A 288,358-nucleotide genomic window follows, 5' to 3' on the forward strand; every position below is an offset into this window, starting at 1 on the left:
TCAGGGACTCCACACCTCTGGCGTGTTTTGGGTTTCAATCAGGCTGAACAAATGGGAAGGCAGTTTCGATTACTTCCGGGCTGGTTCATGGGTGTACATTACTGTCTGGAACGAGTTTTCTGCCTTCTTCTGGAAATCTCTGAAATGCTGTAAGATAAAGTCTAAGGGAGATGAAACTCAGGAGCTTTGACCCATGTTTTCAAGGTAGAGAAAGGGAAGTAGGCTCTTAAGAGAACTGTAAGTCAAAACAAGATCTGACACAGATGAATAGAGCCAGGAGAGACAATACAGCAGGCAGATGGTCAGATGGGTATGATATCTGCCGAAGAATGGCTTTGACAATAAACCCCGAACAAAAGTCAGAACCAGGTGTTCCCCAAAGGGAGGGGCCAGGGCATCTCCCCACTTCCTCTGATCCTAGGGCAGGGCTACATCCATCTCTTCTTCTCTTTTGGGTCTCAGAGAGGCGACACGGATCAGGAATAGACGGGGATCCGCAAGTCAGGCACAGATGCTCAGCTTCTGGGCCAATGAACCAAACTGTGGGTTCAAGGAGAAGCCAAGAAAACTCACTTCAAAGACAGAGGCTTAAAAATGAAAAACCTTTATTCTCTGAGCATGCAGGCCAGACGGGGATCTGAACCACCGCGTCCCTGGAATGGACGTGTATACGATACGAGGGAAATTGTATAGCATTTTTAAAGGATGAGACTCAGGTGGAGAGGAATGTGGGGTGGGGTGGGATGTGGGACTGTCATATTTTGACACAAGGGGTTGAGCAAAGGAGTTTCCATTGTCTTTCTCCCCCAACTGGGGCTGGCCAGGCCCAGGAAGGGAGTAAACGTTGGTGACTGGGCCTTATCTGGGTCACTCGCTTTCAAGGTCTTTGACTTGGTGGTCAGGGCTCATCCTGCACATCTGGTCTGTGACTCAAAAATGACAAGGGACCAAAGAAGTAGGCAAGCTGCATAGTCCGTTAGGTCATGACAGGCAGTCTGTCATGCGCATTTATGACATGTTCCTTAGTTAACAGGCAACTTTTTATATTCCTTACTGGTTAACAGACAAGCAAGGAACACCAGGAATAGCAGCATAGGAGTTGGTTCCAGGCCTGGGAACATGAACTCAGTTTGACCCTGCCAGCAAGGTGGAGAAACTGACCTTGAAAGGGCTGGACTCAGACAACTGTCTCCTTACATGTCCAACAGAATATGTCATATGTTATATGCTAATAAACGCTAAGACATAAATATATCTTATTGGAGCTTTTAGGTTTTTTTGTTTTAACTATTGCTACTCTATTTTTGCCTTCTTCGTTGTATGTTTAGCATCTTGAGGAGAGTTCTCGAAGTTAGGTAAAGGTCGCCAGACAGGATGAAATGCCTCAGAGGAAGGCAGGTCACTCACATCCTGTCCCGGGGCTGTTTGCAGTAATTAGATAATGGATAAACGCACACTTGGACTGGAACGGGAACGGGATAACCATCTGAGGCTAGGAAGGGGCTTGCTGAACTGCACAGAAATAAGGAGAGTGCATACATATGCGTAGGTACATAAATATGTGTCCCTACATGCCAGCCAAGGCTGTAACAGGAGAGAGTTGTTGCCACTGCTTGTGTGCCACTCAAACCTGGCATCATGGTGCGCACCTGTAATCCCAGCAGTCAGGACGTAGAAGCCGGAGGGAGGAGCAGAAGTTCAGCCTCACTCTTGCCCACATAGTGAGGTCCGTGCCAGCCAGGACTGAACAGCATATCTTAACACAAACATAAAAATATGATAAAATGGATGAGCAGGTAATCAGCTATTCTCCTTACACCTGTCTGTCTGTTGGTCTGTCTGTCCATCCGTCTGCTACAGCTCAATAGGCTTCTGTTGCACTGAACTCGATTGTCTTTGCAAGATCAACTAGAGGGGAAATTCATGTCTACAGAAAGGGCATATTACAATGGTACAAAAATTCCCAGCACTTGAAAGGCAGAGGCAAGTGGACCTCCAAGTTTAAGGCCAGCCTCATCTACAGAGTGAGTCCAGCACAGCCAGGGCTACACAGAGAAATCTTATCTCAAACAAACCAAAACCAAAACCAAAACCAAACCAAACCAAACCAAACAAAACAAAACAAAAAAATTAAAATGGTACAGGAAGAAAAAATTGTCAACAAGTGACACCAGACACTTTTCAAATCCCTTTTTTACAGTGCTCATAGATAGAACCTACGGCCATCTGTAACCACAGGATACACAAGCTCTACTGCTGAGCTACACCTTGACCTAGCTGACTTGAACAAGTTTAAACCAGTTTATAACATTAGCTAATAGGGTCAGTGAGAAGGCTGAGGCAGGAAGGTGCTTGACCCACAGTAGCTAATAAGTGGCCTAATATGGCCGACCTCCCCATGGCTGGGATTAATAAGGCTAAAAGATCCAAAACTGTTATTAAAACCCTCCCTTAATAAGACTGACAAACTCGGGGCAGAGCCCTGAGAACAGTGTTTGCTAGTGCATGTGATGTACCGGTTCCTTCTCCAGGACCAGAGGAGAGACACGAGGAGGATGGGGCAGAGGAGGGAGGAGAGGCGGGATGGGGAGAGAAGCTCGCACCTGGATACCTGTGAACCCAGCTCTCAGAAGCCTGAGGCTCCCAAGGACTACACAGTGAGTTTCAGGACAGCCTGGGCTGTAGAGCAAGGCATTTGTTTGTTTGTTTTTGTTTATTTGTTTACGTAAAATAACAATAGGAAAAGAGAGTACTTTTCTAGTCATGAAGTTGTGGAGATGTATGACTTCAGCTTCAACCAAACCTAATGAACTGCTCTTACAGAGGACCCAAGTTCGATTCCCAGTACCCATGCCAGGTGGCTCACATTTCAGAATATCTGATATCCCCTTCCACACACACACAAGCATAATGAAAATTATATGAGCAAACCCTTAAGCACATTGCAGAGAGACACAAGTAGATTGCGTGTGTGTGGTGGGGGAGGGGGATAAGCAATAGTTGAAACCCGCCGTCAACTAGGCACGTATAGTGGTGCGCAGCACTGAATTAGGATAGAAGAAGCAAGACTGGTTTGGGCAACTAACAAGAGGGACAGAAGGAAGGAGGGAGGGAAGGGAGAAGGGAGAGAAGGGAGGGAAGGGAGAAGGGAGGGAAGGGAGATGAGTCTCTGGATTAGACCCTTAGCACCTCAATAATTTAGAAAAACAGAGAGCGTCCACATGCAGACTGGCTGCTGGGGCCTGAGGTCAAGCAAACCTGGTGAAAGGAAGGCGGCGGTGAACATAGCTATGGGTAGGTAACGCAGGAGAAATTAAGACGCCAGTGTGACTCACACCTAGCTCTAACTCCAGTTCCAGAGGAGCTGACCCCCCCCCCCTTCTAGCTCCCGAGGGCACTACATGCACATGTTGCAAAGATTTATATGGAAACAAAACACCCATACGCATAAAAGTAAAATCTAAACAAACAAACAAAAACAACAAAACACTTAAAGAAGCAGCCAATGGCCTCTGAGAAGACACAGGCACAGACCGCCCTGGGTTCCTCATGAAAAAGTAAGAGCCCTCCAGCCAGCCCCGATCTGCTGTTGAGTGAATGCAGCCTCAAAAGAACTGGCTACTAAGAGAAGTCTACCCAGAAATGGGAAGGAAGAGCAGGAACATCGGCTTGGCATTTCTTCGTGGCTCTTGAAGAACCAATCTGTTAGCATTTCTTCTAGGCTTCGCCCCACAGTTACCTGGCAACAGCCAGGTGTGCCTGACTCGCTATAAAAGAGGCTGCTTGCCCCCTCTTCCCTAGTTTCTCTGTTCTCTCTTGCCCTCTTCTCCCTCTCTCTCTGCATTCCCTTCCTCCCTCTCTCCATGTGCTCATGGCCATCCTCTACTTTCTACTCTCTCTACCTTTCCCTCTCTCTGTCTCTGTCCCTCCCTCCCTCCTTCCCTCCCTCCCTCCTTCCCTCCCTCCCTTTGTCTTCCTCTGTCTCTACTCCCTTCTCAACTCCCCTCCCCATGTGCTAAATACACTCTATTCTATACTCTACAGTCCTTTGGCTGCTGCCTCTGGGGACCAATGCCTCAGCATGGGCCTGCAGAGGACCCCTGCCCCTCCCCGTACCCCACGCCTTCACCAAACATATCCCTGGCTGCTGCCTCCCCCCCCCCCCCCCATAAAACACAACACTATCAAGTTAAGGAGTCACACACAGCTCTGCGCCCATACCTTGCAGTCTCGGGAATCTCAAATAGAGAGATGTTTGAAAGCGGTGGGACTCTCCCCCCGAACCTCACGGTCTCCTTCCAGACACGTGAGTCATCAATAAACTGTTCATTGTCTTCTACTCTTTTCCCCCGTGTTTCTTCATGCATACATATATGTGTAGCCACCTCCATTCCTGTACTTTCTGAAGTCTGACCATGTGAACTAACAAAATCTATTTTCTGGGAGGAGAGGGTAGTGCATGCCTTTAACTAGTAACTGGGAGACAGAGGCAGGTGGATCTCTGAGTTTGAGGCCAGCTTCATCTATTTATAGCGTTACAGTTCATCCGAGCTAAACAGTGATACCCTGTCTAAAAAGGAAAAAAAAACAAAAAACAAAAAACAAAATTACTTTCCTCAGGCTACTATTGTGTTCTCCCATCATCCCTTGCGGCATCTAAATTATGGGCATTTACTCCTGGCAGGAGCTTGGGAGACTTAACTGACCACACAGCTTTCTTCCCAGTCTCAGTTCAGGCCCTGCTGTGTCTCAGCTGACTGCAGCCATCCAAAGCCTTCCCCCGGCCCCCCTCACGCCTTGAGCAAGCTCTCCCTGCTTTCTGATGAGCTATGCTTTTCACTACTCCTTAACCTTCAGATTTCACCTTACACCTCACATGGTCCGCCCTAGCAGCAGGGTGCTTGGTGCTGCTGCTCTTACTTAGCTGCCATGTTGTTTCATTACCTTTGCCATTGTTATTTTACACACACACTCACACACACACATACACACACACACACACCTCTCTGAAGTACTCGCAGGAGTCAGTTCTTCCCTTCCACCGTGTGTGTTCCGGGGATTGAACTCGGGTCCTTGGGCTGGCAACAAGTTCCTTTACTCAGTGAGCCGTCTGTCCAGCCCCGGCTTCGTTTTCACTCAGAGCATTCACAACTACCTGTAGTAACATGTGTTGACTGCTAATAATTGAGTTGTCTGTCTCCATTTCTGGATTTCCACTCATGTTGTATTTATCACAATAGTCTGTGGATTAAGCACAGGCACAGAAGTATGGAATCCATGCTTGCATGTAATCTATCGCATCTCTCACCCTGAGAGTTCAAGCAAAGGAATAGGAACCCTGTGAGATGAGACGAGAGGCATATGGTGTTGGGAGCGATGCCCCTGAAGCCCTCCATTGTTGATGTTATTATTACGGTTAGAATTAAGTATGACTGGGTTCATGGAAAATCCCCAGCCGGCTGTGGAAGACTAATATAAATCTGGTGGTCAGGATGAATAATGATATGATAAAGTTCTCTTGCTGAGAAATACATCTGACGTCAAGACGCCCAATGTGATGACCTGTAACAAAACCAACATCCTGCTGACTAATAGATATGACAAACCTGGGAACTTTCTGACATCCTGTCAACACCAGCCGATTCCCTGACCACACGAATATTGTGTCCTTGGCCTGTGTAAATGTTTCACACTTCCCCCCCTCACCCTGTTACCCTTGTTATGGTATAAGTTCAGCCTTGGGAAGAATAAAATTGTCGCCTTGATCTGATTCTTGGTGTCCTTCTTCGTGTCTCTTGTCCCCCATTCTCTTCCAGGTACCATCAGCACCCGTCTTTGACAATATAGTATTCACATGTGCATGCACAGACACAAGACACAGGCAAAACAGTATTTACTGCAGACTGAACCACTGTAGTCATGAGATCTTCGTGAACAGTGTCCCTGGGGCTGTGACCATCTGAAAACTGCTCCTTTACGGCAGTGGGTAGATATGAAGTAGAGGAGGTGCCGACCGATGTCCCTGTCACTCGCACTGCCTCGGAGCCTAGAGACTTTGTTACCGTCCTAAAGCCACCTTGACCCAGGATGTTGGAGGAGGTGGAGCACTGACAGGCCTGGCTCCGCCCCAGTGTGGCTGGGGGTGGGGCTACAAAAGCACAGTTACCCATCTTGTCTTGTGCCAACGCTTCATAGGGAGACGCTGTCTCAAAATAACAACTAAAAACCTACACAGGTATCATTCACGCTAGCGTTGCGCGTGTATCTGTAGGCATGCCGTGGGCCAGAAGCCAGCTTCCGGTGTATGTCTATACTTCTCTCCACCGTATTTCATTGAGAGAGAGTCTCTCACTAAACTTAGAGCTTGCCAGTTGGCTATGCCAGCTGGCCAGCAAGTGCCTGTAATCTACTAGTCTCCGTGCCTGTGATGAGGTTACAGATGTTGAAAAGACACTGACTTCATCCTCTCGTCTAATAAGAACTTGCATTTCCCTTGAAGCTGATAGTCTGTGTTGACAGTCGAACACTACGAATCTGTGACTGTTTACTGTCGGGATGGGAAAGCCACTTAGACACTTGGAGGCATGTTTGTGTTCTCTCTGGTCTTATCCTAGTACTTCTTCACAGCCAAGTCAGCATTCTTTGTGGGATAATGAGAGAAAAGATAATATTCCTGGGGCTGGAGAGATGGCTCAACGGTTAAGATCACTGGCTGCTCTTCCAGAGGTCCTGAGTTCAAATCCCAGCAACTACATGGTGGCTCACAACCATCTGTAATGGGGATCCAATGCCCTCTTCTGGTGTGTCTGAAGACAGCTACAATGTGTGTGTGTGTGTGTGTGTGTGTGTGTGTGTGTGTGTGTAAAACAAAACGATCTTTAAAAAATTTAAAATACTCCTTATAAAGGTGTTGTGATAGTTCATCTGGATTGGTTGTCAACTTGACAGGATCTAGAATAAACTAAGATGCTCCTCTGGTGGGTCTGTGCTGCCCTTTGAGGGGAAAGCCCATCCCCCACAGTGGCAGCACCTTTCAGGGTCCCTATATAAGGAGAGCTGAAGGAGCAGTGCGAGGTGCCTGCCCCCATTCTTGGTTGTGGGAATGTCTGTCGTGTTGCTGCTGAATTCCTTTGCTGATAACACAATCCAGCTTCTTCCAGCTTCTGAAGTGGACCAAAGACCAGCAGCCGAACCCCTGAAGCCATCATTGCTAAACTGGGAATACAGCGGCTTCCAGACTCTCAGACTGAGCAGCAAGAGATCTCAGCCTCTGCGGTGCGCAGACAACTGTGGGGCAACCGAATGTCTGTGACGCCCACGCCGTGATGACGCATGTTTGTGAGCCCACTGTGATGATGCATGTCTGTGACTCCACCGTGATGGCACAAGTCCGTGATCCCAGCGCTTGGGAGGCAACAAAGGTTGGTCTCCATGAGTTTCAGAAGAGACTTTGTCTCATGAGAGAGAGAGAGGGCGTGAGGGAGGGGAGGGAAAGAGAGAGAGAGAACAAAGAAAGGGGTGGGGAAGGAGGGAAAGAGAAAGAAACAGGAATTGGAGAAATGGTGATTAAATACACTTGCTGCTTCTGTAGAGGGGCCAGGGTCATGACCCAGCACCACATTGATGGCTCACAGCCATTCATAATTCCAACCCCAAGGAGTCTAATGAACGTCCTGATCTCCACCTATACCAGGCATAGGCATATACATAGCTCGGCAGATCAGAGTGCATGAAGCCCATGGGTTTGATTTCTCCACCACCACATACAATCAAGAATGGGAGCACATGCCTGTTGTCAGGCCAAAAGAGACTCCAACTCCCAAACTCCAAAGGCCATCCAAATATCCAGAAACGAGCTTACCCTGCTCTGTAGGGGGATTTCTGGTGGTTAGATGAACGTTAGCATTCCTCAGGAATATAAAGCTGGCCCCGGTCATTGCCTTTACCTCTGGCAGAAAGGCTTATAGCTACCGGTGGTGCCTCTTAGCATATCAAAGTGCATGCTGGTATCACACAGTAAATGCTTGTACTGTGCGACCAAAACAGGAAAATTACACTTTGCAGGTTAAGAGTTTGAGTGCACTTAAGAATAAGTTCCTGGGGGTTGGGGATTTAGCTCAGTGGTAGAGCACTTGCCTAGGAAGCGCAAGGCCCTGGGTTCGGTCCCCAGCTCCGAAAAAAAGAACCAAAAAAAAAAAAAAAAAAAAAAGAATAAGTTCCTGTTTGTCTCCTGTTTGCTGACCCCCATCTGCACCGGATGTGCTTGATCACGTGGGCAGGAAATATGTCAGAATGTCCGTTTGCCCCCCATTGGACCTGGTAGGGGGAATGTGATGCATTACAGGTTTGTTTATCTTTTTAAGCTCCTGCAAAACGTGAGTCAGGGCCATTTTCTGGGGACCCAGAGATGGACCTGGCCAGATAGTCCATCAACCGGGCCAGTATCTAGTTAAATCTTGCTTCAAATTTCTCTCAGAACTGTGGCAGCAGTCTTCTCGACCAGTGTGATTAGCCGACGAGTACCTGCTGCACATTTCCAAGTCCAAGCGAGCATCCAAGCCCCTCTCTCCGCCTCCTGGTCCTCCAGCTCACTGGCTTACTTCCCCAAAGCTACACATCGTTTTTATAACCCTCCCATTCTTGCTGTGTTTGTTCTCTAGCTCTATGCTTCACTGGGTTTTCTCTGTTCTCCACCTCCTGCTCTTCCCTGTCACTGACTGCCCTGGCACGTCCAGAATGCTGGCATTCTGTCTAAGCTCCACCCCCACAGCTACCTAGGAACAGCCAGGTATGCTCCACCCCACAGTTGCCTGGCAACAGCCAGCTGTGCCTGACACTATTAAAGGGGCTGCTTGACCCCTCCTTTTCCTCTTCCTCCCTTCCTACCCCCTCTCTTTGTTCTCTGTTCTTGCCCCCTTCCCCCTCCCCACCACATGCCCATGGCCAGCTGCCTTTCCTCTCTTCCTCTACTCTTCTTTCATTAAACCTCTCCACGTGGAACCATGTTGTCTGGGTGTGCTCTGTCCGGCCGAGATTCAAACCCTAACACAGGCTGCTGGCTGTGTCCAGCCTACTTACTTCTCCTTCTGTTCTGGAATCTTCCAGATGCCTCTGGTGGTTCTCTCATACCTACAATAAAACCTTCCCTTTAATCATCCCACGGAGTGGTTATACTCTCAGTTTATACACCTGGGAGGTGACACAGTCACTCAGGAAATGAACACAGTAGAATTACAAGGCCCAGGTCATCCCTGGCCACAAATCAAACAGCTTAAGGCTAGTCTGGGATCAATAAGATTATGTTAGAAAATAGATTAGTAATCGTTAAATTAAAAGTTACTTGCTCAAATAAGATTACACAGAGGAATTTATTGAGATCATAGTATAATGAAGGCATGAGTTCGGGCTATTTTGTTTCATCTGGGGGAAAGACCAGGTACCTGTCGACAGTCTTAGCTCAGACTCCTCCTCTGGGAAGGGTTGAATTTTTTTGCTAGGCTGACACTCAAGACAGTGCTATTCAAGTCTCAGAAGCAAAGAGGTTAGGCGGCAAGATAAAACAGGAAGAGGGGGAGGAGCGAGGGTGTGTTCCTGCACGCATTTGCCTGGGCCACGGGGCGGGGAAGGGGGGGAACCCCAGGTTAAATCCCCAGCTCCATTTAAATAAAAGACAAACGGTTGGGCACTCTGCGTCTATAATCCTGTCACTTTGGAAGGTGGGAGAAGGATCAGCTTCAAGATTATCCTTGATTGGCCAGGGTATTTTAGGCCAGCCTGGGCTACAGGAAATGGTCGCAAAAGCAACAACTGCAGTAACAGGGAAGATGGAGAGAAGTGCAGGGCCTCGTTGCAGCCTGTTGTAGCTCTGGCAGGATATGGCCTCGGGCTCCTTGGGGCTGCAGCGTGGAGAAGCAGCTCATTCCAGTTAAGTCTCTGCAGTGCAGTGCGACAGACTGGAAATGGGCGCCAAAGGGGGACGTTTCTTTTTCAAACCGGTCAGAAGGATTCGGAGCTGAAGATGGAGTCCGATGTTCCTGCTAAATGTGGAGGAGCCTGCGGACAGAGCTGCGAAGCCACTGGGCACACACCCTGCAGGGTTTTTGTTTGCTGTGTTTTGATTTGTTGTTTTCTACGTGGCTTCGCTGTGTAGCTCAGGCTAGCCCGGAACTCCCAGTGATCCTGCTGCCTCTGCCTCCCCATCACTGGTGCTGGCGCTGTAGGCAGGTGCTGCTAACCGGGGTCTGCAGTTGCATTTCCTCATCTGAAAACGCCGAGGGAGGGTTGAACTGGCCGGCCCTCAGTTTCCACGGCTTTATATTAAGATTTCCTGAGGAAGTGGTGACTCAGCCTCATGAAAGCGAGGGAGGAAAGCAAAAGAATGCCATCTAAGAACACTGAGCATGTGCCAAGTTAACAGAGACTCAAAAAAAAAAAAAAAAAAAAAATCCTGGTTTTGTCAATGTACAGCCGTCAACGGCTGTGTGACATCAGGCAAATTACCAAACCTTTCTGAGTCTCCAATAGTAAAGCCCGTGCTTTGCCTTTAGAGCAGCCCTGAGGATGAAACACGTTTCTACATGCAATGGTTGCTCTCACACGCATGCAGAGCAGAGCAGGGCTTTGGTCCCTGTGACAAGTACCAAGCAAACCATCTACAGGAGGGATAAAGATTTAACTTGGCTCTGTCTGGAGTTCAGTTCGTGGTCAGCTGGTTGTGCAGAGGTCAAAGGTATCTAAGGGAGAATGGGGTAGAGGAAATTTCTTAGTTTGTGTTGACCATGCAGCAGCAAGAGTCACAGAGGACAGGTTTTTCCAGGTCGCATCTTTAATCCCAGCATTCTGGAGGCAGAGGCAGAAAGACAGCTGTGAATTCAAGGCCAGTCTGGTGTACTTAGAGATTCCCAGGCCAGCCAGGGTCACATAGAGAGATGCTGTCTAAAAAGAGAAAAGCTGCAGTCCCCGAGGGCAGACCTCCAGCCTTCCACCATCCCCTAAGAGCGCCAGAAACTGAGGCTGGAGGACTGCTTGGAGTTCAACATAAACAGCGTGAGACCAGCCTAGCCTATGGAGTAAACCATGTCTCAAAATTGTATTTAAAATGACGTGAAAGCTATAATTTATAGGCAATTGAGAAAATCCAAACAGTTATACAACCATTAGTTAGGCAAAACCATTTGGTGAGCGGGGAGTGTTGGTTCATGCCTGCAATCTCAGTCCTCAGGAGGATCATGAGTCTGAGGCCACAGTGGGTTACCCAACTACCAGGCCAGTACCATAACAACACCCTGAGTCAAAATACAAACAACTAGGGCTGGAGAAATGGCTCAGCTGATAAGAGCACATTCACAAACTCGAGGACCAGAGTTCAAATCCCAGCACCCATCTGACAAACCAACAGAGAGCCAGCCCAAATTTGAAAACGCAGCATTGAGAGGGGTGGAGGGAGACAGGACGATGGCTGGGACTTGCTTACTTGCCAGCCTAGCTGAAATAACAAGAGGTCCTGGTTTAGAGAGAGATCCCGCCTCAAAGGAATAAGACTGGGAATAAAAAAGGATGCCCTGGAACCTTCCTCTGGCACACACACACACACACACACACACACTTAAGAATTTTAAATTCAGGGGGTTGGGGATTTAGCTCAGTGGTAGAGCGCTTGCCTAGGAAGCGCAAGGTCCTGGGTTCGGTCCCCAGCTCCAAAAAAAAAAAAAAAAAAAAAAAAAAAGGACCAAAAAAAAAAAAAAGAATTTTAAATTCAACAACAGCTCAGAGAACACAGAACAGAGCCACATCTCTAAAGTCCTCTCCAGAGCTGTGGAACTATATAATGAATCCAAGAAAGCCAGGGTGGGGCTGTAACTCTGCTGGTAGGGTGCTTACATAGCATCCACAAAGCCCAAAGTCAATCCTCAGCATCAAATAATCTGGGGGTGGCAGCCCATGAATAGAAGTCTAGGTCCTACTCAGAAGGTGGAGGCAGGAGGTCGGTCTGGGCTAAAGAGGATGTCTCAAAAAGGAAGAAATAAAAATAGAGAAGGGAGGAGAGAAAAAGAAAAATATAGCCTCAATAAATTACTTCTGGATATGTCTGACAACCAGAGATGGAGTGACGGCTGGGACCCAGGCTCAGGACCTTCCAAGTTGCCACTTGAAATTCTGGGGCTTTTAAACCTAGCACAGACAAGTCCGCCTGTGGCCAGCAGAGGGAGTTCTTTCAGACGAAGGAATGGTAAAGCCTTTCTCTGCTGGAACAAAGGAAGTATTGTTGGAAGTGGGGGTGGGAGCACCACAGGGACAAACAGACCCATGCTCAGACATCACCCCTGGAATCCAGTCCCACCTCAGAAATAAATCAAGTGCCACTGAGGAGAAAACACGTACTGCCCGGGCTATAGGCTTATTTATCCTGACTTCAGGAACTAACTGCAGGAGGTCAGCCGGAAGTTCTCACCCTGGGGAAAGAAACCCTGGAGTCAGCAACTGCTAAGTAAGAGTCCAGGAGTAGAAAAGGCCAAGAAGGTCACGTGTCCAGAGAGCCACGTGGTAGGAAAAGAAGACTCCAGGAAGCAATGGGTTTGGGCCAGGAGAATGGTATTCGGATTTAATCCGTCTGTTCAACACATGTTTATTCCTTGCTTTTTAGCAGGTACAGTGCCACAAGCCAGTTGTACAATTTTGATCAGACGGACATGGCTTAAGTTGGGTATGAAACTCACAGGAGGAGATAGTCAACCTGTAGGAGAACGAACACACCACGTCAGGGTACACGCACAGCGCTTCAGGGTACAAAGCCAGGCAGACTGGAACGAGGAAGGAGGCCCAGTGTTCTGCAAGGTCTGAGCTCGGAGAATATGAGGTGCAGGGGCTCCTGCGGATTTGCAGCGCGTGGAGCAGACGGTGAGAGTGCCTTGAAGAGCTAGCTTACCTGACCACCAGAAGGCCAGAGGCCTGGCCTTAATGTCTACCTCTCTAGAATCCCCTCTGAGGCTTCACATTCTGGAAAGTTCTATATAAATATTCTGTGCTTTCCTACAATAACTACTTAGCATTCCAGAATCTCAGAGAACCAAATCCATTATCTCATTTTCTTCTACAGGATTCCAGGAAACCAAACGTACCCACAGCAGACTGTCCGATAGAGACAGGAGAAGGAGGCAGGGAGGGCATCAACCTCCCGTTTCTTGGAAAGAAATAGCTTCTCTAGACTGCCTGCTGTAAGTGGCCATTCCCCCAGAACGTTATGCTCCATTGAAATTACTTAAATAAACAACTTTGGGTTTTGTTTTGTAAAACGCAGGGTTTCATGTATCTCAGACTGGCCTCAAACTTCTTACATAACCTTGAACCCCTGAGCAGCACAACTACCTCCTGAGTGCTGCTTCTCACCACCTTTAACTCGGGTTCATAACTCCAGACGAAAAAAAAGGCCGTGTCCAGTCCTCTCGAGATTAGGGATGAACTTTAATTAATTAATTTGTATTCAATCCCGCAAAATGTGGCGATCCCCTTTCAAACGTCGTGCATAGGGATAAGAAGAGATGCATATAAAACAGCCAGAATGAAGGATCCTTAGCAAGGCGGCAGGGCATTCGGGTTTGGACAAGAAACTCACGGCTGCTCAGCAGCCTCCTGACATCTTCACACACTACCTGAATTGGCCAGCAGAGGGCGACGAGGGAGCCGTCAAGCACCACATGGAGCCACACCCAGATCATGGTTGCTTTATTTCAGTGTCCCTTCCTGAGTTCTCAAAAAGACTCGAAATGAGAAATTCTTGTAAGAGAAAAAAGAATGAGAGAAATCGGAACAATCTTTTTATTGAGATAATTGCATAAACATACAACTGGGCATTTTCAACCTGGAGGAATTTCTCTTCAGCATCATGCGACGGTCCTGCCTACTCCCCAAACGTAAGAAATGCCTACATATATCTAAACTTTGCAAATATCACCGCAGTGTTTTGTCCTGAATCTGTCACATCCCCACTTTGCCTCTACCTACATTCTGGGAAGAATCCTGCTCCCTCCCCACCCCCACCCCACCCCGCCCAGCCCCAGAGTCAGCCCCCTTCATCCCACAGTTCACACCATCTGATCCAGGGTTAAAGTTACAACTGGAAAAACAAAACCATCTGGGTCCTTCAGTTCTTCCTCTGGCACGTCTACAGTTGCGGAAGACAGTGAGCACACATACTGTTCACCAGCTCTGAATGTTAATAAAAATTAGCAAATTATTTTTCTTTATAGTGAATGAAATGGGAATGAGAGACGAACTCTACCCAAAGCCTTAAGTCAGTGGTGAAAAGCGTAGTTACTTCTGGGTTTGTCTGAGCGTCATTTGAAGGGCACCATGTTAACCGGTTAGATAACAACTCAGAAATAACTAATATCATAAAGCCAAAAGGCTTACTTGCAACCTAGATCCATTTTTTTTTTAAAGAATTTAATCTATTTCATGACTTTTTTTTTAAAGAAAAAGGAAAGGGGGGCGGAGTGAGGTGGGTGGGAGATTGCTGTAGGACACTGGGCTAAGAGAGGGAGGAAGGGAGGTGTAAGGAATGGGGCAGGTTCCGCCCTAACAAAGAGGCAGAAACTGTGTCTCAACAGCCACCAAATCCAGTTCAGGGCGGTTTGAGCCAGTTTCTGAGCTGGATTGAGAACAACAGCCACAGGCTGGGACTTCACTAGGGTGAACTGGAAAATCTAGCATGGATTTCACAGACTGAACTGAACTGAACTGGGGCCTGCTGGAACCTAAACCCAGTTCCTGGGGTGGCAAAGTCAGATGAAATACCAGGCCTGGTGTCGGACCGGTTGCACACCATCGCAGACAAAGTTCAGAGTCGGGCCTCTCTGTGGAGATCCGGTCCACATTTTCCCTCCCGCCGCTTCTGATTGTAGCTGGTGAGGGAAAAAGGGCCTCAGGATATCAGTTTTCAGAGAGCTGGCCAAGGCCTTGGGGGGAGGGGAGGATATTTTGCGGCCTGGTTTACTGGCTGTGCTGGAGAGCTGGGGTGGGGAGGGATGTAGGAGGGTCTGAAGCACCGAGAAGAGCACTTCACACCCTGCAGTTCACACCATTTTTCTACACCTATGTTTGCATATCTTTGCAAAGCACACACTACACAACCCTCACGTCTTATGGCACACCCAGCTTACAACTGAACATCTTAGCATCTTCTGCCCCAGGTGTTGACAAGGCCTGTGTCCAGCTCCGCCAAGGTACTCTCCTTACGTGTCACCAAATGCACACATGCTGTACACACTTCAACTAAAAGCAACAGCAATGTCAGACAACACAGGCATGATGGTTACGTCTTTGACTATCCCTCCTTCCCTAGCTAGTTGTCCATCCGCTCCAGAGCGACTCCAGGAGCAAGCTGTCACCCAGTTGAACAGACGTGTAGGGTGTGCACTTTCTAAGGCCACACAGGGTTCAGAGGTTTCCCCAGGCTGCTTCCACCCCTCCCCCTTAGATATTTCCCAGGACTTTCAGGAGTTCCAGAACCTAAAGTCCAGGTCAGTCTCATTTGGATAGGAAAATGAGGGGAGTGGATTCCCTTCCCTTGAGTGTCCCCACATGGTTGGAATCTTCCAGAGTCAGCAGGAGATTGCCTGGAGACTTAGAAGCCAGTCTGCTGTGGGAGTGGGGGAGGGGCGCCCCGGAGTTCCTTTGTTGTATCTGTGGGTATCAGGAGTGCCCTTGAGATGTGGCGGGAGAAGCTAGAAGCTGGGAGAGCCAGGGCTGAAATGTTGAAATGCCATTCCCTTCTGTTCCTCTTAGACACCTGGAGAGACTGTTGGAACTCAGCCCACTTTGCATTATTTATGGGTGACATTTGAAGAACGGGAGACTTGTTACTGGCAGGCATGCTGTATCTGACGCTTAGTACACAAATGTGGACTGAGCACCTAAACGCCAACATGTATTATAACTGAGCTGGTACAGGTCCTATTTGTTCGTGTGGTTGTTGCTTGGCAAGAGATGGCTGTCTTTACCGAGAGCGACGCTCTTATTTGCAGATGTAACATGCTAAAAAGAGACTAGCAGGAGAAATAATCAGAAGCCCCACACAGTACCACGCATTTTATATCTTACACAAACCTAGCCACTGTACATCCCTGAGAACCAACTGCATGGCTGTTCCCATTTTAAAGGTGAGAAAAATAAAGTTCGAAGTAAGTAGGTAGTGGTACCGATCTATAACCCGTCAGAGAAAGACACTAGTTCCAAAATCCATGCTTTTAACCAGACACCATACCGCCACCCTGGTGCCAAATGCTTGCTTCTAAAGCGCCTACTATGTGACGACCTACTCTGGGTAGAGGACGTGGTCCTGGTGACGCTGATGATATAGGGTGGTTCCTGCCTTCAACAAGCTTCCAGTCTACTGACTTTTGTTTCAAGACAAATTCAGTCCTGGCAAGCACAGGGCTTTATTTTCGGACTCAAAGGCCATCTGGGAAATTTGAACTTCCGAGCATTCCCGTACAGTGCTGGGTGGGAGGAGGCCTGGAAACCGGGAGTGACCCGGTAACAGCAGGCACCATACAGGCTGACAGGCTGGCTGCCTGGAAATGGGCAGGGCCTGGCCCTGGGGAGCTGTAGCCATGGCAACCCAGCCTGTTTCCAGAACAATGTCTCCAGCCAGGAAAACAGCTCCCAGAGCCTTCCCTGTATAATCCCCGAAGCTGACTGAAGGCACAAAGGACTTCATTCTAGTGAGGCTCTCCATGCTTAGCCAGAACAAAGCCAGCCATTTGTTGTCTGGGGCCCTGCCTTTGTGTTGCGCTTGTGACAACATCCACAAAGCACAATGAATTTGTTCCTTTCCGCCACCCCTCTCGTTTATATCGTATTTATTGTAATTTTTCATTTAGCCCCATTTTACAGATGCAAGATCCACGAGCGTGAAGTGGCCTGATATCTAAGGCGAGCCTTAAAAACCCAGAGGCCTTTCAGGTTACTGGATGGTGGGCCCTGTCTTTGCCTGTTTTGCGTCAGGGTTTTCCAGACACACTGAAGAGAGGTCGTGTTCACGTCCTGGGGCACAGTGGCACTCGGAGGCTGTCCCTGGGCTCTCCCAGGCCAGCTCTCTGGGGACTGTGGCCCGCCCCTCCCCTCCCCCACACCGCGGCCCGCCCCTCCCCTCCCCACACCGCAACTGCAGCCACAGACGGAAGAGGAATGCGGAAGGCGGTCACGCCCGCCCCGCCCTGCAGGCCTCTGCACCAGCTGGTTTAGAAACTCTGGCTCACAACCTTGAGAAAAGACAGCCTACTGCTGCCTGTACTCCTCCAGGCCGCCCAGTGACTACTTCCTGTGCACTGAAGGTTGTCAACCACCGGTGCAGAGACAGGGTGTGACCTCCCTGAAATCGAGCAAAGGGGACAGCCTCCACCCTCAACACCAGAACACCAACAGATGTGAAAGTAATTAATAGGAGGACTGGGGAGATGGCTTGACTTCAATCTAAGCTCATAACCGAAAATACAATTATCCAGAAATGTCTACATTTATAAAGAATAGAGATATAAATTATGTCCTCGCAGAAGAAATGCGACTTCCAACACTGTATGGTAATAAAAGTCTTGCCCTGGCAAGTGTACAGGCACATACACACTTTTAGTCCCAGCGCAGAGGCAGGCGGAGTGTAAAGTCTACCAACCAAGTGAGTACCAGGAGAGCCAGGCCACACAAAGAAATCCTCTCTCGAGAAAAAAAGAAAAAGAAACAGAAACAAACAAAAAGAAAGAAAAAGGAAACTTAAAGTTGTTGTCTGGGGCCCTAAAAAGTTGGTGATAATGTGTGCACACAGGTAATCCCAACACTTCCGATGCTGAATCCGGAAGACTGGCAAGATTACCGGGCCAGCCTGGGCGGCATAGCAAGACCCTGTCTCAAAAAACACACCTTTGTGTGACGGAAAAACATGAAAGGAAAATAACTGTTGTTCCCCTAGGAACGCTTAAGGGTTTCAAACAATATTTTCCACCCAGTCGTTTCGAGGTTTCTTTGCTCTAAGGTAACTTACCAGTGAGAAACGTTTCCACCCAGCCCCAGAGGAACAATCGGGAATCACCCCCTTAGAGCCCTCAGAAGGCTTTCTTTCCTCTAAGTGCTTATGCTAAATTAAATCCTCAAGGCCAAACATAGTGGCCCACACTTGGGATGCTGGCACAAGAGGATCGAGAAGGGGAATGAGAGAGATGGAGAGGGACTAGGGAGGGAGGGAAGGAGAGAGTAGCTAGCCTCAGGAGTTTAAGCTCAGCCTGCACTAAATAGCTAAGCCCTGGTTTGTCTGTGCTCCCCACAGTTCCGTTTCAACAGATAGTCAATTACCTTCAGGTTTGTAAATGCGTGTTTAGGGGTAACCTTTATTCTTCCTTAAACTCAAAGATCTTAAACTGGGAGATGAGGGAAGACATCGCCTTTCAAACTTCATTTGATGTAAGCAAAGGATTTCCCCTGGGGCAGGGGAGGGGAGAGTGCTGGGTAAGGGCCTCTGGACTGTTACCACTAGGCAATCAATTCCACCTCTGAGCTTCGGATCTTTCCGAAGTGTTGATGGCTACTATTGTATTGGTAGTTCTTATAATAAAGTGACATCATTGTCCCTCAGGTTTGATCCCTGTAACATCCTGTATGTAATCAGCAATCAGCCAAACACCAAGGTAGGGTACTAGTTATTGTGCTGGGCTTGTGGATTGAAAAGCGCAAAGCGGAGCATACATTCGAAGAGCCAGCGCTTGGTAAACTGGGCGTGATGGTCCAGGCTGGCCTTTCCTGCATTCTCCGAGTGGAGGCAGAGGGATCTCAACAGTCCAGGGTCATCCTCAGCTACTTAGTGAGTTTGAGACAACCTGAGATACATGGTTTAGGATCCAGCTAACTGTAAAGACCTCTTATAGCAGTGACTAAGGCAGATCCTTTTAAAGTTGTTCTTTACAGAGTGAATTTGTGTGTGTTCCCTTGGTCCCACGGTTTCAGGTATAAAGAAAAGCTGCACCCAAGTGATTAAGATTCTGGGGTGTTTGTAAACCTAAAATGCCTGGAAACCTTCACACAACATGAAAATGGGTAAAGCACCTCGCTGCCCCCTGCTTTGGCTTTGTGTATCAGCTAGCACAAAACTTGACCCAGACTATAAAGTTTAACTTGCAAAACAGTGAAGTGTTTGTCTCAAGAATTGCAGGTAGTAGCCCGAGGAAGGCTGAGGTCCATAGGGATGCCCAGGTCAGAGAAACACGAACCTTGTTCAACTCAGAACCTTCCTGCCACCTTCCCATTGTCCGTCCTGTTCTCCTGTTTGGAAGTCCACTATCAAAGAACCTCCATTCTCCCAAAATAGTTTGAAAGTTGACAACTCTCAAGTAAACCATTTTTTCCCAAGATTTATTTTGAAATATCTTCAAAATATATTACTTTGAAAAATATTTTTAAATATTTAAATGTATTTTGAAATACATATTTATTTTGGCTGGGCAGTGGTGGTGCACACCTTTAATTCCAGCACTCAGGAGTTCAAAGCCAGCTTGGTCTACAGAGTGAGTTCTAGGAGAGCCAGGGCTACACAGGGAAACCCTGCCTCAAAAAAACAAAAATGAAACAACAACATCAAAAAGGTTTTAAATAATGTATATGTGTGTTTGTCTGCATGTGGGTATGTACACCTCTGTGTGTATGTAGGGGGCATGTGTGGGGGGGGGCATATGTGCACCTCTGTGTATGTGGGGGGTATGTGCACCTCTATGTGTGTGTGGGGGTATGTGCACCTCTGTGTGTGTGGTATGTGCACCTCTGTGGGGGGGTATGTGCACTTCTGTGTATGTGGGGGGTATGTGCACCTCTGTGTGTGTATGTGAGGGTATGTATACCTCTGTGTGTGTGTGGGGGTTATGTGCACCTTTGTGTGTGGGGGGTTATGGGCATCTCTGTATGTGTATGTGGGGGGTATTCTCTGTGGGGGGGTATGGGCACCTCTGTATGTGTATGTGGGGGGGTATCCTCTGTGGCGGGTATGCACACAAGAGCACAGGTGCCTGAGAAAGCAGAGGCATCAGATGACCTAGAATTGTTGACAGTTGTGAGCTGCCTGGTGTGGGTGTGGGAACTCTGGAAGAGCAGCAAGGATTCTTAACTGCTGAGCTCTCTCTTCAGCCCCAAATAAACTAACTCTTATCTCTCTAATATTGACTGTCCCATAGTGAATAGATGCTATTTGGAAACAGTAAAACTGTGGTCATATAACAGCAAGGCAGAGAGTAAAATGAACTGATAGTGTACAAGGAAAGAGCTTTCAGGCTATTCCTGCATTACATCCACTCATTAAAGACCCAAACCACTCTTTATTTTTATCTTTATCCACAGGGTTTTGTTATCGGGCCTAGAATTTGCCGGGCAGAATAAGCAGGCCTTGAACTTTCACAGCTCCTCATGCTAACAGTTCCCAAGTGATAGGATTACAGTCTAACACCACCATGCCTGAAGACACCCCACTTTTGAAGACCAGTATTATTGTTCCACTTATGAAGGTAGAACCCCAAGACCTAATTAACTTTCACTGAGACCCACATCCTGATGTCTGGACTAGCCCGTGGAAGCCATGTCATGAACCATTTCCACAGAGTGAACCTGAGGAAGGTTCAAGATTCAACCATCCTATCTAGCTGTGATGGTTTATATATGCTTAGCCTAGGGAATGGCACTACTAGTAAGTATGGCCTTGTTACAGTAGGTGTGTCACTGTGGGTGTGGGCTTTAAGACCCTGATCCTAGCTGACTGGAAGCCAGTCTTCTCTTTTTTTTTTTTTTTTCCTCTCTTTTTTTCGGGGCTAGGTACCGAACCCAGGACCTTGTGCTTCCTGGGCAAACACTCTACCACTGAGCCAAATCCCCAACCCCCAGTCTTCTCTTGTTTGCCTTCAGAACAAGATGTGGAACTCTCAGCTCTTGCACCATGCCTTCCTGGATGCTACCATGCTCCCACCTTGCTGATACTGGACTGCACCTCTGAACCTGTAAGTCAGTCCCAATTAACTGTTGTCCTTTATAAGAGTTACCTTGGTCATGGTGTCTGATTACAGCCTTCAAACCCTACCTAAGACATTGGCTGTACTACCTACCCCATGGAAGCTCTGTCATTTACCACTTCCACAGAGTGAACTCGAGGAAGGTTCAATCCTCAGCTATCCTTACTGGCTCATATTTATCAGCGATGTTCACCAAATAGTTTAAGTTCCCAGGTCAAGGTCACAACATAATATTATACTTACTGCCTGACCTCTTTAAGTTCTTTGTTTTGGTTTGGTTTGATTTTCTTTGAGTTTCTTTGATACAGTATTTTTCTATGTAGTCCTGGCTATCCTGGAACTTGCTCTGTAGATCAGGCTGACCTTGAACTCAAAGATGATAAGCCTCTTTTCTGCCACCCTGAGTACTGGGATTAAAGGAGTGTATCACCACCACCCAGCATCTCTTTGAATTCCAAATACAAATATGCATCATTTCGAAGAAGCTTTAACTTTATTATTCTGGTCATTGTGGAGATTCATGAAGCCTGTGTTCAATGTGCACCTCTTTCCAAGATGTCCTTGCAAAGCCCTTGAGAGCATGCAATATTGAGAAAGAACTAAAGGTTTCATGTCTTAAGTAATTGAGAATTGGCAAGTCTTTGTTATGCAAAGCAACCAAGCAAGAGTGCCTTGGTGAAGTCTTCTAATATTCACTTCTAACCAGGCTTCCCTCTTGATGGAAACCATTGTCCACCATCTCTGCTTCAGAAGGAGCTGGTCTGAGCTCCATCCCTAAGGGGTGGGCTTTATTCAGCATAACCCTTGATGCCTTGATGCCTTGACGTGATGGCAATCCCTGATTGCGATTGCTTCCATAATGACAACATGACCCAAATCTGATGCAATGCAGATATAAAAAGATTGCCAAATGCTTCTGTAAAGTTAAGAAAACCAGGCTATCCATCCATCCAGGGAAGCAGGAAGACTGACTGAGATCTTCAGTTCTCCCTCCTCACCTCCAAAGCCACCTGCTATAGCCTCCTCCTCTTCTCTGCCCCCATCCAATAGATCACACAGACTTCCAAATCCTCCAGTCTAACTGCATACTCCTGCTGTTACCCCACCCCCAACTCTAGCAGGCATTCACTGGGAATTCACCAGCCAAGCCTGACAGAAAAACAAGCAAACCAGCAAAGCAGGCAGGCAAGCTCTAGATCTTCATTCTCTCTCCTCTGATCCAAATCATATTCCCCAATCCAATCCTCAGAACAGATTAATTGTGGCCTCTTCTTACTCTCTGCCTCCATTCTTAGGGGACTAAGCAGATCCTGGTGGAATGCCTTGCTCCCCTCCCTCCTGTGGACCCCTCAGTATAACACCTATCCCCATCCCCAAGTGTCAGCTCCCAATACCTAGAAATACCTTTTACCTGAAAACCCCAGAGGCTACTGGAATGATCCCAGAATCCCCTATCAGGCAACAAGAAGCCATCACAACCTCCCAAGAAACGGAGAAGGCAACAGAAAGCAAGGGATTAAAACACACACACACACACACACACACACACACACACACACACACTGACCAACAAACACTAGGCCAGATATTAATACCTAGAATTGCAAGTTTTTAAAACTCAGTACTTAGACAACATCATAAAAAACACCATAACAGCCAAGAGAGTATGTCTGCACTAGAGCCCAGCAACCTAAGACAGCAGGCCCCAAGAATTGCAACAGAGCTGAAGCACAAGACAAAGACCTTGAAATTGCTTTTATGAAAAGGATAAAGGTCCTCAAAGAGGAAATTAATAAATTCCTTAAAGAAATCTATGAAAACACAGTCAGCGGAAGGAAACAAATAAAACTGTTCAAGACCTGAAAGAGGAAATAGAACCAGCAAGGAAACCCCAAACTGAGGGAATCTGGAAATGAAAAATGTAGGCCTGTGAATACAGATCTCCGAGGCAAGCTTCAACAAGAGAGCACAAGATGAAAGAAATCATCTCAGGCACTGAAGACACAATAAATGAAATGAATACATCACTTGAAGAAAATGATAAATCTAAAAACTCACAGCATAAGATATCTAAGAAATCTGGGACACTATGAAAAGACTAAACCTAAGAAAAATAGAAATAGAGGAAGTAGAGGAAACCAGGTCAAGGCACAGAAAATATTTTCAACAAATCATAGGAAAAAAGTCTCTAGCTATCACGGTTTGTATATACTTGGCCCAGGAATAGCACTATTAGAAGGTGTGACCTTCTAGCAAACGCAAGGCCCTGGGTTCGGTCCCCGGCTCCGAAAAATAGAAAAAAGAAAAAAAAAAAAAAAAAAGAAGATGTGACCTTGTTGGAGTAGGTGTATCACTGTGGGTATAGGCTATAAGACCCTCATTCTAGCTGCCTGGAAGCCAGTATTCTGCTATCAGCCTTTAGACGAAGATGTAGAACTCTTAGCTCTGCCTGTACCATGCCTGACTGGACACAGTCATACTCCTGCCTTGATGATAATGGACTGAATCTCTGAACCTGTAAGTCAGCCTCAATTAAACATTGTCCATTATAAGAGTTGCATTGGTCATGGTATCTGTTCACAGCAGTAAAACCTTAAGACAGAAGTTAGTACCAGGGACTACGTTATAGGCTTTTGTTTGGAAGAATGGATTTTGGGTCTTTCGATTGGGAAAGGAGTGAACTGTTTTAAATGGGACTTAATGGGCTATCCTAGTAGGCATATGGAAGATTTTGTTACTCAAGAGGTTTCAGTGGAGAATTTCAATATGGCCTAGAGACTGTTTTTGTAGTGTTTTGGTAAAGAATGTTGCTACTTTATGCCCTTGTCTGAAGAGTCTGCCTGAGGGAAGAGACTCAGATTAATTGCATTGATAAAGGAAGTCTCAAAAAAGCCCAGCAGAGATTTTGTTCTCTGGTTAAGTCTCATGAAGATTATTCTGTACAAGGATAGCAAGCTTAGAAAGGAAAAATATAAAACATATGGTTTGAGTATTAAAGGGGCACCAGGAAGTGAAATGGAGCTGAATCATGTGTTCAAGGATATTAAATTGAATTAAGGGATTAGTGACCTTGAGGCAAGATCCTACCCAACCAAACTTGAAGATGCATCCTTTTGGCATCTGAGTTCAAGGTCAATCTACAGATCAAGACCAGGACAGCCAAACTTAGGAAGAGAAGCTGTGCTGCAGAGATAACCAAGATTGTACCTTGTGCTGCAGCTGTACTTGGTAATGTGTAAGAATCACCCAGGTGGTACTGGTTTTGAAGGCATGAAGGGGCCATGAAGAACAGCTGAGGCTTGGCACTGTGAGAAGCCATGGAAGGCCTCAGTTACAGTTGGCAGCCCAGGACTTGAAGGGATAATGCAAAAGTTTTGAGACTTGGCACCATGAGGAGAGCCTATGAGAGGCTATTGGTGAAGCCTAGTAGCAGTGGAAGGCCCCAGTGTATTGAAGATGCCAGTATCATGGGATGAACAACAAGAACAGCAGCACCAGTGGAGTGGATCAACCTGAGCTTAGAGTGCTACAGAGGACAGAGTGGGAGAAGTGACACTAGCCCTTTGGAGGAGCCCAGAAGATCATGTGTGGATCCCAGACATTGAAACAAGAAACCGTAACATTGAAGTTGCCTTGGAGACCCCAAGATGCTTGAGATGCCAGAACCCTGGGCTCTCTGCTGAGGAAAGCTGTTATCAGGGAATGGAAGCAGGCCAAGAGAAAGAACTTTGTTGCAGTCAACAAAGATGAAAAAGGAGTTGAAGATCTGAAAACTGCTTTAACATCAGTCATGGAGATGCAAAGTTTGGAGTTCACCCAACTGTTTTCCTGTCTTGCTTTGGATATTGCAGTTAAATTATTGGATGGATCTCAGAAGAGACTTTGAACTTTGGACTTTTAGCATTGTTGAGACTGCTATAGGCTATGGGGACTTTTGAAGTTGGACTAAATGAACATTTTATTATGCTATGACTAGATATGGCCCCCATAGACTCATGTGTTTGAACAAGTATATAGGAGCCAGGGAGTTGAATGTGATGGTTTGTATATTCTCAGCCCAGGGAGTGGCACTATTAGAAAGTGTTGCCATGTTAGTGTTGCCTTGTTGGAGTAGGAGTATCACTGTGGGTGTGGGCCACATTCTGGCTGCCTGGAAGCCAGTATTCTGCTAGCAGCCTTCAGGTGAAGATGTAGAACTCTCAGCTCTGCCTGTATCATACCTGCCTGGATGTCACCATGTTCTACCCTTGATGATAATGGACTGAATCCCTAAACCTGTAAGCCAGCTCCAATTAAACATTGTCCTTTATAAAAGTTGCATTGATCATGCTGTAGTTGTAGTGTGGCTTAGTCTTGGCACATACCTTTAATCCCTCTGGCTGTAATACAGACACACCCTTAGTAATACTTTTAACCCCAAGCAATGAAGGTAAAGTTAGTTTGTAGAAGGAATCACATTGGTTTGAAAGTGATATCTAGGGCTGGAGAGATGGCTGAGCAGTTAAGAACACTGACTGATGTTCCAGAGGTCATGAGTTCAATTCCTAGCAACCACATAGTGGCTCACAACCACTTGTAATGAGATCAGATGCCCTCTTCTGGTGTGTCCGAGGACTGGTACATACATAAAATAAATAAAGTCTTAAAAAAAAAAGAAGGAAAGAAAAAAGTGATATATGATCGAGTGGCATCAAAGTGATGAATCAAGGAAAGATTAGACAAAATAGGATATGCTAAACTCTTATGAGAAGAGAGAGGAAAGAAAACTACTTGTGGGGCAGTGCAGAGAGAGAAGGGGACAGTTTTATCAAGAGAGAGAGAACAAGCTAGACACGGGTGAAGACTGAACAAGCCAGAAAAATGTTGCCAGAGTAAGTATGAGGCCAAGCAGAACCAAAGTCAGAGGCAGAGTGAAAAGCCAGATTGAACCAGTCATCTCAGAGAGGAGCCTTGAGCCAGAACGTTGATGGTGACCAGCCAGCGGGGGCTCAGAAAGACCTCTAAAGGGCGAACATACTGAATTGCAAGTCTCAGAGGCTGAAAACATTTTAGGCCTAGATTAGATTGCATAGGGATGAGAAGCTTGTGGGACTAGGCCGAGGTTAGCAGGTAAGTAGATGGAAGCAGTAAGCCTCCCAGACAACAATTACAGCAAACAAGTAAGAGGTATATTAGCACTAATCAAAAGGAAAAGTCTACCAAGAGGACATTGTAACTCTAACAACTATGTACAAAAGGAGTACCCGGGTCCATAAAAGAAACGTGACTATAGCATAAATCACATATTAATTTCCACACACTAAGAGTGGGAAACCTCAGTACCCCACTCTTATCAATAGACAGACAATCCATACAAAAACTAAACAGAAATATTGAAGCTATTGACAGCATAAATCAAATGGATCTAACATATTTGCATAACATTTCATTTCAACACAAAAGAACATACCTTCTACCACGAGGGGGGCAGTAAGCAGAATGTAAAGTGAATGAGTAAAATAAAATAAAATTAAAAATATGTATATAGGTAAATATTTATATATATTTATCTATATACATATACCTTCTCAGCACTTCCAGAACCACATATTCAGATATAAAGCAAACTTCTACAGGCAAAAGAGAATTGAAATAATACCCTGTATCATATCTGTCCACTTTGTATTAAAGCTGGATACCAACAACAGAAACAGAAAGCTTACAAGCTCATAAAAACTAAACAACGCACTACTGAGTGATAAGGGGTCAATATAGAAATTAAGTCAGGAAAAAAAAACCTCTCTTCCTCTCTTCCTCCTTCCTCTCTCTGACTCTCTTCTGCTCTTCCTCTCTCTTCCTCTCTCTCTCTCTCTCTCTCTCTCTCTCTCTCTCTCTCTTCCTCTCTTCCTCTCTTCCTCTCCTGGCTTGACATGATAAAAAAAAAAGAAAAAAAGAAATTAAGTCAGGAAGTGGTGGATCGCTGAGGTCAAGGCCAGTTTGGTCTGCAGAGTGAGTTTCAGGACAGCTAAGACTACACAGAGAAAATCTGTCTTGAAAAACCAAAACCAAAACCAAATACCAATACCATCCCCCATAAAAGAAAGAAAAAGAAAATGAAAGACTTTCTAGAATGTTATGAACATGAATCTACAAAATATCCAAATTTATGAAGGCACAATGAAGGCAGTTCTAAGAGGAGAATTCATAGCACTAAGTGTCTAAATAAACCAAACCAAACCAAACTTGAGAGACATGGTTATACTGGTAACTTAACAGCACACCTGAAGGCTTGAGGACAAAAAGAAACCAAACCCAAAAGAAGTAGATGGCAAGAAATAATCAAACTCAGTGCTGAGATGGAAAAAATAATCACAACATACAATACCCCCCCAAATCAATGAAACAAAGAGTTATTTGATAAAATCAGTAAGATTGAGAAAACTTTATTCACATTAACTAAAAGGATAGCACATTAAAAAGATCGTCTACCATGGTTAAGTAGGCTTCATTCCGAAAATTCAGGGGTGGTTCAACATAGAAATTAACAAAATTTAAAATGAAAAGGGGGTGGGGATCATAACATCAGATACAGAGGAACTCCAGAGAGTCAAAAGGATACACTTTAAAACTCCACCAAACTAAAAAAATCTAAAAGAATTCGTTTTTTTCCATACACACAACTTACCAAAGTTAAACCAAGATCAGATAAATCATTTAAATAAACCTACAACTCCTAGTGAAATAGAAGCAGTTATTAAAAATCTCCCAGACCCAAAACAAAATAAAACAAAACAAAAAACCAAAAAGCTCAGGGCTGGATGGTTTTAGCACAAAATTCTCCCATACTTTCAAAAAATAGTTGGTGCCAATACTCCTCAAATTATTCCACAAAATAGAAACAAAAGAGAAATTGTCCAATTCACTTTATGAGGCCATAGTTATCCTAATACCCAAATTATACATGGCTCCCACAGACTCATGTGTTTGAATGCTTGGCTCATAAAAAAAGAAAATGGCATGATTCAGAGATATGGCCTTATTGGACTAGGTATCGTCCTGTTGGAGGAAGTGTGCCACTGTGTGGGTAGGCTTTGAGATCTACTATGCTCAAGCTACACCTAGTATCACACACAGTCTCCTGCTGTCTGTGGATTAGGATGTAGAATTCCCAGCTCCTCTAAGCATGCTTCCATGTTGCCAGGAAGCCCTGCCATGATGATAATAAATTACACCTCTGAAACCATAAGCCAGCCCCAATTAAATGTTTTTCTTTATAAGAGTTGCAGTGATTATGGTGTCTTTTCATAGCAATAGAAACCTTAAGACACCTATGAACACCTACCTAATTTTTGATAAAGAAGCCACAAATAAACACTGGAATAAAGACAGCATCTTTAACAAATAATTCTGCTCAAACTTTCTAGCTTCATATAGAAGGATTCAAATACAGCTGTTACGTCTCACTCTGCAGAAACCCAAGTTCAAATGAGTAAAAGAGCTCGACATAAAACCAGTAACACTGAATCTGAGAAAGTGGGGAATAGCCTTGAATTCACCGGCTCAGGAAAACACTTTCCCAACAGAAGTTCAGAACACAGCACTAATATCAAAAATTAATTAATCAAGCCTCATACATCTGAAATGCTCTGTCTGGAAAAGGACAAAGCAGCAGCCTACAGAATGGGAAGAGATTTTTTTTTTCAACAACACATCTAACAGAAGATTATTAAAAAAAAGAGTAAGAACTAAAAAACAGGACAGTATGGAAATCAGTGTAGTGGTTCCTTAGGAACGTGGGAATCGAAATACCTCGAGATCGATTGCTATACCCTAAAATCTAACATTCTTAGGACTATACCCAAAAAAATACTTCACCCTGCCAGGGCCACTTGCTCAACTGTTTATTGCTGATCTATTCATAACAGCTCCAAATTAGAAATTAGAAACCATCTAGATGTCTGTGGTGGTTTGAATCAAAATAGCTCCAATGAGTGTAGGTATTTAATATTTTCCAACCCACTCTAATAACGGTTCAACCTCTCCTTTAGCCCACCACCCACCAGGAGGAGAGAAAAGTTATTAGGATATGGAGGTAGTGGACCTGTTCAGCAATAGTTCTTTGGGGGTAAGCTCAATCTTCTGTTAGCAGTTCAGTCCCCTAGCAAACACCAAGTACAAACCAGCAGCTGCAGTCCAGCCCTCTTGCCATGCAGACACCAGGCAGGAACCAACAGTTGCAGTTCAATTCTGAGGAAACAGCCAGGCTCGCCAATCAGCCTGAGGTGAGGCCTCAGAAGTGGCAAGCCGCCGTAGGAACCACACGAGCGATTCTTTTTTTTTTTTTTTTTTTTTTTTTTTTTTGGTTCTTTTTTTCGGAGCTGGGGACCGAACCCAGGGCCTTGCGCCTCCTAGGTAAGTGCTCTACCACTGAGCTAAATCCCCAGCCCCCACACGAGCGATTCTTTGGTGAACTTCTCAATGGTGGTATTACCAGAATTGGAGCTCAACAACACTATGCAAGGCGAACCAATACATGTATGTTGTTAACAAAGACTAGTAAGGTGAGGCAAACCAAACCAATACTCCTCTCCCACGGTACCTGGGATATATACTCCTTTATCACACAACCTTTCACAAGTCTGCTATGGCAAAACATCCATTCACCTGTGTCTGCCTCAGGAGAACATCCTTTCACCTGTGTCTGCTTTAGCATGACATTCTTTCACCTGTGGGCCTCAGCAAAACATCGTTTGGCAGAACTGATTTCCAAAGAAACTAGAAGGTTCCATTTCACATGGGTCCGTAGGGAATGGGACTCTTAGGCAGTATGGCCTTGTTGGAGTAGCTATGACCTTGTTGGAGGAAGTACATCTCATTTCACTTCCTGCTGCCTGCCAATTGAGATGTAGAACTCCCAGGTCCTTCTCCGGCATCATCTCTGCTAGAACATTGCCATACATCCTGACATAATGATAATGGACTAAATTTCTATATTTGTAAGCCAGCCCCAATGACATGCTCTCCTAATATAAAGAGTTGCCATGGACATGGTATCTCTTCAAAGTAATAGAAACCCTTACTAAGACAATGTCCCTGAACACTGACTAGATAAAAAGTAACATTTATACAATGGAATGTGACACAGTCATTAAAAAATTAAATCATCACATTCTCAAGTTAATGGTTGGAACTAGAAAAAAAAAATCATCCCGACTGAGGTTACCTAGACCTAGAAATACAAATGTGATCTGTATTTGTTTATATGCAAGTAGTAGTTGGTGGTGTTAAGTCAATGATACCTAGGTTATAGTTCATAGAACCACAGAGGTTCGGTGTAGAATTAGGACTGGGGTTGGATGTGAGGGGGATATTGCTGGAAGTGGTGGTGGTGGTGGTTGTGGTGGTGGTGATTGTGACAATGGTGGTGGTTATGGTAGTGGTTATGGTAATTGTTGTGGTGGTGGTGGTTGTGGTGGTAGTTATAGTGGTAGTAGTGGTGGTGGTGTGCAGACAGCTCTCTGCAAAAGTAAGGGAAATAGAATACATAGTTATGGATGAATGGATGGGAGACTTGGATGGGAGGATCAACTGGGGAGGGAGAGGGAAGAAGGAGACAAGGAAGGGAATACCAGAAGAGAAGGCTAAAAAGTAAGGCCCATTTGACATGGTTTAGAGACATAATTCAGTAGAAGATTCCTGAAATGTATACATATGTGAAGGTGATCTAAATGAAATTACCAAATAATCAGGGAGACAGAGCCCCGACTGACCATCTCTTGTCACCAAACGAAGCTTCCTTGTTCAGGGTTAGGTTACATCTAATCGAATTGTAGCCAATGGCTCCCATGGGATCCCACAACCCAGACTGGTGACATACATGTTTTTGCAACCTACTTTTAATAAGATTCAACCTCTCCTCTAGCCCACCAACCAGCAGAAGTGGTGGAGGAGAAGTGTTACTAGGATGTGGGGGAAGTGGACCTGTTCAACAATAGTTCTTTGGGAGTGAACTCCATCTTCTTTCTCAGCGGCAGCCACAGAACTGTCCTCGAGGCAGGCGGACACCAGGCACGAACCAGCAGCTTCATTCTATCTGGAAGGAACTGAAAGGCTTCCCAACTGGCCTGACGTGAGGCCGCAGAAGCGGCAAGACGCCACAGGAACCTCACGAGCAGTTCTTGGGCGAGTTTCTCTCAGTGGCGGCGTTATCACAAGTTGAGCTCAACGATGTTGTGTAAGGCAAACTAATATGTCAAAGTGAGTTAGGGTGTCACAAACAGAGGGATGAAGAGAAGCTGTACCAACACATCAAAATTCCTCCAGGGAAATTTTGGGTTATAAGTCTCATTAAGGAAAGAATTTAGAAATGGACTCAGAGGAAGTTCAAGAACAATTTTATTAGTTAAAAAATTTAATTTTATTTTTATTTACTTTGTGTGTGCATGCATATGCAGTGGTCCACACGTAGAGTCCAGAAGTTCTCTCTTTCCACCATCTGGATCCTGATAATTGAACTTAAGGAGCGAAGCTTGTTGCAGGCACCTATGTCCACTGAACCATCTCAGCAGACCTCCGTAGTAGTTGGGAGAAAAACAGGGGAAAAAATTATAAATCTCTATAGCTGCTGGAAGGAGACAAGTGGATGAAAGGAAGAAGAGTCACCCTCACCTCCTTCTTTGAGACAGAGTCTCACTCTAGCTCTGGTTGGCCTGGAACTTGCTACGTAGACTAAGATAACCTCAAACTCACAGAGATCCACCTGCCTCTGCAAGCGAGGGGCAGTATAAAAGCGGGACCTGGTGAGTTACGCTTTGTAAGTGGGGCATGGATCTGATCCGAAAGATAGGAAGAAGCAAACGTTATTTTCTTTGAGTTAGAAGTCCGCAAAACGGGTAGGTTTATCAGGGAACATCTCAAACTCCTGCAGCAGGGAGAAGCTTATGGGAGGATTCACTGTCTTAGTAAAAGGGAGTTATTCCTCCTCTCTTAGCATGCTTCAAGTTGATTCAGCTTTCCTGATGCGTGTTTCCCAGACAGGTGACTTTTGAGCCCCACTGCATTAACCCTCAAAGGAGAGAAAATAGAATGTGATATTCTAATTTTTTGGAGCAGATCAGAATGCCCGAGGCTGAACTCAGATTCCATTTATTCGATGGGAAGGAAATAGTTCCCATTAATTAGCCTCACCAAAGTCTTGAAACCACTAGTTTCTTGTATGGTATTTTAAGGGTTAAAAGAAACCTTCCCTTTCGAATGCCACCAGGGAAACTACGAATATGGTCCAGAACTCACTAGGAGGAAAGAGTCCATCCCAAATGGCCCTCAAAAATGATCATTTAGGTAGCTGTTAGTCCAGCTGCCTAACAAAGTGACAGTTATTAGTTTACAGAGTAACTTCTCAGTTTGTCTTACTACACCACTGCTGTCCATTACGCAGTTTTTAAAGAAAGGGTTTCTTGCTGGGTGTGGTGGGACATAATTTTAGGGAAGCACAGTTAGATCTCTCTGATTTTGAGGTCAGTTTGTTCTACATAGTGTGTTCTAAGATAGCCAGGGCTATAGTGTACATACACACCCTGTCTTAAAAAAGGGGAAAGAGTCACACACACACACACACATACCTTTTTCAAAGGAGGTATTTCATATAGTCCAAGCTGGCCTCAAATTCCCTATATAGCCATGTGCTGCAAGGAATGAGATTTAAGGTTGTGGTGCTTTAAATGACAATGATGCCTATAGGCTCCTATATTTGAATGCTTGGTCTCTGGTGAGTGGAACTGTTTAAGGAGGATTAGGAGGTGTGGCTTTGTTTGAGTGGGTGTATTTGATGTTTCAAAAGCCTACTCCTGGCTCAGTGCCTTTCTTTCTGCCTGCTGCCTGTGGATCACGCTGTGAAGCTGTTAGCTACTGCTATTGCTCCAGGGCCATGCCTATCTGCTTCTTTTGATAATGAACTAACTCTAAAACTCTAAGCAAGCCCCAAAGTAAGTGTTTTCTAAGAGTTTCCTTGGTTATAGTGCCTCTTTACGGCAATAAAAAGTAACAAGTATGTTATCCCTAAGGTGTACAATGCCCTTCTTTAGAACACTTGCATATCTGCTCTAAGGAAAAGCAAATGACCTATGCAAACCACACCAGATGTGCTTTTTCCTACACAAATATTACCCTGGTGATTTGAATAATGACTTCACAATAGGCCTAGCCCACTCACTTGAGATTTGGCATTAGGCAAATCAGAAGTTCAAGGTTACCTTTCTCTATATTCATAATTTGAGGTCTGGGCCATTTGAGATTCTTCCTCAGAAATCAATAAACAAACATAAAAATAAATAGGCCCAAGGTTTGAGTCCCAGTATTACCATGTTACACAACTGTAATCTCAGCAATTGAGAGGTAAAGGTGATTTCAAGGTCACGTTTTGTGAGAGGCACAGAGATTTGAGCTCACAGATAAGCCCTGGGGGAACCAGGAAACTTGAACTCACGGTGTTGTCTCTTCAAAGGAAAACATGTATAGCCTGTTTTCCACCTACAAGGCTGGGAGCAAATGTGGTTAATAGCCTGGTGCCATGCACTATTTGCGTGCCGTGGACCACAGTAGACCTTCCCCAGACCCTTATCATGAGCTTGTAAACCTATAGAACCCATCGAGACAAATGGTGTCACGTGTAGTCTAACCTATAGAAACCATCTTTTTTCACTGTTCATTCTTTGTGAATTTCCTGTCATGTACCCCGATTCCACTAACTTCCTCGTCTCTTTGTACCTGCCCTTGCAACCTTCCCCACAAAGGAAAAACAAATCTTACTATAAAAGCTGTAGTTTGTGACAGTGTGGCCTACAGTTTACCTATTGTCCACACATTTTACTTGCGAATGTTCATTACAATGAGTCCTTGGTCTGGTTTGAGGCCTCTGGCTCCTGCTATACTGTCAATACTGGATCCTCATTAGGACTCTTCTCAGGTATCCTGCTGTTTCCCTGTGTCATTGAAATCCTGTTGCTTTGGATCTGTAGGACTGGTCCCTCCGTGTACTCCGCAGTTCATAGATGGGGTAGATGCTGAGTGGGCCAACTCAAAGCCCTGGATTTGGGCCTGGATGGTAGCTAAGTTAGTCAGCCCCCCAGCTCTCCCAAATCCACATCACCAGGGTGAGCTCTCCAGCACTGCCCTGGTTAGCTCAACCAATGCTTCAACCAGCAATGGACAGACCCAGCTTCCAGTCTCCTGCCCTTGGGACCAGCTCACCTATCCCCATTCCAGCAAGGCCAGCTCTATTGTGCTGCCTAGGAGAGGGGCGGGGCCTGCTCTCCTACATATTGCTGCATTCAAGGGGCAGAGCCAGCTCTCCCACTCTCATGAACTTGGGGCCAGCTCTCCTGCCTGCCATAGGTAGGGTGGTTTATGAGTCGGGGTATCTTTCCTCGCCCACACTAGAACCTATCTTTATGTAAGATGCCATATGTACTTTACAAAGAGTTGCAATATCATCCTGTCTTAAGCTTTGTTGTGCACATGAGACTTAATTACTTATCACCAGGAAAATTTCCACCAAGTTGTGCTGTGCTTAAATATAATATGCCTAAAACAAATTATTCAGGGTCAGAACTCCGAAGTTTGAACCAGCACTGGCTACTGAGTTGTGTCGAACTCAACTTTCCTCCGGTGGACCATTGCTCCGCTGGCCATCGTATTCCCAGAGACCCTCTTAATCTTTCGCTGCATAGCAAGTTGCAGGCATAGAGTGCCTAAGGAGATGTAAAGTGACTTTTATCCTTTGCTTCAGACCTTGTAGTCTCACAACGATAATGTCTAAGAATACTTGGCTTGCCATCTATAAACTCCTTCTTAAGGAGGGCATGATGGTGGCTGGAAAAGATGTCCAAATGCCCAAATAACCTTAGCTGGAAGAGAAGAATGTATTCAACCTTCAGGTAATGAAGGCCACAGAGTATATCAAGTCTTGAGAGCCTGTGGAAAAGAGCAATTTTCTTGGAGACATTTCTTCTGGTGAGGACATCCTGTACCTGCACCCACCTCTGGAGATTACACCTGACACTCTTTGCTGTGGCCATCCTGAGACTGGCAGGGATTGGGGTTGATAGAGATACCTACAGAGGGAGCACTGTGTGTCCCCAGGATTGACAAGAAAGAAAGAAAAGGGGGAAAAAAAGTGTTGCCAGTATGGTAGTACATGCGTGTGCCTTTAATACCAGCACCTGAGAGGCAGAGAGAGGTGGATCTCTGTGAGTTCCAGGCCAGAGTACCAGGCCAGCCAGAGCTACATGATGACGGACTATATCTATCTGTGTGGTCTGGACCACCAGATAGCACATAGTCACTAGGCTATTGACCACATCTGCTTCCAGCCTTCTGGGCAGAAAACAGGTTATGATTATTAATGTACAGGCAATTCCATTGGCTTGCCTTCAGGGACCTAGCAGCTGTTTATTTTATGACCTGTCACCACTAGATAAGCCAGGTTTGTGTAGCAACCAAAAGGACCCACTGCCACCCTAGCTCTCACTCTGTTTTTGGCAGCTCCATGAGTGCCCGATCTCTCATCCTCTATGCCTCCCCTCTCTGCACTCAAGGTTCTCTTGCGGTCTCTACCCTTTCCAGGTCCTCATTCATCTCCCCTCCCTCTTTTACACCAAATATGTTGCATGGCACAGTTTCTCAGGGTGTCCTAGCTGCATTTTTATTTTATAACAATGATGAATGTTAATATTGACTGTCAACTTAACAGGATCTAAAATTACCCAGGAAACAAATCTCTCAGCTGTGGACCGCTGGAGGGAAGTTACACACTGCTGTTCAACAGGACTGGTTCCCAGTTCTGCTCAGTTAGAGTTCAGAAAAAAGAACAGGCAAATATTCTCTCACACAGAGCCACCTACACCACCTTATTTTCTCAGTCTCGATGGACTGTCTCCCCTCCAACTGTGAGCCAAATGAATCCTCTCTGTCAGATATTTGGTCATAGAAATAGGAACAATAGGTAATCTTATGAACTATAATGTGGCAAGGGGGTGGTACCTTTGGGTCCAAGTCAAGGTGCATCCCTGAGAAATTATGCCATGCAATAGATCTGCTGTAAAAGGTTAATGCAGGAGGGGAGAGGGGTGAGGCCCTGTGGAAGGGATAGAGGCAGTGAGAACCATGCCGACAAGTGTGGAGCAGAGCTGTAAGCAGAGAAGAGTAGGGTGGAAAAGAAAAGAGAGGGGGAGTGCATAGAGACAGGGAAGGCCAGAAACAGAGACATAGGAGGGCAGAGAAAGAGAGAGATCTGGGATGGCTGGGTCTCTTTTATCACCACAGTCACCTGGGGATGGGGAGGTGGAACCTGGTGGCAGGAATGACCAAATGGTTGCTAAATCCTTGAGGGCAGGTCAGCAGAATGGCCTGTATGCTGACAGGTATACGCTACATACACAATACATCAGTGCTGCTTTATATAAAGACACAAAACTTGATCTTATTTTTTATTGATTATTTGTTTATTATATTTTACAGTTCTGGACATGGCACTCTGTCTTGTGCCTGTTAGGCAATAAATCTGTATTAAAGGAGGAGAGGGGCAGAAGGAGCTGAACAGACCTTCAGTTTCAGCATTAGGGACGCAGAGGCTGCCTTCTGAGTTTGAGAGCTACCTAGAACCCTGTCTCACAAAAAAAACTAACAAACGAGAGAAAGGATAGAGTGATTGAGATGAAGGGGGGGTTTAGGGGGTGTGTGGGGAGGAGCAAGAGAGCAAAGCATAAAAATTTCAGTTGTATAAAAGAAAAGAGTAATGTTTACTGGCAGTGTTCCTTAAAAATTGCCACGCCCTTGTTTCCTGCCTGGGAAGCAATTTCCTTGACTAACCTGTTAGACTCCCTTTCTGTTCTTTCACTCTGTATGGAATTAGCTCATTTATTGAAAGTATCCATGAGCCTCCCAAAGTTCCTTCTTGATTAAGCATAGACCACACTCAACACTAATTTCCAATACAAAGAGATCACCGTGATCAAATAGCGGTTAGTACTCTGCTTTGTGGCTGCAGCAACCTTAGTTCAAATCTAAGTCCTGCACCCAATATTGTGTTCTATAAAAAAGAAAGTGGGAACCAGGATATGTTTGGTAGAGGCACGGTGTGGTAAGGTGGAGAGAGTGGGGAGGGGAACAGGGTGGGGGGGGAGAGAAGGGACAGAGAGGGTAAGAGAGTAAAGAAGGTAAGAGTGAAGAGAGAGCAAACAGCCTCCTTTATAGTGAGTCAGGCTTATCTGGCTTTGCCAGGTAAATGTGGGGTGGAGCCTAGCAGGAATGCTAACAAGGAATCTAGAAAGAGCAGCAGGTAGTTCTGCAAGAGTGATTTTCATGGTAAAAAGGAGGAAGTCCATGCTAGGATGAGTTGGTAAGTCCTCGTTGGATGTGTTAGTCAGTGTAGCCAAGTAAGTAAATTTGATAGCTGGACCTTGGTGGTCAGCATCAGGAATGAGTCAGTATCCAAATAAGAAATCTAGTGGGGAGTCAGTGGTTTAGCAAAAGGGAAGGGTGGGGTAGGGACAGCCTCCCCCCCACCCCCCGCACCAGTTTTGCCATGTTTGAGCCTGTTTGAGCTCTTCATTTCTTGTCCTGTTGGTGACTAAATTCTATACATTTATGTATGTGCAGGTGTGGAAGGTTGAAGAGAACTTTCAGGAGGCAACCATAGCCTCCATCTGTTTCTGACGCAAGGTCCTCAGCTTCCTTCTGCTGGGTTGAACTCTCTGCATTATCTCCTATTAGGCTAAAGGAGTGGAAAGGGTAGCTTGGTGGGTTGGAGCCCAGAAACACCACAAAGTCATACCATGCAATAGATCTAGCACAAGAGCTTTTTGAGGGGGAGGTTGGAGAACAAAAGAGAGATTGGGAGATAGGGAGAACGAACAAGACAAAGAGGATGAGAGAGAGAAAGAAAGAAAGGAGGGAGAGAGAGAAGCGGAGAAGAGGGAGGGGAGGGATGGGGAAGAGGGAGAGAGGAAAGGAAATAGAACAAGAAAACAAGAATCAGTAAACAAGGGAGAGAGGGAGGAGGAGAGGAGAGAGAGAGAGAGAGAGAGAGAGAGAGAGAGAGAGAGAGAGAGAGAGAGGAAGAGAAGGGGAGAGAGAGAGAGGGAGAGAGAGAGAGCTCACATGCGAGCTAGCCATGACCTTTTTTTTCCCTCCATCTTTATTAACTTGGGTATTTCTTATTTACATTTCAATTGTTATTCCCTTTCCCGGTTTCCAGGCCAACATCCCCCAACCCCCCTCCCCATCCTCCCCCCATTCCTGCCCTCCCCCCAACAATCACTGGGGGTTCAGTCTTGGCAGGACCAAGGGCTTCCCCTTCCACTGGTGCTCTTACTAGGCTATTCATTACTACCTATGAGGTCAGAGTCCAGGGTCAGTCCATGTATAGTCTTTGTGTAGTGGCTTAGTCCCTGGAAGCTCTGGTTGATTGGCATTGTTGTTCATATGGCGTCTTGAGCCCCTTCAAGCTCTTTCAGTCCTTTCTCTGATTCCTTCAACAGGGGTCCCATTCGAAGTTCAGTGGTTTGCTGCTGGCATTCGCCTATGTATTTGCTGTATTCTGGCTGTGTCTCTCAGGAGAGATCTACATCCGGTTCTTGTCTGCCTGCACTTCTCTGCTCCATCAATCTTATCTAGTTTGGTGGCTGTATATGTATGGGCCACATGTGGGGCAGGTTCTGAATGGGTGTTCCTTCAGCCTCTGTTCTAAACTTTGCCTCCCTATTCCCTCCCAAGGGTATTCTTGTTTCCCTTTTAAAGAAGGAGTGAAGCATTCACATTTTGGTCATCCTTCTTGAGTTTCATGTGTTCTGTGCAATTCTGTGTAATTCGACCATTTGTAGCCATGACCTTTTAAAGAGTTCACAAGTTGGTACATAACTCATAGTGACTATGGAAATGCGCCACACCTGACAGAGTTGGGTGATGACCTAAGTTGACCACTGAGTCACTGAAAGGCAGGCTGGAGGACAACCAAATTTAACACATTCAACAGCTGTCCTGTGAGCTTTTGGGTAACTCTATTTTGCCTCTTGTCTCATCCTAGGAGCACTAAGGTTGCAGATGCGTGTGGTATCGCCTGGCTCTCGACAGGACTTCAGTGATCTCTGTTTAGGTTCTGGCTTGTGCATTGTGCATTTTTATCTACTCAGTCATCTCTGCATACAAATCCCTGCTGAAGCAGGATGTGGTGGTCACTCGCCTGTAATCCCAGCTCTTGGGAGGTACAGTGAGAAGAGTCAGGAGTTCAAGGTCATTCAAGTTTCCAAAGTGAGAGGGCTGGGGATTTAGCTCAGTGGTAGAGCGCTTACCTAGGAAGCGCAAGGTCCTGGGTTCGGTCCCCAGCTCCGAAAAAAAGAACAAAAAAAAAAAAAGTTTCCAAAGTGAGTTGGAGGAAGGAAAGAAGGAAGGAAGGAAGAATGAAAGAAAACTATGTTGAATCCCCAACCTCCACCTGACTCCTGACTGCCTTTGGAAACATCAGCTTCGGGGGTGGAGGGATGAGTCACTCTGTAAGTGTACAGAGGTGAGTCCCCAACTCAACTTGACTGATATTTTTATAAAAAGAAGAGACTCCAGAGATGTGTGCAATGTAGCGAGCCAGCGAGGAGACACATTAAGGACACAACCACCAGAAAACAGAGATTTGATGTCTCAGGGGAGATGAAGTCTGGCCATACGTTATCCAGAACTCCCAGCTGCCAGAACCAAGAGCATGTGAAGTTCTGCGTTAGAGCTCCCAAGCCCGAGGGATTTTGTTATGACAGACACAGATGACTAACACATTCCCTTATGTTTACTGTCTCAGTAGTTTCTCTTTAAGCAACATCTTCCATGACCATATCTGGTCAGTTTTGAAGAATTGTGATGATCTTAGGTAATGTGCTGTTTATCTAGCCCTTGAGCTGTCAGTCAACTGAGAACCTCTCATATTCCAGAACTAGGTGCTCCCCCAACCCCCACTCAGCCTTCAATGACTCAGAGCCGACGACCCTGTCTTCAGTAACAGTCAATGGGACGAGTTTCTATGTGCATGCTCCATGCCTCCCCATAAAACCTGCCATGATGACCTGTTTGCTGCTGTCGCCATTGCTGCTCTAAGGCAGCCGCCATTTTGTGACCCCACAGCCCCAAATAAATGTCTTGTATGAGGTTGCCTTCATGATGTGTGCTATTCCTTGGTATTACTCGGATCACCAAGGTACTCTTTAACTGCAAAAGCCTTTCACTTTCTACCTATGCAGACTTGGGGATTTCTTCAAGCCTCGAATACATTCATAGATTTTTATATTCAATCCAATTATTCCAAGTATAATTTCCTTTTTTTTACATACTTTCAGTTAACTCCTCAGCTAGAAGTAATTATTTTTAAGCCTGAAAACTGATGCTTTACTTATTGCACTGTTAGACAAAGGGCAACCCTACTGCTACAAAAAGAAACACAGGAGCGAAGCCAAAGCAGCTTGGCGAGTCTGAGAATCTTCCCACTAAGAGGGGGCACCAATGTCCAAAGCAGTTGAGCAAGCATTGGGCCACGATGGTTCCCATCTTTTATTCCTCGTGTAGGTGTGATTGTGTCTCTTCCCGCTGGTGGGAGCTCAGCTTCTCAGGTGGACATGAATGTGTAATTGGAAAACAGTGGGAGGGGAATGTAAAGAAGGACTTGCCAGACTAACTCTGACAGGAAAAAACTAAAGTTCTCGCAGTCCATCCATCCACTTTGCTCTGAGGATATGGGCAACTACTTTAAAATTGTTGAAAACTGACTTACATGAGAGAAAATATCTACTAGTTTTTGAGATTAATGTTTTTTCTATTGTGATGTGAAACATGGATTTTATCCTGCTAAGATCACAGTTTTCAGCTGTTGGATAGTGTAGGGAGCCATATTGGATTTGGGCCTAGCCGCTTTTTGACTGCATGGCTCAAAGTGGCTAGGTGACTCTGGGCTGTTTGGCCACAGATATTCACCCCTAAGATGACTGCCATAAGTCTTAAGATTGTTGGACAGAGGCCTCTCCCATGAATTTACGGCACAAGAAGATAACATTCAAGGGATGCCTCAGCTCGAGCAGATACCAGTTGTCTCCTGAGTCAACACCCGGTGTCTACCGCCTGACCTCTTCGCCTCCAGCTATCACTGCCTATATCCTCATCTCCCCCTCCTCTGTATTTCACAAAGGACACTCCCCCTACCTGAAAGCCTTAAAAGCTGTAACGTTCACCCCAATAAACGAGACCTTGACAATAGAATCTTGCTTAGTCTCCTTCTTCTCTTCACCCTCATTTGGCCCACAGGTAGAAAGCCTCTTCGGGACCCTGAATAACTGGGTCCCCGCTGGCGGGGACAGGATAGAATTAATTCCACCTTGAGGTGCAAAATCTCTTGCTCTTTTATCCTGGCAGGGGTACAAATGGGCAACTTCACCTTTGAGTCTCTAATAGATGCTCTGTTTTCCAAGCGGTGGTCTCGTCCCTCTCTGTTGTCTCCCGTCTGTTTCTAGTCTTTCAGGCTTAGTGTGGCGAAGCACCTGCTGCACCATTAATATTTTCCATCGCGTCCTCTAGATGCACAGCCTCAATCCGCATTGGTCTCCTATATTGCTCAAGTGGGCAGACATTAGGTACCACATTAACGGTTCTCCGTTACTGCATCATGTCCTTGGGTGCCAGGTTTAGTCGAGTGCGTGTACACACACACACACACACACACACACACACACACACACACATTTACTCACCCAAAATTGGAACCCACAACAGATCAAAATGATCATTATACTGAGGTCCAGTTTAGTGAACCAGTGATTTATTGGGGTTCCTTAAAGGAGCAAGGATGAGTCAGAAGAGCTCCATCCCCAAAGCCCACCCTCCCACAGATGACAAAGGTGAGAACTACAACCATGGAGGTCTTAGCACGCCTTGAAGGTAACCTGGCAAGGCAGAGCATCTTCCTCCCAGCTCAGCTCACTGGATTTTCTTCTGTCCCACTGTAGCACGGCTGGTCAGTCCTCTCGCCTGCTCAGCAGCTGTTCACTGCTTCCGTGACCCTAGTAAGTCTTGTAAATTGTATCTTTCCCAGCCTTCGTGAAGTTTGTGTACTTCCTGAGTCTCTCAAACTGCCCTCCCTACTTCCTGTAGAGACTGTTTCAATTCCTGGAATTGGTATCAACAATACTTAATCTCATGTCCATCAGGAATCCTCAGGAGCTGGGCATAGAGCTCAGAATATCCAGGGTCCAGATCCATTCCCTAACACCTGCAAAACACAACCAAAAAAAAAAAAAAAAAAACAAAAAAAAAACTCGGCAACATATGCTGACATTTCTAGCTAATAAAAAGGAGGGAGGGTATGCCGAATATTCAAACTTTTCTAAAGACAGTTTTCCAGAAGTGTGCACAGATGTTCCTTGGAGCTCAGTTTGGCTACTTATAGCTTAAAGGGGTGCTTTCTTCAAACACCGTGGCAATAAAGATTAATTACTAAGCTATTAGAACATTTTAAAAAAAGAGGTAAAAAAGGAAAAAAAAAAAAAGACACTCTTAGTATTTTTCTTGTTGGTCTGAAAAAATGCCTAACAAAAAGCATTTAAGTTAGGATTTATCCGGGACCACAGTTTGAGGGAACTCATGGCTGTCAAGGCATTTCTGTAGAGTGGGAGACAGACATGTTTGCAGTCAGCTCACGGTCTCGTTTTTCCTGTCGGGACCTCTAGTTCATGGGACGGTTCCATTCACATTCAGGTGGGCGTAGCTCGGTTGTACAGCATTTGATTGCAGGGCAGCTGTGGTGGTTAGGCTGAGAAATGCCCCCCAGGCTCCAGTACTTGTGTACTTGGTGTAAAGCTGGTGGCACTGTTTGGGGAGGTTTCGGTGTAGGGCTCTGCTAAGGAAGAAGGTCACTGGAGGCTGATTGAGGGTTTAAGAGCCTTAACCTACTTTCAGCATGCTCCTCCTCTTCATGATGGTTTGAGAGAGCCCCAACTGGGGCTTAGGGAAGGGGCCTTCCCCATGACCTAACCCCTATTGTGTTCAAAGATAGGCTGCTCTCAGCTCCTGGGAAAAGCAGAGAGTGCACTGACATCCAACCACCTGGAGATACGGAAGGTCCCTGAGTCACCCCTCCCTGCCCAGCCAATCAGTGTAACGGTCACCAGAACCACCAATCATTACGTGCCTAGTTGCTCTTGCTAGAATCTGCCTTCAAAAATTGTATAAAAAGCTCATGAAATTAGGAGAAGGGGCCGCCTCTCCTCTGAGTGCAGGACGACACCCCCCCCCCCCCCCGTGCTGGAGTCTCAGTAGGGGTCTCCCAAAGGCTCACTTTGAGTCTCACAAATTAGTTCCCCGAGCCTGCTCTCATGCCAACCCCTTGCCGTCATGAAGACAGCTTTACAGAGGTGGTTGATTCCTGCTATTCTGAATTATACTGCTTTGAAAAAAAATCTTAAAAAAAGAGATACTTGCTTTAGGCTCACAAGGAAAATAAGCAGAAAGTAAGTACAGAGAGCGCTGGCGTTCCTCCCACCCCTCCTCCACTCACAGCTTCTCCGGTCTTTAATGGTTAGCTTTTTGTACATACCATAAACAAGTAAAAATCCAAATTTTTGTTGTTTTGGTTTGGGTTTGGGTTTTTGTGTTTTTTTGAGACAAAGTTTCTCTGTGTAACTGCCCTGGCCGTCCTGGGACTCAGAGTTATGGTTATGGTTAGTCCAGGCTGGCCTTGAACTCAGAGATCTGCTTGATTCAGCTTTCTGAGTGTTGGTTTAAATAAGTGTGTCACTCAGGCCTGCCTACCCAGTCTTTTCTTATCATCACTAATGAAACAAAACTTAACTGCACATGAAGCCACTATGACATAAAGACATTGTACTGTGTGGTTCTTTTTCTATGCTTTTTCTTTTCTTCCTCCTCCTCCCTTCCCCTCCCCCTTCCCCTCCCCCTCCTCCTCCCTTCCCCTCCCCCCCCTCCTTCTTCTTCTGTGTTTCACTATGTATTCTGAGCTCGCTCGGAACTTGGTACAAAGACTAGGTTGGCCTCAAATTCACAAGATCTGCCTGTTATTGTCTCCCAAGCACTGAAATAAAAAGTGTGTGCATCCACAGCTGGGCCTTAGGTTCCACATTTATACATATTTATATGTTATTATCCCAGGGAATACATACATCATAAGTGCACATGTACATGCCATAGATTGTATATGGAGGCCAGAGGACAGCATTGTGGAGCAGATCCCCTCTGTCCGCCAGGTTATACAGGAAGCATTTCTAGCCACTGAGACACTTCAGTGCCCTTCTTTGTTTTCTGTAGTGTTTGATTTGAAACAGGGACTTGATTTGTAGCTCAGGTTGGCCTTGAACTCATATTACTTTCTACTCTAGCCTCCTTAGAATTGGATTAGTTTATCCCAGCACTCCCTAATATGCAGTGGATTTTTAAGAACTAAAGCTGTTCTAATTTCCTATTTTGTGACAAGACACATCAAACAAAATCACCTTGGGAAGAAAAGAATTTATTTGGTTTATACTTCCAAGTCCTAGTCCATCACTGAGAACGATCAGGCAGGAACCCAGGCAGGATCTTGAGGCAGAAACCACAGAAGAATACTGCTTGCTTTAGCTCATGCTCAGCCAGCTCTCTTATATAGCTCAAGATCACCTTCCAAGGGAATGGTGCCACCCACAATGGGATAGGCTCTCCTCCCATCAATTAACAAAACAATCCCTTACAGACATGCCTACAGGTTAATTTGATCTAGGCAATTCCTTAATTGAGGCTTATCACTCAGATGACTGTAGATTGTATCAAACTGACAAAGCTAAGCTGACAAAAATCCAGTGCTCTTTACATTTCCTATGTTTATATGATTAATATATTTAAACAACCAAGTGGTGTTGGCACATGCCTGCCTGCACATGAGAGACAGAGGCAGGCTAGATTCTATGAATTCAAGTTCAGCCTTATCTACACAATGAGTTCCAGGATAGTCAAAGATAACTAGAGATAGAGAAAATTTGTTTCAAAAAAGAAATATCAAAGAATAACAAATGTTTGAATGATAGCTAACCATAAATCAATAGTATTTTTGATGCACCTGCGAGTATATAAATTATGTAATTAAATAAGCTGGTCCTCCTTCTTTGTGGATTCTGTGCCTGTAGCTTCAATCTACAACAACTGAGACTTTAAAAACATGAATACTAAGATAAAATAATCCACTCAAGGAAGTTTCAGGCCACAACCGTTATTATTATTTATTGTTATTATCCTTTTTAATGTTTGGTTTTTTGAGACAGGGTGTCTTTGTGTAACCTTGGTCATCCTGAAACTTGCTTTGTAGGCCAGGGTGGCCTCAAATTCACAGAGATCCCCCTGCCTCTGCCTCCTGAATGCTGAGATTAAAGGCATGCTGTACCACACCTTGCTTTGGCCCGCACACTTACTAAGACAACTGAAGGTATAAATGCCCTTTCATTTTTGTTCAGTGACCAAGAGTGGACTAGAACCTCAGAAAGACTCTTGATACCAAAGCTCAGGGATAATGGGTTTGTTTTTTAAAGACAAACACTCTATAGATCACAATTACATTAGTCTTAGATGATGGTCTGAGTACATTTACAATGCATATCCTCCACCCCAATGACCATGGCCTCAGGATGAGGAGGATCAGGGTTTCCTCAGGTAGCAGTGACCAGGGTGCGTATGACTGACCCAGGAGACAGTTCAGGACAGCTCATTTATTGAAGTCGCAGAGCTAGCCTTTATAGCACAAGTCAAGGAGGGGGAGGAGAGGAAGAAAGATCAAAGGAGGAAGTGCTATAGTGGGGGCAGGGACTTTCCGAGTTCATCAGTTGGATTAGCAGACTTCCTGTCACATGATTTCTAACTTTGTCTTTATGGAGGTGAGAAGGCCCAAGCCTGATTTAAATAGGGAGCAGACCTCACTCCTACTGGGCTTTCAGAGAGATGTCCAGGGTATGCCCAACACTCTACCACTCCTTATGTGTCTTGGGAACCCACAGCATCACTCTTTCAGCAAAAACACAATAGTTATTTCAATCACAGCTTGACAATCATGAATTATAACGTCTTCACGTATTTAAGTTTATGCTTAGCTTGTACGTGTATTAATTATTTTGGTTACTGCATCTGGACCATGGTCAGAGTCCCAGACAATCTCTCAAATGTGTTGCTCAGGTGAATTGTGGCCTCAAGGGGTGGGTAGATGGTTGAGCAAGTTCTAAGCAGACACAAAGTGGAGTCAGAACTTCAAAGAGACCAAAGAATGAAGGCTTAGATTAAAAAGAGTTAGTCAGCCGTGGAGCTCATTTCAACATGCTCAGGAGACTCTTACACTTTCTGGGGGGACCAGATCTCTCTATGTCACTACTTGTTAACTTCTCCAATGTTCTGACCCAATAACAGTTTCTCAGAAGAAGTGAAAAGGAAAGAGAAGGGAAGAACATGTGTGCTCCTAGGTATGGTGGAGGAGAACCTTTTGATAGATGTGTGGGATAGCATAGTTGAGGCAGACACATCTGGGAGAGTCTAGAGTGGTCCTGACCCTTAATGGTGTGGGAGATGGAGAGGGGGAGGGAAGAGGGGAGAAGAGGGAGGGTAGCCAGGTACAGAAGCCAGGAGGCCAAAGTTACACAAAAATGGGCAGGTAGCCAAAAAGTCTGGATTATATAGGTACTGCAGGAGGGGCAGTCCAGCCCCTGGGTTGGAGAGTTCAGGGTGGGGGCGGAGTAAGCCAGTCATATCCTGTAATGGTAGGGACTGAGGGATGCTGGGAGAGCCTGGCTGCCGGGACCTCTTTGATGTGTCAAGTAAGCACCTCAGTTGTTTGTTCTGGCTTTGAAAGTTAATAGTGGTGACCTCAACCATAAAATTATTTTTGTTGCTACCTCATAAGTGTAATTTTGCTACTGTTATGAATCATAACTCAGATATTGGATATGCAGGATATCCAATATGTGATCTCTGTGAGAGGGTTCTTTGATCCCAAAAGGGGTCTTGACCTACAGGTTGAGAACCACTGTTCTCTGTAGTCCTGGAACTCACTGTGCAGACCAGGCTGGTCTAAAACTCACAGATCTTCCCGTCTGCTTCCCAAGTGCTGCGATTAAAGGGGTGCGACACCATACCTGGCTCATGAGAAGCATATTTTGAAGCAATGTATTCTTGGTTTTCTTCAGGGAGATAGTTTTCAGCCCCAAAGTGAAAAACCATGAGGAGTTATGTAGGAAATGTGGGTCCAAATGCAGTCCTCGTTAGTTCAAGTTTTTGTCTTCTGTTGTAGCTCAGGATGGACTCAAAAAACCATGGCATTTCTCCTGCCTCAGCCTTCCAAAGGCCGGTCTTACAAGTGTGAGTTACCACACGGCTTCTTGTCACACTCTAAATTGATGGTCTGCAGCTTGTGACTTATGTTCATTTTCCCAAGCATGAGTCAACATTCCCTCAGCCAAAGGTGTGGGAACCAAGGTCAGGGTTGGCCTTCTCTCTCAAAGTAGGTCAGCTAATCTCTGTGCAGGACAGGACTTGCTTTCCTCCCTCCCACAGCCAGCTTTCAGGAAAATTCCACTCTCATTCCTCAAGGCCTCAGGATTAGCTGCTTAATCTAGCTTTTAACATTAACAGTATTGATATTGGTGGTTTGTTTTAGACTCATTCTGCTCCCGAGGATGACCTTAAACTTCTGATCCTCAGGCATCTGCCTCCCAGTAGCTAGGATTACAGGTATGTACCACCAGACCCAGTCTATGGGGTGCTAGGGATCAAATAATAGGAAGCTCTCTGCCTTCTGAGCCACTGTTTTCTTTTATTCTACTATGCTAACACTAGTTTTCTGGGGCTGGCCCACTTTATCCTCCCTAGCTATCTTGTTTCTCTCCTGAGATATCTCAGTAGTCCAGTCTGGCCTGGAACTCACTAGCCCATGCTGGTCTGCTGGGTGCTGGGACTACAGGAGTGGACATTTCTCTTCATAGCTTCTCTTCATAGCTGACCTATCCAGGTTTTTTTTTTTTTTTTTACAGTGCTTGAAAGTTGACTGATAAATATAGGCGAAGCGCCATGCTTTAGGAGATGTTCAGTTCTTCCTGTGGTCAACTGCAGCTTGAGCAGCTTGAGAAGGTAGAGGCAAGAAAGGCAGGGCTCAAAGACAGCCTCTGTTAGTAAGTTTGAGGCTTCATGACACCTTGTCTCAAAAACAACAACAGCAACAAAACCGCAGCCCACACATATTGCATGCCTGCAATCCCAGCGCTCTGGAGGCACCAGGAAACTAAGGAAGGCTCGAGGCCAACCTGGTTTACGTGATCCACTCTGGGAAGCAGTAGAGTGGGGACTTGGGGAGAAGAGCATGAAGACTGTAACTCATTGGAATCCCAGCCAATGGGGAAAAGAGAGCAGGAATTTCTCACCATCAGGGACTTGAAAACCACAGAGTAGCCATTTTTGTTTTCTCTCTATGTTGGTGTGCCTTTCTGCAGAACGACAAATAGAAAACATCTTTGCTTTTATCCATTAATCTCTTGAATCTATTCCAGAGGGTCCTGCTTCTCGTATCCCTTCTGCGCCAGCAACCTGACCAATATGAGAAGGAATTCCGAATTCTTATGATTGCCTCAGTACTGATAAGCCAGGACAACATTCACAGAAAATGCTTTCCTTGTGCTGAGTTTTCTTGCTGAGGACAAAACTCAGGAAGTTACTGGAAGATGAGCATAGAGCAGAGGGTGGAGGACGGAGAGATTCCAAGTCCTCTGCTCACAGGATCCAGACGAGCTACCTTCCTGGCTGACTGTTGTGTTTGCCAACCTAGAAGCTCCAGTGAGCTTTGGTGTCCAGTTTTTATTAGTGCTTTAGTGCTGGGCATGATTGTTAAAGCCATGGCCCTGTAGGATTTAGTGGTTAGGGTGACTAACTCAAAGTCCCAACCACCTAATCTGATAATCACATGGTTGGTCTTTCTGAGGCTATCACGGGGTCCAAAATGAGTCACTCCCATCCTAAGAAAGATGTGTCTCCCTGGAAGTTCAAAAGGCCTTAGAGGTTCTGTGCCAGAAGCCAAGGGAATTTTTTTTTTTTTACTACACCATGCTATATCTTCATGTCATATCATGAAGGTGATATGATTTGTAGGAATCTGGCACCCTGGCTGGGATAAAATAAGAAGGCTTCAGAGGAAAGAGGGTGTATGTTTTGTCATTATTGTTTTGAGACAGGGTCTTACTCTAGAATCTAGATTGCCCTTGAACTCACAGCAATCCTCTAGGATTCTAGGATCACAGTCAAAATAGACCAGACCTATCCTGCCTTTGAAAAGAAATTCTCAGATAAGAAAAGGACAAAGAGGGGTTGGGGATTTAGCTCAGTGGTAGAGCGCCTGCCTAGGAAGCACAAGGCCCTGGGTTCGGTCCCCAACTCCGAAAAAAAAGAACCAAAAAAAAAAAAAGAAAAGGACAAAGAAGGCAATTCAGATGACACTTCTATTACTGTGACAAATTGTTTAAAAGAAAATATGGACCGATTTATTTATGTATTTATTTTTTGCCACAGTGAGTGTTGTGGATGATAAAGTGTGAAGGCTACTTTGCTCAACAGGGAAGTGTTGTGAATTCCTGCCTAATGACTTTGGGAAACTTATGTGATAGGAAGTTTCAGTAAAGGGGAAACTAAACACTGCAAGCAGAGTTTTAGGAAGCTGAGGCGCTGCTGTCACGGTGTATTTTTAAAGTATACTTTAAAATTTTAATTAATTTATTTTGTGGATGGTGTTTTGCATGTTTGAGCAAAGACCGTGTGGCTGGTAACCAAGGAGGCTAGAAAAGAGTGCAGGATTCCTTGGATCTGGGTTTACAGACAGTTGTGAGCTGCCATGTGGGTGCTGGGAATCAAACCTGGGTTCTTTGCAAGAGCTTTCAGTCTTCTTTTTTTTTTTTTTTTTGGTTCTTTTTTTCGGAGCTGGGGACCGAACCCAGGGCCTTGCGCTTCCTAGGTAAGCGCTCTACCACTGAGCTAAATCCCCAACCCCACTTTCAGTCTTCTTAAGTGATGAGTCACATCTCCAAAACATATACAACTTTCAAAAGCACAGCTCTCTTACAAGTCTAGAATGAGCATGTGCCAATGGCATTTGTTCTGATTCATTAGTGAGCTGATGTCAGTTGATCTAAAGAATTATAAGAACAAATCCAGCCGAAATGCACACAGAAACACATTTGCAAGGAGCATGGTAGTGTATATCGGGAACTGAAAGCACTTTTAGGAGGTGGAGACTGGACAATCAGCTCTAGACCAGCCTGGGCTACATGGGAAGTCTTAGGCCAATCAGGGCTACAAGAGACCTTGTTTCAAGTCAACAATGATGTATCTGCTAGGTTTGCGAGAAAATTTAAGAGGTTTTATATCTTTTTACAGACAAGAAGTGATTTGTATTCTTTTCTGGAAAAAAAATTACAACTCAAGACTGCAACTTCACAAAATACCCCCAATCAATAGTAAATACAGGTATTTAGAGGAGTTTTTTCAATACTAGAAAGGTACAAAGTGACCGAAAAATGTGGAAATCATAACTTAGTTCCTAGGTGCAGTAAGACAGTGTTGAAGTGATATAGGCAGAGTCTATATTTATGAGTCTATCGTTCAGGTGTTGACAGGAAGGACTGGCCCCGATGGCACATGGTGGCTTCAGCTGCTGTGGAGACTGAAGATGGTATAGGCCGGGGTCAGGGGAGGGCAGACCACAAGCATTGTAGGTATCCTAGGTATTTTGATATCATAAACAGATATCCATTGTCAAGACACATTACATTAATTAGGTCCGCAGGATCTTGGGCTTGTTCTTGCTGGAGCCTCCTGAGTGCTGGGATTACAATGTGTGGCCACACGGGGCGAATACCTAATGTTTACAAGAACACATTGAGTGGTGTGCTGACTAATTTTATGTCAACTTGACACAAGTCAGAACACTTGTAAAAAGGGAACTTCAAGTGACGAAATGCCCACCATATTGGCCTGTGGAACATCTTCTTGATTGATGAGGGAGAGCCCAGCTCATGGCGGGCTGGGCCACCCCTGGCCTGGTAGTCCGAGGTGCTAGAAGAAATCAGGCAGGTTGAGCCAGCCAGCTGTGGAGAACAAGACAGTGAGTAGCATTCTCTATAGCCTCTTCATCAGCTCCTCCATCCAGGTTCTGGCCCTGCCTTCCCTCAGGGATGGACAGTAATGTAGAGCTGTAAGCTGAAAGAAACTTTCTTCCCCAAGTTGTTTTTGACCATAGTGTTTGACCACAGCAAGAGAAACCCAAACTATAACAGCAAGTATGACAGAGCAGCAGGGCAGATGTTGAATGGTGCTGATAATTAAGTCACAATAATGTGCTAGTAGAGAACATAAATTTTATGGGGTGTTGCTGTTAACAAAGTCTCAATCATTCGATTTACCAATGGAGACTTGAGAGCCAGATGCTGGGGTGAAAACCTGCTAGCTGAGAGAAAACACCTACCTGACCTTCTTCCTCAGCCAACATCCCGAAAGGCAGTTCTCTGTCTCAAAAATCCCTCAAACTGCACGTCCTTCCCTTTCATTTCCTGTGCATCTCTCTCTTCATCGTCCTGACTCCTCTTTACTTTTTTTCCTACGTTCACTCCATCAACTGGTTTCTTGCTCCACCTTTTGACCTATGGTTAACTTTATTTAAACCTGTTTACAATAAGCAGAAAGTGGATTAAAGGTGTGTCTAGAGCTCAGATACACTTCAAGTATAAGCAGGTTTTCCCGATATATAACTCCATGTAGGGTTTCACAGAGTGATCAAATATCTTGCAACAATGGGGCATGCCGGGAACGGTGGTTGGGGGGCTGGGGTAGATAGTGATGCATGTCTTTAATCCCAGCATTTAAGAGGCAAAGGCAGGCAGACCTCTGTGAGTTCAAGGTCAACCTGGCCTGCATATTTAGTTCTGGGTCAGACAAGGTTACAAAGTGAAACCCTGTTTCAAAAACAAAAGTTTATAAGGTAAACATAATAATTGTACTAGATATTGACCAAAGCTCTTTTCCTAAAATAAAGTTTATGAAATATATAGTTCTATTGAGGACTTTTGTTTTCACTGGTTTGAAATTAACTAAGGAGATTGGTGACACGATTTAGTGGTAAAGGTCCCTGACACATTCAAGATCCCATCATCACAGACACTGGGTGTAGTAGCACACAATATAATCCCAGGCCTCAGGCAGAGGTGGTAGGGTCAAGAGTTCACGGCCAGCTTCTGCCACATGATGAGTTTTAGGCTATCATGGGCTACATGTTATCTGTCTTAAAATACTCTTCTGCTTTGCTCTCATAATTGTGAGTATGAGTATGTGTATTGTTTGGTTTCTTTTTATTTTTGAGGCAGCCTCATTCCTTAGCCCTGGCTGCTCTGGCATGTGCCATGCGGAGCAGATCGGGTGTGTTTCAAACCCAAACTTCCTCCAGGCCTCTGCCTCGTGTGTATTAGGATTAAAGGTATGTGTGCTATGCCTGGCTCACATTGATTTATTAATGGTGTGTGTCCGTGTGGTCTGTGTGGGTGGGTGCATATATTGAGGTCAAAGGACAATTTACAGGAGTTGGTTCTCCCTAGACTCTTGTGGGTCCCAGAGATCAAACATGGCAGCAAGCCCCCTTACCTGCTAAGTCATCTCAAAAGCCCTGGCACATGTCTCTTAACATAGTGTTGAAATACCTACAAAATGTGGGACATCTAATTTAAATGTGAATGTAGGATAAAATATCAAATTCTTCTGATGGTCAAGTGGTTCTGAAAACCCCTAAGATCCCAAGAGTCTTAAAGACATTTTCCCTTCTGAATGTGTCCTCGTATGGGGGTGAAAACCTTAACCGCACAGATTTGAAAACCTACAAAGATTCGGCCACTTAGTTAAGTTACGACCATCGGTCTTAAAACACAGTTCAACTGACTGCAGCAGGTGAATCTACCTACGTGTTTTGGTGACAGCTACCTCTATAACTGCCAAAGTATAAATTTTTTTCTTTTTGATTGCTTTTGAGACAGAGTTTCTCTGTATAGCCCTGGCTGTCCTAGAACTCACTTTGTAGACAAAGCTGACCTTGAACTCCCAGAGATCCACCTTCCTCTGCCTTCCAATCAACGAGATTAAAGTGTGTACTACTACTGCCCAGCTTCTTTTATATCTTTTTTAAAGATTTATTTATTTTATGTATACGAGTACACTGTAGCTTTCTTCAGACACACCAGATCCCATTACAGATAGTTGTGAGCCATTGTGTAGTTGCTGGGATTTGAACTCAGGACCTCTGGAAGAGCAGTCAGTGCTCTTAACCGCTGAGCCATCTCTCTAGCCCCCTTTTATATCTTTTAAAAGAGCTAAACATTGAGAAATATGAGGCATGAAAGCATCAGGAAGTTTTATTTCTGGGTCAGAGGGGGACTAGATGGAGAGAGGAGGAAGTACTGAGGGGACAGAGGGGTGTAATGCTATTTGTGTCCTTGTAAACTTCAACCGTCAATTGACATAGCCTAGAATCACCTGAAAGAAAAGTCTCATTTGAGTAAATTGTTTATATTGGTCCACAGTCATGCTTTTGAGGGATTGTCTTGATTGTGAATTGATGTAGGAGGGTCAGCCCACTGTGGGTGGAGACATTCCCTGGACCTGTAGGCCTGGGCTGTGTAGATAGGGTGTGACCCAAGGGAGAGTCTGAGCAGCCAGGAAGCAGCCTTCCTCCATGGTTTCTGCTTCAAGCTGTTGCTTCAGTTTCTATCCTGACCACCACCAGTAATGGAGTATGACTTGGAAGTATAAGCCAAATAAATCCTTTCCTCTGTGAAGCTGCCTTCTGTCACGGTGTTTTATCACAGCAATAGTGCGGGAGCCAGAACAATGCAAATAAAAATATCACAATGAGGCCCTTGTGTGTTAAAGAACAAAAGAAACAGTAATGGGAGTAAACCCTAGCCTACTGGATTTGGGGCCTGCTCTGCAGTAGAGAATCTGGTATTTTAAACCTGGTCAAAAGACCATGGCTTTGGGGGTCATGGGCAGCGACTCTTGCTATTGCTGCTTTGCTAACTGGACACAGCATCAAGGTGTCTTCTCGACATTTATCTTCAGGTTCATAGGCTAACCCTACTCTCAGCCTTGGCCACAGAAGCTCCTCTTTAAATGCCCATCAAGTGAGTGCTTAGCAGCAAATGGTATCAAAACCACCCAAGCTCAGCAAACACTGTGGGTCTTAATGTTACGTGGTTGAGCAGGAGCAATTTTCCTCAGCAGTGTTGCTATGGTAACTTGCTCATGCTCCTTCCACGAATGGAGCCAACACTCTAGCCATGTTACTCTTCCCCTCACCCCAAGGCAGAGGTTTCTCTGTGCAGCTCTGGCTGTCCTGTAACTTACTCTGTAGACCAGGCTGGCCTTGAACTTTTGAGCTCTCCCTGCCTCTGCCTCCTGAGTGCCTGGATTAAAGGTGAGCACTACCACTGCTCAGTTTGACACATTGTTAATCATATCAGGGCACATGAAAATGTCTTAGAAATAAGCAAATAAGGGTCTGGGGAGTAGCTCATTGAAAGAGGGCCTGGTTCTGAGCAGCACATAATGCACTTATGTCTGATTTCCCTTCTATGAGGTATGAGAAGGGGCAGTTATGAAAATCAAAGATGATCTTCTGAGGCTACTTTATCCATCACTAGGCTTAAAGTCCATTTATATTGGAGCATATGGCATTTTTGATTGATTGATTAATTGATTAATTTGGGATAAGGTCTCACAGTATAGTCCCAGCTACTTTGGAATTCACTATGCAGGCTCACAGAGAGCCACTTCTCTTTGCTTCTTTCCAGAGCTGTTGTCTAGCAGTTTCCTCCAAGACTGAAACATTCCATCCCGCAGGGAAGCTCATTAAGACAGTAAACAGCCCAAAATAGCTTTAGGAAGGCCCTGAAATTAACCAGGTTCTCCAAGTCCCTCCTCTACAAGATAAACAGAAAATAACCGCAGAGAGTCATTCTCAGAAAAGCCTAGCTGCAAGAAGACTCTGCCGGCACACGGTAGAAGGAATGAATTGATTAATACAATGGGTCCTCTGGCCTCCATACATGTATTAGTTAGGGCGCTCTCTCTCTCTTCTCTCTCTCTCTCTCTCTCTCTCTCTCTCTCTCTCTCTCTCTCTCTCTCTCTACTCACCAGTAGAAGGTATGTCCTTGATTTAAGGTGGATCTTCCCACATCAAAAGATCCAGATTTAAGGTGGATCGTCCCACTTCAGATGATTGAGATAAGGGAAATCCCTGATAGGTGTGTTGAACTACTTTGGTTTTAGATGATTTCAGATGTAGTCAAGTTGACAACTAAGAATGCCATTACAACATACATGCTGTCTTAGTGAGGTTTTGTATTGCTGTGGAGAGATACCATGACTAAGGCAACTCAAGGAAGGACAACATTTAATTGGGGCTGCATTACAGGGTGAGGTTCAATTATCAAGGCAGAACATGGCAGTATCCAGGCAGGCGTGGTGCCGAAGGAGCTGAGAGTTCTACATCTTCATCTGAAGACTGCCAGAAGACTGGCTCCCACATGACTAGGAAGAGGGTCTCATTTCCCACTCCCACAGTTACGTGCTTCCTCCGACAAGAGGTATTTAAGCTAAACCTCTTAAAAGTGTCACTCCTGGGCCAAGCATACCACATTACAACTTCCTGGTCCCCATAGGTTTCTTCAAATGCATGACTCTATGGGGGCCATATCTAGCCATAGCATAATCAAAAAATACATTTAGTTCAACTTTCAAAGTCCCCATAGTCGATAGCAGTTTCAATGATGGTAAAACTCCAACATTTAAAGTCTCTTCTGGAATTAATCCAATCACTTAACTGTAATCTCCAAAGCAAGGCAAGAAAACAGCAAACGCCAACCTGTGCATCATGTTCAATGTCAAAGCATCTTCAGATCTCCAACTCCCTTTTCATCTTTGTTGACTGAAACAAAGTTCTTTCTCCTGGGCTGGTTCTACTCCCTGTTAGCAGCTCCTCCACAGGTGTCTGATGGCCATTACTGGTTGTCAACTTTACAGTATTTGGAATGAGCTACAATCTAAGCTAGAATTGGAGGGCACACCTGTGATCCAGATCTTGATGCTGCAAGACACAGGCTTTTGACCTGGATCTTGACATGATTTTGATTCACATCTTGAGGCATAGTGGCCATGAAAATTCTTAGATGCAGGAAAGGTAGTACATGCCTTTAATCCCAGGAGACTAAGGCAAAGGGATCTCTGAGGTCAGGGACAAAACAAGTCCCAGATCCAGGTGTAGTGGCACACATTTTTAATCTGGGCTACAACTTCTGCTGGAGACCTACAAAAGGACATTGTTAGAAGGAAGACTTGCTCGTCTCATCCTGCCTGCACTTCTTGCCAGCACATCTGTTGGGAATCTACATCTACAGCAGGCCAGCTGAAACAACTAGTCTTGTGGGATTGACCAACTACTAGATCCTTGGACTTTCCATTCACAGATAATTATTGTTGGGGGGTTGGACTGCAGACTGTAAGTCATCATAACAAATTTCCTTACTATAGAGAGACTATCCATAAGTTCTGTGACTCTGGAGAACACTGACTAATACAGTATCCCACAGCTCTGGCATCTTTAACATCTTGGGTTCTCCAACTTCAACTTCACAGCTTCTTGTTCCAATGTTTGGGCTCCACATGTGATCTTCTGGGCTCCTCTGAAGGGCTGGTGTCACTTTTCTGCCCTCTGTAGCACTCTAAGCTCAGGTTGACTCCACTCAACTGCTGTTGTTGTTCTTGGTGGTCATTCCATAGTACTGGCATCTCCAATATGTTGGAGCCTTCTGCTGCAACTAGGCTTCACCAATAGCCTCTCACAGGTTCTCTTCATGTTGCCATTTCTCAAGTTCTTTGCATGATCCCTTCAGTCCTAGGCCATCAACTGCAACTGAGGCTGCATTTTCACCAATGGCCTTCCAAAGCCTCTCCCAGTGCCAAGCCTCAGCTGCTCTTCATGACCCCTTTATTTCTTCAAAAACAGTGTCAACTGGGTGACTCTTACACATTACCAAGTACAGCTGAGGCACAGGGTACAACCTTGGTCATCTCTGCAACACAGTGTCTTTGTGCCTCAGAAAACACTTCCTAGAAAATTTTATCTCAATGATGCTCTTAATCCACTATTAGCTCCAGCTAGCCAGCATCAATTGTTCCAGTAGTCCCTTCCATTATGGATTTCAAATCCAGAGCCACATGGCCAAAGCTGCCAAGCTCTGCTGCTTGCTGGGGCTGAAACATGGCCCCCTTATTCTATTACCAGCTTTCTGTTTTCCAGTTGCCTCACTGCCTAAGTTTGGCTTTCCTGAAACTTGCTCTGTAGGTTGATTGACCTTGAACTCCGATCTGCATGGCTTTGTCTCCTGAATGCTGGGATTAAAGGATGTACAATGTCTGGGTTTATGCTTTTTACCTCATGGTACATGGAATAGTGCATAAGAGGCAGAAAAAAATGTAAGAAACAAAGGATGGAGACAAGAGCTCTGAAATCTTGTGGAAGTGACATGGCTATCATTATAGTCCTAATCTCATGGTGGCTGTAGTTATCTAATGCAAGACCTGCAATCAGCAAGCCAGCCAAAATCCCAGGCTAGATGAATGTCCTAGTTAGCATGAACTCCTCAATTTGACACAGTCTAGAATCACCAGGAAAAGAATTCCAATTGAATAGTTTCTATCAGGACAGCTTGTGGCACGTCTGTGAAGGATTTCTTGACTGTTATTTTATGTAGGAAGGGACAGACCATTGTGCCATTGTGGGTGGCACCATTCTCTGGGCAGCTGATCCTGGGATCTGTACGGAAGCTAGCAGACCATAACCAGCAAATGAACTCAGAAGTCCTTTCTCCTCTAGGTTGTATTTGGTTAGAGTTTCAACATAGCAACGGAATGAATGGGAACAATGGAGAAGCTTCGCTCTGGGCTCCACTGCTTACTGGGGAGCTGTTGGTAATTGGCAGCTGCTAGAGGAGGGAGAATTCGTGCGTGCCTGCGTGAGTTTTTCATGCTACAAGAGATGGCCCCATGCCCGTGCAATAACTGACCTTAGCATGCTATTTTACAAAGATAGATACAGAGAGAGAGAGAGAGAGAGAGAGAGAGAGAGAGAGAGAGAGAGAGAAAATAAATAAGACATGAAGTTGGAAGGTGGATATGTTTTGGGAGACATGGAAGGCGTTAGAGGAGGGCAATGGGTTGTGTGGATACGACATTTCACTCATCCAATCTAAAAAAAAAAAAAAAAAAAAGAGTACACAGAACCATACAAAAAAATGACACCTGTTATATCACTACATGTAGAATTTCCAATGAACGTATTTAATTTGAATGATGCTGTATTCTGGAGTCAGACTGTTTTTTTAATTGTTGTTCTTTTTGTTTCAAACTTTAATTTTATCATTAAATAACTGTATAGCCTGGGGCAGGATTTCAACTGAGAACAACATTACTTTTTTCCTTATAAGATTGCTGTGAAGATTAAATGAGACAATTTTCTTCCACTTTTTAGAAAAGGCACAACCTAAATAAAGCAAATAAATGAAATTAACTACTCTTTTCTTTCTGGCTCATAAATATTGATATTTCCCAAGGTCTGGTTTGACTTCTATTTTATTATGCCTTAAATGCTCAAAGGATAATCATGATTTCCAAGTCTATCTATGCTATAAACTACCAGCTTTGTATTTCTAATTGAGTTCTCTATGCATTTCCTGTGTCTTTTATACAAGCAGGAAATTTAAGCCAGAGATGATTTGAGTATAGTCAAATATACTTCTTGCAGTTGATTTTACATCTTAAACTTTATTTATTAAGTAATCAGTTGTACTTGGGAATGAACGCAGGGTTTCATGAATGCTAGGCAAGCATCCAGTGATGAACTTGTATATCCATCCTCAATATATTAAATTTAAAATTAATTTAATTAGGGAGCTGGAGAGATGGCTCAGTGGTTAAGAGCACTGACTGCCCTTCCAGAGGTCCTAAATTCAAATCCTAGCAACCACATGGTGGCTCACAACCATCTATAATGGGATCTCATATCCTCTTCTGGTATGTCTGAAGACAGCTACAGTGTAATTATAGTAAATAAATAAATAAATTTTTAAAAAGTAATTTAATTAGATGATATATGTATTTGTTAACCTTCTTACTGCTGTGACAAAATATCTGACATGAAGTAATTTAAAGTATGGAGGACTTATTTTGGCTCATGGCTTGAGGGACTACAGTCCACAGAGAAGGCAAAGCAGTATGAATGTGATGTAGCTAGTAGCCTTTATCACAGTTGGCGTTTTAGCTAATTTTCTCCTCCAGTGAAGAGATCCCATGACCAAAGCAACTGATAAAAGAAAGCATTTAATTAGGGGCTTGCTTATCGTTTCAGAGGGTGTGGTTGTTTGAATGACAATGCCACACCTTCATGGGCTCACATGACTGAAGGCTTAGTCCTCAGGTGGTGAAACTGGATGAGATTAGGAGGTATGACCTAGGAGGAGGAGGTATGTCAAAGGTGCATGTCACTGTGGTTTCAAAACCTATTCCATGCCTAACCTCTCACTCTTTGTGGCTGTCTACAGATCAGGATATAAGGCTCTCAACTACTGCTCTAGGGCCGCACCCATAGGCTTCTTACCATAGCGATCATCAACTACCCTCCTAAGCTGTAAGCAAGTCCTCAACTAAGTGCTTTCTTCTGTAAGAGTTGCCTTGGTCATGGTGTCTCTTCACATCAATAGACCAGTAGCTAAGACAGAGAGTGAGTCTATAACCATCAAGAATGGCAGTCTGGTAAGAGGCCAGTCAACATTGCATGGGAGCAATAGCACAGAGCTTACATTTGATCTGCAAATTGGAGGCAGAAATAGAGAAATCGGGCCTGGTGTGGATTTTTCAAACCTCAAAGTTTACCCCCAGTGACACATCTCCAAGGCCATAACTCCTAATCCTTCCCCCCATAGTTCAGCATTCCAATTTATGAGCCTATGGGGGTAATTCTTATTCAGACTACCATAGTTGGGAAACAAGAAAAAGAATGCTGGTATTTATTAGGCTTTCTGTTATAGATTGAATGAAAAATGTCCGACGTAGGCTCATATATTTGAACACTTGCTCCCAATCTGGTGGTGCTGTGTGGAGACATTTGACAGTACAACGGTGGAGTGTGTTGCACAGGGCAGCCTGGCTGGAGGAGGAAGTTCCACACTGGGGCCTGCTTTCATGCTTTCAGCTTTCATGGCCTTGGCCCGCTTACTGCTTGCTCTCTGCTTCCTATGTGCAATTGAGATGCGATCTCTCAGCTTTTTAGTCCTTCTTTCTCTGTGATTATGAACAGCTAGTCTTCTGGAACTGCAAGCCAGAATAAACTCTTCCTTAAGTTACTTCCAGTTACAGCATTTCATCACGCGACAGGAAATAACGAATAGACTTCCTCAAATGTTTCCTTGTATTTACTTCCTACTCTATTATAAAGCAATTCTTGGCAACTGTCTTCGTTTCTATTGGTGAGGGAAGACACCATGACCAAAGCAACTCTTATAAAGGACAACATTTAATCTGGGCTGCCTTCCAGTTCAGAGGTTCAGTCTATTATTGTCATGAGGGAAAGCATGGTGGCATGTATTCAGACATAATGCTGGGAGAGAGCTCTGAGTTCTGCGTCCAGATCAGCAGGTAGCAGGAAGAGACACTGGGCCTGCCTTGAACATTTGAAACCTCACAGTCCATCCCCAGTGACGCAATTCTCCTAAAAAAAGGCCATATTTACTTCAATAAGGTCATATCCCCTGATAGTGCCACGCCCTATGAGCATGGGGACCATTTCCATTGAAACCACCATAGCACTTATCTCAGGTACTTTTAAATTGCTGTGATAAAACACCATGACCAAGGCAATTAAGAAAAGAAAGCATTTAATTGGGCTTACAGAGGGTTTCAGAGGGATGGGAGTCCGTTACCATTATAGTAGGGAGAATGGCAGCGGACATGTAGGCCCAGTGCCAGAGCAGCAGCTGAGAGCTCACATTCGAGCTCAAAAATAGGAAGCAGAGAGTTCATCAGAGATGGCTGGAGGGTTTTAAAGCCTCATAATCCAGCTTATATGAGACACATCTTCCAACAAGGCTATACCTCCCAGTCCTTCCTAAACAGTTCCACTATCTGGGGACCAATATTCAAACATATGAGTCTGTGGGGCCATCCTCATTCCAACCACCACAGCAACTATGAAGTCCTTGTAAGCACAGCTAGCTTTGCTGATTTCCCAAGTAACCTCAGAGAACCCCTCAGGGATTTAGAGAAGTACAAAGTAAAGGGTTATGATTATCTAATTTAAAGAACGAGGCAGTATGACTATGATTAGATTGGCCTCTTCTGTGAGTTAAGGCCGGACGTCTGGGCAGTTGAATCAAGTCAGGTGTAAGTACTTATGATTAGAACTTGCTCAACATGCTTAATCTAGAGTTATGGATTCATATTTTGGCATCCTATTTTATCAGTGCTAGAGTGTCCAGAAGAGAATCTGATGCAACCAGGGAGGCAGAAGCAAAACCCTAGGAGTTCCCTGACTCAGATGTGGGATCAGGGAGGCCGGCATTGTCTGGGTCATGCTGCCTCCTTCATTTCACCTTTAGCTTTCTTAGCTGCCAACTCTGCTTGAGCAACCATAACCACAAGCAACCAACCAACAGAAGCATGACCGCTCACGAGGGGTGGGGACAACAGAAGCAGCACATCCCCTTTGCCATTCTTCCTTCTTAAGCAGTGACTGGGCCTGATGCTTCTGCTTACTTAGCTGGTGACTCCTTCCCTTTCGGTCTAGCTACCTGGAGTGGGCTACTGTTTCATTGCTTCTAAAGGCAGATATAGGGGGCAGGACTCATGAGGGTGCCCAATCCTCTTACCACATCCTCAGTGGTTACCTTTCAGTGGTTCAGGAAGTGGGTCCTGAGTCGTGATGATGAGATTTTACATTTGTTCTCTGATCTGTCTAAATATAAAAGAATAGTGACAGTGTCAGTAATAAAATGGCAGCTCACTGTGGAAAGTGGCAATATAGTTCTATTACAAGCCATGGAAAACTGGGATCTAGAAGCAGAGTACACGGTTCAAACTCCTTATACTATGTACAAAAAAAATCCAACTCACCAGGACTGCTGGCCCATGCTTACAATCCCAGACACCCAGGAGGCTGGGGATTTCAAATCCAAAGCTGTCTGGGCCTCACTGAGTTAAAGCCGTCTTAGATAGTTTTTAGGCCTTGTGGCAAAAAATTTAAAAAGAAAAAAACAAAGGTCAAGTAAATAAAAATAATAGAAAGTAAGAGAGTTCTGGGCACATGACTTAATGGTAGAAAATAAAACAAAATACCTTCAAAGCAGATTAAGGACATAAGCAAACACACACTGAAACTAAAACCACAAATGAGAAAATGTAGTGGAAGCCTTCATAAAATTGGTCATAACAGTACAATTGAAAAACTAAAAAGTAAGCCCCTCTTAATCAGTTTTAGGTACTGAGGCATTTGTGTGTGCTCCAGGCTCAGAACATACATTTATTATTTAAACATCACCCCTCCACACACACAAAGAAAAAAAACCCTGGAAATTTACAAATCCCCTGTAGACTTCTTTTCGGTTGTTCACTTCCTCTTTTTATACAATCACCCAGTGAAACAGCCAAGACTGACCCTGTAGCCTACTATCCTGCCGAAGCCCAGGAAGAACCCAGAGCCTCGGGGCTTCCTGCAGACCAGAAATCTATATTCAGACCACAGGACTTGTCCCACGACTTCTGTGGTTTCTTGCTCAAGCTCTTTTTGTTCAGATGTAAGCAGTTCAAGGTGCTGAGGCTGTTGAGTTTTTGATAAGGTTGGTTTGTCTTTTTCCCCTCTCTTTGCACTCATCTGGACCAGCACTGCCTCTTCTCCTCTCAGGGAAAGACTGAGGCCCACAGAAGTCAGTCTTAGAGGCACCTTCACCCCATAGCTGGCCTGCATCTGCAGGGCCAGGTTTTCTTGGAGCTACTTGGGCTCCACCAGTGAAATCCAATCTTGCTGAAACCATGAATTTTGATGTTATACAGGGTAGGCTAGTGCACATGATCTGGTCTCAGAAGATCCATCACTAAGCAGAAGTAAAGTAGGCACATGTAGGGAAAGATGGTTCACTGGTTGTCCCAGTTGTTTAAAACTGTTTGCTCTTCTGGAGAACCTACGTTTGATTCGCCCAGACCTACATAAAGGCTCACCTGGGTGACTTTTAAACTACCAAGTTCGGCTGACAGCATGAGGCAGCACAATCTTGGTCACCTCTGAAACAGTAAGGAAACACTTCCCAAAAGATTTCACCTCAATGATGCTGGTCTCTTCTTAATCCCAGACGGTTCTTCAGCTCCAGCTCACCGAACACCACAGATATTTCACACGAATGGCCTGATAGTCTCTGCTTCCCTCTGAAGAAACTTTACAAGCGAGGCCTCCATCATCTGCACTGCTCGCCCCATTCTTATTTCTCTAGCTTCTCCATAACAGCTCACTGGTTTCTCATCGCTCAGAGGCTCTATTCCAAAGTCTTTCCAATCCGCCCCAATCAACATGTCCAGGTTTGTCACAGGAATCCTGGGGCTAGAGCAGGAACATGGGAGCTCATGTTTTCTTTCTTTTCCTCTTTCTTTCCTTCCTCCTCTTTCCTTTCATTTGTTTCGAGTCAGAGTTTCTCTGTGTAATCAAGGCTGTCTTAGAACTCACTCTGTAGACCAGGCTGGCTTAAACTCACACTAGCTGGGTGTCTCTCTTTTTAAGGTCTCTTGTTAGATTAAGTCAAGTCTACTTCAAGATATTCTCCCTGTCAACTCTAAATCAATCTAGGATCTTAATTACGTCTTAATTACACCTTTCCCTTTCTCTCTCTCTCTCTTTTTTTTTTTTTTTTTTGAAACATGGTTTCTCTATGTAGCCCTGGGTATCCTAGAACTTGCTCTGTAAACCAGGCTGGCTTTGAAGTCATGGATTTTCATGCCCTTGCCTTCGGGAGTGCTGGGATCACAAATCCCACCACATTTAAGCCATATGGATTACAGGGTATGAACAGAATTTGGGAGGAGGGGGGTGATGTGTTCATCTCATGGTTCTGGCAATTCTGGGTTGATGCTATCACCTAATAGCAGAGCCCTTGCCTAGCTTGTGGATGGGCTGGCACTGGAAAGATTCTGGATACTGTACCATATTTCATGTCCCCAGTGGGTTGCTTCTTCAATTTTAAATCCCTTGGGTTTGCCTGTTTAATGTCCTTTGTTGAAGAGTCAAGTACAGGACAGTAATTAAAGCTGTGAGCTTCTTTGGAGAGAAGAGTCTCAAGCTCCAGATGATCTGGGAGCCCATGGCCCCAGGTTGTCCTTGTTCTCTCAAGATCTCCCTCATCCTCCCTGAGTGCCGCTGGGAGTTGAGCCACATCTGCCTATGGGAGTATAGATTTCCTCAGCCCTGACAGCTACTTAAGTTTTGGAACACAGTGATTGCTTAAATTACTATTGAATAAATACTTTAAGGGAGAAATTAAGTTTAAGGGATTAAATTTCCCACCCATTTTTTTCCTGGCCCTTACTGATATACAAAAAGCATATTTAGGATCTTTTCTACAGTCTGAGTCAGTAATTGTTTGGTGGAACAGTAATTATTATCTGTATTTCAGAGATACGTGAGTTTATGAGGTGTGAGGGTATGACTGGTAGTACTTGCTCTGTTACAGATTACCCCCCCCCAAAGATGTTTATCTCCACCTCTTGTGATTAATACAATTAGTTTAGTGAACTTTAAGTGATACCTGTAAGCAACACTTGAGAGGTTGAGGCCGACTGATTTCAAATTCCAGACCTGTGTGGGCTACGTGGCAAGTTCAATGCTAGACTGAACTAAATTGCATGAATCTTCCTCAACATTACAAAACAAAAAGATAAAAATTAACAAAAATTAATGTTAATAATTTTCCGTACTCTAGGCTTCTAGACTTTATGGAAAAGTCTTTTCGCTTTTTAAGCACTCACCTACTTCTTTTCTCAAGTTTCATGGAGGGGTGGCTACTGAGGAATCTCCATGCAAAAACAAAACAAAACAAAAAAACACCTCGAGGATTAAAAAAGAGGCAACCGGAAAAAAATTCACCTCCGGACGCGATTGAAAAGACCGCAGCGCCACCACGGCAGACGGGCCTCATTTTTCAAGGCAGGAGGCGTGGCCAAAATCCCTCATTCAAATAAAAAACCAGGAGATTTGCATGGAGAATAGGCATCGCGCGCTCTCATTGGCCGATCGCGCAGTGGGTGGAGTACATAGTGCGCCCACGAAGCTCCGCCCCCACCTATTTGCATAACGGCCCCGGCGCGTGCTGGGGAGAAGCGGGTTTGTTTTTGAATCTGCGGTGGCGGCGAGTGGAGCGCACGGCTGAGACGGCAGCGTCCGGGACGGCTGCGCGGGACGGCTGCGTAGGAAGGAACTCGGGTCCCAGGCCCTCACCTCCCGCCCCCGAAGGTATATGCGAGTGCCAGGGGCTGTTCTAACCACAGTCGGCGAAATGACTATTGTATTTCGGAAGAGTCAAGACCGCATTATGGCGGCTGCGGGAGTTGAGTGTGCGCCTGCGCGGTTGCGAAGCTGCGGGCGGGCGCTGCATGGGAGCACGTGATCGCTGGGGGTCGGGCTCTAGCTGCAGTTGAGCAGCTGTCCGGGCGGTGGCTGCGCAAGCGCAATATTCATTTTCAAGAGCTAATGTTCTTGTTGGACGCCATTTGGGTTCTAGATTTAATTTTTCTCATTCTCGAGGGGGTTTCGTCTCGTGCCTCTTCTTTTCACATTTTCCGAGGGAAACGTTTCTCTCGTGTCTTAAACCTTCCCGCACCTCAAAATTCTTAGTTTCTCTGACTGTCTCACCGGTGCAGACTTGATTTTTTGGTACAAATTGTCTCTTGTGGTTCTCGATTATAATTTCACGTTTAGTTAGGTGTTTCTGGATTTGCATTGCATTAAGGGAGATAAGATCAGCACCTAGTGGTGTTCTCGGGGGAAGTGCATTTACTTCAGCTGCACTTTTGTAAATACATTTTTAACCCTGTGGTTACCAGTTCGCTTTTGGATGTGCAGTGTTTACAAAATAGAAACTTAGAAAAATAGAAACCATTTTATTTTTGTATTGTTTAGTTTCCGAGGAGAATTAGAAAATGTACAAATTGGGTTGAAATCTCAGTTTTTTCAGGTATTCTATCTTTTCTTTTAAAGAAAATATTTCATCTGGTCAATGAAGTTTTAATCCTGAACAGTTTGCCAAGTACTTGAATCTTTTGTTTTTAGTTTTAGTATTTTTTCAGTTATTTAAATATTAAAAATGAACTCGTTTTCTCATCATTTTGTAATGACGTATAAGCTATTATACCTGATACCGGTTTTTGATGAAGAATTTTACAAATAATTCCAAGTTATATTGAGGCCTTTATGTATTCAGGGAATCAATTAAAATTTTTGAGTTTTTAAAAAAATATGTGCACTGTAGTATATGTGTATGATTGTATGCTTTACATATTTTTTAGCTGTATATGTTCTGGTTTTAGTTTCTTAAAATAACTGGTGTGCTACTGATTAAAGTTGTGGTGCCACTAAATTTCAGTTGTACGTAGAATAATTGGGTCAATATACATATAATTTAAAATATCATTTTTTTATTCTGCCACTTGTTTCTTACTGGTCTAAAAACTTGTAAATGGTTTCATAAACTTTATCTGTCATTCACATGTACAGTCCCTTTTTAGTTGATTATGTAACCCAAGTTTAACTCAGTCTGTTGTCAAGTTAAAGTGTTGTTTTATATAATGTCGATTGGTTTGGGGTATCTCTATTACCTGAAACAAGTACTATTAGAAATAGCAGGGTATAAGTGAAAGGAGCTTTTTTCTTTTTTCTTTTTTTTTTTTTTAAATGATGTGACATATGGCATCGAATGGAAGGATGAGGAAGATCTTGTCTTTTCTCCCCCTGTAGCAAGCAGGTCTAAATTTGATGTAATGGGACTCTTGAGCCTCTGTTGTCTTGTAAAAGGAATGGAGGCAGTTCTGCCTTTTTGAGACTTTGATGCTTCTGAGGCGGTTCCCCTCACCCCATGTTTGTACTCCTAGTACTTGGGTTTATGTATTTAAAATTACACTTTTCTTTGAATGCATGGGTAACTGTGTCATGAATTAATATTGAAGATCATAGAGGCACTGGAAAACTGTATAACATTCAATTTCAATATCGATGGCACAGTTTTACTACTATATTTCTTTTTTTTTTTTTTTTTTTGGTTCTTTTTTTCGGAGCTGGGGACCGAACCCAGGGCCTTGCGCTTCCTAGGTAAGCACTCTACCACTGAGCTAAATCCCCAGCCCCCGCTACTATATTTCTTAGAAGGCAAATGTAATTTTAAGGACTGGGGAGATGGCTCAGCGGTTAAGAGCACTGACTGCTCTTCCAGAGGTCCTGAGTTCAAATCCCAGCAACTACATGGTCGCTCACAATCATCTGTAATGAGATCTGATGCTCTCTTGTGGTGTGTCTGAAGACAGCTACACTGTATATAATAAATAAATCTTTTTTTAAAATGTAATTTTAAGTTTACTAAAAATGAATTGTCTGAAGGTCAATGGTTGTATTTCAGAAACAAGTACTAAAAGTTTGAAGTTTTAGTTTGGTTATGATTAAATGAAGCTTTAACATACACTGTGTATATATGTATATTATATGTTTTATATATTATATGTTTTATATATATTATATATAATATATATGTACACACACATACTAGGTTACCCAAAGTAGAACAATTACTGAAGCTATTTAAAAATATAGTAGTTTTGTAAATTTTAAATATGTAGTTAGAAAAAAAATCAGGCTGGAATGATTTAAGTCATAAAATTAAAATTTTATTTTTTACAAATTACTTGATCTTTGTGCTATGTTTGAATATTTTACACTTATACATTATGAAGATTTAGTATGAAGTTAATAATCTTAACTACTCTGGGATCTTTGTGACTTCACTTTTGCTGTGGTAGATCAGTCTATAAAAATTTATCACTTAATGTTTGTTTGTTTAGTCATTTCTTTATTTTTTTCCAAGACTAGCTTTCTCTGCCCTGGCTGTTCTCGAACTCACTATGGAGACCAGGCTGGCCTTGGTCTGCCTGCCTCTGCCTCCCACGACCTGGGGTGAAAGTCATGTACCATCACTGCCTGACTTTATGTTTTGGTTGTGCTGTGGGTCAAATCCAAGGCCTTAGGCATGCTAAGTACACACTACCATGTCCAGCTACATTCCCCAGCACAATGCCTGCTTTTTTAACTTAGATATTATGACTATCTCCCCATTTTAGTAATCTAAAATGCTTTTTTACAATAACATAATAATGTATTGTTAAAATCTTAATTATCAGATATTTTCAGTTTTGTTAGTAATCAATCAGTGGCTTAATTTACTCATTCATTGAGAAAATGTCTCCCTGTGTACCCAGGCCATACTAGAACTTGCTGTATGGAAGCAGATGTTCCTGCTTCTGCTGGGTCAGTGCCTGGCTCCAGTGCGCTTTCTCAGTGTCTGAAGGTTATTTGTATTGGATGAGTGCACTATGGCCTCCTATTCAGACAATTTGTGGCTCTATTTCTGTTCTCCCCTCCTCCCCACAGCTGTGTCGATCTAGCTCAGGCTGGCCCAGGCCCTAGGCTGTTGTTCCTGCCTCAGTCTCCTGAGTGCTGGTTACTGGGACTGTCAAGCTACCTTGTTGCTTATTTTTCTAGTAGAAATTTTGTTGTGGTAAACACATGGTGAACACAGGTCATCATTTTTAACAATCACTGTTTAAAATTGGTGTTTCTGTGTGGGGCAGCGGTGGTACACAACACAGAAACCCTGTCTTGAAAAAAAATGTAAAAAAAAGTCAGTGTTTCTAAGGGCTTTGACAGAACAGTCATTTGCAAAATAGAACGTGTAGAGAGTTTTAATTTTTTTTCCCATGGGCATTTCTCACACACCAATTGAGGGTAATCACTAACTTTTAAGTAGTAAAGTCCATTTTTTTTTTCTGTGAACCGAACTGTTTTCAGGTGTGTGTGTGTGTGTGTCTTTGTGTGTGTGTGTATGTCTGTGTGTGTCTCGTGTGTGCGTGTGCGTGTGTGTGTGTGTGTATGTGTCTCTTGTGTGTCTCTCTGTGTGTGTCTGTGTGTCTGTGTGTGTGTCTCGTGTGTGTATGTGTGTGTGTGCGCGTGTGTGTGCGCGTGTGTGTTTCTGTTATGGACGTTGATGTTCCTTCCTGCTTGTCAGCAACAGCTATGCCAACTTCCATATTTATTGTAGCTGTTATTAGGGTTTTTTTTCCCCTAATCTTTCAAATTTCTTTTGGCTTTATGTCTTGAGAATTTTCATTCTATTTAGTTGAAATATCTCTTTTGTTTGTTTCATTTAAGTCAGGGTCTCATTATGCAGCCCTGGCTGTTCTGGGCTCACTATGTTGCTTATTTTTCTAGTAGAAGTTTTGTTATTTCTGGAATTTACAGGAATCCATCTGTTTCTATCTCCCTGGGTGCTGGAATTAAGGCCTGTGCAACCATACCTACCAAAGGTGGATCTGCCTTTTTAATTTATGATTTGTTCCAGAGCTTCTCTGTAGACAAAGTATTACCTGTTGTGAGATGAATTTTTCCATTTTATTTTCTTCTAGAATATCATGATTTCTTAAAAGTAATCATTTTGTGTGTATGACGTGTGTGCATGCTGTGTTTGTTTATGTGTGTGTTTTCTTTTCCTTGGCTTCTGTGTGGACTTTAGAGTACAAGCTCAGGTGACTGTCCAGGTTTCTTCATTTGTGCCAGGATGCCTTAATTGCTTTGCATCAAGTTCACCAGCCTAGTTGACCAAGGAGCATCTGGGTGTTCTCTCTCTTTATGTGAGAGCTCTTGGGTTAGGACACTTGCACTGCCAAGTCTGGTCTGGGCTTTCAGCTCAGGTCCTCTCATTTCTCTAGCTCTATTGTGGTTTTTTCCAGGCAGTGTTTCTCTGTAACAGCACTGACTGTTCTGGGACTTGATTTGTAGACCAGACTGGCCTTGAACTCACAGATAGCCACCTCTCCTGCCCTCCCTAAAACTGGGATTAAAGGTATACACCACCACTCTCAGCCTAGGTCTCTTTATATTGACTTTTAAAATTGATAAAGTGCATGTGCGTGTGTGTGCATGTACGTACAGATACAGGAGTTTACCTCCTTGCAGAGAGGGTCTCATTTGCAAGGAGCTCACCAATTAGACTAGACTATCTGGCTAATAAACTCTGGGTGTCATCAACCTCCCACAACAGAGATGACAAGTGCGACCACTACCCTCATCAACCTTTTATGTAGGTCCTGGGGTTGGAACAAAGGTTCTCAAAGTTACAAGGTGTTGTACGGCCGTACAGTACATTAAATAGTAGATGAGTGTTTTTATAATGCTGTTATATACCATTTAATTGTTGTGTTAGCTAACATTTGTTTTTACAGATGAACATTAGATTCTTTTGGTTAAATCAAAATGACAGTAGTCTTTGTTTAGAGTTATATACAGCAAATTTAAATTTGAGGAATTTTTAAATCATACACTTCTTCTAGACTCCTAAAATGTACCTTTTTTAGGAAATGTTGATCATAGGAAAAACTTACAATATTCCTATGATCATTCAATAAGATGCCATGGTATTGTTTCCTAAGTGTTGATAGAGGGATAGATTCTGAGAGAACATAAGGCTAAGTTTCTGGGTTTTTTGAACATGTTGATGAGAAAGAAAGAGAGTTAGAAGCTGGAAAAGTAGGTTCCAAAAGAAAGTATTTTACAGTCTTCAAAACCATTATTATTTTAATCGGTGGAGTTTTGAAAAGTTATTTACTCAATGTTTGGCCAGGATGGGACCAAATTTATTGCATAATAAATACAAAAATAATTTTATTTGGGAGCATTAAATTGTTAAACTTTTCATACTTTCTATACATTTGTTATTTCATTAATTTTTTTGTGTTGATTGTAGTGGCATATTAATTTTGTTTTGTTTTTTGCTGGCCTTAAACTCACAGAGATCCTTCTGCCTTTGCCATGTAAGTGCTGGGTTCAAAGGCATGCACCACCATACCCAGCTCATATTTTATTAATTACTAATGATAATTATACTTTTATCATTTTTTTTTTTTTGGTTCTTTTTTTTTGGAGCTGGGGACTGAACCCAGGGCCTCGTGCTTCCTAGGCAAGCGCTCTACCACTGAGCTAAATCCCCAACCCTCATTTTTATATTGAAAGGAGTCTGGTTATTGCCCAAATACTTATTGAATTTGTAGAGTCATGAAACGAAGAAAAGAAATAAAGAGAACTCAAATAGTAAAATCTTCCTGGCTTTGTGAAAATGAACCTGGGAAATAGACATCAAGTGTTAAGAACCTGGCATTTTATCCTGCCTTTGGGTCTTCTAAAAGCAGACTTACTTAGAAAAATTTAATCGTTTTTCTTTTTTAATGTTTCCTTTGACCTTAGTTGAGATCTTTTCAGCTTCTAGTGTATTACGTACAGCATTTGTGTCCTTCCCCTGGGGCAGGACAGAAGTGCCCGCAGAGAAGGACTTTGATGAGGAGCAAGGCACAAAACTTGGACAGGGGAGTCACTCGTTAAGGGTTAGAAACAAGAGTTTGTCATTTTCTTTTCTTGTTCCTTTTCTCCCACTTGTTTTCTTTCTTTTTCGTTCTTTTTTCCACTGTCTCTTTTTTCCTTTCTCTCCTCTCAGTCCCACTCTCCCTGCCCCTTGCCCTTCTTGCTTCCTGCCCCTTTCCCTCCCACCCCCTGAGTGCTGGTATTACAGGCAGGTACCTTCTTGTCTGGAGACTGAACACGTAGCTTCTTGCATTGTAGGCAAGCACTCTGCCGGTTGAGCCGCACCCCAACCTTTTCTGTCTTGTTTTTTCTTGTGTTTTTGTTATTGCTGTTTTGTTTTGAGACAGTCTTACCAAGTAACCCTGGCTAGCCTGGAACTTCTTATGTACTTCAGGCTGGCTTTAAAGTCACAGACATTCATTCTCTCAGCCTCCTGAAGGCTGATTAAAGAACAGACTTGGAGACAACGTCATGACCTATAGCTTAGTCTGGTTACAAGGTCATCACCCTCATGCCTTGTCCTCTCTGCTGGTGCTCACCTTAGATCTTCAGGTCCAACTCTGGAAAACACGAAAGAGTAAAGATGGAATGATACAAGGAATTATTTGTGTATTATATTTGTGTAATTTTCTCCTTCCCTACCAGATTTAAGTGATTTAAAAGTTGGAAACGTGGCTGGGGTGTAGGTGAGTTGGCAGGATGCTTGCTTGATGTGCATGAAGTCTTGGATTTGATCCTTGGCTCTGCATAGACCTTGGCATGGTCTTGATTACCTGTGACCCCGGCACTCTAGAGGTAGAAACAGCAGATACATTCCAGGTACAGTTGGGATAACGTGAGACTCAAAAATATTCAAAGATGAATCAAGTAAATGAAAGACAAAAAGGACAAAGGCAGAGAACCTTTCTGAACCAGTTAGAACACAGTCAGGAGCTGTGGTAGTTTGTGTTAGATCTCGGCAAGTGCCTGCTGTGTCTACAGTTTTTCTCTCTTTGGTTTTTATGTTTATTTTTTCAGTATTGGGTATTAAACCTAAGGTCTCATACATGCTAGGCAAGTGCTCTAATACTGAGCGAGCGCTATTGCTATCCTTCCTTTCCCTGAGATAGACTTAACATCTATTTCTCTTTCATAGGATCCAAGTTTGGTTATTGACACCTGTAGCTCTAGCTTTAGAGTATTTGACCTCCTGCACTCACATGCGTGCATGCATACATGCATGTGCAACCCCTCCCTCCATCCCTCCCTCCCCTCCTTCTCTCTGGTCTTTATAAAGCCTTAGCAGGTTATGGTAGCCCAGGCTCTATCCCTAGAGCTCACTTAAAGTTGGAAGTTGTCATCTGGCTTACCCGTGTGTGCTGTGGCATGTACTCCTCACACACATAAGACACTTCTAAAAATCCTTATGGACAATGGTCTTGATACTGATAGAACTGAAATGTTTTAAAAAGTAGTTTAGAAAAAAGTTGGTTTGATAATGTATTCATAAGGAATTTATACATTTAGAAAAGTTAATTATTTATGATTTTTTTGTATGAGAGTCTGGTTTTTAGGGCCAACAAAAGACTAAACAATCCACATGATTATTATGGTCATGGGTTTACAGTGAATCTCTTCATGGTGAAAAAAAGTCAGCTTTTTCCCATTAGTAATTCTATTTGCTAGTCTAGAAAGTGTATTATTATTGAAGATGTTCACCAGTATGCCACCAACATAAGTCTCTTACTGAAAACATATAAACTGACTTATAAAAAGTAAGAGAGGGTCTGTGAGATACCCCAGTAGATACAGCTGACTGCTACCAAGCCTGCTCACATGAGTTCAATTCCTAGGTCCCACAAAGAGGAAGGGAAGACTTGACTCCTGCAGATTGCCCTCTGACCTCCACACATAGCCTGTAGCATGGGCTAGCTTCTGCTTCCCACCCAAAAGGAAGAGAGAGAGAGACAGAGACAGAGAGAAACAGAGAGACAGAGACAGACCCCCTTATTCAGTTTAATCATTTTGAACACTGTTTCTACAGAACTAGTCTTAAGATGTTTCTGATAATTTAGCTTATTATCTACAAGATAATTTTGAATAATTTTATCAACCTTAAATAGTACTTTCACAAAGTTGTCTGCTTTGTATTAATAATAACATGAAAATTCTGACCTAGTCCCTTGATACAGATGGTAATTCATGAGAGTAATGACTTGTTTACATCACAAGTTTCTCTGGCCTCTCTTGTATTTAATTTTAATTTTTGTTCAATATTATGGAGGTTTCTTTTTCTTGTAGGACTCATGTTTCCCAGATGCCACATATTTTGATTGACTTATTTAGTCTCTGAGGAGGAGGAAACTATAGTATGTAGTAAATTTTGTATTTTATTTTTAGACAGAACATGTGAGATATTTTTGTGAATTTTAAAGATCATCTATGTCAGAAAAATATTCAGTATTTTAATGCTTGTGATAGTTTGGCTGGGTATAGAACTTTAGATCGAAGTCATTTTTCTTTGTTTTGCAATGGAAGATTGTACACAGGAAGCAAGTGCTCACTAGTGGTGTACACTGGAAAGTTCTTAAATAATTTCATTGGTGATATTGTCTGTCATTTGGCCATTCCATTTTGAATTTTTGTGTAGACACTCCATTTTCTCTCTACACTTCGTCTTTTGCTGAAGCAACTTTCTTCAAGTTCATCAGTTTTTTTAACTGAGTTTTTCATTTCTTTTCTCTCTTTTATCCCCCTTTTCATCTGCCTGCCTCTGCCTCCCTGAGTGATGGGATTAAAGTCATACAGTACTGCCACCTGGCTAAATTTTTTATTTCTTATGTTAAATTCTATTTTTCATTTCATATTCTTCTCTGGACTGGAAAGTGCAACTTTTTTTCCTTCATATAATAGGTTTTATAGTTTTCTTCCTGATGTGTAATGTATAGCTAACTCTATCTTTTGGCATTTGTTTTCTGTCTCATGTTAAAGGCTTTGATCAAGTTCCTTTTTTGGGGGCTTATTGTAATGTGATAGATAGAAGTCAGTTGAAATACCTAAATTTAAATAGATTTAAACTTTTCTCTAATATGATTTTGGGGAGTCATTTTTGGTGAGTTCCTCAAAATATGTGTCTTGGGTTTTGTATTGGTCAGATTCTATGCTTCCCCTTTTGTAAGTTTGTGCACATGTATATATGCACACATATATGTGTGTGGGTGCATATTAACATACACTGCATGTGGAGGCCACATGGGTTAGGGTTAGGGTTAGATTAGCAGATGTCACTGTCATCAATCACTTTTTACCTTTTTATTTTCTTTTGACATAGGGTCTCTCATTGAACCTGGTGCTTTCTAATTCAATTCAACTAGCAGGCTACCAAGCCCTGTCTCTGCTTCCCAGCCCTGGGGTTACAGGCCCACCTCCCAGCCCTGGGGTTACAGGCCCCCCACTGCCTCACAAAATGGATGCTGAACCAGATTTGTGGCAATCATTTTACTGCTGTCTCCACACAAAAGATTTTCATTTTTATGCATGGATAATAAAGTTCTGATTCATGGAGAAAGAGGATTAAGAGTTTCTTCAGTCTGTACTCTTGTCAGTTTTCTGTGGTACTCTCTCTTTACTCTTTTCTTTCTTTCCTTTCTCCTCTTCCTCCTCCTCCACCCTTTTTTTTCTTTCTTTCTCTTTGACTGTTGTTTTGTAGTTGGAATCCAATACCTTGTAAATGGTACACAAAATACAATGTTGCTGACCCTCCTACTATCATTGTAATTGGGGATCCAATCAGACCTTGCTAGGTTTAGGGAAGACTAGTGTTCACTGGTCTGTTTCTTTGATAAGGGCATCTGAGTTCTTACCGATCCCCATAGCTTTGGCCATCTGTAGAGCCCCATCTTACTTTTATTTAAAGAAAATTATGCCGTGGAAAAAATATCATTACTGGCTAGGAATAAAACTCAATGGTAGAGTACTTGCCTGACATGGGTAAGTTAAGGGTTTGATCCCAAGTACAGAAAAATAAAAACAAAAGTACTTAAAACAACAACAACAACAACAACAACAACAACAACAACAACAACAACAACAAAACTAAAACCAAAACCAAAAATACCTAAAAAACAAAACAGAAACACAAAAAAACCCAACAATGAAACAACAAAACCAACAACAACCACAAAAAACCCAAAACCCAAAAAACAAACCTCCTTCCTGTCTACAATTAAGGGAACGGAGTGAGCGGTAGAGAGCTAAGTATCTTTAGTTTGTATCTTATTTATTTTTAAGTTACAAGCTTATTCTATTTTATGGGGTGGATATTCATTGCATGGGTGTGGAGGGACATTGAGGTATTTGAGGGAATTGATTCTTGCTGTCTATCATGTGGGGCCCAGGGATTAAACCTAGGTTGTGGAGCATGTTGGCAAAAACTTTACTGGAGGTTGCCTTGAGGGAGATGCATGTCCTTTGAATTTGGGTCCAAGCAAGCAAGTAGGTTGAGTCTGTAATTGCTACAGGGGGAGGGACAGGGCCTTCAAAAGGGGGATGGGGTGAGAAAGTGGAGTGTCAAGCAAGCTGTTTAGATTTGTTTAGGATTTTGGTCAGTAACCTAAGAGAGAAAACAAAGTTACATTGTTTGAGTTAGAACCCTGGAAAGCTAGTGGAGCAGCAGCGTTGGTCTGGTTTGTATGCTAGAGCCTTTTATGTCTTTTTAAAAGGAGTTTTTAGTAATTTACACACACGTTATTTCACTAATGTGGTAAATTAAAAAATAGTTGACTCATAAATCTCCTCTCTCATTGTACTTGTGTAATTCTTGCAAATGATTATAGTCTCTGGATATGAAAGCTGGTGATTGTAGCACTTGGGATGCTAGACTCTTGACATTCGCTGTAATATGACTTTATGATTTACAAGTTCATTAGACCAGATTCCAGAGCAGAGCTGTCCTGACTACAGATGGTAGTTGGCACATGCTTGCCACACTGCTGTACTGAGATGAGACGACTGTGACAACGTTTGCTACTTTGTCCTTGTGAGAGATGAAATGTAAGATTGTTGTGGACCTAGTTACCCAAAGTTAAAATCCTTTCCAAGTCATTTATTTTTACAAATAAATGATGTGGCTTTGTAACTGATCTCATCTAAAGTTTCCTAAAAGATTACCTGTGACATTAAGTTAAGCCATGCTAGACTTAGAAATAGTAATAGAATTTAAAAAGTAATTAAGTTATATGTGAAAATGTTGTAATGAAATCTGCTATATTCTAATTAAGAAATAGGGTGCTGCACAAGCCTGCCCTGAGGTCTGTCCCTGAAACCTACTTCCTACTCTCGGAAGGAGAGACCCGACTCCTGGAAGTAGTCCTCTGATGTCCATGCATAAGTCATGGGCATGCATATGTGCTTCTGCATGTGTATACACACAACAGCAGCAGCAGCAGCAGCAGCAGCAGCAGCAGCAGCAGCAGCAGCAGCAGCAAGAACAAAGTGATAACAATGGGAATACAAAGTTGAAATCTTTCTATAGCTGTTTTAGAACTCAATTATTATGCAAACAGTAGATGCTGCAGTTTTTCACAAAACTAAAAATGGGAATGTTCTGTATAAAAGGTGTCTTTACCACATTGGACTGCAGTCTTATAGGAGAAAATTAGGAAGGAAAGAGATACTACAAGTAAAGGTTCACAAAATGCACAATTTTCTCAGTTTTTGTGTCAGAAACAATGAGAATCTTATCGTACTATGTAAGTTGAGATAGTTTTATACTATTGAATGGAAAAATGATCTTCAAATGGAAGACAGATTAAGGTACAGTTTCTGATTTAAGTAGTATATGAAGAGAGTGTTGAGGTGTGGTCAGTGCCATGGAGATAGGAATTATTGAAGCAACTGTCCTAGGTTCGGGGATGGACACACGGTAAGGGTGGTGGAAGGAGAGGACTGTCAGTGATAACTCTGAGTGGTGGGTGTTCTAGCTCATGTCTGTTACTCCAGGACTCTGGAAGGCAGAGGCAGGAGGAATACTGTAAGTTTTAGGCTAGTCTAGGCCTAAAGAGTGAGACTCTGTCTCAAACAAACAAAACCCGTTGAATCCAGAATAGACTTTATCTGTTGAGTTGGCTGTTTTTCTGGGACACAGAACAAAAGGTGTGAGGCCGCCATCCTCCTTTGTTTTCATTAGGAGAGAGAGGACCAGTATCTAAAGAGGTAGCTCGAGCCGTGTGCTTGAGTGTACAGCTGAGTTACGTTTCAGCCTTTATTAAAGTGTGACTGTTATTTAAGTCTCTGAGCCTGTTTGGGTATCACAGGTTGGTGGTAAAGCCTGTCCTTAGAATCAGTAACCACTGAGAGTTAGTGTTCTAAGGCTTACCAGATCAGCTGTGCTTTGCTTGCTTGTAGCATCTCACCCTATTACGTTTATGTCCATTAACCATCCAGCCACAGTGTTGTAAGGCTACTGAGACTTGGCCAGTTCTAGCCGGCAGGGCCTACATGCAAGGGGATTGCAAATTTGAGGGCAGCCTGAATGTACAGTGGATTCAGGGTTTGTGAGATCGTCTCAGAAAATAGAAAGTAAGTGACCAGAAGCACGGAACGAGCATGCCCCAAGCCCAGGCTTGCTCTCCAGACTGGAATTTGACATGGCTTGGATCACGTGTAACTTCTGTTTTGTTTTCTGATACAGCTTTCAGGACAGTTTTCACAGACATTATCCAGTTCATCTCATGCAAAAGCAAATCATGTCTCTTTCAAGACTGAGTAATAACAAATTTCTTATGTAATATATCAGGCGTATACAGAAGTAGAATAAGATAATGAAGCACGTGAATTATCATCTCTTTTGGCCAGTCTTATGTCTGTCACCTCTCTTATACCGTAAATACCAACATTTAGATAGCACAACACAAGAGAACCCAGCTTGAAGAACACTGTGTGCGAAGAATGGGGAGTCTAGCTCCAGAGCTGGGAGAGCCTGGGAGGCAGAACAGACCCTTTGGGTGCCTTGGGGCCTTTCTTCTGCCAAGCCAAATTTGCTAGGAGTGTTCTCAGATGCGGCTTGATCCACCTATCCACTTCCAAGAGGGCTGTGCCCTTTGGCCTTCCTGTTTCCTTTCGGGCAGTCTGCTATCTTCATTGGCTTTTTCCTAGTACCAAAGCCTTGGTAGCTCTGTGTACTCTGGGAGTGTGCTTGTGCCATTCAGACTACAAAGGGATGTTTAATTTAAGAGACATTACTAAAATGTGCTTTGTTGACACCTTAGTTTTTAAGACTGTATCTCTCATTCCAATTAAAAAATGTGGTTGTAAATTCAAACCATTCTGCTAGATTGAGCACGTTTGAAGCTTAGATTTTTGTCAGAACATTTTAAGTAGCTTGAAATTAAAATTAACATGATCAAATGAATATAGGATTTAGACAGATTTGGCACTCTTCTTGTGATGGCTGTGTTAAATTAAAGGTAAAAAAGAAAAAGTGAAAAGAAAAAAGGGGTCTTGAGTGGGGTTCGAGGGTTTGGCTTTCTCCTCCCTTTTTTTCTGGACTGAAATGGAGGCTTTCTTTCAGGCAATTCCCTGGTGTTTGCTCTGTGTGATTTGGCTCTATCTCTGTTACTGCTAATACATGGCCTGGATTTCAAGTTGTTTGGGATCGGAATGTGCCCTGACTCTGTACTGCAAGTCCGGATTCACAGGCATTTTGTTGCAAAACTGGCTTGCTGCCTTCTCTTTTCTTTTCTGTGTCCTAAGTGGCTGCATTGTTTGTTGCAGTATATGCATTAGCTATCTGTGTTCAGTTCTTGCAGCCTGACAAAGTGGGAGGGGCTTTCTTTGATCCATGGCTGAGTTTTCACTGTGTGAGTTCTTTAGTGCACAGTGCAGCCATCTTAATTACACTTGTGTGCAACTGAGACTGTGCAGCTGTCTCAAAATGGCTGCTAAGCCAATCTCTGGAGCTGCTTAGGCAGCAAGTAAGCCCGTGAAGAGGCTTGTCACATGCACCAGGATCTGAGGTAAGAGTCAGGAAGCTTTTGTCTTTAACACCACAATTAGAAAACATTGGAACATGACCAGGTTTGTATAGGCAAGAGAATTCGCTTATGAAAAAGTTGAACTGTTTACTAAGACTTGTAAGCTTATATTAGAGAAACAGTGTGTTGGGATGGTGAGGTCAAAGGTTAAATTCCTGTGATTTCTCACCATTTTGTTGTCATTGCCAGAACATTTGATCACCACAGTAGTGCTTTTCTGATCCATGCGGAATTTAATGTTCCTTGTGTATTTAATAATTAATTCATCAGATATTTGTAGAAATTCAAACAGTGTATTGGGTATTTTTTAAGAAGCCATAAATTAGCCTTGTTTAGAAAGATTTTCTGACTTTTAAAATGAGGTATTGTATGGTAGTTTTATACATAGAACAGAAATTTGCTATATAAATCATAGAAAAATAATATTGTGTTTTCTGTACTATATGCTCCAGTGCTTTCTCACATGCTGTCTATTTATAGTAAATATATATTTATTTATATATATTTATATTTATAGTATCATTTTCCTTAAGTTGCTTTTTGTTTGAATTGACATTTGGATTTAGATTTTAAATTTCAGAATGGTTTTACGTAAAGACCTCTGTACTTTTTTTTAAAAATCTAATGCAATTTGATACCTAGAGAGCTAGAATAAATATTGTTTTAGTTAAGTGGCATTATTATATTTATTTAAAACTGCTAACACTCAAATTGTAAATTTGAAAAAGGTTTTTAGCATTGTAAAATAGAAATATTTGCTAAACTACTGTAATATACAATTTTACGGTTACCTAGCAAATTGGGAGAATAATCCTCTTTCTCTTCCCCTCCCTCCCTCCCTCCCTCCCTCCCTCCCTCCCTCCCTCCCTCCCTCCCTTCCTCCTCTCTCTTTCTCTCTTTCTTTTCTTCTTTTTTGAGCCACAATCTCAGCGTGGCCTGCAGTTGCTTGCCCCTGGCCTACTGAGTAGGTGAGGCTTGCCTGAGCCCCTGACTCACCAGTGCTTAGGTCACAGGCTCCTGTGCTGCTGTGCACTCCCCGAAGTGGACATGAAGTTCCACTTGCATAATTTGGGTAGAAGAACAGTTATATTTTAAGCACTGCTTAAGTTGTAGTAGTTACTAAATTATTTTTTGAATGCTGTCATGTATTCCTGTTACTGTGTCAAGGGAGTAGTTTAAATATGTTCTTGATGAATATAATAGAGAACAGTTCTGTATGTTTGTTCTTTTCGGTTCTTTTTTTTTTTTTTTCCCCCCGGGAGCTGGGGACTGAACCCAGGGCCTTGCGCTTCCTAGGCAAGCGCTCTACCACTGAGCTAAATCCCCAGCCCCTGCTTTTTAAAGATATATATATATATATATATATATATATATATATATTCACTGTTCCTTTCTTCAGACACACCAGAAGAGGGCATCAGATTCCATTACAGATGGTTGTGAGCCACCATGTGGTTGCTGGGATTTGAACTCAGGACCTCTGGAAGAGCAGTCGGTGCTCTTAACCACTGAGCCATCTCACCAGCCCCTATATGTTTGATAGAGGAAATTTTATTTTTATTTTTGTGACCTTTTATACTTTTCAGTTTTCGTTTTTCCCCTCTGTTTCTATATTTTTAAAAAGTGTCTTATATAGTATAAGCTGGGCTTTGAACATTGTTCTGTGGCCTGGGCTGGCCTTGAACTTGTAATCTTCCTGCTTCAGCCTACCAGAATTAGAGGCTCTAAAGCAACTTCTAAAACAGCAAATTAAATTTTGCAAATTAAAGGAGGGAGGGAGGGAGAGAAGGAAAGAGGGACAGAAGGAGAAGAAAATTACTCTCCCAACATATTAAAAGGCTCTGTATGAAGTTCTATTTTGTACCTATTTTATAGAATAAATGTATACAATTTGCTTGTCATAAGTGTATTTAATAACTACTAAGGTAGTGTGTTTGTTTAACATTACCTTAATGAAATGAGATCACATATGACCTTTAGAATTTTATGTTAGTGTCTACATCTGGTTGACTTATATGCTGAACTCAGCCTCTAACGCATTATGGAATTCAGTTTGAAATTCTTCTGAAATGCATCGACTTTTCTTCCTTTTTTGATTTTTCTTGAAGGTCTACACTGGACCGTCAGAGCTGCTACTTAATAGTTTAATTTTGCTGCCTTGTCATGAATTTAAATTATTCTTGCTCTTGCTTATATTTTTTTAAATAAAATAATTAGTTTTTTATAATTTAAACTCAAGTAGACTTATGAATTTTTAATAATTTGAATGATAGTTTATATAAATCATCCACTCATGTGCAAGTGTGGGTGTGGGCTCTTGCTTTCTGTAAGCTTGTGCTCAGTAGTGAGACCGGAATGGGAACCTGCTCCCATCTCTGTCACTGTCCTTTTCCTGTCTGAGCACTTGGGATCTTGGTAGAAGGATGGGGGTAGGGGGCGTGTACTATTTAAAATAGGTGTATTTGAATAAAATGATGTAAGGCAGCCATTTGGTTTTTAATATGGAAGGAAACTACTGATAAAGTAGAAATGATGGAGCAGCTTATGCTGGCATTTACATTTTTTTGCCTTCTGTTGCTGAGTGTACAATTTACTCTCATACTTTATATAAGATGATCAGTTATGCATTAGGAAATTCTAAACTCTGGCTATGTAGGCTATTGCTAAAAGTTTTCATGCTGTCCCATTTTTACAGCTTAGAAACAGAAAGCAGACTTTGGATTATTTTTCATTGGTTATAGATCTCAAATTTTCTGTGAACTACAGGTTAGACATTATGCTGGCTAATTGAGGGCGTGGTCTATATTCTGGGAACTGAGTTCTTGAGGCCATGTATTGTCCATTCTTCTTTTTCTCCTTCTCTGTTTTCCTGTCTCATAAGCTAATCTTTTTTTTTTCTTTTTCTTTTTCTTTTTTTTGGAGCTGGGGACCGAACCCAGGGCCTTGCGCTTGCTAGGCAAGCGCTCTACCACTGAGCTAAATCCCCAATAAGCTATTCTTAAGAATTAGCGTAAGTCTCAAAAGGAAATGTTGGGATGGAAAGTTCATTGATGAAGAGTGCCCACATAAATACAAATCCCTTTTCTGACACTGATTGGCTCCCCATCTCTTTAGTTTATTATTTCTCAAGTCACATCCCTTGTCATGTGTGACTAGATCAGAGTGTCGGGGAAAAGATGGGGAGTTTCTCCCATAATTCATGCTGAAATATATTCATAAGTAAATCCTGAATGGAATGTTGCTATTAAAGAATTGGAAGCGTAGCATAAATGCTTCAGCTGTAGTCTGGCTGAGTCTTAAATATATTATTAAAAAAGAAAAAGAAAAGAAAGAAAAAGGGGAAAATAAGGTTCTCCAAGAGCTGACTTGAATCCAGGGCCAAGCTCTGTGCTTGGTGCACATGAGGACCTTAAGAACAGTTCTCTTTCAGTGGCCACAGACTGACAGCTGCCTAGACTTATTTTTATTCTTTAACCGCTGCCCATTTCTATAGTTAACATCTAATGTCAGGTACGACTAAAAATCCAATTTTCTTGCCTCTTAAAAGCTGCTAGATAGGGCAGTGGTAGGCTTGTTTTTCTGTACAGTCATCTGCACCAAGTATAAAACATGTCTCCAGCCCATCCTTTTCACTCTGACACTTGTGCAGCTAGTTTCACTAGAATCCTTTTTGTACTCAGTTAATGGGAGTGCTGACAGCCTTAAATATCTAAAGTACAGTTTCTAACCAGAAGAAAACAGTCTGCTGTACTATACCTAACCTAAGGGAGATCTAACATGTAAATTAAGTGTATTCTTTACGATATGACACTTTAGGTAGCAGATTTTCTAATTGAAATGTATTTTAAGGTTTGCTTTCATTTTATGGGTACAGGTGTCTGTGTCTGTGTCTGTATACCACATGCATGCAGTGTCCCCAGAGGTCAGAACAGGGATGCTGGATCCCTTGAATCTGGAGTTAGAGATGGTTGTCCACTGCCATGTGAGTGCTAGGACTCAAACCTGGGTCCCTAAAGAGCAGCCAGGGATCTCCAATCCCGGTTCTTTTTGTTTGTTTGTTTGATTTTTGTTTTTTAAGTGGTAGAGTTAGTAACATCAGCCTAAGATTCAATGCGAGATGATTACTCATTACAAGTGCATAAAGGGACTGAGATTGTCTTCTGTTAAAGGCGTCACTGTCTTAAAAACATTACTGGCTATCATCTGTTTTTGACAGTGGTGTGGAGGAGGAAGGACAGACTAAATCACATTCCAGAAGTGCAGCTTGGTAAATAAAGTAACATTTTGTCAAAATTTTCTGCCCAAACTAAACAATGCATAATGAATTTTCTAATATGAACTTTTCTAAATTGAAAATATTTTTGATAAAATACTTTTCTTGCATAGATAACAACGAAAGCCAATATACAGTTAGCTTTGAAAAAATCTCTCTTTACATTTAGTAGTTAACAACCATGTCAGATGTCAAAATGGCTTTGATTGTGTGTGAACATGGAATGTTACTGTGAGTGGAGTGATTTGAACCCACATTTTCCAGAGCATCAGCCAAGTTCGCTTGCTTGCTTGGTGTGCTTGCTTGTCTGTCTGTCTGTCTGCCTCCCTCCCTACTTCCTTCCTTCCCTCCCTCTTTTCTTTCTTTCTTTGGGTGATAGTTTTATTGTGTAGTCCAGGCTGGCCTCAAACTCTTCCCGCCTTCTGGAAGCTGGGATTAGGCATATGCCACCGTACCCAACAGCTTCTTGACATTCATAAAATGACAGGTAACTCCAAGGAAAATACCCTTTGGAAGCAGATTTCAAGATAAAAATGAAATCTGTAACGGATGAAGAAGTTGCTATCTTGTACAGGAAGTAGACCACTTTGGTTCCCACACGGCCCAAAGACAGTGACTGGGGAGAAAATTTCTGTTCAGAGAGCTTAGATAGTTCAAGTTAGAACTCTCACAAAGTGGGGTTTTTTTGTTTTGTTGTTGATTCATAATAGTTTGGAATTGAAGCTACCAAGAACCACATCAGTTGACCACAGCAGTATAAATTTAATGAGGAGATTTAACTTGAGAGATGTCTGGGGAGTTCTGCATTTGCTGAGTGTATCCATCCTGTCACTGAAGTAAGCCAAATGCAGTTGGGAAAATTGTGACCGTGGTGCTTCTTTGTCAGACATGGAAGTTCATGCGTTATAGCGGGGCATTAACAAACATGTCAGGAGAGGCCACGCCCGCCCTTGCTGCTATTCAGTTCAGGATAAATCGCTTCATCTCTTTGTGCTGTTTTTTGACCACTAGAAATGATTAAAGAATTAGAAAGTACATGTTAACCACCTGGAGTAAAAGGATTCTAAGTTTGAGGCTGGCTTAGACAATTTAGCAAGACTAAAAGGTAATGTCAAACAAGAGTCCTGGCTTTGCGAGTAGACTGGGTATCTTCGGATTTTACTGCTGGGAACAGACACACGGCCAAGGCAACTCTTATAACAACATTTAATTGGGGCTGGCTTACAGGTTCAGAGGTTCAGCCCATTATTATCAAGGCAGGAACATGGTAGCATCCGGTCAGGCATGGGGCAAGCAGAGCTGAGGGGTTCTACATCTTCATCTGAAGGCTACTAGCAGAATTCTGGCTTCCAGGCAGCTAGGATGAGGGTCTTAAAGCCCACACCCACAGTGACACAGCCACTCCAACAAGGCCACACCCACTCCAAACAGGCCACACCTCCTAATAGTGCCACTCCCTGTGCTGAGCATATACAAACCATCATCACATTAGATAAACGTTTGGTCCAAGAACTGTTTTTTATAGGACCTAGCCTTGGTCCTCCATAGTATAAAAGCTGTAAGTCAGAGGGTCTAGACATTTTTAAAAATCAGTGTGATAAACTAATTTTTGCCAGTTTTCATAAAATGTAATTTAAGCTCATTTTATTTTGATGTCTCTCAATTGTGTCAAGCAATTCTTTTCATTGTATCCCTCAAAACTATTCATGTGTTGGTGCACTGGAACTAAGATGTCAGTCCTCTGCTTCCTCTGCTGCTGTTGGCTGAAGTGGCCGTGAGAGGATCACCAGTCCTCTATTTTGGCACTGTCAATAGGCAGGAATGATGAGCTGATTCTGATAATTCACTGCAAGTGATTAATTAGCTCATTTGATATTAAAATAATACATAAGTGCTTATAATTTGCATTGTATTTTACGCTGTATTAAACTTAAAGTTGGATGCTTAACCAAGTACAAAGAGGGAGAGCAGACAACCTAAAAACTGAGAGGCTGGAGTCAGAATCACAGACCTCTGGCCCCAGCACCTGACAGCTGAGGTAGAAGATTAGTGCAGCAGTCCTCAACCTTCCTAATGTTGCAACTCTTTTAAAACTCAGTTCCCCATGGAGTAGTGACCCCCAACTGTAACGTTATTTATTGTAATGTAAATATCTGATGCGGAGGATATCTGATCTATGACCTCTGCAAAAGGGTGTTTGGACTCCCAGAAGGCAAAACCTATAGATCAAGAACCTCTGATACTGGGTTTAAGGCCAACCTGGGCTCAAATGAAATACATTGTACCTGGTGGTTTGAATAAGAATGGTCCCCGTAGGTTCATATATTTGAATGCTTAGTTACTAGGAAATGGTAGTACTTGAAAAGATTAGTTAAGTGTGACTTGCTGGAGGAGGTGTGTTATGAGTGGGATGAGCTTTGAGATTCCTAAAGCCCATGCCAAGCCCAGAGTCTCTGTCTCTGGATCATGCCTGCCATGCTATACTTCCCACTACCATGATAGTGAATTAAACCCAGAGACGGTAAGCAAGCCCCCAGTTAAAGGCTTTCTTTTATAAGAGTTGCTTTGCTTTGGTCAATGGTCTCTTCACAGCAATAGAAAAATGAGTAATATAGAAGTTGGTATGGGGTGTGTGTGTGGAGGTGTTGCTGTGATAGGCCTCACCATGCTGCTTGTTGGAGGAATTTGGAAGACTTTAGGACTTTGGCTTAGTAAGTACTTGACTGCTTTAAGTGGGACTTAATGAGCCATACTGGGAGGAGCATGGCAGACTCTGTGCTGAGAACAACTTCGACACTCTGTCTCTGTCTGTCTCTGCCTCTGTCTCTCTCTCACACACACACACACACACCCCGAAAGATTTAAGAAGGGAAGAATATTAGTAAGTCCTAGATACCATTCTTGTGATATTTTAGCCAAGAAAATGCCCTTGTCTGAAAAACCTGCCGGAGGATGAAGAATTTTGGATTAATGGCCTTTGAAGAGGAGATTTCAAGACATTCTAGTATTATTGGTTTTGTTGTGTGATCACTAGTGGCTCCTCATGTGCAGATCTATAATGTAAAGGAACAAGCTGGACAAGGAAATACACTTACAGTTTGTGGTGAGAAAGGAGCACTGTGAAGTAATTAATGGTGGAGCTGAGTATTGTGCTCAAGGAGAGAGAAAGTTTAAAGAAAAACCTGTTGCTAAATGGAGTGGTGACTTCAGGGCAGCATCTTACCCACATCACTCTCTGACTTTTGAAAAGGAATTAAAGAAAAACTTCAGCAAGGAAGGCAGAAAGCTGATGTAAGTGTTCTTGAACAGGGATGCCAAGTTCCAGCCCCAGCAAGCAGCATAACTTTTTGGCAGCTTCAGCCATGTAGTTCTGGCATTAGAGTTCATGATACAAGAAAGGGTTGTGAAATCTCCCTGTAGTGCTAAGGAAATCTGAGGCTGGGCATGTGTGAGGGTGTCCTGTATGGAGGCCTAGGGAGGCCATTGCATGAAGGTGTGAAGGTAAAACCTGGCTTGCGTTGGAGACCCAAAGATGCTGGAGATGCTAGTCTTGGCACACCTGCCAAGGAGAGCTGCAGACTCGACAACAGTAAAAGGAGTTGGAAATGCAGAATTTGGAGTTTGCCCTGCTAGTTTTTGGTTATGATTTGCTCCAGTATTTCCTCATATGTTCTCCTTCCTCCCTTTGGAATGATAATGTATATTCTGTGCCAGTATGTGTTGGAAGTGTGTGATCCGCTTTTCGATTTTGATTTTCAGGACGTTAAGATTAAGAGCGGGCCTTCAGTCTCGAAGACTTGACATTTAAACAGTATCGGGACTGTGATAGACTATGGTGATTTTTGAAGTTGGACTGAATGCGTTTTTGCCTTATGATATGGCTAGAAGCCTATAGGGGCGAGGGACCAGGATGGGTGGTTTGAATAAGAATGGCCATGGGTTCTTATATTTGAATGCTTAGTCACCAGGGAGTGGCTCTGTTTGATGTGTGGCATTGTTGGAGGAAGCCTTGAGGAGAGTGGGCTTTGAGGATCCAAAAGCTCATGGAAGCTCAGCGCCTCCCTCTCTACCTGTGGATCAGGACATAGCTCTCAGCTCCTTCTCCAGCACTGTGCCTGCTGCTCTTCTCCCCACCGTGATGATAATGAATTCAGCCTCTGAAACGTTAAGCAAGCCCCCATTGAATGCTTTGTCTTATTCATCGCTTTGGTCATGGCATCTCTCTCTTCACAGTGATAGAACAGTGACTAAGACACTAAAGCCTCCGAAGCTAAGCTGGTGTCAGAGCTGTGTGTCCCCTCTCCCCAGTATTAAGTGTGTGGCTGACTCTGAAGTCTCCTTGTAGTTTGCTGTCATTTTGCTGTCTGCTGGGGTGGAGTGGGTAGGGTGACAGGTCTTGGAAGGACAATGTGGTTGTCTCAGAAGAACTTACCATGTCCTTTCAGTTATTATCTTTCACAGGTAACACGGTTGTCTGCATAACAGAAGATTCCCATTTACTGTTTATACAACAATACTTCTTTATTCATGCTTAGAGTCTCATGCTTATGTAAAGGGTAACTTAAGTGAGGTAAAAACAAGGACAAAGCTAGAGAGCATGGTCAGAGGAGAAGGCTCCGCACCTGGGAGTGCTTACTGCTCTTGCAGTTCCTGGCGTCCACCTCAGGTGACTCATAACTGCCGTCAGCTCTAGTTCCAGAGGGATCTGACATGTCAGACCTCTGTACAACTAGCATTTACATGGACCTACCCATATGTAAAATACATACATACAGGTATTAAAATTATAAAAATAAATCTAAAAATAAAAATGTATTTTGAGATCGTCCCTAGCATTTTACATACTTTTTAGTTTATTAATCTGAATGTAGTTTGTGGATTTGACTATAGCTTAGGTCATTTATACTTTTAAAGTGGGGTAAAGTCCAAGTAAATGGAGTTGTAGAATTTTTATCAGTAAATCATAAGGTAACTAAAAATAGTTGAAACCAAGGGACCCACAGTCATTGGTGGTGACTTGATGCTTGCCCACAAAGACCTGGCTAACGGAAATGATAAATCAGCCATATAATTTTGACAGGAATTATGGCGTTGACATTTGTAATTCAATATATCCTTGTTTTGGTAGGAGGAAAGAACATACTTTAGTAATGTTAGTTGGTGTAAATATGTTGATTTACTTGACCATCTTAATAATGGCACATAGGTATGTGCATCTTATTCGGAGAATTGTCAATGTGGCTAACAGCAAGTTTGCTTTCAGAAATTTGTATTTATTCATTAATAAAACTTGAAAAAACAGTTGTATATTAAAAGAATGAAGATAGCTTTTATTTAATGAGGTATAATTTATGGTTTTAATGATTGTATAATTAGAAAATATTAAATTATATATAATATAATATATTTATTAGTTTGTGACCAAGTAAGCTAAGGATTTAAAAAAAATTGGGAATTAAATTGTTTCATGTGGCAGGAGTTGAGTTTTGGTTATGTAAATGTTAGAAGTTGCTTTTGTTTTATTCCTGGGAATTGAACTCTTTTAGTGGAAACTAGCTAGATGGCTTCTAGAACCAGTCAGTGCCTGCTGGAGAACTAATGGTGAGGGTTTTCTCCCCAGCAATGAAGAAAGGTCTGCTTTATGTAAATTGTTCTTACTGGCGCCAGCTAGCTGGAACTGCAGTCTGCCTGTGCAGTGGCAGCAGATAACATGTGTCATGGACTTGCTCTTTGGAATGTGTGAGAACTCAGCCTTTGGGCTGATGGAGGAGAGTGGAAGCATTAGTGTCACAGTAATGAGACGTCCAACACTGGCAGTGCCATGGATGAGTGAGAGCAGCTGAGTGCTTTAAGCTTTAAGCTCTGCTCTTAGAGACCATACCTACTGACACCATTAGTGGTAGGTGGGAGGTACTTAACTGCGAGCGAGCGGTTGCTGCAGACCCCATAGTTGGCCAGATAGAGAGCGGCACAGAGAATTGGGATTCCAGGCATCGTCACTGCAAACAGTCCTTTTGAAGAGAAGCGATTGTGCTCTGTGAGCATCACTGACATGTTGAATGACAGCCTTTTGGCTTCTTGGTGGTTAATGGGATATTGATGGGATGTTTGCTGCACAAACTACACAACAGATGTGCAGCACTGAAAGGAGTCACAACATGTGGCCAACTATTGTATTGTGTTCCTGAGATTTTTTAAATGAATATGAATCAAATAAGAAATTTAAACTCAAGAAGGCTAACCTAGGCATCTCATTAGAGATTAAAGTTTGCAGTGGCCTAAATGAAGAAGAGGAAATTTTTTTACAGTATCAAGCTGCCCCCAGGTAAGAGATTTAGGTCCCTTTCTGTGACATATCCTCATCCTAGGTGCTCCGGCTGTCTCTCTGCCTTTGGGTGTTTTGTTTTTTGTTTTTTGTTTCTTAGCTATAGTAATAACAGGCTTAGTAGGTTGTTCATGTTAATATTCAGGAGATTTTGAGAGCCATATTTGGATTTAGTCTTTTAAAGAGATGTCATTGTGAAATTACATTTGAAGTGAAATGAACTAAATAAATGAAATGAGTTTCATGTGAATTTGTTCGTGTATATAATTAATTCATATTACACATTGAACCAGGCATGTTACCATGTCCTCAGTTACATCAACACCAGCTGGTATATGAAGAGAAATGACATTCTGTACCTTAACACACTGTCAAGTTTACATTTAACACAGAGGTTAACATATGGTAGATCAGACTGCTTATGCATTCACATTTGACCTACATGTTAACAATAGGCGTTTATACAAAGTCAACACTGTCCAGTTTTTCACTCCACATTTGTAATAAATTCATTTCCAAATATTTAAAGTTATCACAGTTTTAATATGCATTAATTAAGATATCCATTATATCTAATAGTTTATTTCATAAGTTGACCAATGGTACATAGGCGTTGTTATTCTTGTGTTGTACACCTAAAATATTACATCCTACTTTCCGTTAAAATATGTATGTATAATAGAGGGTGTATATATAATTGCTATAAAGATAGAAAGGTGTATGCTTGTGAAGAAATGCATGTGTCCATTAATGAATAACTCTGACTGAAAAAAAAAAAGCTGAACTAAGGACAAGTTAGGAGATAAAAGTGTGAGATGTAGTAGTTCTCTTTCCTCTATAGCAATAAATTATTTAGCATACCATAGAACCATAAAGTCTTGGAAACGAGTTAGGGCAGATTGGAGTAGTTTGAACTGCCTTGCTATATAGGTGTTGTTGCTTAGGTTCCAGACAGACAGACAGACAGACAGACAGACAGACAGACAGGGAGGGAGAGAGGGAATCCCCTTGTGCGGCAGCTTGTGTTGATGGCCAACAGGTTTGGAAGATGAAGACGCTGTTCTCGTTCTAGTCTGTTGTGTCAGGCATGGGGCAGATTGATGCTTTTGATATAAAGTTGGCTTTTGTCATCTCTTCAATTCCTTCTGTCCCAGGTCTGTGTTCCTGAAGTCATTAAGATACCTTGTATTTTCTAGGCTAAATATTCTCCATTTTCCACAACTATTTCTCATACAACATGTGGTTCAGAGCATTCTTTAGGATGGGCATTCTCATTGTTAGTTTTTAGGTGGTAAAAGGCTGTCTCTAATGTTCAGTCAGTCTGCTACTCTGAAGCGGTAGGTACCCTTCTCCTTGACTTTAGATTTCTGTTCTGGAGTTTACCTTTGGTTTTGGTGACCATTTCGTGCTGTTGAAGATTTTAAGCTTGGAGGTACATTTCTCTATTTGTTGGGAGAGAGTGTATGTCATGATACTTGTGTATAGGTGAGAGTCATTTTTCCCCTCTGGCTCTATGTAGGTTTTGGGGATTAAACTCAGGTCATCAAATTATGAAAGCCTTTACCTACTGAGACATCTTACCAGCCCACATCTTGAGTTTATAATAAATTAAAAGTCTTCAGTCCTTTCTGGGACTCCATTTCTGTAATTTACGTGAATGTCTGAGACAAGCAGATTTCTCAGTCTGCATGTCTCACATTCCTATCACTATTCCCTGCTTTCTCTGCATCTTGCTGGCTTGCTGTATTTCCCTTTATGTTTTCACGGTTTGACAGCTGTGCTTGAGCTTCTTTCATGGTTTCTGCCTTTGTTGTATTGAATGGACAGTATACCTTCCTGGTTGTGTTAGTGTTTTGGGGTTAGTACAGTTAAGTAGGCTAACTTCTTTGAATTAGTGAGATTAGGACTCCATTTAAAAAAGAAAAAGAAACTGACCTCATCAACTTTATTAAGCCCACCAACACATCTGTCCATCTGTCTGTCTATCCACCAATCCACCCACCCATCCCCCATCCACCCACCTACTCTCAATCCATCCACCTACCCACCCATCAACATCCGTCCACCCATGATCATCTGTCCATCTGTCTGTCTGTCCGTCTGTCTAAATATTTCTTTTTAGACAAAGTCCTCTATACCACTGACTGGCCTAGAACTCAGCCATCTGCCTGCCTCTTCCTCTGTGCTAGAATTAAGTGTACCACTGCCGACCTGGGCTATCAGCCTTTATCTGACGAGTTTTGCAGAATTACTTAGGATATAGTCTGGTAGTGCTTTGCTCTTAAGTTTTCTACAAATTGTCTCTTTAATCTGTTTCTTTCTTTGTTTTAATAGATAATCTCCTTATCCTGCTGGTCTATATAATTTTATTTGTGGGGGTTTTTGCATTTAGGAAAAATTTATTACCACATGTGAGCTCACTGTTGATATTTACTGGTATATTTATAAGAATTTTACATTTTGGCTGTTGTGGTATATGATTCTATGTATCTCCCTATCATTGTAGGTTAATAGATGTTTTTTGATTGTATCTACTGTAGATTTTAGGAAGAAATGTGTATATGTCAGTTTGGGGATTTATTTTTTCCTCCTGAACTTCTGAGCCCTGTTTTGTTTTGTATGATATGAAATACATTATTTAGTGTTTCTGATGTGTGCACTTGGAGTGAATCTCTTGGGTGCATTACTTGATTTTCACTTTGAATTCTTTAAAAATATGTTATAGCATTTATTTATATGCTCCTCTAATTTGGGTCAGCATTTGGCTAGCATCTACTTTGTCAGACCCTCCTTTTCAGAGCTTCTGTATTGCCTTATTATAAGATAGGCCTCTTAGACAGAGTACCTGCCTATATATGATTTAAAAAATATGTTCACCAACTTGAAATTCAGTGTGCTCTCTCTCGCTTTATTTTTTTTGAGACAGGGTCCCTCATAGAACCTGAATCTCTCCGTCTGGCCAGTGAGCTCCAGGGACCCTCCTTTCACTGCCTCTCTAGTGCTAGCTAGGATCATAGGCACATGCTGCTGGGCCTGGCCTTTAATGTACTCGCTGAGGACTTAAACTGTTGTTGGTCTGCATGCTTGGTGGGGAAGTCCTTTACAAAATGTGTGATCTCCTAGGTCTCAACATTCTCATGTTCATAAAGGCGGGGAAGTGGTACTTACTGTACATGGGATACCCTGTGAATTTGTCATTTGAATGGTGGCCTACTGGCTTTGCATATCTAGTGTACCCTACCTACAGCCATATACACTTATCTCCCTTAGTACTAGCATAGAAGACAGTAAGTAAGTGGAATATGGCTAGCTGGTCAAATAGAAATTACTCAATGTACTTTCACATGGAGATTCAAAGTGGTCTAAGTGAACGTGTGTTTGTGTTCACTCTTCTCAAGTGAGCTGCTTTAACAGGCTTGGCATTTATTCTTCCATACTTGGATAATATCACTTGGATGACCACATATGTGTTCAGAATTTTCTGTGTGTTTGGCAATGTAATGTTATAAAATAGGAAAATATTTCTCGACTGCTTATGATATCAGAGTATTTGTACAGAGACATTATTATAGGACCAGTATCCTACAAGAGAATATAAACACAAGGAAAGTAGTATGCCTTAAGTAGCAGCCAGTCAGGCAGGAACAGTGCAGATAGTCACAGGCAGGCCTCTTTTTGATGAGTTACTAACTCCTGTAGTATATTTTTGACACAGTACTTTCAGAAATTTCTTCATACCTTAAAAAAAAAAGGTCAATTATAGTTTAAAAACCGTTTAATGTTCTTTAGTTTGGATGCTCCATTATTTTTGAAAACTATTTTCTTAGTGATTTATTTTCTTGTTTGTTATTTATAGTGTAGCTGTGTATTCTGTTAAGTTCCTCTTTTAAACAGTCTGGCATAACCTGAGATAGAAAGGTCAGGCACCTGGGCAGGGCTAATGTCTGTCTGTTCTCAACAGCGCTTCTGATTAATTCTGACAGCAAGCAACATGATGTCTCTACATTAATGCTAATGAGAGAATTTTCTTTTATTTTTCAGAATCATTTGTAACTATTCCTGTTTTCTAAATGATCCTCAGAATTTGTGTTTAATTTTCATTTTAAGCCATTGCATTTTCCATAATTTTATATATGACTTTTTGATGTAGACTCGTGTCTACTCTTACTCATTTAGTTAAAAAGTTGTCTTATTGTTTATTTACATTATGAACAATTCTACTGCACTCTTATTTTAAACAATAATTTACTTTTTCATAAACTTTTATATTTGACAAAACAATTTTAATTCTTAAAATATTCCCTTTTTTATAAACCACTTTTTTGTTTTACATATTATTCTTAACAGTTATAGTAAAAAATTATGTAGGCGAAATTTTGGCTAGAATTTTCTTTTGACAAGTTTTGCCTAGGAAGAGGAAGGTATTTTTCTGCATTAAGTCTTATGTCTTACATAGTTCAGTATTTCACATAGTTTAAAAATTCATTTGGTTTTTCTTGATATTCTGAGTGGAGATTTTTCTTACTCTAGCTTCAAGGGTTTGAGATTGTTGGTCAGGGTTTCTAGTATTGAGTATAGCACCACACTGTTGTGTGCTGAAGATTTTTGTTTGAAATGATCTATGTTTGCTTAAGGACTAATCTTGACATCACAAAGTTTTATTTTTACCACTGTTAATTTGCATAAATGAATGGATATTGAAACATCCATTGCCATCTGAGTTTTATTCAGAAAGGAAAGCTGGGCTTTCTAATTGTTTAGGTTATTAGTACATTTTCTAAATTTAAATTATTGCAGTTTTAAAATAGACTATCTTTTAGTAATGTGTCAAGCATATAGAAATAGATTTCAGGTAAATGTAGTTGGTTTCCTCCAGTCCCTTAAGGTCTGATGTAACCACAGTCCTGCGCACGCGCTTGCCTGTTTGCTCGCCCAGGCTACATTGTTTGCTCATTAGCAGAGGGACTTCAGGATTGTCAACCTTCTGAGGATTGTCAGGTTTTGGAAACAGCTGAATAAGGTGCTAGGTGCTTGGCTTATAGTTTTCCTGTCTATCTTTGATTATTTTCTTTTTTCCTTTCTCTATTCCTCCTCATTGTTCCGCCTCCCTTTCCTCTTCTTTCTGTTCCTCATCCTTTTTCTCCTCATCTCATCCTCCTCATCTGCTTCTTTGAATTCTGGAGGCTCTAGGCTCAGTTAAATCCTCTAATGTGGCAGACAGCCAGATCTCCAATAGACCCAAACTGAGCATGCTGCTGTTGCCTAGCAACTACTGGTGAAGCCTTTGTCTCTGTCTGAATTATAAATAGGGGTCTGAGCAGAAGTGCAGTTGAAAATGGGATTGGAAGGAAAGGCATACTCTTTCTTCTCATTTGAATTTGAGGGACTAAAGAAGTTTTAAATGTAGTCTTTAGAAATCTGGCTTATAAAAATTGAGCTAATCAGGAAGACAGTAAGGCTTTATGAATTTTTATCTGTAGTTAAACATTTAAAATCTTTTTATAAGTTATTTTTATTTGTGTGTGTACATGTGTGTGTGTGAGAGTGTGTGCATGTCTTGTGCACCGACATACACTTAAGTTTGTGAGTGTCTTTGGCCCCTAGAGGAGGACTTTGGGTCCTGTGAAGCTGGAGTTGGGAGCCAGCAGAGATCGGTGCTGGGAACCAAACTTGGGTCCTTTGCGAGAGCCACCAGGCCAATTCCTAAAAGGCTATCCTTTTAAATGATGAAAAACATCTGTTTTGTAATTGTTAGTGTGTGGGTATGTGTGTGTGACTTTGAGTGCTGTCGGAATAGGCCACCGGGACCTCTGCAGCCGGGATCACAGATTGCTGTGAGTTTCCCGATTGTGGGTGCTGAGGAATGCTTGGTTTTCTCAAAGTAAAACTGACCAAATGTAAGTAAAAGGTGGGAAAAGAAGTTTAACTAGTACCACAGTAGATGACAATAGACATCCTAAGGTGTATAAATAGTCATATTAATCTAGATTTATCAGAGAGGATCTCCCATCACTTGTGAGGAATAAACCTAATTACTTTGTAGCTCATTGCTTAATTCATATTGCTTTCTTCTGTGATGGGGTTAATAATAGTTTATGGGCTCATGATTTAACATTTTATTTTAATCCTTTTATTAAGATGTAAATAGGGGCTGGGGATTTAACTCAGTGGTAGAGCAATTACCTAGGAAGCGCAAGGCCCTAGGTTCAGTCCCCAGCTCCGAAAAAAAGAACCAAAAAAAAAAAAAAAAAGATGTAAATATTGCTAGATTCTGGATATGCAGCAAACAAGAATAGAACATTAAGAAAAAGACTTTACTTTGTATGTAAATTCTTTAATAAGTGCTTTTATGCTGGATGAAACTCCATTTTAATGTTTAGCCATTGTGTTATCAGAGGTAGATTTACCATCTGTTTTCCAGAGCTTTTGACTGTTTATGGGTCTGTGTTTGATCCCCATCACCATAAGAACAAAACCAAAACACACAAAAAAGGAAAGCACATGAGGCAGTTGCTTGTTTTAGTAGAAATGGACTCTGACACAACCTTTGACTTCGGCAGCTATAACTTGATTAAAGTGAAATTCAAGTGTTACCTTTCTCGGCCTTTTTGTTTGTTTTTGTCTTACAATTTTCCTCATTATCCGTGTACCTCCATGCCTAGGATCCAACCCTACGGCTACATTCATGCTTGGTGAGCCCTCTTAATTTTGAGCCAAATCCCTTGCCTTTATATTCTTCTTTCACAGTTGTTATTAATAGATTACAGACTGTCACCTTTAGAAATGAGAATTCTTTCAGAGTAAATTTGTAATTTACAGAGAAAAAGGCACGCACATGCTAAGAGCCATGAGGTTTCAAGTTCAGAATGAAACATGTCTCACATCTGGACAACTGAAGATTTTTTTCCTTTTTTCTTTTTTGGTCTTTTTGGGACTGGGTTTCTCTGTGTAGCCCTGGCTGTCCTCAAACTCACTCTGTAGACCAGGCTGGCACCTAAAGAAATTTTAAACAAGTACATCTACACTGTACTAGGAACCAACTGAAACATCAAAAATGGAAATTTTGTACAAATTATTTAAGTTCAAATATATTTGACAAAATTTCCCTCAGTGATACTAATTAACTTTTGGTAAAATAATTAATAGAAGTTTGTTTTAAAAAATGAGTATGGAAATCCTTACTGTATTTAGAGGTCTGCTTTTTTGAGTTGTTTTTAGTACAGAACAAACAGACTTTTGAAAATCAATAAATGACATTCTCAAATAATTGCACAAAAAGTAGTGGAAAATGCTGTATTGTTCAGATATTTGGATTTTTTTTTCCTTGAAAGCCTGGAATTTGTTAGAACTGGGATTCAGGTCCTCACTGTTCGCCTGGAAAAGGCAACATGTATGTGCATGCACGTGTGCACACAGAAGAGCAGACAATGGCATGTTACTTGGCACGGAGCCATTTATACTTGGAGTTTGGTGAAAGGTGTCAGATAATGTTAGGTGTTATAAATTGCAAGACTTTCTCTCCAAGAAATTAAGGTTTTTCAGCCAGGAAGTTTTGTTTTTAGGCTCACATCTGTTCTAGGAATTAGGCTTGCATATTGTTTCTATTTTTAGGCTGTTGCCAGGTGGATTTAAATTTTCTCCTCTTATGGTTGCCCAAGTTCTAACTTCCTGATTGGTTACATGGCTCTGCTTTCATTAGCCAACCACAGTGACTATGCAAATTGTTTCAGTTTCTGTTTCTGTCAGAGCTGATAAGATGGCTGCAAGGGGCTCCTATGGGGTAGGTTTGTCATTTCAAGGAGGGTTTTCATAGCATGGGGTAATGAGTGTGGGTTTCTCTTAAAGGGATCTTTTGTTTTTCAAATAAAAAATCATACTGTCCATGCAAACCTCTATAAGGCTGAAAACGCCATTTGATTTTAATGGTGATATACTTTGATACTTAGACACTGTATACGTGGTACATTTATTACTTACGTGTAAATGTGTGAGCATGCTAGCTTAGAAGCTCTTAGAATGTTCTAGATTACTACCTTTGCTTTCTAAAAGAACAGACTTTTTTATTTAAAAATTATTTATTGGTCTGAGTTACATATATATAAGGTATAGTCTTTAGTGTGTTCTTTATTCTATAGTCTCTACTGTATAGTGTATGTTCATTATAATACTAGGACACTCCAGTTTTCACTATATTGTGAATGGCTTTACAAGCACATGGCACTGACATATTTAAGATGTTTTCTGGTATAGAAGTTTTGCATTTCTAAAATATGCCTATACTAAAATGCTGGAGATATAACGAGACATGCTAAAGTCCTTTTTCAAACAATGTAGATGCAGGCATTAAAACCGAATAATGTTTATTTTTAAATGATATCTTTAAAATGGTGGCAGAAATAGGATAATGGTAGCAAGATACTTAAGAATACTGGTAAAATGTGCTAAAGCTACCAGTCCAGGAAGGTAAGGAAATGTATCTCATGAGACGTGCCAGGTTTAGTTATATGTTAGGTTTGCTTGGACTCCAAAAGCATTTGTTTCATTTCAGACTCTGGCTGTCTTGGGAAAAGATAGTTTATTGTATTTTCCCCAGTAGAAGATTGTTAGGTGGTAGGGCTCAGTGCCCTGTGCTTTCATAGTTTATAGTTGTTTACTGCACACAGTGCACTTGTCCTCTGAGATAGACATGCTACAGACCTTCGTCCTATTTGGAATGAGGAAGAAGAGGAAGAGGCTTATTTGAGTATGGAGAGACAAATGTTGGTAATAGTTACATGTACCCGCCTTTGTCCAAAGCAGCAATCATACCGAGTACGTGAGCACCTGCAGGTTTGAACTCCCTAAAACAAAGTGTGAATTAACATTCAGTTTCTTGGTAGTTTTTCATCCAGATTTATTCTATGTATATGTGTGTTTGCCTGCATGTACATACAACACACACGTGTGTGCACGAATGAAACACACACACACACACACACACACACACACACACACACACACACACACAGTGCATCCTATGTACGCCTGGGGCCCAGGGAAGCCACATTTTGAGGCACCTCAGTACTGGGTGCTGGGAATTGAACCTGGTTCTCTTGAAGAACAACCAGTGTTCTCAACCATTGAGCCATCTCTCCAGCCCAGGTGGTGGGCTTTTTGTTTTATTTTGAATGTTAAAAATATGACCTAACAAAAGAGGTCAGGCTAAAGTCACAGAAAAATAATGGGTATAAAAATAAAGTAAGTGACAATTCATCGTATTATCAGACAAATGGTAGTAAACAGTGAGAAAGGTTGTTAGTATTTATTGTATAACATTATTTTTATGGCCCTGTTTTCATGAATAAATACTACAAATTTCTGAGCAGTGCAAAGCTTAGGGTTAATCAACTGAAAAATGAGGGTTTTGTCTGTTTTTAATTTATATTATCCACTCACCCATTCACCCACCTGGCCGTCCATCCTTCTATTTGGTGTGTGGGTGTGAGTTCATGTGTGCCTTGGTGGTCAGAGGACAGTCTGTGGGAATCGTCTCTCCTTGCATTCTGTGGGTCCCAGGGCCCAAATTCAGGTCATGAAGATGATGGTGTTGAAGGTCAGGTCGGCATGATGTCGAACAGGCTCTTATCAGCAAATAGGTTAGGGATTATGGGTAATGAATACAGTGAGGTTTAGGGGTAGGTTATTAGTAGTCAGGCTTGTTGAGTTGATTTTGTTAAGCCGTGTAAGGAAAAAAATTGAGTAAAACATTCACAGGCTGGAACAGTGGCTCAGTGGTTAGGAACACTGAGTTCAGTCCCAGCAGTGGCCTTAACTCGGGCTCCACGGCATCTGATGCCCTCTCTGGCTGCTGATGGCACTTGCACACATGTGACAAACATTCACATAGATGAAAACAGAAATAAATCCTAAAAATCCTATGGTTTTCAGCATCTGATTTTTTAGAAAAATATTAGTGATGTTTCTCCCAGCATGGATGTTTGTCAGAAATCCGGGCTACCTTTACTTTCGTGATTTTGTTTTATGTTCCAGGTTTTTTGTGAGTTGTATTTTTATGTGTTCTTTACTAGAGATATTAATTTGAATTAGAGCATGGTGGTTTTGTGTGTGTGTATGCGTGTGCGTGTGCGTGTGTGTGTGTGTGCGCGTGTGTGTGTGTGTGTTTTGAATCAATTTTAGTATTTATTCAGGACTATTTTTAGAAACAGTACAGACAATATATAGTTTAAATATAGACAGTAAAATGGGGGGGAACTTCTCAAACAAAAGCTGAACAGTATTATAGAAATCTTTATTAACACAAGGCATTTGAGGTTGTGGTTATAATAGGTTTCCATTTTAATTATTTCCTTTGACTTTCACGGTGGCTGTAGTTCTTAGAGCTCTTGCCCTCAGCTGCTTCCTTTGTTGCTGGGTAAGGTTTCTGATACTTTTCTCTGATTGGCTTTAGGCAGAGAAGGCTTTGAGCCAATCAGAGTGAATTTCAGTTCCCTCACAGGACTGAAGGAAGCGCTGAAGCAGCTGTTGATTTATTTCCCTTATGAGGAGATTATATAAACTAAAATTATGGCTGCAGCAAGCTCCCTCTTGGGTATGTTTGAAAAATTGCAAGGTTCACCTGTAAGGAAGGGGGAAAATGATTAGTTTAAAAATGTGTTGACTAGAAAAAACTAATAAAGATAGTGAATTTGGGGCAAATAAGAAACTCTGGTCACAGGGTTTTTTTTGTAGTATTAAAAATCCCCTCTAAAATTACCTTATAATCTACACATTTTATTGCTTTTCAAAAGCAGAGCTTATACAGTTTTTTTAGCCAACTGTGAAAGGCAATTAATTGCGCGTGTTGTAGTAAATATATTGTTAGCACCCAGTCACCAAGAGTGGACATTTTGATTTCGTTATATGAATTAAGCTGAGTCAGTTCCGTGCAGTAGGAGGCTCTGCTCTTTGCCATCCTGCCCATGTCCACAGTCCTGGTGCATTTTGGGTTTGGAAATCTATATTAGTAACGGTATGTGAAATGGTTTGAGAGATCATCCCAATTGAATTTAATATTTTGATGGCTTTTATTTATAATTTTTTTACAAATATAAGAACTATTAACCTTGTAAAAGAAAATATATTTGAATTTTATAGATTTTAACTCATTATGTAGAAATGCTATTTTTATGTATTGTTCCTGTTTAACTGATTCCTCAGATAAGTTATATTTTAGAAACATTTATGAACATTGATTAAATCCAGATAAAGTAGCATAAAAGATATAAATCTTATCCACTTATTTATGTGTACTGTATATTTAAAACAAATCATGGAATTACGACATGGAATCTGTGTTCTAGGTTATTTGTTTCAAACAAAGAACCACACCGCACTATTTCAGATCTGTGTTTCGTTAACTATGTTTCTCTGACCTTATTGTCTGTCTCCTGTTGCTGGGCAGGAAATAGAATGCTGGCTGCTGATTGGCTGAGTTTGTATGTAGCTCTTCAACAGCCACTTAAATTCTTGAGGTTTTGAGCAGGAAGGTTATAAGCTAAGACAAAACAGCTTACCTTTGGCTCATGGCTGAGATCTCTTGCTAGAAAGTGAAAGAAGTGGGTGCAGGGGAGGGGGTTCAGGAAAAAGTTCTTTAAAGAAGAGGCTCACTGCTCTTCCTTTAAAAAGAATTTATCAAAAAATTGAAAAAATTACAAGGCATAGAGACATATCAGGTAACATACTTTTCTCTGGTTATTGATGTATAAATTTCTGTAGAAAATGTTGATATTTCACCATATTTACTTGGATCCAAATATGTAAAGTAAGGACTTTATATATATATATATATATGTATATATACATATATACATATATATATATATATATATATAGTTTTTAAACTGCCTTTTGATTAAAAAAGTACTTCCGGTAAAAACTTAATTCATTACATCATGTGATGTGCTTCTAGATATGCAGACATTTTCTGCTGTAAGATAGACATGCTTTTTCTGTAAAATGAGTTGCCGTCACATGGGAGTGCTTTGACTCGTGTTGCTGCCTCACAGCGAAGCAGATTCTACAGAATAACATAGATTGTCGACACCTCAAGTCCAGATGATACCTAAAGTGAGCTTTAGGCTACCTTCTGGTAACGCAACCTTGCAGATTTGTCTGCAGGGTACACGCCCTTCCCTGATGTAAAATTTTCCTGATGAGCTTTGCTATGCAAAATAGATTTCTCGAAGCAGATTGCTGATTGGTTTGCACAGATATGTCTGAACTGGTTTGTACTTGTTGTTCATGCTACTTCCTTATTGTTTTGTCTGTTTTGTTGTTAGACTTAGAACCTATGAAAATCTGCTGAATGGCTGCAGTGTGCTCCCTTGTGGGTAGTGAAGGTATTTACCTCAGTCTCTGGCAATACTTTAGTTATTACTGAATTTAATGGCTTTGTTGCAAAAACCAACTTTACTTGGGTTGTATTTATTTGTATTAAGTGTTATTTGGTGGAGAGAGTTTAGTAATAATTTTTGTTTATATTGGCTTACTAGATTTTCTAATTTCTCTTTCTGTCTCTCTCTCTCTCTCTCTCTCTCTCTCACACACACACACACACACACACACACACACTCACTCAATGTTATTTAAGAAAAAATTTGTCTTAGAGTCTGAAAGTTACGCGTAAGCAAGCAACACACAGACTTTACATCTAGGCTCAAGCACACAGCCATTCTAGATGGCCTTTTGTGTGGTTGCAGTCTTACACTGTGACACAGGCTGGATAGGAACTGACTGTAACTCAGGTTTGCCTCAGAATTGTAATGCTCCTCCTGCCTCAGCCTTCTGGTTGCCAGGATTACCAGTATACTCTACTTTGCTTGGCCCGAATCCTTCTAATTAATTAATGTATTAATTAATGTTATGAATTAGTCACATCTCATAATTCTCAGGAAAGCCTGTATGGTAGACACAGTGCCTCCTAAGACAATTTAAGGTACACTTTTCTTTTTAACACTTTAAAAGATTGAAATGTTAGGCACCTGGTTCATCTGGGAGAAGTGGGGATTCAAATTTATAACTCTCAGCAAAGTTCATCGGTTATTTGCACTATGAAAAGTTAAGGGGTTTTTGTTGTCATTGTTTGTTTGTTTTTGTTGTTGTTTTGAGACAGGGTTTCTCTATATAGCCTTAGCAGTTCTGGAACTCAATCTGTAGACCAGGCTGGCCCAGAATTCAGAGATCCACCTGCCTCTGCATGCTACTACCTTTCCCACCCAAGTCTTGGGATTAAAGGGATGCACCACCACACTGGCTTAAGCTTTAAAAATGTTTAATTTTTTTTTTTTTTTGTTCTTTTTTTTCGGAGCTGGGGACCGAACCCAGAGCCTTGCGCTTCCTAGGCAAGCGCTCTACCACTGAGCTAAATCCCCAACCCAAAAATGTTTAATTTTAATGTAAATAATTATAGCTCTTGGTTATGCATAGACTATCTGAAAATGGGCGTTTCAAAGCTTAAAGGAATGGTGCTTGAGTATTTGAACATTTACGGTGTTCATTACAGTCGGCACAGTGAGTGCTGAGCTGTGCTGTCTGGGGTAAAGTTCACTGACAGCACCGAGCAGTAGGCATTGGAAATGCCAGGGGTTGATTTCTTGCACCAAAAAGCTTATGTAGGAAACTGTATAGGTAACAGGACTTGGAAGTGGATGAGGAAAGAAAATCTCCAAGTTTAATTTTAGACTCTTAAAATAGTACCAGTGTGCTTTTGTTTGAAGGTTTCTGTAGAGTTGAAAGATGCTTTTTCTAAGAAGTACTTTAAATAAAAAGAAAACACTAAAAACTGTTTAAATTATTGAATTAAATTCAAAAAGTGAATGCAGAATAACATAATCTGGACAGTCTTTGACAAAGTGCCATGTTCTTAGAGCTGTATTGGTCTCTGACAAACAAATCAGGCTTATTTTTATGGAAAAACATTGACTATTAACAACTTAGGTTGCTTATTTATTGTGGGTAAGTTACATCAGTGAAGGTGTTAAAACTTTGATGTAGTATAGGTTGTTTGTGGCATTTTAGCCCCATTCTTGATTGAGTAGCACTGGGAAGTATATCAACAAAAGAGAAGGGCGGTAGGGAGAGCGGATACAGCACACAGCTGCACATCTACATGTGTTCTATTCTGCCTATAGTTAATCTCTCTCTTCTTTCTTTCCTCCCTCTTCCCCCTCCCGCTTCAGTCTCTTCTACAGCTGGCTATGCTCTCCTTTTGGTGGGACAATACCCAGGACCTTCCTTCACATACCAAGCAGAAATGCTCTGCAATGAGCTTTAGTCTTAGTTCTGTCTTCTTTTAAATGCTCTTTTGCATTAACCTTTTGATAGCATAAAATTGGGGATACGGGGTGTCTTTGTCTTTCTTGTTATCTTAATGTCATTTCACAATTAAATGTAGCATCTACATCTTGATAACCTTTAGCAGATAAATTTCCTTTTGCTTGTTTAGAGTTTTTAATTAGGAGGTAGTGCTGAATATGGTCTAATGGATATTCTATGTCTGCTCAGGCAGTTTATGTGGTAAATCACACATACACATATCACACACACACACACACACACACACACACACGCACGCACGCACGCACGCACGCACGCACACACACACATGCAGCCACTCACCCACTCACCCAAATATATTGTTTTAATTTTACAGACTAGAACTTCAAAATGGAGCTATTGTCAAGGCATAGTTCCTTGGAAGGTTCTGAGGAAGGATTTGTCCAGACACATCTTCTAGCTGCCTCTAGTTGTTTGGCTTGTGATAGTTCCTGTCTCACATGGTTTTATTCTGTGCATGTCGTAGTCTCAAAGACATTAATCACTTTGCAGTAGGGCTCACCCTAGTAACCTTATATTCATTTACAATTTAAACAGTAAGAATATAGAACCCCATTCTTAATCATTTTGGGAAAAACTGTCAATTAGGCACTTTTGTGGCCCTGTATATACTAGGATGCTTCAAGACTTGCCAATGATCAATATTGCTTGGCTTTTGGATGTGAATTTTTAATGACCTTTACCTGATTAGTGTTATCTCCTAATGAAACATACTGCTTAGTCATTTATAGATAAAAGGAAGAACTATGAAAATTAGAAAATACTTTAGCAGAAAAAAGATGTGAGGATGAGGGGCTGGAGATGTAACTTTGCAGTTAAGAAAGAGTATTGGCTGCTCTCACAGGGAACCCGAGTTTGGTTCCCAGCACCAACATGGTGGCTCAGAATTATCTATAACACGAGTTCTAGAGGATTCATCACCATTTCTTCACCTCCTGCATGCACATAAAATAAAAATAAATACCTTGAAAAATATTAGATTCATTTCTGTGTATATAATATGAAAGGTGAAATTTAATTGAGGATTAATGATTAAACTTGAAGCACAAGGAAAAAGATGACGTGCAGTGCTTAGTCTTGGTTGTCACGTGAAGAGATCTAGAATCACTGAGAGGTAGGCCTCTTGGCTATGCCTGTGGATGGGTTTATCTTGATTAGGTTAATTGGGTAGAAAGACCCACCCACTGTGAGTGGCCCCATTCCCTGGGCTGGATGAGGGTCTATAGAACTGGAAAAAGTAAGGAGTGTGTGGGAGTTCATCGTGACTCTGGCAGTGGATGTGATGTGACCAGCCACTTTAACCCCAGCTGCTTCAGCCTCCCTGTCATGACCTGTGTTTCATCAAAACAAATCCGCCCTCCCCAAGCTGATTTTTTTTGTCAGTATTTTATCACAGCAACTGAAAAAGTTGCAGATGCAAATTAACCTCATCCAAAAAGTCAAAGACGTTATATTAGGGGAGAAAGCAGCAAAGCGACAATGCAGATACAAATAAGAGCATCACCAAGAGTGCACTCTTGGACAGATAGGACGCTAGCAAAATTGACCAAAGGAGAGCATATTCCAGTGTATGTAGTTTTTAAGTTGTGCAGCTGTCACTACAGAGGATGCTAGCACATTTTTATTATTTCATAGAAGAACCCTGTACTCTTAGCATTCATTTCTTGCTTTCTCCAAACCTTCAAACAGAGCTGGAGTGATGGCCCAGTGGTTGGTTAAGTGCTGCTCTTGTAGACAATGACTCATGTTTGGTTCCCAGCACCTGTTTTTTTCCATGGACTTTTTACGTTCCTGAAGCTTCTCTCATTTTTAATTCCTGTATCAAGAGTAAAACTTAGCTTTGTTCCTTCTTCGTTCTCCTGTATCGATGTTCTGCTGTGCATTGTTTTGTCCCTTTTAGATTACGTGACTAGTAAATACGAGGACTAAGACATAGTAAGGATTAAGGTTTCTGTTGTCTTTGTTTTATATTTATATGATCTAAATTGTTCATATTTCAACTTTCATTAAACTTGTAATTAAATGACTTGTCTCAATCATTGAAATCCTTTTCTTTTTATTTAAAGATTCAAAATGGATAATATAGAGGAACCACAGAAAAAAGTCTTCAAGGCTCGAAAAACAATGCGAGCAAGTGATCGCCAGCAGCTCGACGCTGTGCACAGAGTCAAAGAGGAGCTGCTGAGAACTGACGGGAAACTGCTAAATGGGAACCATGAAAATGGAGACCTGGATCCTACTTCACCTTTGGAAAACACAGATTGTATTCAAGATAAAGAAGAAGTGAATGGTGTTGATGGGATTTGTTTTGAATCTGAAGAAAGTAAAACGGAATGGAAAGAAACACCGTGTATCCCCACTGTTGGTGTAAAAAACAAGCAAGAAGATTTGAATAGTGAAGCTTTGTCCCCCAGTATAACTTCTGATCTTGCTTCTAAAGTAACCACTGAACCAGCTTCTGGTACTCCAGCCTCCGATAACCCAGGATGTGATACCCTAGCCTCCGATAACCCAGGGTGTGATACCCTAGCCTCCGATAATCCAGCCTCTGATAATCCAGCCTCCGATAACCCAGCCTCTGATAACCCAGGCTCTGGTGATCTGGCTGCAGGAGAGCTGACGACTAGAGTACCAACCGCTGGTGAGTCCGCCTGTGAGGAGCTCCCCTCCAGCCATCCATCCTCTAGCGATCCCTCTTCCAGTGATCCCACCTTTAGTGATCCCTGCTGTAGTGATCCTGTCTCTGGAGATACTGCTTCTGAAGAACCCACCTCTGATGCTCTTGCCTCTGGTGACTCCGCTTCTGGTGACTCCGCTTCTGGTGAGCCAGTGTCTCATGAGCCAGCTTCAAGTGAGCCAGCTTCAGAAGAAAGAGTCACAGGTGCAGTGGCGTCTTGTGACCTGGCCTCTGGGGAGTCAGCTTTGGATGATTGTGTCACCTCTGGTGACTCGCCTTCTGATGATCTGCCTTCTAGTGAGGAGTCGCTTCGTACGTCTGTCTGCAGCAGACTGGCTTCTGGTGAGTTGATTCCTGGTGAGCTCACTGTGGAATCAGCCACTGACAGTTTTAAACCAAGTTCAGTGCCGGTTTGTGAACCAGGTCCTGACACTGACAAGACAGAGCAGAATAGCAAAAACAATGATGATTGTCCAGACAGGAATGACGACGACGAAGACTTAGCCCAAATTCAAAGTAAAGATGCATTTGACGAGGGGAATAAAGTGAACAGTAATGTTGCTGAGAAGGAAGGAACTCTAGAAACACACAGTGCAATTATTCATTCTGATCATCTACCTCCAGAAAATACGAAGAAGGTAGAGGAAGACGCTGTTGCCGAGCCTGCTCTTGAGGAAGAGGCCATCTCCAGCAGCATGGAAGTTGACCAAAGTGAAAAGGACAGGCATAAAAGTCCTGTAGAACTTGTTGACGCTGCCAGTGAGGACCCCACGGAGGAGGGCAAGAAGAATACTGTCTCAGACAACACGGACTCTATGGAAACAGATGAGATCATCCCTATCTTGGAAAAACTTGCACCCACTGAGGATGAACTCAGTTGCTTTTCAAAAACTTCTCTCCTTCCAGTTGAAACAAGTCAAGACTTGGAGGATAAAATGGAGGGTTCTTTTGGCTCACCCTCAAAACAAGAAAGTAGTGAGAATTTGCCAAAAGAAGCCTTTTTAGTCCTTTCTGATGAAGAGGATATTTCGTGTGGAAAAGATGAGTCTGAAGTTCTAGCACAGAATAAGACGAGCTCTCCAGGTTAGCTGATTAAGGATTTTTATTTGCTTTAATAAACTGTTTAATACAACATACTCAATAATATCAATATTAGTGATCCATGAGTAAGGTTTTAAAGAAATGTTGGTTTTAAAAGGGGAGAAGTTGGGGGCCAAGGAGTTCAAAGTCAACTTTGGCTACATAAGTAGTTTGAGGCTAGCCTAGGCTACCTGAGACCTAGTCTCAAACCATTATCAAAATAAATAGAAAAAAAGTCTTACTTTTACAAAGTTAGAAGAACTAGTATGTCATAGTAATCTGGAGACGAGCTGTTGCATATTGCTAAATGATAGCTGATACTTTCTAAATGATTATAATCATAGTCTAAGGAGACTAACCTAGTATTCCTTTTCTGGGAAAGTTCAGACATTAGTGGATGTCTGTCCAAACATCGTATGCACACTTCAGCTGCTAGTCAGTCGCTTTCTTCGCTCTCAGATCAAGCCCTCCAGCTGCATGGACAAAGCTAGCGCGCGTTTCTTCTCCTGTTAAATCTGGCTATTCTCAAACTTCACATAGAGCCTTAGTCCTCAGCCTTCCTAGTGCTGTGACCCCTTAATACGGTTCCTGATGAAGTGGTGACCCCCAATCATAAAATCTTTTTTGTTGCTACTTTATAATTGTAATTTTGCTACTGTTTTTTTTTTTTTTACCATAATGTAAATATTTTATATGCAGATGGTCTTAGCTGACCCCATGAAAGGGTCATTTGACCACAAAGGAGTGGTAACCCACAGGATAAAAAGCACTAACCGGAAAGATAGCATTTGCACCATTGTACTGGTATAAAGCTTAGAAAATGTGTGGAAAAGGTAGGTTTTCCTGATTCCACATTCTCTTGATGTATTTTACAAGATTGAAAATGTTTATTGGCCTTTTGTACTTACTTATGTATGGATTACCTGTTACTTCCTCTTTTTTTTTTTTTAAACCACAATGAGTATATTTCTATCAACTAATCTATAGGACTTTGTAGTTTTTTGTTTGGTGTGCATGTGTGTGTGCCTTTGTGTGTGTTTGTGTGTTTATGTGTCTAAATATCCTTACAGATTCAAACCAAAGCAAGGGGTTGGCAGGCTGTAGCCCATCAGTTTAGCAGGACAGAAGCAAGCCTGTTTGTTTATTATATTACATATAGTTATTGTTACTTCTGCACAGGACAGCATCAAAGGTTTTGGCATTACCAGAACTATAAGATCTGGTCACCAACTTTAAGTGATCTTACTGTCTAGTTTTGACAGGCTAGAGCGAAGCTCATGGAAGTTAGAACTATGAAAACATAGCAACTTAATGAGAAGGCCGTTCTTGAGAAGAGCAGAGGTGTCATGACAACCTGGCCTACCCAGAAGGATGGAGTCTATAAGAACTAATGAGCTAGTAAGCTTTGTATTGGATGAGTTTTAGAAACCCCTGTTCTGAGCAAAGGCATCTGATTATTTTATGTTAGAGAGATGGCGCAATGCTGGATATTCATTTGCTACTCTTGTCGCCGAAGACCAAAGCACCCATATGGTACCTCACAACCTCCCATAACTCTACCTCTGGAAAGACAGAGCTCTTTTCTGTCTCTTCAGTTACCTACACACACACACATACACACACACACACACACACACACACACACACACACACACTCATATACATACACACTCATACACACACACATACACACACATATACACACACACTCTCTCACACACACACACACACACACACACACACACACACACACTCAGACATACACATACACATCCATACCCCCACACAGGCACACCATACACCCAAAGACAGTTTGTACAATCCCTAGAGACTGAGCAAAAAGTTAAAGAAATAATGGACTCTACTTCCTTGTTACAACTTGTTAACATTTTTTCTTATGAGTTCTTTCTATGATACAATGTAAAATGTACCATACATTCTAATCCTTGTCATCTATTCTAAAACTCAATATATGTTCTGTCATAAGTGCCATGAATCTAGTAGGCAGATCTGACAAATGGTAATTCAGCACAGAAGATTTTGAGTTGTTTAGACCTTAGCAGTGTGTCATTTATCATTATCATTTTGATAACTGTGGCTACTGCTCTAGTTTTACTATGATTATTTATTGTTAGGTGGTCAGCATACATGCAAAGGCCAGAGGATAAGGAGTCAGTTCTCTTTACCATGTACAGCTTGGGCATAGATGTCAGGCTGGCTGGCATATGTCCTTAACTCTCTGTGCCACCTTGCTGGCTCTGGTTTATTTTAATAACAGAAAGTCAAGAAATCAGAATGATTTATAATAGTTGTTACCTATTATAGAAAATTAATAAGTAAAATTATTGACTTTGAATTTAAGTATTTTTCATATTCTGTTTATTAAACATAAATACGGCTTGAATGTGAACCTGCTCTTAAACTTCTCAGTTTGTGCTCCCATATTCTCTAAATTTCCTATTTTGTGACTTCAGTTTTGTAAATCATTTGTTCAGTAGTCCGAATGGTGACCAAAAATGTGAATTAATGAGGTGTTCCTGATTTCCATAGAAATAAGGCTCCCTTTTCCACATTTGTCCTAACAGAGGGAGAAAGGAGTGAGAAGGACAGCAAAGCTGAGGAAGAGAAGCGAGTGCCCGATGAGGAGCGGCCGCCTGGGAGAAGTATGCATGCTCCAGCTCTTGTCTTGGTGTGGCCTCAGTCATGGGCTCCCGTTTCTCCCCACGGATGGTTGCAGCACTTTTTAACTTAAGCCACAACTTACTGATGTTGTTTATGAGTAGCTCAGGGTTCTTTGGCTGTGTTTCGAATAGGAATGTGTTTACTGTGTTTGTTCTGTTCTCCATTCTGCAGAGGACGCAGACTCCCAGTAAGGCTCTTATTAGGCTGAGGGCAGGGGGCTTTGCCTGGCTGTGGTCAGTGAGTGCCGTGAGTTTCTGTCCACAGCAGATGCATGGGGAAGGAGCTGGAGCTGGTGCTGGAGACCTAGAAGAAGCTAGAAGCCAGGGTTACTTTGGTTGACTTTTGTCTATATTAAAAAGTTGTTAATGATATTAAATAAATGCATATATAGGTGTGAATACATTTCTTTGCTATTCTAACAAAGCTAAATAGTGTTTCAGCTCCTCTCTGCCTTATATCCTGAACATTATTTTACAGATCAAAGGAAATAGGTTCCACTTTGGTGGCCATAAACGATGTTGGAATACAAGTGATTTAGGTTTTGAAATGCTGAAAAGCCAGTCCAGGTCTTCAAAGGACTTCAAGAATGTTAACATTTGAAAAAAATGTTTTAAGTAAAATCTTTGAATGTGTATTCTGTGCCAAATGTACTTTTGTAACATAATTTTGCTATCTGTATGTATCTGAACGCTACTTGGCTATGTTAAATACCTTACATACTCTTACTGCTCTAAGGTTGAATGATTAGGGCACGGCTCAGTCAGAATGACAGCCTGGCACTGTTTTCACAGAGGAAGGAGGATTAAATCATTCAGCATGTACATAGCTAACAGATAGCTGTGGCATAATGATGGCTGTTATATGTTAGCGTGTTCTTGTGTGCTGTGGGATTGAGCAGAGACAAGAGCACGATGGGAGGCCTGTCTGCATGGCAAAGCTATAGACAGCTCTCCTTCTTAATGTGACAATTTCAAGGAAAAATGCTGTTTTCAGTGTGCATTGCTAAACACTTGGGAAGTTCTGTTTGTCATGCTGAAATCATTTATTTCATCTTTAAAGCTGAGCTTTGTTGAGCATGCCTACTGAGTGTTTGTGGTCCTGAGAGTATCATAGGATGAGTGGCTGAGCGCAGCCTTGGCTGGCTGGAGTGTGGAGGCCGTGACCGAGACAGTGGACTCAGCAGTGCTGGTTGCTTTGTTGTTTTTCTCAGATGAATTTTCCAGACGAAAACGGTCCAAGTCAGAAGACATGGACAGTGTGCAGTCCAAACGGCGGCGATATATGGAAGAAGAATACGAGGCAGAGTTTCAAGTAAAGATCACAGCCAAAGGAGACATCAACCAGAAGCTTCAAAAGGTGGCACACATTGCGTTTCAAATGCGTCAAGAGTGTCGCTGCATGCTTGGAGATTTTCACCATGGTCCTATTCTTCTCTGTTTACCTTGACATAACCTAGTCAGAGCTTGAAGACAATGACAAGCTATGAAATCTGTGATAAATTTTATTCCTCTGACTACTTGGCTACAGTATTTTTATTTTAAAACATTGTAGTGAATATTTAAATAGAAGGGAGCTATGACATTTTTCTGTTATTAAAAAACTAAGGATTTTGAATTTTTCTTTTTCTATATGAACATTATTTTACAATGAAGAAGAAACAAACTTTATTAATATTTAAACGTTTTAGTAGACTTTAATCTCTATAACATTAAGTTGGTCCATTCCCAAATCCCTTTTTATGTTAGTATAAAGCAGAACAGAGACAAGACTTTAGATGGATTAGGAAAAGTGAGTGTTCAGAGTAAAGATTTTTTGAATCTTCCCTGTATATGATATGCTAGCATATACAATATATGTTGAAAACAATTAGTGCTGTATGTATTTTCGGAGTGTGAGGAAGGGGAGCCGTCTCAGGGTAAATAGTGTGCCAGCTCGGGTTCGCAGTTTTCATTGGCTGCACTCACAAGCCAGGCATGGGTGTGCTCACCTGTCCTAGCTAGGCCACTGGGAAGCTCGGAGGCAACTTCGGGGGTCCGAAGGGCCAGCCAGTCTAGCCAGTTGGTATACTTGCACTCAGCCAGTATGAGATACTGTTTCTAACTGAAGAATCATGGAAGATACCCCGTGTTGATCTCTGGACTCCATGCTTACCTTCATGAGCACACATGCGTGGTATACCACATGTGCACATGTTTATGTGTTCAAATGTTTGTAGAGAGATGTGAAACTCAGGCTGCCTCTGTCTCTGCGTCTCCCAGTCTCCTTCTCCCATGAGACATGGTTCATAATAGCTTAGGCTGTATGGGCTAAGTTATAGCCCAGTTGACCTCAGTCTTGCAGATGTCCTCCTGTGTCAACTTCCAGGTGATATGAATACAGGTGTGAGTCACCAAACCTGGTTCTGCTTTTCAGGGTCTTATGGACTTAGTTATAAATTAATAATCTAAAATTTCTTCCACTGAGATACTAGTACAACAAAAACAAGTATTTATGCTTTCTTTAAAAAGAAAAATTAAGGAATAAGGCGCTAAAAATGCTGTTAGCTTCTTCCTTTGCATGTGAGGTGGTAATGGGTACAGTGCTAATCACATTGTGAGATAAGCCTGTGAGGGAATGGGGAATGCCTGTGGCTTGATGTCTCCATTGCTAGGACAGCTCAGACTGCCAGGGTCCTGGTCACTGGGGGCCAGATGGAGTAATAGAAGGACTGTGAGGAGGCATTTAGATAAAAATATTTCATCAATTCTGACACCGCAGTGGCATTTTTTAATGTATCTCACACAGTTCCCAATCTTTAATAGGTTAGAAAAATTTTGAACTTGTTCTTTTCAACAAATTTTGTCTTTATGGTTTCAGCATAATACGGAAGATGAGAAAATGCTAAAACTTCAAAGTATTTTATGATTTCTACTGTATGGAAATGTTTTTCTTAGGGTGTACTTTCATTTTGAGGTAGTAGAGAATCTTAGTAGGTAGTATTGAGCTTTGGATTTTATTCTTTAAATTAGTTGATTGTATTTTATTCATTAGGTTTATATTGTTATTAGTCTTTAATATTTGTTTTTGTTTTGTTTGCTGAATTGCCTTTTTGCAACAGGATTTTTTATTTTTTTATTTTTTTAGGTCATACAGTGGTTGCTAGAAGAAAAACTGTGTGCCCTACAGTGTGCTGTGTTTGATAAGACGTTGGCAGAATTAAAAACACGAGTGGAGAAGATAGAGTGCAACAAGAGGCATAAGGCAGTGCTCACCGAGTTGCAGGTCTGTCCCATGCCAGTCTTCCATTTATAATTTATCTTCTGATCGTGTGTTACCACTTATATATTTGAGGTTGAGTACAGAATTAAATACTTTTGCATTCTATAAAAGAAGGAAAGGTGTCTGTTACTAGTTTTTGCCGGGGCTGCTGTAAAAACAGAACCACACATAGCTGGATGCTTTACCAAATGGAATGAGTGTATTCACAGTTGGAGATGGAAACCCAAGGTGAAGGTGTCAGCAGAACAGTTTTCTCTTGAGGTTTAGTATTGTGAGGAAGGGTACATGTCATGCCCTCCTCTGCTCTGCCCTCCCCTCCCCTCCCCTCCTCTCCCCTTCCTTCTTTTATCATCACCACCACCACCACCACCACCACCCCCATCACCACCACCACCACCTTTTTAATTCTAACTTTGGCTTAAATTCTACTTTTATCAGATGTGTAGGTACCTACCCCAGCTTGCTTTCAGTTATCATTTGCTTGGACTATCATTTTCCATGTTTTCATATTAACTCTTTATCTTTAACTATGTGATGTGTTTCTTGCAGGCAGTAATCAGTTGGTCAGTCTGTCTGCATCTTTGAACTGGATAGTAAAGATGATTTACTTTTATTACTGAGAATTATACTCTTATTCCTGGAATTCCTTGCTCCTCAGTTGATTGAACACTCTTTCTTCCCTCCTCATCTTATAATTTTGTGGTTTACTGTGTTAAACGTGCTTAATTTCCTAGTCCTGTTTGTACATACTCTCTCTATATACTCTCTCATGGACTTCATCCTTTTATAAACTTTTGTGATTGTGACTTTCTTCTTTGTGTATGTAGGATCTCTCATTTTCTCTAATTTTGATTAAGTAGTCATGGTTTGAAGTAGCGTTTGTTCATCTTAGACAATGTGACATGAAGAATTTCTGTCTGAGTTGTAAATACCTCTTATACACGAAGATCCATATCTTCTTCTAAATCAGAGAACTTTTCTGCTATAATATGATTGAGTAGATTTTCTATGCTTTGAGTTTGCATCTCAATTCCTTGTCCCTCATGGATTAAGTTTGGTCTCTTGATCAGAGTTCCTGAAAGTTGTGGTCATGGTTCATCATTCTTATTTTCCTTTATTGTTATATGAATATAAGAATTTCTTTACTTGTTCTCAATTTCTGATATTCTTTCTTCTGAGTGATAAGGTCTTTGGATGATGCTTCATACTGAGGTTATATAATTTACCTTTTCATTTCTAGTATTTGCACTAATTATATATTTCACAGAATATCTCTTTGTTAAATTTGGATTTGCTAACTAAATGCCCAAATTTGATGTACTTCATTTGTCTTCATTTTTTTCACTGAGGTGCTTGTTCTGTTTAAAATTATATTTTTGAATTCTTTGTCTGGCATTTCAGTCATTTCATTATTTTCAGATTCAGTTATTAAAGGGTCATTCACTTTTGGAGAACTCTCACATTTCTGTGTTTCTACACTTTATTGTATGTATCTGTTGATTGATATTTCTAGTTTTATATAGGGTTGTCTTAGCTGGCTGTTTTCTCTTGAGGTTTCAGTCTCATTTACTCCTCAGGGAAGAGAAAGCATACACAGTAACAATTGCTATTTAAAAAACAAACCTAGGTGTTAAAATTTTTATTACATTTATTTAGTATGTATATGTATATGTATGCGTGTGTGTGTGTGTGTGTGTGTGTGTGTGTGTGTGTGTGTGTGTGTGTGTGTAGACACACTATGGTGTGCATGGTGGAGTCTAGAGGACAGCTCTCTTTCTGTTTATGGTTCTGGGGGATTAAGTTCAGGTTGTCCTCTTGGTTGGAAGTGCTGAGCCATCTTGTAAACATCCTTAAATGAAGTAAAATAGTTAGAAACATTTGGTCTTATACTTAGGGTGAAAGAGTAAAGGCCCAGGAAATATGTGATAAGCTCGGGAATTAATTAAGCCAGAGTTCATTAGAAATAGAGAACAATATAGGAAAAGGACAGAACATGAGCGGTAATGTCAGGAAAGACCAGGCAGACACACGATGAGAGAGAGAGAGAGAGAGAGAGAGAGAGAGAGAGAGAGAGAGAGAGAGAGAGAGAGAGCGCGAGAGAGCGCGAGAGAGCGCGAGAGAGCGAGCGAGCTGTAGTAAACAGTAACAGAATGACAGAGTCAGAGGAGCAGCAGCAGGGACCAGCCGACTCCTCTGTGTAGAGGGAGGTTAGGAGCGCTCAGGTGTGTCCCCTAAGCTCCTCAGTTGGGAATTCACCTCAGAAGGCCCAGGGTCACTGAATTGTTCTCTGTGAATTCCAAACAGGGTAGACATGAAAGGGTTTTTGCCATCTACGCTCCCTTCATCTTTCAAAGGGTAATTAATAAGCCCTCAGCTACCCATCTGTAGAGTCAGAAAAGCCTTTCTGAAAGACATTTAGGAGACTTCCGTTAGAATATGCCCTGAGAATTCCACTTCTGTAAAAAAGCATAAAGAAATATTCTCAAGGAACAAGCCTAACAGTTACAGCCTTGTATGACTGTATTAAGGCCTGGGAAACACTCAATTTATCTAATAAAAACAAAAACCACTTATATAATCAGCTTCTAGTACATTGGTTCTCAACACGGTCCCACTGGCGGGCCGTATATCAGATGTCATTCATATTAAGTATTTAGAATTCATATGGTAGCAAAATTGCAGTTACGACGTGGTAATGAAATAAGTTTAAGGTTCGGCATCACGACGTGAGCGACTGTGTAAAGGCTGCAGCATGAGTAAGGGTGAGACCGTAGATGGAGTACGAGAGTGAGTGACAGTTGAGTCCCTACAGGACATAGATGTGAGTTGTGTCCCTCCCCATCTCCTCGGACTCACGTTTACATCTCTATGCCTGTTTGTTTTCAGTAAACACTTAAGTGTGCCTGGAGCCATTTTGAAAAACAGCTGTAAATAAAGCCTTACATATTCCAAAATAATCTGGTGTTGAGAACAAACACAGCAGTTGTGTTTAAGGGCAGGTTGGTGTGTGCGTGTTTATACCTGGCAGTTAATTGGGGACCGCAGTGGGTTTCCTGTGGTTTCCCTGTTTTCCGATGTTTTGTAACTATCTTGTTTTAACTTTTCTAGGAAGAGCCAGAGCTGAAATCTTTGACTTCTCGTCTGTGTAGCAGACTTTAGAGGATGGTATATCACTTAACTTTTATTTGTTTATTTTCTAGGCCAAGATAGCCAGATTAACCAAACGTTTTGGAGCAGCCAAAGATGATCTTAAGAAAAGACAAGAAGTAAGCCTCTCTGTTTAGTCTGCATCCGTGTCCTGTTACTATGGCGGCTCCTATGAAAGAGAACATGTAATTGGGGCTGGCTCACAGTTCAGAGTTTCCTTTACTGTACTAGTGTGTATACAGACAGTGCGGAGAGTTCTCCATCCACACCAGCAGGCAGGGGTTGGGGAGCGCAAAGGAGGGGAGGCAGAGACAGACACATGTACATACACTTGTACTCTGGGTCTGGCTTGAGCTTCTGAAACCTCCAAGCCCAGCCCCAGTGACACACTTCCTCCAAGGCCACACCTCCTAATAATGGCACTCCTTGCTGACCAAACATTCATATCTATGCCCCCTGTGGGCAATTCTTATTTAAGCCACCACATTTAGCTACCTTTTAGGAGGTACTAACATTTCCTTTATCATGAAAGTAAAATTTGCTTTTTCCCCACATATTAGTTTATATAGTCTTGGAGCTGAACCTTTAGACTAATAATTTCTTGTCGATATTCTTAGATGTCAGCATTTACATTAATCTATTTGAGGTTGCAGACTTTTTGAAGCTGTGTCTTCTTTCTTTAACATTATGTTTTAAAAGGCTAGGCATATAGCTTGGTTGGTGTGTGCCTGGCTAGCATGTAAGAAACCCTGGAATCCATCCCAGCATGACACGGGAAGGGCATGGTGTGATAGCACCTGAGCTGCAGGAGGCAGGAGAATCAGGTTGAAGGCCTTCCTTGGTTGGCTATAGAGAGTTTTCTTTGTTTTGTTTTGTTTTTTGTTTTTTTTCCATGTGGTGAGATTTAATGGGGGAAATGAGACAAGAGAAAGAAGAGAAAAAGAGCGGCTATAGAGAGTTTTGTGACAGCCTAGAGTACAAGAAGCTCTGTTTCACAAAACAGAAGTTTTGTCTTGGAGACTTGTCTTACCTTGTTTACTTGTTTGTACGTTCTTGCTAGTGTCTTCCTTTCATTTATATTTTTCCTTATAGTCATCATCTATTGTGCTATTGTTACAGTATGCAGACGAAGATTAGATTGTGTCATTCTTGTTCCCTTTAACAGTTTGAACAAATTTTTTTAAAAATAGAATTAAATCTAAACACCAGCACAGCTTTTGTTTTGCTTTCTTTTGCTTGTTTTTTTCTTTTTTGTTATTTCTTTATTATTCCACTATATTTTTATTCCTAATTTAGTATGGCAGTTTAAATTTATTTTCAGTTGAGTAAATAGTATTTCTATGTTTTGATACCTCCCATTATCTGGTACACAGTGATTGCTAACAGTAACAGTGTTAGTTATTGATATAGTTCCATACCACATCCTCCTCTTCTGAAGAGCTTGAGTTACTGTTCTTGTTGTCTGTAATCATCGTATAGTGGACCTGCATCTCACTTAGGTCTGTGGCCAATTTATTAATTGATGACAGCTGCCTATGTAAGTTACTTTTTGTCAGCTCCATAGATTGGAAGAGAAAATGCTTCGTTTCCTTCCCTGGGAGAATAATGGCTTTTCATGAGATAATCCATCTTCCCCAAACAAAGCCATTTTAAAGGTTGACTTAAAAAAGAAACCTGAGATATTTAGATTTCACAAATTGTCAAGAAAATGAAGAAAAAGCATCTGAAGTCTCGTGGATCTCAAATGGATCACAACGTGGCTGCTACCCAGAGCTCATTCTAAACTGAGAAGTCTGTGAGACTGAGGAGTGATCACTTCAGTAGTGTGCTCCACACCTGATGCTTCTGTTCAGTTTAAAATGTGCAGAGAATTAGTTACTTCAGAGAAGCAGAAAGTTCTGTGAAGCCAATCAAAAGAGAAGTGGCACCACTTTCTGAGCTGTGAACATGCACAGAGCTTGGTGCCTTTCACATGTGGTGAGCAGCGTCACTCTAGGCACCAGAGAAGTGAAGTGTACAGAACTGTCTACTAAGTTAGAGGGAGAGGCATCAGAAGGAGAAAAGGACTGACGTCACCGGAGATTGACAACATGAGAAACTTTGAGGTTTATGAAAAAAAAAAAATGTTCAAGAGAAGATAAGAAAAGACAAAGTGATGTTTTCTGATCTTGCAGTGTTTTCTATTAGTTAAATAGCAGATCAAGAAATGAGAAAGCCTGGGCTGGAGAGATGGCTCAGCGGTTAAGAGCACTGACTGCTCTTCCAGAGATCCTGAGTTCAATTTCCAGCAACCACATGGTAGCTCACAACCATCTGTAATGAGATCTGATGCCCCCTTCTGGTGTGTCTGAAGACAGCTACAGTTACTTATATGCATAAAATAAATAAATAAACCTTAAAAAAAAAAAAAAGAAACGAGAAAGCCTTGAAGGTCTTATTTTTCTTCTTAAACAATTCCTATATATTGGAATTTATTTTTTACTTCGTTATTTCCCCCTTCCAGAGCCCTCCAAACCCACCCATATCACCAGGAAAGCCTGCCAATGACGTCAATAGCAATAATAATGTGACCTACAGGTAAGACCTGTGTCCTCTTTATATTGTTTATTTTAGAAAGCAAGATTAATCTTGGCATATAATTATAGATGCCTATGCTGGTGAATTGGGTATATAACATATGTTAGGTCATGTAATTTTTTTTACTTTTCCCTTAAAGTATGTATTGTTTTTGTGAATTTATAATGTTTTCTTAATACTTTTAAAACTTTAAAAAAAAAGAAAGTTATTTATTTTTAGGCTTTTGTTTATATAGTTTACATCTTGCTCACTGCCCCTCTCATGGTCACTCCCTCCCATAATCCTTCTCCCCTTCTCTTTCTCCAATGAGTAGGTATTCCCTCTCCCTGACGCCCCCTACTCCTCCCCCCGCCCCCCACTTCAAGTCTCTGTGACGCTAGATGCATCCTCTCCCACTGAGGCCAGACAAGGCAGAACATATTTGGGCCCACCCCCCCTCCTTGAATTGTTCCAGACCCACATGAAGACCAAGCTGCACACCTGCTACATACATGCAGGGAGTAGAGAGAGTTGTTCAGTTGTGTCAGTTTCCATGAGTGTGTAGGCTTTCTAGTGTTTCTGCTGTTGTTGAAGTTCAGCTTTAATCCATGGGGGTCTGATAAGATACAAGGCATTATTTCAGGTTTTGAAGAAAGATCCATGAGGTACTGGGAAGAAGGTATATTCTCTTGTGTTTGGGTGAAATATTCTGTGGATGTCTGTTAGGTCCCTTTGATGCAGAATATCTGTTAGTTTCATTCATTATTTCTGTTTTTGTCGATTGACCTGTCAGTTGGTACAAGTTGGGTGTTAAAATCTCCCAATATTAATGTGTGGGGGTCAATGTATAATTTAAGCTTTAGCAATGTTTCTTTTACAAATGTTGGTACATAGATTTTTTTTTTCCTTTGAGTATGAAATGTCCTTCCCTGTGTTAATTTGGTTGAAAGTCTATTTTAGATATTAGAATGGCTACTGCAGTTTGCTTGTTGGGTCCATTTGCCTGGAAAAAACTTTTTCATCCCTTTATTTAGCCTGAGGTAGTATCTATCTTTGTTGCTGAGATGTGTTTCTTGTATGCAGCAGAATGATGGATCCTGTCTTCACAACCATTCTATTGGCCTGTGTCTTTTTATTGGGGAATTGAATCCATTGATGTTGATAGATGTTAATGACCAGTGATTGTTATTTCCTATTATTTTGATGTTGGTGGTGTTAATATGTATTTGCATGTGATTCTCTCGTTTTTGCTGGTATGGATTTACTTATTTCCTGTGGTTTTCTTGGATGTAGTTATCCTGCTTGGGTTGTGATTTTCCTTCAAGTATTTTCTGTAGGGCTTGATTTCTAGATAGATATTGTTTGAATTTAAATTTGTCTTGAAATATCTTGTTTTCTCCATCTATGGTGATTGAGATTTTTGCTGGGTATAGTAGTCTAGGTTGGCATTTGTTTTTTTAGAGGTTGTAAGATATCTGTGCAGGCCCTTCTAACTTTTAGAGTTTTTCTTGAGTTGGTGTAATTCTGATAGGTCTTCCTTTGTATGTTACCTGGCATTTTTCCCTTGCAGCTTTTTTTTTTCTTTTCTTTTTTTTTTCGGAGCTGGGGACCGAACCCAGGGCCTTGCACTTCCTAGGCAAACGCTCTACCACTGAGCTAAATCCCCAACCCCGTTCCCTTGCAGCTTTTAATCTTTTGTGTTTTGATTATTATGTGGTGGGGGAGATTTTTTTTTTCCTGGTTCAGTCTGATTGGTGTTCTATAAGTTTCTTGTATGTTTATAGGCATCTCTTTGTTTAGGTTGCGATTTTTTTTTTCTGCGCTCTTGTTAAGAATATTTTCTGGACCTTGGAGCTGAGCCTCTTCAACCTATTTTTATTATTCTTAGGTTGGGTCTTTTCATGGTATCCCAAATTTCCTGGATGTTTTGTGTCGGGAATTTTTTAGACTTATTGTTTTCTTTTACTGATGTATCAGTTTCTTCTATAGTTTCTTCTGAACCTGAGATTCTCCATCTCCTGTATTCTGTTGGTGATTCTATTGTAACTGTCCTCTTCTAGGTTTTCCGTCCGGGATTCCTCAATTTTTTTTTTTTTTTTTTTTTTTTTTTTTGCTTCTAGTTCTACTTTCAAGTCTTGTTTAATTGTATTTTCCTGTATATTTTTAAGGTATTTGTTTCCTCTTTAAAAACCTCTACTGTTTGATTGTATTTTCCTGTATTTCTTTAAGGGATTTATTCATTTCCTCTTTAAAGGCCCGTGTCACTTATACCATAAATATTTAAATCATGGATTTACGGTCATTTTCCTGTGCTTTGGTTATGTTAGGACATCCAGGGTTTGCTGTAGTTTAGTTGCTGTACTTTGAAGGTGTCATGTTTTTCTGACTTTTGTTGATTGCGTTCTTTCGAAGGCTTTTAGCCATCCGCATGTCTTTAGTCTCTGGATTTTCCTATAGTAGGTATCTGGAGGGGGCGTTAAACTCGATGGTCCTGGTGTGGCAGGCCTCTGCTGGGTATCCTTGGGTTGTACGGTTCCGGATCTGCAGATCTTTATGGTTCAGGAGCCTCAGATCTGATGAAGGAGGGTGGAGATGTGTTTGGGAGACTGGAGCTCCGCCTGGACCTGCAGGCTGCTCAGGGCAGTGTGGCCTGCCCCAGTGGACTCTGAGCAGGGTAGATGGGTGGGGAAAGGGAAACTGACCTGTATGGTTTAGGATTTGAAGGTCTGATAAAGGTAGGCAGAGAGGTGTCTATCATTGTTCTTTACTTTTGCACTGTTAATTTTTAAATGTATAGGGCTCAGCCTCCCCAAACCCTATGTATTTCTTTATGGATGTGTCATTAGTAGTTTTTAGCAATTGAATTGCTTAATCAGCGATAAGAATGTGCCTGTGCCTATATTTAGTCTACAGGTAATGTACTGAAGATGTCTGAAAATAGACTAGGACTCTTGTGCAGTGAGGGCTCTCTGACATGAAGTGCTCTGTGTACCAACTTCATCTTGAGGAATAGGACACAAACCACAAATCCCATCACGTTTCCCCACCATGGGCCACTGTTTCCCTGTTCTTTGGTGGGTCTCTCCTAGGACGACATGGCCATTGACTATCTATGTGTCTTTTTCATAGAAATGCAGGCACAGTGCGACAGCTGCTGGAGTCCAAAAGAAATATTAGCGAGGGTCCACCACCGTCCTTTCAAACTCCTGTGAATACAGGTAACGTTTTTGTTGTTGTTTTTAATACCAACATACATTTTCCCAAGAAACCCCATTATCTTTGCTTCTCTTGCATTCTTTTTTTTTTTTTAAAGATTTATTTATTTCATATATGTGAGTATACTGTGCTGTCTTCAGACACACCAGAAGAGGGCATCAGATCCCATTACAGAGGTTGTGAGCCACCATGTGGTTGCTGGGATTTGAACTCAGGACCTCTGGAAGAGCAGTCAGTGCTCTTATCTACTGAGCCATCTCTCCAGCCCTCTTACATTCTTTTGTGGTTAGAAATGGGTTAGAAAACAGGGTACTTTGGTATAAATACAAGTCTATTTCAAAAACAACTTCAGGATTCTAAATAAGTATGCAAGTACATACAGATGTTCAAAGTCCTAGTGCAGGGCTTCTCACACTTGTCCTGCTTAGGCGCTTACAGCCCTGTGCAATTACTAAGAAGTCCAGAGAATTTTTGGAGTTAAACTAATTGGTATTGCCAATTAAGTTAAAATAAAAGTTGAAGAACTTTTTGTTCACTTAAAATTAATAATAAGCTGAGAGGCAGGAAGATCTCTGAGCTCAAGGCCAACCTGGTCTACATAGTCAGGGCTAGGACAGCTTCTCCACACTGACACCTTGTCTAAGAAATGAAAAATGATAGATTGTAATAAGCTTGCAGTATGCACACAAAGAACTTATTTTAAAAAATAGAAAATAGCTTTAATTTTTTTTCCCCAGAGCTGAGGACCGAACCCAGGGCCTTGCACTTGCTAGGCAAGTGCTCTACCACTGAGCTAATCTCTAAACCCTAAGTTTCAGGTTTAAAAATGGTTAGTGAAAGAGTAGAGATCTGAGTTCCATTTCCAAAACCCACATAAAACAAATGGACACATAGGTAAAGGCAGCAGTCGCAGCACTAGAGAGGGAGGTCAGCAGACTCTGGCCAGCCGGCCTACATATGTGGTGAGTTCTAGGCCATTGAGAGCCTGTCTCAACATAGATGAAAAACAAGAAGCAAATGGGGGGCGAATGTGACTAAGATACTGAGGATTGTGTGTGACGCTGCCAGTGACTAAATAAAAAATACTGGAAGAAAAAAAAGCCAATGGCGCCAGAGGACTGATACTTGAGCTGCCTTCTGCTCTCCACGTGTACACAGATGAGCAAACATGGAATTATCATGTTCCCTTATCCATATTTTTTTTAAATAATATTTGATTCTATATAGATAAAAGATGTCAGGCTTTTTTGTTTGTTTGTTTGTTTTTGAGACAGTTTTTCTATATTAGCCTGACACTCACTCTGAAGACCAGGCTGGGCTCAAACTCAGATCTTCCTGTCCCCGCCTCCCACGTGCTGGGATGATAGGTTTGCTCCACCACTGCCTGGCAGGCTGGCTGGATTCTTACGTCTATGTCTGCTTTAATCCCTTCAGTCTGCTGACTTTCACATGAAGGACATGCAGTCTCACGCAGGTACATGGGAACAGACCGGCCCTTTAGATGGTTGGGTGCTCACTCCCCTTTGGTGGGGTCAATGCAGAACAGAGTCAGAAATCATATTAATATGGTTTTCTCATTGTTCTTCTAAGTCACTTTTTGAAGAAAATAGGCCTTGTTAGGCTTGGTAGTGCAGGCCTGTAATTCCAGAACTTACTGGCTATGGCGTGTAGATGATAAGTTCAAAGCCAGTCTGTGCTTTTTCTGGAAGATGGGGCATAATAAAAATGATAGTTTTTATTACTTCTTTATGGATATTTTAAAGTGAAATTTTACTTTTTGTGAAATACTATAATAAGCATTTGCTAGTTAGGAATTTAGTGTGACAAGAGCGTTTGGTGCCTCGAAACCACCTTGGATTTGTAGTGTCTCCTTCTCCACAGTTTATTTTCCATAGTTTGTTACTATGGACTGCAAATATTACATGGAACACTCCACAAATAAATCATATCTTTTACAATATTATAATAATTCTGTTGTATTTTTAGGTACTTTTTTTTACTATGCCTAGTCTCTAGATTCTATTTCACTGTAAGGACACGTGTACAATCCTGTGCCCAATAATGACATTTCAGAGAGTTCTGAAAGCACAGGAGACAGTTGTCTGGTGAGCGCATAATGCAGCCGAGAGCCTCCTCGTCAGCTGCTGAGGTCTTAGCCCTTACTGTGGGAGCTCAGTGTCTTACTCGTGTGCATGTTACATTCACGTGAGTAGACCTGTAGCAAACAGAATTATATACAATACCTCACTTAGCTGTTTTATTACACTTACCGCTAGTTTACTGTAAGCTGATATGCTATTTTATACTTGTAGTACGTGCATAAATTTCATATTTACCGTCCCAGGACCCATGGAGTGATTGATGTATTCCAACTAGATTTCTACAGCTTTGTGATCATACAGCACTGGAACTATGTGGTGACATTTCTCAAACATACCCATGTTGTTAAGGGTTAGGTGGCTGCGTAGGGAACGACGTAGTGTGGGGAGGGTTCCTTACTGCCTGCTTATGCATCCCCGGGAGTGAGTACATGAAGTCTTCACCCGTGGACCAACAGGCATCTTACGTCTGTCCACATAGTGCAGACTTCAGATGACTCATTAGCATTATGAAAATAGCTTTGACTTTGCAAACTCCATGCAGGCTTCTCAGGAAAGCACAGGAGTCCCTCTGCATTCACTGAGAATCAGTCACCCGGCGTACCTGGGATTTTTGGAATGACTAGATATCTGAGCAGTAAACTAAGTTCTAGTTTAAGCCTGCTCAATGAGACGAATAAGTGTTGGTGTAGTCAGCATATATTCTTGTCCCTCTTAGGTATCTGCCCCATTTCTTAATTCATCTCTACTGTTCCCTCAGTGCTTTTTCCATACCAAGAAAGGGTTATAAACTCTTCTTGAAGGGCTTCTCTCTAGGCTCGTTCTTTCCCAAAGGACTCAGTAGAACCGTCAGGTCTCCTGTGGCTTAGATGGCAGAATCCACTGGTCAGCTTTACTCACCAATGGCCAACTCTTTCTAGATTTCCTACCTAAGTTACATATTGTCGATGTCTTAAGGTATGGATAATGTTGAAAATGAGGTTTTCAAAATATCTGTATATTTTTACTTAGTTTTTAGTATTTTTTCAGTTTTTAGTTCCTCTGAACCTAAAATACTTTAGGAGCTGTTTTGATATTGAGAGAACAATCTCACGTATTAACATTAAATCATGTGGATTTCATAAGACACCAGATACATACATACAGTACTTCTAACCTGGGCCGTGGTTGTGCAGGCATTTAATCTCTACACTCAGGAGGCAGAGGCAGTCGGATCTCTGAGTTTGAGGTCATCCTGGTCTACAGAGGTCAGTTTCCAGACAGCAGACAGGGCTACATAAAGAAACTCTTGTATTGACAAACCAAAACAAAAGTGCTTCTAAGCTTTTCAGAGTTTCAAACTTAAACCTGGTAATCGTTTGTGGTGGCTTTCCTGTGTAGAGCACGTTGAATTCATGTCTTAGGTTTTGCTGGTAAGTTGAGGTGGTTGTCTGCACTGACAGTGCTGTCTATCTCTGCAGTGTCTTCAGCCAGCCATGGCCCGTCCTCAGCAGCTGTCAGTAGCCAGCCTAAAGTGCAGCCCTCAGCAACCTCAGGCTCTCTGCCGGCAGCACCTCTTCTCCCTGTGCCCAGCACGGCCACAGTAGTTGCCACTACTCAGGTGCCTAGTGGGAACCCTCAGCCTACCATCTCTCTGCAGCCCTTGCCGGTGATTCTGCATGTGCCCGTTGCCGTAACCTCTCAGCCTCAGCTCCTGCAAAGCCATCCAGGGACTTTAGTGACCAATCAACCATCTGGCAATGTGGAATTCATATCAGTACAAAGCCAACCTACAGTGAGTGGTCTTACCAAAACTCCAGTCTCCTTGCCACCTCTGCCAAACCCCACTAAACCAAACATTCCGTCAGTGCCCAGTCCTAGTATTCAGAGGAACTCTTCAGCCACTGCTGCACCTTTGGGAACAACACTTGCTGTACAGGCCGTTCCAACTGCACATTCTATTGTGCAAGCCACGAGGACTTCTCTACCCCCAGTCGGCCCATCAGGACTCTATAGCTCTTCAAGCAGCCGAGGCTCCATACAGATGAAAATCCCAATCCCTGCGTTTAGCACTTCCTCCTCTGCGGAACAGAGCAGCTCTGCCACCCCCCGGGCTGGTAAGTTCGTTTGCTTTGTTACACACTGGCAGTCCTACTAAAGTGGAGTATGAGAAGGATTTATTTCTGTGCTTTCTTATTCAGACATATTTGTACAACTTTATGGAATCTGTCACAATTACTTGATCCATGTATACAACATTTAATAATCAATTCAGAGCATTGAACTCTTTTTGTGCCTCAATCATTTTTGTGTGTTGCATTCTGTATTCTGTCTCTACTTATTCAGTTATCCAGACTAAGAGAATGCTACCAGTTTCTGCCGTAAAGTACCTTGAGGCCTAGTCTGCAGTGTGGAGATGGCTCAGCAGTTACGAGCACCTGGATCTATTAATTTTGATAATAGATGATTTTCACCTTCCCACTCTGAGAAGCAGCCCAGATGGATAGGAGGAGGTGAAGAAAGCAGGGCCAGTGCTGCATTAAACACGAGGCAGGCTTTAGCCTGTGGTAAGGGCGGGGCGTACTGAAAGGCTAGGCAAAGGGATCTTGTTACCATTTTGTCAATAATGAACTCACTCTGAGACAGTTATGCCAAGGACAGAGTCATTCTGGATTACAAACAGCATGCACACATACACATGTATATCTAGTATGTAAGTTAAAAAACAACAAAACATTTAATGTTTTGTTAATACTGCCTGTGTTTATTTATTCTTTCCCATGTAAGACAAGTAACCTTGAATTAGTTTTATTGTAAAGGTGTTTCAGGAAAAAAATAGATTTTTTCTCATTTTTTTGAGATAGTATTATTATGTAGTTCTGGCAGGCCTAGAACTTGCTATGTAGATCAAATAGGCCTCTGTCACTCAGAGCTCTGCCTGCTTCTGCTCCCAAGTACCGGGCTTAAAGGTATGCACCACTGCCCCCTGCCAATTTTAAATTTGTTATAAGAAAGTAATTATATTAATATATTACTTCTTCAAAAATACAGTGGAAGCCAGGTTGGAAAGGACATCACGAAGCCTTGGTGTTCCTGCCCTCAGGTTTCCTCGTGGGCCTTTATCTTAGTCGATCCTTTAAATGTAGACTAATATATGTAATACAGGCAGCTCTGTCAGTTTTTAAGTATTTATGGTCTACTCTTCATATGTTCTGAGGGTTTGAAAATAACAGGAGCACCCTACTTGACCAGAAGTCATTTTCAGAAAGAGGATGGATGTTTTTTATATAAGAACACTCCTGATAATGCAGCTAATTATACTCAAAGAGTGAAAGTGAATTACTTCAATGGATATAAAAGATATGTTTTTTTTTCTCCATCTTTATTAACTTGGGTATTTCTTATTTACATTTCGATTGTTATTCCCTTTCCCGGTTTCCAGGCCAACATCCCCCTAACCTCTCCCCCTCCCTTCTCATGGATGTTTCCCTCCCCATCCTCCCCCTATTACTGCCCTGCCTCCAACAATCCCGTTCACTGGGGGTTCAGTCTTGGCAGGACCAAGGGCTTCCCCTTCCACTGGTGCTCTTACTAGGATATTCATTGCTACCTATGAGGTCAGAGTCCAGGGTCAGTCCATGTATAGTCTTTGGGTAGTGACTTCGTCCCTGGGAGCTTTAAAAGATATGTTATAAACTCTTAAAGCTTCTCTTCCGTCTGTTAGAATCCAGTGTGAGCAAACTTGCTTTCCTTGCTGTTCTGGAAGTAGTTTCCAGGTCTGTAACAATCTTCCCATGGGAACTTGATACAAGTCAAATGAAAATGAATACAGGAAAGCAATCTGGGTCGGTAGACAATCTCAATTTTAAGTCCCAACCCTTACATAAAAGTCAGGCCCAGCAGCAGGAGTCTAACCCAGGGGAGTGGCTCAGACAGGTGGGTTCATGGCCCTGTTTGGCCAACCAGCTGAGCAGAAGCAGTGGCCTCCAGGTTCAGGGGACGATGGAGGAGGACACGTGATGTCGCTCTGGCCTCGCACATAGTCCTAACCAAGCATGAGCATCTGCACAGCACACAAACAGAAACAGTCTCTACTCCAGCTAATACATGTATGTGTTTCTCATCCTTGCCGTAACCTGCACTGAATTTATATAATATTTTCCACAAAGACACGTGATATGAAAGAATGGTGTTTTGCTTAAGCATTTACTCATATTGGACATTCTCGTGGTTATACAAATGTTAAACTATATCTCTCAGGTATTCCTTAGGAGAGTTTAAGTTGCTTGGTAATGAGTATATGAAGCTTGAAATTTTACATTGTGAGCACTGGAGAGATGGCTCAGCGGTGAAGAGCATTGACCGCTCTTGCAGAGGTCCTGAGTTCAATTCCCAGCAACCACATGGTGGCTCACAACTATCTGTAATGGGACCTGATGCCCTCTTCTGGTGTGTCTGAAGACAGCGACAGTGTACTCATACATAAGATAAAAAATTAATTTTTAAAAAGGAAAAGAAAAATGTATAAGGTGAATTAACCTTCTAAAACAGTGATCTGTGAGGGAAACCAGGTACTTGTGTAATACACTGACAGGAAAGTCATTGGCAAAGAGTTCATAAGTTATGTGTGTGCAACCTGGCCCTTTCCATCATACATGTGTCAGAACTGTCCTTTTGGTTAAATTTGCAGAAAACCAGACAAACAAGACAGTAGACTCTGCTGTTAATAAGAAAGCAGCTGATAGCACATCCCAGGTAAGATGTTTCCCTTTGCCGCAGCGTCATGTTATGATCAACAGACGTTTCCCTTACATCATAATTACAGGGTTTATTTATTTATTTTTTTTTATTTTTTATTTTTATTTTTTGAGACAGAATCTTTTGTAGTCCAGGCTAGTTTCAAACTCACTGCACGAGTCTTCTGTTCATTTTCCTTCTTTGCTGAATTTAGAGGTTCTTAATACTGTTGAATGTGACAGTGACTCTTGAGTGCTCTACAACACGTAATTTCTCGTTTGTATTCTTTTCCTTGTTGACTTGCGGAATGTCACTGTGAGCTCCACAGCAGTGCACTCTTCGTGTTCGGTCTGCTCGATGGTCTGTGGTACTTTCACATTGTAGATGTTTTCACCAGAAGGAAGTTATTTCTTCATGTACTCAACCACCCCACCTCACTTAACTAGTCGTAGTACATTTGTTTGTTGGGGTGTACCAGTGCACACCCCGAGATTAGAGGACAGCTCCTGCACGTCCGTTCTCTGGGGCTTGAGCTCAGGCCCGGTGCAGGTGCAGACGGAGCCTTCGTCTGCTGAGCCACTGCACTGGCCTCGCAGGTGGTGGGTGAGCTCCGCTCCATCTCCAGTTCTTCTCATTCTTTTTTTTTTGTTCTCTATTCTTTGGGTAGGAAAATTCCATTGGTCAAACATCATTTTCACTGAGCTCATCTCCATTCTGTAAACTGCCTTTGTGCCCAGCCAACATAACATAATATTTAATATTTATTCTTTGGGAATACCTGTGTACAATGTATTTTGATCACATACCATCCCTCCTCCCCTAAATGCTCCTGACCACATCTCTTCCCAACTTCACCTTGCACTTAATATCCAGAGTCCAGTTACTGCTGCCCATATGGGCACAGGCGTTGGGGGTAATCTACCAGTGGCCCAACCCTCTTCCAGCCGCCATCAACTGTTACTAATGCCATAGCCAGAGTGGGGCCTCATAAACCCTTTCTTCCCTCTGCTGGAGTCTGTCTGGCTTGATCTCTGAAGTTCTCATGCCGATAGTGCTGGCTGCAGGTTCATTACTACAGCTCTGTGTCATCTCACAGGCTCCTCCCCATTCCTCGGCTCTTATTTTGTTTCCAGCCCCTTTTCCACCATGTACTCTGAGCCTTGGGTGGTGATGGTGGCAGGGTGGGTTGTTCACAGATTGTCCCATTCATGGGCCCACACAAGTCTAGGTCCTTGACCACTTTTGTATTGACAGCTGCCCATTGCAGAGATGATTCCCTGGTTAAGGTCAAGAGCAGTACAGATCCATGGCTGCAAACATAAATATTTAGAAGACAGTTTGATAACATGACAGTTTAGCAAAGAACAATAATAAATCCACACCCCCACCCCTCAACCCCAGGGCATGTGCCTTCCTCAGCCATGGCCTTTGATCAGGTGTACAATACCAGGCACATTCCCTGCTGTGGAACAGACCTGAAATTGAATTGGAAAGTAGTCAGTTACACCCTGGCACTAATGTCACCATAACATGCTACTATTGTGCCAGTGGGAATGACTTACCTGGCAGATCAGTATTGGGCATGCAGGGACCAGTACTGGGAAAGACCATTGCTACCTTTCCTCTGCAGTGGCCTGCATAGTGCCTGCCAGCACTGAAAGACAATAGTGAGAAAGTTCCAGTTGGTTCCAGATTGAGTATAGTATCTTCAGCAGTACAGTCTTGCCATGTAGTTTTGGAAGACAGAGAGCAATGGTAATAGTAGTCTGTGTTGTCCTGTGGTCTCCATGACCGTAACCGTGCATAACACTGAGACTTTTATTTCATAGCCCATGTCTCCTAGAAGCAACATTGTCCACCCATACCTGCCTCTCTCTGCCTCCCGAGTGTGGGACTAAAGGTGTCCTGACTTTTGTTGTCCAAAGTTAAATTCCACTTTGCTGTATGCTTTTTTCCTCCCACATTTGGTAATAACTGCGATCAGTTGTTTCAAAATGCAGTAGCACTTTGAAGACTGGACTTGTAAATAATATATATAGTAAGTAATGACTTTGTATTCCACGAGGACTAGAAACTTCATTTTGAATTAAACCAATTTGTGGTGTTTGTAAGGGTTTTATAAGATTTAGAATCATCTGAGTTTTCTAAAGTCAGAGAACTCTTTGCTTAATTATCTTTATTATCATTATTACACTTCTCTATTTGTGTGTATGTGCCACAGAACCCTGTGGTGTTCTGAGGACAGTTCCGCATCAGTTCTGCATCGGGTGGGTCCTGGACCAGTCTCACCTAGTCAAGCTCTGTGGCAAGGACTCTTTCCCTGTGCAGCCATATCCCAGATGTAGTCTCCTTCTGTAGTTTCCCAAAACGACTTGACCTTTACAGAAGAGGGTACTAACTATTTAAATGAGTCTCATAATAATGGTGTGTCATTATGTCTCATATGTCAGAGCAGATTGTAGTCGTCATTTCTCAGCATTGCAACAGGTCACACGCTCTGTTAGGCATTTTGTATACACGTGTGTGTGCACATTTTGTGTATCTTTGCAGACTTACATGTCTGCACTCCAGAGGCTGACTCACAGAGCTCCTGAGCTGAGTCTGGTGCACGTGCCGGCTCTGCTGCTGGGCCGCTCGGCCTTCTGCCACTCCCCGTTTAGTTCTGTCTTTCATCCTAATTGTCTGATAATGATTCTCAACAGCGTGCCGAGTTTAGTCAGTTGAACACCTCCTAATGATGCAACAGTGCCTCCCCAGCCGAGATATTTCCATAACTGATGATTTAAGAGTAAGCTTGGCCAGGATTTTCATTGCCAGAAAGTGGATGTTAGTATTGAGTCATGCAGCCCTTAAGAGACTCTCGGCACTTCGGTTGTTCTGTGTAACAGCTTTATTTCTGAAACTGTTAGCATTTCAGTGGAAAATATTTGGAAATTACGTTTATCCTACCAATGACAGTTATTATATTTTACTTATCTATTTTGTGTTGGTACTCGCACATGTGTGCGTGCATCCTAGGGGAGAGTCAGGTCCTTCCTGCCTCCCTGTGTTCCAGAGCTCAGACATGGCAGCAAGTGCCTGTTGCTCACTGAGACGTCTGCTGGCCCCAGGAGTTCTGACTGCAGTGGTGCTAAGGTGTTGACTTGCCACGCTGCTGAGATACAGGGATTTCCTCTAGCCCGAGCTTGAAGGAGGCCATTTGTCCCTTTGCCTTTACTGTCACCACACATTTCCTTAGTAGCTGCTGCCAGTTCCATTGCAGAATCAAACAAGTTTTATTTTTCAGAGTGGAAAAGCTTCTAGCAATGACTCAAGTGGTGTCATTGATCTCACGATGGACGATGAGGACAGCGGGACTACACAAGGTACCAGAAGAGTGATCCCTCCCAGAAATGCTTTGGGAATGTTTCCTTCCTAGTATTCAGAAATGCTTTGGGAATGTTTCCTTCTTAGTATTTGGTGAAAATTTCCAGTGGTAACATTGATGTATCTACACTCCCCTTTTTATTATTTATTTATATTTCAAATACCATCCCCCTTCCTGCTCTCCCCTCCACTAACCCCCACCCCAACTCCCTCCCCTTTGCCTCTAAGAGGGTACTCCCGCCCCCACCCGCTCCTGCCTCACCCCTGTAGCATCCTCCTTCTCTGGGGCATCAAGCCTGCACAGGAACAAGTCCCTCCCCTCTCACTGATGCCAGATGAAGGAGTCCTCTGTCACATGTGTGGCGGGGGCCATGGAGCCACCCATGTGTGCTCTTTGGTTGGTGGTTTCGTCCCTGGGAGCTCTGAGGGGTCCAATTAATTGACATTGTTGTTCCTTCTTTGGGGTGGCAATCCCCTTCAGCTCCTTCAGTCCTTTCCAAACTTTTCCACTGGGGTCCCAGGCTCAGGCCAGTGGCGAGTATCTGCATCTGTCTCAGTCAGGTGCTGGCAGAGGACAGCCATATCAGGTTCCCGTCTGCAGGCACTTCCTGGCATCAGCAATAGTGTTGGGCTTTGGTGTCTGAGGATGGGATGGGTTATATGATGAGCAGTCTCTGGGTGGCCACCTCTCCTTTAGCCTCTACTCAGTGTTGTCCCTGCATTTCCTTTAGACAGGGATGATCCTAGGTTGATTTTTAGATGGGGGCGCCCCATTCCTCCCATGAGGGCCACGTCTGTCTACTAGAGGTGGTCTCTTCAGGTTCTATTTCCCTGTTGTTGGGTATTTTGGTTAATGTCGTCCCCACTGGGTCCTGGGAGCCTCTTGTGTCCCTGGCGCCTGGGACTTTCTAGTGGTTCTCCAAGTTCCTCACCCCCATGGCCACTTTCTTTCTATTCATTCTCCTGGCCCTCTGGACATCTCTCTATATTCCTTTTAGAATGAAAGTCTTTAATGTTAGAATTAAAATCAGCACTCAGCTCCTGAGTGAGTGTGAAAGGGATCCAGAGGGAGGCGGCAGTGAGAAAACAGCACTTAGGCTGCCTGTGCCACCCCTGAGCTCTTTCTCAGGAAACCTGATCCACATACCAGACTTAGGAAGCACCAGGATCAGTAAGAGACCCGGGAGTCATCACTAGTTCTTTGCTTGCTCCCTTAACCTCTCTCCCTTCTTTCTTCTCTCTTCCCTCCTCCCCTTCTCCACTCCTCTCCATCCCCTCTTCTGACGTAGATACTTTTAAGTATCTGCTTTCTTTTAGTGCTAGATGAGTAAAAATCAAAATTTTATGATCATTCTTATCAAGAATCTTTAATAATTTTCTTAGTTGTAGTATTCCAGAACTAACTCGGACAGATACTAAGGCATAGTCTGCAGTGTTTCATGAATAAAAGTTCCTGGGTCAAATCTAATTACAAGATTTTTTTACTTTTAATGTATACTAATTTAGCCTTTTCTGTGGTAATTTATAGTTTAAATGCCCAGTTCTGATTCAAAGTATGATATTTCTCAGATTTCTTTGGCTATCAAAGTGTCTTTGCTCACAGACATATGCAAAACCATGATAATGTATTTATTTGGAAAGATCTAATGCCAATTGTTTTTATCTTGAAGTCAGTAGACGTAGTTATGTTTTAGGGTATAAGACATGATTTGAGAGAAATGATAGCTAATTCTAGGCAGTGTATAGAAGTAGTGTAGAAAGCTGAGGTACGACTGAGCTCTTGTTGGTGTGACGGCCACCATGACTGCTATCATGGGTGATTTTTAAGAGTTTCAAATCATCACTTTACTTTCAGTTTTGTTCAGTTTGCTTTCGTGGATTGGTTTTGCTCTTGGGAATTCTTAGAGAACAAAAATAAACACTTAAGCAGGCTTCTTAGAGGGCAGAGCTGGCCATGAGGGTCCCAGGCAGTCCACCTGCCACCGAGCTGGCCTCTTTGGGCTGCTTTCATTGATCACGTCTGGGTCATCTTCGTTTTCCCATTCTAAAGAATATTGTTCTCCTCTTGCGACAAACCGAAGGACCCAGAGCTATACTCAAAAATGGGTGAGGATGTCAACTCCTAGAGAAAGTAGTTGGCTTATCTTCTTCAGAGTGCCCCTGTCAGGGTGTTTCCAGTGGTGAAGAGACCGGTTGGGCACTCTAAGCCCTTTGACTGTTAAGAAACATGCTGATGAGTAGTAAGCCTTATATAAAAATCTAAACAACTCTGAGTAATTGAGATTTAAAACCTTCACTCTACTACACTATCGTCTAGAAGAACGTCTTTGGTATGTTAGTAAATACATGTACAAGCATCTTTACAATGACGTTAATATTATATATTGAGTCCAGAAAATTGAACGATAAGACTGTATTTCTCTAAAAGTGTAAACTGGAATCTGTTAAGAGCCACTGGTGAATTCTTTAAATAGCTCCTGACTGGGTTTTCAAATCAGCAAAAATACACATAATCAGAACAAGAGAACATTGTTTCTGAAGAGGGCAATGTGATGTGGAGATGGCAAGCAAGTGTCAGCAGTCAGGCCTGGGTCACCTCGTGTCTTCTGTCATATTTATGTATCTGACCTTTTAATTAACAGACCCCAAGAAGCTAAATCCTCCTTCTGCGTCTACTGTGAGTACTTCTCAGCCCATGTCTCGACCATTGCAGCCCATTCTACCAGCACCACCTCTTCAGCCCTCAGGGGTGCCAACAAGTGGGCCATCTCAGGCAACTATCCACGTTCTGCCTACAGGTAAATTTGCTGACTCACCAAGCAGGAACTTTAGTAGCCCATTTATAGAACTGGCTCTGGAAGCAGTGGGAAGAATCAGCAGCATATTAAGAATAATTTCTAAAACTTTCAAGAGAATTTTGGTGGTTTGAATGTGCAATGTGACCTAGCTCTGCTCACTGCCCTAAGGAGCAACATGGGCAGAGAATAACTGTAAATGAGACTTTATCTGCGTCACTGTCATTTGCTCTTCTGAAGAGCAGAGCTAATTTAGCTCTCCAGAAAGGCTGGTTATAATGACTGTTCTGAATAGAACCAAGACATTTCAGGACTGGTCAGATTTTATTTTTTAAGTTGGAGATTGAACCTAAGCATGCTGGATAAGCAATCTGTTCCTGAGGCAGGCTCTGAGGCTCAGCTGGTTTTAAGTAACCTACCATAATATCAGCATTTAGGCCTTTATTGCTGTGAACAGACACCATGACCAAGGCCACTCTTAAAAGGCAAACAGCTAATTGGGGCTGGCTTCTACACTTGATCCAAAGGCAGGCAGGAGACTAGGCATAGCTTGAGCTCATTATGAGGCATAAAAGCCTGCCTCCACTGCCTGGGTTCAGCCTCGACACAGATCGGAGTTCTCAACTGAAAGCAGGGATGTCTGGAGGGTGCATGACAAACAGACAGACTACTCTTCTGGTGTAAATGGACAGGCAGGTTTTCAAGGCTTAAAGTTGCTCACTCCCGTTCCCCCTCGCCGCCCTTCTCGCTTGCTCGAAGCTTGAGGCTGCACACACTCTGCATTCTCTTGTGCATTCCGTGCACTCTGCTTTTTTCCTGTGCGGTCCCCGCTTCAGTCTCTCACACACGTCACACACATCTCACACACACTACATGCACTCTCCTTTCACTCACACACACTCTCCGTGCACACCTCACATTCTCTCTTCACAGTCACCTCATGCATCTCACTCTCACCTCACTTGCTTTCCACCTGCTCTCTCGCCTTTTTCTTGCCCCAGTCTTCTATTGATGCTCCAAAAGCAGGTGGAAAAAAAGGCATTGTATAATCATTGCCAAATCAAATTCAAAAAAATAACCACGTCCCACAAAGAGTTACGAATTACAATTGTTCCCCAAAGTTTTGAGCTCCCCTGTGTCCACAACAATAACTGCACACTTATCGTTATGTAAACCTTAACTCTTGACTTGGTGCACTGCAGAGCTCAGCTCCGCTACCTGCCTTGACCTATGATGCTCTAACGATAAGTGATGTGGGCAAAGCTGCCAGGCAGGGGCCAGAAAGAATCAAGTTAACCCTTGACTCAGTGTTTCCGCTAGCTTTCTGTTCCTTGCACACAGTGACTCTCGTAAGAGTCCCAGTCATTTGACCTAGTTTTACTAGGATATAATTGTATGTGTTCTATGCTTCCTTACCCAGGAACCACTCTCACTTGTCATGCAAAGCTTACTTCCTAACTTCAGGAACTCTTTCCTTTCATGGGTTCCAGTGTTGGCTCTACTTCATTTTCTAACAATGTCTAAAAACTTCCTTTGCAAGTCAAACATTAATTTGGAAACTACCATTGTGCAGTTATTGCATTGTTTCCAAGATGAGAACACACAGCATGCACCTGGGCCAGTAGGGCTGTGCTGTGCTGTGCTGTGCTGTGCCCCTATGCCTCTGTTTTTAATTAAGAATCATTATATCAAGGAACAGTTTCACAGAATTCACCAAAGCAGAAGGAAAAATAGGAAAGTCAGATATAATAGAATAATTGTGCACACAAGGCCAACTAAAAAGCAGTCATGCACAAATAAAATCTTATACAGCCATTGTCCAGGGCTAAGGTTAGGGGAAATCGGAACAAGTGTTTTTTGTTTTTTTTTTTATAAAGCTGTTATAGGCTGCTGAGACATCTCCAGTCTCCATCCTGGCCTCCTGAGGGCACTCCCTATTATGGTATGCTGTCCCCAGCACTCCACAGTGACACACTTCCTCCAACATGGCCATACCTCCTAATAGTGCCAGTCCCTATGGACTAAACATTCAAACATGAATCCATGGGGGGCCAAACCTAGTCAAACCAGCACAATCAGGAAGTTTATGCTAATATTTTACCTGCTTCATTTCAGAAAACAGTAAGATTGGGTATTCTCACTACAGGGCCTCTACCGCCTAAACTGTGTAGACGACATCCTGGCTTCTTACAGGTCAGGTTATTACTCAACGAGCTTACAGAAGCACTCTCCTGAATGACTAAATAGCTTGTCAGCCACAAAAGTTAGAATGCTAGAATATTTGTGAATACATTATTTTCTAATGGTTTAGCGAATCATTTGTTAATCTTCAAAATGGTTCTTGGTGCGGTAAGTGCCTGGAGTTTAGTGTAGTGCCTGGATGGGTGGTTTGCCTTTCAAATTTGCCTTGCATGTCCTGTCGCTTAAGCTGCTGTTTATCCTGCTGCCATTTCTAGCCAAAGCCGTGTGCTATGTGACTATGTCCTGTATAGAAGTTTATGCTGGTCTTTATATTCAAATGCTATTTTTCTATCTAAGTAGCTACATTGCATTTAAAACTTAGGAGTTCTGTGTCTCTTTGCCTTATCCAAAGTTCCAGGGACAGTTATGTAATTTATAGTTTAAAAGGAAGTGTCCTTATGCAAAGAGAGACATTGGTAGTTGTCATCAGATGCTGAAGAGTTCTTCTTTGCTTTCCATTCTGAGTAAGAAAATCCGTAAGCAAGATATAAACTACAGTAGAATGTCCACTGACGGGCTTCGGACATACTAAATCCTCTGGTCTGTAGCACCACAGAACCTTCTTGGAAGCTGTGTTTAAATGTAGGGAAGTATCGGCATCAAATGCCGACTCACCGTAAAGTAGGGAGTGCTGACAGGTAGACAGGAGACGGCCTCTTTCGCTAGTGATTTTATCTAGCACAGCACTAGCAAAAGCACATAGTTGCCAGAAGACTAAAGCTTTGTGGCTGCATTTTACTAGGCTGGACCGTGTCTGCATTTCAAAAGCTTAAAGAGCTTTCCTTTTATGGTGCCCTTTATGAGGTGACAACTGTGAGATTATGTATGCTTGTGCCAGTTCAGCCATGTATGTGAAAAACTCAAATCATCTTTCATTATCCACGTCAGGCAGCCAGCAAGCCTTTAGCAGATGCCTGCTATAGACAGGCTATGCTGTGCACGCGTGCCCTGCAGTGGCCTCAGCACAGTAGGGATGAGTGCCAGGTGACTGGTGCCGTGATTCAGGTTTAAGGGAAGGAGGCCACAGAATCAAAAGAATTCAAGTTATTGGTAGCCAAGAAGCATGCTTTTTTCTGTGGCACCACTTTCTGGTGTGTGTGTGTGGTTGGTGTGAATCTAGATGAGCCATCATCAGTCAGCGCTCAAGTTCACCTCAGCTCAGGTATTACCATGTTAGCAACAAAGAATTCAATAGAGAAGGGACCAGTAAACTGACTGCTGTTTTTAGTTTCCTGTTACATATTATTTTCTTCTACTTTTATTTGTTTTGCTTTATTTTTGGTTGTGAGCTTAGTCTTTGACAGCTGAGCCATTTATTCAGCTCTTTCACTTTATCCGTAAGCTAGCCCAGAATGTTCCTCAACTCATTTGTAGCCAAGGTAGCTTCAAACTCACTCTTGGAAATATTTGTGTGAGCCTTACTAATAGTGAGTTATTGCCTTACTAGAAATGTGCATTTCCCAGCACTCCCATTAGTTTAGGCATGAGCTAGATCCCACGTACAGAGTAGCACCAAGGACAACAAACTAAGACAGTGAGTCCATCCCAGTGCTGCAAACCAGCGTCAGTGCGAAACCACCTGCTCCAAGCCTGGCAACCTGCTGCAGTCCTCAGCTCCCCGCGGAGTGGCAGAAGAGAACTATCTCCCCTTTAAGATGTCAAAACAATTTAAAGTTTTTTTTTTTAATTTTTTTTATTTATTCATTTATTATATATAAGTACACTGTAGCTGTCTTCAGATACACCAGAAGAGGGCATCAGATCTCTCTACAGATGGCTGTGAGCCACCATGTGGTTGCTGGGAATTGAACTCATGACCTCTGGAAGAGCAGTCGGGTGCTCTTAACCTCTGAGCCATCTCTCCAGCCCCAATTTAAAGTTTTATGTCAGCATTATAAAATGTAGTTTCCAATAAGGCTTTGATTTGGACACTGGTACCCTTAGAAGAGAACTCATGTGGAAAGGGGAAGAGAGTAATTTCATATCATGATCCCCTCAAAACACATCTTTTTCCCCACTTCATCATGTACAGTTTTAGCATCTGCTAGAAGATTGTATGCAGTGCCTGTATATCAGAGCGGGAGCGGGATCTAAATAAAGCTGTTTAATAAACACTGTCAAGGTTTTGCAAAAAAGTCACTTGGAAGGTTGTAAGCTGTTATGTACTTCTACATCTGCAACCACCAGGAAGCTTTCTGGAAAACGTGTGTGTGATTGACTCACAGCGCCTAGTGCTTTGAGTTCAGAGGACAGAGACCAAAACCACCAGAGATGACAGTTGAGTCTAGAGAGATCCGGGAGAGATAAAGATGACCTCAGCGGCCAGCCTCGATGCAGATGGTGACATGGTCACACAGCAGAGACCAAGCTAGGCTCTGGAAACAAAAGTCAGATCACATGATGTGGGGCGCGCGCGCGCACACACACACACACACACACACACACACACACACACACACACACACACACACACACACACACACACACACAGAGCTCCTTTACATAAGGTCTGTTCTCTGAGCTCTGCTACTTTCTCTCTCTTCAGTCTGCTGAGTTGGTGAGTCTCGCTGGTGGGATGATAAGCTTCAACTGGAACTTGCCCCTTACTTGTAGGCAATGGTCTGATCTGCCCCTGTTCCCCGCCATAGTTGGCTCTGCTGACAGACACCTGGAGTAGGGAAAGTGCACGTGACCCACAGAGCTGGAGGAAGGGCAGGAGATGTGCGATCTGCACATGGTCCTGGCAGCCCTTTCCTCTGGTGGTTAGATTTTGTGTAATGGTAATTACTTCTGCTTGGTGGCTTCTTAACATAGAGTTGGCTGAATTCTTGATATTTGATTGTTTCCTTTAGCTCCAACCACCGTGAATGTAACACATCGTCCAGTAACTCAGGTGACCACAAGACTCCCTGTACCAAGAGCTCCTGCAAACCACCAAGTGGTTTATACCACTCTCCCCGCACCAACTACTCAGGCTCCCCTACGAGGAACTGTTATGCAGGCTCCTGCCGTCCGCCAGGTCAATCCGCAAAATAGTAAGAGGCTCTTTTCTTATATATGGCTTTGAAGTATATGTACTACTCTATACTGACGTAAGATTATCCATTATATGTGCAACAGCACACTTGCATGGTGTAATTAGTAACAATGTAGTACATTGGAAATTACGGATGCCATAGATCACCAGCCAGCCTGGTGCTCACAGAGATGCACCGCCTGTCTCCCAGGTGCTAGGATTAAAGGGGTCCAGCCCTACACGCAGCCTTTCTGATGACTTAGAGAAAGGTACTGGGTATATATACTGCGGGATGTATAGTCTTTGTATTGTCTGCAGTTTAACTTTGTTGCTGTAGTACCCTGTTTTGGTACTTATGTTTTGTACATCCCTGGCGTTATAGGAGTTGGCAGTGTAGACCAGGATGGCTTCAAGCTCACAGCCATCTGCCCCCCTGCCTCCTCCGTGCTGAGGGTTAAGGTGTGCACTAATGATTCCTACCTTGTCAAATCGAAGTTAGAACGGTAAGTTCTGGTTAATCCAGAAAAGTTACGGTAAAAGTCATCGCAAATCTAACAGGAAATTCAATTGATTTAAATAATAATTATGCCCAATCTGTATAAAATTAGCATGTATATTAATATCTTAGAATACATGGCTTCATCATAGAGTATAGCATATACAAACAAAGTATATAAAATTTAGAGGAAAATAATAAAAGTGAAACACTAGCGACGTTTGCCACACTAGGAAACACAACTACTCTTGTGTCTGTCTCTCCCTCTGCCACTCTCTATTAAATATTGACATCAGTGTAAGAGTCACTTACATATGCCCATCACACATGCATATAAACAGAGAATGTCAACGCTAATGTATAGTTGTGCATATATACTTATAAAATAACACATCTAGCTGCCTTAAAAAAACTGTAATGCCATTATTAACTGTTAATTTCTAAAGGAAATTAAACCAACTGGAGACCGGATCCATACTCTGGCTTTAAGTTTCTCAAGTTTGCAAGGATTTCCTCTAGGCAGTCGTTTGTTTGGGTTATAAATGACTTCTGGAGCGGTCCTGGCACTGAGTGCGGATCACCAATGCACTGAATGTCTGAGCAGCATGATTGGGAGAGTAGATCGCATGGCTCTAAATTCTCTACTTTTGTTGACTTGGTAATGTCACAGCAGTTTTCCTTGGTGTCCTCGGATGGTTAGCAGTATAAAGAGAAAAAATAGGGAACCCCCACTAACATAGGACCGGTGGCTTTTAGAAAAAGGATTTATTCATTTATGTGTCTGCCTGTCTGCCTGCCTGCGTGCCTGCCTGCACAGGCCAGAAAAAGATGTCCTGCTCAGATCACTTGGAGCAGGTGTTACAGGCAGTTGTGAGCCGGCCGATGTCGGTGCAGGGTCCTTTGCAAGAGCAGTAGCCCCAAGGACGGACTGCTTTCTTTTTTTTTTTTTTTGGTTCTTTTTTTTCGGAGCTGGGGACCGAACCCAGGGCCTTGCGCTTCCTAGGCAAGCGCTCTACCACTGAGCTAAATCCCCAACCCGGACGGACTGCTTTCTTAAGAGCCTCTGTCTGAAGATCCTTTGCGTCTTTGGCTCCGTCCAGTCTAGCTGCTGTCTACCTTGGAGGGCAGAGCAGTTGGTGTGTGTTTTATTTCTAGTTGTCCTCAGGAGGGTCTCTGTGCTGCTGTCATGTGTGTTACTGTCATGTCTTCCTGCTTCTCGGTCTCCTTCATGCTGCTGCGTGCAGCCTGCAGCACCACTCGAGAGAGTCTGTGAAGTGTCTGAGAACGACTTCTTCATCTTCATGTTTTGTCACAGCTTGGCTGGCTGACTACATTCCATTGGAATTTCTCGTCTTGACATTTAAAAAAAAAATGTTTACAATGACTGAACAAATAAATTTATAGTAGAATTTTCATATTTCCCTCAATTTTCTTTTGTAGGTGTTACAGTTCGAGTGCCTCAGACAACCACGTACGTTGTAAACAATGGACTGACTCTAGGATCCGCAGGGCCTCAGCTCACGGTGCATCACAGGCCACCACAAGTGCACAATGTAAATGTCAACACTTGCCTTTTGGACATCCTCAGTCTCTAAGCTGCTGGACCATTCCTGTTGCCCACCTGCCCTCCTCCCTCCTCTCTCTCCCCTCCCTCCCTCCCTCCTCTTCATCCCCTCCCCTCCCCTCCTGCCTTGCTTCCTTCCTTTCTTTCAACAGGGTTTCTCTGTGTAGCCTTGGCTATCCTGGATCTCACTCTGTAGACTGGGCTGACTCTGACCCTGGAACTCAGAGACCCACCTGTCTCTGCCTCCCAAGTGCCGGAATTAAAGGCATTCATTAGTCCCCACACCTGGCTACCACTTCCTTTCCTTAATATTAACAAAGGAAGGAGATAGCTCTTCTTCCCTCTAATAGAATGTCATTTTAGAAAACTTGATCTTATCATTCTGAAAAAGGACTGCTGCTTACTGTGTCTGACAGATAGGATGATGGCCCACGCTTCTGAGGGGACAGACAGTGTCTCCAACTCAGGTGTCAATTCCTTATGCTATGACTTTGTACTTCTTAAAATCTATAATTTCTAATTTCTGTCTTGTCATTAGTTTATCTTAAACGATCCACTGATAATTGGAATGCATTTTTTAACAAAAGGGCAGAAAATAAAGTATTTCCCTCTACATTTAGCTTTAAACAAAGTCATATTGTCGTGTGGCACAGTTATAACTGGTCTTTGGAAGTGCTGTCGCACGCATAGACATGAATATGCATAGGGTGTATGTGAGAGCAAGTGCTGCTCTCAGAGAGGCAAGGAGGAGGGCAGGCTGCTGCACATTACCCAGAGTTCTCCATGGGTGTTCACTGTGTCTCTAACATGCTGGTATGCTTTCCCTCCCTCACAGAGCACTCCAAGGCTGGTGCTGAAGGACTTTCTGGTCTTTACTGCTTGTGTGGCAGCTGATAGTCAGAGCTTGAGTCGGCAACCCATGGTGCCGCCTACAAGCCCCAGTGCTTATGGCTGTGTGTATGTGTCAGTGAGCCACGTCCCCGGCCCTAGAACCTAGATTTGAACAGCTGTGACCTTCATTAATCTTACTGAAATTTGAAAAGTAGCCCCATTGGTTGAGCATTTTACTGTACTGTTTACCCCTGTAATCCTATGGGGATCAGTAGTAGTGTTTTCACTTTGGCAGAAAAAAAGGAGGGGACGAAAATACAAGGTTGTGTGTCACGAAGGTATCGGCGGTTGGTTGCCCCGTGTCCTCGCCCACCACCGCCAGAGCCGGTCAGATCAGGGCGGCCTCCGCAACGGCCTTGCTTCAGGTCTAGCTGTTCTGAGGTGCATGACAAATTTCTGTTGTTGTAGCTACAAAAGTATGTTTTGCTTTCTTCAAGGAAAACAATAAACTAGACTAATTCCCCAGTTTATAATCCACCACAGCTTTTGAAAGCTTTTACTCTTAGAGCTTAAACTGTTTTGCTACAGGCGTAGACTTTTAATTTTATTTTAATGCAGTTAAAACTCCTTGTAAAGACATTCTCAAACATTTGAAGGGAAGAGAGTGTAGTTCCTGTATATCACCGTTTCAACAGGTTTCAGCTCTTGGCAGTTTGTCTCTATCCCTTGATCCCTATAGTACATGCTACATTTCTTGGTTTCCTTTGAGGCAGGGCTCTCCCTGTAGCTCAGACTGGGGCAAACTCTTGGTCCTCTTGCCTCAGTTTCCCAAAAGTTGGCATACCACAGGATCCCTGTCTATGTAGACACATTTGGTTCTTTTAAGTAAATACCTAGTGGTGTATTTCTAGTCTAAAACTTCACCAGCTGCACTGACAAAACCAACACAAAACAACACAAACCCTTGACTGGTTGTAAGTAACGTGGGAGTAGTCAAAAAGCATACGTAATTTATGTATTCAGAGTACAGCTGGCCATATACACTCTGAGCAAACCCATTCAACTCCTGTTCTTTCCTAAGCCCATGGTTTCAGTCAGTTTCTCTTAGCTTTGGCTAGCTGTATAGTTTTAATGAGTTGATTAAGTCACTTCAGGAAGAGATAATTACAGGAAATACAACAGCTCTCGGTGTGATACTACTCCCTTAACCTTGGGCTTCTATGAGCATGGTTTTGTCTGTTAACTGGTGAGTGTGTGTGCCTCTCCACAACTGTATGTATAATTTCTTTTCTACGAGAAATAGTGCCTTTGAGCAAACCATCCCCTTTGGAATCGTCACTATATGATTTCAGCTCCTTCCAGCTTCATTTTAACATGCGCAGTCCTCCTTGTTCTTTGAGTAGCTTCTCTTACAGTAGGATTGTATTTTGCATGCTCTCTTATTAGTAGGTTTTCTTCTGGGTTTTGAACTCTAGCTGAACGATAATTCCTTAGGGGCGATCACACTTAAGCTGTAACTTGGCACTTTTTTCTTTAAGACTGTAGAATATTTTGACTTTTAGACAGCTTAACTATATTAAGGCGTTGGAATCTAAAAGCATGTTACATTATTGAACTGTCCCATAATTCAGCATTGTATTAACTATCCATACAATTAGTACTGTATTGCTTTGCTTTGCTTGGGTGCTATAGTGCCTCACACAGTAGGGATAGCACTCGGCTGCATGCCCACCCTATGTTTTGTTCAGGAGTGTTGGTTAAAGGACAACGTGTGACTCCAGAAAGTCAATGAGTATCGTGTCCCACTTAGGTTCACTGTGTGTCCTGACTCTTACTGCTTTGAAAACTGTTATCAGTATCATCTGAGAACAGCTGTGGGCGCAGTGTTTTCAGTAACTGGTGCTGTGCGGGGTTAGGTCACCAGGGCTCTCCAGGGTCAGCTCCATGCTTCTGAATCACTGGTCGTAGCCTCCTCTTCTAGATCTTTCTGTCTTTTATGTCAAAGAAAGTGTTGGAACTTATTGTTGTTGGCTAACTTCCTGCTTCCTCTGCCACTGTTGCTCATGCTTCCCCTGGTACAGGGTGGAGAGCATTTGGCCGTTTTGCATCTATAAGTCTGTCCCCTGTCTTTCATAGTATCCCCTTTTCATCCGGACCCGCCAGACCGCAGTGCTATTCAGCGTCATCCAGACACGTGCTGCTGTCTTTATATGACAGTAGTTGTAGAGCGGTGTGATTGCATGTACCCGTTTATATGCTACACATAAGCGTATGTGCTTTCCTAAAATGAGAATCTACAGCAGAGGTTAAAGTGTAATTATTTGTTAGACATAGTTGTATCAACATCTCTTCCATGATAGTCCATTAGGAAGGGATTTCTGTTTCCCAAGGAGAACATAATGTTTGTGCTTTAGGAGGTCTAGTTGAGAAAGTTTAGCGTCATTGTCGGGGCAATGGTAGTGGTATTGGTGTTGTAGTTGTGAGGTTGTTAGTTAAGCTCTGTGTTCACTGAGGATCTTCTGAACCTGTTCTGTAATCACCAGAGACCAATCCACCTCTTCTTTCCTCAGGAGCCCCCACGCCCTCTGCATCCAGCGCCCTTACCAGAAGCCCCGCAGCCACAGCGCCTGCCCCCAGAAGCTGCCAACACTTCTCTGCCTCAGAAACCACACTTGAAGTTAGCGCGAGTGCAGAGTCAGAATGGCATTGTCCTGTCCTGGAGCGTCCTGGAAGTGGACCGGAGCTGTGCCACCGTGGACAGTTACCATCTGTACGCCTACCACGAGGAGCCCAGTGCCACTGCGCCCTCACAGTGGAAGAAGATCGGCGAAGTCAAAGCCCTCCCCTTGCCGATGGCTTGTACTCTCACGCAGTTTGTGTCTGGCAGCAAGTATTACTTTGCCGTGCGCGCCAAGGACATTTATGGCCGTTTTGGGCCTTTCTGTGACCCTCAGTCCACGGACGTGATCTCTTCGTCCCAGAGCAGTTAGACCTTGGAGCTCTTTAGCTTTCACTTTTGAAGGTTTCACATTTGGGCTTGTTTTTAATCTTGTGCATGAAATTCAATGTAAAAATCCATCTTGTGCAAGATCTCCCGGACAGATGACTGTATACACTACGTTTGTTTATGAACCGGAAGCAAAATAAATTCAGCCCATAAAGCAAGTCTTCCCCTGAACAGTTCAAACTTCGGGGTTTTGAAATGTATATTTATTCCTTGCTTTGGTTTTGAGGCTGGGGAATATGTATGGGTGTTTGTGTGTTTTCTTCCTTTCTTTGAAATTTTAAATTTCTAGTTGTATGTATATCACAGTGCGATCTCCTGTTTTCCTCTCAAATTTACCTCTCTTCCAGTAGGAAGTGTATTGGTGAGCGAATCTGAGGTGCAGAGCTGGTGTGATTCTGCCTCGAGGGGAGGCTAAGATCAAAGAATCTAAATAAAACCCAAAGAAAGAAATAAAGGAAAATATTCAGCTTAAAGTAGATGGATTTGAGCAGGGGATACTCCCTGTGTTTGCTTTGCTTTCTCAGTTGCTGACAAGGTGAACAGTGTCCTGCCCTCACCTGAGTTCCTGGCTTCTCCTTTTGTGTTCGTGCCTTAACTGCAGAAGTCTACAGGCCATGTGTCCATTATTGTAAATTCCTCTTTAAGCTTTCATTAGTTCATTGCCACCAAAATCCCGCACCCTTTTAAGTGTTTGAGAAGCAAGATGTGGACACGTGTGTGTGCACGCATTCTCCATGACGTCACTGTCCTCAGCTCCACAGTTCTGACTCATGTTTTAAGAACATATTTCTATCTTTGCCCATCATTTAACTGCCCATCTTAAATTGCCATAGTGTTTAGGAACAAATTTCCTTAAGGCTGTTTTAGCATCCATGTTATATTAGGGAATCCGAAGGAAGTTCTGGTTCATCTCAGCACTCAGCACTCACGGGGTGGTGTCCTTTCATGTCAGAATTCATGAAAGACTAGAAAAGCTCAGTTTCCTCTTGATTCTCAGGAGGTCCCTACTGCTTTAGTCAGAACTGTTTTGATGGTGCCAAGTGGAGTCTGATTTAATCTGGTTTCAGTAGAGCCTAAATGCTACCATTGGGGTCATTCCATACTTGGGGTAGATCTGCTCGCTTTACTGTTTCTCCTTCAATACATTAATAGACTCAGGCTCAGCCTTGCATTTCCAAGGCATGGCAGCTGCAGGGAGTCAGGCAGGTGCCTTCGAGACCTGAGGGGAGCACGAGCATTAGGGACAAGTGAGGCGTTTGTGGAGGCTGAAGGCACTTTTGAGCTGTCTTTCCTTACGGTATTTCAAGTCCTATTTCTACCTTCACAAGCTGCATCAGCCATTCACTTGTCCTGGTATTAAAAGCAGGAGCCCTGTTCCCTCTGTGTATTCTCTGATGGCTTACAGAAGGAATCGTTATGAAAAAAGTGTGTCTGTCATCTTTATGAAGGAAGCCTGCAGTTGCCAAAGTGTAAATGCTTCTAACCTTCCATTCTGAGAAAAAGGATAACCACAGCAGAATCCTTTTCCCACAAGTTCAGCTTGGCAAGCAATCATGTCACTAGGACTGCCAAGATTCACAATCATGGGAAACTGTTGCCAGTGTTATGGTAATAAGGCTTTGGGAAGGAAGAAATGATTTCCTAATTGCTGTGAGCATGTCTCTGTACTGAGGGTGTCTGTCTTACGGATGCAGTGTTGGTCTGGTCACCATCATTCCTGTTTAGTACAAAACGCGTATTCAGAATGTTTTTCCCTGGCTGGTCTGCTCACTGGCGAATGAGAGTCTCTGGATAATATGTTTGTTTCTATTAAGTAATTATTTTGTATTTACGAGTTCTTCTTTAAAAAGTTTTCATAGTGTTACATAATCACGTGAAGAAAGCCCAGTGGGTGTTTTTTTTTTTTTTGTCAAAGGAAAAAAAAGTCCCAAATAATGGCTCTAGATGTGACTTACTTACTTCAGAAAGTAATTACTGTAAACTGTTTATTCCAGATTGGAAGAAGGTATAGACAGAGAGTGTAATCGTGGGCCGTCTCCTCAGATGACTGTCATGATGCTTTTCTTTGGGCAGCAGTCATGTTGAGTTTCCCGAATATGCTCAACCTGTGAGTGGCAAAATGTAGGTGCTGACGGGTATCGGCTTTTTATCTGGCTGTTGGTGAGGGAGAGTGGAGGACTTTTTACTTCCTGGTGTCTTTTCTCAAAAGTATTATAAACAAGCTCAGTTGTCCCCTTTCTGGGGGTTCCGGTTTGCTACATTTTTAGCCTGACAATACTGGTAAGTAAGTATTGACTTACTGGGAATCCTGGAGACTTCTGAAAGTTCTAGATGAGGCATCAGTCAGTAGTAACCAGTGGTAACAGCTGTGTCTGTTACTCCCAGCTTTGCACTTTGAGTACTTTTCACCCTGTATTAAGTGTGAGTAAGCCTCTGTGTTCTCGCTGATGGCATACAGAGACTGCATGTTGTAGCAGTTCATGTCACAAGCTGACTGTGTCCCTCCGTTTCTCCGGGCCCCTCTCCACGCTCGATCTCTTTTAAATCTGCAGAGTGCTGTGTGTACTGTGTGATGGATGCAGTATGACTTTATGAACATAACAGAGCTTTCTTCCTTGGAAGTACTTGTTGGGATAGCATTTGCCTCACAGAGAGGCATCCTTCCCCAGCCCCCACCTATGCCAGACAAAGGATGCCTTGAAAACACTGAGAGAAGCAAGCATGGGGTCCCAGAGGCATCTCTTCAGAGCTCTCTTCCGGTGTTGGACAGGTGTTCTGGTGGCTTGCTCCAAGTGCTTTAAATAGCCTCAGAATTACCACTTGGTGTCAGTGTGAGGTGGTATTCATTTTGCTTCCCATGAGTCTCCCAGTACCATATGTGATTTAGAATGCTCTATGTGGCTTCCTCTGTTGACATCTGTGATTTCACCCCATAGGTCCTACAGAGAAAGCCTTCCTTCTTCTGATTCCTCCTCAGGCCATTTCACTATCTCAATATGGTAATTTCCCCCCTTGCCTGTGACCGGGTGGACTGGAACTAGAAATGTCCTTGTGCTGTCGAAAACAGCTCTGTAACCATGCGCGATTCTGTCTTCCTTAATTATTTTCTGGGCAAATGGCTTTAAAAAATATTTAAGGGACACACAACAATTAGAGCAATTATGAGGGGTTTGTTGTCGTAGGAGACTAATTCTTAAAACTCATCCCCTTGAGCCAGCCGAAAAGGAGGAGCTGAAGTCACGCTCTGCTCTGCTCCCATCTGCAAATGACTTTATCATGTTTGAGCTTTTGTTTTGTGTTTTATATGTAGCGATAGCAGAGTACCTATCATTTAAATATTTAAATGTTTCCTCTCTTTATGTAAATAAGGGAACTAAGCAATCAAACACCTTCTGGGCGATCCTAGCAGAGGACTTTATCAACCATTTCAAATGTACATGTAACAATGAGCCCCTGTAGGAAACGCGCATCCCAATGTCTGTCTGCCGAGGTTGGAAATGTAAATACTGAGATGTTTCAGACCCTCTAAAGTCTGACGCCAACTGCGAGGCAGCAGGTCGGTCACCCTATTTTTATTAGGTTTTGAAGGTTTTAATTTTCATTCTTATCTAAATGTACAGTAGAGTGGTGTCTGTCTGTCGACTGTAGTGGGGTTTGTCCGGCAAGCCTGAACTTTATACTTTGAAATAAATGACTGGGTTTTTAACATTCTGAGTACCCTGCCTCATTCCGAGATTTCTCAATCCATGTGTTTCTTTAAAAACTTGCACTTCGTCACAAGAACCCCTTGCTGCCTGTTGAGTGTGTCTTATTTAACCTATTTGGCAGTTCCCTGGTACTCAACCCATATGTCGTTCCCTGGCTTTGGAAGAGGGGGTGTTAGGCAGAATTGCTGCCTGGTTAGATATGGCGTTTTCAACTAGTGAGAGACAACTGCATGACTAGCCTGCTGTCCATTAACGACTGGGAAGGATCACAAACGGCCTCATTTGAACTCCCCCAACCCCAAGGGCTTTGCTGGTAGCAGCAGGGGTAGGAGAAAGACCTCCAGAAATGCAGGTGCCTGGTACCGAGAAGTGGCCCTCATCCTACTTCAAGCTCCTCTGGCTAGAACTTGGCTATACCGTGAGCTTTGATGTTTGCAGGCCTAAGAGGAGAACGGTGGACTGTGACAGGGCTTCTATTACCCTTTGGTGTATTTGTTTCACACATAGCGTTCATTCTACAGCTCTCTGCCCTTCAGGAAATGTTTGCTGTTAAACAAAACCATGGAAAAATGGATGGGTGTGGGCCGATGGACCATGCTAGGAGGTTAGTAAGGTCGAGTGGGTTCAGAGTCCCAGCTACTCACCTGAGGATGGTAGGCATCTCCCTGCTTCCTGCCACATCCCTGGCTGGGAAAACATGACCACATTCCCCACATGACCATGGTCACATAGATCAGAACAGAATTCTCCATGCTAATGAGGTATTGAGATGGGCCCTGGGGGTTTAGGCAAGGAGCTTCCCTTCCCAGACATTCCTTCCTGCCAGAGATGGTTAATACCTGGTTCACCCTGAGGAGGTGGTATACACCGATTTTCTACGATGAACAGTCACTTTGGAACCAAGGACTGTCTAATCAAGAACCGCCATGGGGAGCAAGGAGAAAGCCTTCATCTACAGAGGCCTGCCATCCAAGTCTCCTGCTGAAAGTTTCTCCCACTCCCCAACTCACCACTGCTGAGCTAAGGGCCTCCTCCTTTCCCAACTTCCTGTGACTTCCAGCGACTTAAGAGCGGCCATCTGGATGTCCAGGAGTTTAGTAGCCCCTTGCAGGCCTGCGGGCCCCCTCGGTTCCCCACTCTGGTTCCATTGGCGGCTTGACACTTGGGGGTCAGGGAGTCCCAGCTTCAGCTCAGCCTATGTTGTTTCTCCCTCAGGCTGAGGCCTCCACTCAAGGCTGCGCTCCCCTCCCCTGCCAAGTGGTGAATTGGTGCTTCCTGTTTTGCTTGCCCAAGCGCCAATTCAAGGCTGAACGCAGGACCACAGATGGGAAGTTAATATTTTTTTATTAAGAGTACAGATGGGAAAATATAACTGAAGTGCCTTTGGTATCTTATTGGCAGCTTTCTGTCATCTCCATTCCTCAGTTTTTGTCCTATGTCAAGATTGGTTTCATGGTGACAAAATCAAAGTCAAAGACATCTGGCATCCCCTGGTGGAGCGTGTCATTGAACCGATTCCAGTTAAAGGGTGGGAGGCCATTTTGTACCGTGGGGCCACTAATGGCATAGGCTTTATACTGAGATGCAAGGAAGATGTCCGCCACCTGGAAAAAGAGGAAAACACTTGAAAAGACCATGTAAAATCTGACTGACTATGTAGCCTTCATCCCCTTTCTCAAGGGCGTGGTGTGGTTTGTTTTAGTTTGCACGAATGGTATTTTGTCTGCATGAGTGTACGTGCACCAATGCCTGCAGTACCCGTGGAAGCCTGAAGAGGGTGCTGTATATCCCAGAACTGGAGTTCAGATGGTTGTTAATCTTGCCTCTGGCCTAACTCCTGGTTAGGAGTAAATGCAAAGCAGCAGTGTTTGTTACCTTGGTGTCATAGCACCCTCCAGGGCTTGGACTGGCTTCATTCAGGTCCTCGCGGCAGCAGATGGTACTGCAGGGATCCCCCTTACTGTAGGGGTCCACCTTGTAATCTAGGAGACACAGTGGTGAGGAAGAATAGGTGTGGGCTATTCAGACATATACTTGGTCAATGATCATTAAAGAGTATATCCCATTGGCTCTCCACCCCAGCCTGCTGCCAGATACAGACATCGCTCTAGGATTGCACTAGGAAATAACTAAGTGCAAATCCCCCATCCCAGGACCAGCCTTCCTCAAGAGCCACCCCCCAAAAAGGAGAAAGAGAAGGTAAATACGCATCGCCATTTTCCAACAGGTGAAATACAAACTAGGCTTGGAAAGTCTTCACCAAAAGAAAGCGTTTGAGTATTTTAGCTGCCTGTGTGCTTGGGAGTCGTGCTGGCAGGAGGTTAGGCGATGCTACGGAAATGATTATTTTTGTATTTTACATGTTTGCTTTTGTTCTTGTTTTTTCTTTGTGTGTGGGGGGAAGGGGGGTCAGGTAAAAAGATCTGTAGAGCCCGGTGTAGTTCTATACATCCACAATTCCAACACTGGGGAGGTAGACAGGACGATCAAGAATTCGATTTTGGTGTCTGTATGTGTGCTGACAAGGATGTGTGCACACCATGGTGTACTTGTGGTGGTCAGAAGAGAACTTGTGGAAGTCTGTCCTCTCGCTGTGTGGGTCCAGAGGCTCGAAGCCAGCTGAGTAACTTGGCAACAAGTGTGTCTTCATCTGCTGAACCATCCTGCCAGCCTTCCGGAAATGTCTGAGATTTTAGAAAGGAGTTACATGTTCTATTTGTTGAGCGATATGTGTAGAGCACTGATAGTATCCTGAATATTGGTTCAGATAATTTCCTAAAATTCCCTCTAGTACAGAGATGGTTAACTTATTTCACGGGGAAGAAAAGGGGTTTTGCAGAGGGACTCTTGAGAAACGTGCTACGTACTGTTGTATCGCATGATATGTTTCATGGAGGCCATGTCTGTCACGGTCCCTTGGTCACGCCTGAAGATTTTGGCTCGTGGAGCTAAGTCATAAGAGTAGTCCAAACCCAGCTTGTGAACCAGCAGTGGGTAGCCACTCCAGTTGTAGACCGTTTTGTGGAAAGGAATATTATAGGAAGCCCAATATCCTGATTTGGGATGGAAGAAAACGGTGGGGTTGAGCAGGGGGAGATGGGAAGAGAAGGGGAAGAAAAGAAGAAAGTTATCAAGTGCTAGTGCATTTGAAAATTACATGTGTAGCTACAAAATGAAGTAGCACAGGAGATGAAGCTGTAACTGAACCCGGAGGCCACAGTGGTCCTTCTAAACTCCAGAGGGGAGGGGAGGGGAGGGGAGCATAAGAAGTCTTTGGTTTTCACTCCAACTTGTTAGTGTAATCTTAGAGCCCAGACAGTAACATTGTTCTCTGTGGACCAAAAAGTGAAATGGCGCAGTGTTCTGGGAGCTGCCTGAGGTCCATCTGGTGAGTAGGATGCCCTGACCACAGATGCTCGTCACTCTGATGGAAGACACCACACTGTCATCAGAAAACCCGAGTTCTAGCCAGGTTTATGGATGAATTAGGTCTTAGGCACTTAGCCCCATTTCCCTTTTTTGTGAGAAGGGAAGGGGTGCCCATGATGAGTGGGCATGGGGTGCGGGTGGTCTCTCATGTTCCAGCAGGCGTATAACTCCTAGGACTGAAAACACTTCACAGGACCCATGGCCATCCAAAACTCTGTACCTCAAGCCACTAAGCACCAGACACGTGAAACCAGCCTACATTATTGCCTACAGAACCATCAGTTAATACAAGGGAGTCTCTAGGCACTGAGGGAATCGCTATGGAGGTTTCTCAACAAACTGATGTGACATGCTCCAGCTAGACCGCTCCTGGGAATTCACACAAGGAAATCTTAAATCAACACCACATTGAAACCCGGGCATCCGTGTTTACTGTAGTACTGTTTATAGTATCTAACTCACAGAACCAGCCCACTGTCCGGCAACAAACAAGAAAATGTGACATTTATACTTGGTAGAGTTTACTCAACCACAAAGACTTCATCTGCAGGGAAGGATACACCTGAAGATGGCCATATGAAGGGAAACAAGCCAGACTCAGAAAAATGATACTTGTTTCAGTCTGTGTTTGGTGTGAAAGTAGAATGAGACTGTTGATGAAGGGAGGGGCCGGCTAGCAGGAAAGGGGTGGAAGGACGGAGCAAGGGAGGAGGATGGCGGATAGTTGAGGTCAAAGGGTGTGAGGGACTTGAATGAAAACGTCTTGATGAAGCCCATCACTACGTACAGTGAATCTATTTCAACTTTAAAAATTAGGAGTTTCTCTAGTTCAGGAAATTATTTCTTACCTTTGTGTTCTGTTGGCCCTTGTATGTCTTTGTCCTTTTTTCACTATTGTGTGGGGATCTCCTAATCTACTACAGTAAGGACAGAGCAGGTTTTGAACCTCACTGGGGCACAGAACCAGCAGCAGGAAGAATGGAGGTAAGGACAACATTGTAAATTATTGGGAAAAGGCTGGTTCCTAGGATACACCTAGGTTACAAAGACTCAGAAGCAATACTGACTAGACTCAAAGCCTTGCTCCAACACTGGACAAATTGTTTCGCCCCTCTGTGCCTTGGTGTCTTCATTTCTATAATATCAGCAAATGCTTTTTGCTGGCATCTGTGGGGGGATCTGAAATGTTCCCCATAGGCTCAGATATTTGAACACTTGCCTTCCTCTTGGTGGTGCTGTCTGGGAGGTTATGGGACCTTCAAGAGGTGCAACTTTGCTGGAGGAAGTTTATTAATGGGGGTGGGCTTTGAGGGTTTCTATTCTGGCCCCACTTCCTGTTTGTGACTAAAAATGTAATCTCTGCCTCCTGTTCCTGCAGCCTGCTGCCACGCCTCCCCACCATTGTGGACTCTCTCTCTGGAACTGTGAGCCAAAATAAACTCTTGTAAAAGTTCCTTTTCATCATGGCATTTACCACAGCAACAGAAAGGAATCCAGTACCGTGCAAATAAGCCATTTTAAAGGATCACTGCAGACATTGATCATAACAGCTGCAGTGCCTACAGGAATGCCAGTCTTCGTCATAAATTAATTGTTGGTAATCAATACTATAAGAACAGCTCATCCAAATAGCATGTCTTACACATCACAGTTTCATAAAGCCTCATAATTTACAAAAGCGTTTACGAGAGAAGCTTACTTATTCCCAGATCAACCTAGTGATGTTTAAGCACCACCATCCCCTTTGTGAGGAAGATACAGCTTAGCAAGGGCAGTTGCCTGCCTTGGCTTGCTATTCTTTTGGCATTAGAGTTCTGGGATTTTAAAATAGTAAGCAAATGGTTAGTGGGTCTGCATCGGGATTGCCGGCATTCACATTTGAAGAGAGAGTCATTTACCTGAGACTTTGAGAAGCCAAGATTCAATCGCTGGGCTTCACCTGCCTGGGATATACCCTTGGTGGCCACAGCCACCACCTCTGAGCCCTTACGCTAATGGGGCCCTGTTAAGGTTCTATCAGGCCTGGCACGTCAGAACTTATTCCTTGTCTTCTCATCCCGGGCTTATGTCCTTTGCTATATGATACTCCGGAGTCTCTAGAGAGAAGCAGTTTGCTTTCCTAGCCTGGGTCACAGTAACACCCCACAAATGTGCTCAGTGGAACTTACGATTTAACCATCAGAATTACAGAAAGAAGGCAGTTTTAGAGCTGTTAGAGAGAGGTCAGAGGTCACGAGACCTGACTGACACCCCAATCTCCCATGAGAGAATGAAGTGTCCTCTCACATGTTTGTTGAGCAAGATGATTCTTTCCCAGGATCTATCACTGAGAGCCCCGCCATCCATTCACATCCGGCACATCCCCCCACCACTCGCACTAGTTTTAACTTTCAACCTGAAGGGACCTAAAATCATCCGGGCAGAGAATGTGGAGGAGGGACTGTTCAGATCAGCTGGCCTGTGGTCATGTCTGGAGGACAACTGTCTTAACTGATCTGGGAGGATACCTGAAGGTGGATGGAAGCATGGTCTGGGCCCTGGACTGTAGAAGAGCCGAGAAAGCTGGCTGAGCGGTAAGCGTGTATGCCCGCCTTTATTCTCGGCTCCCGATTTCAGACGTGATATAATCGGCTGCTTCAAGTTCCACGTGGCATCACGAGTTTTCCATTGCTATGACTTTTTTTCCCCTCAGGGTATCACAACAGAAATGAAAGCATCGTACAAGCACTGGCAACACAGTCTGGGCAGAGTAGGAAGAAGAGGTACCTTTTCTCAGGATATTGGTTTGATCGGAATACTCTACGTATGTAGGGATCTGCTCCACAACATAGAGGGCGCCTCTGTCGATGCTCTTCTTGAGGGTCACCTTCTTCAGGTCCAGGACCATGTACTGGTTGTTGTAGGTACCTGAAGCATTGGGAGACATGGATATGCCTCAACTGATGAACCACTGTAAGGCTAGACACAGGTACCTTAGGATTACTGTGCAGAACCACTTACCAGAGTTGTACATTGAAAATAGCTGCGACCATTCCTTACCGCCCTGTGCCATCATGTTGGCCACACGGACTCGTTGCCAGGCCAGGAGACTCTCAGGGACCACCAGCTTCAGCAGGGTCTTATTGTATACACTGTTGGTGGTCTGCAGCAGTATCAGGCCGCTGCTGAGAATGTAAAAGTCATCCAGAGACTCCAAGAACCCTAGAAGACAAACACACAGGTCACCGCATATCCACACGGTCCACACGGCCACTGTCAGCATGGCGTTACATACACCGTGGGTCTGGCAGCAGAGCAGCTACGGGCTTCTTTTCTCTCTAGCAGGCTCGCTCTCTCAGCTTTGAGCCAGATACTTGGTAGTTACTGAGCTGCTGCGTACACAGGTGCCAGTAGAACCCGTAGCCTCCTAGATTCTCTGTCAGAAAAAGCCGGCAATCTGAGGTGTGTGGGCGTGTGTGTGAGTGTGAGTGTGTGAGTGTGTATGTGTGTGTGTGAGTGTGTATGTGTGTGTGTGAATTGTGTGAGTGTATGTGTGTGTGAGTGTGTGTGTATGTGTGAGTGTGTGTGTGTGAGTGTGTATGTGTATGTGTGTGAGTTGTGTGTGTGAGTGTGCGTGTGAGTGTGCGTGTGAGTGTGTATGTGTGTGTGAGTGTGTATGAGTGTGTGAGTTGTGTGTGAGTATGCGTGTGTGAGTGTGTGAGTGTGTATGTGTATGTGTGTGAGATGTGTGTGAGTTGTGTGTGAGTGTGCGTGTGAGTGTGTATGTGTGAGTGTATGTGCATGTGAGTTGTGTGTGAGTGTGTAAGTGTGTGAGTGTGTGTAAGTGTGTGTGAGTGTGTATGTGTGTGTGAGTGTGTATGTGTATGTGTGTGTTTGTGAGTTGTGTGTGTGAGTGTGTATGTGTATGTGAGTGTGTGTTTGTGAGTGTGTATGTGTCTGTGTGTTTGTGAGTGTGCGTATGTGTATGTGTGCACGCATATGGAGGCAAGGGGATAGCAGATGTGTGAGCATTTATAAACAACAGACAGAACTAGATCCCTCCTTGGCAAAACTTTGCAGAACTTGTAATTCAGGAGGGTGGGAGTAGGGACCATTGCTAGGTGGTTTGGAATACAGATATCTTCCTTCTTTTTTTTTTTTTCTAATCAGCTCTTTATGTATTTTATTGGAGTCTGTATGACTTTGAAACATGGATGAACCTGCATGTATCAATCTGAACATGGCCTTGAAAGTAGACCTTGGCACCCTCATTCACTGAGTCTTCTATGTGTTGGAGACAGTGTAAGGCTTGTGTTGAGGTCTGTGCTGGGTGAGTGTGGACAGGTGGATCAGACACAGCCAGAGCAGTGGGAAGACAGAGCACTGTCAGCAATTGACAGGGGTCCCCAACTGAGAGTGTTACAGAATGTCCAAGAGCCCAGAGGTAGGCTAGGCCACTGGGAAGAGGCCAGACAGAGTTCGCTTGCTCCTTTTCCTGTGGGTACACAAAATGAGGTACCAGCTATAAGAAAGGGCTTTCACAGACATCGAGTCTGCTGTTGCCCTCACCTTGGACTTCCCAGTGTCTAGAACAGCAGGCAATAGACTTCTATTTGGTAATTATCCAGTCTAAAGTCCTCCATTATAACAGACCGACATAGGCTCAAATGTCTACCTTCTTATAACATCTCCATTCTTTTCGGCATGTCTGAGCATTGTTATCTACACTTTTATTATCTAAACTGTTACTCACTTAACGTGCTGTCTTTGTTATTTATTTATATGCAGTGTGTCACTGTTGTGCATAGATGTCACATGTGTCTCGCACTTGGGCTGTGTCAGACTCAACCGGAGGACAAAGAACAACTTTGTGCAGCTGCTTCTTGACCTATCTTCTTTGATGTTGTTTGTTTGTTTGTTTTTGTCAACTCGACACACACTTGGACGTATGTAGGAAGACGGAACCATATCTCAGAACATGCCTCTGACGATGGCGTGTAGGCACGGCCCCCACACCTGTGGGCATCTTCTTGATTAATGATTGGTGTGAGAGCCCAGAAAACCATGGCTGCTGCCATCTCTGTCCTGGTGGTCCTGGTGTGTGTAAGACAGCAAGCTGACCTCCTCCATGGCCTCTGCTTCAGTTCCTCCCTCCACTTCTTGCCGCAAGTTCCTGCCCTGACGTCCCTCAGTGTTGGACTATATAGGCCAAGAGCTGAAATAAACCCTGTCTTCTCCAAGATGCCTTTGGTCCTGGTGTTTATCACAATGGGAGAAACTCTGACAGTTCTTTCTTTCCACCTTCCCATGGGTCCAAGGTCTGACCATTAGGGCTTCAAGGAAGCACCTTTACCCACCGGGAGACCTTTACCCACTGAGTGATCTTGTTGCCCCTTGGTATTATAGTTTTTGGGTATTTAAATTTTTAAAAAAAGTGTATGCATACAATGCCTGTATATGTGTATGTATACCAAAAACATATATGTGCAGTGCCTGAGGAGGCCAGAGGAGGGGATCAGAACCCCTGGAACTTACAGACAATTGTGAGCCGCCATGTGCACGCTGGGAAACAAACCCAGGTCCTCTGCAAGAGCAGCAAGCGCTCTTATCCATTGAACCATCTCCGGGATCCCTTGTTTTGGTTTGTTAAGTAAAATGTAAAGCTGTGCACATCTATGGGGTACATCTGATGTTTCAGTAAATACACATTGTGAGTGTCTCACTCACTCTTTACTATATATACTACTCAGTATTTTTTCTTTCTACCAACTTCTTTTCATGCCTAAAACATATTGCCCTTTGTATACATCAAATGTCTAAAGAAACAGGAGTTTTATGATGTTCATACCCCCTCCCCAGAAAATGAAAACAAATGCCTTTCTTTTTGTGTTCAAAAAGTACTCATACATGAACCCCACCCGCAATGACGTGTGTCATTGTGTGACCCCTAGGAGGCTGGAATGGGCCAGGTAGGGTTAGAGTCCAGTAGAAGGGTTACATCAAACCAAGGTCTCACAAGCATCCACAGTCCCAGTGGTTCCGTGAGGGAAACAGATCAGGGTTTGAAGAGCATCCTCAGCTACGTGGCAAGTTCAAGGCCAACTTGGGCCACAGGAAACTCGTATCTGCCTCAACAAACGAAAACAAGGAACAAGAGGACTTGAAAGCAGAGAATGTGTGCAGCTCACACCAAACCTGGCAATCACCACTTCACCTCTGACGGCCTGAGACTGCATGACATCATCTGACAGCCTGAGACTGCATGACGTTCAGCTCTCACCATCTGTTTAATGTCCAGAGTTTCAGAGTAAGAATCTTAATGGTAAGAGGAGTGTCCACCGACTTAATGAGATTCTCCAAGGCTCCAAAGCTTACACAAGAGGATTTGGGAGCAAAAGTGAGTTTTCTACTTGTGCGCTGGCTTGACGGCACCCTTGAATGCAATTTTCATGAGTATCCTCTCTGGGAAGACACAGGCTGGATATGGAACAGAGTGTGGGAGAGTTTTCAGGGGCAGATCATCCATTTCTAAGTCCCTTTTGCAGTGCTCAAACTGTACAATCAAGCATGGCCTCTGTGGTCCAGCCCGGTAGAAGGAAGATCTTGCTGGTGGAATGCAGGATTGCTAATTTGCTCCTTGCTGTAGTACCCTCTCTAGACACAAGAGGGCAGGCGTTCTTTTGTGAATGAGTGCCTGAGGGACTCTCACTGTGGGGTAGGGGTCCTTAAGAGAGGAGAGGATAGAAAAATACAGCCTGAATTGATTTGCAAAAGCTACTTGGAGAGCGTGACTCTATACTGTCAAGCTTAAAGACAGCAAGCAAGGGCTGGAGAGATGGCTCAGTGGTTAAAGTGACTGCTCTTCTAGAGGTCATGAGTTCAAATCCCAGCAACCACATGGTGGCTCACAACCATCTGTAAGGAGATCTGATGCCCTCTTCAGGTGTGTCTGAAGACAGCTACAGTGTATATAATAAATAAATCTTAAAAAAAAAAAAAAGACAGCAAGCAAAGAACTAAAGGAGCATACAATCCCAACGCTTGGCCCTAACAGGAAACCTTGGTCCTATCGACCCTAACTTCGAGGCCGACTGCACTGGCAGCTCTGGAAGGCAGATTGTTATCAGAAAGGGGAAAAGGGAGAAACACCAGTGTTTTATAAATGTCCGCCCTCAGATAAGATCCCATGGTAACTTTGCTGCTGAAGTTAAGTAGTGAGCCTTTTCCGTCGTAAATAAAGCACACTTTAAGGGCTAATGAGGTGAGGAAGCAGGGAAAGGCACTTGCCACCAAACCTGAGTTCTATCCCTGGAACCCACGTGATGGAACCAGAGAACCCACTCCTGAGAGTTGTCTTCTGACCTCCATGTGTATGTTATAGCATGCACATGCACATATACTACATAAACACACACACACACACACACACACACACACACACACACTATGCACACACACACACTGGATTTCACTTGAAAACAAGGAACCAAACCGTTGACACTGGAAGCGGTCTGTGATCAATATTGCATTTCTAGTCAGCTAACCTGAAAGGGAGCTCGAGCTATCTTGCTCTCTAGGATGGCACACCCTGTAAGTGGGGTCCAGGGTCTCTCTAACGTCGTGGTCTAAAAATACTAACTGGAAAATCGGAACTGGATGAGGAAATGTTTGTAATCCCAGTGGTTGGGAGGCAGAGGTGGGGGTCAGCACAAGTTTGAGGCCAGCAGGGCTATAAAGAATTCCTAGGCTACAGGATGAGATCCTGTCTCAAAAAAGCAAGCAAGCAAACAAACACAAAACAAAAAAAAAAACCCCAGAAAAATCAAATTCATAACTTTCTTACAGTAATGTTCTATTTTGATAAATGCTAATCTTTTACACTGACGATTTATAAAGTGAACACACTGTACTTATATTTGATAGGGAAAGACAGAGTGGAGGAGTGGGGAATGAATCCCTGTGGACCAGGGACTCTCTGCTGTGCACTTCAGTCACCTGCATCTCAGCTCCTGGTGGCAAACCAGGGTTGCAGTCCACCCTTCCGTCCACACTCCCCGCCGTGCCGTGTGACTGCACCATCTCCCATTGATGCCTCCCTCAAAACCTGGCTGAATTTAGGATTTGTTCAAAGCAGAGAACCCAGGAGACCACCACTCACTTCTGCTTAGTCCTGGGGCCTTGAACTACCTGGAGGAGGAGCTAGCTTGTTCTCTAACACCCTGTAAATGGGGCGGTCCTGGTCATGGCAGTTGATCCAGAACATTCAAGTCAGAGATCTGACAAGCTGGCTATGAAACCCTCAGCCAACCTAAGAGATGCCTAGAGAGACCCACCTTGACAACCTAAACATGCAGTATGGATCATAGACCACTTCCAGTCTCAACGTCTTGGTTCCTTGTTTTTATGTAACCATAGGAAGCAGACGTGGTGACCATAATTCAGTTGCACAATACATTGCCTTGAATCAGCTCGCTTTGGTTTGATTTTTTTTTGGGGGGGGGGTTAGGTTGTTTTTAGCTTGCACTGTGTGTGTGTGTGTGTGTGTGTGTGTGTGTGTGTGTGTGTGTAAAAGACTAATACCCAAAATATATAAAGAACTTGAGAAGTAAGACACAACCAAATATCAAATATCCCAATTGAAAAATGGGGTACAGAGCCAAACAGAATTCTCAACAGGGGACTCTCGAATGGTCAAGAAACTCTTAAAGAAATGTTCAACATCCTTAGTCATCAGGGAAATGCAAATCAAGATGACCCTGAGACTCCACCTTTCAGCAGTCAGAATGGCTAGGATCAGAAACTCAAGGGACAGCACATGCTGGCGAGGATGTGGAGAAAGAGGAACACTCCTCCATTGCTGCTGGGAGCGCACACCTGTACAACCACTCTGGACATCAATCTAGCAGTTTCTCAGAAAATCGGAAATACTTCTTCTACCTAAGGGCCCAGCTCTTCTGCTCCTGGGCATATACCTAAGAGATGCTCCACCGTACCACAAGATCAGGCACTCCGCTATGTTCACAGCGGCTTTATTCATGACAGCCAGAACGGAAGAATGGATAAGGAAACGTGACACATCTACACAGTGGGCTGATATTCAGCTATCAAAAACGAGGACATCATGAAATTTGCAGGCAAATGGATGGAACTAGAAAATATCACACTGAGTGAGGTAACCCAGACTCACAAGGACAAGCATGGTGTGTGCTCGCTGACAAGCGGACATTAGCCATAAAGTACAGGATGCCCATACCACACTCCACAGACCCAGTGACGCTAAAGAAGAAGGAAGGTCCAAGTGAGGATGCTAGAATGTCACTTAGAAGGGGGAACAAGATAATCATGGGAGGCAGAAGGAGGGAGGGAACTGGGTGGGGGAGAAAGATGGGGAGGGGAATGGGGGGGGTTCAGAATCAGATGTGGGGAGAGACAAGAGAGTCCCAGGAAGTCAAGGGAAAATGGTGACTGGCAGGGTTGGGGGGCATCTAGAATGTGCCAGAGATCTGGGATGGGGGAGGCTCACTGGAGCCTATGGGGGTGACTTGGAACCTTGGAACTCATGGAATTAAGTAGCCACCTCCAGTAGCCAGGCAGGACCCCCAGTGGAGAGATGGTGACACCAACGCACCCACAAAACTTTCTACCCAAAATTTGTCCTGTTGACAAGAAATACAGGGACAGAAATGGAACAGAGACTGAGGGAATGGCCAACCAGTAACCGGCCCCAACTTGAGACCCATCCCATAAGCAAGCACCAATCCCTGACACCATTAACGATACTCTGTTATGCTTGCAGACAGCAGCCTAGCATAACTGTCCTCTGAGAGGCTCCACCCAGCAGCTGACTGAAACAGAAGCAAGAGACCCACAGTCAAACATCGGTCAGAGCTCAGGGAGTTTTGCGGAAGTGTGAGGGGGGAGGATGGAGGGCCCTGGAGGAGATAGGAACTGCACTACCCTGGACTCTTGGGGCTCTCAGAGACTGAGCCACCAACTGAAGTGCGTACATGGGCTGGACCTAGGTCCCCCACACACATGTAGTGATGTGCAGCTTGGTCTTCATGCAGGTCCCCCATAGCTACAGTGGGGACTGTCCCTGAAGCTGTTGCTTTTCCGTGGACTCCGTTCCCCTGGCTGGGCTGCCTCAGTGGGAGAGAATGCGTCTAGCAATGCCAGGACTTGATGTGCCAGGGTGGGGGTGGGGATACCTGCGCCGGTGAGTGGGTGGGTGGGGTGATGGGGGAGGAGCTCCACCCTCTCAGAGGAGAGGGAAAGAGGGGATGTAGGGAGAGACCGTGCATGCGGGAGGGGAGCTGGAGGGGGACAGCAATCAGGATGTAAAATGAATGAATGAATGAATGAATGAATGAATGAATAAATAAATAAATAAATACATAAATAAAAGTGTGTGTCTGAAAGTTCCACATGAGATTTTTTTTTCTTAATTTATTATTCTTTGTTTTCACTTTTGAGGGGAGGTCGCATGGGTAAAGGGTGGCTATGGAAAGATGGAGAGATGAGGGGTCTGGGGTGCACAATGTGGAACTCACAACGAATCAATACAAAGTTTGCTTTTTAAAAAGTGTGTGCTCAAGCGTGCTGTGCCCTGCATACGTGGGCCAGAGAGGTCAGAGACTAACCGGAGGGAGTCAGTTCTCGCCATATGGGTTCCAGGGATTGAAGTTGGGCCATCCAGCCTGGCAGCTCGCACCTTTACCTGCTAAGCTATCTTGCAGCCTCCCACCTTACTTTTTGAGAAAGGGTCCCTCAGTGGTTTGGAGCTTGCCAAGTAAACTATGCTGGCTGGCCAGTGAACCCAGGCGTCAGCAGTCCCTGCCTCCCCAGCTCTGGGATTACACCTGCTCCCCACCAGGCCCAGCATTTTTGATGTGAGTTGTGGGAACCTAAGACTTGTTTTTTGTTTTTTTGGTTTTTTTTTTGGGGGGGGGGGGGAAGCACTCTACCCACTGAGAAATCGCTCCAGATAGTTATTTACTTTTTTTCCCCTTTCTGTCCCACAGTCCCACAGTGTGTAAACTACTAAGGAAGGGAATTCTGTCTTATTGACTCATACCTGTCCATTTTGGCATCACAAAAGATACCAAAGGTGTAACACACAGAAGTGCTCAATAAATATCTGTTAAAGTGATTGAAAAAGAAATAGTGAATATTTATGCATAGTGAAATGTTTATGCATCTATGGCACTTGGAGCTCCTTACTCTGGAAGGGTGGAAGTCTTTCTTTGATCTACACACTCCACACACACACACACACACACACACACACACACACACACACACCCCTCAGACAGACAGACAGATGCACACACACACACACACCACAGACAGATGCATACACTCTCTCTCTCTCTCTCTCTCTCTCTCTCTCTCTCTCTCTCTCTCTCTCTAAACTATTTGAAGCTATTAAACAACAAGCCAGGAATCATCTCAGGCAGGCTCAGAACACAGTTCTTTTCTAGCCTCTCACTGGACAAAGGTGATGGGAACAGATGCACAGTCGTGGGAAAGAAGGTGACTCGCATTCACAAGGAAGAAGCTGCAACAGGAACAGACAGTCCTGGGAGCTGTGTACACAGGGAGGAGTTGGGGGATCACTGAGCTGCCAATTCATCCTCTGGAGAACAGCAAACATGGCGGCGGGATTGTTGAGGCCTTGGCGGGGAAAGGGAGGATGCTCTCTGAGCCAGGTGTTGGAAGATGACTAAGACAGGTGTGTCCCTCAGAAGACATCGAGTTCTGGGACAGTGCCAAAGGAGACAGAACACACCCAAAAGGGAGCCTAGAACAACCAGAATCAAGTGCTACAAAATCTGCCTGTAATCCTTTGCAACAAGTGTCCTGCTTCCGCTCTTCTTCCTTCGTCCCCTCCCTAGATTTGAGCCGGGAACTTGGCCCTGTGCCCATCTGCGCATGGTTTGTATAGATTTTACAGTGTCTCCAAGATCAAAGAGGTAACATGAAATTAGTCAAAGTAATTATGGTTTGTTGAAATATTCACAGCATACATTTATTAAAGAGACAACTTTAAAACCTAGGAAAGTAACCGCATTATGGACCTCGGAGACTGACTAAACTCTCCCGGGGCTGGGAGCGTTGGATTCCGTTTTCACCTGTGTCTATTGCAAACCTTGTGCCTTGGGGACTACAGAGGCAGCTAGTGGCTCCAAGCATGGGCTCCGGTCCCGCACATGAACATCGCCCAGGAGCTATTCTAAATGCCCCTGCCTGGGAATAAGAAAGACATCTTCTCGGCCAGCCAGAAGGCTCGGTTGGTAAACACGCTTGTTACACAAGCCTGGTGGCCCGAGTTTGATCCCTGGAACCCATGAAAGGGTGGACAGAGAGGACAGATCATACCACATTGTCCTCCGACCTCACACACTCACTGTGGCACTTAAAGATGTATTCCTATGGGGTAACACTCTATGTGGACTTCCAGTAAACTCGCCTGAGAAACTTCAGGGGAAATTACAGTTCTGTGGTTTGTGTTCATGCGGAGACCCACTCAGAATGTCGCAGAAAGCCTCCACTACAGCTCGAAGCCTCAGTCTCACCATTACTGGGTTCAATCAAAGACGCTTTGAGTGGGTTCCAGCTTTTGTCCGCGAGCAAATGTTCCTCACAACCCGAGGCTGAGTTCATGGCTCCCTCCCCTGTAGCTATTTCTGTTCAGTGCAAACCGAGCCATTTCAGAAACAAGCATAGTCAGATCTACTGTGTCCGAGCCCAGGACTCCGGTTTGAATGACATGGATGTATATCCTGTTTAGCTTCTCGCAACCTACTTCTGTCTTTGAGGAATCAAATAAAAACACCATTGGTTGTTTTTGTTTGGTTGGTAGAAATTAAAAGGCCTACTCTGTATAAGACAAATGTTCATCAGCAGGTCACAGAGCCAGGCACACAGTAGGGAACCAGAAAATACAGATTCTCCTTTCCTTCTTACTCTATAACAGAACAACACAAGCAAGGGCTATAGCAGTTGCTTTCAGCCTTGAATGTGGTCCAATCTCTCAGGCTTGGCGGGTCCCATGTGTGCCACTCCACCCCCACCCCCACCCCCTTTCTTTATTCTTTCCTTTTACTTTTTTTCTTTTTATTGAGACAAGGTCTTACTGCGTAGCTCTGGCTGTCCTGGAACTCAGTCTGTAGAGAAGCTGGCCTCAAACTCACAGAGATCTATCTGCCTCTGCCTCTCTGCCTCTCTGCCTCTGCCTCTCTGTGCCCCTTTGTCCCCCTCCTCCCCACCCCTGCCCCTGCCCCTGCCTCAGCCTCCTGGGTGCTGGCTTTAGAGGTGTGGGCTTCAATGCTACTTCTAATCAGAATTGCTATGAAGGTTCTAGAAATACCCAACTGTGGGAAGAAACTGAACAGCGGCCCAGCGCTGGTTAAGCATGAGAGGAGCGAGGTTTCCTTCCCTCGGGGTCCTCACTGCTCATCACACCCTAGGCTGCGATCCCTAACATGAAAAGTTTGGAGTCCTTAGACCTCCTATCTTAGATCTTGCCTGTGTATGGAGACAGGGTGAGAAAAGAATCAAGGTGAACCGAGACTTAAGCCTTACCAGGATGCCTTTAAGAGCAGTAAGGAAGCCAGGCGTGGGGGCAGACCGGTAACACCAGCACTTAGGAGCTAGCGCAGTCGTAATGGAGTCTCCAAAGGACAGAAGAGATGGATGGGAAAAAATATTTGAAGCTGTAAGTGCTGAAAAATCTTGAAAGAGGATTAAAAAAATATTATTTTACGAATCCTATAAGCTCAAGAAGCTCCATGAGAATACATACATAGAAAACAAAAACCACCAGTCATATAGACAGATGGGAAATGATGGCAAGTTACTTCAGCCTTATAGATGTGATCCTAATTCATTAGATGTCTGAATAAAAATATATACATTATGTGTACACACATTCACATTGCACACACAAACACATTACACACACACATACATATATATATATATATATATACATATATATATATATATGTGCACAAAGAATGATTACTGTTACAGATCCCTATCATTTATTCACTTGGGTTGAGACAGGGCCTCTTGTACCCCATGCTGGCCTGCAACTCATACGTAGCTGAAGATGGTCTTGAACTTCTGATCCTTCTTCCTCTGAGGACTAGTGTTATCACCAAAACCCAGTTTATGTGGTGCAGGGGGGTTGAACCTAAGACTTTCAGGCACTTTGCCAACTGAACTATATCCCCAGCCCTACCTGCGTTTTATACATATAATTAAATATTAACTTGAAGTGAAGTGTGAACCAAGGAGATATGCTACAGTCCCTAAGCAAGCAGAGAAAACGAGGATGCACTGCAAAGAAACCAACCTAGGTATTAACCACAGACGTTTCTAGATGTGCTTATGTGTCTGAGTGCTTGCCAGCCTGTGTGTGTGTGCACCAAGCCCACGCCTGGTGTCTGCGGAGGTCAGCAGAGGATATTAGATCTGAGGCTGGAGGTACGAGCTGACACACTGGTGCTGGCAACCAACCCTCTCCCCTTTGCAAAAGCAGCAAGCGCTCTCGACCTCTGAGCGGTCTCTCCAACCCCAAACAGAAGCTAATTTTAGACCGTTGTGTTAAAATGCGTATAAGGAGGAACAGAGAAACAAGACAGATGAAACAAAGAAACTAAGTATCAAGACGGCTGGCTTAAGTCCAAATACATTACGTTAAATATATGGGCCAAACAGGACTGTGCTCTTGATATGTCAAAATCAGTTATCTGAGCTTGTAAAGTTAACTAGAAGGAAAAGGTGATACAATGGAAACAATAAAGAAGAAAATTGACAAAGAATAGGAAACAAATTAATGGAACTCAGGTTTGGCTTTTGGGGGGAAAAAAAACAATAAAAACTAATGCATGAGATCAATGCAAACCAGCAAGGTAATGAGGACCAGGAACAACTGCCCGTCCTACAGGCGACAAAATGTCAGGGGATGCATTTAACTTCCATTCAAAAAACCTTAGAACAGGAAAGTATCCTTAAAGGACACAAATTCAAGAATTAGACCATTAGGGCTTCTATCGATGAAGGAAACTAAGTTCCTGAGAATGTTCCAGAACCATTCCATGCCTTAATGACTTCACTGGTGAACCCTATTGAACACTTAAGGGAGAAAGCTCACACCAGCACTTAGGAGCTCCTTCACGACATTTAAGAGGAAGGACAATTTTATGTTCAGGACATGCTCACCCTGCTGCTAATGCTATTGTCTCAAAAGGAAAACACAGCAGTATCTCTTCTCTTGGATATAGAAAACAAAAGCCCTTAAGGACACATTGGTAATCTGAAATAAAAGAAATAAATTGAATTGTTGGGCTAATGCTATTGCTCACACGCTGTGTGAAGATTGTCTTTGTATCATTCCAAAGCTCTGAGTCCTTGGTGCTGTTATTCACATATTTTGTAAACACTCCCCCACTCGCTTTCTGATTGGCTTATTACAAATCTGGAAGGCCTATACCAATGGAGGACAGAATGGACGGGACTTCAGGCAGAGACAGGAACTCTGGGAGAATCAGGTGTGGGAGAATTCACCAGTCAGAGTGGAGGAAGAAGCAGGTTGGGACTAGAGATTTAGAGGCAATGAACCATGTGGCAGAATGAGGAATAGAATAATTAGATTAATGAGTTACAAGAGCTCGATGGGAACAGGCCTAAGGGAAGGCCTTAAGCATTCGTAATAAATAGAAGCCTCTGTGTTGTTATTCTGGACTTGGTGGGCATAGAAAGCCCTGTTTTGAATAATGAATCATGGTTAGGATTAACCTAGACATGTTAAACTGGCTTAATGTCAGGAAATCAATAGACACAAATCAACCACCATGTTCATAAAAAAGAAAAGTCATATGCTCCTCCCGAAAGGGGCTGAGGAAGGATTTGGTAACATGAAACATAAAAAACATTTGTTGACAAAATCTCCCAGCAGAGTAGGAGGGGAGGACATTAGTAACCATCGTAAATGCAAGACAGAAAGTCCACAGCTGGGCTGGAGAGATGGCTCAGTGGTTAAGAGCACTGACTGCTCTTCCTAGAGGTCCTGAGTTCAAATCCCAGCAACCACATGGTGGTTCACAACCATCTGCAATGGGATCTGATGCCCTCTTCTGGTGTGTCTGAAGACAGCTACAGTGTAATTATATCTAATCAATAAATAAATCTTTAAAAACCCTGCATCTTTGTTTCCTGACAGCAAGTCTGCATCAACCCCAAGATCTTACCCAGATAGCCATGGGAGAGAGGACATCACAGTCACACAGGGGATAGAGAGAGAGAATTTCATTCAGAGATGACAGTTCCTTGTGGCTATAAAAAAAAAAAAATCCCGAGGAATCTACAAAATCTATGAAATAAATAATTCAGGGAAGTCTAGGGCTGGAGAGAAGCCAATTCATGGAACTCAGAGCCGCGTTGGTAGGTAAAGATACTGGCCGCCAAGCCTGAAGACCCGAGTTCTAGCTCCAGACCCACGTGATGGAAAGAGAGCATTAATTCCTTCTAGCTATTCTACACACACACACACACACACACACACACACACACACACACTCACACACACACCTAACACACACTCACACACACACTGACACACCCATGCTCACACCCACACACACCCACACACACATGTACACACACATACCCACTCACACCCACACCCACTCACACACACTCACACACACACCTACACCCATACCCACACACACACTCACCCACACCCACACATTCACACACCACACACACCCACACACCCACACCCACACACACCCACACACCCACACACACACTTACCCACACCCACACATTCACACATACCACACACACACTCACACCCACGCACACATCCACACACAGACACACACATACCCACACACACCCACACACACACTTACCCACACACACACATTCACACACCACACACACACTCACACCCACGCACACACTTACCCACACCCACACATTCACATACTACACACACACACCCCCCACACATCCACACACCCACCCACCCACACACACCGACACCCCCCCACAGACACACACATACACACACAGACACACACACAGACACACACACACACCGACACCCGACACCCCCCACCCCCCACACACAGATGCACACTCACCCCCACACACACACATTCACACACCACACACACACACACCAATACACACACACAGACACACACACACAGACACACACTCACCCACACCCACACATTCACATACCACACACACACCTCCCCACACACAGACACACACAGACACACACACTGACACACACACACACGTAGCATGAGAACACTGCACCTATAGTGAAGACAGAAAGGTCTCCGTGAAGTAAAAATGACAACTATCACCAGAGGTCAGGCGCTGCACACCATAGCCACGTTTCACTCTAGCACTCTGGAGCTTATGGTAGGTAAATCAGCCTGGTCTACATAGCGAGTGCCAGGCCAGGCAGGACCACAGAATAAATCCCTGCCTCAAAAATCAGAAAGAAAAAGAAACCATGAAAGCCCTGCCTGCACAGAGGTTTGCTTTGGGTTTGTGAGACAGAGTCTCACTGTGTACACCAGGTCAGCCTAAACTCGCAATCCTCACCCCAGCCACTCCAGTGTGGGGTACAGCGGTGGCCTTGAATTTTCCACTTTTCTTTTTTTGCTTCAAGAGTTAGATTCTTTCCTTCAGTCTCTGCTCCACTCTTGTCCCCGCACTTCCTTTTGACAGGAGGAATCCCGGATTAATGTTTTTGAGGTGGGCGGGTGGCCCCATCCCTCACCTGGGTGCCATGCCTATCCACTAGATATGGTCTCTACAGGCTCTCTCTTCCCTTTGTTGGTTGGGTCTTTATTTTAGCTAATGTCCTCCCTGCTGGGTCCTGGGAACCTCTTCTCTGGCATCTGGGACTTTCTAGTGGCTACCCCCGGTTCCCCTCCCCACTGCTACTCTCCTCCTTTCAAATTCCTGACCCTCTGTCCTTATCCCATCTGCAGACAACAAACTCTGATGCTATTGCTGATGCCAAAAAGCGCTTGCTGACAGGAGCCTGGTATAGCTGTCCTCTGAGAGGCTCTGCCAGAGCCTGACCAATATAGACACGAATGCACACAGCCAAACATAAGACTGATCATGGGTTCCCCAATGGAGAAGTTAGGGCAAGGACTGAAGGAGCTGAAAGGGTTTGCAACCCCATAGGAAGAACAACAACATCAACCAACCAGACCTCCCAGAGCTCCCAGGGACTAAACCACCAACCAAAGAGCACACACTGGGGGACCCATGGCTCCAGCTGGATATGTAGCAGAGGAAGGCATTGTCTCATCAATGGAAGGAGAGGCCCTTGGTCCTGTGGAGACTTGATGACCCAGGGTAGGGGAATGCCAGGATGGTGAGATAGGAGTGGGTGGGATGGTAGGGGAGCTCCCTCATAGAAGCAGGGGGGAGAAGGGTTTGCAGAGGGGAAGCAGGGAGGGGGGGATGACGTTTGAAATGTAAATAAATAAAATAACCAAAAAGTATGAAAAAAATAATTTAAAAAAAGGTTAAAGAGTTAAAAAAAAAAGTTAGATCCTTATTTTTTGCCTTTACTGTAAGCTGGCCATAGTCCCTCCCTTCCAACAAACAGAATGTGGTGGAAGTGGCCATGTGACCTCTGAGTCAGGTCACAATAGGCAGACCAGCTTGTTCTCCTGTGTCACCTGATTTGGTGGAAACCAAGTACCCTGTCATGGAGACACCTAGTCACTCCTGAGGAGAGTCTAGAGTGGAGAGGAAGGAGTGTCAGCTGTCATACCAGCCCTGTGAGTGCCCTTGGGACTCCCCCAAGCTCCAGTTACGTCACCTACACATCTCTGTGCAGTCTCTGTGACTTCTGGCTAGCATTTAGATACACTTTCTTCACTGAACCTATCTGAGTTGCTGGTCCACAAAATCCATAGGATGCTAAGTGACTAATACTGCTGGGTTTCAGGGCTCTTTTGTTACGTAGCAGCGGCTAACTAATACACACGCGCCAATGTGTGATGAACAATTGGGAGAAGGAACTTAAAAATTCATTTTGATCATAGCACCATCAGAACTTGTTTAAGAATAAATGTAATCAAAACTGTAACGCCAACCTTCAATATGGTCTAGGGCCCATCAAGGGTCTATTAAAAAAGATGTCTTACTGTTGTTCCTGGGGACGGTAGCACCTTTGTGAGGTGGGGCCTCGAAGGAGAGCGTCGTCACCAAGGCCAAGCTGACTAATGCTTCTCATGGTCTCTTGACCGTTCTTGAGGAGGACTATGGGCTGTCCTCCCTCTGCCCTCCTCCCTGTTCTCGGGATGAGATGCAGTGGCTTTGACAATGCTCTGGTTTTGTACCCTCATGTACCGTAGCTCGGAACTAAACATTTGTCAACACTGTGCTGTCGAACATACAAATTCTCATGCCAAGTTAGCCACTTATTCTTCACAGAATATCGGGTGTTTCATTTTTTTCCCCATCTATCTATCATTTATTCATCTACCTATATCTATGTATCTGTCTGTCTGTCTAATCTATTTTTAAGAAAGAGAGTCTATGTACTCCTAGCTGGCCTGCGACTCACAGAGATCTGCCAATTTTGGCCTCCTGAGTGTTGGCCACTCTGCCTGGCCAGGTGTTTCATTACAGTGACAGAAAACGAATTAACGCTGTGTGTAAAGTTACAAAACATCAACCATATATTTAGATGCATACACATGCTCAAGTCAATTGCTACAGATCCATTATTCACAGCTGACATTGTTCTGCCGCTTTGTGGTGATCTAATATAGCCCAGGCAGAGCTGAACTCCTAAGCCTGTTCCCTCCGCCTCCGCAGGGCTAAGGGAAACACCACTACACCCAGCTTCGGCTGGAATCTTTTTAAATACCGCCACTTGAAGGAGTAATTCCATTATGTATTAGCTACTTCATTAATTTGTTATGATGGACTGTAGAGGTTACTGTGCAACACCTTGAGGTACAGAAAGGTGTGCCAGCCAGGTATACTGACCTCACCACTAACCCGAGCTCAGGACTGGAGTCCCACCCCGTCCATACGCACACCTCTTCATCTTCGCCTTCCTCAAAATGACTGAAGTCTCCTTCAATCACCCTATGAATGACCCGGTGTAGCCTGCCAGACATCTTATTCCTGATCTGTGTCTAGCGTAGAAGAAACTTGCTTTCTAAATAATTTCTAGATCTTCTGTGGGCCAAGACTGGCTGGGAGAGCACAGGTGTCTCATATGGGCCCTTCCTACCCCTCTCTTTGCCTGGGACCTCTTCTCTAGCTTCACACACACACACACACACACACACACACACACACACACACACACACACACACACACACACCTCCCCCCACCCCCTAAGAGGAGTTTCAAGACTTCCGCCTGTTGCATGCCCTGGAGAACAAACTCCTTCAGCTGGCTACCTACTCTTCTTTGTCGCATGCTCATGTCCACGCTGTCTCACCAGTGAAACTTGATTTGGAACAACTCTTATCATCTAGCATGTGCAGATAACCCGACTTCCCAAGGTCACCCATTGACCCCGTTCTCAGGGAAATCCCAATCCCCCTTCTTCAGCTGGGGTGGTGGTGGGAGGGTGAAGGGAGGCATGGACCATGTTATAGAAAGCGTACCCTTAGCTCCATTTCTGGCCAGCTCACTCGAGGGCCCCACTTTTACGCTTTTACTGATCAGCAGTTCGACAGAGGCTCCGTCCCCCTCCCATCCCCCACCCCCAGGTTGGTCCACTAGACAAACCAGGTTTCAAGAGATTTACTGCTGTTGTGGTTTGCCGGGGAGTTATCTGTATTTTGATGCTAATTCCACTGCCCCAAGGACAGCTGCCTAGACAGTACTCAGGACTCAGGTGACTTCACCAGAACCTTCTCCCCATTGAATTTGTAGATACAGGCAAGGGGCAGGTACAAGATAAAGGAGGCCTGTCATTGAGTGAGAGGAAGGATGGGCGGGAGAAAAGTTTGAAGGAAGAGGAGGAGACTGGAACGGAGAGGAGAAGAGACTGGAGGGAGAGGGCCAGAAGCCATGGCAGGAGACGTTAAGATTCCACTCTGTGTATTTACAGGTTGTTATTAATGTTCTTAAGGGATGGATGGTACCGGGCTTTGTATGTTTAAGTGGGCAATTATATCTACCAATTGGGTCAAAGATTATTGTGTTGTGTGTTCTTTCATGTGTAGATTTAAATGTAATGGAGTGTGGGGCAGCTAGTCTGGGCTGCCATGGAATTGGAATGTGTGCTTCTGGCAAGATATCTAGCAGATATCTTGGGGCACTGCGGTGCTGGACCTAAGAGGGTAAAAGACAAACATACATTTTTTATTTTTATATTTTACTACAACATACTGCCTTCCACTGAGTTGCATAAATGTGTCTCTACAGGTGATGATACTTCAAGAAAATACTTGTTCAAAGTTTTAGAGCCTCTAAGGGAGGCGGCCTTCGTACAACTTCATTATAGAAAACCAGCAATAGATAAGTGCTTGCCTCTGTGCACCCCTTTACAAAGAGACAGCATGTTAACCCCATTTTGTTTTTGTTGAAAATACAGAGACGCGCTAACATTAAAGCAACAGGGCAGGAATGTTCAGCACAGTATAACAGACGTTCAAGCCTAGTGACGTAAAAGAAAATGCTTGTTAATGGTTCTTTGGGACAGAGTTTCACTCTGAATACAGAGAGGCCTTTCACAGGGAGGCCTCTGACTGGGCCGTCCTGCCTCATTTCCCCATGTACCAGGATTATAGACAGGAGAGTACCCGTTCTGCCCCCTGGTGGAATCACTCTTGGTTGGTTCTCCTTCCTTTCCCTTCTCCCCACTTTCTTCCTCTCTTGAGTTTCCCTATGCAGCCCAGGCTGGCCTTGAACTCACAGCAATCCTCCTGCCCCAGCTTTCCAATGCTGAGATTATAAATTTGAGTTACCGTACCCAGTTCCAGGACAGACATCTCAATAGCCACTTCAAATTTCCAGGCCGGGAACACCACACATTATTAACTGAGGACAAGATCATATGAAATCTCCGACATGACTGAATCTGCAGATGGAGGAGGTTAGACCATCCCGGTCACTGGCATTTCGATAGGTTTGCTTCGTGACTTGATATGCATGTTCTGACTCAGGAATTTGTTAAATTTTATACTGCGTTGTTTAACTTTAATACGAAATTTGAACTACTAAGTCATTTGCTTATGTCCTAATTGATTCATTTCTAGATTTTGTTCCAGTTCTACTACAGCATAATTAACAAATAAGACTTGTATATATTCAGGGCTGTAGGTGTTTTTAAAAGCATTTCTTTTTATTTCTGTGTATGCGCGTGCGCCTGCATGGATGTGTATGCGTCACTTGTCTACAGGGGTTGCAGAGGCCAGAGGGCATTGCATCCCTGAATCCTAAGTTATATAGATGGTGGCAAGCCACTTGATGGAGACGCTGGGAACTGAGCCTGGTTCTCAGCAGGAGCGGTAAGTGTTCTAACCACTAAGCAGTCTAGCCGTAACGTAAGTGGATACTAGCCAAACCAGTGAGCTCACATAGCCACTTTTTCATGTGTATGCATCACCATGTAAGATCTACTGTGAGTAAGTTTCAAGTGTGGCGCACTGCAGGGAACTATTGACTGAAAGACTTAACATCCTCACTCAGACTGTGAAAAGCCCTCCCAGGTCCCTGCCATTCAACCCAAACTAACATCTCCTCCCGTTCTACCCAGTCACTGCGTTATTTCTCCACCAGTGAGTATAAAACCACACCCTGTGGTAGAGGGAAGCCGTGACATGGATCATGGCTTCATGTCAAAGCCAGACTCTCATCTATCCTGTAAATCCAACATGGCTGATCCCTTAATCAACCAGCTGGCCGTGCCAACCTGTTTCCAATCCACTCTGCCAGCTCCTACTGAGAACAGAGCTGTCTAACCAGAGGGAAAGTGAGTTACATTGTTGTGTGAGCTCCTGGAAGGATACCGGGACGCATGTCTCAAAGGCAGAGCTAGGGAGGGCAGGGCAGGGGGGAATGGAGGCCACACTGGTCACATAGCAAGACCTTCCCTCCAAAACTCTTCTGCTGTCTTTGGAGTTCCTATAAGGGTCTCTGCATTATCTGCACTGACTTATTAGTCTTTAAAAAGTATTTAAAATCCCATTCAATTTCTTGTATTTGGGAGTCTATGGTGTGTAGCACAGTCATAAAGGTCATAGGGCAATTTACAGATGCTATTCTCCTCTTCTAGGATGAGGTCCTGGGAATCAAACTTGGCCCTGAGGCTTCCAGCAGGTTCCTTTACCAGCTGAGCTGCTAGTTAGCTCCATTCTTTCTTCCTTCCTCCTTTTCTTTCTTCTCTCTCTCCTCTCTCCTCCTCCCCCTCCTTTGTTTCTTTGTTTCTTTCTCCTCTCTCCTTTGATACAAAGTTCCATTATGTAATCCCAACTGGCCTGGAACTCTCTATGTAGTCTGTTTGCCTCAAAAAATCACAAGGACCCGTCTACTTCTCCCTCCCAAGTGGTGCAACTAACGGCATAGCCTTAAATCTATATTCTATTCTCAAGAAGTTGGGGCTCTGGAAACACAGGCTCCACATTCAAGAAGTTGGGGCTTTGGAAACACAGGCTCCACATTCCTGCCTCCCTCCCATCAGTCAATGGGAGTTATGCAGCTGTCCCTCTCAACATACCCAGTGTTCCTAAAGTTGTGTCCTTCTCCCCTGTGTCCCTGTCACCACCCTTGATCCACTGTTCAACCTCACAGGTCATTGGCCTTTGCAAGCCCTCGCCTCTCAGAGACCTCCCATCCGTTTCTACTATTCTAATCCTAGCCACAGTTCACTGGCATCGCAACCATCAGCCTCGCTCTCCCCATCAAGTGACTGGGGTGTTCTCCCTCCTTGGGCTACTCCCGATGCTTATTATGATTTTATAGCTGTCATGGTTAATATTGATCGCCAACATGATAGGATCACCTGTGAAGTCTGGGCACACCTGTGAGAGGCTGCCTAGATTAGGTTAGCCTCTGGTTAAGCCTGTGAAGAACTGTCTTACTAGGTTAATGGGGCTGGGAAGACCCACCCTAAAAGCAGATGGCCCCATTTCTCTCTCTGCTTCCTGACTGGGGACACATGGGACCAGCTACCCCAAGCTCTTGGAGTCCACTCCATGATGGACTACCTATACCCCTAACTGCAAGCCAAGAAACCCTTTCTCTCTTCAGTCGCTTTTGCCAGGGCATCCTCTCGTGCCCAGTGATACTGTCAATTATCTGTGATTCCTGGCTCTCCTGACTGCTGTGTGAGGGCTAAAAGTCTACACACTCGTTCCTCCATGAACAAAGGCATGAGGGAAGCGTCTAAGAAGGACTGGGCTCACTGCTGTGAATGAGGGAAACAGAGACACTGAAAGCAGGACCTGCCGAGTTCATCTGCTAGCACCGCACAGCCCGGGAAACATTCTAAGCGTTCTGTTGGCATCTGCGGTAAAACCGTACGCCATCTACTTACATTTGCAAAGCACTTTCTACTCGGCGGCTCTGTAAACCCCCTTGTGTCATTCTGTTAAACAAGACGCCTTTATTTCTTCAAGCGACACTCTAAACTCCAACTATACCCCAGCTGCATTCATTCCGTCTCCCCTTCCAGCTAACTTCAGATCACCAACGTTTTGTTTCGAAAAAGTGCGCAGATCTTGTTCTAAGTTTACCTGGGTAACTGCTGAAAGAGAGCCGGTTGCTGGCGGTATATTTGTCCTTGATGTTGAAGTCCCAGTGTTTATAGATCCTGAGCATGGCTGCGTATGTGTACCAGCTCGAGTGGGCAAAATAGATGTTTTCAAATCCAGGAAGGACCTGTAGTCAGAATCATAGTTAATGACACAGGTGTATGGTATCTGTCTACATATTACACACAGGAGGCATTCACGGGATGTGCCTGAGGTAAATATTTATGGTACTCTCTTCTTAGAATTACATTTATTTTTGTGTATGTATGTATGTGTGTGTGTGTTCATGAATGTGCATTATGTATGTATGCATGTATATACATGTGTATGTATGCATGTATATAGTATGTATCTATGCATGTGTGCATGTATGCATGCAGGTACATGTGTATGTATGCATGCATGTATGCATGCATAGATGTATGTATGTATGCATGTATGTATTTATATATGTGTTTGTATGCATGTATGTATGTATGTACATGTGTATGTATGTATTCCTGTGAATGTGAGTGTGCCACAGTATACACGTGGAGGTCAGAGGACAATCTGTGAAGTTAATTCTCTCTCAACCTGTGGTTCTCAGGGATTGAGCTCAGGTCATCAGACTCGGCAACGAGAGCCTTTTACCTAATGAATCATCTTCACGACTATTGTTTTCTTTATTATTGGAAAATACAGCTGAGAGGTCCAACATTAATCTTTAATGTACGCAACACAAACTGTCCTTCTGCTGTGTGAAACAGAACAAACCGGCAGAGGATCCACATGCCATGACATCCAGCCAGGAGTGAGAAGGGGTTGGCTATACGTGGATGATAGGCATATAGAAAAAGCACGTGAAATCTGTTATGGCGTGTACTAGTATATGCTAATATGTGCTGATAGAAAGATCCATGTGGGTGGGAAGAAGATAGTGGCTGCAGGTCTCACCTTAATAAGAGCAGAACAGTGGCCCATTTCCCAAATCTTAAACTTCTTCAAGCTGCTGCTTTTTGTGGGTGATAGGGAGGGAATGAGGTCCAGCAGATCACCAACAGCATTCAGGAACTGAATTTGGAACATTGTCATGGGCTGCGAAAAGATACAATAGCACTTGTGACGTGTGTCGCTTTGACTTTTCTTGTTGTTCGTGCTCTGTTAAGTTACTGCTTTGTGGAGGGTGTACAGTGCGACGGGGGGACCTCATGGTACTGTAATTCACAAACTCATTTTCTGGCTTTAAAACTGAGAAGCAAAGACAGCACTTTCGTGTGGGGGCTGAGTCTACAAATGAAATTCCTTCTTGGAGACAGCCATCAGAGCTTCTGTTGGTGTTCCTCTGCAGGGGTTCCTCAGGTGTGGCAGTAACTTTATTGGGTTTCATGGTTCCAGAGGGTTATAGTCCATAATTATCATACTGAGGAACACGGCAGCAGGCAGGAAGGCATGGCACTGGAGCAGTAACTGAGAGCCTACATCTGATCCTTAAGCATGAGCCCCAGGGAGCTAACTGGAAATGAGCTTTGGAAACCTCAAAGCCCACACCTCCTCCAACAAAGCCCCCCATAGCCCCCAATCTTTGTCAAACAGTTCTAGCAACTGATGACAAAGTATTCAAACACATGAGCCTATGGGGGCCATTACCACTCAAACCACCACATAGTTTTTACTTTCTTTTTGTCCTATGTCTATTCTCTGGAAAAGCAGAGAGTGCCTTTAACAGAGGGTCCTCTTCTCCGGCCTTTTCCTATTGTTGTCTCTTGAGACATTATTCTACTATGTAGCCAGGCTGTTGAAGAACTCAGAGAAATTCTCCTGTCTTTGCACCCCCAAGTGAGCAGATTACAGGAATGAACCACCACACTTGATGGGTCACTCCCATGTTAGCTTCATTTTGCTAAAAGTTTAGATATTTGTCCCAATACCCACAGGTAAGTGTATTCTCATCCACAGTGAAGGAAATGTCTCTTTGCAACAGATGGAGACCACTACAGAAAGGCACAACCAATCAAAATGTTTTGTGGAGCCCAGTGCCAAAGGATATATTTATAAAACACTCCCGCACCTGAGGCTCAAGGAACATTGTGAGAGAAGGGTATAAAGATGAAATGACCCACAAAACCAGGGATATTCTGCCTCCTAGGAGTGTCAGAGGCTACTCCCATAAAGGCTCGCCAACATGACGGCCTTAATGTGAGTTGAACAAGGACGGCAAGAACGGAAGGCAGGAGGAGATTGGGAGAGACAACAGGGCCTCAGCCTACTGAAGAACTCCAGGAACTAAGAAGTGCTGAGAGTTGGAAAAATAGTCTACCCCAGGAAAAGCCCACCAGTTGGTGATCCAGTTCCAAATGGTCAGCCCTTGACACAGACAAGAATCATATACAGACTGAGCTGGCTGCACTTATGTATTTCAGAATGAATTATATACATCTCACATATATGTATGTATGTATCAACAGTTAATGAAAAAACTGGGGCTGGAGAGATGGCTCAGCGGTTAGAGCACTGACTGATCTTCCAGAGGTCCTGAGTTCAATTCCCAGCAACCACATGGTGGCTCACAACCAACTGTAATGAGATCTGATGCCCTTGTGTGGTGTGTCTGAGGACAGTGGCAGTGCACTCACACACATGAAATAAATCTTAAAAGAAAAAAGAGGTCATGAATTTGAAAGAGGAGCAAGGAGTTCATGAAGGGACTTGGAAGCAGGAAAGGAAAAGTGATAATTATGACCTCAAAAAAGTAAAAAGAAATCTAAAAGTTTAGATATACTTATATCATTTTTACCACTTTAAAAAAAGATGGATTTTTCTTTGTTGTTAAATTGTGCTTTGTAATTAGGACCAGTGTGGTTCTGAAGTCAAGCCTACCAACCAAGTTCCTTCAAGGAAATGCTGTCTTTGCTCCTTCCTTTGCTCTCCCTTTCTTCCGTGGGTAATTTTTTTTAAGGTTTAGATTCTTAAATTTATTATTTTAAAATGTATTTATTTTTATTCTGTATGTATAGGTGTTTGTCTGTATGTATGGCTGTGCACTATATGCATGCAGCACCCAGGAGGCCAGAAGGGAGCACTAGAGTTACAGATATTGTGAACGTAATTGTGGTTGCTGGGAATTGAATCCATGTCCTCTGCAAGAGCAGCCAGTGCTTGAAACCGCTGAGCCATCTATGCAGAATGCTAGGGCTTTAGTCTTTAAAAATGTTTAAACCGTATTATATAATTTTGTGCGTTGGCGGCTAGAAGGTATGTGCATGCACACATGTGCGTGGTGCGTGTGCATGTGGCTGTGTGCGTACACAAATGCCACAGTGCACGTATGCAGGTCAGAGGATAATCTGTAGGAGCCAGTTCTCTCCTTTCACTATGCCCATATCTTGACTGAATCCAGATCATCAGGCTTGGCAGCAAGAGACTTTATACTTTAATGGTGGTCTCAATAGACATTGTTGATTCTCAAAATCTGAAAACAGAAAAATCTATCTTTCTATCATCTACCATCATCTATCTATCTATCTATCTATCTATCTATCTATCTATCTATCTATCTATCTATCTATCTATCTAATCTATCATCTACATATCTCTCTACCCTTTCTATCCAACATTATCTGTCTTATGTAGAGGCAGCATGTAAGAAACAGTTCTCTTCATCTTACTTCCTTTTACACTTAGCAACCAATCACCAAGGCTGTTCCCAGACAGAGCCTGGACTTATCAGAGCTACCCCATTGGTCTGGTTGGTCCTCTCTGCGTTTGGACACTTTCAGTCTTCTGGTATGACACGGGGCTTGCAATCAGCGGGTCTGCACACCTCCTTTACTGTGTATCTGCTGCTGTATCCCTGTGATAACACCAAAGGGGGCTTTCTGGGTCAGAGGGCACACGAGTACCAGGCTTTCACACAGAGCACACAAATCCTAACCAGTGCTTTTAGAACAGGGCCCTCTTTTTCCACAGCCTGTCAACACCAGAGTATGGAGGAGGAATTATTTATCAGGATGGTTTCAAATTTCCTTCCTTCCTTCCTTTCTTCCTCCCCTTCCTTATTCTTCCTTTATCTCTTTCTTTTTTTAAAAAAAGATTTATTTATTATATATAGGTACACTGTTGCTGTCTTCAGACACACCAGAGGAGGGCATCAGATCTCATTAGGAAGGTTGTGAGCCACCATGTGGTTGCTGGGATTTGAACTCAGGACCTCTGGAAGAGCAGTCGGTGCTCTTAACCACTCCACCCCCCTTTATCTCTTTCTTATGTAGTATCCTAGTTAGGGTTTCTATTGCTGTGATGAAACACCATAAGCTTTCACGGCCATAGTTGTTCATCACCAAAGAAACTCAGGATAGAACTCAAAACAAGGCAGGAACCTAGAAGCAGGAACTGAAGCAGAGGCCATGGAGGGTGCTGCTTACTGGCTTGCTCTCCCTGGCTTGCTCAGCCTGCTGTCTTATAGAACCCAGGACCACCAGTCCAGGGGCAGCACCACCCACAACGGGCTAGGACCTTTCTTATCAATTACAATGCCATACAGGCTTGCCTACAGCCTGATCTTATGGAGGCCTTTCCTCAACTAAGGTCCACCTTTTAAATGACTCCAGGTTGTGTCAAGTTAAACCAGACAGCACATATAGTGTTTCATGTACTCCAGGATGGCCTCAAATTCACTCTGCAGTTGAAGATGGCTGCTCTAGTTTCCTCTCCATTGCCCACTATGTGGGCAAGAAGTGACTCGGGGAAGGAAAGGACTTAGTGGCTTGCAAGTCCAGGTTAAGACCCATCCCCAGTAAAGAGCAAAGAAAACAAAGCCATCCTCACTGTGCGCTTGCATCCTCACTGTGCGCTTTTGCTACTCAGTGTTCTCCATTCTTGCACAGTGCCAGGGCACAGCTCATCAAATGGTGCCACCCATAGTTAGAATGGGGTTTTCCACCTCAGTTAGCCAGACAATCCCTCATAGGCTAACCGGCTTTAGACAATCCCTCAGGGTTCTCTTCCCTGACGGTCATTCCTTGTGCTGACAGTTTGAACTAGCCAACACAATGGCCTTGAACTCTTGACCCCTCATCTGTACAGCCAAGGGCTTGAGGTTCAGGTGTGTGTCACCATGCCCAGCGTGTAAACTCGATTTCTAATGTATTAGCAGGACTAGGGGGTGGGGGACCCCTATGATTAAGAATCATGAACATCTGGGCTGGAGAGATGGCTCAGTGGTTAAGAGCACTGACTGCTCTTCCAGAGGTCCTGAGTTCAAATCCCAGCAACCACATGGTGGCTCATAATCATCTGTAATGGGATCTGATGCCCTTCTGATGTGTCTGAAGACAGCTACAGTGCACTCATATACATAAAAGTAGAAAAACTAAAAAATAAACAAAAAGAATCATGAACATCATTGTGGTGAACCTTTTTTTTTCAAATGTTTTGCCTACACATTATACATCACACACACACAGACACACACGCACACATACCATACAAACACCCACACCATACACACACACCATATACACACACACCATATACACACCATATACACACACACCATATACACACACACCATGCACACACACATATACACATACACCACACACACACACACATACCATACAAGCACACACACATACCATACACACACACCATACATACCCCCCACACTACACACACACACACACACATCATACACATACACATACACATACCATACACACACACACACACACACACACACACACACACACACAGGCACACATTATTTACCATTTACCCAAGGGAACAAAACATCCATAACCTTCAGAACTTTGTCAATGGTACCTTAGGGACCTCAGGCTTGTTAGTGTTCTTCCAGAATGATGACCAGACCTGTGTTTAAGTGATGGCCACCAGGCGTGGCAGTTAGAATTTATATACTGGGACATTTTGTCTTAATGAGCAGATAACCTAAAACACTAACTCCTGTTGGGTGAGCTTACAATCTTGGAACTGGCCCTTAACCTCTGCACGAGCAGCATATAGTAAAGGCTGGGGAAAACAGACACACACTGTTCTGTGCCTAAGCCTTGTGTCGGGCAGTTAGATGTCACGGTATGGCGTTACAGTGCTTGCTGTGAGGAATGTCTGTTCTGGTCCCAGTTTGATCTGCACCTCACTAGGAATGCTTTTTTCCCACTCTGTTGATAGAGTTGGCTTGGAAGTGATCAAGTAGCCCAGGTTGGCCATGAACCCAGGATGGCCACGTGCCCTGGATGCTTGGCTTGCTTTTTTGTTCATTTCCTTGTTTTGCCAGTTGGATTTAGTTAAATGCATTTCTATGAGAAGATCATTAGATGAAGAAAATATTTTGTTTTGTTTATGGTGCAAGGGATAGAACCCAGAATATGCTAGATAAGTATTATGACACAAAGCTATGCCCTTAACCTTGGATCAAAAGAAAAATTGTTTCATCATTCCAGTCATAGAAATTCCGAAGAACCTTATAAAAGTCTTACCTTCATTTCCTCCTCTGAAGCTCTTTTCTGTGCTCCAAGATACATCCCATCTAGTTGTGACACCACGTAGCCAGTGTGTCTCCAGAACGGGTCATCCTTCTGGTCTTTGATGTTTTTCCTAGTCCACAGTTCTTGCTTCCTGGGGGAGGAATTAGACTTTACCATAGATTTCAAAGCCAAACCAAACCAGGAGTCTAGAGGCCGGCACCTGCACACGCAGGTATAGTTAAATTATTAATTGTGTTACATTGTTGTCATTCAAGTGACTTCAGTACTAACTTTAAACTGTTTCTAATTTCACCCCAGGACATTAACTCTTTCATAGCTTCTTTAGGGCCCTGTGTAGACTCTGAGTGTTACATTGACCTGTGTATGTTACACCATACATGAAAGCATAGAGTTTCATCAGGTCAGTAGAGACAGTTAAGTTTACTTTTGTATGTAGACGAGCTGCAGTTGCTGATGGGAGAAATGATGCCAAGGACAAGATGGTTTAAACACAGGCTGCTGCTCTCACAGAGGTCTCCACCCTATTCACTTCATTATTGCTGTCTGCCTCAACAGCTCTGCTTTAGCATTCCCATGGGGGGTAAAGGTTACTATTACGTTTGTCAGTGCACCAGGTGCCTGCAGTACCTGTGACGTCCAGAAGAGGACAGTGGATCCCGTGGAGCTGGAGTTACAGACGGTGGAGCCACCAGATAGGTGCTGGGAACAGAACCCAGGTTATCCACAAGAACAGCAAGTGCTCTTAACTGCCGAGCCATCTCTCCAGGCTCCCCAAATGATTTATTTTTAATAGTTCTTTCATTTTTACTTTGAGTTCTCTGGGTTTTTTTTTTTTTTTTTTGGCTTGGTTTTGTTTTTATGAGATGATTTAATGATTTGACACAAATTTTCACACAGAAAGCTGTTTCTGGTTAGTTTAAGGTGTCTCTCTTCTTAAGAAAGTTCAGTGCACACCTCCGGGGATCCAGCCTCACAGTTTTGCCTGATGCTCGAGACCCTCTAGACATCCACAAAAGGGATGTTTAGTGCCTGGTTCAGCAGCGCACACAAGAACCTTTGGGTTTCCAGATGAGCCTCCCAGGCTATCAATTCAATTAGACTCAAACTGTACTGTTCAGAAAACTTAATTAAAAAAGAAGTACCCCAGAAAGCATTAAGATGTTTGACTTTAGAGCTGGCTATGTAGGTAATTTCTGTACTATGGACACCAAGGCAAGGGGATCTTAGCTTGACTTTGAGGTCAATCTGGGATACGTTGTAAGACTCTATGTCTCTCCATGTACCAGGCGAGGGACTTAGATATTCTCCCAACTCCCAGAGTTAATTGCCATGCTCACGACACAGAAACACCTTGGGGAAGGAGGAGAAGGGGTGCCTGGAAAGAAAGAGGGAGTCACCCACATGGGAGGCCTCAGGGATTTGACTTCCCCTTCTCTGTTTCTAAAAGAGCTGAAGTTGCTAACAACCAGGCTTCCATCCATTACAGAAAACGTGGCCTCTCTAGTAAAAGGGTCTGCTGAAGAGGCAAACTCAGATTCAGTATGGTGGGGGGAGTGGCAGGGTAGCCATGGGAACAAGAAAGGGTAGCCATGGGAACAAGGAAAGGGAGCTTTTATACATACTCCATGAAGTCCTGCACTTTCTTCACGATGGAAGGATTCTTGATCAGCTGTGGGTACAGGTTCGTGAAGTGGTCATACATGTGTCTGAAATGACAGATACAGCGTTACCTTCCAGTGTCTCTTGGATGTCACAACTTCAGTAACCCACTCTTTTTTGGCTAACTGGAATGCTCACCAGACGCAAGTCTCCACCATCATTCTTTAGAACTTAAATCAAACAAACACACAACTTAACATTAAGAACTATTTCCAGGAGCTGGAGAGATGGTTCGGCAGTTAAGAGCACTCGCTGCCCTCCCAGAGGACCTGAGTTTGTTTCCCAGCACCCAACATAAAAGTCAGACGTGGTGGGACACAACCGTAATCCCAGTGCTGGGAAGATGAGGAGACTGGATGCTGGAGGCTTGCTGGACTGCCAGCTTAGGCAAAACGAGCTCCGGGTTCCATAAAGAGTAAGGCGGTGGGACTGGAGAGATGGCTCAGTTGTCAAGAATGAAAATTGGTCAGGCAGAGGTCCTGAGTTCAAGTCCCAGCACCCACACCAGGCAGTTTACAACTTCCTGTAACTCCAGCTCCAAGGGGTCTAATTTGTCTCTGACTCCTTATTGCACACACAGACACACACACACAGGCACACACATACATACACTTACAGGCACACACATACATACACACACATATACACACAGAGACACATTCAGACATGTACAGAAAGACACACAGACACACAGATACAGACACACACCACAGCATTTACACATTGATGGTGGTGGTGGTGGTGGTGGTGATGATGATGATGATGACGATGATGATGATGATGACGACGACGATGACGATGACATTTAAATTAACATGGAATGCAGAAGAGGAAAACACCATAAGTGACTGGTGTGCTTTGAATATGAAACGTTCACTACAGGCTCCCGCGTGGCCTGTGTGGCCCCAGCTGGCGGTACTGTTTTGAGACACGGTGAAGTCTTTCTAACAAAGCCTAGAGGTTAGAGGTAGAGCTATGGGAGTGGAGGCTCTGGGTTATGGGTGATCCCTTCTCCTGAAGTCCTGTACATTGTGACTCTGGACATCATGTAAACATCTGCACATGGACTGTATCTGTCCCCCAAACTACAAACCCCAAATAAAGTTTCCTTTAAAGTGGTTTCTTACTGGTGTTTTATAACCATGATGAAAAATGTTAATAGAGCTCCTGTGAGGCTCCCACATGACTCACTGCTCTCATGGGCCCGAACGACCAGGGCTTGACCCCTCTGACACCAGAGAGCCTTTCACCCAAAGGCTGACTAATCACTTCAAACTTCTTGTCACAGATGGAAAAATGGACTAACCAAGTGCCCCTCGTGGGTTTGACGATTTAAGTCGGTTTCTCCGGGCAACAAACTTAGGGGTTCTCATTCCAAGATGTCCCTACACATCTCAGTGAGTTTCAGGAGACAGCTAAATACTCCATGTGGCCTTGGAAGTGAGGAGATGCTGGAAGTTCACAGAGCAGGAAGAGGTAGGGGTTGGCTATGGCAATCTCAGACGGCAGTAATTACACAGCCGGGCATCAGGAAGAGCATGCAGGTCTTACATAGCAGATGATCAAATACCCACACTAATGACTAAAGAGATCTCTCTACCCCGATGGGTGCTGGGGATGCCATCACAACCACTGACTAAACCCTCTTCTCCCTACAAGGTGCCTCAGTAACATAGACCCATTCTGGGGTTCACTGGTCAGAGGAGGAGGGACAATTATTAATTGATTCTAAAATCTGAAGGAATGAGATTCAGACCACGGAGAAGTGGGGGTTTTGCTTGTAGAGTCTATCCCAGGATGATGTAGAAAAACTCTGAGTACTTAATTCAAAGTCTTCCCCTTCAGTGGAATGCACTGTGGCTTTGTTCCCTGTGTGTGTGACTACTTATGCGCTTGTATAATGTTACAGCACGGGGAAGGGCGAGGAGGTCTCTCTCTGCCCAGGGAAGCCCAGGAAACCTACTTTCTGGAAAAAGGCTAAGCCTAGAAAGAGGCTCGAGTGTGTGGAGCCCACTGTAGATCTCGGAGAATCCTGGGCAGTAAGGGATGCGAGCATTTTGAACTGGAAGGGGAAAAGAGACAGGGCCAACCATCTAAGCTGCATTTCTTACTAAAAGATGAAATCACAGGTTGCAAGTATAGAAGTCTGGCAAGATGGCTCAGCCAATAACAGTGCTTGTCCTGTAAGCCCGACACCTTGAGTTTGATAAACAGAACTCAAATAAATAGAGAACAGACTCCCAAAGGCTGACCTCAGACTTCTAAAGGTACACCATGACAAGCACCTTCTCCCTACCACACATTAAGCACACACACACACACACACACACACACACACACAAACACACACACACACACAATTAAATAATATTGTACTCTATATGCAATGTTAACTTTAAAAAATAAAATGTAAATTTTGGATATACAATGCTCACTTAGGTAAGGAAACAAAAATATTGGGCATTTTACCCAGTCCCCATCTCTGTAGCCACAGTCCCTATCACTGCACCCAGTCCCCATCATTGCACCCACAGTCCCCATTTCTGTACCCACAGTCCCCGCCACTGCACCCACAGTCCCCGTCAGTCACTGCACCCACAGTCCCCGTCAGTCACTGCACCCACAGTCCCCACCACTGCACCCACAGTCCCCGTCAGTCACTGCACCCACAGTCCCTGTCACTGCACCCACAGTCCCCACCACTGCACCCACAGTCCCCACCACTGCACCCACAGTCCCCGTCAGTCACTGCACCCACAGTCCCCACCACTGCACCCACAGTCCCCGTCAGTCACTGCACCCACAGTCCCCGTCACTGCACCCACAGTCCCCACCACTGCACCCACAGTCCCCACCACTGCACCCACAGTCCCCGTCAGTCACTGCACCCACAGTCCCCGTCACTGCACCCACAGTCCCCACCACTGCACCCACAGTCCCCACCACTGCACCCACAGTCCCCACCACTGCACCCACAGTCCCCGTCAGTCACTGCACCCACAGTCCCCACCACTGCACCCACAGTCCCCACCACTGCACCCACAGTCCCCACCACTGCACCCACAGTCCCCGTCAGTCACTGCACCCACAGTCCCCACCACTGCACCCACAGTCCCCACCACTGCACCCTGCCTAGTTCATACAGTGTTCCAGCTTTTTCACACTTCCACTGTCAAAAGCACAGCACTTCTCAAAAGGAGAAAGTCCTGTGGACTTTGCCCTCCACAGAGCATCACGGAGACTCATTGGCTCTTAGACACTGTACAGCCCTCAGTGAGAAACAATGAGACCCAAATGTCAGTATTTCTAACAGAGAAAACCCGAAGCAGAGGAGTATAATCTCGCGACTGGGAGACGGCAGCTAAGGAGACGTACACAACACAAGACGGAAATATACATAGGCAGGCCCCTGACATTACCAGCTCACATGTAATTACTAGACTATTGTTTGTTTAGTAGAGACTGTATTTAAAATTTTTATTTTACTTTTGATCATTTTCGTGTGTGTGTGTGTGTGTGTGTGTGTGTGTGTGCACCTGAATGCAGTTCCCAAGGAAGCCAGAAGAGGGCATCAGGTCCTCTGGAGTTAGAGTTACTCTGGTCCTCTGGAAGAGCAGTACACAGATTTAATTTCTAAGTCATCTTTCCAGCCCCAAGACAAGGTTTGTTTGTTTGTTTATGTTTTGTTCTGACATTTAGAGCAGGGAAGAGATAACGTAGTTGAACAGTGGAACTCTGCATCCATCTGCGTTTGGGGGCTCTGAGGGACACACAGTCTACTTTTAGTCTCAGTGATGTTCAGCTCAGACTCCTGGCCTGTGTCGTGCTTCTTTGCGTGGGGGAAAATAATAAAGCATAACATTGTAATATCCAAGGTCACCCTCCTCCCCTTCCCTCCCTCTGTGTATATACACACACACTCTCACACACATGCAATCATGGAGGCCAGATGACAACCATGAGGTTTGTTCCTCAGGCCCTTTCCACCTGTGTTTTGAGGCAGGGTTTCCATTTGGCTTGGAACTCAGCCAGTTCGCTGAGCTGGTTGTCCAGTGAACCCAAGGATGTGCCCGTCTCTGCCTTCCCTGCACACTACCGTGCTCTTCTGTGACATGGGTCCTCTTGCTTGCAAAGGCAAGCTCACAGACTAAGTCGGGCCCCAAGGACACAGACTTTGAATTCTAAGTTCAAAGCTTGACTCTACATTGGCTAACGACTAAAAGCGAGATTTCAGCTTCTCCACGGTTGCGGGTCTCATGCAGCAGAACGTCATGGATCTGTCAAGCTTAGTCTTGGGACCAGCAGTGCTTCCTCCTAAGTGGGCTAAGAGTTGCTCACCTCTGTCACTGGTCACACACACTCAGATGTCGAGAATCTCAAAGGCTCATGACCATTTATCTTTTCTGAATCTTTTTCCTCTTGTCAACACCACATTGTTTAGTGCTTGTCATTCACTGTGTCTGACTCTTCTGTTTGTCTGGCTTTCCTGGATCAGGAACCAGACAGGCTACCTTGGTGTTTTCCACAGTAATTAACCTGTGTGTGTGTGTGTGTGTGTGTGTGTGTGTGTGTGTGTGTGTGTGTGTGTGTGTGTATACAAATGGACAAACTCTGACTAAACAGCCTGGTTTCCAACGCTGACACAAGCTTGAGGTCTTTGAAAGGAGGGAGTCTCAAATGAGACAGTGCCTCCATAAGGAAAGTCTTTAGGGCATTTCTTTAAGTAGGGATTGATGGGGGAGGGAACCACCCATTTTGGGTAATGCCATCTCTTAGGCTGGTGGTCCTGGGTTCTATAAGAAAGCAGGCTGAGCAAGCCATGGAGGACAAGTCAGTATGCAGCACTCCCCTGTGGCTTCTGTATCAGCTCTGGCCTCCAGGTTGCTGCCCTGCCTGAGTTCCTGTCCTGGCTTCCTTTGATGATGAACAGTGATGTGGAAGTGTAAGATTTAACCCTTTTCTTCCCAACTTGCTTTTTGGTCATAATGTTTCGTTGCAGCAACAGAAACCCTGACTGAGACACCCACTTACTGGTTTTCTAACTTTCACCTTCCTAAAGCGTGCGTGCATGCCTCCCTGCCCTTTCAGGTTCCGAGTACAGGGACCCCAGTGATCACAGGATTAGTGCATGAAGGGTTCACACGAAGTTTCTCGGAACACAATGTGGAGCCTGGTATACTAGATAAATGCTTGCAGCTAGCTGGCTGTGACCACTGTCACACATCAGAATTGCCATCGTGCCTTCTGTATTCAGTGGTCCTCGCTAAGCTCCAAATAGTTACACGTTGATGGTTCCTTAGCTGTGTTTGAGGGTCGGGCTATAACTTAATTCTTGCCTTTGCCTATAGACTTGACCTAGAAACATATTCACTTTCTAACATCAAAAAGGAGCAAGCCAGGCATGTGGAAGAAATTCTTGAGGAGTTTCTTGACAGCTGCCCAATACCGAGGAGAGCTTGTATCGTTGTGTTATACACTCTCCACCACAGAACACCCTCATGCCCACTTCGGTCCCTCCCTCCTGATCAGCAAAACAGATGTGTGTGGCATTGACTCCTCCTTGCAGCTGGGCATTTCCAGAGGAGGCCGCTTCGGCTGCTGCAATGGACACTCCATTTATCATCCACTCCATTTAAACAACTAGGGAGAGCATCGCAGGGCCCGCGTCCTCATCACCTTTTCTCCTCAGACTGGTTTCATGCCTCATTTTATTAATGACCCATTCAGGACCACTTAACATTTAGCTCACCAGAGAGACACCAGAAACTCAATTTACAACTCTTAGGGAGCCGCCCAATCACTTTAAAAACACAGAAACTCAGCTTGGCTGGGGCTACCACTCTGCTGCAGTATATGGAAATTCAAGCCTCTTCCTTCTGATTCATCGACTGCAACAACAGGATTCAATTAACACTAATGAGCATGTCATTACCAGCTGGAGGCAGAGTGCCAAGCCAGGTGTCTGGGTCAAGGCTGGGACCCTAACTCTAAGGTGCACAGCTGGAGGAGGGGAGAGGTGGAGCTGGAAGTCAGCGGGGATACAATCTTAAGAAGTTTTATCAAGAAGACATCATTGGAGAATAGAGAGGTGGCTGTAATTAGGAGTGTTTCCTCTTCTTGCAGAGGACTTTAGTTTGGTTCCCTGTACCCACACCGGATGGATCACAGTCAGCTGTAATTCAAATTCTAGGGCATCTGATGCCCTCTTCTGGCCTCTGGGGGTTGCGCGTGCGCACACACCCACATGACAAATAAGAAAGACAGCCTCTAGCTGGGCATGGTGACACATGTTTGCAATTCCAGAACTTGAGAACTAGAGGCAGGAGGATCAGGAGTTTAAGGGCATCTCCAGCTCTATTGTGAGTGATGGGCTAACCTAGGCTATACAAGAACTCGTCTACCCACAAAGATAAGAGAAAGTGCGGCAGAGGAAGAGTGAGCGCCTATGGGGGTGGGCACATTTCTTGCGGCCAGGATGGGGTACCTCTAGGAAGTACCTCAAGGGAGGGAGAATTTATTTTCTCCCATGGTTTAAGAGGGTACAGTCCACACAGCGTGGACTTAATATCGGGAAGAACTTGTGTCTGGGACTCTTTAAATCTGGTTTGGGACGAAGTAGAGATGGCAGGCAGGAACTGGGCGGAGCCGATCTCTAACCCTCAAGCTTGACACCTACAAACCTGTATCTGCCAGCGAGGCCCCGTGTCCAAAAGTTTCCACAAATTCTCCCAAACAGGGTCACCATCTGGCGACCAAATATTGAACACATGAACCTTTGGGGGACATTTTATATCCAAACTGCAGGTCTGACTCTAGATGGCTAGCAACCGTTTGGGTAGTAGAGAGGAAGGCGGCAGCGCCAAGGAATCCACTCGGTTGAGACTTTGCACTGCGGCACCTTCAACCTAGACGTCGGGATCCTAGGAGCCCAGCTTGCTGCGGTACCGTTCAGCTGGAGCTCCTGCCCCTGCAAGCCCGGCCTATCTACTCCACTGAGCAGGTCGTTCACTGAACAGCTCTCATACAGTGGAATTCTCTGGGGCCACACGAGAAGAGGAAGCAAGTGGATAAGGCCACGCCTTCCCACAGCTCCCGGGCCGCTGTGCTCTGAAGCTTGCTTGGTCACCAAGAAAGCGGCCGCTCTTTGAAGCTTTGATCCAAACACGCCCTCGTGCTGAAATCCCTGCCTGTGTTTGCCTTTCATGAAACAGTTAAGACAACAGAGCCCGAGCGGACGTTTCCGGAATGTCTGTTCCCTGGGACTATGTTCACAGAACTCTCACGGGTGGCTGGCGATGACGCCCAGATCACCCCACTTAAGGAGGCAGCAGAGGCAAGGGGATCTCTGTGAGTTTGAGGCCAGCCAGGACTGCATAGCAAGTTCCAAAACCGCCAAGGCTGCATAGTGGGGCCCTTTTTCAGACAAACAAAATGAAGAAGAAAGGAAAAAGAAAAGGAACATTAAAGAATAACGAAAACAAGTCAAAACACGAGCTTTTACTTCAAAAACAAAGCCAAACCAACCAATTAAAAACAAAACAAAAACAAATCATAGTTACTGAATTGTAACTGCTTTTTAAGAAATAAACTTCAGCAGTGGCACAGTGGGACACACCTTTAATCCCTCTCTAGGGAGGAAGAGGCTGGCTGATTTCTGTGAGTTCAAGGCCAGACGGGTCTAAACAGTGAGTTCAAGGACAGCCAGATAAGATGCTGTCTTAAAAACCAAAGGGGAAAAAAAGTAATGTGATGTTATTACAGACATGCTTTTAATGAATTTGCGGAGGCTGAGGGGTGTGTGGGGGTATGTGTTGGTGGATAAGGTTACTCAAAGAAAAACACTTTACATCTAGAAAGGAGGTATAGGGCCTGTCGAGAGGGCTCAGCTGAGTTTGATCCCCAGAACCCACAAGGCAGAAGGAGAGGCCTAACTCTCACAGAGTGCTCTCTACCGATCACATACATATACACAAGTACATACATACACACACACACACACACACACACACACACACACACACACACACACACTGAAATCTCATACCATAACCCTAACCCAATTTAATCACAACCCTAATGCACCCCTAAGTGTCTGCTGGAAGATGTTACAACATGTTTTCTGTATCACCAGAGCTGCTCTCTCAGAACTCGCTTTCCCTCTTGCCCCTGTATCTATGCCACTGACAACTTAATCTTATCTGTTTATAGTCAAACAATTACTGTTTGAATTATTTCTCCAAATTTGCAACTCAGTTAAATAACACAGCTAGAGTTAAGTGGAGAAGGAAGTACAAACAGAGGCCAAGAGGAGTTGAGGACTTAAGATTCACACATCCAATCCTGCTTTAAACGCAGTTTAAAATATGTCCAAGGGTTGGGGAGATGGCTCTGTGGTTAAGTGCATAGAGGATCTGGGTTTAGTTCCCAGCACCCACGAGGTATTTCCAGTTCTGGGGGCTCCTGATGCCTTCTTTTGGGCTCCTCAAGTATGGCAAACAGAAGGCACACTTACATGCAGACAGGCAAAACACTTGTAAAATTAAATAAATCTTTTCCAGAGCATGGCTTTTATACACTTCTGTATGATAAGGTTATTTACATAATAAAATTGCAAAAACTGGGTAAAAGAAAAATAACAAGAGGACCTGAATTTGGATTCCCGACTAGGTATGGGAGTGCATGTCCGTAATTCTAGAGCTGGTATATGCAGACAGAGAGATCTGGGGAGCCACTGGCAGCCAATTTAACTGCATGGATGAGCTGTAGGTTCAGTAAGAGACCCTGCCTCAAAATAAGGGGGTGGGGGAGAAATAGAAGACACCCTCCATTGACCTCTGCTCCCCACGGGCAGGTATACACCCACGAATACACACAAGACAGGATTTGTAGTCTAAGCAATAAGAGACACAGTCTATAACTGATTCCATCTCAGCGGCACGGAGTAAGATCCGTGTTTAACTTACCACAACCAGGGTTTAGTGGCCCCCGATAAAGTCAGGTTAAACTGCACTTAACTAGGATGTCACAGAGAACAAAAGAAGCCAGCCAAGTCGAAAAGACAATTTCCTATCAACACAACGTGACTCAGGGAGGTATAACTTCACTCCCTTAGAGCCTTTCCTCTATAAAACAATCCTGTAGCACTCAGGAGGCTGAGGCAGGAGGATCACTGCATCTTTGAGGCCAGCCTGGGTTGTTGTATGAGTCCCAGACCAGTCATGGCTAGGGTGACTGCGTTTCACAGGGAAACACTGCAGTGGGAGCACGTCTCAGTGGTAGGTGAAGTTCAGAGAGTGCTGGAGGCTCTGGTTTGGATGCCAACACCACATGAAACTGGGCATGGTGGCCCATGCTTGTATCTCAGCACTTGGGAGGTAGAGGCAGGAAGATCAGAAGTGTAAGGTCATCTTCATCTTCATAGTGAGTTCAAGACCAGCCTGGGCTATGTGAGAGCTTGCTACAAATACCCCAGAAAAGCTTAAGTAGCTTAAGTACAGTCATTACATTGTTATCAACTCTGTCCTTGTTATTTTATAAGGCAAGGCAAGGACAGGAGATGGAGCAGCAATAGACTTGGGAGGAATGGTTACAGTATGCTGTAAACTCATAAATTTTCAGTTTAAATTTCCTTGTCTACTTGGAAATGTTTCAAAATATTAGAAGATAAATGCTCTTGCATTTTATTAATTTAAGCAGTCTCTATTCTGTTTTTATTTACTCATCCATTCATTTAGGGTGTGTATATGGAGGTGAGTGTGCCATGGTGTAAGTCTGGAAGTCAGAGGACAACTCATAATCCTTTCAACAAGTGGGTCCCTGGGATTGAACTCAGGCTGTCAGGCTGGGTGGCACTTGCCTCTAACCATTTAGTCATCTTACATTTCACTCTCAATAAATCTTCCCTGCTTTGTCTCTCTCAGGAAGTCATTCCGCATCTTACCTGCTTTCTACCCAATGGCAAATGACTAGTAGGATTGCATGATGCCCATCTCTCAAATGGTTTTATAGCTTTCAAAATGAACAAAGGAGGGTGGCTGAGGAGATGGCCGCTGCAAAAACCTGAGTTTGGATTCCCAGAACCCACACAAAAAGCTGAGGTTACACCACGTTTAACCCAGTGCTGCGGGGGTGGAGACAGGAGGGGCTTTGGAGCCCATTGGCTGTCCAATCTCGCTGAATCACTTCCGGTTCTGTGAGAAGCCGAGTCTCAAAAACATTCAAGTGGAGAGCAATGAAGGCTTGAAGTACCAGCCTACGTACACACAGGCACACCAGTACACACATACACACACTCATACAGACACACAAATCTCATCTTTTTAAAAAATGGAAGATGCAACGCGGAAATGTCATGAGAATGAACTAATGGATGATATGGGTACAAGTAGGGTGCCGATAACCTATCACGTGTACCCCAGCTACCCTCCACCACTAACACACCACACCAGGAGCCACTGCTGGACAAAGCAAAGGGATGGGGCACTTACAGAGCTGTGAGGTAGCCCTCGAGGTAGCCAGCCAGGAACATGATGATCTCATTGGACAGGATCTGAGAGCCGTACCCAGCTTTGATCTCCAGGACGCCCCAGCCTGTGGTTTGAATGGAGTCGTTGTAGAAGCCGTAGGCATCCCCTTTCTTGTCCAGAACCATCTTGATTTCCACCGCCTTCGTATCAGGTAACCAGTATGCAGTTGCATAGTGGACTCCTGTGGGAAAAGGGAGCCGTGAGGAATGCCACTCACCTGTGGCCTGCGCCTTCCCCCTGTGCAATCAACAGTCAGACATTTGCTTTTGAAGCTCTCTAGCCTACAGGCTCTGCAGATGGCTCAGTCAGTGAAGTTTTTGCTGAGCAAGTCTAAGGACCCGAGATTGGTCCCTGGCACCTGCCAGGTGTGATAACATGCATCTGTCATCCCAGTGCTGCGAGGGTGGGCACACGTGCCTCTCCACAGCTCACTGGGGTAAGAGACCTGTCTTGAAAAATATTAAAAGGTAGACAACATCCCAAGGAACAATTCCTGCGGTTGGCGTCTAGCTACACGCGTGTGCGTGGACGCACGCGCATGCACACGCGCACGCACACACACACACACACACCCATGCACACATAACACACGTAGGTATACACATACTAGTGTACACACCTGCCCCAAAATACACACAAATATTGCTGCACACACCTGTCCCAAAATAAACACACACACACACACACATACAGACACACACACACACACCACTATTTAAAAATAAAATTTTCAATTCCTTCTCTTGGTCTCACAGGTTCCTGTCCAGGTGTCCAGAAATGACCCATTCAGCTCTTCATCCCGCCAGGAACTGGCCAGCCCTGCTCATCTGTCCCTAGCATCTTTTGTTAACAGGCTAGAGATGGCTAATGAAGACTTAGGAAATAATCCTGCCTCCTAGGGAGCCACTGTCCCCACAGGACCCATGCACCCAAAACAGTTACTAATACCTAAACCCATGGTACATCCCTGGGGTCAGAGATTGTTTCTTTCCCATCTGGCACGGTGTTGAACGTTTGTGTAATGTCAGTGTCAACTGTCAACCAGAGAGGCCTCTGAGCCTAGCTGTCGGGGTGGGGTTTCATGATTTCATTAACTGGGATGGGAAGATCCACCCACTGTGGTGGCACTGTCCCCTGCCTGGGATCCCGGAATGTAGGGAGGGAGCTGAGTAGCCATGTGTATTTGTAACTCTGCTTCCGGACTGTGGATGTGACGTTGTGACCAGCTGCTCCGGGCTCCTCATAACTTGATTTTCCTGCCAGGATGGACTGTACCCTTAAACTGTGATCCAGAATAAACGCTTTCTCCCCTAAGTGGCTTTTGTCAAGGTATCCTGCACTCCCACAGGAAGAGACACTAAGTTTGTAATGCCAGTGCCCGGGGGCAGAGGTCGGGAGGCCCAGAGGCCCAGGCCAACTTGGGCTACCTAGCAGGTTTGAGCCCAGCCTGGATGACACAAGATCCTTTCCTAAGACACTAGAGGGAAAGCAAGGCTCTGAAGGGAAGGAGGGGTGAGCTCACAATGGGTGACTTGCCTAGCATGCCCCAATCTTCCAACAGTGGGTAAAGAAGCACAGAAACTGTGAAAGGCACGAACACCAAGAGAAGAAAGGAAGATGGAGTGGAGAAAGCATGCAGTGTGTAAAGCATCATTCTTTCTGAAAAACCGCCCAATACCTGCTGTGGTTGAAGAAAAAAAAAATGTACAGAGCAGGCTGCATGGCTCAGTGGGTAAAGTACTTGCTGCTAAACCTGACAGCCTAAGTTTGATACCCAAGACCCTGGTGGTATAAAGAGAAACTCATGCAAATTGTCCTCTGACCTCTACAGTACACTCCCACACTCCAATGCCATTATATACATACATACATACATACATACATACATACATACATACATACATAGCTATAATACAGTAGAAATAACCCTATTAAATGTAGGTGAGTATCAAAGAGGTGGAAGTAGGTCAGATGACTCTCAGGTTTGCAGCTGAAGATCCTGGACTGTGTAATCAAGGGACAAAGGGGATAAGAGAAAAATCAGAAAGGGAAAATACATTCATTTTAGACTCAATAACATCGCTAGTAGTCAGAAGGCAGGGAGTTCAGACTAGATATTGCTCTAGAGTTTATATTTATAAAAGGCAAATAGCAAAGTTCAGAACTGAATCAACGTTTTCTTATTTTGACGAAAATGTTGCCTATCAACCAGACAGTGAGGATATAGTCTTAATTTTAACCTGTACACTCACCCAGAAGATGGCCAGGATCTCAGGCTGAGACTGGCCTGAGTTATGACCTGGAAAAAAGGGTTTTTGTTGCTGTTGATCTGTTTAGGCATAGTTTCACTACTGTAGCCCAGGCTGGACTAGAACTCACCACCCTCCTGCCTCAGACTCCCAAATGCTAGAATTACAAACAGTATCATGAGTCCCTGCAGGGAGCCAAGCACTTCTGTTTCAGGAATTTTCTCAGGCTCTCTTTTACAGCCTTTTGTCTCCAGGAAACCTAGTCAGTTGTCTGTTCTGATCAGTACACCCGCAATTTACGGTTTAGGACGGTGATGAATTGGTCTTGGGCCCCGCGTGGCCTTCCCGCTTGCTTGTCTTTATAAGCTACTGCCCTGAAATAAAGTTTGAGAGCTTGATCAGATGACGACTTGCTCTCTTTCTTTGCGCCTCCTGTCCCCCATTCTTTCGCCTCCTCCCCAGGTCTCCACTGAACCCCCTGCAGGTCAGGGCAAAACCCAAGCAGAAAGCCTTTACAAAGGTCAAATGCAAGTCAAGTTTTGCCAATACCTTCCTGGTAGGCCTGGACTGATTGTACACGGCTGTAATCCCAGCACTCAGGAGGCTGAGGCAGGAAGATCACTACAGGTTTGAGGCTAGCCTTCTAGTCCCAGGCTGGCCAGGATAATAGAACAAGACCTGGTCTCAAAACACCACCACCACCACCATCATCACCGCCATGACCCCCACTCACCCACCCCCCCCCCACAGAAATTTTGGCAACAAATAAGAAACTGTTAAGGAAACTGACCAGTCACAGTTTAGCAACTGTAGACGTCTTCTTTAGAAATTTCCCTTTCAAATATAAAAATATGCTTTCAAGTCTCTTTCTGTCTCCAGAAGACATAGCAGATCTTTTTACTGGCCTCCCCCATCATACACACACACACAACTCACACACATACACATACACATACACACACACTCATACACACACATACACACTCACACATACACATACACTCCCCCCCACACATATACACACTCACACATATACACACTCACACACTCACACATACACTCACACACACTCACACACATATACACACTCACACATATACATACACTCTCACACATACACACACATACACACACTCTCACACATACACACATTCACACACACACACTCTCACACATTCTCACACACACTCTTATACACACTCACACATACACTCTCACACATACACACACTCTCACACATACACACACACTCATACACACTCACACATATACACACTCTCTCACCTACACTCTCACATATACAAACATTCTCTCTCACACACACACACTCACAAATACACACTCTGTCTCTCACACACATTCACACACACTCACATATACATATACTTTCTCACACACACTCATACCAGCCCTGGAAATGAGGAAGCAAAATGGCTTTCCTAACTAAAAACCAAGGCTGGGAGAAGTCACTAAACAGAAACCATGAAAGAAAGAGAAGTCCAGGGCTCCTCCCGCTTTCAGTTCCACCTTCAAAGCACGAGCACGCGCTTCAAAGCACGAGCACGCTTTACGCATCTTTCTCCAAATGTTACAGACCAACCAAGGGAAGTACCCAAGGGCTCACTCAGTTCTTATCCCCGCTGGAACAACCTCCTTCCCTGACCATACACGTTAGCTTCTGCACCTCCTTGCGAGGAGACCTCAGCCCAGTCCTTAGGAGAATTCACCCATAACAGCCTGCTACCCTGGAGCATGCTCTCAGAACTAGCCCCTAATAGACTCTGCTTAATCCACAGTTTTTATCGATTTCGTCTTGTTCTTCTGCGTCTGTGCTATTTCCCCACGTTCCTTAGAATGTTAATCTAACATACATTTCTACCATGGAAGAGCATTTCTATGTAGGGACAGATGTTGGAGAAAGTGGACTCGCGCGGGGAAAAGGCTATGTCCTTCTAACCCTGGCCTTGTTTTTAGCAGTTTAATTTAAGCAGAGCGGGTGTCCACCCACCCCTGTGAAGCTCGCTGTCACCCCGCCCCCCACCCCCACCTCCAATGATGTTTCTTTGGGCAATCTCATTTGGGTGCTCTAACTTATTTTTTAATTTATTTTATGAGTGTTTTGCTCACACATGTGGTCATGTACCACGTGCATCCCTGGTGCCTGTGTGTGCTTGATACCTTTGGAGGTCTGAAGAGGTTGTTGGATGTCTGGAACAGAAGTTAAGGATGGTTATAAGACTCTGTGTAGGTGCTGGGAATTGAACCCATGTTCTTTGTAATAACCAGCGCTCTCCCTCCTGATCCAGTTCTCCAGCCTTATTTGTTTATTTTGAGACGGTGTCTGATGTAGCACAGACTGGCTTACGGCTCCATAAACAGCCCATGAAGGCCTTGAACGCCTCACTCTCTGGCCTCCGCTTTCTAAGCTGCACAATTCTCAGCCTTGTGCTTATTCTTCCAATGAAAAGCAAATTTATCCAAACGTCAGTTCATTCACAGAAGTTAGTCTAACATCGCTCCCGTGACTGTGTTTGCAAACATAAGAGAGAGGCAAATGCCGAGCATGTCGACGTTCTTAGAATTGTGGGAATGAAGGATCATGTTCAAACGTGTTTCACAGCAACTCCTTCCAAATCAGCATCCGCATCTGAGTGAATGGAAATGCTACCCTACTGTACGTCATATTGTTAAATTGTTGTGTGTTCATTGAACTCACTGTGAAGCTGGACCTAGAGTCGGAGTCGCCCTGACCTCATTTCAGACAAAGCACGTTTGACTCAAGAAGTCCTCCAAGGTTGGGGTGGGGGATGAGCTCCCTACCCACAGGGGCGGGGAGGAGCAGGGCGGGACGAGGCGGGGCGGGGCGGGGCGGGGCAAGGGCAGAGAGTAGCAACATGGCCCAGGAGTGAAAACAGCGTCCTTGAGAACAGATAGAAATTAAACCATTTCCATCCGAGGTCACTGTTATTTACCCCACGATATAAAAGTGCCTGCAGTGAGAAAGGGAGTCAGAAGTTCATCCGTGGAGAGAAAGCCCAGTTTGGAACTCCAGCTGATGCCTCAACTTCCCTGTCAATTTCTACCGGAAATCCTGAAATGCTAAGTCTGAGGATGCTGTCTGTCAGTTATTTGTTCTTTGGTCTCAACCTAGGGGAACTCTCTGCCCCGACTCCTTCCTGGGAACTCTGGCTGGTGCTTTAATGGGGCTTTTCCAGTTGTAGATCATTCGTCAGGCTGTACAAAACAGTTACCTTAGAAAGAAATTCTTAATAAAGATGGAGGGCTTCTGATGGCTTTCATAATTTTCATGTAAAAACAAAACAACAGGGGTTGGGGATTTAGCTTAGTGGTAGAGCGCTTGCCTAGCAAGTGCATGGCCCTGGGTTCGGTCCCCAGCTCCGGGGGAAAAAAAAAAAAAGAAAAAAGAAAATACTGTTTAAAAACAAAACAACAAAACCTCAGATGTCCTCATTACATTTCTTGTGCACTTTACTATTCTATGTGAACTTATTTTTAATTAAAACAAAAACAAAACCTCTTGAGGTTAGTAAAAAAAATACTCATTCCTTCCATTTATTTATTCATTTATTTATTTCTGTGATTGAATAGTACTCTGTAGCTCAGGTTGACTCGAACTTACTATGTAGCCCAGGCTGGCTTCTATCTCATTTCAGTTCTTCTGCCTCAGGTTCCTGAGGCTGGTATTACAGGTGCGAGCTACCATGTGTGACTGGCTCTCATCTTCAGAACCTAACTGTCTTAGCTTCTCATTTTACGGAAGAGGGAATGACTCTCAACCTTAGATGACAGCATGGGCTAATGGATGGGTCCTATAGAGGGAGAAAGAAAAGAGTTTGAGCATGTGGGATACGTGAGAGAGACAGTAATATTGAGATTTACTGTTTAGATTGAGATGAGGGCAGGTTCGCTGATGTACCTCAGATGTGCTGCCTCTTTTACATGTACGTGTGTGTGTGTGTGTGTGTGTGTGTGTGTGTGTGTGACACCTTCTCCTACAAGGGCCCTCAGGAAACTGCTCTCTGGCTTCTAAATTTGCTTTGAGTTCTTACCAGAGTCACCAAAGGCATAACTGATTTGTGAGTTATGTAGTGTCCTTGAAAGAAACTAATGGTAGGTGTTCAGTTCCTCTGTGTGCAGAGGTCAAAACGCACGTCTCTGCCCAACAGAAAGATGGTTCCGGCAAATTCTCCCTGGGAATACAGCAGGGCTTCGAGAGTGGAATAGTGGCAGCCAGTCAGGGTCCCCTGGCTGTGGAGTGCTGACCGATCTCAATGGGCCTGGTGAGGAAGTGTGTGGAATAAACTCCTCCAGGCTCCATCCCAAGGACGGGAGAAGACCTGATGGTTCACACCTATAACCCCAGCGCGTGGGAAGCCGAGACAGGGGGATCACCATGATTCTAAAGTTAGCCTGGCCTCCGTAGTGAGATCTCCTCTCCCAAACAAACCCAAACCCAAACATGAATGGAAAAGGGCACATTTCCCTCATTTCTCTGGCAGTTCCTGTCCTACACGCTCATAAGATGCCCTGCCTCAGGTTAAAACCCTTTAAATGGCCTCCAGTGCTAAACCGCACAGATTCCCGTAGCGAAGCAAGACACGTGGGTGCAGCTGGAGCGAGGCACAGTGGAGTGCCGCACAGTGGAGTGCGACTGCGTGAAGCTGGGATAAACCTGAAGAACGGTTGAGAATCAACGAAGCACAGAATGCAGGAAATACCTAGAGATTTGCTCATTCTTCCTTCTTTTAGCCCCCTGAACACTAACTGGGCTCCATTCAGCTGTGGTTCTCCCCCAGGTCCCGCCCGCACTCCCTTTTGGCTGAGTGTCTCACTGTGTAGCTCTGGCTGGCCTGGAATTTGTTGTGTAGCTCAGGCTGGCCCTCAATTTATAGAGATTATCTTTCCTCTGCCTCCCAAGTGCTGGATTACAGGTGTGTCGCCACGACTGACGGATTTGTTACTCTGAGTCACCTCCCATTCAGGGCACTCAGTGAGACATATCTGTGCGTTTGGTGAGATGATCTCCATCACAGACTCCTAGAGAATGGGAGGGGAGTCTTGTCTGTCGCCACATCCACCCCTTTGGGCCTAGCACAATTCTTTCCTGATTACATGGCCACCTAAATCCCAAACCATCACCCGGACCAGAAGGTCACACACCTGGAGTTCATAGTATGTGGCATATGGGAGCGCACAGGCCGCAGCATGTGGTGGTGGGGGTCAGAGGACAACTTTGTGGAGTGTGCAGTCAGGTATCTCTCACCACCCTCATGTGAGTTCCAGGGATCGAACTCAGGTCAGCCTTGGGCCCCATGAAGCTTTGTGGTTGAGCTATTTCGCTGGCCCCTGTATATTGACTCATAATTTCAACATATGGATTAGGATGTTGGTCACTTGAGTTTATAAAGGTGCTTAAAGAGAATAATGCTTTGATAACTTGCCAGCCGCTCACGCTGGACCCGTTGTCAAAGCACCCGCCAGACTTGAGGAGGGAGGCCTTTCACAGCACTGGCAGCTTCTCTAAGGGATTTGTTCACTGTTATTAAACCTCAATCAAAAGACTTCCACAACTTCTTCCCCACCCCCAGAAGGATTGACACATGTCATGGGACATCCAGGGCTTTTCGGAGGACACAGAGTTGCAAGTTTTGCATAAACATTTCCTCATGATTTCACTAGGTCCACAACATTAGTAAGTTCCTCCTCTGCCCTAGTAAGGAGAAGTAACACACTAACGCCAGCACAAACTCACTAGCCACCCTTTAAAGCTAAAAATCAGAACACAGGAGCAATTGGAACATTGTTTGGGGACGAGAAGACCATGCTGGCGTGGTGGCTCTCACTTATGTCTAGTATTCAGGAGGGAGAGAAATGTAGATCTGAGGTTCCGGGTTAGCCTGATCTACACAGTGTGTTCTAGGCTAGCCAGAGCTACATAATGAGACACCATCTTTTAAAAAAAGTACTAAAGAATTTCCACATTAAGAATAAGCCACGGAGCAACCAGTAGGCCCACTTTGGTCAACTGAGATATATAACTGCTGTCAGGGTTAGAGCAGCCATTTGGACCCAAACCTGTAGTCAGTCATGACACCTTAAGGAGACTATACGACGGCCAGGATAGCAAGTGCTTCCCACCAGCTGATTCCAGTCCCCAGTGCCCAGTCAGGGCAGATGAGTCAGGTCCCCAGTCAGCCTGACAGTTATATTTCTAATGAATAATTAATGATGAATCTGGGAACAGACTTGGGCGTGTATCAGGGTGAATTGTCTCCCTTAGATCTGATCACAGCTGGTATGATGCACATACTGGCTTCTGGAGTCTAGCCCTGCCAAGAAGGAGAACCAGTTTTACCAAGGAATGTGCTACATCTCGAGTCTCGCAGAGGTCGGCCCATCTCTCTCTAGTGACCACCCCATTTCGCCATGCATTCTGCTTAAAAAGATAATTCTCAGATGGCAGCGGGGGTTGAGAGAGGAGGTGGCTTGATGGCAGAGGCTGTGTTTTAATATTCGTGAAGCTCTGGGTTCAATCCCCAGTATAGAACACACACACACACACACACACACACACACACACACACACACACACACAAACCATACAAGGAAGTTCTAAAAAAAATCCATGTGTGCTTCCCAGAGTACAAAGAGAGGTCACACTGTCATCTGTGCGCTGTCTGTAATAGTTTGAACAGTATGAAGAAACAGCCGCCAAACAATTTGCCAATATCTGAAATAAATAAAACCTGACAGCTCAGCAGTTAAGGGCACTAACTGCTCTTCCAGAGGTCCTGAGTTCAATTCCCAGCAACCACATGGTGGCTCACCGCCATCTGTAATGAGATCTGATGTCCTCTTCTGGTGTGTCTGAAGACAGCTACTGTGTACTCATACGATAAATAAATAAATCTTTAAAAAAAAAAAAGAACACAAATAAAACCTGAATTCAAAAATTAAAGAGGTGGGCCAGTTAAGATGGCTTCAGGGTGTCCTGTCTAGGGTGAATGTGTTATTTCCTCTTCCCCAGGACAGCTAGGACAGAACCTACTAAGCTCACAGTACTGAGCGCTAGGTACCTTTGGGAGCACAGGGAGATAGCAATGTCTCTGCTGTTTTATGATTTAAGTTTTAGGTAGTCTACTGGAAGGTTGAGGAAGCTCCACTACAACAACATACTGAAATGAGGGAGAAGGGACATCACATGTGTTTCAAATAGCCACAGCAGGAATCCTTAGCCATCCCCAGAGCCACGGGGGATGAACATACAGCTAAATCAGGGGAGACGCCAGGCACTTCTGGACCAGCGCCTTCTGATCCCACAAGCCTGTGCTCACTGGAAAGATTCCAGGCAAGACTGAGGGAAGCAGAGTTTGAAAGCAAACACCTCAACATGGGAAGGGTGCAGGTCCTTGTTGAGGGAAGGTAACAAGAAAATCAGCAATTTTCTTGCATTCCTGCATAGGTCAGCACAGAGAACACTACGTAAATCAAAGTAATCCTCTCCGGATTTGACTTTTGGGATCTTCCAAGTCTATGTATCCCACAACGCATTTTGGTCTTCTTGAAAATGGAAGCAAATGGAAGAGTAAGATTGGAAGGAGACCTGCTGGGGCCTGTTTTACTGACAGGAAGGATTACACCAGTGCCCTCGGGCAACCCAGCTACCTTATCGCTTATGCAAATTCTTGACTTCCCCCCAGTCCCAGTCTCTGCACTGTAGAATGGAGACTTTAATCCACTTTAGGATTCTGAGGCCATTGGGAGGAAATAACTCAGCAGCCTTAGGCTCTGGCCTTGGCCCGTATCTAGATGACATAGCCAGTGTGCTGTCAATTCTCTTGAGCCAAAGTCACTTGTCTACTTTTAGAAGCAGAACAAAGGTCAGTCAACTCGAAATCACGCTTCAGTCTGATTTGGATAAATCTCTGGACTGGAGCCTTTTGGACCAGTCGAGGTTGTCTGGGTCAAGATGTAGGACAGGAGAATTCAGGCCAAAACTTTTTAAGTTGGTGGAGCCCTTGTGCCTACTTTAAATGCCACCGCTGATCTACCTCAGGGCTGGAGCGTAACCTTCCAGGTTCCCCACCAAGAAATACGACCCAAGACTCCCCTAGATGCAAACATACTGGGACTCTGGCCAACCGTGGGCTGGGGGTGCAGGGCGGCGCCCCTAGTCCGCGGTCGCGCGTTTTGCTCACCTGCTGAGTTGTGCTTCTCAGCGGCGCCGGCAGCCCAGGGAGACTGCAGCAGCAATGGCAGCAGCAACAGCAGCGGCGATGGCGGCCTGAGGCTCCTGCCATGACTGCGGTGGCACATCGCTCCTCCGCTGTGACCTCTGCCTGGTTGGATTAGGTCCCGCTGGCGCCGGTGGTGACAGCTGTTGCAAGAGCCGCACTTGAAGGGTGGCAGCGGGGCGCTGCGTTGCAGAGGCCGGGACGATCTTAACTTTCTTCTGACATTAGTCTTGCCTGCTTGGGCGCTTCACGTGGCCTTGGGAACCAACCTTCGTCCTATTGAGCCCCGGGCTAGGATAGGCGGATCCTCTCCGTCTGGAATGACCCTCCAGCCACCTGTGGGCCGGGCCGGGAAAGTTCTCGGCTGCTTTTGGGAAGTGCAGGGGCCGCGCTGCTTTCTCTGGCTGTCTCCTGCAGGTTGGGGCTCAAGGCTAAGGCTTGGCCCCAGCGGCCGCGGAAAAAGAAACCGAGGCAGCGGTGGGTCGCATGCCTCCCCGCAGGTCGGATCCTGTGGCCTTCTGTCTTCTCAGGTCCCTCATCCGTCAGGAACCAGGGCTTCTTGCGCCAGCCAGTGTGACCTCAGGAGCTCAGCACTTCCAGACCTTGGCTTTGTGTCTTCATTGGCCAGAGCTGATTCGCACGGGGCTCGAAGCAGATCCACCCCTGACCCCCTATAGAGACCCATGTCTGGGCAGGACTGGCTGAAGGTAACATTGTGAAGTTGGCCCAGGGTGCCCTAGGTGACATTGTGAAGTAGGCAACGGGCTTCAGGCTGACTGAGCTCACCTTTTGCTACTGAACCCAGCCAAGCAAACCCCCTGTAGCCAGGTTTGTAATCCCAGCGTTCCAGAGGCCGAGGCAGGAGGATTGCTCAAAGTCTGAGGACAATTTGGGCTACCGAATGAGACCTTGTCTCCAAAGACCAAATTAGAAAAAAAAATCCAGATAAACAAATAAATATTTTTAATAAATATTAAAGAAGTAATGAAGAAGTGCCTTTGCTAGAGGAAGAAATGTATTTGTCCTTGCTAGAAACGACACATGTGAATTATGAAAAATACAAATCACAATTCCATTTGGTAATATTCATTTCGTGGAGGGAGAAGCTGCGGGCATTATAGGGACTGCACATAAAATAAAATCGAAGGCGAACTGAACCTTTGGGTCATGTGGCACATGGTTGGCGAAGTGTCACCCCGAATATTCCAGGCACGTCTACATATTGCACTCTGTGACCTCGTTGACCCTTCTGATGCCAGGAGGCAAGTGCTCAGAAGTGACTCTCTGAGGATGCCTAATGGGAGCTGGGCTCACCCACCTGCTGATTTGTTGGCCGGGTATTTATTGATATCAGTGTTCCAGGATAGAGCCCTACCTATGTGACACTCTGTCCATAGAACATCAGTCCAGTCAAGGAAGTGATTGGCTTGATTTGTATAAGCAAATTAATTGGATTAGACTTCCTTAAACTCAGCACTGATGAAATTCTGCCCAGTTATTTCCTTGGTGTGTGAGAGCATACGTGTGTGTGTGTGTGTGTGTGTGTGTGTGTGTGTGTGTGTATGTGCATACGTGCGTGCGCACATGCACACACTGAGACCTTGAACTCGATCCTTGAAAGTGCCTCTAGATGGTATCCAATATTCCCCAAGGTGAAATACTGCCCCTAGCCGAGCACCATTAATGTAAGATGTGGTACATTTGACACATGTAAGTTGTGGGTTTTAAACATCCAAACGAATAGTGACAGCAAACTCTAGGCGAGAGGGTCCAAGGATATTGGTTTCGAAATTGTAACTGGAGTGAATAGGGATCTGACAGCCCTAGCAGGCTAGCCTCAGCCCCCCACCCTGTGATGGCTGATCTTAGTTGTCAACATAACACATCTCAGAAAAAGCAATTGAGAAATCGCCGCTGTCAAATTCGATTATAGGCGTGTTGTGGGACACTCGTCTGATCGCTAACTGATGTAGAAGGGCCAGTCCTGTGGTCAGCACCATCTCTAAGCAGGGCGGGCCTGGGCCATATAAGAAAGGTAACAGAATATGTGCCTGGAAGCAAGCCAGTAGGGTTCCCCCATGGTCTGTGCTCCGGGTTCCTGTTCTGACTTTCCTTCAGTGAAGGGCTGAAAACTGAAATACACTCTTTTCCACTCCAGTCAATATTTTATGGCAGTCAGGGAGCAAACTAGAACACATCCCCACCACACTCATGAAAGAGAAAAAGAGAGGGGGTTTGTCCTCTTCCCAGTGGCCACGTTAGGAAGATGAACAAAGGGATCCGGTCACCCCAAGTTCACCCTCAGGGTCCTGACATGAGTTTTAGGTTTGAATAGAGCAGAAAGGGTATGCATGCCAAGCGGTCCTGGTGATGGTGTGGTCCTGCCTATCAGTCCTCAGAACCGTTGGACTCTCAGGGATACAAACCCTCCCCTACTCCTCAGCCCTGCCCTGGCCCCATGGCCAGCACCAGGCTTCAGTCTTTTACTTGCCACAGTGGGAGATTCTCAGAGAAATTCTAGTCTCTTGGGAAAATGTTAGTTTCAGTAAAATGGAATTTGAAAACTACCCCTGGTCCTTTGAAAGGTTTCTCTGAGAAGAAGCCCTAGCATTGCTCAGTGTTAGAATGCTTGCCTGGCCTGTGTTGAAGGCCTGGGTTCAATCTCCACCACCACAGGCTGCAAAACACAAGGAAAGGAGCCAGAGGAGTAGGAGGAACCCAGTCTGATGGATGGACACCCCTTACACACACACACACACACACACACACACACACCCTACACATACACACATACACACACAAACATACCCTACACATACACACACCTCCTACACATACACACGCATACACCTTACACATACACACATACACAAAAATACACACACCCTATACACACACACACATACACACCTTGCACATATACACACACCCCTACACACACACCCTACACATACACACATACACACACACCCTATGCATATACACACATATACACAAACACACAACCCTATACATACATATATACACACACATGCACACAAACACCCTATACATACACACACATACACACACACCCTACACATACACACACAGACACACAAACACACACTCTACAATACACACTCTATACACACATAACACGACAACACACAGACCACACCAAAAGTAACATATACATGACACAACACACAGCACCCATACCCCAAACCATATACATCACACACACACACACACACACACACACACACACACACACACACACACACACACCACTCTCCTCTTCCCATGGAAACAGCAGAAAGGAAAAATACCCAAGCTGCACCCCTCCTTGGGATTTAGAAGAAGTGGAGGTGCAGTGGAGGTGTCAATGGAGGTGGCAGTGGAGGTGTCAGTGGAGGTGCAGTGGAGATGTCAGTGGAGGTACAGTGGTGGTGTCAGTGGAAGTGTCAGTGGAGGTGCAGTGGAGATGTCAGTGGAGGTACAGTGGTGGTGTCAGTGGAAGTGTCAGTGGAGGTGCAGTGGAGATGTCAGTGGAGGTACAGTGAAGATGTCAGTGGAGGTGCAGTGGAGGTGCAGTGAAGATGTCAGTGGAGGTGCAGTGGAGGTGCAGTGAAGATGTGCAGTGGAGGGGCAGTGGAGGTGTCAATGGAGGTGCAGTGGAGGTGTCAGTGGAGGTGCAGTGGAGATGTCAGTGGAGGTGCAGTGGAGGGGCAGTGGAGGTGTCAATGGAGGTGCAGTGGAGGTGTCAGTGGAGGTGCAGTGAAGATGTCAGTGGAGGTGCAGTGGAGGTGCAGTGGAGGTGTCAATGGAGGTGTCAGTGGAGGTGCAGTGGAGGTGCAGTGAAGATGTGCAGTGGAGGTGCAGTGGTGGTGTCAGTGGAGGTGCAGTGGAGGTGCAGTGAAGATGTCAGTGGAGGTGCAGTGGAGGGGCAGTGGAGGTATCAATGGAGGTGCAGTGGAGGTGTCAGTGGAGGTATCAATGGAGGTGCAGTGGAGGTGTCAGTGGAGGTGCAGTGGAGGGGCAGTGGAGGTGCAGTGGAGGTGTCAGTGGAGGTGCAGTGGAGGGGCAGTGGAGGTGCAGTGGAGGGGCAGTGGAGGTGTCAGTGGAGGTGCAGTGGAGGTGCAGTGGAGGTGTCAGTGGAGGTGCAGTGGAGGGGCAGTGGAGGTGCAGTGGAGGTGTCAGTGGAGGTGCAGTGGAGGTGTCAGTGGAGGGGCAGTGGAGGTGTCAGTGGAGGGGCAGTGGAGGTGTCAGTGGAGGTGCAGTGGAGGTGCAGTGAAGGGGCAGTGGAGGTGTCAGTGGAGGTGTCAGTGGAGGTGCAGTGGAGGTGCAGTGAAGATGTCAGTGGAGGTGCAGTGGAGGGGCAGTGGAGGTGTCAGTGGAGGTGCAGTGGAGGGGCAGTGGAGGTGTCAGTGGAGGTGCAGTGGAGGGGCAGTGGAGGTGCTCGGAAAGACAGTTGCCTCTTCCTCTTCAACAAAATGGGTTCTTCCTCTGGCCTGGGTGGAGTCAGGATGCTCATCTTTGTGCCAAAGATTAGAACATTACATCCAGTTGTCTGTAGCTGGGCCTGTCACTGCCTGGACTGGAGGCTGACCCTCCAGAAAAACTAGTTTACCTAAAGATGTACTGACCAGGTAGAGGACTAAGAACCCCTTGGTGTCAGTTCCAAGCCTTTCCTGAGCCACTCCTGAAGCGAGGGCGTCACGATCACTCTTCCAAATTCCAATTAAACAAAATAAAATGAAACTTTTCCTTTTCCTTCTTTTCCTTCTTTCCTCTTGGACACCAACCCATGCTTAACCTGACACCCTGGGCTTTCTCATTCTGTCTAAAGTCACACAACCCCTATGCCTTGCTTGCTGGACACGCTGGCCTTGGACTTAAAAACAAACGCTTCTACCTCCTCCTAGCAGCTACGGAGATTTATCGTCGCTCGCCTGCCCTGTCCTGGTATTTTTCTTTCAAACTCTAAACAAAACAACCAAAACCAAAACCAAAAAACACCAAACAAATAAAATCACTCTTCAAACTTCATTGTGAGCCCATTTTAAATTATTTTTTAAAGTTTTTTTTTCCCAAGTCTAGGGTATAGAGTGTACTAGAAGCTGCATTTGTTTTTAGATTTCTAAAAAAGCTACGTTCATTGAGAAAGTCATGTGTATGCTCCAGCACTTGTATGGACATCAGAGGGTAGCCCTCAGGAATTGGTTTTCTCCTCACGCCATCTAGGAACCAGAGATGGAATTTAGCCAATTAGACTCATGCTTGCCCGGCCTCCCAGCCCCATATGAGCCCAAGACAGCACCCTGATCTCCCTCGTAACCACTGTGCCCCAAGGAAATGTCTAGTGGGCATGTGGTGGCCACTTGAGCATTACCAGAGGGGCTCAGGCTCTTGACAGTGGGCAGAGAACCCCAACTGGCTGCCCATCACCCAGAGCGAAGGGAAGCAGGAAGGAGGAATGATGTCAGCCAGCCTTCAAAGAGGTTGAAGCAAAAGGTTCATGAACTCAAGACTGGCCTGGGCTAGTGGAACCTAGTTCACGTAATCCCATATGGTTCTATCCTGGTTAGATTAACTGTCGATTTGACACAGCACAGAAATCACCTGAAAAAAAAAAAAAAAAAGAAAAGAGTCTTAACTGAGGAATTGTCTTTACCAGGTCGTCTGTGAGAATGTCTATGAGGGAGTGTCTTCATTGTCAATTGATATGGGAGGCTTCCGGCCACTGTGGGTGGCATGATTCCCCGGAAATGTGATCCTGGGGTATAGAAGGAAGCTAAGGAGGGACCCTCGTGAGCCACCAAGCAGTTTTCCACCACAGCTTCTGCTTCTGGATTCTTGCTCTGAGACCCTGCCTTCCCCCCAGTGATGAAGTGTGACCCGGAAGTGTAAGCCCAATAAAACCTCTCTTCTTCGAGCTCGCTTTGAGACTGAGTGTTTTTATCACAGTCACAGAAAGGGACCTAAAACAGAGCCAAGTCCTCAGGCCCCTGCCCAGTCCACATCCCTCTCCCTTCCCTTGAGCTCTTTCTTACTTCGGGAGGGAAAGGGGAGCTTTGTATTGACTGAGTATTGGGTAGGTATGTGTCTAAAGAATCCTTCTCTTGACTCAGTGGGATGTGGTTTGGCTTATTACTGTCAGGACTTGTGTGTTATCTGTTGCCACCACCTGTGGCCTTGGGAAAAGATTCCCACATACTCTGTATCACTGAGGGTAACGCATGCCATTGGTGATAACCAACCCCAGATTTTACCGCAACACAAGTTTATTATTCTACCAATCCAGTGTGGGAGTTCTTCACTCATAACTGACTTTCCTCCATGTAGGCATCCAGGAGCCTGGTGTCATCTTCTGGCTTTAGCATCCTCCGAAGGCAGAAGTTTCCAAACACTTTGATGCTATCGTTTATAAATGGTCTTGGAGTCCCACTAAAATACAGCAAAGGCTTAAAATCAAAAGAAATACCTAACGGTTTAAAACACGTATTTTATGTTTATTCATGGGTTTGCATTTGAGTACCCGTCGGGCCGGAAAGCGCGCAGGAAACTTCCTGATGTGGATGGTGGGGAGTGGCCTCGGGTCTCCTGGAAGAGCAGCATGTGCTCTGACCGCTGAGCCGTCTCTCCAGCACCTTCGTCCAACAGCTTGTCAACTTCCTGCTAGCTACTCACCGCCATTCCCCTGTTTAGAATTCCCAAAAGGTATCACGCTCCGTTGATTGACTATGATGTCAGATGTTAGGGAAGAGCGCTGGACCAAAGGCCTTGGAGTCTTTTCTTTCTGCCACAGACAAGACTACTCCTCAGTCACTTCTGTTCCTCCTCATTGACAGGAGCCAGGCCTGCAGTCGCAGCGACTGTGCTGATAGGACTGTGAAGCACAGGTCTGAGAGGAGCTGTCACCGATCACCACAGAAGCAGCACAGACCTTTGACCCATTCATAGAGACTTTGGTACTCAACAGGCATCCCAGTGAGGCCTTAGGCTCTTTCTCAGACTCCTCCGGGTGTGTGGTAGTGGCAGTAGGGACTTAATGACTCTCTCACCTCATGGTGGGTTCATCCCCAGCCCATGTTCCCCTTGCTCATTGCCAAGCTATGGTTCCAGCACCACATGGGACTTGTGGCTGCTCTACAAGGCCTGCATGCTCATGGGCTACAGTGTGGGAGTTGGAGTATCATCTCCCGGTAATTCAAAACCGGTCTGGTTTTGAATTTGCTTACTAAACATCTCCACACCCCAAACCACCCTTCCGAGGGCGGCCCCACCCGGGCAGAGCTGCTCCCATGGCCTTGTACTTCCCTTAGCAGATCTTCAGATGTGTTCTTACCTCTGTGCCTGGGAGCTGATCCCAAGTTACACGCAATCACATTCCAAGGTACCGAACAGGTTATTTCTCCCTGGGTGAAATGTTGAGGTTTGTTTTGTTGCTATGTATTGTAATGATAAATTCTATACCCAAAGGTCTTTTGTTTACAAGCTTTTGTTGTGCAAACTTTGTTCCTAGATTTAAAACAGTTGGTTGAATAAAATTGGCTACAGCCAATTACTGGAGGGATTAGAGGTGGGTGGATTTGGAATGACCTAGTTGGGGGTGGGCGTGGAGTGGGGGGTTGGGGGGGGGGAGACAAAAAGGAGGAGGAAGAAGCCCGGAGAGGAAGCTGCCATGACAGGAAATATTTGATGAACACTTGGCCAAGAGTCTGGGGTATAGCACTGAGGAAGCAGCCAGGCCATCAGTTAGAAGAGTAGATAGTTGTCAAAGCCAAATAAAACAACCATTGTCTGAGTCTCATTTATTTGCACGCTAGTTGGGGAGAAGCTTAAATTGGTTGCACTACATTGAGTGGGCCAATTCAAGCCAGATTAGGTTATATTAAAGGCAGGTTCACTAGCCCCAAGGACTGAAGCCATGGGAGTAGCCATGGAGGGGATGCAGGGAGAGAGAAAGGACAAGCACAGGCTCGTGTGCCAGAATCGGACTGAGGACTGAGGGATGTTAGGAGGACCTGGAGGCCAGGTCTGCTTTGATATGTAAAATACGCACCTCAGTCTCTTGTCCCTGCGTCCAAAACCAAACAGTGCCCTTCCTCAGTCTGCCCTGTGCTTTTGTCTCTGTTTTGTCCCACTTTGAAAATTAAGGTTTTGAATGTTTCAAAAAGAAATTCCCTTCTTCAAAAGTAAGCTTTTTAATGGCTTTTGAAAACAGTTGTCTCTGTACACACAAAGCCTCCAAAAGCCACAAAATATGTTCTGATTTTCCAATGGATTTATTTTCTCCTCCTTTGAGCAATAATAACTCGGAGTAATTTTTGTGGTAGAAGACTAACTAGGTTAAATTGTATGTATGTGTGTCTGAGAGAAAGAGAGAGAGAGAGAGAGAGAGAGAGAGAGAGAGAGAGAGAGAGAGAGAGAGAATGAATGAATGAATGAATGAATGAATGAATTTGCCATAGGCTGTATATGGAGGTCAGAGAGAAATTTTATGGAATCATCTCTCTTCTTCCACCTTATATGGTATATTAGTCAATGTTCTCTAGAGTCACAGAACTTATGCAATATATATATATATATATATATATATATATATATATATATATATATATACACGTTTATATGAATTTACTGGAATGACTTACAGTCTGCAGTCCAACTAACCCAACAATGGCCAGCTGTGAATGGTAAGACCAAGAATCTAGTAGTTTCTCAGTCCCACGAGGCTAGTTGTTCCAGCTGCTCTTCTGTATAAACTGGAATCCTACAGAAGTCGGTTCCAACAGATGTGCTGGCAAGTAAGTGCAGGCAGGTGAAAAGAGTCAGTCTTCCTTCTTCTAATGTCCTCATGTAGGTCTCCAGAAGGTATGACCCAGACTAAAGGTGTGCACCACCACGCCTGGATCTGGAACTTGCTGGCCTTGAACTCTGAGATCTTGAGATCTGCTTGCCTTTGTCTCCTGGGATTAAAGGCGTTGTATCACCTTGCCTGCATCTAAGAATTTCATGCCTCAAGATCTGGATCAAAATCATGTCAAGATCCAGGTCAGAAGCCTGTGTCTTCCAGCCTCAAGATCTGGATCACTGGTGTGTCCTTCATTTCCAGGTTGTAGTTCATTCCGGACGTAGTCAAGTTGACCATCAGGAATAGCCATCACATATGGGCTCTAAAGATTGACCTCAGGCCACCAGCCTTGCCAAGCAAGGGCCTTTACCATTGAGCCATTATTAGTATAAAAATGTTTGGAGAATGAAAGGGGGCAGGGTCCTATTCAGACCAATGGCTAACTACTCTTACTTGCTTTCACTCTGTCATGGAGTTCCTTGCCTTCCTGTTCCTTTTGCCTCTGTGTGTAGGTGGGGTTCACAGTTAGACCTATCATTGGTTTATAGGTATCATAGTCTTGAGTGTAACTTACTGTAGAAATGCAGTATGAAGGAACATCCCCCAGAAATCCAGGGCTTGGTTGGTGCCTGCTGTTGGCCTTGGCCTTATGCCCTCGCACTAAGGCCTGTGATGTCTTTGCTAGCCCTGCCCGTGTGCTACCTCCCACTGCAGTGCAGCCCGCAGGTGTCCTGCGAATTGGGTACTTAAAGGAAGGGATGCCTTTGTTCAGTAAACCCTGCGGGCAGAGTCAAGAATGTGTTGGCCACGGCAGGAAAGTCTAAAAAGGAGGCGTCTGGGACGGTTGGATACTAACTGGGTGAGGCTGGGTGTGGTTATTTATTTATCAATTGGTTAATTATTTTTCTCACTTATTTTGATCAAAGCAAAAGTCGGCAATGTCCTATCCTGCTGTTATGTATCCTTTTCCCAGCCTCACCCCCAGAGGCTGCAGAGAACTTAAGGCCTGATATTTCTAGGGCCAGCCTAGAGTATTTCTTTATTGTTTAAAGCATGAATACACACACACACACACACACACACACACACACACACATATACACACACATACACACATACATACACACACACATACACACACACATATACGCACACATGCATACACACAGAAGGGAGGGGGAGGGAGAGACAGGTAGGTAGATAGAGAACTTGTTTCTTCCTGGTTCCCCTAAGCCTCTTTCTGCATCTCTTTCCTAAGTTGGATGGCAACATCCTTGGAGCTGTCATCAGCTTCCTCTCTTTGCTTCATATCTGGTACTTACTCTTACCTTCATTGTACAAGATGTGCAAGCAACAGGTCAAAATTCACAACTATTAACTCACAGCCCCTACTTAGTGGCATTTAACTCTGACTGTGTATGTGAAATATTTCTGCCAAATACCCATGGCCCTTACTTTTATTTTCATCTTCAGAGTTAGGATCAAATTGTGGCCTTGTGTTTACTTGGTCAGTCACTCACTCTCTCTCTGTCTCTCTCTGTCTCTGTCTCTGTCTCTCTGTCTCTCTCTGTCTCTGTCTCTCTCTGTCTCTGTCTCTCTGTCTCTGTCTCTCTGTCTCTGTCTCTCTGTCTTGGTCAGTCACTCACTCTGTCTCTGTCTCTCTGTTTCTGTCTCTCTGTCTCTGTCTCTCTGTCTCTGTCTCTCTGTCTCTGTCTGTCTCTATCTCTCTCTCTCTGATGACCTCTCAACACCACCCATCTATTTGTGTGTGCGTGCTTTGAGATTTCTTCTTTTACTCGTGTGTGTGTGTGTGTGTGTGTGTGTGTGTGTGTGTGTGTGTGTGTAGGGAGGTACAGGTGACTGTGGAGGCCAGTGTATCATATCCCGAAAGCTGGAGTTACAAGTGGTTGTGAGCCACCTGATGTGGGTGCGGGGAACTGAACTCATCCTCTGCAAGAGCAGAATGTGGCATTAACCACTGAGCCATCTCTCCAGTTCGTCATTAGTTTTTGGAGACAGGGTTGGCCTGGAGCTTGCCAACTAGAATAGGCTGGCTGGCCAGTGAGCCCCAGAAGCCACCTCCTGAGCACCTGAGGTCACAAGCAGTGCCACCGACCTGGATGTATTTCACCTGAGTTCTGGGAATCAGACTTTGTTATTTATTGTGAGCATGTGTGTGGAAGAAGGAAGATTTTCAAGAATCTGTTCTCCCAGGGCCTCATAGATGCTGACAAGGGCTGTACCACTGAACTGCACCCTAACCCTTACACACTGTCTTAAGGGGCCAGCTTTTTTTTTTTTTTTCTATTTTTCAGAGCTGGGGACCGAACCCAGGGCCTTGAGCATGCTAGGCAAGCGCTCTACCACTGAGCTAAATCCCCAGCCCCAAGGGGCCAGCTTTTTCTTTTTCTTTTTTTTTTTTTTGGTTCTTTTTTTCGGAGCTGGGGACCGAACCCAGGGCCTTGCGCTTCCTAGGTAAGCGCTCTACCACTGAGCTAAATCCCCAGCCAAGGGGCCAGCTTTTAATGAAGCTCTGTTCACTGGCTTCCTGCATAGCCTCTCTCCTGTCAGAACCTCCCTTTCTTATTCACTGCTCCTGCCTAATTCTGAGGCTCTCCTTGGGAACCTTCACACTCCTCCACTTATCTCTTCATCACTCTCCACAGAGGTGATGGCTACGGCAGTGGAGTGTCCACTGCTCCTGCAAGGGAATTTGATCTCCAGAACCCATGCTGGGTGGCTCAGAGCTGCCTACAGCTCCAGCTCCAGGAGATCTGTCTCCATTTTTTTTCTGACCTCTGAGGACACAAACGCACACACAAGTGGGGAGGGGATAAAGAGGGTGAGAGGGGAAGAGAGAGGGTGAGAGGAAAAGAGAGAGGGTAAAATGAAAAGAGAGAGTGTTAGAGAGCAAGAGAGGAGAGAGAGAAATGAGAGAGGAAAGAATAACATAAATGCTTTTTTGAAAGTTAGAGTTGGTTTCCACTCAAAGAAAATATACACCAGAACATTCTAGAAGAGGGGGGATGTCATCAGTTGAGTATTAAATGTCAAATTGGTTTTCACTTCTGTATTACAAAATTCAAAAAGAATATGGGGTATCTTCCCGGGATTTTTTTTTTTTTGATTTATTTTGCATGTGTGAATGTTTTGCCTGCAGATGTACCTATGCACTCCCTGTGTGCCTGATACTTGTAGAGGTCAGAGGAGGGCCTTTGGCCCCTTAGAACTAGTATTACAGTTTGTGAGCCGTTATATGGGTGCTGAGAACTGAACTTGGGTCTCCTGGAGGAGCAGCCAGTGCTTTTAGCCACTGATCCAGCTCTCCAGCCCTGTCCTCATGCTATTTGAGGGGAAAAGTTGGCCATGACATTTCAGGCACAATTAATCTTCTGTTCAAGCATGTAAGTGGATTTTAAAAATCGCAGGAAACATAACTTGGAGGAAACATCCCTTTTGAAGGGATTATTTTGATGCAGGACAACTGGTTGACCAGCTACTGTCTTCCTCCTGGTTTACAAAGCACCAGGAATAAAGTTGGACTTCTCAGTGGCCCTGCTCACACTCAGGATTTCCGTCAAGGCTGAGACACTTTTGCTAGGTGACAAGCTATACCCTTTCCAGGATGGCTCCTATCAAGTCTGCTTGGGGGTGAGGATGGCGCACGACACTTCCCAGTGGCTGCTTTTCTGTGTGCCGCTCACTACAAAGTAACTCGGATGGATCGTTGGCAAGTATTACATAACAGGAGTAAGGTTACACAAAAACCATAATGGCCATTTTCATTGCTAAATGCATTGAGCAACGAGATTTTGCACATCCTGACAACTCATATTGAATAATGGAATGCGTATTTCAAAAATTAGCCATGAGGGGGCTGGAGAGATGGCTCAGTGATTAAGAGCACTGGCTGTTCATCTGAAGGGTCCTAGGTTCAGTTCCCAGCACCCACACGGCAGCTGACAACTGTCTGTAACTCCAGTTCTGGAGGATCCAACAGACACACATGCAGGCAAAATGCCAATGCACATGAAATAAAAAAAATATTTAAAAATTTACTTTAAAAATTAGCTATTAAAAGCAAAATGACTAAGGGGTGCCATGCAGTTAGGTGGCCCTCGCTGTCTGAGGGCTGCCTGTGCATCTGGGAATTCAGCTGCCTGCAGATCACAAATACTGGGAGAACAAAAGTGGTGACTATATTAGACTGGTACGGACTCTAGTGTATGGAGACAAGGCCTCACTGTGGAGCCCTGGTTGGCCTCAAACTCAGAGAGATCTGACGGCTTCTACATCCGTTTCAAGGGCTGGGACTGCAATTGTTGTACCCCCCATTTACTTAGCTCTTACAGCGGGTCCTATAAGTAACCCAAAAGCAATTTGGAGCAAACAGAAGGAGGGTCTGATAGCATGCACAAGGGAGGCTGAGGCAGGAGATTACGACGCCAAGTACGAAGCAGCAAGACCCTGTCTCAAATCCAAAAGCCATAGATAAGAAGCCAGATGTGGTGAGTCACATCTGTAACCCCTGCAGTCACAGACGATTGAGGCTGATCAATTTCTGTAAGTTTGAAGTCAACCTGGGCTTGAAATAGTGAGTCTTGGGACACAGAGTGAAATTATCTAAAACCAAACCAAACCAAACCAAACAACCAAACCAAACTTTGAGGCTGGGAAGATGGCTCAGTCTGGAAAGTCTTGCTTTGCAAACATGATGACCTGAGGTTGGCCTTCCACCAACCAATCGTAACAATGCTCACTTATAATCTCAACACTGGGGAAACAGAGGCAGGTGGATGTCTTCAGCAAGCTCTGTCTTCAAGGAGAGACCCTGTCTCAAAAATAAAAGGTGTAGTTGGACCAGAAGGATAGTTCAGTGGTTAAGCCCTAACTGCGGTTCCTAGCACCCGAGGGTAACGCACAGCCAACTGTAGCTCTAGTGCCAGGGGAGCTGACAACCTCTTCTGGCCTCAGGAGGTCCACACGGGTGGTGCGCATGCACACACGCAGGCATTCATACACATAAAATAAAAGTAAATAAACTTGAAAATATGCAAATAAATAACATGAGCAACACATTACATGTATGCCAGCATGCACGCAACATAGGAACATGTGTACACACACAAAACCAGAACACAAAATGAACAAAACAAATTCCACCACCTACTCCCCTTACCATCTATGTATATGCACACGCTAGTGATGAAATCCAGGATCTCATCGTGCATTCTGGGCAAGTCCTGTAACCACAGCCGTAGTTCTCTATGATGTCATTTTATAAGGGACCTGAGAATGTGTGGATTTTGGAATTGAGGGGGAGCTGAGGAACCGATATGTGGCTACTAAGGTATGAATTGTCAAGAAACGTGTCCTCTATAAAGTGACCCTAAATCAGTAGTCCTTAACCCATGGGCTACAACCCATGGGACCCCTTTGATAGGGGTCACATATCACATATCCTGCCTATCAGATATTTACGTTACAATTCATAACAGTAGAAAAATTTAGGTTCTGAAGTGGCAATGGAATAATTTTATGGTTGGGGGTCCTCACGACATGAGGAGCTGTATTAAAGGGTCACAGCTTTAGGGAGGTTGAGAATCACTGACCTAGTCCTTAAGTAGTGTGGAAGGTATGTCCACAGTGACAGGGACAGAGTCACAGTTCCAGTCAGGCACATGTGGTGACCAGCAGAGTTTCCCTTTTCCCTCACAGACCTTCATCTAAGCAAAGCCATTATCCTTGGGTTTCTTGAAGAAAAGATTTTCAAGAAAGCCATTGTGTAGCAGAAATTTTGTTTACTCAAAGACAATTTTTAAAACATAGATCTTAAGTCATCATAATGGATACACATATATGTTAATCCTGGAACTAAGTTATATATTCATAGAGTATGACTTACGGCAAGGTTTGAAGAGTAAAGAATATTTATTTTTTTTAACAAACAACGTTGAGAGGTGGATTTTAGGCGCCTAGCTTTAGGAATGACAGGGGAGCGCTAGACACAGGAAGCTATGTATCATTCTGACAGCTTATTAACCTTGACCTCTGACTCAGACTGTAGGAAAACGTGTGTTGACTCCCTGGGCAGCTTCATCATTAACAGGCAAAAGGAGAAAAGGTAAGACACTGGAAATCAGCCTGTGCTGTGTGTACCACACCGGTCAGGCTGTGATCGATCGGCAGTATGCACCATGCTGTATGACAGCGTCCTTGTGTACATGGCAGCTTTTAGCTTGGGCCTTGTCCTGCTTTTCCTGGTGACTATTCTACAATACAACATTCCGATCCATTTTATTAGAAAGTGCCAAGGTAGAGTGACCCTGCAGCTCTCTTGTGCAAATTACCAACAGGCCATGAGGCAGGCTGACAAATATTATCAAATATTACCACTCGTGAGCTTGCCAAATTAAGAACTCACAGCACAGGGGTGAGTAAGAAACATTTCATAAGAGTCTTAATGAACACACCTCTCACTTGAATGTGGCTCGAACCCACCAATCTGTCAACAGACCGCCTGGTGCAGGTGTCAGAGGAACCATAGGGCGTGGAATTGCAAGTGTGTCCCCGAGGTCTCAGCTCAACGTGACCTCGCAGCTCAACATGAACCACTCAAATTGCTGTTCATTTGGTCCTGCATTTGGCAACTGTGGTCCCTATAAAGCTGTGCCAAAAGCAAAACCATGGGATTTTCAGGAAAATGGCTGGAAATGATTATAGGTTAAGGTCAGAAAGACAAGCTATCACATTTCTCTCACAGGTGGAAAGAGAGGTCTAAAGTTACTCACATGTATTTATAGGTAAATGTGTGTGACAAAAAGAGAGAGATAAAAACCTACCACCACTACCACTACCACCAAAACTTATTTTGTCCTAGGACCAACAGGATGGCTGTGGTGGTTTGAGTAGGTTGGGCCACCATAGATTCCTATGTTTGAATGCTTGGCCATAGGGAGTGGCACTGCCAGGAGTTGTGGCCTTGCTGGAGTAGGTGTAGCCTTCTTGGAGGAAGTGTGGCACTATGGGTGTGGGCTTTGAGATTTTCTATGCTCAAACTCCATCCAGTGTGGATGCTCCTTTTGTAGGAAGAAGATGTGTAACTCTAAACTCCTCCAGCGCCATGCCTGCCTGGTGGCTGCCCTGCTCCTGTCATGATGATAATGGACTGAACCTCTGAACCTCTAAGCCAGCCCCAATTAAATATTGTCCTTTATAAGAGTTGCCTTGGCCATGGTGTCTCTTCATAGCAATGGAAACCCTGACTAAGACAAAAGGCCAGTGTTCTCAACCACGGAGTTGTCTCTTTGGTTTCAGGAATCTACTTTGTTGTAATGCATAATGAGAACATGTGATAATGGATGTCCCTGGACTTTGGGATCTGAGTGAGTATTTCTCACTCACATGCCAGTATTTTCCAAATTTTTATAACAAGAATGAGGTAGTTTTCTCATTTCTTTTTTTTTTTTTTTTTTTTTTGGGAGCTGGGGACCGAACCCAGGGCCTTGCGCCTGCTAGGCAAGCACTCTACCACTGAGCTAAATCCCCAACAGTTTTCTCATTTCAAAGTAAAAATGTTTGTATGTCCTGGCTAAATAAATTCTCGTACTAAATGACTAAAACCCAGAGTTTTAAATCGCTTGTCGTTTTCTTCGAAACACAATAAAATTCACACCCTTCCTTTCCTCATTGGCTGAGCATTCTGATTGGCAGTACCCTGTGCCACATTTTTACATAGGTGCTGTATTTTTCCTTCCAAAACTCTCTGGCCGAAAGCCATCAGAGGCAGAGAGCCATCAGAAGCATTTTCCAAATACTCATGGCTACTCAATGCCCTATCATTAGCTAGTCAGTTTACACTTATCTTCCCTGGAATTTTAAAACCATTTCCTGGGATGCTAGCTTTCTCAAATTGCTACTGTTGTCGAAGGTCCCCATTCTTTTGGGGACGGTTCAATGCCACACCTGAGCTTTCACAGCACAGCTCGGCCTTTCTACGGACTTTTATTTCTCCCCAGTAAAATCTCTGAGGGACTATCACTGATCTGCTCTGTCCTTGCTCTTTGATTTTGAACAGATCATGGCCCTGTCTTACCCCTTTCTTCCTTCCCTCCCATCATCTAACCTACACAGGGCTGTAGTCCAGGTCAGATGTGCTTAGCAAATATGATGTTACATGCTGCGATGATGTCTACTCAGAAAGCTCCCAGCTACTGCTCCCAGAGGAATCACTCCCTACACAAACCCTCCCCTGCTAGACAGACTAATGTAATTGGCACACACAGTCCTTAGACGTGGGAGCCTCAATGAGGAAGCAAATAGTGGCACATGCAGCCTTCCTAGTTCTGGCTGACTTCTTCCCTGAACTACACAGTATATCCCAACCAAGCTAGCATCTATTTCATCCCTTGAAATCAGACTTATTATTATTATTATTATTATTATTATTATTATTATTATTATTATTAAAAATCACTGAAGGGAGACCCCCAGACTCAGATAGTATACAAAGACAGAGCTGTAGAAACATCTAGCATGCAAGTGTCACCATTATTTCCAAATGGCAATCCTCACAGAGACACTCAATCCCTTTTATAACGGGGCTGCTTAATTGCTTCTGAGATAAAGGGTAGGCTTCTAAAACTTAGGACACATTCCCAGGGGTTACAGAAACTATTAACTGAAGGTCATAAGGAAGCTATACACCACAGGACCCCAGGTGCAAAGCCAGGAGATATTGACTAGGTTTGTTTAAACAAAACTTCAGTTACAGTCTTAAACTTTCCATAACCCTGAAAGCTAGTAACAAATGGCGAACGCTAAGCCGGATAATTTCTCCTAGTCTATATGCATGTAGGCATTCTCCGTTATAACAATTTATGACTTAATCTATGTGCAAACTCGCAGTGAGCTTTTTTTTTTTAACCATTGTGAACACACATTCTTAGAGTCCTTCAAGTACTGAGAACAAAGGGCAGAGGTCAGTCCCCTTTTCTCAACTTAGAGAAGCACAATTCCCAGCCTGAGGCTTTACCTAGCCTCCCACTGTGTCACTCTGAGGCCCTAACCGGGGGCTGCAGCTGCCAGCCCCAGAGCAACTCAGACAGGAAGATCAGCTGTTAAAGCAGAGGATCTTACACCCAATAGCAAATCATTCATGGCCTCGTTTGTGAGTGAAGATACAGTGGGATATGAAAAATGGATTCCCCTATAGTAGTAGTAGTAGTAGTAGTAGTAGTAGTAGTAGTAGTAGTAGGAGTAGTAGTAGTAGTAGGTAGTAGTAGTAGTAGTAGTAGTAGTAGTAGTAGTAGTAGTAGGTAGCAGTAGTAGTAGTAGTAGTAATAGTAGTAGTAGTAGTAGGTAGCAGTAGTAGTAGTAATAGTAGTAGTAGTAGGTAGTAGTAGTAGTAGTAATAATAGTAGTAGTAGTAGTAGTAGTAGTAGTAATAGTAGTAGTAGTAGTAGCAGCAGCAGCAGCAGCAGCAAAAAAAAAATAATGTAATATTATTATTATTACTACTAAGAGGCTTTTTTTTTTTGGCTTGCTTTGTCCCCGGACGTCCCTCCATCTTCCTGAGTAAGCAGGAAGTTTATTCTCTAACCTCTCACCCACAGACCAAGCTCCATGCATGGACATTCTGACATGTGTAAGAGGACGACGATAGAGTTTTGCCTTTGGATGCTCTCTGTGTGCCTCATGGCCCCCTTGTTTTGACACTGTCAGATGTGTCCACCCTCAGCCAGCCGGGGGACCACAAGAGGTCAAGTTCAGCTCTGAATGTAGCCTGACACAAAGTAGTAAAATTACTTAGCAGAATTTGGAGGAAGGGATTTTCTTTTGTAGCTCTTATTTCCTGGTTCTTGGGTGCAAACTTTGGAGTTGACAATGTTGTTCTACGGCGTGACAAGACTGGACATCTGTGGGGCAGCGGACCATGAGAGGAAGTCTAATAAGGTTGAGCTAAGGCTAGAAGCCCTGGGGACCCTGAAGGGACAGTAGGAGCTTTGCCTGCTCCTGGCACCAGGTCCCTGTCATGTAGCCACGGCCCCCCCTTCCCCCTAGAGAGATTGTGGGCATCAGTCATGTAGGGGCAACTCCCCAAGCCCTTCCACATGCAGATGAGGCATTCCTAACACCTTAGGCCAAGCCAATAGGAAACTCCTACTGTCAGACCCCGACCCACCCCAAAACTGTATATAAGATCTTATCCAGAAGGAATAAAGATGTGTAAGAATTACTCGTCGTCTGAGAGCATTTGTCTTAAGAGCTGTAGCACTGCTAGGGAAGAGAACTGCTCTCTTGAAATTTTCAACACTAGACGCTTCCCTGCAACCTTCTCATTGGCTAGCCAACCTTCCGCCATCTTAGCCCGGTTAGGCTCGGGGCAGCCAGTGTGGCGTCAGAGTAACAGCCTTGACAGCAGTGGAGACATTTCCCCATCCCTGCTCGTGACCTTTGATCCTCTGGGCCAGAGATCTCCGAGGATAACCTCCAGTACACAGGCCTACAGACATCCTCTTTTTTTTCTTTTATATTATTTTGAATTTTATTATTTCAAATTATGTGTATACCTGTGTGCCCGTATGTGAGTATGTACAGGTGAGTGCAGGTGTCCAAGGAGGTCAGAGGCATCCAGTCCCTTTGTAGGTGAACTACGGGAGGTTGTGAGCCTCCTAACATGGGTGCTAGGAATTGAACTCTGGTCCCCTAGAGGAGGAGTACGCTCCGGGTCCCCAGCTGAACCGTCTCTCCAGCTCCTGAACGTCTCTTTTGATTTCCTTCCTTCCATCCTCTCATTCTGCTGAGTGAAACATGGTTAAGCTTCAGTCCTTCTTAAAGGGGGTATAAAAATATTCCTAGGAGGAGATATGGAGACAAAGTTTGGAGCAGAGGCTGAAAGAATGACCATTCAGAGCCTGCCCACCTGGGGATCCATCCCGTATATGTATATGTATATGTATATGTATATGTATATGTATATGTATATGTGTATGTGTATGTGTATGTGTATGTGTATGTGTATGTGTATGTGTATGTGTATGTATATGTATATGCATATGCATATGCATATGTATATGTATATGTATGTGTATGTGTATGTGTATGTGTATATGTATATGTATATGTATATGTATATGTATATGTATATGTATATGTATATGTATATATGTATATGTACAGCCACCAGACCTAGACAATATTGATGAAGCCAAGAAGTGCATGCTGACAGGAGCCTGATATAGATGTCTCCTGAGGGGCTCAGTCAGAGTGTGACAAATACAGAGGTGAATGCTAGCAGCAAACCACTGAACTGAGAACAGGGTCCCCATTGGAGGAGTTAGAGAAAGGATTGAAGGAGCTGAAGGGCTTGCAACCCCATAAGAACAACAATACCAACCAACCAGAGCTCCCAGGGACTAAACCACTACCCAAAGATTATACATGGACAGACCCATGGCTCCAGCTGCAGATGTAGCAGAAGATGACCTTGTTGGGCACCAACAGGAGGAGAAGCCCTTGGTCCTGCCAAGACTGAACCCCCACCCCCAACTCCCACCCAGTGTAGGAGAATGCTAGGGTAGGAAGGTGGGAAGGGGGGTGGTTAGGGAGGGGGAACACCCTCATAGGAGAAGGGGGAGGGGGATGGGATAGGGGGCTTATGGACAGGAAACCGGGAAAGGGAATAATATTTGAAATGTAAACAAAAATATCCAATTAAAAAAGTGTTGAGGAAAAATAAAGTATACCATTTCGAAATTTCTTTTTGCCACTAACCACGAAGTTACTTGGCAGTTCCGCTTCATTGGATTCTCTTTAATTTACAATCATAATGACAGTCTCTAGTTCACAGGATTTCCTGTTCTGTTTAGCTTAGCTGTTTTGGTTTTCTGAGACATGGTCTCGCTCTGTAGCCCAAGCTGTCTATGATGAACGCATGAAGCCAAAGCTTGCTGTCACACTCTTGGCAATCCTCCTGCCTCAGTCTTCCCTCTTTGAAGGATGCTTGGCTCAGCTGTGAAGCCATAGCTGAAGCTCCCAGGTCCTCTCTGTGGGCAGTTTGCTAAGTTCCACTTCAGCAGTCGCTTTCCTTGTCAGGGATCTCTGGCCTCCCTTGACTCACAACATCCAGTTCATCTTCTCAGAGGTGTTGACATCCGTGGCTGGTTTTTTCCTTAGCCTGTAAAATGGTTGCAAATACCCAGGTAGCCCAACACTGAGTTAAACACAACTTGATTGTTAGGCACACCCTTCCCCTAAGGTTCAAGGTCATCTGAGACCAACTGCAAATGCAAATCAGCCTCCCTGTGGCTTTGCACCCTCTCTGGAGGCTTTTAAGGAACTGAAGCCAGTGTTGTGTCCGGGGATCTTAGTTCAAACCAGGTTTCTTACTCAAGCTCTTTGCTCCCACTATCATCTGCAAGCTCTGGCGCAAAAGCCAAAATACATCTTTGCTTCCTTAAGCTGATTTTGTTCTTTTTCCTTTGTCCCAGTTTGGGGATAAGTAATGGCTACAGCAAAGCTGACATCGGACAGACTCCTCCCTTTCCCAGCGTTGGGATTGCAGATATGTCCCATCATGCCCGGCTTCTGAGAACCCAACCTTATCATGGGAGACTTGAAGCTTAAGCCACATTGGAAGAAAGCCCATGTATTGTTGCTGAAGAACTCTGCTGTTAAGGTCATAGTTCCCTATGACTGGATGGCTTTCTGAGCTTGGCTACAAAATGGAGGACTCCCTTTCTCATCAGGACACCCTGTCTCTCCCTGGTTTTGCCTGCAGAGTCTCCTGCAGTCACGGACTCCCTTTCTTGTCAGGGCGGAGCATCTCTGTCTGCCTGGCTTTATCTAAAGAGTCTCCTGAAGTCACAGGCAGGGCCTTGCCCGAAAAATAACCTTGTACAGAGAGCTCTCTCCTCAAGGCTCTCCTCAAGGCTGTACAACTCATCACACAAGCCCAGCTGTGGCTTCCTGCCCACATGATAATTAGGTGCTGTAATATGTCCCATCAGCCCTTCCTGCACACATGGTGCTATGGCCAATTAGCCCTCTCCACCGTACCCCTAAAATTCCCTTACATACCCTATCCCTGGAACAATAAAGTAGACTTGTCTTGCTGCAGCAGTCTCTGGAGGTCCTTGAGTCGTCCGTCTGTACAGCCATCTGATCCCTGCTACCCTCCTCTGCTCCCTTTGTCCTCTTGGGATGGTGGCCAACAGTCTCAGAGAATAAGGGAGGGCCATACTATTCCCATCAGCGTCAACAATCTGGCCAATATTCATCCATTAAGATACCTCAGATCTTCTCCTCTTTCAGTAGGGATGTTTTACTAAAAGTGGAGTAAAGTCTCAGGATCAGGTCAGGGGCAGATCCTTTGTCCTCCATGAACAAAGCCTGGGGTTTGGTTTAAGCACCGCAACATAATATGTTTCTTATACATGCACACACACATATGCAACACCATTGTCACATATAAACATTAACAGTTAATATTGGCTACCTAGTCAGTTTATGAATGTCTCCATGTATCAGGCAGACTTTTTGTTTTTCTTATTTCATTTCTTTGTATCAAGATCCAAACTCAGTACATATTGCGGCTTATCATCGTGTGTCTTAAGCCTTTCCAGTCTATCAAGTCTGTTTCCTCTTTTTTAGTTTGTTGGACTGTTTATTTGTTGAGGACTCCAGACTGCTGTCCTGTAAGTTTGACACCCTCTGAGTTTTGCTGAGTGGATTTGCTTTGTTTTAAACAGTACTGTTGAATTGTACTTGGGCTACAGGAAACTATATACATTAAAATATAAAACTTGGGGGTATTTTGGCATACTTATTGTTGTTGTATCCAGATAAAGAGTCTAGTATACTTGAAGATTTGTTGATGTTGTTTGGTTTTGATGGGGAAATGGGGGACAGTTCTCAGTATTCAGCTCAGGCATGTCTCCAACTTGTGATCCTCCTGCCTCCACCTCGCAAGTGTGTACCATCAGACCTCGCTCGGCCATGTCCCTGACTTAGTTTCTCTTAGTAATTCTTCTATTCCCCTGTTCTCACTCTCCCCTCCTGAGTGGTGAATCTGCTTTCTGTTGGAGCCTGTATCTGCAGCTTCCAGAATTTTCTGGAAGTGGAATCTTGAGTTGTACGCTCTTTTTTCTGACTTCACCTGGTCCGATCTGTGAAGCTTAATCACGACCTATCAGGGAATATTACTGAGCGACGCCTCATCGTGTGTGTATGTTTTGTGTCAATGTTGTTGCTGGCCTCAAACTTGCAGCGATCTCCCTGACCCTTCCTCTCCAACTCTGGGATTGCAGGCATGTACAAAAATCACTGGCGAACCATTTACCCTACTCACGAACATCTGAATTGTTTCCAGTGTTTGGCTGTTAGAATTAAGGTTTCTCTGAACATATACGTGTAAGACTTTGTATGGACATTGGAAAATGCCTTATCGTGGAGTGGATATGTTATATGATGAATATGTTAAACCTTTAAAGACTCGGTCAACGCCTTCTGGGAAGAGGTTGCACCATTGACACTTCTCCCAGCAGGTATGAGTTTTACTGCCTATAGGTACTTGCCAACACTTATTATGGTCTATGTCGAACTTTAGCCATTACATACTAATAGTTATTTAATTACATTTAACTGTTGCCTTAATTTGAACTTCTGTAATGATAAATGTTGCCAAGCTGTTTTTGTTTTGTTTTGAGACAGGGTCTTGCTATGCGGTGCTGACTGGCCTGAAACTCTCTCTGTAGACCAGGTTGGCCTTGAATTCTGTCTTCTCGACTTTTCTATTGGTGGAAAGACACAGATGACACTTCAAATGCATTCACTTTGCTTTGTGCTTGGGGTTCAAGACGTGAGTGTCTAGCTGCTGTTCTAGCTACCCTCTGCCTATCACCTGCTGCTCACCGCAAACTGCCCACCGCCTCGGTTCTAACCCTCCAGAGTGATACAGTTTATCATGATGGGGAAGGCATCACAACAGGCAGGGAAAGCATCAGGACCAGAAAGATGGCTCATAACCTATGAGAAGGGAGAAGAAGGCCTGGTGGGGATTGGAGGATAGAAAGTAGAGGGAGGTTATACACCTTCAAGCCCACTCCAAGTGATGTATTCCTTCCAGCCATGCTCTACCTCAAGTTTCACAAACTCCCCAAACTGCACCACCATCTGTGGATACCTGAGCCTATGAGGGACATTCCTCATTCCAACCCAGAAGTCTTCCCTTTAGTCCACTGACTGGATCATCCCTTCTCCTCTGGTCTGCACTTCTGAGACTCTGTACTAGACGTACTGTTTTCATTTCACGGAATTCCTCAGCTTCTCTCACTTTTAAAAATTCTTTTTGCTTCTCTGATGGCATAATTTCAAATAATCTACCCTTGGCTCAACCAATCCTTTCTCCTGCTCTCTCTGGTCTCTGGCTGAAACTTTCCATGTAAATTTAGTTTAGTTAGCGTATCTTTCAGCTTCAAGTTTTCTGCTTTATTTTTTTATTCATCAATAGGGATTTTCAAGGTAAGTTTCGAGAAGTGAGATTTCTGGTTCAAAAGGTAAACATGTGTGTAGTTTCATTATGCCAGCTTCTCTGGACCCCACCACGTGTGACAGTGCCTGCTTCCTCTGGTCTTGCCTAAAAACTGCAGGCCAATCTCGGCTAGGGTGGGCATCTCAGTGCTGCGTTAACTTGTTTCCCTAGCGGTGAACTTGAACACGCCTTCGCGTGTTTGAGAACCATTTTATAAGCTTCCTATTAACTCTTCAGAGCCTCCCACACACTTTTCTACTGGTTCTCATTCGCTCCTGACATTGTGAGGTTCTTTAGGAGTTGGGGATGCTAGGACTTAGAAACGAAAGGAAAAAAAAGGAAAAAAAATTTTTAACAAGTTTGCAGTGGCGGCTAAGGATTAGCTCGGTGGCAAAGTACTTGCCACAGCAAGGTTTTAGGCTCAGTTTTACACACACACACACACACACACACACACACACACACACACACACGTACACACACGTACACACACACATGTACACACATACACACACGCACACACACACACATACACACACTCACACACAGCTTGCAGTTGTCTTGTAGCTCTTTTTAATTTTATTGCTTCTTATAAGATTCCAAACACAGTCCCATTCTTGCTTAGCTCCACTTTCTTTTTAGTCCTCATTGGGAGGAAGAGTCGTGCACATATACATGGTCACACTTCAACTTTATTGCCTCGAATTTTGGTAATCTTAAAGCTTCTCCTCATGCCTCTGCTAAGTAGGCATGCACCCATGTTTGATTTCAGTATCTGCATACATTCCTTCTTTACTCTTAGACTTCTGATGCACTTGAAGTGTGTATTCCTTTATTTATTCTTTTGAGATGTGGTCTTGCTATGTCGCCAGGCTGGCCTCAAGTTTGAAGTCCCACTGCTTTGGTCTTCCCCGTGCTCGGACTTAGAGTTTTGCAGTGCACAGCACGTTTAATCATAGGAGTGAGGGATGCAATTTCTTCTCTTCCAAATGGCAGAACATTTACTACAAATCCCGCCATATTTACTACAGAAGTTCACTGTTGCTCGAGTGACTTGGAAACCATCTTTATAATATGTTTATTTATATGCTTAACTGAATCCATTTCTTTTCTCTCCAATCCAGTACATATCCACCATGTTGCTTTAATGATAGAAGCTTTACAAAATATACTGAAATCTGTCTTCCCTGGTTTGTTGGTATTAGTGTTTTCCTGTCTGCCCTTGCGTGTTTATACTTTAAGAAACCCTGTCTATTCTATAAGAGTTTGGTTGGTATTTTTTATGGACCATGCTAATTTTACAAATTAGTTTAAGAAGCCTAACATTTAGTTCTTTACTTATTTGGAGGCCAGGTGTCGCCATGCAGCCTGGGCTGGCCTGGAACTTCCTGTGGAGACAATCCTGAATGCTGGAGTAATGGCGCCCATCCACACACCCAGACTAGAGTCTAACAGCTTTGCTACCTCAGAACACAATCCCCAAGGACACATTTCCTGTTTAAAAAGCAAGTCATGGTATAACATTCGTCAACAAGGCACTTAATCCTGAACGCATGCCAAGTGTTTCCCTGACCAGTGCAGGGAAGTTAACTCCTAGAGTAAGTCTAGACTTTTATGTAATGTGTAAATAAATAAAATCGTACATGCCACAGATGTGTTTCCACCATACTTAAAACATAAAGTCACCAGACCTTTTATTTGTGATGTTAATTTGGGTAAGGTTTGCTATGTTTCTATTTTACGTTTATAGTTTTGGTTTGTTTTGTAAACTGACGTCTTTGCACCGAAATAGCTCGTTTGGAAAAAGACATAACATTATTGAGTTCCTGGGGCTTTGTCAGGACGTCTGGGTATCACAGCAGGCCTACGGAGACCTCACAACTCTGAAGGTAACCCAGCTGTCCTTGGTGTTCTTTCTTACTGGACACGAGCTAGAGTTACCTTGGAAGGAGATGCTCATCTGAGACTATGCCAATATGTCTGTTGACGAGACTGTAATGCAGTTTTATGATGAATGATTGATGTGTGCGTGTGTGGGGGAACTCATGGTGGGTGGAGGATGTCACCCCTGGGTAGGTGGTCCTGAGTTGTATAAGAAAGTAGGCTGAGCAAGTCATGAGGAACAAGTCAGTTAGCAGCACTCCTCCATGGCCTCTGTTTTAGTTTCTGCCTCCAGGTTTCTGCCTTGTGTCCCGGTTGCCCTCCCTCCATGGTGGCCTAATGCCTAGAAGCAGAAGATAAAATAAACCCTTTCGTCTCCAAGCTGCTGTTGGTCATGGTGTTCTGTCATAGCAACAGAAAACACTAAGACTCCAGCCAGCAAAATACACAGATGAATCATACATCGATGCTCTGTCTACCACCCCTAGCGGACCACTGAGAGAGGAAAATCAACTCTGCCGCCCTATTAAGTTGCTCTGCTTGGCCTACCCTCTCACTTCCTCAGAGCGCTTGAAACGGTTTTCACTTTTCAAACTTCCCTTCTCACTGATTTTATTTTGAGTGGGCAGCCCACCTCCTTCAAAGAGGAAGCAGAAGTTATAGTGCGGGAACCCCCTCAGCTTCCTTTAAGAACCATAGAGGACTACCGAGATTTTCACCTACCCTCTGTCTGCTACTGCAAAGTGTCTTTCCCTCGGTCATCGGAGTCCCCTCCCCTCCCCTGCTTTCTGGTCCTTGTAGCTTCTTTCCCTCATTCCACTCACGACCGAACCTTAGGGTCTCAGGTGGAGCTTCTCCTTTCTATCTCTGACCTCCCTCTTCACATTCCAAACGTGCTATGGCAGTAAGTCTTTCAGATTTTCAGACATATCCGACTCATATCAAAAGCTGGAATCTCTAAATTATACTAGTTTACCATGCAACGATTAAACACATCTGACCAACCCTAACACCCAGGCCCTCTGGTTAAAGCAAGCGAGAAGCCTCCGCACCGTGGTAATGAATGATCCCCACTCAAGTCTCAGGATGACGCTACCCCCCAAGAACTCATGTAAGACAGTCCTTGCTGTAATCACATGAGGTTTATAGATAGGAACCAGTGCACTGGGGTCGAGACTCGTATCCCACCCAGGGGCAGAGGATTTCGACCCCGAACTCAATTTCGGGGCTCATTTTATAGAGAAAATCAACTCAGGTGGGAAGCAGTAGGCGCGTAACAATTTCACTGGCTCATTCAAATTGGCACACTCTATCTATAACACAAGTTTAGTCAACTTATCTAAGCAAACCATTTCTCTGCTCTTGTCTTCTCAGAATTACTGAACCAGCCCTAATCCGGGCCAGATGGACTTGTGGTTAGCCTATTTCTTGGAACAGGAGGCCATGTCCCCAGGCTGGGTGCGAGTAGGTCTCTGAGTGCTTGTAGTGGAGTTAACTAAAATATTTTTATTCTTACAGTAACCTGCTCCGTCCTCAGATTTCCTTTTGTCTGGGCATTTGTGTATCCAGATGAGTTGTCTGTGCAACATAAACCCTAAGATCTGCCGGGGTGGGGGGGGGGATCGAAGTCTGCCAGCCCGCTCACACCTAACACCAAAGGCAGGGCATAGCTGAGGCTGCAGGAGGGGATAGAGTGCTTGCTTAGTATGCAAGGCCCCAGGTTCAATCCTCACCACCAGAAAAGCAATCCCCAACACAAACCATAACAAAACCACACTCCCCCTCCTCCTAGCAATGGCCACATATGCATTTTACTTTCCTCAGAGCTTAATCTCTCATCACAGGTCTCTGGTGCACAGGTCTTCTACTGAAAAATGGAGACAACTCATCTGAATTCACAAATGCCCAGACACGGAGAAGCTAAAAGGAAACCTGAGGACAGAGCAGTTTACCATGTTGCTGAGGCTTCTGCTCACTTTAGCCAGAGGGCCTGGGTGCCAGGGTTGGTCAGATGTGTTTAATTGCTGCTTGGTAAACTAGGATAATTTGAAGAATCCAGCTTTGCCGTGTCTGAAAATCTGAGAGACGAGTCGCTGCCTCTTGCTGCCACAGCAGTGTTTAGAAGATTCCAAAGCTAATGGATATGGGCGGTGCATGGTGGTTCTAGGCCAGCCAGGACTACATAGTGAGAGCCTGTCTCAAACAAACAGCTAATGGACACAAAAGTCCTACATCTCAGCACACGTTAAAAGTCTCTCATTGTTGTTTTTGTAATATAATTATGTGATTGGGTGGACAGGGTTGCTCAACTAAATAGGAAAATTGGCGTGACTAAAATGCAAATAATTATGCGGTAATTCAACTGTCCTGACTACCCGTTGGACGGCTTTGGACCTGTCATTCATTCAGCATTAGGGATACAGAGAAGAATGGGGTAGAAGCTCTTTTCTCAGAGATCTGTCTTAGGAAGGGAGGGGGTAAGCACGGCATTCAAATGCAGCTTAGTAATTTCAGTAACTGACAAGCACAGGGGGTTCTGGAAGTTCAAAGAAGGAAGCACACAGCCCAGGGTAAGGAGAGGCTCGCAAGAAGCCTTCTGGAGTGAGGCCAATGAGATGCTTCCTGGAGTAGATGTCAGCAGTACAGAGAAGCACACAGGGAAAGTGGCTTAAAGTTTCTCCATCCACACAGTTCAGTTCCAAGGCACTTAAGTTGTATTTAGCAAAACGAAGTTATGGTCGGTCCTACAAAGTTATTTGACACTTACCAGCCTGAATAAATGATGTGTAAGGCAACAAGGTGCTACAATGACCACAGGAGTGGAGCACAGCAGGAACTGCTGTAGGCAAAATGACTCAAGAGATTCTCAGGAACTTGGTAGCTGGGAGCCCAGATGGGGACCCGCCAGTGAGAAAGTGGTGGTGTCAAGGATTTTGATTCAAATTTGCATGTGCAGGAAGTTGATCGGTAAGTGCTAATCTCTTGGGGACTGCTTCAGTCAGAGTCAGGGGAGGACCACATAAAGTTGGATGCCTTTACTCAAGCCATGTGTTAACAACATACACTAGAGACTGACCTGCCCAAGAATGCCCTGAGACTTAAACTTCAGAGCAAAAGGAGCAAGCGTCTGTCTGGTTCAGACAGGAACGGAGCAGCACACACTTGTACTCCTCTTCCGAGTCTTCGACATTGCGATCTGTGTGATCTCAGAGGTTTCAAAAGTCGCATTGTTGTGGTTAACTGAACAGCGCTATCTGAGGTCAGTGTTGGGGCTTAGGCTGAGGAGCAGATAACTAGAATGTGGTTTGGGATAGATATAAATAGCAGAAGCCAAGGCAGCCAAGGCCATGTTAAGTCCCCCAGGGGAAAGAAAGTAGCATGAGAATGCTGGGATTGGGGTCGCTCTGACCCTCCGAGAGCTAGGCGGCTCGTGTTACTGAACTCAGAGAACTATGCACACTGTTCATCTTCACAGAACCTCTACTTGCAGTGGGCACAGGAAACAGTACACAAGCTTATCTAACACATCAAGAATGGTGCATTAGTCGAGATTCTCTGTTTCTGGTTCTGACCCGAGTTCTGTTTTCTCATTGGCACCATGTACATGCCCTCGTGCCAGCATGGATGGAACCTTCTGCTATGCCTTTCCCCATCATAATCGATTGTGGCCCTTGAAGCACGAGCCAGATTAAATTCTTCCTCCCTTGTTACCTTGGTCACTCAAGCGTCAGGTCCCCTTCGGTCCAGACACCTCCCGGATCTAAAGGGACCCAGTCAACAGCTCCCTGCACCCAAATCCCATGGGAAGGAGAGCTAAACCTTCAGAGGGGCAGACACGCCTGGGAAGCCAGAAGAGACTACACTCTGTCCACATTTCTGACTCCAGAGGAAAACACCTAGCATCATCTGGGACCCCTGTGCACAGGGGCCCGGGGAAAAGGCGGGGCAGGCCCTTCTGGTTGCCGCCCTCATGGAGAGCTCAAACGCAGCCCCCCAGGAGCAACTTCAGCCCCAGAACCAGAGGTAAGACCAACTTTTCTGCTCCAAGTGCCTGGTGGACTCAGGACACACGCCCACAGGAACAGCTGAAGACCAGTAGACAGGAAAGACTACACGCTTGAAAGCAGAACGCTCTGTTCCCATAGCTGGCTGAAAGAAAACAGGAAAACAGGTCTACAGTACTCCTGACACACAGGCTTATAGGATGGTCTAGCCACTGTCAGAAATAGCAGAACAAGGTAACACTAGAGACAACCTCATGGCAGGAACCCAAGCAACAGAAACCAAGACTACATGGGATCATCGGAGCCCAATTCTCCCACCAAAGCAAACACTGAATATCCAAACACACCAGAAAAGCAAGATCTTGATTTTAAATTACATTTGTTCATGATGATGGAGGACTTCAAGAAAGACATAAAGAACTCCCTTAGAGAAATGCAGGAAAACATAAATAAACAAGTAGAAGCCTATAGAGAGGAATCACAAAAATCCCTGAAAGAAATCCAGGAAAACACAATCAAACAGGTGAAGGAATTAAAAATGGAAATAGAAGCAATAAAGAAAGGACACAGGTGGGGCTGGGGATTTAGCTCAGTGGTAGAGCGCTTACCTAGGAAGCGCAAGGCCCTGGGTTCGGTCCCCAGCTCCGAAAAACAAAAAAAAAAAAACAAACAAACAAACAAAAAAAAAGAACCAAAGAAAGGACACAGGGAAACAACCCTGGATATAGAAAACCAAAGGAAGAGACAAGGAGTCGTAGATACAAGCATCACCAACAGAATACAAGAGATAGAAGAGAGAATCTCAGGAGCAGAAGATTCCATAGAAATTATTGACTCAACTGTCAAAGATAATATAAAATAGAAAAAGCTACTGGTCCAAAACATATAGGAAATCCAGGACTCAATGAGAAGATCAAACCTAAGGATAATAGGTATAGAAGAGAGTGAAGACTCCCAGCTCAAAGGAGCAGTAAATATCTTCAACAAAATCATAGAAGAAAATTTCCCTAACCTAAAGAAAGAGATAAACATACAAGAACCCTACAGAACCCCAAATAGATTGGACCAGAAAAGAAACTCCTCCCATCACATAATAGTCAAAACACCAAATGCACAAAACAAAGAAAGAGTATTAAAAGCAGTAAGGGAAAACAGTCAAGTAACATATAAAGGCAGACCTATCAGAATCACACCAGACTTATCACCAGAGACTATGAAAGCCAGAAGATCCTGGACAGATGTCATACAGACCCTAAGAGAACACAAATGGCAGCCCAGGTTACTGTATCCAGCAAAACTCTCAATTAACATAGATGGAGAAACCAAGATATTCCATGACAAAACCAAATTTACACAATATCTTTCTACAAATCCAGCCCTACAAAGGATAATAAATGGTAAAGCCCAACATAAGGAGGCAAGCTACACCCTAGAAAAAGTAAGAAACTAATCATCTTGGCAACAAAACGAAGAGGAGAAGAAAAGCATACAAGCATAATCTCATATCCAAATACAAATATAACAGGAAGCAACAATCACTATTCCTTAATATCTCTCAACATCAATGGACTCAATTCCCCAATAAAAAGACATAGACTAACAAACTGGATATGCAATAAGGACCCTGCATTCTGCTGCCTACAGGAAACACACCTCAGAGACAAAGACAGACACTACCTCAGAGTGAAAGGCTGGAAAACAACTTTCCAAGCAAATGGTCTGAAGAAGCAAGCTGGAGTAGCCATTCTAATATCTAATAAAATCGATTTTCAACCAAAAGTCATCAAAAAAGATAAGGAAGGGCACTTCATATTCATCAAAGGAAAAATCCACCAAGATGAACTCTCAATCCTAAATATCTATGCTCCAAATACAAGGGAACCAACATACATAAAAGAAACCTTACTAAAGCTCAAAGCACACATTGCCACTCACACAATAAAAGTAGGAGATTTTGGGGTTGGGGGTTTAGCTCAGTAGTAGAGCACTTGCCTACCAAGCGCAAGGCCCTGGGTTCGGTCCTCAGCTCCGAAAAAAAGAAAAAAAAAGTAGGGGCTTTCAACACCCACTCTCATCAATGGACAGGTCATAGAAACCAAAATTAAACAGAGACATAGACAGACTAAGAGAAGTCATGAACCAAATGGACTTAACAGATATTTATAGAACATTTTATCCTAAAACAAAAGGATATACCTTCTTCTCACCACCTCATCGTACTTTCTCCAAAACTGACCATATAATCAGTCATAAAACAGGCCTCAACAGATACAGAAAGATAGAAATAATCCCATGTGTCCTATCAGACCACCACGGGCTAAAGCTGGTCAACAACAATAAGGGAAGAATGCCCACATATACAGGGAAGTTGAACAATGCTCTACTCAATGATAACCTGGTCAAGGAAGGAATAAAGAAAGAAATTAAAGACTTCTTAGAATTTAATGAAAATGAAGGTACAACATACCCAACTTATGGGACACAATGAAAGCTGTGCTAAGAGGAAAACTCATAGCTCTGAGTGCCTGCAGAAAGAAACAGGAGAGAGCATATGTCACCAGCTTGACAGCACACCTAAAAGCTCTACAACAAAAAGAAGCAAATACACCCAGGAGGAGTAGAAGGCAGGAAATAATCAAACTCAGAGCTGAAATCAACCAAGTAGAAACAAAAAGGACCATAGAAAGAATCAACAGAACCAAAAGCTGGTTCTTTGAGAAAATCAACAAGATAGATAAACCCTTAACCAGACTAACCAGAGGACACAGAGAGTGTGTCCAAATTAACAAAATCAGAAATGAAAAGGGAGACATAACTACAGAATCAGAGGAAATTCAAAAAATCATCAGATCCTACTACAAAAGCCTATATTCAACAAAACTTGAAAATCTGGAGGAAATGGACAATTTCCTAGACAGATACCAGGTACCAAAGTTAAATCAGGAACAGATAAACCATTTAAACAACCCCATAACTCCTAAAGAAATAGAAGCAGTCATTAAAGGTCTCCCAACCAAAAAGAGCCCAGGTCCAGATGGGTTCAGTGCGGAATTCTATCAGACCTTCATAGAAGACCTCATACCAATACTATCCAAACTATTCCACAAAATTGAAACAGACGGAGCACTACGAAATTCCTTCTATGAAGCCACAATTACTTCTATACCTAAACCACACAAAGGCCCAACAAAGAAAGAGAACTTCAGACCAATTTCCCTTATGACTATCGACACAAAAATACTCAATAAAATTCTTGCAAACCGAATCCAAGAACACATCAAAACAATCATCCATCATGATCAAGTAGGCTTCATTCCAGGCATGCAGGGATGGTTTAATATACAGAAAACCATCAACGTAATCCACTATATAAACAAACTGAAAGATAAAAACCACATGATCATTTCATTAGATGCTGAGAAAGCATTTGACAAAATTCAACACCCCTTCATGATAAAAGTCCAGGAAAGAATAGGAATTCAAGGCCCATACCTGAACATAGTAAAAGCCATCTACAGCAAACCAGTAACTAATATTAAACTAAGTGGAGAGAAACTCGAAGCAATCCCACTAAAATCAGGGACTAGACAAGGCTGCCCACTCTCTCCCTACTTATTCAATATAGTTCTTGAAGTTCTAGCCAGAGCAATCAGACAACAAAAGGAGATCAAAGGGATACAGATTGAAAAAGAAGTCAAAATATCACTATTTGCAGATGATATGATAGTATATTTAAGTGATCCCACAAGTTCCACCAGAGAACTACTAAACCTGATAAACACCTTCAGCAAAGTGGCTGGGCATAAAATTAACTCAAATAAATCAGTAGCCTTCCTCTATACAAAAGAGGAACAAGCCAAGAAAGAAATTAGGGAAATGACAACCTTCTTAATAGTCCCAGATAATATAAAATACCTCCGTGTGAGTTTAACCAAGCAAGCGAAAGATCTGTATGATAAGAACTTCAAGCCTCTGAAGAAAGAAATTTGAGGATCTCAGAAGATGGAAAGATCTCCCATGCTCATGGATTGGCAGGATTAATATAGTAAAAATGGCCATTTTACCAAAAGCGATCTACAGATTCAATGCAATCCCCATCAAAATACCAATCCAATTCTTCAGAGAGTTAGAATAATTGGCAAATTCATCTGGAATAACAAAAAACCCAGGATAGCTAAAACTATCCTCAACAATAAAACTTCAGGGGGAATTACTAGCCCTGAACTCAAGCAGTATTACAGAGCAATAGTGATAAAAACTGCATGGTATTGGTACAGAGACAGACAGATAGATCAATGGAATAGAATTGAAGACCCAGAAATGAACCCACACACCTATGGTCACTTGATTTTTAACAAAGGAGCCAAAACCATCCAATGGAAAAAAAATAGCATTTTCAGCAAATGGTGCTGGTTCAACTGGAGGTCAGCATGTAGAAGAATGCAGATCGATCCATGCTTATCACCCTGTACAAAGCTTAAGTCCAAGTGGATCAAGGACCTCCACATCAAACCAGACACACTCAAACTAATAGAAGAAAAAGTGGGGAAGAATCTTGAACACATGGGCACTGGAAAAAATTTCCTGAACAAAACTCTAAGATCAAGAAATCGACAAATGGGATCTGATAAAACTGCAAAGCTTCTGTAAGGCAAAGGACACTGTGGTTAGGACAAAACGGCAACCAACAGATTGGGAAAAGATCTTTACCAATCCTACAACTGATAGAGGGCTTATCTCCAAATATATAAAGAACTCAAGAAGTTAGACTGCAGGGAGACAAATAACCCTATTAAAAATGGGGTTCAGAGCTAAACAAAGAATTCACAGCTGAGGAATGCCAAATGGCTGAGAAACACCTATAGAAATGTTCAACATCTTTAGTCATAAGGGAAATGCAAATCAAAACAATCCTGAGATTTCACCTCACACCAGTGAGAATGGCTAAGATCAAAAACTCAGGGGACAACAGATGCTGGCGAGGATGTGGAGAAAGAGGAACACTCCTCCATTGTTGGTGGGGTTGCAGACTGGTACAACCATTCTGGAAATCAGTCTGGAGGTTCCTCGGAAAATTGGACATTGAACTACCTGAGGATCCAGCTATACCTCTCTTGGGCATATACCCAAAAGATGCCCCAACATATAACAAAGACACATGCTCCACCATGTTCATAGCAGCCTTATTTATTATAGCCAGAAGCTGGAAAGAACCCAGATGCCCTACAACAGAGGAATGGATATAGAAAATGTGGTACATCTACACAATGGAATATTACTCAGCTATCAAAAACAATGACTTTATGAAATTCATAGGCAAATAGATGGAATTGGAAAATATCATCCTGAGTGAGGTAACCCAATCACAGAAAAACACACATGGTATGAACTCATTGATAAGTGGATATTAGCCCAAATGCTCGAATTACCCCAGATCCATAGAACACATGAAACTCAAGAAGGATGACCAAAATGTGTATGCCTCACTCCTTCTTTAAAAGTGGAACAAGAATACCCTTGGGAGGAAATAAGGAGGCAAAGTTTAGAACAGAGGCAGAAGGAACACCCATTCAGAACCTGCCCCACATGTGGCCCATACAAATACAGCCACATATGGCAAATATATAAGTGAATGCCAGCAGCAAAGCACTGAACCGAGAACAGGACCACCGTTGAAGGAATCAGAGAAAGAACTGAAAGAGCTTGAAGCGGCTGGTGACCCCATATGAACAACAATGCCAAGCAACCAGAGCTTCCAGGGACTAAGCCACTACTCAAAGACTATACATGGACTGACCCTGGGCTCCAACCTCATAGGTAGCAACGAATATCCTAGTAAGAGCACCAGTGGAAGGGGAAGCCCTTGGTCTTGCCAAGACTGAACCCCCAGTGAAAGTGATTGTTGGGGGGAGGGCAGTAATGGGGGGAGGATGAGGGGAACACCCATAGAGAAGGGGAGGGGGAGGGGTTAGGGGGATGTTGGCCCGGAAACAGGGAAAGGGAATAACAATCGATTTGTAAATAAGAAACACTCAAGTGAATAAAGATGAAAAAAAGAAAAAAGAAAAAAAGAAAACCAAGGCACTAAAGTAGAGGTTAACAACTGATCTGTCAGTTATATCTGTTGGGGTTGGGAAATTCAGTTTTCAACAATAAAGTGACACTGGGTATAAAAACCACTCAAGGGCAGGTCCAATGCTAAGGAGTAATTGACCAACAAATAATGGACTATATAGACTCAAATAAAGCAACTGACTTATTCCTTTAAAAAAAAAGTTACCTTGGTCAGGAATGTGGCCTCTGTGAGTGAGTGTTTAAGTGAGTAAGTGTTCACAGTGGATGCGCCATTTCTAAACGTATGTTAAGGGCTTTGGTTCCGTCCTTTCTTTGCTCTGCCATTAAGTTCCTGCCCGATAAACTCAGCCATCTGAACGTTCATTAACCACTAATTTGTTTGCACTCATATCATTCCCAAACTATTTGATGAACATCGCTTTCTACCCTTGAGATCACAATGATACAGGATACCCACCCTGCAAAAAGGTTATGGTCATAGTCAACGCCATCTCCCTAGAGACGGCATTGTGTCCTGCCTTCGCTGTCCTGCCAAGAACATTAGATTTTTCCTCTTACGTCAACGCAAATGCTAGTGAATTGTTTCCCTGTCTCCTCACACTCTGATTCTTACAATCGGTTAATCAGCCATTAAATTCTGTCTATTTGGATTTTTCAAAGACTTGTTTCTACCACAGCAGGTATATGTCTTCTCACAGCTACACTGCCGGGGTTTCCCAACTGATGCCTAATGTGAGAGGCTCGTATTCTCTGTTCATGGAGCTTGTTCACACCTTCTGCTGTCAGATTGTCTTTCCTATGTCACGGACATCGGTGTGCCCCGATCCTTCTCTGCGGTACCTGCTGACCTGCCAAAGAACCAAGCAAATCCTTGAATCTGGGATTCCAGGCCGTCCACAACTTGACCCCAGCTTTCCTTGTCTAAAATTCGTGGTTTTGCTTTTGAGTCACACGTGTGCAGCTACCCAAGGAGGCCCAGAGGAAGGCGCCAGGTCCCCTGGAGTTGGAGTTACCAGAAGGTATGATCCACCTGATGTGGGTGCTGGGATGGAACTCTAGTCCTTTGCAAGGCCAGTCAGAGCTGGCTGAAGCCATCTCGACAGCCCAAGGACTCCTCCCAGTGACAAGCAAGTAACCTCTTAGAAACCCCTTTCTCTGCAAACCTGCTCCTTGCTCTATCTCCTTGTTTTTGAAAACGATAGTTCCTTTCATTCAGTTGCCCTGGCCAAACACCTTAGAGCCAGATTTACCATCTCCCATTTCCACACCTAGGATGTCAGTCAGTTCTGTTGCCTCTGTCTTCAAACATCCCAGGATCTGCCCACTGTTACGCAATAGTTCTCTCCTGGAAGAAGGCCAAAGTGACCGCATGTCTGCTCCGGCCACCCACATCCACAAGTCCTAAGTAACCTTAAGTGAAACATTCCAGGTGTGTGTGTGTGTGTGTGTGTGTGTGTGTGTGTGTGTGTGTGTGTGTGTGTCTGGGGAGATTGGCTCAGCAGTTGAGAGCATTTCCTGCTCTTCCAGAGGGCTGGAGTTCAGTTCCTAGCACCCAAATTGGGTGACTCATCACCTTGCAAGGGATCCTATGGGATCCACTGTCCTATTCTGGTGCACACATGTGGTACATGTGTGCTATATGCATGTGCGTACATGTATGCAGGCACACACAGACACACAGACACACAGACACACACACACACAGACACACACACAGACACACACACACACACATCTTTAAAAGAAAAAGAAAATCAGCCACAGATTCATTAAACCTTAAACCACAGATTCATTTTAGTAGACAAGGGTGAGACTGGATTCCACTCCTCTGTGCTGAGCTGTGCTGGATACAGAATGAAAGACTCAGGTTTCTGTCTTGGACGAATTTGTGGTCTGAGGAGTTCTGGAAGGCAAGCAGCTCATGTTAACACATGTGGGGCAGTGATAGGCGGCTTTCTGGGATGGAGTAAGGAGATGCTTACAGAGAAAGGCTGAGAATGCTGGTTTCTAACACACACCGTAGACACCTAAACGGTTCCTTTGTGATCTCTGTTGGGCTTGGCTCTTTGAAGACGAAGCACAATTCTTCAGACTCCTTTGCAGCTACAGTTCTGCGAATGACCTAACTTTCACAGAGCAGATTCTCCTGGAATCCTTGGAGCAAAGAGGAGAGGGGACCATGCTTGGGGACATGGTTCCCTTTAGCAGCCATGTGGCCCAGGCCCCTATTACAATGCTTTCCTATGAACTCTGCCTACTGTGGGCTTTAGGGTAACCCAGAGGATCTGACATAGGGATATATACCAGTGACAAACCGTGATTATTTAAAGGCACGAGATAGGATTACTTTACCTGGGATTGCTTTGTATGGTACATGTGTGCACAAACACATCAAAAAGGTGGAGGATGTATGCATTGGGAAAGGGTTGTTTCTCACCTCCCTTGTTTCCAGGTCTCTTGCTCTGTTTCCCAAATGCTGACAGAGATATGATATCTCACCATCCTGCTCCTGTTGCCCCACGTCTGCAGTCATGGTAACAAGAAGCATAAGCAGCTCAGGAACCATAAGCTACTATAAACTCTTTCTTTCATAAGTTGCCTTAGTTATGGTCTTTTGTCATAGCAACAAAAAACGGCTAACACAGTGTGTGTGCACATGCTAAAATTATAGAATATATATATACATGTGTATGTAATTATACAATACACATATATACACATATATTGAGATAGAGAGAGAGCACATGTGGTATGTAAGTATGTATAAACTGTAATATATACAGGGAGAGCTGTGTGTCACTTAAGGAAGGTGCTACACCATCAGAATCAGCAGGTGCTTGGAGACACTGATGATTTCCTAGATAGAGCAGAGCCTGTCTAGATAGAATTGAACCTGTGCCCTGCCCCTCTTAGGTCTCTGCCATGACAGACTGTTGCACATTCATAGCTAAGTGGGCAGGCCAAGGCAAAACCACAGCTTTAAATCAGCAATCTCCCTGTGCACAGAGGATGCTACCAGCCTTCCAGGACCTTGCCCCTGAAGAGCGATGCTGACCTAGCCTTTATTCCTCCGTGGGACACTTAGTCTTTCAGTAAGGAGGAGGTGAGGACTGGCGACCCCAGGAAGAGGAGCGGGCTAAAGAGACCCAAACCAGACTCTAAACACTTTTATTTTTACCTAATATCCAGCATGGTTTCTGCAAAAATCACTAGTTAAACACACTTTCTTGGAGATAAGCTACTTAATCCAGACAATTAAAAAAATTCATGTGTACATAAGGAAGGATCCAGTAAACAAAATGAAAAAAAGCAGAAATGAAATTAGAATGAAACCCCAAGTTCTGTATAGTACGTTCCTCCTTCCTCCCTTCAGGCTGACGTTGATGCTCCGTGGAGAACTGTGGGACACGACTCTGGACAGGGCATCACACAGCCAGGAACACACATGGATGGTCTTAGAAGTCCAAGGTCATCCATAGCTCCTCAGCGAGTTTGAGGCCAGTTTGGGATACATGAGACTCTGTCTCAATAGAAACAAAACCAACCAACCAAACCCAACCCAACCCAACCCAGAACACCCACATGACTTGGGGGCTGGTTCTACATTCCAGACAGGGCACTGGGGCTAAGCACTTGTCTGTGTTGTTGAGGTTTCTGGGAAAATGCAGATTCAGGATATCAGAGGTTGCTACTGTCAGTTCTTAGACCGCACGTGGTCTAAAAATAGGTGCTATCGTGGTCTGAGTTGTTCAGCTGCATGTATTCCAAAAAGCCTTTCTTGTAGCTGGCCACCCGAGTGGGCCTCCGGCTCTTCACGCCCGAGGCCTGTCTTTTCTGTAAGGCACTAACGATCATGTCTGAGAACTCAGTTTGCAGACGCTGTTGGTTCTCCCTGGAAAGTGGGTGGGAGAGAACAACGGAACCAGTCAGCAATCCACAAGGAATGTGCCTTAGCCCCACAGGGTTCATTTCACCACTACCCAGCGGATGCCTATTCTGTGCTACACACAGGAAATCCAGGAGTACAAAACCACCATTGCCTTTGATGAGTCCAGAGAACTCTTCCCCTGCTATATGTCCATGTGCAAGATACATCGCACACAGGAAATGGATCTTTCTCTTTCGAAGTGAAACATAGTGCTAGAACTGGGGGACATGGTAGAAGAACGAGAGACCAAGCAAGAGGAGATCAGGACTCTACCACGAAGTCCTGAAAATACATGAGTTCCCCACACAGCTATGCATGCAGACATTGGAGAGTGCTCAGGTTGGAAGGAGGTTTCCAAAGTTTAAAACAGATCAGGGCGGTCCTAGTTTGAATCCAGGCTTCCCGGGTTGACCCCACAACTCCGATAGTTTGCCTTCTCTGCACGACAGAGTCTCTCCTCAAGCAACAGCCATTGCAACAGCTGCAGGACCGAGGCCAGGAGACTAGCTAATGGAAGACAACCTGGGTCACCTTCAGGACTGAAGCCTGCTAGGTGGATATGAAATCTTTCTCCTACGGCAGGGAGAATGCAGACTCTAAGTTAAGACCTAGAACCATGGTTTAAGGCAAGACTGGTGCTGCCCTCTCTCAGCAGACAGGAGGGAGGAGCAGGGGCAGGAGCGCTGAGAGCATCACTTCCAATGTCTTCTACTCTTGTTGCTTGCTTGCTTGTTTGTCGTGTATGGGTGCTTTGCCTGTGTGTGTGTCTTGCACCAATGTGTGCCTGGTACCCAGGTGGCTAGAAGAGGGCCAGATCTCCTGGAACGGGAGTTACAGATGGTTGTTATCTGCCATGAGCATCCTGGGAATCAAACCTGGGTCTGTAGGACTCAGGTCTTATGAAAGAGCAGCTAGTGCTCTTACCTCTGAGCCATCTCTCCAGCTCCATGCTCTGTCCTTGTAAGAACAAAGCAGGCATGAAGTGACGTCCAAGCTGCTCTTGCTCTCCCAGGCAAGCCAGGAACACAGCCCCAGCTTTCCCGATGCTTCATGAACAGCATTTAACCAGCTTATTAGTAAGAGCAAGATTGTGGGGCCTTCTAAAAAGATGGGTAGAAGAGGTGTTTTTAATTGCTTTTGTTTCTGTGTGTTTCTGTGTGTGTATGCAGGGACAGAACATGTGGGTGGGTCCCTGTGGAAGCCAGAAAGAAAATATCAGATCCCTGGGACCTGGAGTCGCAGGTTATTGTAACATGATGTGGGTGCTGGGAAACTCCTCAGATTCTCTGGAGGAGCAGCAAGTGTTTGTATCTACTGAGCCTTCTCTCCAGCCCCAAGATTTATTTTATTTTTATTATGTGTGGATGGAGGTGTTGTGCGTGTGTGTGTGTGTGTGTGTGTGTGTGTGTGTGTGTGTGTAAGAGGAATGTACATGCAATAACCACAGAGTCCAGAAGAGGGCGCCATATCCCTCTTCTACAGTTAACAGACTCCGTGTGATGGGAACGGAGCTCAGGTCCTCTCATCACTGAGCTCTCTCCAGCCCCTTCCCCCACCTGTTTTTGAGACAACGTCTATGTGCTAGGCTGGCCCTCAAACTCACAGAGATGTACTTGACTGAGTGCTGGGATCAAAAGTATGTGCCACCACACCCCGCAAATCAAGTACATCTTAGTGGTTAACTGGGTGAGGATGCTGGTTTAAAGTGTTATAAAGCCAGCATTTGGGAGACTGACCGAGACAGGGAGATTGAGGGGTGGAGGACTGTCCGGACTATGACTGTATCTCTCTCTCTCTCTCTCTCTCTCTCTCTCTCTCTCTCTCTCTCTCTCCACCCCCACACCCACCGTGTGTGTGTGTGTGTGTGTGTGTGTGTGTACGTATCTGTGTTTGTGTCTGTGTGTGTACATGTGTGTGCGTGTGTGCATGTGCGTGTCTGTGTGTGTACATGTGTGTGTGCATGTGTGTGTGCGTGTGTGCATGTGCGTGTTTGTGTGTGTGTACATGTGTGTGTGCGTATGTGTGTGCGCGCGTGTGTACATAATCACATATGTATGTACTTTAACCTATCAGTCTATTATCTTGTAACTACGTAGTTGGGTCAACTAAAAACTCACCCCTAGGAGGGTAGGAGGAAAAGGAGCCAAAAACAAAATAAAGCCCATATCAATGAAATAGGAACAAAAGTCTCCTCCAGTTCCAGAGCATTCCCTTCCCCTTTCCCAGGGGGAGCCTCCCTGAGACAGTGTATCAAGAGCACGGAGGTTTGACTTCACTGAGAACACACGTCAGACCTATGAACCAGCGAGTGTCACCGTTCCAGAACAGCAGAGGCTGTGCGCTTCCTGTGTCGAGAGTCTTAGGACAATACAGGCACCACGGACACTTCAGCTCAGCAGTGGGGGAAAGTCTGATCCACTCTAGACTTTCTCCTGTTTAGTTCTCAGCTCACCTCACATGTCACTGCTGCTCTCGGGCACTTGTCACCTTGAGTACCTCTGAGTAGCTTATGTGTGAGATCTTCTGGCCCCTCTCCCTCCCTGCCACCTAGAGGCTTACACTGTTGGTGGGGTTGGCAGGTTGTACTCTTGGTCCTTCATCCCAGTCAGCCAGTATGTGGTCTCGGTCCCTCTTCCCTAGTGACACAAAAGACAAAGCTTCCATGAGATCAGTGAGTGCTGTTCTCACCTGCTGTCCCCTCATTGATCTGTTCCAAGAGGCACCCAACCCCCACACTGCCTATCAGTCCCTCTTTCAAACACACATATCCACAAAGTTTAGAAAAAATTTTTAAGAAGCCCCCCGCCAGGCTGGATTTTTTACTTTTTGTTTACCCTCTCTTCTGTTGTCTAAACATTAATTAATAATTAGTCAATCTGTTCATTAACTTTGAGACACGGTCCCACGCTATGATGCAGGCAGGACTGGAGTTCATCATGTGACCCAGGTTGCCACAAACTCACAGCAATTCTCCTGGCTTGGATGCTGAGTGCCAGGATTCCAGGCATGAGCCATGAGGCTCACCAAGACAGGCTGTTTTCAAAATAAAGCTTGCTTCCTTCCCCAGAAGGTATTTCAGATCACAGCATAGCAACAGTTTAAGAACCCTGCCTTATGAAGGAAGAAATTCAAGCCTGGGGAGGTAGCTTTTTTGGAAAATGCTTGCTGTGAGAGTGAGGGGAGGGAGGCTGAGTTCGATCGCCAGCACCCAGTGCAAATCTGGGTGCAGCAGCATGTCTGTAAGCAGGACAGGAAGCTGGGACAGGAGGATCTCCGGAGCTCCTGACCAGCCAGTGCAAACCAGTGAGCTGCAGGGTTAGTGGGACCCTGCCTCAGAACGATGAGGACAGCAAGACAGCTCATGGGTCAGAGCCACGAAAGCCTGACAGCCTGAGTTTGATCCCTGGACAGAAAGGTGGTGGGCAGTAAGGACCATCCCTCTCCAGCCCTGTGTTTTTTTAACCTTTCGAAACAAAGTTTTGAGACAAAATTGTTGCCACAGCTTCATTATGCATTGTGTAATTATAAATGCACGTGACATAAGCAGCCCCCCCCAAGTGACATTCGTTTTGCTCATAGTGGATGGGGGTGGGGGTTATGTAACGAATGGAAATGTAAAAGATATTTTACTTTTGCTAAGGTTTTATCTGGGGAGATCAGATGTATATAGATTAAATGAGCCACCTCTCCAGCCTGGTAGCAATGTTCTGTGGCCTGCTAGCCCCAGCACTGAACAGCTAAAGGGCCTGTGGGAGTACAGGGTGGTTCTGAGTTCCCACGGGCAGAGGTTCTTTCTCTAGGGATGGTGGAGGTCACTGCAGGTGGGGCAGAAGAGGATTCCTTAGCTTCATCTTTTCTGAGGTCCTCAGTGGAGGGTTTCATGTGGCCGACATGTGTCTGAGTGCATGCCTACACACGTCTGCAGCATCCCTACCTTTAAGTACGTTTCTCCCCTCACTTCGTACAGGAACTGGCAATCCGTTCTCCTCAGGATGGCAATGGTGGAGCTGCTCATGTGAATCCTTAAGGCTGGAGACACAAACCAGATCAGTGAAAACCTCCCCATGCTGAAATACGATATGGATACATTTGTATCTCTCTGACTCCAGACCTCAACAACACCCTAAGGAACTTCTGTCCATGGGGAGAAACATATACAATGTATACAGCCGTTGTAGTAAATGGACTTTTAAAACCAGTGTCAGTGGATGAGAAAATGCTGCCCGTGTGGGAAGACTGGTCTGGCACTGGTTTTTTAGGGCCCTGAATGTTGGCACACTCCAAGTTTTGTCCACCTAATCTCATTCCAACTCCGAGTGGGACCCTTTGGACCTGGCTTTGGATGGAGCGTTTGGCCCTGAGACTGGGGCATTTGGTGCTGAGGCTGGGGCGGGGCCTTGGCTGAGTGGATCAGTATATAGTTAAGGTGCTGTGGGCAAGGAGAAGATTTGGGCTCTGAGTCTTCTCAGGCTTTCCTCCTCCACGGCACCATATCCTCCTGAAAAAACAGTTGATCAGTTCCTACCTAACGGCTCATTGCTGGATGCCCAGCAACCACACCACAAGCCATGACGGTGATCAGAACAGAGGACACCCGCCATGGATCGGAGGACTGTTGAGCGCTTGATGCTGTACCGACCCAGTCCTGTCCTGAAACCCTCCTAACGTGGTTGATGTCTCATCCTCGGTTTATGCATTCACCTTTCCGGGGTCTTGAATGATAGGGTGGCTTCCCCCAACCTATGCAGAGGACGTGAGCACAGTTTTGATTTTAGCCTAAGCTGCTTGAGTCACCTTTATCCTATCCACGACACTTTGACTTTGTGGCACATAATTCTTAGATCATATCAGTCTGACTACCCAAATCTTGCTGTGGGTCCCGTGTTTGTCAGTGTTTTAAACTTCATCTACCGTTGCCTTTCTTCCCTCTCCTACATATTTTTATTAGTATTATCACCATCACCAATTAATTGGTTGTCTATTGCATGCAGTACACGGTGCCTCGATTTTGCCGGGCACATGCCTTTGCCACAGGTCGAAGACTGATTCAATCTGAAGAAAAGCCCGAAAACTTGTCCCTTAACAAATTCCTAGATATGGGCTGGAGAGATGGCTGAGTGGTTAAGAGCACTGACTGCTCTTCCAGAGGTCCTGAGTTCAATTCCCAGCAACCACATGGTGGCTCACAACCATCTGTAATGGGATCGGATGCCCTCTTCTGGTGTGTCCGAAAGACAGCTACATTGTACTTATATATACTAAATAAATCTTTTTTAAAAAAAAATTAAACAAATTCCTAGATACTGTCTCTCCTTAAATCCGCTTCTAGAAAGCCCAAGTATACAGGAAAGCGGAATCTGAGCTAGATGTCTGACCCATATCTTTCCCATTGGATAACACGGTTTACGTAGATATATGTATATCTTTCCCATTGGATAACACGGTTTACGTAGATATATGTTAAGTTCATGACTATTCCATCTAGGACGTATCCGGTTTCATTGCACGTGGGCCCCAAATCCACAAACAGTCTAACACAGAAGGAAAAAAAGACTAAAACAATCAGTATACACAGCAAAATTAAACATGGTGTGTTAACACAGGCTCAAGTCTAGGTCGCGTGAGAGGTCCTCCTGCCTCTCTCTGACACTGTCTCCACACTGTGCAGGGAGCTCTACAAGTGCTCAGCTGGAAGAGAGAATCTCTGTTCCCTAAGGAAACCAGCAAGCCCCCTTCTTACGAAGGCCGGTGGACTCCATCCTGGAGGCAGTGTTGACAGTGTCTCCAAACAGGCAATAACGAGGCATCTTGATCCCCACCACACCAGCAGCACAGGGGCCTGGAAGAAAGGAAGAGGAGGCAGCGTTGTACAATGCAGTTGAGACAGGAGGGCCTTACTCACGGTCACAAGGCTGAATTCTTCAAGGCACAGAGACTTGGCTGCACATCATGTGATTGCTTTAGTGAACGACTAGAACCTCTAGATTTTTTTTTTTATAGCTAGGAACACTTCTATTTTTACTAAACAAGAAGGCATTCAGAGGTCCAGGTCACAAAATGCCAACATTGGAAAATCCAGGGCTCTCCAGATGGGCTCAGGTGACCCCATAGCCTGTCTGCTGTGTCAAAGCCCACGATCCTAAATTCTGGATTGCTAGAAGGAACCACAGATCAAAGACGCAACTGCCCATGCTTGCCTGTGTTAGTTTTGTGGTGCTATTTTTGGGATTGGAGGCATATACTAGAATACTTGGAAGAAAAGCACGTGGCCGGATCTTCCATTAGCACCGTGGCCATGCCGATGCTGCTGGATTTGGTCTGTGGCGCAAGGATGTTTCAATACGCAGAACAGATGCCAAGACAAGAGTGTGTATTCTGGAAACATGTGTGGGTATCGTGGACACCTGCTCCTTCAGCATAAGCAGGCATCGTATTGATCAGAGCTGCTGCTGCTTCCCCGAAGGATCCTCAGACCCTCATCTGAGATCCCAGCCCCTCATTCTCTTCTGCGTCCTGTCATCAGCTGTGACTGGTCCAGTTGGGCGTGGTCATCTCTAGGGAGAGCTATAGTATATACAAGTCCAACTGAAGCAGGAACGCTATCCATGTAGCTGTGGGGAGTCGTCGTCCTTGGGACCTTTGAGTTACTCAAGGTCACTCAAACTCTTCTAAGTAAACCCAGCAAACAGCTCCCTGACCCGCCAGACCAGACTTTTTTTTTCGGAGCTGGGGACCGAACCCAGGGCCTTGCGCTTTCTAGGTAAGCGCTCTACCACTGAGCTAAATCCCCAGCCCCCAGACCAGACTTTTATTCTCTCAATGGTGCCCTGTTGGATAGGTGTCCTGTGGATGGCGTTCACATCTCTTCAGAAAAAGTTTCTGCAAGCATTGGAAAGAACTCTCCTTGCATCGGGGTTTGCAGGGACAACCGGATGCAGAGGGAGACATTAATACAGAAACTGAAGACTGTATGAATACGGAAACTTCTAGCTACAGGGAGCTACTAGCTTTCTGACTGGCTCTTTTTCTTTTCTTCCATTTCTGGATTCCCTTTTTTGTTTGTTTTGGAGACAATGTCTCACTATGTAGCCCTGGCTATCTTGGAGCTCACTATGTACACCAGGGTCGCTCAGACTTACAGAGATCACTTGCCTCCGTCTCCTGAGTGCTGAGATTATGTTTCAGTATGCACAGCTCTCATAGAGGACCCGATAGGGTTCTAAGCCCTAAGTTCGGCTGCTTATAACTGCCCGTGACTGGCTCCAGAGGGCCTGACACCTGCTTCTAGCAACCGTAGGCACCTGCAGTCACGGTGCATACCTGGACACACATACACACGTGCAAATGATGGTGGTGGTGGTGGTGGTGATGATAATAAACCCTAAGGGGTTCCTTTATACATTTGTCCTAACGATGAAGATTAAAATAGACCCAAAACAGTTCAAAACACTAGATTTCACACGAGTCTTAAACTCGTTATTGGATTTGATACGAAACAGACAAATAACGCTAACAAGCACACAGAAGAGATTGATTAGAGGAGACGTGTGCTTGCATGTGTGTTTGCATGTGTGCTTGCATGTGTGTATGTGTGTATGTGTGTGAGTGTGTGAGAAAGGCAAGATGATGTATCGTGCAAAGTGTTAGTGAGGATGACTTAAATTCCCACCTTATATATTCATTGTGCATAGTATTGTGTTACAAAAAGATGCCCTTCCCGTACGTGTTCACCGCTCATACATACCCCGCCCCACCCTCCTAGCTTCCCCTTCCTCCTCTTCCCTGTCCTATAGTCCCCTTTGCTCCCCTAGACAGTTTTCCTTCTCTCATGTTATATAAATGTACACAGTTTTACACAGGTATCTAAAAATCTAGGGAGCATGTAAGAAAAAACGTGGCCTTTGGTTTTTGAAACTAGCTACATTGGCTTAGTTAATATGACTATGTCCGGTTGTATCTATTTTTCTGCAAACATGGTAACTTCCTTTTCCTTTTTGGCTGGCAAACATTCTCTCGTGTATACGTGCCACATGATTTTTGTTGTTGTTCTGCTGTGGGACACCTAGGCTGGTTATGAGTTCCAACCACATGTTTCTCTAAGACCAACAACCTATCTTCTCAGGTCTGTGTGTGCAAAGCTGGTAGTTGAGGTCTGAGGCTGCTCACTACCTTGTATCTCTACGGAATACACGACAACTTAACTTGCTACCTAAACTACAAGCTTAATTTAGAAATATGTGTCACTGTCCTCAAGTTCCAGCTCCGAGTCATAGGCTGATGCCTGATCATATCACGCAGCAGATACATAGAACTTTAACCAATCGGGTGCTCAGATATTGGGATCATAGAGCTGTAGGGCACGTGGGACCATGCTACCAGACAGGCATTAGAACTATTGAGGGAATCTCAAGGGGTTTATAAACAGCAGGAGTGGAGCCATTCCCTACCTATCTCTGTCCCTGCTCTGGAACACATAACCAGGGCAGCCCACTGAGAGGACCATGGTCACTCAGTCGCATAGCATAACACCCGAAGTTCTTTGTCCTGATGAGGTATCTAGAAAACTTTGAGCCTTCAGCCAACAACCCTCCCTTCCTGGAACCCCCAAGAGGTATATAATCCCTGGTTCACCCTGAATAAAGTGTATACATTCACACCCACCACCAAATAAAGCAATGTGAACAAGTGACTATCGTCTCAGAGATCGGCTTCATTAATGACTGCCATGGGAAAGGCACCTTAAAGAGCCTCACCTAAAACTCCCAAGGAAGGCTTTCTTTCCTTCAGCCCGCCCCTTTGGTACTCTCTGCCCTCACTCCTAACTGGGCTGGATCCTGCTCATCCTGGGTTCCACCCTCGCCTTCCTGCCTGGCATGCAGATGCCCCGAGGGTAAACATTATGGTGGATCCTGGTTCTTGGCTTCTCCTCCTGGTAGTATACTGGCAGCACCTGGGTACCCATTGAAGAGACCAGGAACCACCTCATTCTGGACATTGCTCTGCCTCCTCCCAGCAGTGTGCTGGTGGCCAGGCACCTCCCTCCCAACCTCCACCGTCCACCTTCTATCCTCGGAGAGGCAGAAGACAGTATGTCATAAAGCTTTAACCAATCAGATGCTTTCTGTCTCTCGCCTCTGTGCTCGATTCCCCTCCGTCCCCGCCCTCCCTTCCTCTCCTCCCCCCTCCCCCCAATCTGCTTCTGACTTGGCCTTCTGTTTTCTGTCTGTAGATGCTACCTGTCCACAGTGCCCGCTGGAGTACTTCAGTTCCAAAGGACACACTTTGTACATCGTTCTTTCTTACATAAATCTCGTTCATTTAGCTTGGAGTTTTCCTCTCAATGGGGCTGTTAGACTTCCATGATCTTCTAAGTGACCCGTGTGCTATAGCACTACAGGGGGAGCAGGTATAAGTGTTAGAGACATCTGACCTATTGTTTCTCCTCGGAATCACACATTTTTCGATATTGTTTTTCCTTCTTAAGATTGTATGTTTCATTACATGTACGTGTCCATCTGTCTGTGGGTAGGTGCGTGAGTGGAGTTGCTGGAGGAGAGCAGAAGAGCATCGTTGTCTCCTGGAGCCGGAGTCCCAGGTGTTGTGAGCTGCCCGTCAGGGGTTCCCAGAACTAAACTCGGGTCCCCTACAAGGGTGCTACACTGTTTTGACCATTGAGCCATCTCTCCTGCCCCAACATGATAACATTTTGATGGAGCATGAACAGGAGTTGGGACTGTGTATGGGAAGGTAATAGTGAGACAGTAGAATGATGATTTAAGGGCAGTCCAGAACACCTTGCTTTCCTGTGTGGTCAGTGTTTTACTAGCCTGGAATGCGTATGCTGTTTACGATGTTGCTTCAGGTGTAATCGAGGGACTGGGTCTAAATGTGCCCGGATGTATAATGGACTCCACGTTTGGCACACAGGTTAGGAGTAAGTTTTACATGAAAAACTTTGCCCTTGTGTGTTCTGCTCTGAGCGGCCCCCTCTTGCTAGGATGTCCAGCTCCTTACCAGAATGAACCCCAATGCGAATCCACACGGGGAGGCCGGGGAGATGCTCCAGCTCAAAGGTCCCCATGAAGCTGAGGATGTCCAAGGCCATCTTGGAAATGTCCACTGCATGCCGGTTGCCGTTTCTCATAGGCAGGCCGCTGGCCACCACGTAGGCATCGCCGATGGTTTCTACCTGTGGAAACACGTTCTCATCAGCGGCTCTGCCCCACGGGAGACAGAATTGAACAGAACCCTTCACTGAATGCACGTACAAGAAAGGGTTGGGGGCTCAGTATGAGCTCAGTCCTCGTCACTTCATCCAGGGCCTGTCCTACGCCAACAGTAACCTGTTTATGGGGCTGGGCGCATGGCTCTGTGATTGAGGACACCTCCTGCTCTGGCAGAAGACCAGGTGCACTGTCACACTCACTCAGTGATTCACACCCATTCACAGTTTCAGGGGGGGGACCAGAGGTCCCTGTGGGCACCTGGATGTAAGTGGTGCAGGCAAGGAGGCACACACATGCTCATACATTTATCAATAAAAATCAAAACTAAATAAATAACCTGGCTGATCCTATGTAATTTTAGTAATATACCAGATTACCAGAGTAAACTTTAGTGATTATCGTTTTCAACATAGTATTTTGCCAAGAGTAATTATATGTTCCTTCCAGAATAAAGCATTTTTTACAGCCTTGTGCAGCGTTTACTGTAACTCCACTGTCTGCACCTCCTTTACGGTTGGCTTAGATGCAGTCCTTTGCTTGTATGGGATTTGAAACTGTCATCCGAAATTTATCTGGGCTGTAATTTGTTCTCTCTGGGCCGCTTCTTAGCGTTTATTTTGACCTTTAAAAATTCTTCTACACCTCTTCTGTTTCACCTTGGCTTCAACCACCACTTAGTGATTTATTTGTTTCTTATTGATTTTATTACTTTTTACTTATATGAGCACACTGTCACTGTCTTCAGACACACCAGAAGAGGGCACCAGATCTCATTACAGATGGTTCTGAGCCACCATGCAGTTGCTGGGAATTGAACTCAGGATCCCTGGAAGAGCAGCCAGTTCTCTTAACCACTGAGCCATCTCTCCAGCCCCCTGTTTATTTATTTTTTATGTGCACGTTTGTGTGTGCCTGTGTGTGGGGTTGTGCACATAAGCGCAGGTGCCTGCGGAAACCAGGAGAGGATGACATATGCCTTGGAGCTAGGGTTACAGGCAGTTCTGAGCCTCCATGACTTGGGTGCCAGAACTGAACTCAGGTAGAGTAAGAAGTGTTCGTAACGGGCCTCTTGTTATAGCTGAAGAGGGAAGGACAGGAGTTAGAATGGGCAACTGTGTCAGGCTCTGGTGGCTTTGGGCCACGCAACTGTCGCAGCCCGAGGGTTGAAGCAGGTACCTTGTAGACGTCGTGGTGATCCACAATCTGGTCAAAACTCTTGTAGATGTCATTCAGCATGTCCACCACCTCCATGGGCGTGCTGTACTTGCAGATGGTCGTGAAACCGACAATGTCACTGAAATAGATTGTGACTTCTTCGTACAGCTCTGGCTCCACGATGCCTTTCTCCTTCAGGGACTTTACCACCAGCCTAGATGAGGGAGGGGGAAATGACCTTTAACCTCTGTGGAGTTTCCTCACCTTGCAGTTTAGACTGTAGCAACTGTCAACAGGATCGAAAAATGTGAGATTTCTAATGAATTCCAGCAAGTGTCCCAGAAGCAAAACCAACAGATTTCCTATGTTATGTGCATGACTCCTGTGTGTGTGTGTGTGTGTGTGTGTGTGTTTGTGTGTGTGTGTGTGTGTGTTTGAATTTGGATACATATTAGCATTTTCAACCTTAACTTAGATTAGTCATGTTCATAAACTCACAATCCTATCACCTATATAACTCTAATGCCGGTACACGTTCATTGATAATCTCTCCATCGATAATCCATTTGGAACAAGCATAGCGCCATATTCAGAAACCTCAATGTCAAGTGTGCCACTGATGTAAGAAATTGACCCTGAGGCTATGAGCACTGCCTTTCTCACCAAAGCCAACAGTTCTGCCTTCTTCGATGGCATTATTTAATATCACGCCAAAAAATGATGCATTCCACATTGATTTTAATACACTTAAGTCAGATGTTAATGAATATTTTGAGCTAGATGCGGGTCCTTCAAAGAGCAAAGTCAACCACTCCATAAGTAAGTTGTGACTACAGCGAAAGATGCCAAGGAGGAGCCGCTGAGAAAACCTCGATAAAGGGATGGAACTCCCCAGAGCAAGTTTACCTGAGCCGACTGGGACTTCCTTTAGGGGACAAGGTACCTTCACCATGGAGGAAGGGTCCAGGGGACTGACTGGGGCTGGGGACTCTCTGCTGCTCTTGGGGTCATTTTGAAGGGAGCCAGAGCAGAAACATGACTCAGAACCTGGACCCTGGGGGTGCGACAGCAGACCATGAGAACAAAGCCCTCGTTTTATTTTATTTCATACGAGTGTTTGCTCGAATGCGTGTATGTGTACTGCAAGTGTGCCTGGTACCTGCAGAGGCCAGAAGAGGGGGCCCTTGAGACTGGAGCTAGAGATGGCTGTGAGCTACCGTGTGGGTGCTGGGAACTCAGGTCCTTTGCAAGAGCAGCAAATGCTCCTAACTGCTGAGCCATCTCTCCAGCCCCCGAATCCTTCATTTTTATATAGATAAGAAAATGAAGGGCTGAAAAGGAAGTGGAGATTTCCTGTGACCCCATAGCCTGCTGAGGACAGAGATGTTACAGAACCGAGCCACGCCTGCCCACCCTGTGCACCGTGAGCCGTCTGCAAGCCCAGGCATGGTCAGGGAGATGGAGAAGATTTGAAGGGGTACAGACAATTGCAGAATCTATGGGGATCTTCCAGAAAGGCCATGGCCTATCAGCCACAGGGGCCGGAACTCACTGTGAGGAAAGTCTTTTCCAGTGTAGTAACAAAATGTATTGCCCTTTGCAAAATCACCCTTGATGCATCTGGCTGCGCTGTGTGTAAATGACACACTGTGTGTAACATGCGGAGTGTTGTGGGGGCTACAAAAACATAATGATTACATTGAAATGTCTCCCAGTCTGCGCTTTTTATGTTAGTGTGGAAGAAAGCAAGGGAACTTGAAAACCCTGTACTCCTCAGAAAACTTAGTGTTTACAGTTAAGAGAAAGAAAGAGAACTTCGGGTGGCGAGTATTGGGTTGCTGCTGTTACAGAATTCAAATATAAATTAGATGTCTTGGTTTTTTCACAAGAGGAAAACCCATTTACGTTTTCCTAGCCTCCCAGGTACTGTTCAGTAAATGCTGAAATGGCGTGGTTCCCACGCGCTGGTCAGCATTGCTGTACAGGCTGCTTTCAGGTCCTTCTGGACAGCGGCCACTTAATGAAAACGTGAAGTTTTCTCTAAGGATAAAATACATTTTCCAGAGTTATAATAAAGTGTGGCTTCAACCACCGAGCAAAATTGTTTGCCACTGGGGCAGGAGAGAGGGTTCAGTCATTAAGAATTCTTGCTGCTTTTTCCAGAGGACCTGAATTTCATCCCCAGATCCCATATCAGGAAGCTCACATAGAGCTCTAAGTCTGCAGATCTGATGGCGGGCACTGGCCTGCATGGGCGATGTATACAGGCATGTTTGCTCATACACACACACACACACACACACACACACACACACACACACACACACAGAGAGAGAGAGAGAGAGAGAGAGAGAGAGAGAGAGAGAGAGAGAGAAATCTTTCTAAAAGTTGCCATCTAGTGGTCAAAGTGGCATGATGAACAAGCTTGAGAGAACTTGACTTGTGGAGGTAGCTATTCCAACCCACTGACATGACACTGTTGTCTAAAACCTCCAATGGTGAAACCCTGGGACAACCATTGAGCATTCACGGCATTGTTTGTCAACAGGGCCGTACTGTCCAGGCAAAGAATTCTGCACAATACAGAGAGTTTATGTGGCTCAGACAACACACGCCCTCTCTGACATAGAGCGGGCAGCTGTAGTGTCGGTCCAGAAGGCTCTCCCAGTTGGTGCGTGTGAGTCGGAAGGTTCATGGTCTGGATTAGGCTTTTCCTAGTCCCGGGGACTGAATGGGACATGCGTGTGTCCCCTACCTCTTTGCCCAGGTTTATAGAGAAGAAATTACTTTTTATTTGGAAAACAGTCATTAGTATGGGGGGGGTGGTGGATCTGAGAGGGATTGAGGAAGCAGTAGAAGAACTCGAGAAGCCACAGTTACTGTGTATACCCCAGCATGAATGTAATGTCACAGGCAAGTGTTGGTCTCCTATCTGCCACATGAGATACTGAAGGAAGATGGGAGAGAGGCTGGATCACTTAGGTCTCCTGTCGAAGACTGTTCACTGATAGTAGTTAGTAGAAACAAGCTTTGAAGTCAGGTCTCACTGAGTTCTGTTTCCATGATTTTACTGGAGCCAGACTACCTAGATTATCCTTAGACTCAATTAACAGCTTACCACACCTTAATGGGAAGAGACCATTCCTTCTTGCTTGTACAAAGCCATAGGCCAAACCATCATGTCGTGATTCCTTGTTTATCTTAACATTCCTTGGGAACTTATTCAAATGACAGTGCTCAGAAAACATTAAACTCTTCGGGAATTTCAGTATTAATGTCCTTTCTCTTCCGTCCTGACCATTCTTCACAAAGTTCGCTCATAGACAGCCTGGTAGCAAGAGACCTGGTGACTGTCACCCACCTCCTCTCCCACCGACACCTTCTAATTCTTATGAGTTAGACTTTGTGATGTCGAGAAGAAAAGCAGAGACACCAACACCTAATACCCGAAAGCCTCACAGTTCACACAGCACAGGCAGACTTGGGTTTCCATTCTGAGGCCGAGGACAGACAGGCGGCAACTTGCCTGAAGGCCGTATGTAGGCTTAATGAGGTATTAGAACCCACAGCCTTCTGCTCAGTCCATAACAGAGTCACAAGAGCTCCTTTGCTCTTTGTAGTCATTCAGGCGTAAGCATCTTTAACCCTGAAGTGTCTATAAAAGGAAACCATCCTATACTGTCCCAAACAAACCAAAGCCCAAACCAAATTCAGAACAAAACCAGCAACAGAGGAAGGCAGACATGTTGAAGGTTTCAGCTGGGAGCAAGGTGCCTGGCTGTGGAATCGTGGGAAGCCATATTTGTAGGAGTCTTGCCTTACCGTGGGAGCAGCATAAAGTTAAGGTGGTCAGCCCTGTCCCTCTCGGCCTTGTACAGCTGAGTCCTTTCCTCCACCAGGTGCTCCAGGTTCCGAGAATACAGCTGTAGACGTCGGATCAAGGTGTCCATGTAAGATTCATTTTTTTGGTCATGAAAAAGGCTGCAAGTGGTAACAGACAAAGGATTTTTACATATCACAGGGAAGGGGTGTGTGGGGTCTCATGGTGTTGTGTATATTAAAGATAATGCTTATAGCACATAAAGACATGGTGGAAAGCTCTGAGGTAACACAGCCATTCTGTCATCAGGATTACATCATCGACAAGTTCCTACTTCTGCTGCTCTTAGAAGGAGATGGCTGGCTTTATATGAGTGTGTGTGCTTCTATGTTTGGTGTGTGTGTGTGTGTGTGTGTGTGTGTGTGTGTGTGAAGCCTCTCTCTCTTTGTGTGTGTGTGTATCCTCTCTCTCTCTCTCTCTCTCTCTCTCTCTCTCTCTCTGTGTGTGTGTACGTAAGAGACTGGTTGTGTCTCTGTGTGGCTGTGTTTATATGTTTGTCTCTGTGTGTGTGTCTATGTGTTTTTATGTTTATGCCTCTCTCTCTCTCTCTCTCTCTCTCTCTCTCTCTCTCTCCCTCTCTCTCTCTCTCTGCCTGGGTATGAACTCAGGTGGCTAGTCTTGTTGACATGTTAAGCCAACTCAACAGTCCCAAGAGAGAATTTTTATAACAAGCTTCCAAGGGATTCTTCCTAGACCCCACCAGCGAGGGTTAGTAAGGCAGAATGGGAACAGGAGCGAGCACAGGGGAGATGATAGATTATTTTTTCCAAATGAATGGAACTAATTAAAAGTTTCTCCATCTTAACTGTGAATCTTCGTCACCTAGGGAACGATTAAAACTCCCAGTGTTGAGTTACACCTCAGACCAGTTACATCAAATGCTCTAGGGTAGAATTAAGGTGTCAGTGTTCCTTAAAGCTCCTTGGGGAATCTCAAATGTGCAGCCATGTTTGAGACCCACCAGAGTCAAGGGTAAAGATCAGGGGCCCGAGATCTCCACGAGGGTCCCTATCATTGATACTGCACAATCCTATCTGACTTTAGTGACAGCCATGGAAGGAGTGAAAAGGCAAGAATTGAATCTGTTGTTATCTCCTGCTCTATTCAAACAGAACACAGTTCTGCCAATCAGACTCATCAATTTCAGCTTCCCTCTCTGCCTTGGCTTTTCACCTCAAAAGGTATCTGAATCTTAGGACCTAATGACACCTCTAGAAAGTCAGAAATAGAAGGAAGGAGAGAAGCCATCCAGCTTACTCCAGTTTCATGAGTGAGGGAATTAGTAGCCTGTAAGGTGGTGGTGATGGTGGTGGTGGTGATGGTGGTGGTGGTGATGGTGGTGGTGGTGGTGGTGGTGGTGGTGTGTGTGTGTGTGTGTGTGTGTGTGTGTGTGTGTGAGAGAGAGAGAGAGAGAGAGAGAGAGAGAGAGAGAGAGAGTGAGAGAGAGAGTGGGTGTGTGATTTGCCCTCTGTCCCCAGCAAGCCAGGATCATGCTTTCCTTGGTGCTTGGTCTCCCAGCACTCCAGCCCGTGTCCCTTCCCCCCATCTGTAGTATATTAGCTAAAAGCACACAGCATTAGAATTCGGTGTCACTGAATAATGGGGGGTAACACCCATTTTCAACATGAATTCTGTTTGATTCAGAAAACAAATGTAAAGCATCTAGGGACATGGCTGGTGATTTTGGAGACCTTTAAAAGCTTGCTGATCTTGGGGGCTGGAGAAATGGTTCTTAAGAGTCTCTTCTGCTTTATCAGTGTACCCTAGCTCATCTCCTAGGACTTACCAGGTGACTCACAGCCTCCTGCAATCCCAGTTCAGATCTAGGGGATCTGGGTGCCTGCCCATACATGCACAAATCCACACATACACAAATAATTAAAAACAAAAACTAGATCTTAAAAATATTAAGAAGTTTCTAATGTTAGGAACTGCTTGTCTGGGCCTGGAGAGATGGCTCAGTGATTAAGGGCTCTGGCTGCCCTTCTAGAGGACCTGGGTTTGATTCCCAGCACCCACATGGCAGCTCACAACCGTCTGTAATTTCGATCCCAGCATCAGATGCCATTTCTGGCCTCTGAGAGCACTGCATGCACACGACACACAGACATACATTTGAGAAAAACACCCACATATGTAAAATAAATGAAATGTAAAAAACAATTTTACCCAGGGCATTATAGAATCCCAGGACCCAGGTTAGACTTCCAGAAGGGTCTGGAAATTATACATTGAATTACAATTTGTTTCATACAATGTCTTTGACCATATTTTCTTCTCCATTAATTCCTCCCAGAACCTCTCTACCTCCTCATGCACCCCAACTTTTAGGTTCTCTTAGAAACTGTATCTCCTTTCCAGACTTATTAGCTTATGTCTCTGTGCGTGTGCTCCTGAATGCAGTGGCCCAGGGAAGCCAGAAGCATCCTGTCCCTTGGAGCTGGAGTCCAGGCAGTTGTGGCTCTCCTGATGTGAGCTGTAGAAACCAAACTTGGGGCCTGTGCAAGAGCAGTTTGTGTCTTAACTGATGAACCATCTTTTTTGCCTCTAGAAACTATTTTTTTAAATATGTGTGTGCATTTTATTTTATTAAATTAATTAATTTACTTATTTACTTACATCCCAAGCACTGTTCCCACTCCCAGCCCCCTGTCACTAAAAACCTGGAAACTATTTTCAATGATAAAATGTATGCTATATTATGATGTATTTTGTCCTTGAGTGTTTAACTTTATAGGAGAGCATGCCCCTGAGAAGTGGTCTTTTTATCTCTGAATCATTTGAATTCTATGTGACATTTGAATTCTATGTGACCCGAGAATTTTGTTGGCACAAACATTTTCATTCCTCGGTAGCACTAAATATCAGCTATCCAACCATCGTTAAAGAATCCAACATTAGGAGGAAAAGTAAAAAGGTCAGCAATACCCAAATATCTTGGCTAGTGTGCTCTCGATTTTCTTGAAATCTGGTCTCTTTTCTGGATCCTCCTCCCAACAGCTTTTGACCAATAGATAGACCTGCAGAGACAAAGTGGGTGGGGCTTAGTAGATCTGCAAAGAGGGGCGGGGCTTATTAGACCCGCAGAGACAAAGTAGGCGGGGCTTAGCTCGGGTGCGGTGGGGTAGGGAGAATGCTAAACTCCGGATCCTCATTCTGTCCTTCTTGAAGGGCATGATCAAGGCGGGGGATATTTCACAAGGTTCTGCCACGATGACCGTGAGAACCAGTCTCCAGCTCTCTCCCTTTCATGGTGTAGACTCTGCCACCTACATTACCACACCCCGTCAGTCTTTGGAGTGCCGATCCTTAAGATGTGGTAACAGTTTGAATGAGGCTGGACTCATGGGAGAGATGAAAGGCTCCACAGGAACATGTGATGTTTATGTGTCAGGGAGGGTAAAAAATAATGAGGTTCGGGCTGGCGAGATGCCTTTAGCAGGTTAAGGTCTCTCTCTCTCTCTCTCTCTCTCTCTCTCTCTCTCTCTCTCTCTCACACACACACACACACACACACACACACACACACACACACACACACACTATAATAAAACTAACGTGTCTCAACAGAAACGAAGCAAGTGGGTCTACTAAGAACAAAGGTCGATGGTTTGTTAATCTCAACTGCAGCTGGGAGTCACTCCCCTGCGGACCACACAGGAAACCTCTTATATTCAGACCCCGCCCCAAGGCATTAAGTGATTGTGAACACATACGTGTGTTCTAAATTTTGCATGGGCAAAAGGCATTTGTACTTAGGTTTTAAGTGTCCCACAGGACAGGGGTGCGCGGCTGTAATGGAGAAGTGGCTCAGAGAAAAGGGAGGGGAGAGGAAGAGGACGTAGAAGGAACTCTTATCTTCACTGCCACCATATTTGTGACTTGATCCACAAGGGAAGTTGACACCATTAATTTAAACAAAGTCTGCTTGTCACCGGGGTTGGAAACAAGGTGATGAATGGTTCAGTACAGGATCCCTCTCCTTGGATTTTGTTCGAATGGTTCCTGGCGGGAAGTAAGGCCACAGCTGCCTCTGTTTATCCAGCCTCTGGGTGGTGCCCCTGCCTCGGCATGGGCTGCACCTCCGAGGAGCAAAGGGGCACTGTGGAGGGCCTGGTTTCAGGCTTGTTTTCTACTGGGACCAGATGCTGGGGCATGAGTTCTTTGCCTAGTTTCCAGCTGCAGAATCATTCAGCCACAGAGATGAATTGTGGATACTGCTTTGGTGAATAGGGCTTTAACTGTCTGTATAACCCATCAGCCCTGTCCTTCCGTGGTGTAGACCTCATTAACTGCAGGTTGAAAAGGTTCAGGGAAAAAACTAAGTCTGTACCGGCCACATTCAATATTCTACGACATGACAGTAAGTCTTCATAGGGTTTATCGTATAAATCATAGGTAACTTAGAGGTGATTTAAGGCATCCTGAAGGTTGTAGACAGGCTACACACAAATGTCACACCACTTGATGGTAAGGAACTCTAGCAGGCAAGGATTTGGAAGGTTGGAGGAGCCTGGAATTTTTCTCTTCTTATGGGGGATGACCGGAGGGAGGTGTGGGAGGACTCCAGAAGAACAGGAGAAAGGGGAGTGATGAGAAACAGTGGAGGAAGCATTTATCTCGGCGGCTCGGGGCCTTATCATGTACCCTCCCACCCCCTCTCCCGTGCCCTCTGTTCTCTGTCAATGCTATCCTCCATTTCTTCCTTTCATCCTCTTCTCTCTCCTATGCTTTCTTTAATTTACAATGAGGCTCACTGTATAACCCACACAGTCTTCAAGCTTGAAGTCCTCCTGCCCCAGCCTCCCCATTGCTGGGATTATAGGTATGAGTCACCATGTCTGACTTCTAAAGGTTCTCTTGAAGGATTGTTTAAATGTTTCCTCTGGGTTTCTAAAATGAAGCATGCTTCTCTTCTTTTCATCTATCTATCTACCATCTATCTACCATCTTTCTTTCTTTCTTCCTTTCTTTCTTTCTTTCTCTCTTTCTTTCTTTCTCTCTCTCTTTCTTTCTCTCTCTCTTTCTTTCTTTCTTTCTTTCTTTCTTTCTTTCTTTCTTTCTTTCTTTCTTTGATACAAGGTCTCATGTAGCCCAGGTTAGCCTCTAGCTCTTTATGTAGTGGAGGATGACATTGAATTACCGACTGTCCTGTCTCTACCCCTCGAGTACAGGGATTGCAGGCACGTGCCACCACACCTAGCTTAGGAAAATTAAAGTAGAATTTTTAAACAAAACACACTTTTAGTACCAGCTATTAAATTGGTTGAATCAGAATATTACCCTCAGCTCCTTATCTGTACAGAGAGGGTTTGCTGTTTTTGTAAATGAGACAGTGTCTCATGTACCTGAGGCTGGACCCTGAGACCTGATAATCTTCCCTCTACCTTCCTCGTGCCGGGACGGAAGATGTATAGACCATAGCTGGCTAGCATTTCTTTTTAAACCTATAGAAGTAACTGTAAGGCTAGCACGTACACCACATATACATTGCTCTCAAAAGTGTAGACTGTGATGTGTGTTGTACCAGCAGCTTGGCCCTGAGCTGAGGGAGGAGTAGAGCTTGGGGGAGGGGCGAGAACACCTGGTCACAGATCCCTGTGTCCTATGACTGTCACCAAGGAGCAGTCCCTCCTTGCCTGGCAGAGATGATTCCCATGCTCCCAGTAGAGAGTTTCAAGTGGGGAGAGTCCAGAGCTCGGCACATACTCACCATTAGAGGGAGTCTATAAGTTATAATAATAACCAGTGATAAGTAAAACAACTACAGTAATATATTATATTTCCCCATCACTGCAAGGCACGTGAGAGCTGTTATTAGGTAATGAGGTTACTTGAACTCACCATTCTGCTGTAAATCTTTGAACCTAGGTGTCCACTGAGAGACTAATGGGAGGGGAGAATACACAGGGCGGACTTGTCAGATACAGGGATGGCTTCTGTCTCAATAGAACGGAGAAAAACGGCACGAAGTTTTATCATGCTGAACAATTTGAAATTTATAAATTGTTTATTCTGGAGTTTTCCATTTAGTAATTTTGGACCCCGGTGGTTTCTAGTAACTGAAAACACACACACACACACACACACACACACACACACACACACACGGAGCCTATCAAACAAAAGGGGTGATTGTATTTGGCCTTTTCAGATAGGATTACTGGAAAATCTTGAGCGAGGGCAATTGTTCGGGGTTACCTGGGCAGGTCCACACGGAGTCACTCATATTCTAATCAGAAGAAGAATTAGAAGTGAGACAGAGAGGCAAGAGGTGGTGACTCAAGGCAGTGCTTAGAATGGAGGACTTCAAACCAAGAAAAGCCACCAGAAGCTCTCGGAGGAGAAATGGGCCACCCCCAAAGAACCCGGAGGCCCCGTAGAGCTTTCAGAGCTCTCTGTGAGTACACGTCTGTGTTTCGAGTGTGTGGTACAGCTTCAGAGCGGACAGGACACAGAAGACTGGGAAGACCGACTGACCTCCAGCTCCTTCTCATCTGCGGTTTCCAGGAAGAGATCTGGGCGGAAGGGTTTCGTCCCATAGGAATTTTCCACTCTGAAAATCTTCTCTGATTGGATAAGAACAATTACACTATGAGAAGACCCCCCAGTCAGGATGGTTTGGCACAGTCCGAGTTGGTTCACCCTTTCATGACCCTCCAGTCCAAGAAGAGCGGGGGAGCCTGTCTACAGTTGTGAGTGAGATGGGAGGAGTCTTCCCCCACTTACAACCGGGAGCAGCCTTGTGGTAGGCAACTAACGCTGGATTCTAAAGGATTCTCAGATTCTACCACTGCCTTCCTCAGGCTCCCCTGGTCCCTCTCCATCTCCTGACTCCCAGATTCACCAAGCTGACCTCCTAGACAGTTGTAAGTTAGTGCACAGTAAGCTCAGAAAGTGAAGACCAGCCGAATGGAACAAAGTGTTTTCCTTCAATGAGAAGTAACGAAAAACCAGAAGAATGGAGTGCACGCGCAGCCTTGCTAGCCTCACTTTCTGGGGTCAAGAGGAGAACTGGGGTGCAGGGAAGACTCTTACTGTGTTTGCTCTTTTGACAGAGTCTCGTGGGGGCCAGGCTGGCTTTGAAGTGGTTAGGAAGCTGAGCATGGCCTTGAACTCCCGATTTTCCTGCATCCACTTTCCAAATGGTGTGGACCACCAAGTGAAGGAAGATCCTTTAACCCTGATATGGGTGATAATGGCACCTGACTGAGCTCTAACACCAAGCCTTTGCAATCCTCACATAGAATGCTCAACTCAGAGGAGGCCCTGACGGGCTGTGGGACCAGAGATCTGGGTCTCAGCGGGTCCTGAGTGCAGATGGCTGGCTCCGTACCGGGCTGGGGCAGGTCTGACTCACCATTCTGATCCCGGCAGCTCAGCGTGTAGAAAGTTTCCTTGCGGAGGATGATCTCCTGGGCAATGATGCTGAAGCTGTACACGTCTCCTTTCTGAGAGATAGTAGCTTGGCGCAGGTGCTCGGGGGCAGTCCACAGGTCTGTGCACAAGATAGCAACAGGACAAAGTTGGAGTGGGGGGCGGCTCTACTTGGGCTGAAAGTTCAGGTAACAGACGTCCGAGATCGGTAGATCCAGTTAGACAATGCTAAGGGGGCTGGGATGTAGATTGTCTGATCAGAAGTTTCGTTCTTTTGCTTTATAAGTCAGTTTGGCACCCAGCAGGTCTTCTAGGAGAACTCACTGGGGCTTGAGAGGAAAGCACTATGCACATGTGAGGACCCGAGGTTGGATACCCCAGAACCCATCTGAACACTGGGTGGGCGTGGTGCCTGTCTGCCACTCCAGTGCTTAGAAGGCGGAAACGGATTTCCCAGAGGAAGCCGGCTGGTCAGGATGGCCTTGTGAACAAGTTCAGGATTTAGTAGTGAGACTCCCTGTATGAATAATGTGAAGTGTGTTTGAGAAAGGCGCCTGACACAGCCTCAGGCTTCTGAACCAAGGAGCACAAGCATGCACGTGTGCACACACACATGTAAATACTGCCCTCATCGCACATGCAAGCACAATGCGTACACATATACATGCTGAAAAGAATACAAAAAGAACTGTCTGTGTTTAGTTCATTATCATGTTAACATGTTAACAGGGCTGGAGAAATCGAGGTAGAAATATGTGTGTGTGTACACATATGTATATATACACATAGACATGTGTGTATACGTATGTATATATACACATAGACATGTGTATGTGTGTATACACATGTATATACATACATTGACATGTGTGTATACACACATATATATATACACATAGACATTGTGCGTGTGTGTACACATATGTATATATACACATAGACATGTGTGTATGTGTGTATACACATATGTATATGCATACATAGACATTGTGTGTGTGTGTGTGTGTGTGTGTGTGTGTGTGTGTGTGTGAATAAAACTCAAAGAACTGTTAAACAGAACTGGAAGTAAGAGCTTCATTTTTGGAGCGAGGTCATATGTCGAGACAACATGAGTCTTAGATTTCGGAGGTGGCCTAGCTGTAACTTATAATAAAGGCTGAAGGGGAATGCTGATGTGCTTGCCCTCCACACACCTGTGTGACTTCACACTCCTCTTCTGGACCCTTCCCACAATCCTGAAGAACAATGAGGCTGTAGTTCTCAGGTTGTATGTGCACACGCATGTACACATATGTACGTATATGAATCTTGTCACCACAGATAAGTGAATAGTAATGTCTGTACGGGAACAGGGTTTCCTGCTCTGTCCTCCATCTTCCTGAGCAAAACTCCCACCTGGGACCCATCTCCTACAGAGTTCAGTTAGATGGTCCTGTGGGCTCTTCCGGCCTAGTTTCTACAAGTCTGCAAGTTCCTTCTGCTTTTTTCATTTATCTCAAGAGACGGAGCTGAATATTGAGAACAACGTCTGTGGAAGACACCTGTTTAACTCAAAGAGCATCCGTTGAGGGGCTGGAGAGATGGCTCGGCGGTTAAGAGCATCTTCTGTTCCTACAGAGCACCTGACTTTAGCTCCCAGGGTCTACAGGGCGGCTCACAACCATCTGTAACCCTAGGCCCAGGGCGTCTGATGCCCTTTTCTGGCCTCTGTGGGCACTGCGTGCACACACTACACAGACACGCATGTAAGCAAAACACTCATACCCGTAACATAAAATAAATACATTTACTAAAAGAAAATAAAACCTTCGTTGGTGTGCTGGAGAAAGAGTTAGTGTTGCCTATCTCCCCATCATTTCCTGAACTTTCTATGTAAGTGAAATAAAAATAATAATTAAAAAAAAACAACAAAACCCAACTAAATAACAAAAACAAAAACAAAGAGGTGGGGGGAGAAAGAAATTCAAGTAAAAGTGGCACAGACCTTTCTTTGGAGGCAGGATGGAATTGCACCCAAAATCAGTGATCTTCACCACCATGCGACTGTCCACCACGCAGTTGGTGGACTTCAGACGCCCGTGGACTTCAATCTTACTGGAGTGCAGATAGGACATCCCCTGTAATTTTTTTTTTCAGACGGTGGGAAAACAAAGAGATGTCATACGCTTTGGCTGAGTGACCGATTGCAAGAGAGGAGTGGCATTTTGAATCTATTTCTCTGCACGTGTGGCCGTACAGTCCAATTTCAAATTCAGTGTGGTGAACCTTGCTTTAAAGGTGCCGTGAAAAGCTCAGCGCTTGGGAGGCATAGCTCTATGACAGGAAGAAAAAGGAAGTTGAGTGCAAACTGCGGCCGAGTAGCTGTGTGCCACACAAGATGGGGCTCTGTGACTGGGCGTGCGGGTGGGTGGGAAGGTCAGAGGTCAGCCTCTGGCTGTGTTGTTACTTGGGTTCCATCTGCCTTGTTATTTTTTTTCTCAATTAAATTCGTTTTTGTTATTGCTCTTATGTGTTTGACGCACGTGTGTGCATACCACATACATCATGAGTGCGTGCACGCCACGGGACACGTGGAGTCAGAGGACAACGTTCAAGAGCTGGTCCTTTCCCTGCTGTGGTTTCTGGGGATTCACTCACACGGTCAGGCTTGTGTGGTTTCACCCACGAAGCCATCTGGAAAGCCCCCACCTTGGGTTTTGAGACAGAGCTTTTCACTGGAAACAGAGCTTGCCGGTTAGGTAGGCTGATCAGGTCAGTGAACCAGGAGAATCTGTTTCTTCTGCCCCAGCTCCGGAATTACATGTGCCACCAGTCCTGATACTTTTCTTTTTTAAATGTGGGTTTGGGGATTTGAACTGAATTCTTCATGTTTGAGCAGCAAACACTTTACCCACTGAGCCATCTTACCCACTGAGCAACTTTCACTTCCTGCTTATTTGGGCAATGAACATATACTTGTCTCTAGCCCTCTGCCACCTTGCTCCAAAAACAGTGACAAGACTACCTTACATTTATGAAGGAAGTGACTCAATCACTCCCTGAAATCTAGCAGATTGGTAAGTTATTTCATACGGTATTTTATTTGTAAAACTCTACGAGGACATGTGAGTACACACGTTACCTAGTCAAGTCCTGCATATGACACATCTACCATGGCTGCCGTCGTACGGAGGACACCAGCGTGGATGGCGGCTGGGAGCTTGTTACACTCACTTTCATTCTCATGAATGTTCCTGTGCCCACGTGTCTCTTACCTTAGCAATGTCATTTAAGACAGAGATCTTAAACTCCCAATCCATGAACGTGCCATCAGGGTAGGAAATCGTGTCATTTAACACTTCCTGAACAGGGGAGAGAAACACACGCATAAGGAGAGAGGTGACATGCTGCAGAGGAAGCCATCGTGGAAAGATTGTGAGCCCAGTTATCCACTCAGGAGGCTGCCACGTCGGGAACAAACTGGGACGCTGCCACCCTCCTTTTATGATCACCTCCCATCATGGATTGTCAGACAGAGGTACAGTCTGAGAAGCATGGTAGGCGATTTTACTGTGTGATGTCCTCACACAAACCTAGAGCCAGAGACCTCCAAAGTCCAGGCAACAGGACACAAAACCGGTAAACCACAGATGTGCTTTAGTGCAGAATGGTATTCTCCCCTACACTCTGATACAGACACACACAGACACAGACACAGACACAGACACAGACACAGACACAGACACAGACACAGACACAGACACAGACACAGACACAGACACACACTTTCGCTGTCTCTGCCTCTGTCTCTGTGTCTCTGTGTCTCTGTCTCTCTCTTTCTTTGTTTCCTCCCAAGGTCTTGCTCCCAGGCCCAAAAGAAACAAGACAATTCAAAACCACTCAGTAGTCTTAAACAAGAGAATTTCTACCAGTTTGAGGTCACCTTGTGTCCTGAGACCCTGTGTGAAGAAAGAAAAAGGAAAAGAAAGACAGGAAGGAAAAAAGTAAAAGAGATATGAGATGTATCACGTTGCCGGCTACAGTATGGTAACCTGATACAATGATAAAGCAAACTGTACAGAAAATTCATAAACAAGAAACACAACCATTATTGAATGTGTACTGTACTTAGGAGGTGGAGGCAGGAAGACCAGAACTTCAAGGGCAGCCTGGACTACATTGGCAGTTTGAGGCCAGCCTGGGCTACATGAGACCCTGTTTCAAAACCTCCAAGCAAACAAGACAGGCATTGGGTGGACAGCCCAACACTAACATTAGGGTGGTTCTTATAAAGATACAAGGTTTCATTAAACCAGTAAGCAACTGTTTTCAGCCCACTGCCTGGAGACTGGCTTTGAGGAGTCTGATTGAAAAGCATCTGCCCTACCTACTCCAGCTCACGAAGACTGGGTAGATGTGTTTGTTTTCTATATGTTTTAAACAGCTTGTTCGGAGGCAGGCTCTCCCTTGATAGTCCACAAGACCGGAAGGTCCCTGTGTAGCTGGCACACAGCACATAGGCAGAACCCCGTGAGGCCTTGAAGTTGTGGTTCTTTCGCTTCTGCCTCTAGAGAGCTGGTGACTGGACTCATGTTTTTAAGCAGGGAGTTGCTCCTGGGAATTCCGACTTTAGGCTCATGGCTCCACCCTGTGTTAATTACGTCAATTGGCTTAATTGCTCTGGGCTTTCTTTAAGTCTGCTAAGATCTCTGCCCTTAAGAGAGCTCTTGGCGTTCCTAGGAACTGGAGGAGCTAGGCCTTGAACTAATCTAACATTAGGGTGGTTCTTATAAAGATACAAGGTTTCATTAAACCAGCAAGCAACTGTTTTCAGTATAACCCGGAGCAGAATATTAAGTGATAACAATTGTTCTTATTTTAGGGGGAAAAACTGGCTGGAGTCTTGCCCACCCCTGCCTGTTCTCACCTCCAGCGCAATTCTGTTTTGAATACAAAAAGTATACAGGTATCTTTTATAAAATGTGAACAAAATCTGTGGTGTATCAAAAGGTAGAAAAGAAAACAGCCGCTGGTTGCATCTAGTCTCTCGTTTTGGTATTTCCTTTCTTATTCTTAAATGCATATTCATAGAAAGCACATGACCCTGTTCTATAAAATTGTATTTGTAGGCTTGTGCGCTATTCCCTGAGATGTTTTAATATTTCCCTTGTTTAAAGAGTGGGGAGGGCTATCATTAGGAACTTTCGTTCATTTTATCAGTATCGATGGAAGTGATCACCTCCAGGCCCTTAACATGATCATCTGGGGGATAAGGGCAGGGTAGCTTGAGCAAACCGATTCCCTGTGAGCATGAGGATGGGGGCTCAGATGCCTAACACCAACACGGATGTCAGGTAGCCACAGGCCTCTTGTAATTCCAGCATGGGGAGGCAGAGACAGCCTGGAGGGGGTGGCCAGTTAGCCTATTGAGATCCACAGACTCTGGATGAAGTGAGAGAGCCTCCCTCAATATATAAGGTAGGAATGTCAAGGAAGATACCTGCTGTCATGCTCTGACCCTTATGCTTACGAGTGTGCGTGCACACACACACACACACACACACACACACACACACACACACACACGGATGGACGGACCATATTGTTCTATTAGCTAGATTCTATTGTTTGTGTCTTATTCTGATATACAGCTAGCTTAATATTGCAGTATTTTGTTGGTATTTCTCCATGTATGCTCATAACCATAGGTTGTAGTCCGTTGTACGGTCAGTCTTATGTTATAGCCTTGTGAAGTGTTCAGTGAGTCTGGAGGGTGTTAGTTCTTGTTGAGCTTTCAAACACTCTTTATATAGACAATGGGAATGAGTTGTTGAAGTTCAGAAGAACTATGCTGATAGCCTGTGCTAACAATTCTCCACAGACCTCTACAGTGCACTGGGGTGGGCGCATGAGTCAGCCTTGAGTGCTGCCTTTGCCCACCCCTCCCCCATCTGTGTATTTGTTGTTTAAAATCAGAGCTGACCGGAAGGCCTAGTAGATAAAGCCCTGCCTTCAAGCTTGGCTATAGGTTATACAAAGTGCTGATTTATTTATTTTGTGTACATTTGGTGGGGGTGCATTGCTACAGTGCTCTCGGAGTTCAGACAACTTGCATTCTCAGAAAACTCAGTTCTCTACTTCTACCACAGGGGCTGTGGGAGACTGAACTGAGGTCATCAGGCTTGGTGGCGAGTACCTCAATACAGTTGGCTCTGAAGGAAGTCCAGGAGCATGGGGATCACTGGCTTGGGCTAGTGTCCATTCAAGACTGCTTGGCATCAATTTAGTGCCCTCTGCTCTCAAAGTATCCTGATAAATTCCATGCCCACCTTGCCCAAGGTATCAGAAGGCTCAGCATAGCAGAGCATTAGAGCATACGCCCAGCCACTGGGCAGGGTCAGGAGAAATCCTTCAGGCCTCTTGGCAGCCCCTGTCCTGGATTCCAGCCTCATCTCCCCTTCTCCGAGTCCTGCCTCCCACACCTGACCCTGCTCTTTGTACAGTAACTGTGTGTGCCCAGGGCCAGGCTTGATGGTTAGTTCTCCTGTGAACGAGACTCTGCCCCATCTTAACTTCCCTTGAAGCTCCCCCTGGAGCTGCTTATCCAGAATACCTGAGCCCACCCGGTACCCACTGAGTCACCGTCACTGAGTCACTGGTGGGGGTGGGGGAGGTGAATGGAGCAAGACAGGTCATGCGATGCTGCTTGAACATCTGTCTTTCATGCTTTTAACCCCAAAGCAAGTGAATGGTGTGAATGGAGTCTCAAAGCACTCACCAACCCACTCACTCACCCACTCACTCACCAACCCACCCACTCACCCACTCACTCACTCACCCACTCACTCACTCACTCACCCACTCACTCACTCACTCACCCACTCACTCACCCACTCACTCACCCACTCACACTCACTCACTCACTCACCCACTCACCCACCCACTCACCCACTCACTCACTCACTCACTCACCCACTCACTCACCCACTCACTCACACTCACCCACTCACTCACCCACCCACCCACTCACCCACTCACTCACTCACCCACTCACTCACTCACCCACTCACTCACTCACTCACCCACTCACTCACCCACTCACTCACCCACTCACACTCACCCACTCACTCACCCACTCACTTACTCACACTCACCCACTCACTCACCCACTCACTCACTCACCCACCCACTCACTCACCCACCCACTCACTCACCCACTCACTCACCCACTCACTCACTCACTCACCCACTCACTCACTCACTCACCCACTCACCCACCCACTCACTCACCCACTCACTCACTCACTCACCCACTCACTCACCCGCTCACTCACACGCTCACTCACTCACCCACTCACTCACTCACCCACTCACTCACTCACCCACTCACACTCACCCACTCACTCACTCACTCACCCACTCACTCACTCATCCACTCACTCACTCACCCACTCACTCACCCACTCACTCACCCACTCACTCACTCACTCACTCACCCACTCACTCACCCACTCACTCACCCACTCACTCACTCACCCACTCACTCACCCACTCACTCACTCACCCACTCACTCACTCACTCACCCACTCACACTCACCCACTCACTCACTCACTCACCCACTCACTCACACACCCACTCACTCGCACTCTACTTTTGCTCCTCCGTCCATTCTGCCTTTCTGAATACCTTTGGCTTGCTTGCAATGACGTCATAGGACCAAGTGATGTAATCTGATGGCTCTGATCACTTTTCCTGATGACTCTCTGATGTCATCCCATCGAGTAAAACTCTGTTTTATGTGTGTGAGCATTTTGCCTGCATGTGCAGCTGCATACCTCGTGTGTGCGGTGCCCACAGAGACCAGAGGGAGTGTTGGATCCCCTAGAACTGGAGGTGCAGGCGGTCCACTGGGCCATATCTCCAGTACGTTTTTTTCCTTTTCATGTAGTGACCACTTAGGTCATAGGAAGTGTCCATGGCTCCTTACCCGGAGGGACCCCCTCTCGCAGTACTCGACCACCCCAAAGATCCTGGTGTCTAGCTTCACGGTGCCGTAGAACTTGGTCAGGTTGTAGTAGTCTGACTGCAGTAGCTAGAACAGGAGAAGAGGCTGTTTATAAAGCAAAGGGTGGGAGGGGTGGGGATGCTGGTGTGGAGAACTAGGTAGTGGTGTGATGGATCCTTTGAGGTCTTTGGAAGGAAGGATCCCTGTAACAACCAAACGATGCCCCAGCTCCTTCCCGCACACATCACACCCTACTCACCCACATTGAATAAAGTTTTAACTACTTTCAAATAAACCAGGGTGGTGCGGTAGGCCGCATCAGCCCTCCCTCTACAGTCTCTTGGTAGCCTGTCAACACGTCAGGCTGCCCTTTCCTTGCCTGGGGGGACTTTCTGTTGGCTGCAGCACCACGGGGGACCTCGGGGTTTGGATGAAAGTGATTTTGAGGAGCTCGGCACATGGGGAGAATACCTTGTTCAGTTCTATCTTCTGCTTCTCACTGAAGTTACCATCACAGTGCTTGAGGTCTTTCAGGATCACTTTCTGCCAAGATCAATTGAGAAAAGGGGCCTTGCTGTAGCATGGACAAACGGAATCCAACAAACTGAGCCGCCGGGTGGCCTCAGGGTGCTGTGTGATCTGTTATGCTCTGGAGCACTCTGTGTTTGACTAAGGCTTACGTCTACAATGCCTACTAACCAGGAGGTAGTGGGCTGCAGTTGGAATGTTTCTTGTAGAATGACCAGGGGAAATGGGAGGGAGGGAGGGAAGAAAGAAGGGAAGGAGGGAGGGAGGGAGGAAGGGAGGGAGGAAATGAGGAAGCGTGGAAAGGAAAGCAAGGAAAGGAGGCTGGAGCCCTTCCTGACACAGATTCTTGGGTAATCTAAGGGCTGTCCTGAGTGAGCAGAACCCCATGTTTCCTCTCATTCTCCACATCTCATAAGAATGCTTCATTGTTCTCCCAAGTCCCCCAGACTCTGAAGCAGAGCTCTGACTGCCATGTAAGAGCCCAAGTGGCCTCTGGCAGCTACCTGGGCACCTCTACCCATTGCATTGTCAAGGTCACGGGGTAGGACAATTGCGTCAGAACACCCAGCACACACCAGGGAGGGCTCAGAACACTAACTGACAAAGTTGGGGACAGTGGGGCACTGTGTAAACCAGCAGAGTCCAGGATAGTAGGGAACTGTGATAACAGGCAGGGTCCAGGACAGTGAGGTACTGTGATAACTGGCAGGGTTCAGGACAGTGAGGTACTGTGATAACTGGCAGGGTTCAGGACAGTGGGGCACTGTGATAGCTAGCAGGGTTCAGGACAGTGGGGCACTGTGATAACTAGCAGGGTTTAGGAGAGTGGGGGACTATGGTACACGGGCAGGGTCCAGGACAGCGGGGCCAGTGCTGTACCAACCTTCTTGTCGTATTTGCACTGTCGCACTCTCTGGATTGTATCCCGCCTCCTGTCATCGTCAATCTGTTGGAGAAAAGAACCATTGCTTCAGAACGTCATATCCATCCCTTGCACTGCCAAAGAGGAGAGGCTCTCCCATGGGGTGTGCCTCTCAGTATTCAACACTGTGCTGGCCAGGCCCCTTGATGCACTCCGGGGCTGTAACCCTTTGCTCCTTCTGATCAACTTCTCTTCTCTCCAGGCGTCTACCACCTTATGCTCTGGGCTTTCCTCCTCCCTCTCACAACCCTATTAGTACCAAGAATTCTGTCTGCTTCTGGCTCCTCTGATTCTCCTTCTGCTGGGAATCTCAGGCTATGCCATCTCCTGGCAGATGCCCTTAAAAGGATGTTACAAACTCTCACTGCTTTTGAGTTTAATTTTACACCTGAAGGCCCAGCAGACATGCAGATGAGATGTTGGGACCAGGTGTTCATCAATCCTGGGTTTGTGTTAGAATTGCCAGGTCAGCTGACTTCTCAAAAAGGAACCTGGAATATAGATTTTTATATGCTAGTGCATGGTTTTATATGCTGGCACTTGAGGTTAAAAATGTCATCACAGAACATCGCGCAAACGTGTGCGTACACACGCACGAGCATGTGTACACCCGTGCACTACCACAGGCTAGATGTCGCTCCTGGCTTCCCTGACACTGATTTCTGGTCTAAACACAGGAAAAAGGGGGCCGGAGAGATGGCTCAGTGGTTAAGAGCACTGTCTGCTCTTCCAGAGGTCCTGAGTTCAATTCCCAGCAACCACATGGTGGCTCACAACCATCTGTAATGGGATCTGATGCCCTCTTCTGGCCTGCAGGCATACATGCAGGCAGAAAGCTGTATGATGTATACATGTTTTAAAAAAATTAAAAAAAAAAAAAGAAAAGAAAAGATAAACACAGAAAAAAGCTAAGATTTGTTTTATCTTTAAATTCACGTCTCATCAAAACTTAGAGTTCTGTGCTGGCTAATTTTATATCAGCTCACTTGAGGAAACCCCGGCTGAGAAAGGGCCTCCATAAGATCTGGCTGTAGGCAGACCTGTAGTGCACTTTCTTAACTAGTGATTGATGGAGGAGGAACCAGCCTTCTGTGGGTGGGGCCACCCCTGGGCTGTGGTCCTGGGTTCTATAAGAAAGCAGGCTTAGTTAGTCATAAAGTACCAGCAAATAATCAGCACTCCTCCATGGCCTCTGCATCAGCTCCTGCTTCCAGGTACCTGATATGGAAGCATAACAAATAAATCCTTTTCTCCCCGAGTTGCTTTGGTCATGGCGCCTCATCACAGAAATAGAAACCTGGACTCAAATGGAAACTGTATAACCATGATGTTTTGGGAGGATTGTGGGAAGACTTTGGAACTTTGGACCAGAAAAGACATTAAGGGTTCAAAGCTCGGTGAGCTATTATGTGTGCTTGGAAGATAAGGATGTTGAAAGAAATGCAGTTGAAGGAGGCCTGGCTTGTGAAATTTCAGAGGAAGGTTTTAGAGCGACTTAAAGACTCTCTTGGGGTCACTTACTATTTAGAGTTAAGAATCTGTGGTTCTGTCTACCTGGTACAGAAGAATCATCGGTGATTAACGAGAGACCAGAATCACTGAAGTGAAACCATGGTTCTACTGGGACAATTGATGCTGGTCAGCTAGAGATGAGAAATTAGCAGTGATTTAGAAGAGCCCAGCACCACAGAGGTGAGATCTTCTGGGAAGTGTTACCTCAGAGTCTGTACCCAGAAGCTGTGTTCTAGAGGTGACCAAGGTTGTGCCTTGTGCTGGCAGCCAAACTTGGCAACTTAAGAGTCAGGCAGATGGTACTGGCTTTGAAGATATGAAGGGGTTATGGAAAGCAACTGAATCTTGATGCTATGTGGCAGGCTGGAGTCCCTGAAAAGAGCTCAGGTAAGAATTGGTAAGAATGCAGCCCAGGCACAGCCAGAGACTCCAGCATTTTTGGATGGCAGTATTGTGAGATGACCACCAAGAACAGCAGAAATGGTAAGTTGGAGGCAGCCAGAACTTAGAAGACAAGCTGTGTGTGCTGCAGGAAGTGAAGCCAGAGAAGCAGCCCAAGCCCCTTGGAGAAGCCCAGAAGACTATGAATGAATCTGAGAGAGTGGACATTGAGTTCTCTACATTGTTGGAGTATGGGTTTGCTTTATTCAGATCGTGACAGTGTCCTGGCTTTTCCCTTTTGAAGTAAGAAAGCATTTGATTTATTCTTGATTTAAAAGGAGCCCATAGTTGAGAGACTTTTAACTTTTTGGAGATTTTGGAGTTTTATAGAGACTGGATTTTAAAACATTCTGGGTGTTTTAAAAGGAGAACTTTTAACGTAGTTAAATGTTTAAGGCTGTGGGACTTAAGTCGGTAAAATGTTTTAATATTGTGATGTTGATATTAATGTGTGACCTTGGGGATGATTGGGAAAGGAAAGGTTATGGTTTAATAGTGATGTGTGCGTGTCAAGTTGACGAAGGGTCAGTTGTGCTGGCTAGTTTTATGTCAACTGGACATACACTCTAGTCACCTAAGAGGAGAGAGAGCGCAGTTGAAAAAATGCCTCCATTTTCCTTCTTCCTACATTGCTAATTGGATGGTAAGAAGGCAGCCTTTAGGATTCATTTGAGCTGGGGTTCCTGAATACTACCTCTTTACAAGTCTCATGTTTCCTTTAGGGGTGGGGGTGAGAAGGCAGCTGCAAAAGCAAATTGAGATTGTCAGATTAAAAGTCACCTTTTGGAGAGGCTGGCTGTGCTTATGCATGTGCTTTTCCCACCTTTAGGCAGGCCTCTAGGGCACTTTCTTTCTTTCTTTTTTTTTTTTAGGGGTGTAGGATCTTTAGACTTTTTTTTCTCCATCTTTATTAACTTGTGTATTTCTTATTTACATTTCAATTGTTATTCCCTTTCCTGGTTTCTGGGCCAACATCCCCCTAACCTCTCCTCCTCCCCTTCTATATGGGTGTTCCCCTCCCCATCCTTCCCCCATTACCGCCCTCCCCCCAACAATCACGTTCACTGGGGGTTCAGTCTTGGCAGGACCCAGGGCTTCCCCTTCCACTGGTGCTCTTACTAGGATATTCATTGCTACCTATGAGGTCAGAGTCCAGGGTCAGTCCATGTATAGTCTTTAGGTAGTGGCTTAGTCCCTGGAAGCTCTGGTTGCTTGGCATTGTTGTTCATATGGGGCCTCAGGCCCCTTCAAGCTCTTCCAGTCCTTTCTCTGATTCCTTCAACGGGGGTCCCGTTCTCAGTTCAGACGTTTGCTGCTGGCATTCGCCTCTGTATTTGCTGTATTCTGGCTGTGTCTCTCAGGAGCGATCTACATCCGGCTCCTGTCAGCCTGCACTTCTTTGTTTCATCCATCTTATCTAGTTTGGTGGCTGTATATGTATACTTTCTTAATTATTGATTGAGGGGGGAGGGCTCAGCCCATTGTGGGTGTGGCCACCCTGGGCTTTGGTCCTATAAGAAATGAAGCTGTGCACGGCATGAAGAGCAATCAGTAAGCAGCACCCTCCCTGGCCTCTGCATCAGCTCCTGCCTCCAGGTTCCTGCCCTGTTTGAGTTCCTGTTTTGGCTTCCTTCAGTGACGAACAGTGCTGCAGAACCACATCCAGATGAATCCTTCTCTCCCCACATTGCCTGTGGTTGTGGTGCTTCACCACAGCGGTGGTAACCCTCACTAGCTCAGGTGTGCTATTACCCTTGCTAAATTCATGGGGCTATCCTTAAATGCAGAAGAATTAGCTTAATTAGCTTCCAAGAGTGATGACTGGTACACTACTCACTAAGAAAAAGAAGTTTAAATGGGCCAAGGTCTGGATAGAAAGCCCTCACTCAAATAACGAAGTTTGTAAGTTGAATTTGGGAAAGGGCTCCAGAAGCCACTCGAGGATTCCTGGTGTGAGATTTTTAGCATGCGTGTGAACAGAAGAAGCCAGCCTCTCTAGGAGGTATCTTTCAACCTTGTAGTCTCAAGTTGTCTTTCCAGAGTACAACAGCTGTTCGTCCCCAAAGGAGACATGAGATTTGTTAAGGGGCCTGGTATCCAGGGTCTCCTGCCCAAAAGAATCCTAAAGATTATCTTCTTATCATCCATCTAGCAAACAGGCTCTCTCCTCTCTCTGCATAGTGTCCTGTTAAAACCTATGGACTGGCAGATTTGATTATTTCCTGAACTCCTTGCCGGTCAGCTGGTATGTAATAAAGTCTTCGGTTTTGAAAAATCTTGGTGCTACAATAGCAACCCCTGCTTAGTATTGGTAGTTGAGGCTTCCTCTTCTTCCTCTTTTCCTCCTCTTCCTCCTCCTCTCCCTTGACTTCTCCCCTCTCCTCTCCCTTCCCTCCTTCCTCCTCTCTCTTCTTCCTCTTCCTCCCCTTTTTCCTCCTTTCCCTCTTCCTCTTCCTCCTCTCCATCCTTCTCTCCCTCCTCCTCTTTCTCTCTTCCTCCTCTTCTTCTTCTCCCTCCTCCTCTTCCTCCACCTCCTTTTGTCTGCCCCTCTTCTCCTGCTCCCTGACTCTTTCTCTCCTTCTGCTCCTCCTTTCCTTATTTCCCTCTACTTCATCTTCTTTCTCCTCTTTTCCAACCCATTTTATAAATGCCTTATGGGAGAGTTAAATGATCACAATGTCACCTAAGAATTTAACGTGTCTAAAGGTTTTCTTATGTGCGGATCAAGTCAGTAATTTAAGCCCCGCACATTTTGCCTTTGGAAACCCAGTTGTCTTGTGCTCATCTGCTGTATCCTGCAAAATACTGGAGATGGACTTCATTCTGACACTTGCCAGAGACAGACCAGTCTTTGTGAGTGATGTCTGGAGGTCTATAGGAGGCTCCTGGAGCATGAGGCAAGTCTGGGGCAAAGACCATGCCACCCGTGTACAACTGTGAGCAGGTCCGAGCTATTGAAAACCAGCATGCAGGATGTGGAGGTGGGACACCCATAGAGCTTGGCACAGCTTCCTGTTCCCTCTCCCTCTCTGCTTCCTGTGTGAAGTGCAGTCACGTGGCTGGCGGAGAAGCTCCAGAGTGTAGTGGATTTACTTGGGCCTGTCAGCTCTTCCCTGCCTGAGAGACTTTATGAACTCCATCTTGGTACCTTCCTACAGAAACGCTGATAACACCGTGGTGTGAGTCAGTAAGATGCGCAAGTCTACAACTGGTTTGGGTTCAGTCTGGAACCACATGTCTGATTCCAGTCCTGTTACCTGATGGGCTCAGGAGAAGATGAAGCAAAGTGATAATAAAGATGGCACATAAGTTCTCAATAAGTGAGAACTTCTTACTATTAATCTATCAATCTATCTGTCTATCTATCATCTAACCTATCATCTATCTCATCTATCATCTATTTATCTATCATCTATCAATCATCTATCTCATCTATTATCTCTATCTATCTATCTATCTATCTATCTATCTATCTATCTATCTATCATATCTATCATCTGTATCTATCTATCCTATCTATCATATCTATCTATCTATCTATCTATCATCTGTATCTATCTATCTATCTATCATCTGTATCTATCTATCTATCTATCTATCATATCTATCATCTGTATCTATCTATCCTATCTATCTATCTATCATCTGTATCTATCTATCTATCATATCTATCATCTGTATCTATCTATCTATCTATCTATCTATCTATCTATCTATCATATTTATCTATCTATCTATCATCTGTATCTATCTATCTATCTATCTATCTATCATATCTATCATCTGTATCTATCTATCATCTGTATCTATCTATCATCTATCTATCTATCTATCTATCTATCTATCTATCTATCATCTGTATCTATCTATCTATCTATCATATTTATCTATCTATCTATCATCTGTATCTATCTATCTATCTATCTATCTATCTATCTATCTATCTGGGAGTCTGCATTGCAGGCTGCAGAAAATGTGGGTGAGCTGTTCACATTGGCTTCTGATTACATTTCCAAGCCAAGGGAAACTTCTAGACAAATCTTAGCAGAGGTTTCTTTCAGTAATGACCAAAATATATGGCAGCTACTTAGCCTGAAGTGATGAGTCCTGAGGGTGGGAGAAGCTGGTAGGTATTTCTCTTCCAAGTCAGAAGCCAAGAATGACTGACGTACCGTTGTGGTTTGAGGGTGAAATGCCTCCCATGGGTTCATGGTGCCTAGCTGCTGGTACAGATCTGGGAGGTGCTGGAACCTTTACGAGGTGGTACTTAGCTGGAGGAAGTGGGTCACTGGGAGGGCAGGGGTGGGACAAACCTAATCGATTAGAACTTGGAAGGCGTCTGGCCTGACTGCCTTCTCTTTCCTGGTCTATTGAGTTCTGAGCAAGCCATGCAGTAAAAGCCGAAAGAGGTCCTTTAAGCTGCAAACATCTAAATCTTGGATTTGGGATGACTGAAACTGTCCGTGCTGGGCACGTTTGCTACCATGCTACCAAAGTCTTGTCAGATTCGCATCAACTGGTGGAGCAAGGCCTCCTCACCTTCAGGCTGACATGGTTGGTCTCGTTGGTCTCCAGAGGAAAGATATTTTCAGAAGGGATGTGGGACCATTTCTTCTGTCGAAGTTCATGATCTCTTCTGTATTTTCTGTAGCAGGAATAGAACCAACAGGAGGTGTTTATAAACACCTGCTCCATTTGGCTCCCAGACTAGAACCCCCTGTCCTTAGGCCAGCAGACACTGAGGTGTGGCTCTGGGCTCCCCCAACTGCTAAGGGGACAGTTGCCCGGCTTTTCTTTTCTTTGTTTCTGTTTCCTAGTTTTACTAGGAGAGTAATTCAGAATAGTGAAGGATCTGAACTGATGGTGAAAGGGACGAAAGAAATGAAAGCAAAACCAGAAACAAACACACGAGATCCTGACAGCCCCGAGAGGCCGAAAATGTACAATCTGAAGCCACCATTGAGCGCACAGTGTTCCTAAGTAACCGAGGTTCTTCTTCATGCCTTTCCCCTAAAATAAGAAGTTTAAATCATGTCCAAAGGGCTGCACGTGGAGCCCAGCAGTTGGGAGGTGGAGTCGGGAGAATTAGGGGTTCAAGATCATCTTTGGCTGCATAGCAAGTTCAAGGCCAGTCTGAGCTGTATGAGTCCCTGTTACAACACTTATCCCAACAGACAACAGTAGAGATTTCCAGTTCTTCCATCCAGCTATCATACACAATGCCTTCTTGGGTTACAGGCTACACTTTCAACTCCATGAAATACTTTTCCAAAGTGGTGTGCTAATTTCCCACCTTGAGATCTCTCATTTCCAACATTCTTGATATTGTTAAGCATTTTTTTTTCTGGAACTGAGTACCAAACCCAGGGCCTTGAGCTTGCTAGGCAAGCGCTCTACCACTGAGCTAAATCCTCAACCCCTGTTAAGCATTTTAA

General features: G+C 44.3%; 3 protein-coding genes and 3 long non-coding RNA genes across 29 annotated transcripts in view; 2 read left to right on the forward strand and 4 right to left on the reverse strand.

Moving 5' to 3' along the window:
* Positions 1-9,349: 9,349 nt before the first annotated feature.
* On the reverse strand, positions 9,350-13,008 carry LOC134486855 (uncharacterized). Its single transcript, XR_010066290.1, has 2 exons — positions 12,717-13,008; positions 9,350-10,733 (listed from the first exon to the last, which is right to left on the reverse strand). It is a non-coding gene; the product is annotated as an uncharacterized LOC134486855 (long non-coding RNA).
* A 78-nt stretch (positions 13,009-13,086) lies between these two features.
* Positions 13,087-14,233, forward strand: LOC120102185 (uncharacterized). Of its 5 annotated transcripts, none has more exons than XR_005503347.2 (3): positions 13,095-13,214; positions 13,732-13,910; positions 14,100-14,233. It is a non-coding gene; the product is annotated as an uncharacterized LOC120102185 (long non-coding RNA). The 5 variants fall into 5 exon arrangements; XR_010065975.1 differs by having other exon boundaries at positions 13,100-13,214; positions 14,081-14,233; XR_010065974.1 differs by having other exon boundaries at positions 13,102-13,214; positions 13,298-13,910; positions 14,081-14,233.
* A 27,606-nt stretch (positions 14,234-41,839) lies between these two features.
* Positions 41,840-65,727, reverse strand: LOC102549638 (uncharacterized). Of its 12 annotated transcripts, XR_010065978.1 has the most exons (5): positions 65,196-65,727; positions 64,976-65,078; positions 62,075-62,142; positions 51,562-51,758; positions 50,436-51,184 (listed from the first exon to the last, which is right to left on the reverse strand). It is a non-coding gene; the product is annotated as an uncharacterized LOC102549638 (long non-coding RNA). The 12 variants fall into 12 exon arrangements; XR_010065976.1 differs by lacking the exons at positions 50,436-51,184; positions 64,976-65,078 and adding an exon at positions 41,840-42,306; XR_010065982.1 differs by lacking the exons at positions 50,436-51,184; positions 65,196-65,727 and adding an exon at positions 41,840-42,306 and having other exon boundaries at positions 62,301-65,186.
* On the forward strand, positions 65,527-151,276 carry Atf7ip (activating transcription factor 7 interacting protein). 6 transcript variants are annotated; one of them, NM_001107893.2, is made up of 15 exons: positions 65,527-65,679; positions 106,888-108,581; positions 111,164-111,241; positions 112,471-112,616; positions 114,384-114,521; positions 117,719-117,784; positions 120,169-120,242; positions 123,351-123,439; positions 126,997-127,632; positions 130,206-130,270; positions 133,539-133,617; positions 136,261-136,416; positions 141,507-141,689; positions 143,607-143,719; positions 147,132-151,274. In NM_001107893.2, the coding sequence occupies exons 2-15, from the start codon at positions 106,895-106,897 to the stop codon at positions 147,549-147,551; spliced, it is 3,930 nt and encodes a 1,309-aa protein (NP_001101363.2). In that variant the 5' UTR covers positions 65,527-65,679; positions 106,888-106,894; the 3' UTR covers positions 147,552-151,274. The 6 variants fall into 6 exon arrangements, with proteins under 6 accessions (NP_001101363.2, XP_063142223.1, XP_063142226.1 ...); XM_063286153.1 differs by lacking the exon at positions 65,527-65,679 and adding an exon at positions 76,641-79,832 and having other exon boundaries at positions 147,132-151,276; XM_063286154.1 differs by lacking the exon at positions 65,527-65,679 and adding an exon at positions 81,731-98,228 and having other exon boundaries at positions 147,132-151,276.
* A 1,326-nt stretch (positions 151,277-152,602) lies between these two features.
* Plbd1 (phospholipase B domain containing 1) lies at positions 152,603-208,893 on the reverse strand. Its single transcript, NM_001013927.1, has 11 exons — positions 208,602-208,893; positions 198,095-198,314; positions 187,571-187,654; positions 185,940-186,078; positions 180,400-180,540; positions 179,449-179,593; positions 157,705-157,905; positions 157,471-157,611; positions 154,143-154,328; positions 153,151-153,257; positions 152,603-152,879 (listed from the first exon to the last, which is right to left on the reverse strand). Exons 1-11 carry the CDS (start codon positions 208,717-208,719, stop codon positions 152,709-152,711), a joined length of 1,653 nt encoding a protein of 550 aa, NP_001013949.1. The 5' UTR covers positions 208,720-208,893; the 3' UTR covers positions 152,603-152,708.
* Positions 208,894-248,119: 39,226 nt separating this feature from the next.
* Gucy2c (guanylate cyclase 2C) overlaps positions 248,120-288,358 on the reverse strand; it is an 80,582-nt gene continuing 40,343 nt past the window's right edge. For 3 of the 4 annotated variants that reach the window (XM_039107137.2, XM_063285634.1, XM_039107138.2), the window contains 16 exons: positions 287,463-287,568; positions 280,932-280,994; positions 279,992-280,063; positions 279,503-279,607; positions 274,789-274,875; positions 273,519-273,651; positions 271,518-271,655; positions 270,638-270,726; positions 267,086-267,177; positions 264,100-264,258; positions 260,299-260,491; positions 258,911-259,085; positions 254,637-254,735; positions 252,831-252,925; positions 251,456-251,532; positions 248,120-248,860 (listed from right to left, as the gene is read on the reverse strand). In XM_039107137.2, coding sequence (XP_038963065.1) covers positions 248,686-248,860; positions 251,456-251,532; positions 252,831-252,925; positions 254,637-254,735; positions 258,911-259,085; positions 260,299-260,491; positions 264,100-264,258; positions 267,086-267,177; positions 270,638-270,726; positions 271,518-271,655; positions 273,519-273,651; positions 274,789-274,875; positions 279,503-279,607; positions 279,992-280,063; positions 280,932-280,994; positions 287,463-287,568 — 1,858 coding nt within the window. In that variant the 3' untranslated portion in view covers positions 248,120-248,685. The remainder of the gene's footprint in view (positions 248,861-251,455; positions 251,533-252,830; positions 252,926-254,636; positions 254,736-258,910; positions 259,086-260,298; positions 260,492-264,099; positions 264,259-267,085; positions 267,178-270,637; positions 270,727-271,517; positions 271,656-273,518; positions 273,652-274,788; positions 274,876-279,502; positions 279,608-279,991; positions 280,064-280,931; positions 280,995-287,462; positions 287,569-288,358) is intronic. The other variant, NM_013170.1, reaches the window with a different exon arrangement.

This window comes from Rattus norvegicus, chromosome 4, assembly GCF_036323735.1.
Source record: "Rattus norvegicus strain BN/NHsdMcwi chromosome 4, GRCr8, whole genome shotgun sequence".
NCBI classification, from domain to species: Eukaryota; Metazoa; Chordata; class Mammalia; order Rodentia; family Muridae; genus Rattus; species Rattus norvegicus.

What these genes read in the sequence shown, in the direction of transcription:
- Atf7ip (XM_063286153.1), top strand. An exon ending in TCAAACTCCTGTGAATACAG is followed by an intron (nt 123,440 to 126,996) that starts GTAACGTTTTTG and finishes CTATCTCTGCAG; the next exon opens with TGTCTTCAGCCAGCCATGGC. An exon ending in TATCCACGTTCTGCCTACAG is followed by an intron (nt 136,417 to 141,506) that starts GTAAATTTGCTG and finishes TGTTTCCTTTAG; the next exon opens with CTCCAACCACCGTGAATGTA.
- Plbd1 (NM_001013927.1), bottom strand. Translation starts at nt 208,719, where the DNA reads ATGTGCCACCGCAGTCATGGCAGGAGCCTCAGGCCGCCATCGCCGCTG. An exon ending in GAGGGCTACCTCACAGCTCT is followed by an intron (nt 187,655 to 198,094) that starts GTAAGTGCCCCA and finishes CTGTCATTTCAG; the next exon opens with ACACATGTATGACCACTTCA. An exon ending in ACATATCATGCGATACAACA is followed by an intron (nt 153,258 to 154,142) that starts GTACGTAGCACG and finishes TGTGTCTCCTAG; the next exon opens with ATTACAAGGTGGACCCCTAC.